The following is a 245361-nucleotide window of genomic DNA, read 5'->3' as shown; positions in this document are numbered from 1 at the left end:
AATGAGCTTGGCCGGGAGCAGGGGACACAGGATCCTCAGACCTGTTCAGCCTCTGACTGAGATTAAAGCTGATTCAAGTATTTGTGACTCTCCTGACAGTGGAGAATCGGCTGGAGAAACTTGCAGTGAGCCTTGCAGCCTTTGGGGAGGAGAGTTCCACAGACTGATAACCCTCAGAGACAAAACATTACCCTCTTCTCCCATCATCAGGGGAGTGCCCTGGATTGTTAAACTGTTAAACTGTGTCCCCCCCACCCCACCCCACCCCCCCCCCCCACCCCACCCCACCCCCCCCCCCACCCCACCCCCCCCCCCCACCACCCATCCCCCCCCCCACCACCCATCCCCCCCCCCCACCACCCATCCCCCCCCCCCCCCCACCACCCCCCCCCCCCCCCCCCACCCATCCCCCCCCCCCCCCCCACCCCACCCCCATCCCCCCCCCCCCACCACCCATTCCCCCCCCCCCCCCACCACCCATCCCCCCCCCCCCACCACCCATCCCCCCCCCCCCACCACCCATCCCCCCCCCCCACCACCCATCCCCCCCCCCCACCACCCATCCCCCCCCCACCACCCATCCCCCCCCCCACCACCCATCCCCCCCCCCACCACCCCATCCCCCCCCCACCACCCATCACCCCCCCCCCACCACCCATCCCCCCCCCCCACCACCCATCCCCCCCCCCCACCACCCATCCCCCCCCCCACCACCCATCCCCCCCCCACCACCCATCCCCCCCCCCACCACCCATCCCCCCCCCCACCACCCATCCCCCCCCCACCCATCCCCCATTCTGCTTTCTCCCACAAGGGGAAACATCCACCCTGCCAGTCCCCTCAGAAAATTATATTTTACAATGAGATCCTTTCTCATTCTTCTAAATTCGAGTGCCTAAAGGTCCAACCTTTCCCCTCAGCACAGTCGCCCCATCCCAGGAATCGACCCCAGTGAACCTTCCCTGATCTTCTCATGCAATTGTATAATTTCTAAAATAAGGAGAACAAAACTACACAGTTCAGACGTGGTCTTGCCATCACCCTGTCCCTGCTTTTATAAAAGTGAGAAATTACGGGTGCTGGAATCTGAAATGAGCACAGAAAATGCTGGAAAAATCTCAGCAGGTCTGACATCAGAGCTGTGATGAATGATCATCCAGACTCGAAACGTTGGCACTATTCTCTCCCCACAGAAGCTGTCGGACCTGCTGAGATTTTCCAGCATTTTCTGTTTTTGGTCCTGCAATCTCTCTCTTTATTCTTTGTGCCAAAGTGGACAAGTTTACGTTTACCCATATTATACTGCATCTGCCAATTTGTTTTGCCAGTCAACTTGTCTATTTCCCTTTGCAGACTCCTTATGTCTCTTCATAACTTACTCTCCTACCTATCTGCATCATCAGCAAATTTAGCTACCATTCATTTGGTCCCTTCATCAAAGTCATTGATGTAGATTGTAAATAGTTGAGGCCTCAACACTGGTCCCTGTGTGGCACTCCACCACTTAACCACCAGATTTCCCCTTTTAAAAAAAACATTTTGACTCTGCCTGACAGCCATGAAATTTTCTTAGTCTCTTGCTATAACCTCCTTGATAATAGAACATAGAACAGTACAGCACAGAACAGGCCCTTCGGCCCACGATGTTGTGCCGAGCTTTATCTGAAACCAAGATCAAGCTATCCCACTCCCTATCATCCTGGTGTGCTCCATGTGCCTATCCAATAACCGCTTAAATGTTCCTAAAGTGTCTGACTCCACTATCACTGCAGGCAGTCCATTCCACACTCCAACCACTCTCTGCGTAAAGAACCTACCTCTGATATCCTTCCTATATCTCCCACCATGAACCCTATAGTTATGCCCCCTTGTAATAGCTCCATCCACCCGAGGAAATAGTCTTTGAACGTTCACTCTATCTATCCCCTTCATCATTTTATAAACCTCTATTAAGTCTCCCCTCAGCCTCCTCCGCTCCAGAGAGAACAGCCCTAGCTCCCTCAACCTTTCCTCATATGACCTACCCTCCAAACCAGGCAGCATCCTGGTAAATCTCCTCTGCACTCTTTCCAGCGCTTCCACATCCTTCTTATAGTGAGGTGACCAGAACTGCACACAATATTCCAAATGTGGTCTCACCAAGGTCCTGTACTTTTGCAGCATAACCCCACGGCTCTTAAACTCAAACCCCCTGTTAATAAAAGCTAACACACTATAGGTCTTCTTCACATAAGAACATAAGAAATAGGAGCAGGAGTAGGCCATCTAGCCCCTCGAGCCTGCCCCGCCATTCAATAAGATCATGGCTGATCTGACGTGGATCAGTACCACTTACCCGCCTGATCCCCATAACCCTTAATTCCCTTACCGATCAGGAATCCATCCATCCGCGCTTTAAACATATTCAGCGAGGTAGCCTCCACCACCTCAGTGGGCAGAGAATTCCAGAGATTCACCACCCTCTGGGAGAAGAAGTTCCTCCTCAACTCTGTCTTATTTTGAGGCTGTGTCCTCTAGTTTTAACTTCCTTACTAAGTGGAAAGAATCTCTCCGCCTCCACCCTATCCAGCCCCCGCATTATCTTATAAGTCTCCATAAGATCCCCCCTCATCTTTCTAAACTCCAACGAGTACAAACCCAATCTCCTCAGCCTCTCCTCATAATCCAAACCCCTCATCTCCGGTATCAACCTGGTGAACCTTCTCTGCACTCCCTCCAATGCCAATATATCCTTCCTCATATAAGGGGACCAATACTGCACACAGTATTCCAGCTGCGGCCTCACCAATGTCCTGTACAGGTGCATCAAGACATCCCTGCTTTTATATTCTATCCCCCTCGCAATATAGGCCAACATCCCATTTGCCTTCTTGATCACCTGTTGTACCTGCAGACTGGGCTTTTGCGTCTCATACACAAGGACCCCCAGGTCCCTTTGCACGGTAGCATGTTTTAATTTGTTTCCATTGAGATAGTAATCCCATTTGTTATTATTTCCTCCAAAGTGTATAACCTCGCATTTATCAACGTTATACTCCATTTGCCATATCCTCGCCCACTCACTCAGCCTGTCCAAATCTCTCTGCAGATCTTCTCCGTCCTCCACACGATTCACTTTTCCACTTATCTTTGTGTCGTCTGCAAACTTCGTTACCCTACACTCCGTCCCCTCCTCCAGATCATCTATATAAATGGTAAACAGTTGCGGCCCGAGTACCGATCCCTGCGGCACGCCACTAGTTACCTTCCTCCAACTGGAAAAACACCCATTTATTCCGACTCTTTGCTTCCTGTCGGATAGCCAGTCCCCAATCCACTTTAACACACTACCCCCAACTCCGTGTGCCCTAATCTTCTTCAGCAGCCTTTTATGGGGCACCTTATCAAACGCCTTTTGGAAATCCAAAAGCACCGCATCCACCGGTTCTCCTCCATCAACCGCCCTAGTCACATCTTCATAAAAATCCAACATGTTCGTCAAGCACGACTTTCCCCTCATGAATCCATGCTGCGTCTGATTGATCGAACCATTTCTATCCAGATGCCCTGCTATCTCCTCTTTAATAATGGATTCCAGCATTTTCCCTACTACAGACGTTAAGCTGACCGGCCTATAGTTACCCGCCTTTTGTCTCCTTCCTTTTTTAAACAGCGGCGTAACATTAGCTGTTTTCCAATCAACCGGCACTACCCCAGAATGCAACGAGTTTTGATAAATAATCACTAACGCATCCACTATTACCTCTGACATTTCTTTCAATACCCTGGGATGCATTCCATCCGGACCCGGGGACTTGTCCACCTTCAGTCCCATTAGTCTACCCAGCACTGCCTCTCTGGTAACATTAATTGTATTAAGTATTTCTCCTGCTGCCAACCCTCTATCGTTAATATTTGGCAAACTATTTGTGTCCTCCACCGTGAAGACCGACACAAAAAACTTATTTAAAGACTCAGCCATATCCTCATTTCCCACTACTAACTCCCCCCTCTCGTCCTCCAAGGGTCCAACATTCACTCGAGCCACTATATATTTATAAAAACTTTTACTATCATTTTTTATATTAATTGCTAGCCTAGCTTCATAGTCTATCCTTCCTTTCTTTATCGCTTTCTTAGTCTCTCTTTGTTGTTTCTTAAATTTTTCCCAATCACTTGTTTCTCCACTAATTTTGGCCACTCTGTACGCAGCTGTTTTTATTTTAATACTCTCCTTTATTTCCTTCGTTATCCACGGCTGGTTCTCCCTTTTCTTACAATCCTTGTTTTTTGCTGGAATATATTTTTGCTGAGAACTGAAAAGGATCTCCTTAAAAATCCTCCACTGTTCCTCAGCTATCCTACCTGCCAGCCTGCTCTCCCAGTCTACCTTAGCCAATTCATCCCTCATCCTATCATATTTCCCTCTGTTCAAACAGAGGACACTGGTTTGGGACCAAACTTTCTCCTCTTCCATCTGAATCAGAAATTCGACCATATTGTGGTCACTAGACCCAAGAGGGTCCTTCACAATAAGATCCTTAATTCTACCTACCTCGTTACACAATACCAGATCCAAAATAGCTCGTTCCCTCGTCGGTTCCGTAACATGCTGTTCAAGGAAACTATCCCGACAGCATTCTAAGAACTCTTCCTCCATTCCACCCTTACCGACTTGAGTCTGCCAGTCAATGTGCATGTTGAAGTCCCCCATGATTATTGCCGTTCCGTTTTTACACGCATCCCTTATCTGCTTGTTTATAGCCCTCCCTACCTCAACATTATTATTTGGGGGCCTATATACCACACCTACTAGTGTCTTTCTCCCTCTACTATTCCTCATCTCTACCCATAATGATTCCACGTTTTGTTCCTCAGAGCCTATGTCATCCCTCAGTACTACCCTGATATTATCTCTTATTAATAGCGCGACCCCACCACCTTTTCCTTCCTGTCTATTCTTCCTAAACGCCTGATACCCCTGGATATTCATCTCCCGGTCCTGGTCACCTTTCAGCCACGTTTCTGTAATGGCCACTAGATCGTACCCACTTGTGCTGATTTGCACCATCAACTCATTTACCTTGTTCCGAATGCTTCGTGCATTCAGGCAAAGTGTCCTTATTCCAGCTTTTATCTGGACCCGCTTTGATGAGTCTCGAACACCCTCTCCCTCTACTCCCTTATCTAAATTACCGCCTTCATTCACTTGCACCCTCTCCTCTACCATTAATTTTGTAATTCCCCTTACCCCTGCATCCTCCCCCCCATCAATTAGTTCCTTGATCCTAGTCAACTCTTCTAGCTCCCTTCCCCCCAACCTATCTAGTTTAAATTCTCCCCAGTAGCCTTAGCCAACCTACCGGCCAGGATATTGGTCCCCATGTGATTCAAGTTCCACCCGTTTTTTGTATACAGATCACCCCTGCCCCTAAAGAGGTCCCAATGGTCCAGGAACCTGAATCCCTGCCCCCTGCACCAGTCCCTCAGCCACACATTCATCTTCCACCTCACTCCATTCCTGCCCTCACCTTCCCGTGGCACAGGCAGTAATCCTGAGATTACTACCTTTGCTTTCCTCTTTCTCAGCTGTCTCCCTAATTCCCTGTACTCCCTTTTCATGACCCCTTCTCCCTTCCTACCCACATCAGCGGTACCAATATGTACCGCTACCTCAGGCTCCTCTCCCTCACACCTCAGGATTTCCGGGACGCGACTAGCGACATCCTGGATCCCGGCCCCAGGGAGGCAGACCACCATGCGAGAATCCCGCCTACCTCCGCAGAAACACCTGTCTGTCCCCTTCACCATCGAGTCCCCGATTAATACCGCCTTCCTCCTCTTTTCCTTAGCCCTCTGAGTTACAGGGCTGGACTCCACTGCGGAGACACGGCCACTGCTGCTTCCCCCAGGCGGGCTGTCCCCCCCAGCAGTACTCAAGCAGGAGTACTTGTTGTGCAGGGGCAAATCCACTGGGGTGCTCTCAACCACCCTAGCCTTACCCTTCCTGGCCGTCACCCACTTGGCCTCCTCCCGTGGCCTTGGTGTGACCACCTGATGATAGCTCTTGTCTATCACCTCCTCATTCTCCCTCATCAGCCTAAGATCCTCGAGCTGCAGTTCCAGCTCCCGAACACGGTCCCTCAGGAACCGCAGCTCGACACACCCCTCACAGATGTGGATGTCCGGGAGGCCAGATGCCTCCAGGACCTCCCACATCCTACACTGGGAACAACACACTGGTTTCACACTCATACTGGACACTTTATGTCAAGTAAGACAGTGAAAAGTTAATAAGAATGTAAGGAAACAAAAACTCACCCCTGCTCGTCCAAGCCCTGTGAGCCAAAGCCCTGACAGCTCACTCAACTTCCCACTCACTCTGCTGCCCGCTGTATACTTTGGTGCGCTTTTAAACCCTCCAAAAGCTTCCCCAGGCCTCTCCTGGCCCTACTTCCGGTTTTGAAAAAAAACCTCCGATTTTAAACGCAAAATTAACTGAAAAAATAAATAATTAATTAAAGTCAGAAAACCCACTCTCTTACCCTCAGCCTGCTCCCGGGAACAATGAAGCTGAACCTCCAAGGTAAGCCCTTTTTAAACCCTCCAAAAGCTTCCCCAGGCCTCTCCTGGCCCTACTTCCGGTTTTGAAAAAAACCTCCGATTTTAAACGCAAAATTAACTGAAAAAATAAATAATTAAAGTCAGAAAACCCACTCTCTTACCCTCAGCCTGCTCCTGGGAACAATGAAGCTGAACCTCCAAGGTAAGCCCTTTTTAAACCCTCCAAAAGCTTCCCCAGGCCTCTCCTGGCCCTACTTCCGGTTTTGAAAATAACCTCCGATTTTAAACCCAAAATTAACTGAAAAAATAAATAATTAATTAAAGTCAGAAAACCCACTCTCTTACCCTCAGTGGACAGCTCTATCCACTTGCGTGGCAACCTTTAGAGATGGATATGGACCCCAAGATCTCTCTGTTCCTCCACAGTCTTCGGAACCCTACCTTTGACCCTGTCATCCACATTTAAATTAGTCCTACCAAAATGAATCACCTCACATTTATCAGGGTTAAACTCCATTTGCCATTTTTCAGCCCAGCTTGGCATCCTATCTATGTCTCTTTGCAGCCTATAACAGCCCTCCACCTCATCCACTACTCCACCAATCTTGGTGTCATCAGCACATTTACTGATCCACCCTTCAGCCCCCTCTAAGTCATTAATAAAAATCACAAAGAGCAGAGGACCAAGCACTGATCCCTGTGGCACTCCGCTAGCAACCTGCCTCCAGTCCGAAAATTTTCCATCCACCACCACCCTCTGTCTTCGATCAGACAGCCAGTTACCTATCCAATCGGCCAACTTTCCCTCTATCCCACACCTCCTTACTTTCATCATAAGCCGACCATGGGGGACCTTATCAAACGCCTCAAACCCCATGTATATGACATCAACATAATAGGTTTCATAATTTTCTCTATGATAGATGTTAGGCTAACTGGCATGCAGTTTTCTCCTTTCTGTCTCCTTCCTTGAAGAGGAGTTACATTCGCTCCAATCTGATGGGACTTTTCTAGAATCTAAGGAATTTTGGAAAATTACAACCAATGCATCTATTATCTCTGTAGCCATTTCTCAAGTCCATCCCAGGGAGACTTGTCAGCCTTTAGTTCTAATTGTTTTCTCGGTACCCTTTCCCTGGTGATTGTAATTGTTTTAAGTTCCTCTCTCACTGCTTGATTTGCAATTATTTCTGGGACATTATTTGGGTTGTTTTAGTCATTTACGGGATGTGGGCATTGCTGACTAGGCCAACATTTATTGCCCATGAGAAAATGGTGGTCAGCTGTCTTCTTGAACCACTGCAATCCATGTGGTGTAGGTACACCCATGGCACTGTTAGGAGATAGCTCCAGGCCTTTGACCCAACAACTGTGAAGGAATGACGATATTTTTCCAAGTTAATGAGTGGCTTGGAAGGGAACTCCCAGGTGTTGGTGTACCCATGTATCTTGCCATTGTACTTCTAGATGGTGGTGAGCATTAGTTTGAAAGGTGCTCTCTCTCAGGAGTCTTGGTGAGTTCTTGTAGTGCATCTTGCTGATGGTACACGTGGCTGCCTCTGCATTGGTGGTGGAGAGAGTGAATGGTGTGCCAAACGTGTGGGCTGCTTTGTCCTGGATAATGTTGAGCTTCTTGACTCAACAAGAGTACTTGTGTTGGCAACCTGTAACTAGTAATGTGCCACTGGGGTTCGTGCTGGGGCCACAATTATTTACTATATACATTAATGACTTGGGTAAGGGAAGTGAATGTACTGTTGCCAAATGTACGAATGAAATAAAGATAGATGGGAAGGCAAGTGGAAAAAGTCTACAGAGGGATATAGACAGGTTAGATGAGTGGGCAAATGGAGTATGATGTAGGAAAATGTGAAGTTATGCACTTTGATCGGACGAATAAAGGAGCTGAATATTAAATGGAGAGAGACTGCAGAAAGCTGCCGCATGGGAGGATTTGGGGTCCTCGTGCATAAATCACAGAAAGCTAGTCTGCAAGTTCAGCAGGTCACAGGGAAGGCAAAGGGAATGGAAAAATAGGGAAGTCTTGCTGAAACTATGCAAGACACTAGTTAGATTACACCTGGAATACTGTGAATGGTTTTGGTTCCCATATCTGAAGAAAGATATACTGGCATTGGAGGCAGATCAGAGAAGGTTCACTGATTCCAGGTATGAGGAGACTTTATGAGGAGAGGTTGATCAGGTTGGGCCTGTACTCACTGGAGTTTAGAAGACAGATTGAGCCGTATAGGATTCTCAGGGGACTTGACAGGGTAGGTGCTGAGAGATTATTTCCCCTTGTGGGAGAGTTGAGGACCAGGTGGCATAATCTCAAGAAATCATAGAAACATAGAAACCCTACAGTGCAGAAGGAGGCCATTCGGCCCATCGAGTCTGCACCGACCACAATCCCACCCAGGCCCTACCCCCACATATTTTACCCACTAATCCCTCTAACCTACGCATCCCAGGACTCTAAGGGGCAATTTTTTTTTTAACCTGGCCAATCAACCTAACCCGCACATCTTTGGACTGTGGGAGGAAACCGGAGCACCCGGAGGAAACCCACGCAGACACGAGGAGAATGTGCAAACTCCACACAGACAGTGACCCGAGCCGGGAATCGAACCCGGGACCCTGGAGCTGTGAAGCAGCAGTGCTAACCACTGTGCTACCGTGCCACCCAAACTATGCAAGAACTATGCAAGAGTAAGGGGTCACCCATTTAAAACAGCAATGAGGAGGAATTTCTTCTGACGGTAGTGAATCTGTGGAATTCTTTACAGCAGAGGGTCGTAGAAGTTGGAACATTCAGTACGTTCAAAGCTGAGATTTTGTATCAGCAAGGGAATCGAGGGTTCCGGGCAAAGTGGAGTTGAGGATTATCCATATCGGATCAGTCATGATCTCATTGAATGGTGGAGCAGACTTGATGGGCTGAATGGCCTAATTCTGCTCCTATTGGCCATCCAGGCTGGTGGAAAGAATTGCATCACACCACTGCTTTGTGCCTTGTAGATGGTGGACAGGCTTAAGGGGTCAGGAGGTAGGTTACTACAGGATTTCTAGCATTTAATCTCCTCTTGTTGCCATAGCTAGTCCTGTTTGGGTTATGGTTAATGGTAACCTGCACGATATTGATAGTGGGGGATTCAGCAATGGCAATACCACTGAATATCAAGCGGTGGTGGTTAGATTCTCTCTTGTTGGTGTTGGTCATTGCCTGGCACTTGTGTGGCATGAATTTTACTTAATTCATTCCCGGGATGTGGGTGCTGCTGGCTAGGCCATCATTTATTGCCCATCTCTAATTGCCCTTGAGAGATGGTGGTGAGCACTCTTCTTGAATCGCTGCAGTCATTGAGGTGGGATTAGTGAGTATATTTAGTGAGTTGGTGTAGTGAGGGTCTTCAAAGCTGAGCTTGGGATGTTTTTTTCTGAGGCTGTTTATTTAGACGGTTAATGCTAACTTTGGGGGTTTTATGGAATTTGAGAGGAGACTAATACAGTCGGATATTGACCGAAGGAGCTTAATGATGATATATGGGGGAATATTGAGTTTAAGGTTTACTGATGATTTAATGTTTTGGAGGTGGTTTCTGCTGAGTTTTTGGGGAGATGTTATTGCTGAAGGTTGAGTTTTGGGAAGGGTTTACTAATGGTGGAGTTTTCGGGCTGAGGATTACTGTTAGTTGAGATTTTGGGGGGAGTTACTATTGATAGTTGCATTTTGGGGGTGCTCCCACTGACGGTCGGGATTTGGGAGGGGGTGCTCCCGCTGACAGTCAAGATTTGGGAGGGGGTGCTACCACTGACGGTCAGGATTTGGGAGGGGGTGCTCCCGCTGACGGTCAGGATTTGGGAGGGGGTGCTCCCGCTGACGGTCAGGATTTGGGAGGGGGTGCTCCCACCGACGGTCGGGATTTGGGAGGGGGTGCTCCCACTGACAGTCGGGATTTGGGAGGGGGTGCTCCTGTCGACGGTCGGGATTTGGGAGGGGGTGCTCCCGCTGACGGTCGGGATTTGGGAGGGGGTGCTCCCACTGACGGTCGGGATTTGGGAGGGGGTGCTCCCACTGACAGTCGGGATTTGGGAGGGGGTGCTCCCGTCGACGGTCGGGATTTGGGAGGGGGTGCTCCCGTCGACGGCCGGGATTTGGGAGGGGGTGCTCCCACTGACAGTCGGGATTTGGGAGGGGGTGCTCCCACTGACAGTCGGGATTTGGGAGGGGGTGCTCCCACTGACGGTCGGGATTTGGGAGGGGGTGCTCCCACTGACGGTTAAGTTTGGGGGGGGGGGTGTTACCACCGACGGGTTTGCTGCTGGGGTTTGGGGCTTTTTGTGGCTGCCAGGGTTTGGTGTCATACTATGATTGAATTTTACCTTCAGATTGAGGGAGAGAACAGTGGTTCCAAGGCTAGTATTCTAAACTTAAGGGCAATTAGGAGGGCATGAAATCAAAGCTAGCTAAAGCGAACTGACAAGTGAGTTTAAGGGAAAGGTCAGTAGAGATGCACTGGCAGACATTTGAAAAAGATATTTCAGAATACACAGAGTTGATTAATTAAAATGCGAGAAAAAATCCAATTGGGAGATCCACCACTCCTGGTTTTCTAAAATGTTCAAGGTTGTCTCAAACTTTTAAACTCCTTTGGGGGGTGTTTGCGTGGTGATGTTGTCACTGGACTAGGAATTCAGAGACCTAGGGTAAGATCCGAGGACCCGTTTCAAAGTCCACCATGGCAGATGGTGAAATTTGAATTCAATAGTAACCTGGTGTGAGAATTCTTACTGTGTTTACCCCAGTCCAACGCCGGCATCTCCACATCATTTCTTGTATAGGTCAGGGTTGCCTGACTTGAATGCCTCAGACCTGGACTTCAGCAAGCAGTAGATATCCTTGTTTATCCATGGTTTCCGTTTGGGAAACACGCAAATTTGCTTCTTTAGCGCACAGTCTCCTACACTCTTACTATTGAAGGCAGTTACTGTAGTGGTGGTAAAGCCAAAGGTCCAGATGTCCTTTGGCAAAGGGTCATCTGGATTCCAAACATCAGCCCTTTTCTCTCCTTACAGATGCTGCCAGACCTGCTGAGATTTTCCAACGTTTTCTCTTTTGGTTTCAGATTCCAGCATCCGCAGTAATTTGCTTTTATACTGTAGTGGTGTACTCGTTCAGGCTGGTCGCAGAGTTTTCAAATACTGACCAGTCTACTGACTCTAAGCAATCCTGTAGGAGATCACCCGATTCCTCAGACCAACATCGCATTACTTTCTTTAATGGATTCTCCCGTTTCCATTTTTGCTTATAAGCCGGGAGCAGGAGCACAGCCTTGTGGTCTGATTTACCAAATTGTGGGTGGATGATAGAGCGGTAGGCATTTTTGATATTTGTGTAACATTGGTGTAGGATGTTTGGGCCTCTGGTGGAACAGGAGATGTGTTGGGAGAACACTCTTGAGCTTAGCCTGACTGAAGTCCCTGGCCACGATGAACAAGGCCTCGGGATGTTTTGTCTAAGGCTATTTGTGGTGGTGTATATTTCGTCCAGCGTGGTCGTCACATCGCATGGGGTGGGATGTAAACTGTTGTCAGGATAACAGGTAAACTCCGCGGAAGGTAGTAGAGACGGCATTTTAGCGGAAGGTGTCCGGGGTGCAGAAACCCAGCAGTGTAGCTATGTCTTGGCACCATGAGGTGTTGATTAGAAGACGGACCCCACTTCCCCTAGTCTTGCCTGAGGCCGCTGTGCAGTCCACTCAATGGATTGAGAAGCCCTCTGGTTGTAGGGCACAGTCTGTTGAAGCCAGAGTGAGCCATGTCTCTGAATCAGAGCACACAACAGTCCCTCAGTTCTCTTTGGAAAGTGAGACTGGCTTTAAGCAGGACTGAGAATGCTAAAGAATTGCAATTCCTCGACAAGCACAATACCCAAGGCTTCTTCAGTGCCACTAAGGCAATATATGGACCCAACACCCTAGTCCTCAAACCGGTGCAGAATAAGAACAGAAACCTCTTGAGACACAGAAAAATCAGCCTTTGATGGAGAGAGCACTTCAAAGAACTCCTAAACTGTGATACATTCATAGATGAGAATATACTTGAGTAAATCCCCCAGCTCCTCATCGAAGGTGACCTTGGACTCCCGCCAAGCCTGGACAAGGTCAAAGCTATCATTAAACACGTGGAAAATCCACAGGAATGGGTGGGATTCCAGTGAGGATTTTCAAACTTGGAAGAGAAGAGATCACTCATTATCTCCCATCAGCTGCTCCTGAAAATCTGGGACAGATGAAATTCCTGCCAACCTCATGACGATGCCGTCATCGCAACCATTGTCAAGAAAGGAGACACAGCCGACTATGGGTGGAGCTCCCTACTCTCCATCGCCGGGAAGATCATTTCCCCAATCCTTGCTAGCCACCTTCTCCCACTCTAAAATAATCCTTCCGGAAAGCCAATGTATCTTCCAGCCAAACCATGGAACGGGAGCATGATTTTCACTGCTCGGAAACTTCAAGAGAAATGCCAGAAGCAACATCAGTCACTCTACATGGCCTTCATCGATTTGACCAAGGCTTTTGACTCGGTCATTTGGGAAGTGCTACGGAAGACCCTGTCAGGCCGAATGTTCAGAGAAATTAAACAACATCCTCCGACAACTCCACGACAAGATGTCGGCAACAGTCCTCACCGACAGAAATAAGATATAAACCTTCAGGTCAAGACTGGAGTCAAGCAGAGATGTCATTGCCCCACCCTTTTCTCCATCATCTTCACCACCGTCCTTCACCTTGTCAAGAACAAGCTTCCCAGTGGAGTGGACAGAAAACTTTTTAACCTCAACCAGTTGAAATCCAAAAAGAAAATGACACCGACATCGTTCGTGGAACTTTAGTATGTGGATGACATCACCTTCTCCGTTCTCAGAAGAGATTCTGCAAGCCATGCTTGATGCCTCGTGAAAGCCTACTGAAGAATCTCCGCCTCAACCTCAAGTCTTTTACTCACCTGCCCCAGGGCAAGGCCCGGCTTCTCCCTCCATCAAAATCAACGGGGAAACCCTCCCAAATGTGGAAGATTTCCTCTACCTGGGGAGCCACCACTCATCTAAGGCTGACATTGATGCGGAGATGCAACATGATATCCAATCTGCGAGCGCTGCCTTCAGATGCCTAAGGATGAGAATCTTCAACGACGTGTTCCTTTTGTGCTGACACCAAGATCCTCATGTATAAGGCAATGATCCTTCCAACTTTTCTACGTCGCTCAGAAACCTGGACTACATACAGAGACCACCTCGAGGCCTGGAGAGGACTATCAATGCTGCCTGAGACGGATTCTCTCCATCAGCTGGGAGGACAGGTGTACTATCACCAGCGTCCTTGAAGGAACCAAGAGCGCCAACTGCCATGTAGATCCAAAACCAACTCTGCTCGGTCAGCTGTGTGCTTAGGATGTCGGAATACCAACTGCCAAAGCAAATTTCAAGGAAGGCTCCAAAACAAAAGGAGGGCAAAAGAAGTGCTTCTAGACATCCTGAAGGCTTACGTCAATGCAACAGATATATCAACGCCTTGGAAGCCCTTGCTCAGAAAAGACTGACTTGAAGGAACCTCCTGATTGAAAGGTCGCAATTCTTTGAGGACAGGTGACGGCAAGAGGAGACACAGTGAAGGAGCCTGAGAAAGGAATACCAGCGATCTGGAGTCCAAGGATCAAACCCAGATCCCAGAAACAACTGCCAAGTGTGCAGTTGAAGGTAGGCCCGATCCTAGAGCTCTATCAGCCACACACGCACAACCCATGTCCAGTAAACTTTGAGTTCATTAATTAACTTGTTAGTGAGTGATCGCCGAAGAAGTTAGTATTCTAGATGTTGTGGCAGGGCACTGATTCAAGGCAATCGAGCACAGTCAACATGGTTTTTTTAATGGGCAATCACGTTTAACATTTATTGTAATTCTTTAAAGGAGTCACGTGCTGTGGATAAAGGGAAACCAGTGGATGAACTGCACTTAGATTCCCAGAAGATATTTGACAGCATCAAAGGTTATTTTAATAAGGGTAATATATTGGTATGGATAGAAGATTGCCCAGCTAATGGGAAACAGTTGGCATAAATGGGTCTTTTTCTGGTTGGCAGGATATAATGTGGTATGTCTCAGTGATTGGTGGAAGTGCCTCGATCTTTTACAATTTATATAAATAACTTGGATTAAGAGATCGAAAGTATGGCTGCTAAATTTGTCAACATTTGGTCACTGCTTGTTTGGGGGGTGGCGGGCTCAGGTTGCTGCTGTTTTTGGGGGGGGGGGGTCGGGTTGCTGCCGTTTTGGGGGGTGGGTCGGGTTGCTGTCGTTTTGGGGGGTGGGTCGGGATTTTGGAGGGGAGATTGCTTTTTTGGCGGGATTGTTATTTGGGATGGAGATTGCTGTTTTGGGGGGTTCTGGTTGCTGCTGTTTTGGGGATGGAGTTGCTGCTGTTCGGGTTTTAGGGATGGGGATTGCTCTTTTGGGAATGGGATTTGGGGGAGAGGGATTGCTATTTTGGGGGGTGGCATTTGGGTTGCTGCTGAGAAGGGGATTTGGGGGGTTGCTATTTGGGGATGGGGTTGCTGCTGTTGGGGATTTGGGGGAAAGGGGATTTGGGGATGGGGTTGCTGCTGTTGGGGATTTGGGGATGGGGTTGCTGCTGTTGGGGATTTGGGGGAGATTTGGACGAGGTTGCTGCTGTTGGGGATTTGGGGAGGGGGGATTTGGGGTTGGGGATGGGGTTGCTGCTGTTGGGGATTTGGGGGAGGGGGGATTTGGGGATGGGGTTGCTGCTGTTGGGGATTTGGGGGAAAGGGGATTTGGGGATGGGGTTGCTGCTGTTGGGGATTTGGGGATGGGGTTGCTGCTGTTGGGGATTTGGGGGAGATTTGGACGAGGTTGCTGCTGTTGGGGATTTGGGGAGGGGGGATTTGGGGTTGGGGATGGGGTTGCTGCTGTTGGGGATTTGGGGGAGGGGGGATTTGGGGATGGGGTTGCTGCTGTTGGGGATTTGGGGGAGATTTGGACGAGGTTGCTGCTGTTGGGGATTTGGGGAGGGGGGATTTGGGGTTGGGGATGGGGTTGCTGCTGTTGGGGATTTGGGGGAGGGGGGATTTGGGGATGGGGTTGCTGCTGTTGGGGATTTGGGGGAGGGGGGATATTTTGGTGCTTTTCTCTCTGGAATGTGGACGCTGAGTGCCGCGCTGACGTCACCAACCGGCGCCGCCATTTTCTCTCCGTCCCGCCGCCATTTTGCAGCGACGGAAAATCCGGTAAAACCGGTCCCGACACCGGGAAAACCGGCAAATCAGGCCCCGACACCGGTAAAACCGACCGTAAACCCGATCCCGAGCTAGCAATCCCGTCACCAGCAACATTGCCAACACCGGCAATCCCGGCCCGCAGAGATTGAGGGAGGCGGGCGGCCCGGCAGCGAGCGCCACGGCGGGATTCTCCGGCCCAGCCGGCAGTGCTGTGTTGGGGAGAGTGGGTGAGTGAGCCTGGCGGCCGGGACGGGAACGGGCTTTGTGTTGGGTCGCTGTGGGCAGTGAATGGGGAGGGAAGTGAGAATGTTTCTCTCCTAAAGTCAGGCTCAGTTATCTGGTGATTGAGTTGGGGGGGAAAGCACGTTGGTTCCCAAATAGAAATAGTTCTGTTACCCTGCACGCAGCAAACGATGCTTTTATTTTCAGTAGACAAAACTATTTCAAATTACATTTATTTTTTTGCCACACAATTGATGGTGGGACCCAGATTTCAAAATCAAGTAGGCGGCTGATGTGTCTTATGGTTTTGAAAGGTTGACTGACCTGTGTGTGTGTTTTTTTGGTTGCAATTATATACAGAGTACAAATGAGGAGATATTAAGCAAATTTAAGTAGAATTCACCTCCAGGGTTGACTCTCTTTAGGCTGGTGTTGACAATCTGAACAAGATTTTTAATTGGAACACAGCAGGAGTTGACCATTCAGCCTGTCGAGCCTGCCCCCACCATTTAGTACTATGATAGCTAATTTTACACCCATTATCCTCAAAACCCTTTGTGTATTGTTAATCAGAAATCCAGCAATCTCCGTTTTACTTAAGCATAAACGACAACGGACCTTTCACAGCTTTCTGGGGGTAGAGAATTCCAAAGATTCACAATCCTCTGTGTAAAGAAATTTCTCCTCATTTCACCCGTATTTTGAAATTGTGCTGCTTCAATTCCATCGCCATCGCCATCCTCCCCAACCGAGGGTAACATCTTAACTTGGTTTCCCCCCCCCCCCCCCCGACTCCCCAACCAAGGGTAACATCTTACCCAGATCTACCCGGCCTATTCCATTAAATATTTTGTAAATTTCAATGAGTTCACCTCTCATTCTTCGAAACTCAAGAGAACACAGGCCACGTTTGTCCAATTTCTCTTCAGTAGACAGTCCCATCATCTCCAGAACAAGTTTGGTGAACCTTTGTGGCACTCCCTCTATTGCAATAATATCCTTTGAGGTAACAGGACCAAAGCTGCGTGCACTACTCAAGTGCGGTCTAACCAAGTTTTTATACAATTGAAGCAAGACCTCATTACTGTACTCAAATCCTCTTGTGATGAAGGCTAACATTTCATTAGCCTTCCTAATAGCTTGCTGCACCTGCATGTTAGCCTTCAGTGCTTTATGGATGAGGACACCCATGTCCCTTTGTACATCTATACTTTCTAATTTCTTACCATTTCGGAAATACTCTGCACATCTGTTCCTTCTACCAAAATGGATCACCTCACGTTTTTCCACAGTATATTACATCTGTCACGTTCCTGCCCACTCACTAGCTATTTCCAAATCCTCCTGTAGCCACTTTGCATCTTCCTCTCACCACACATTCCTGCCTAGCTTTGTATCATGCGCACACTTGGAAATGAACAGCTGGGGCCCAAGTACTGATCTTTACGGTACCCCATAAGCCACAGCATGCCAACATGAGAATGACCTGTTTATTCCTACTCTCTTTTCTGCCTGTAAGCCAATCTTCAGTCCAGGCCAATATATTGCCTCCTTAATCAAATCCAAATATATTGCATCCACCGTAACACCTTAAAAACTCCCAACAAGTTAGCCAAATATGATTTTCCATTTGTAAATTCATGCAGATTATGCCCAATCAGATAATTGTGCAAGTGTCTATTTACCACATCCTTTATAATAGATCCAACATTTTCCCCAGCACTGATGTAAGGCTATCAAGTCTGTCATTCCCTGTTTATGCTCTCACTACCTTCTTAAATAGTGCAGTGACATTTGTGACCTTTCAGTCTTCAGGAACCATTCCAGAACATATTGAGTTGTGGAAGATGATCACCATTGCATCCACTATCTCCATAGCAACCTCTTTCAATACACTGGGATGCATAATATCAGGACCCTGGGACTTATCAGCTTTCAGCCCCATTAATTTTGCCAATACAATCTTATACAAATTTCCTTCACGTTCTCTGTAGTCACTTGGATCTCTACATTCGGGAAATTTCCTGTATCTTCCTTTGGTGAAAACAGTCACAGCAATCATTTAGCTTCTCTGCCATTTCCCTGTTCCCCATTATGAATCCTCCTAACTGTGCCTGTAGTGGAACCACATTTGCCTTGGCTTCCTTTTCACATGCTTATAGAAGTTTTTCCTGTTATTTCTTTTGCTAAATTGCGTTCATATTCTGTGTTGTCTTTCAGTTTCTTGGCCTTCCTTTACTGTATTCTTAAACACCTTTCCAATCCTCAGGTTAATGAAGATTTCTGACAACTTACTAAGCCTTTTTTAAAAAAAAATTCTGCAATCCTTAACTTTGTCAGCCATGGTTGACTGGCTTTTTGGAGTTTTTTGCACCTTGAAGAAATGTATAGGTACTGTACGCAATGTTATGTTTGTTTGAAGACTATCATTGCTTATCACAGACATACTTTTTAATGTATTTTCCCAATCCACCTCAGTCGATTTGCCCTTCAAGCCATCGTATTTTCCTTGATTCAACCTTTAACACCTTGGCTTCAGATTGAACTTCCTCACTTTCAAACGTAATGTCAAATAGCCTGTCATCTAGTTGTCTCCTCAACAGACTGCTCTGGAAACCCATTCCTAACACACTCCAGGAACCCATCTTCCTCTGCATTAGTGCTCACTTGGTTTAACCAGACTCTGTGCAAATTGAAATCACCCATGCTACATGCTTCTCTCATCTGATTAATAGTATGCCCACGTTGCCATCACTATTAGGTGACCGATAAGCAACTCTAACCAATGTTCGCTGCCCTTCACTGTTCAAAACAAATTCTACACATTGTTCACGTTGACCTGAAATCCTCCCTTACAACTGCAATGATCCCATCCCTTATTCACGCAACTCCACCTCCTTTCCTTGTTTGTCCTTCTGAAATATTGGATATCGTTGAATATTCTGTTCCCTGTCTTGGTCACCATGCAGCCATGTTTCCATAATGGTAATTAGATCATACCCATTTACCTCTATTTGTACCTTTAGATCATCTACCTAGTTACGAATGCTGCGTGCATTCAGGTAGAGTGCCCTTAACTTTGTTTTTTGTTATCATTCCACATTTGACGCATTCCGCATTTGACACATGTTTTTCTTGCCTCCTAGTCTCATTACTCTATCCTTTATTTCTTTTGGATCTTGTGAATCGTAGTATTCAGAGCTTGGCTTTCTTCAGAACTGTTTAACTTTCTGGATTTATTTCACGTTTCAAGTGAAAAGTCGTTAATTTGGCTATAACCAAAGATGTGCGGGTTAGGTTGATTGGCCATGCTAAAATTGCCCCTTAGTGTCCTGAGATGCGTAGGTTAGAGGGATTAGCGGGTAAATGTGTAGGCATATGGGAGTAGGGCCTGGGTGGGATTGTGGTCGGTGCAGACTCGATGGGCCGAATGGCCTGTTTCTGCACTGTAGGGTTTCTATGATTTTCTATGATAACCAGTTGGATCTTCCCAAAAGTGCGGAATAACCTGCATGATCCACATCACTGCAGGGCAAGGTCTACTTTCTTCCACCCATATACCTTAAGGACTCGGTGTTGAAAGGCAGTGGGATAGATTATCTCTATCTGTACATGCAAATGTTTTCCATTATGATTTTTGAACAAGTGTTGATTGCTGTATTATAGACGTACTTGTGGCTATTGGTATAAATTCCAAACACTATATTTCTGTTTCCGGAGATTGTCGCAACAATACAGAAATATGTTGATGGGGGAGTTGGCAGGATCCAGGCATCTTTGTTTAAAAGGCTTATTATACCTCTTCTGCAGCCTTTCCATGATTCCAAAATGGACACACACTCAGTTTTAATGAAAGGTCATGATCTGAAACTTCTCTGCTTTTCTCTCTGTGTAGTCTCCCCAGAGATGCTGCCACTCCTGCTGAGTATTTCCAGCATTTTCCACTGTTTTTCTGTGTTGATGTATTTTTACTTCATGGAAATGTACAGGTGGTGCATTGCAGTTTACGTCACTGTATTTTCTGGTTGTTTCGCGGCTGGGTGCAGGGATTTGGGGGGGGCAACTTGTCTTTTGATGCAGTCAGCCTTTCTAGCATTAATCCTACTTTCCCACCCTGAGAATTGACTCGTTCTGATGGACATCAAAACCCATTGCTTGAGCATTGGTAGGGGATGGGGGGGTTGCAACCAACATCAGCCATGAAGAAGACTTTTACTATCATATGTAAATGCTTGCTCTGAAAGAACAGTTGTCACCTTAAGAGTTCCTTGGAAGAACTGCTAGGTGCCAATGTTTCAGGCAGCATACTCTGCCTCTCTAGAGGAATGGCTGCAACAAGTGAAAGAGATAGTTATGCGCAGTGAAGGATGGGACTTTGGTGGGATCTTACAGATTGGCCCAGCCATGGTGTTTGTAATCAGTTCACTTTAATATTCTTGCTGCAGCTGATTGGTCAGTTCATATTAACATTTTTTGTGCTGATTAGTCAACTGTGTGGACTGGATTTTGTTTCTTGAGTAAGGGTGGCCAGATGTTACTGGTGAGAAGGTCTCCATCCTGGGGATGGTGTGGTTTTGGTAGATCTCCATAGCCTCCCTAACGTAACTCCACAGTCTGATGGATCAGAGATTTCGAGTTAGAGATTGGGTGTGGTGGTTATTAAGTTGAGCACATTTGACAGTCACCGATCTGTCCCATTTATTTGCGTTTGAAATAGGTCTGATGCGTCCTTGAGTCCATCGTGTATTCTGAGCCTGTTCCCTCAAAATTCTTATGTGGTGTAACTGTGAATTTGTCTTGGTCAATGTTACTGCTCTCAAGATGAAAACCTTCAAACAATTTTTAAGCACCATCCATGTCGGATTGATGGACAAGCCCATTGCTTAAGTTATACAAAACACCAGGAAAGTTGTGTTTATCATTCTGTGCTGAATTAGTGATCTTAGCTGGCAGTATTGGTAGAATACAAGAGTTGGGATGTACTTCTGAGGATGTATAAGGCTCTGGTCAGATCCCATTTGGAGTATTGTGAGCAGTTTTGGGCCCCGTATCTAAGGAAGGATGTGCTGGCGTTGGAAAGGGTCCAGAGGAGATTCACAAGAATGATCCCTGGAATGAAGAGCTTGTCGTATGCGGAACGGTTGAGGACTCTGGGTCTGTACTCGTTGGAGTTTAGAAGGATGAGGGGGGGGGGGATCTTATTGAAACTTGCAGGATACTGTGAGGCCTGGATAGAGTGGACGTGGAGAGGATATTTCCACTAGTAGGAAAAACTAGAACTAGAGGGCACAACCTCAGGCTAAAGGGACGATCCTTTAAAACAGAGATGAGGAGGAATTTCTTCAGCCAGAGGGTGATGAATCTGTGGAACTCTTGGCCGCAGAAGGCTGTGGAGGCCAGGTCATTGAGTGTCTTTAAGACAGCGATAGATAGGTTCTTGATTAATAAGAGGATCGGGATTATGGGGATGAAAAAAATATCAGCCATGATTGCATGGCGGAGCAGACTCGATGGGCCGAGTGGCCTAATTCTGTTCCTATATCTTATGATTGTATATCCCTATTTCAGTGGCACTAATGCCGATCAAGTGGCTTCTACTCTATTAAATCCTGCTGGAGAATCTAATTAAGACAGGCTCAGCTGTGAGTCTGTTCTATTTTTAAACCACTCACTCACTCTCAACCACACACATTCACTCGCTGGCGTGCGCTGCCCCTCTCGCTGGTGCACACTGCTGCCCCCTCTGGCGCATGCACCTCTGCCCCCCACCCCCAACCTCCCCACTCTCACTCAGTGTGTTCACTGCTTTGAACTCGTATGTACATGAAGCTCAATGTACAGGATTGTTACAAGCTGTATTGTAGGTCTGAGGGGCGATCAAGTTGACAACATTAAGTACCAATCATGTGGCTAATTAGCAGTTGAAATTATCATTTAGACCTATTTAAAATGAATGAAACAAGGTGGAGGTTCACTGTCTGAAAATAGTGGAAGTTTCCATGGTCCACTTGGGCAACCTAATGAGGACTGAGCTCTAATACCAGGTGTGGTACTGGTGAGTACATGATGGCCACTGTGTAGGTCGTGTACAGTGCTGGTGTAGAGACTGCCACTATAACAACTTTTGTCTAATGTGTATATTGGTTTCAATATAATGATGTAAAACCCAAATGACAATCCTGATCATTTTTAGCAGTACGTTTTGCATTAATGTTGGTTGTGATCAGTTGCAGGTGAAGATCTTAACAGTTACTCCCACATGCTGATTGCATGAATTTTCTTTCTCTTCCAGAGCATCAAAGTCTCATAATGTCTGCCCCATCAACACCAAAGATTGTGCTGAAAAGCACAACCAAGATGTCACTGAACGAGCGGTGAGGCAGCCGACAACATTTCAAGTGCCAATCGTGTAGCTGATTAGCAATTACAGGATATATAAGTGCACAGTGATTTCCAGGGATTCACCATAGGAGAATGTTGCTCTTCCCTTGTATAATGCTGCTCCAGTAGTTGATGGCACTTAAATAAAGCAGTTATCAGATGCAAAAAAAAAACACGTTTTGTGAAGGACGGTGACCTAGGTGTGGTAGAATGATGCGGGGCTGTTGCACGGAACGTAAGAACAAGCTGATTGTAAGAATGTGGTTTTGTGGAAATAACCCTAGTGGTAAGATTGCTGGCACAGTCTTGCGCATCCCCAGCCTGCTGCTATTTGTGGTTTTTGATAAATTTGAACAGAAACTACAGCAGTGGTGACTAGTTGATCTGGGCTGCAACAGCCCCCCTGTCCTGTCCATGACAGACGCATCAGCTGTGCTGTGTGGTCTGATCTGTAAGAGGCAGCTGGTGGGCACCATAAATCAAGTCCAAAGGCCTCCAGTGTACACCTGGGGTCTTGTAAGTGGCACAAAATCTGCTTCATGATCTGCTTTCTCTCTACTGTTTCGCTTCTTTAGTTGTAAAAATGAGCTGGTCTTTCTTGAAAGGCACAGTCATGTTGGGTAACAGACAACTCTTCCCACTTTATTCCAGTCTTTTGCTCACTGGCTTCATAACGCAACTCCTAAATGTTAGTTAAATATTCTTGGATCCTTTTTTCTCTTTTTGCAAAGGCATTGACTTTCTGTTGGATTAATTACTAGAAACCAGGCCACCACACTTTGAATCTGAGTTGGACAGACTTTTTGATAATGGGGGAAGTGGCAAGGAAAAATGGTGAAAAGGGTCTAGGAAATAGGGTTTTTATTATTTGGGCAGGATGATATTTTTACCCAGCATGTAAAAGGTCCAGTAAGAGAGGGAGCACTGCATGGCAGCTGGTGGAATTTAAATCTGGAGTTGAAAACTAATCATAACGGTAACCATTGTTTGTTGCAAAAACCCATCTGGTTTGCTAATGGCCAACAAAGGGGGAAAAATTAGAAAGGTAAGACCGAGAAATTCAAAATCAAATTATCAAGGAATGTAAAAAAATATTGTACAGACACGCATAACAAAAACAATCAGGAATAGAACCACTAAAAGATAACCACAATTAACTCGGCAGTAGCAGCAGAAATATTAAATAATTACTTGTCTCAGTATTTGCCAGGGCACTTAACATGAAGCAGGTGATGTTGGAGGAAGAGATCAGAATGGATAAAGATATTTAAGATAAGTTAGACAAGGAACGGCAGAATCAATATTAAATGTCTATAAATTATTGATTAGAAAGGGAATAGTGTAACAAATCTAGTGAACAATTAATGTAATTCCTGTATTTAAAAATGGAGGTAAATCAAGTTTAAGAAGCAACAGACAATTAGCTTAACATTGGTGGGTGGAAAGCTAATAGAATCTTTACTCAAACAGAAAAATATCCCGTAACTGAAAATATAAACAGCATGAATTTCAAAAGGAACTCCATTTGAATTCCTTGTGAAGAAGTAACGCTGGATTCAAGAAATGCAGTAGTTCTAGATTTTGAAATGGCTTTCGTCAAGGTGTTGCAGACAGGCCCATGACAGGTCAGAACGCGTGGAGTCATCAGGGCAAGTAGCAGAATGCTTACTGAAAGGTGAGAAGTAGTGTTCCTGAAGGATTGGTGCTGTGACCACTGTTTGTGTTAACAGAATTGATCTCTGGAATTGGAAATACAATTTTAAAAATTTGCAGATGGTGCCAAATTGGGGAATGAGCCTAAAGCAGGAAGACTTCAATAAACGTGTAAAATGGGTGTGTAATTGAGCAATGAACTTCAGCCATAGATAAGTGTGAGATGGGTATATTTTGGTAGGAAGAATAAGAAACTGCATACTACTTGGAAAATAATTGTTTAAATAGGCAAAAGAATAGAGGGTTGGTGAGGTGCACAAATCGTTACAAGTCACGACACAGGATAATAAGACCATGCAAACAAACAGCAGAGGAATGAACCTGAAAAACACAAGTTAAATTTGTGTAGAGCTTGGTTATGTCACATTTGGAGTCCTGTGCACAGATTTGATCTACATTATAAGAATGCTATTAAGGCACTGAAGAATGTACAACATAACATTTACAAGATAAACATAAATGAGAAAAGCAACAGAGGGCATTTTGATGAGGTTAGATGAAGGATGGGAGGAGACGTTTATGGAGCATGGACACCAGCGTAGACCAATTGACCTTTTTCTATGGTGTAAGTTCGATGTATACTGTTTCATTTCCAGTGATTCCAGTAAAGATAATCCAAGGAAGGAACCTGTCCAGATCTTCAAAACCTATAAAACCGTCATGGTCTCTCCTCAGTTTAGTCTTAACCATAACCTAATCTTAAACACATGGGTCACTGGGGCACTCTCTCGCTAATTAGGTACTGAGAAGCAGTTTCTCTGGCTGTATGAGCAAGACATCTCCCTGCCTGGTTAGTTTTGTCTTTAGTATTGGTTCATAATGTGGTTAAGCAATTGGTTTCACATTTAAAAGTGGTTGTAGATTTTCCTTCAGTTGGAAAGGTTGAAATGAGATGTTGCTGTTCCATTTGTTAGTGGAGCTAATTGAAGTTTGAGAGACTCCCATTCCTGACATTTGGAAATGATTCTTTTGCAGCTGTGATAAAATCCATGCGGCATGCATATAGCTGCGTATAAGATGTGGGAGCAAAATTTCAAATACACTGACAATTTAGTGTTTGGGCAGTTTGTGCGAGATCAGTAGATCTTTTTCCGTAAATATCCTCTGCTATTGCTATGACTGTTTTAGTCCTTTCTTCAAATCACCTTGCCACTTGCTCTTTTCCCTTCATGCTCTCATCTTGCTGCTTTGATTTTTCTGCTATTAAATCTTTCCACCTTTTTTCTCTAATAACTCAGCCTGCAATGGTTGCAATCCCAGACTCTCAGGGGAATGAACACATTTTAACAACAAAAAAAGTGTGCCACATATCTCTATACTGAAAGGTTTTCACTGGGAACTGGGGCACCGTAGCTGAGGGGCTCGAATTGCCTTTGAGTTCTGTGTATTAAAACCTGTTTAAACCACTTCTGTTCAACCTTGAAGCTTTACCAACATGCTGAAGAACAAACAGCCTCCAACGGTGAGCATTCGAGCAACGATGCAGCAGCAGCAACTGGCCAGTGCCAGAAACCGCCGATTGGCGCAGCAAATGGAGAACAGGCCCTCTGTCCAAGCTGCTCTCAAGCTGAAGCAGGTGAGCGACAACTTCCTGGTGACGTCATTTCTTCTCCCCATCACGCCAGGATTCCCATGGCATGCACCGTCCTCCAGCAATGTGCTCTCAAATGATCTCCTCCTCTGTTTATTTCTGACAGGTACTGGCCCATGTTTAAGAGTTACTGTGAATAATTAATTGCACCGTTTACTGATTCCCTCACTCCTTGGAGGGAAGAACATGGGACCTTGCTGTGCTCAAACAGCAGGAGTTTTTGAGAATTGCAGACAAGAGGCTGCATTCGGGCTGAATCGTGTGCTTTGCTAACTGACCATATATTTTTCCCGATTTTAATGCTGTTTTTTTCTGAAGATTGCAGGTGCTGATAGCAGCTTGACATCTGGAAATGCTCTGAAACTCTAGAAAACAGGCTATTAAAGAAATGTTAAAATTTATACACCATTTTAAGGAGAAACCCACTGGGATGTTGTTAATTAAAACGCATTTATGGGTTACTGACTCCATGGGAAACTGAAAACGCAAGATAATACAAGTGTGGAACTGTACAGTTAGTTAATTTTAATGTTTTTTCCCAGAGAACACAGAGCAAATTCCTGTTACTGCTTTGAAATTGTATTGACGGAAAAAATTGCTGAAATGAAAACTTAGCAGGTAAATGCAAACCTTGGGAATGATGGGGATTCAGTACGTGAAAGACCTTTTCCCTCGTTGGGAGTGTAATTTATCTCAAATTTGAATGGACATCAGTGAAATAGATAAAAAGTAGGTGTTTCCGTCACAACAGTGTGCATCCTAGTTTGCCGGAGATAGCAGAAACTCTGACCACTTTCTGTTAATAGATTTTAATATTCAAGTGCTGTCAGAGTTATAGAGTGTTGCAAATATTTACACCCCTGTTCAAAAAGGAAAGGATAAACCTTTACTGTCAATTTAAGCTTGTGTTTGTCCTCCCTGTCTCCATGTCATTGTCTGTTTATCATTTTCCATATTAATGCCTCCTCTCTTATCTCCACACTCTATATATTATATATATATATATATACACACACACTGCAGCTGCCCACATTTGTTCCCTTGGCCCCACTATTTAGTTGAAAATCTTCTCTTACTCCTTAGTTATAATGTTTGCTGGAACACTGGTCCCAATAGTCCAGCCCCCACTTTCCCCAGTACTAGTCGCGGCGACTTGCCTCACATCCTTTAAAAAGAACCTGGATGAGCACTTGGCATATCATAACATTGAAGGCTATGGGCTAAATGCTGGTAAATGGGAGGTCAGGTGTGTACAGTTGTCGGAGCAGACTCGATGGACCAAAGGGCCTCTTCTGCACTGTGTTGATTCTGTGGTGCCAGTGTCCCACAAATCAGAACCCACTTGTATTACTTGTCATTGCTGACAGTTCCGACACAGCTTTTTCTGAAGCAGCATTGAATTTTTAAAAAATTACTGATGTTTTTCCAGGTAATGTCTTTCAAGGCCACAACTTTGTGTACTTTTTCTGCTGTTGTGCCTGATTGTGTTTTCCCGACTCCCACTTCGATTTGCTGACTGTGGAATTGAGAGTTGCAATTTCCTCCTGGTACCATAGCGACGTCTGAGAGATTTGTTCAGATCTCGAAGAGTTTGGTTCATTAAAGGCTTTCCTGTACATTTTCAAAGTATGTACTCACCTTGAACCTTGTGTTTCAAATCTGAACACTTTCTGGTTTTACTTCCCCTGGCCTTGCTTCTTGTTGATGCTCTACTAACTCTCAAGTTTCTGGAGGTAATAAATCAAGTGTACTTTGCAACTTTCTCTCTCAGAGCGGTGATGCAGGTGAACATTGGGTAGTCGCATGAGTAGTGCTTCTATAAGATACCAAAAAGTTATTCACATGACCTGATAACAAACCTTGCTGTCATGAAGCTTTTAAAGACTGCTTCAAGGATTATGAATCTTTCAGCTAGTCCATTGGTTGACAGATTAGATGTGGAATTTATATGCTGAGTGCCATTTACTTTGAGATAGTCCTCAAACTCTTGTGAAGTCAACTGTGAACCATTTTCGTGAACGATCTGTTCCGGTTTACCAAATTTTGCAGCAATTTTGTCAAGCTTTTCAATGCTTTGTTCAGTTGTAGTAGATCATTTGGCCATTTTGAGTGTACATTAATCATGACTAAGAACATGTAACCATCAAGTGGACCAGCAAAATCTCAGTGCAATTGTTGTCAAAAGAACAAAGAAAATTACAGCACAGGAACAGGCCCTTCGGCCCTCCAAGCCTGCACCGACCATGCTACCCGACTGAACTAAAACCCCCAACCCTTCCGGAGACCATATCCTCTATTCCCATCCTATTCATGTATTTGTCCAGACGCCCCTTAAAAGTCACTACCATATCTGCTTCCACTACCTCCCCCAGCAACGAGTTCCAGGCACCCACTACTCTGTGTAAAAAATCTGCCTTGTACATCTCCTTTAAACCTCGCACCTTAAACCTATGCCCCCCAAGTAATTGACTCTTCCACCCTGGGAAAAAGCTTCTGACTATCCACTCTGTCCATGCCTCTCATAATCTTGTAGACTTCTATCAGGTCGCCCCTCAACCTCTGTCACTCCAGTGAGAACAAACCAAGTTTCTCCAACCTCTCCTCATAACTAATGTCCTCCATACCAGGCAACATCCTGGTAAATCTTTTCTGTCCCCTCTCCAAAGCTTCCACATCCTTTTGGTAGTGTGGCGACCAGAATTGAACACTATAGTGTTCTAAGGTTCTATAAAGCTGCAACATGACTTGCCAATTTTTAAACTCAATACCCCGGCCGATGAAGGCAAGCGTGCCGTATGCCTTTTTGACTACTCCACCTGCATTGCCACTTTCAGTGACCTGTGTACCTGTACACCCAGATCCCTCTGCCTATCAATACTCTTAAGGGTTCTGCCATTTACTGTATATTTCTTATCTTTATTAGATCTTCCAAAATGCATTACGTCACATTTGTCGTGGCATTTTAGGCCCCTCCAAAGGAGACAATGGGGGTGTATTTCTCAATTCATGCACAAGATTGACATTGTCCCTTTTTTTCCAATCTGAGCATCCAGGCCTGGTCACCAAAAATTACTGATTCCTTCATTGGACTATACCAGGATGTCCTTCAAGTAGTTGTTCAATAACCCTTCCACACAAACTGGGAGGTATGATGCACTTGGATTCCCCACAATAGACAGCCATCCTGGATGGTCAACTCAAACTTTCTTGACATACATGGGTTTTGAATCAGGATTTGTGCGATGCATTCCAGCTCTTGTTCCCTTCAATACCAAATCCATCAGCTTCCCCACCACGGGATCATTTCTGGTATGTTTCCAAACTTGAGAAATCGTCACAGGCAAATGATCTACTCTCAAAAAAAAAGAATATCAGCAAAACTATTTGGTGGCATCTCATAGAGTCATAGACTCATCTGCTCAATAGGGTAAAGGTAAGCGTGATAATGCATCAGCATTAGCATCACGCTCTTGTCGGCACAGCATGGGGGTGACACGGTGGCACAGTGGTTAGCACTGCTGCCTCACAGCGCCAGGGACCCAGCTTCCATTCCGGCATTGGATGACTGTATTGTGCAGTTTGCATGTTCTCCCTGCGTCTGTCATTTAAATGATAAAAAATTGCAGCATGCTGCTGTGCAGAGGGACTTGGGTGTCCTTGTGGATGAATCGCAAAACGTTGGTTTACAAGTGCAGCAGCTAGAGGGATGAAGTTTAAAAACAGCGAGATTATGTTGAACCTGTGTACGGTGCTGGTGAGGCCACACCTGGAGTACTGTGTACAGTATTGGTCTCCTTACTTGAGAAAGGATATACTGGCACTGGAGGGGGTGCAGAGGAGATTTCACTAGGTTGATTCCGGAGTTGAGATGGTTGGCTTATGAGGAGAGACTGAGTAGACTGGGACTATCCTCATTGGAATTCATAAGAATGAGGGGAGGATCTTATCAAAACATATAAAATTATGAAGGAAATAGATAAGATAGAAGCAAGGAAGTTGTTTCCACTGGCAGGTGAAACTAGAACTAGGGGGCATGGCCTCAAAATAAGGGGAGCAGATTTAGGACTGAGTTGAAGAGGAACTTCTTCACACAAAGGGTTGTGAATCTGTGGAATTCCCTGCCCAGTGAAGCAGTTGAGGCTACCTCTGTTTTTAAGGCAAAGATAGATTTTTGAACAGTAAAGGAATTGAGGATTATGGGTGCGGGCGGGTAAGTGGAGCTGAGTCCACAAAAAATCAGCCATGATCTTATTGAATGGCAGAGCAGGTTTGAGGGGCCAGATGGCCCACTCCTCATTCTTATGTCTGCATGGGTTTCCTCTGGGTGCTCCGGTTTCCTTCCACAGTCCAAAGATATGCAGATTAGGTGGATTGGCCATGCTAAATTGTCCCTTAGTGTCCCAAGATGTGCAGGTGAAGGAGGTTAATGGGTAAATACGTGGGGCTACAGGGATAGAGCCTGGGTGGGATGCTCTGTTGGAGAATCAGTGCAGACTCGATGGGCCGAATGGCTGCCTTCTGCAGTACAGGGATTCTATGATTCTATTGTTTTAAAATCACCACAAATATGAACTGAACCATCTGGTTTCCTCCCACAGTCCAAAGATGTACAGGTTAGGTGGATTGGTCATGTTCAATTGCTCCTTAGTGTAGCGATAGGGTGGGGAAAGGTCCTGGGTAAGATACTGTCAGAGTCGTTGCAGACTTGATGGGCCGAATTCTTTGCACTGTAGGGATTCTGTGCTGACTTCTATCTAGTTTCATGATGCATATGATGCGAATAACCCAGACACTCATTGTAACTGGCTCTAACGCATCAGTGTTAATGAGTCATACTAATTCTTCTTCAACCTTGGGACAAATTACACGTGGCACCGTTCTTGCTTTGAGACTTTTTGGTTGACTATTAGGCTTTATCTTGAGTTTCACTTGAGCCAAATGTCTCTTTGAATATACTCTTGTATTTATCCAGAAAGGGGCTGTAGATCTGTTTTGACATTGACCAGTCTATTGCCAGCACTCCAGTTGAGCTTTATCTTCTCCAACCATGATCTCCATGATAGAACTGGATAATTACCATGCACCACATAGAGACAACTCCACTGTTTGTCCACTCAACTCTACGTTGATTATGATGTTCCCTTTTAACGGCACCATCTTTTTTGTGTATGTGCTCAAAATCACATCAGCTGGGTTTTTAAGGAAGATGCTTCAGCTTTTGTTGGTATTTAGTCTCAGAAATTAAAGATATAGCAGCACCAGCATCATCCTCCATCCTAATATGTTGTCCACTTAACTGGAATCTCCTAGAATCTGTGATTTACCCTGTATGGATAAGATGATCAATTGAAGCTCTTCATTATATTTCTGGACATTTTCTTCTTCAAAGTCGTAATTTCTTTCTTCCATGTTGTAAATTATATTTGTAGAACTTGTCCATCTTGAAGGTAGTGAAATTCCTTTTTAGAATATTCTTCTATGGGGAAGCTAGTCTAGCTTTTGCATTGTGACTATCCTTGCTGCAGAATTCACTGTCCCATTTTGACACATCTGTAACATGCTTGTTGCTGTTTTGACTTCTTATGGGCAGTTCCCAACTTGTGGACCTTAATTCATGCACCAAATTGTGCTGCCTCTTTAGCAGCCAGTTCCATCGACACTGCGATTTCTTCTGCTGTCTTTAAAGTCAAAGCATCTTCAGGAAGTAATCTTCTTTGGATAGCCTCATTTTGGACACCACAAACTGGATGATCTCAAGAGTATCTTCTAATGACTCACCGAACTCAATGTTGTGCCAGCTTTTTTAAGGTTGCCACAAACTGAGCAATGCTTTCGCCTTCCACTTGATTCCTTCAGTGGAACCTGAACCATTCTGAGATGATCGGGTGGCTTGGAGAGTAATCTTTGTTAAGATCTTGGTTAAGCCATCGTAAGCTTTGATTCCTGACTTTGCAGAATGAACTAAGCACTGGAGCAAATTATTTTCTATTGTACTGAGAAAAGTTGTATGAGTCACTTGTTTGCTATTTTATTCACTTGTACAAAATACTGAAATGCTCTACGTTGGAACTCCCATGATTCATTTTCTTCATTGAAAGGATCCATGGATCCTAATTGACCCACCATTCCTCTTGCAGGCACTAGTGACTCGAGACTACTCAGTACATTTTTTTAAATTGTCTTCCCATTGCTCCCCTTTCTTTACCCTAGCAACCTTTGACTTGATGGGTTTTTTTGACGTACAGCAAAGCATCCCTTTTTTTTCAAATGTACCAGATACTGCCTTGAATCTCACCCTTCTCTGATTGGTTAAACCCCCCTCTTTTAAAACCTTCCTGGAGAAGTAGTAATGGGGAACAAAGAAATGGAGAACTGAATAGGTACTTTGCATCGGTCTTCACAGTGGAAGGCACCAGTAACACAACAAAAATTCAAGGAAGTTAGGGGTCAGAGGTGAATATAGTGGCCATTACAAGGAGAAGGTGCTAGGGAAGCTGAAAGGTCTGAAGGTGGATAAATCACCTGGACCAGATGGACTCCACCCAGAGTTCTGAAGGAGATAGATAAGGAGCTAGTGGAGGCATTAGTGGTGATCTTTCAAGAATCACGAGTCGGGGAGGATTGGAAAATCGCTAATGCAACACCCCTGTTTAAGAAGGGAGGGAGACAAAAGATGGGAGAGTATAGGCCGGTTAGCCTGATGTCAGTCTTTGATAAGATTTTAGAGTCCATTATTAAGGATGAGATTTCACAATACTTGGAAGTGCATGGTAAAATAGGGCGACATCAGCATGGTTTCATCAAGGGCATGTTATGTCTGAGACATCTGTTAGAATTCTTTGAGGAGGTAATGAGCAGATTAGACAAAGGAGAGCCAGTGGATGTTATTTGCGTAGATTTCCAGAAGGCCTTTGACAAAGTGCCGCACAGGAGGCTGCTGAGTAAGATAAGAGGCAAGGTACTAGTACGGCTGGAAGCTTGACTGATTGGAGAGAGTCCAGAGGAGGTTCACGAGAATGATCCTGGGAATGAAAAGCTTGACATATGAGGAGCGTTTTGTGTCTGTACTCGATGGAGTTTAGCAGGATGAAGGGTGATTTTATCGAAACTTTAGAGAATAAATATACATAGAGAATAAAGATACAAAAGTCTGAGGTCATGTGCCAACCGACTCAAGAACAGCTTCTTCCCTGCTGCTGTCAGACCTTTGAATGGACCTACCTCGCATTAAGTTGATCTTTCTCTACACCCTAGCGATGACTGTAACACTACATTCTGCACTCTCTCCTTCTCTATGAACGGTATGTTTTGTCTGTATAGCGCGCAAGAAACAATACTTTGCCACATGTATTAACATAGTGAAATAATAAATCAAATAAAGAAAGGCTTGGATAGAATGGACTTGGGGAAGGTGCTTTCATTAGTAGGAGAGACTAGGATCTGAGGGCACAGCTTCAGAGTAAAGGGGTGACCCTTTAGAACTGAGATGAGAAGGATGGTGAACCTGTGGAATTCATTGCCACAGAGGGCTGTGGAGACCAGGCCACTTGAGTGTATTTAAGACAGAGATAGGTTCTTGATTGGTTAAGGGATCACAGATTATAGGGGAAAAGCAGGAGAATGGGGTTGAGAAACTTGTTAGCCATGATTGAATGGCGGAGCAGACTCGGTGGGCAAAATGGCCTAATTCTGCTCCTATATCTTATGGTCTGAGGAAGGTTTGTAGTGATGCTCCACAGGATTCGCTATTGGGACCCTTGATTTTCCTGATATATATTTATGATCTCGGTCTTGGTGTGCAGGGCACAGTTTGTAGATGATACAAAACTTGGAAGTGTTGTAAAGTGTGAAGAGGACAGTGTAGAACCTCAGAAGCACACAGACAAGTCGGTGGAGTGGGCCAATAGGTGGCAGATGAAGTTCAATGTAGAAAAGTGTGAAGTGATGCATTTTGGTAGGAAGATCATGGAGAGACAATATTTTAAAAAGAGGTAAATTCTAAAAGGGGCGCGGGAGCTGGGTGTATACGTACATAGATCATTGAAGGTGGCAGGACAGGTAGAGAGAACAGTTAATAAAGCACAGTGTATTCTGGGACTTATTAATAGGGACATACAAGAGCAAAGGAGGTTATGCTGAACTTGTATAGGACACTAGTTAGACCTCAGCTGGAATATTGTGTACAGTTCTGGGTGCTACATTATAGGAAGGATGTGAAGGCATTGGAGAGAGTGCAGAAGAGGTTTACAAGAATGGTTCCAGGGATGAGAAACTTCAGTTGTGAGGGTAGTTTGGAGAGGATGGGAAGGTTCTGAAGAATTCTGAGGAGATTGATAGAGGTGTTCAAAGTCACGGGGAAACTATTCTCTCTCGCAGAAGGATCAAGCATGAGAGGGCACAGACTTCAGGTGATTTGCAAAAGAAGCCAAATAACTTTCACATAATGAGTGTTTCGGGCCTGGACTGCCTGGAAGTGTGGTGGGAGCAGGTTCAATCGGGACATTCAGGAGGGTATTAAATGATTATTTGAATAGAAACAATGTGCAGGGATACGGGGAAAAGGTAAGGGAATGGCACTAAGTCACGATGTTAGTTTGGAGAGCTGGTGCAAACGTGATGGGCCAAATGGCCTCCTGCGCTGTAAGAATTCTGAGTTAACTTTTCCTTTCAGGCCCGAATGCTTTGAATTTTGCTCAATTTTTCTGTCTGTCTGCATTTTAGTGACGTTCTGGGCTTTGATCCCATTCTGCCAGCATGTTGGGAGGATGTTAGTTGTAGATTGGTTTGTCTTTTGTAGATTAACTATAAGTCTTCATTAACCACTAGAATTATTCCCACATGTACAGGAAGGGCTATAAGCCAGCAGCACCACACTGATCCTGGGTTATGTGTCTTTTTATATCACTGTTTATGCACTAATATACTCAGTTGCACATAACCCAATATGTGCCAGACCCTTATACTGAGCACTGTGGGTGTCCCTGCACCACGTGGACTGCAGCTGTTGAAGATGGCAGCGCACAATCTCCTTCTCAAGGACTTGGGACAATAATAAATAACAAATCTTTAAAAATTAGGTATGGGCAGTAAAAACTAGTGACACCCACACCCCATGAACAAATTTTAAAAAGACTTAGTTCACACAGAAGGTTCTTGTGATGGGGAACACATTACCTGAAATGCTGATGGAATCTGCACGGTGGCACAGTGGTTAGCATTGCTGCCTCACAGCACCAGGGAACCGGGTTCAATTCCAGCCTCGATCACTGTCTGTGTGAAGTCCACACATTCTCCCCGTGTCTGCGTGGGTTTCATCCCGCAGTCCTGGTTAGGTGCATTGGCCATGCTAAATTCTCCCTCGGTGTACCCGAACAGGCACCAGAGTGTGGCGACTAGGGGAATTTCACAGTAACTTCATTGCAGGGTTAATGTGAGCTTACTTGTGACACTAATAAATAAACAAATTTTGAAAAGGTGATTGGCCACGTACTTGAAGAGAACTTTTGGTGTTATTGGGGAAAACCTGGAATATGGGACTAAATTTGATTGGCATTTTCAGTGAGTGTTATGGTTCAGGTCCAAAACTCCAAAGTGTTTTATGAAGTTTTGCATTTTGAATTTGGCTAGGATAAACATGAGATGTTTTACTTCTGGTATGATTCAAGTGACCCACTAGGACAATAGGGAGCTTTTATCAAACAAAGTTTAGTTAAAAATATAGTTAACACGTATAGTAAGAAAATTAGCAAAACCTTTTATCAATTATAAACAAAACAACCAATATAATGTATAACTCCTAATGAAAATCTCTATTGCATTCCAATTAAAACCAAAATCCAATAAACAAAACCCTTTAAACAGATTTATCACTGCACAGGCTAAAGCTCACAAGATACTGGAATCCAGTCCCGTTGGTTGAATGCTGATTTCAAATGATCTTGAAAACTCAGAGCAGCTTGTAGTCTTCAGCTCCCCAAAATACAGATTCCTTCCTGCAGCATAGCAGCAAGCCTTTCTTTCAGCTAACTGGTAAAAACTTTCAAAGCCAATCCGAGAGAAAGAGACTTATTTTCCAGCTTGCTTCGAAGACTGCCTCTAACACTGCAGCCAAAACAGAACTGAAAGCTGGAAAGCTTTGGTCCCCTCGCCTCCCGACGGCTGTTTCCTCCTCCCAACAATGACATTACACCTAAGGCTGTGAGCATGACACCACTGAAGCTGTGAGCTGCAGAAATCATGTTTTTAAAAGAACCTTTCTTAAAGGGACACGACGTCAGTGAGCCAGCACGCATGATGGGCTGAATAGCCTTCTGTAAGATTCTATGATACTAAGATGTGTTCCATTGACAGGTTTTTTGAGCTGTTACTGGTGCATTATTATGGTATGAAGTGGGAGGAAAATCCAGAATAGAGGCATTTAATATTTCAGTTGCATCTGAAAAGCTTTTATATATTATCCAAATCTTAAGATTGGCATATGCTTCTTACAGCATGTTAAAAGAATGCAGATAATTGTCATTGATTTCTGCTGGTGAGTTAATTTCCAGGGTGAATTTGCACTGATGATACTGTTCCATGTTTTATGGTGAACCTCCATTTTGTTTCATTCTGAATTTTAGAAGCTCTTGTGTCATTTCCTAAGGTTCCCATGTCAAGCTTTAGTTTCTTGCTGGAGAGCACTGACTTCTAGTGGCAAGGGGATTAGTTGAGAGTAAAGCGTAGCTGGATTTGCAGGGTGTCTTTTGGCTGGCTACTGTTGTCTTTTTGCAACTGTTGCTTTAGTTATTTCCCTACCAACTTACTAGGTATTTCACGGGATAAAGTCTTGTTTTGTCAAGATGTTTTAATTTATTTAATTGCCAGAAATTACTTATTCTGACCCTCCACTGAGCTTCCATCATAATTCATTTCGAGACCTGTGTCATGGAATGCCATCCTGAGATCACTGGGTTGGTGGAACGTTTTCTGTGACATTTCTGTGGGACATTGGATTAGGAGTCACTGAAAGTGGCAATGCAGGTGGAGAGGGTAGTCAAGAAGGCATATGGCATGTTTGCCGTCATCGGCCGGGGCATTGAGCTTTATAGAACCTTAGTGAGGCCGCACTTGGAATATAGTGTTCAATTCTGGTCGCCACACTACCAGAAGGATGTGGAAGTTTTGGAGAAGGTACAGAAAAGATTTACCAGGATGTTGCCTGGTATGGAGGGCATTAGCTATGAGGAGAGGTTGGAGAAACTCGGTTTGTTCTCTCTGGAATGATGGAGGTTGAGGGGCGACCTGATAGAAGTCTACAAGATTGAGGGGCATGGACAGAGTGGATAGTCAGAAGCTTTTTCCCAGGGTGGAAGAGTCAATTACTAGGGGGCACAGGTTTAAGGTGCGAGGGGCAAGGTTTAATGGAGATGTACGAGGCAGATTCTTTACACAGAGTAGTGGGTGCCTGGAACTCGTTGCCGAGTGGGGTAGTGACTTTTAAGGGGCATCTTGACAAGTACGTAGGATGGGAATAGAGGGATATGGTCCCCGGAAGGGTAGGGGGTTTTAGTTAATTCGGGCAGCATGGTCGGTGCAGGCTTGGAGGGCCGAAGGGCCTGTTCCTGTGCTGTAATTTTCTTTGTTCTTTGAGTATGCTGTTTAGGAGCGAGCAAGGAGACTGAAAGGCAAGGCCTCTGAATTTGTAACCTCAGCATTACTTCCAGTCCAGTCATGTTAGTGAGCAACAAAATAGAATTAAGACTGGAAAGCTAGTGTAGGAGGGAGGGCATCACATTTCTGGGGCACTGGGACCGCTTCTGGGACAGGTGGGACCTGTGCAAGATGGGTGAGCCACATCTTTGCAGGACTGAGATTAACATTCCTGCAAGGAGACTCGCTAGTGCTGTCAGGGAGGGTTTAAACTCGATTAGCAGGGTGGTGAGAACCTGAGAGGGAGCTCGGGTTTGAGGGAAATAAAACTGGTAAAAGGAAGTCGAAAAGTAGAAAGAGAAAATAGAAGACAAAGCATTGGCATCAAATAGTATCAGACTAAGTTTAACAAAGCAGAATTCAAGGTACTCTATCTGAATTTGCAGAAAGTTGATATTTGAATGCACAAATTGAGGTAAATGAGTCTGCTTTAATTGCCATTATGGAGACATGGCTATAGGGTCATCAAGATTGAGAACTAAATTTTCAAGGATATTCAGCATTTAGGAGGGATAGACAAGGAAAAGGAGATGGAGAGAGGATCATCTATCAAATGATCGAGATGTGGAATCAGCTTGCATGGGAGTTATTTACACTCCACGGAAGTGGAATTGTTGGGCAAGGTCTAAATCAAGAAATTAGATGTGTGTAACATGGCTAATACAGTAATAATGGGCAGCTTCAATTAACTTGGCACTAATGCTCTGGAGGAGGAATTGCTAGAGTGTGCACAAGATGGGTTTCTGGAGCAGTATGTTGAGGAGCCGACTAGGGTACTTTGAATTCAATGTGTGATGACAAAGGGCTGCTTAATAACCTTGCTGTAAAGGAGCCTTTGGGAAATAGTGCCCACAATAGGATAGAGTTTTGCATTAAGTTTGAAGAAAGGAAATTGAGGTTTTGAGGACAAGTTGAATGGCGGATTGGGAAAATATACTAAAGTCACTTGTGGTTAATGAAATAAGTGAAAGATTGCTTTACATTAACAGGAGTGGCTTGTAAGGATGCCACAGAAAGTCTTCAGGATTGGGAGCAGTTTAGAACCCAGCAAAGGAAGGCAAGAAACTGATTAAGAAAGAGAAGATGGAATATGAACGCAAACTAGCGAAGAACATAAAGGCGGACTGTAAAACCTATAGTTAGGTGAAAGAGGAAGATTCACCAGGACAAAAGTAGGCCCATTACAGGTGAATTTATAATGGAGAACAGGGAATGGCGGATAAACTAAACACTTACTTTGCATCTGTCTTCACAGAGGAAGATGCAGCAAATCTCCCAGAAATGCAGGCAACGAAAGGACTTGTGCAAGTGAGGAACTAAAATTAGTAAAGAGGTAGTACGTGAAAAATGAACTGGATTGAAGGTTGATAAATCCCCTGGACCAGATGAGCTTCATCTCAAGAGTGTTGAAGGAAATGGCCAGAGAGACAGTGGATGGTGGTTATCTTCCAAAATTATTTTGATACTTGAAAGGTTTTTGTGAACTGGAAATCAGCAAATTCAATCCCAGTATTTAAGGAGGGAGGAAGAGGGAGAATGAGTAACTACAGAGCTGTTAGTTTGATGCCCATTGTAGGGAAAATGTTACAATCTATTATTAAAGATGTGATAACTGGACATTGAGAAACCAATGGTAAAATTGGACAGAGTCAACTTGGATTTATGAATGGGAAATCACCTTCGACAAACCTTGGAGTTTCTGAGGATGTTACTTGTAGCATCGATGAAGGAGAACCAATGGCATAGATAAAGGAGAACCAGAGGATGTATTGAATTTGGATTTTCAGGAGGCTTTTGATAAGGTTATTCACTTTGTTAGGAAAAGTAAGAAGGCAGTGTATAAAATGGTGAGAGGTTGGGAAATGCAGGTGTCCAAAGGAACCTGGATGTCTATGTTCATCATTCACTAAAAGCTAGTGCAGCAGTCAATTAGACACATAGCATGCTGGTCTTCATCGCGAGGGCAGTTGAGTACAAGAGTAAGGATGTCTTGCTGCAGTTATATAGATCCTTGGTGAAATCTCACCTGAAGTATTCTACACAGTTTTGGTCCCCTTATTTAAGGAAGGATATACTTGCCATAGTAGGAGTACAACAAAGGTTCACCAGATTAATCCCTGGGATGGAGGAATTGCTTTGAGTGAATGAAGACCTCACTGGAACTTAAAAGTTCTTGCAGCATGTAACATGGTCGATGTAGATAAGATGTTTCCCCTGGCTGATAGAATCTAAAACCAGAGGATATAATCTCAAGATAAAAGATAGGCCATGTAAGATTGAGATGAGGAGGAATTTCTTTACTTGGAAGGTGATGACTCTTTAGAATTCTCCGTCGCAGAGGGCTGTGGAAGATTATCAATCATTGAGTATGTTCAAGATGAAAATTGATAGATTTCTGGAGATCAATGACACCATGGTGGCACAGTGGTTAACACTCTGCCTCTCGGCGCCAGGGACATGAGTTCAATTCCAGCCCTGGGTGACTGGAGTTTGCATGTTCTCCCCATGTCGCCGTGGGTCTCCTCCGGGTGTTCCGGTTTCCTCCCACAGTCCAAAAATGTGCAGGCTCGGTGGATTGGCCGTGCTAAATTGCCCCTTAGTGTCCCAAGGTGTGTAGGTTGGGGGGATTAGCACGGTAAATACATGGAGATGGGGCCAGGGTAAGATGCTCTGTCGGAGAGTCAGTGCAGACTTGATGGACTGGATGGCCGCCTCGGGATTCTCTGATTCTAGTTGCCAGATTAAAGCTTCTTGTGTGGTGGTGGCATTGCTTTGAAAACTCTGCTGTTCTATTTTGGACAATTTACCCCTCAATGACATTTCAAACACCTGTTAACAGTTTCCTGGGCAATGTTTCATTATCTCCATCCTTATTTCTTTTTGTCTGTGATTCTTCACAGCTGCACCCCATATTGTAATGATCTCGGAAGGCTGTGATCACTGAGTCCTCCACCTTCTGTGACACTGCCGAGTGCCTATTTATGATGCACAGGCAGAAGGAAGTGACTGCTTTTCCAGTCAATTTATTTTTTATAGCATCCGACATAAGATCCAGAAGTGTGTGTCTTTCTGACAGTGTAACTCCTGTTAAAACCAGGAACCTATCCACATGTGGCATTCCACACAATATAACGATTTGAAAATGAGCACTGAAAAGGGAAGTTCCAAATTGAATTTCTTTAAGTTTATTTATCAGTGTCACAAGTTGGCTTACATTGACACTGCAATGAAATTACTGTGAAAATCCCCTAGTCGCCACACACTGGCGCCTCTTCAGGTACACTGAGGGAGAATTTAGCATGGCCAATGCGTGTCTTATCTTTCAGAGTGTGGGAAGAAACCGGAGCACCCGGAGAAAACCCATGCAGACACAGGGAGAACGTGCAGACTCCACACACAGTGACCCAAGCCGGGAATTGAACCCCGGTCCCTGGCACTGAGGCAGCAGTGCTAACCATTGTGCCACCTGCAATCTCGTATAGAATCCCTAGAGTGCAGAAGGAGGCCATTTGGTTCGTCAAGCCTGCATCAACTCTCCAAACTTACCCAGACCCACTCCCCCAGGAGGCGGTGGCATAGTGTATTATCATTGGGCTAGTAATCCAGAGACCCAGGATAATGCTCTGGGGACCTGGGGTTTGCATGCCACCATGGCAGATGGTGAAATCTAAATTCAATAAAATCTGGAATTAGAAGTCTTCATGATGACCATGAAGCCATTGTTGATTGTCATATCTGCCGTCCTTACTTGGTCTAGCCTACGTGTGACTCCAGGCCCACAGCAATGTGATTGACTGATAGACGCCCTCTGAAATGGCCTGGCAATTAGGGATGGGCAATAAATGGTGGCCCACATCCCCTGAACAAAAAAAAACCTGTGATATATTGCTCTATGCAATAACCGCCTTTCTAAATCTATCAAAGTCTGGCTATGTCTCGTAAGCATTTAATCAAACTTTCTTGTAAATTTTAAAGAATGTCTGATCCTTTTTCGCCGTCCAGTTGGCAAACATCCAGTTCACAAATGTTGCTTGTTTTGCTTTTGTTAGATAAATCTGTGACCCCTGTCCATATATCCACTCTGTTTTTCCATTGGTCATGAGGTTTGGCCTTGGAAACTGTGGTGGGTGATCATACACGACCATTAAGTCATTTTTTCCACAAAAGTAACTCAGATCGCAGTCTTCTGTCTGAAAAAATTCTTAGTTTCCCATCTTCACTTTTAGTTACTACTCTCTACATTTTTGCTAACCCAGTAACTGAGGTGTGAAACTAGATAATACTTTCCTTGAGCTTAATCACAATGTAGCATTACGTATGTCTGCATCATACTTACCACCCAGTGGCCAGCTTTCCCTTGTTATACGTTTTGTTGGTATACCTTGAACTGTGTCCATATTCCAAAAGTTAATTTTGTAACTTTACTGCCCAGAAGAGTCTGAAACAACGTCTAGGTAAGAGCAACATCCAAGCACGATTGGGACGACCCGTGGGAGCTTTGGCACGAGGACCAATCGTTGGCCGGGGATCGCCAAGAGGAGGTGTGCGCCTTGGTCGTGGTGGAAGAGGAGGTGTGCGAGGAGGGCTTTCTCTCCGAGGTAGGTGGAATTGTACTGGTAATTAAGAGGTGTCCTCAGTGCTTTGAATTAGGTACAAGTAACCGTTGATGTGATCCATGATGAATGGGAACACTGAAATCAGTAGGCGTGGACTTAATCCAGATTGATCATGACTGGGCTAGACTGAGGTTGCTTCGATTTCACTGCATCACAGCGCTGACCACACGCCAAACGTAGGGCAGCAGATGCCTGGCAGCACCATCACCTCCAAGTCGTACACCATCCTGACTTGGGAATATATCTGCTGCTCCTTCTCTGTATCTTCACCACATGGACTGCAGTGGTTCCAGAAAGCAGCTCACCCGCCACCTCCTCGAGGATAATTCAGGATCGCTGATACCCACACCACATTAATTTTTTTCACAAATGATTACCTGTGGAATTGGGACATCCTGAAGATGTGGAATGCACTATTATGTTCCCAGTCTTGCCTTTCATTGTTGTAGCCCCAAGTGCAATGTGAGAACCATATATCATGTCTATGAATATATTTTTACTTTATTGGGACCTATTTCCCATTGGTCCCTCCAAGCAAAGATGCTGTTTTATTTTCCGTTCCTTTCTTCTTTGTTTGTCTTTGAACCCCAGCAAGGCTGCTACTATAGGTGGGGCATCACAGATAGGTGTTCATATATCTGCCCTGATATTGGTCAAAAGTAGTCATGATGTGAAGATGCCGGCGTTGGACTAGGGTAAACACAGTAAGAAGTTTAACAACACCAGGTTAAAGTCCAACAGGTTCGAAGGGGCTTGGAGCTCTGAAAGCTTGTGTGGCTTTTGCTACCAAATATACCTGTTGTACTTTAACCTGGTGTTGTTAAACTTCTTACTTAATTTGTCGAAAGAACAGGGTGATTGTCAGCAGCCCGGAATCTCAGAAATGCAGAAGTCCTGACAAATTTAATTGCATATATCCAAGCCTGGGGGTTAGACATAGAGTCATAGAGGTTTACAGCATGGAAACAGCCCGTCAGCCCAACCTGTCCATACCGCCCTTTTTTTTAAAAACCCCTAAGCTAATCCCAGTTGCCCGCATTTGGCCCATATCCCACTTTTGTATCTTTCCCCTCTCACCTTAAACCTATGCCCTCTAGTTTTAGACTCCCCTACCTTTGGGAAAAGATATTGACTATCTAGCTGCCCTATGCCCCTCATTATTTTATAGACTTCTATAAGATCACCCCTCAGTCTCCTGCGCTCCAGAGAAAAAGTCCCAGTCTATCCAGCCTCTCCTTAGAACTCAAACCATCAAGTCCCAGTTGCATCCTAGTAAATCTTTTCTGCACTCTTTCTAGTTTAATAATATCCTTTCTATAATAGGGTGACCAGAACTGCACAGTATTCCAAGTGTGGCCTTACCAATGTCTTGTACAACTTCAACAAGACGTCCCAACTCCTGTATTTAATGTTCTGACCAATGAAACCAAGCATGCCGAATGCCTTCTTCACCACTCTGTCCACCTGTGACTCCACTTTCAAGGAGCTATGAACCTGTACCCCTAGATCTCTTTGTTCTGTAACTCTCCCAAATGCCCTACCACTAACTGAGTAAGTCCTGCCCTGGTTCAATCTACCAAAATGCATCACCTCACATAGGATTGCCGGGGTTAGGGCAAAGACATTGGATGGAAGTGAGCACATATTCCTCATCCACAAGCACTGAAGCAAACACACTTGGCTGCTGAATCTGGCACTTCTTGCCTTTGTTAAATCTAAATAGCTGCTAAAATTGTTTTCTAATTACCAATCTGCACTAATCAGCTTGTGCATTTGTATTTTTATTTGGGAGTTTCACCCATGAATTTTATAACAAACCTGAAAAATACTCTGAATTATTCAGTATATTAAAAAATCAGCTTTGTGTGAAACTTGTGTGGGGTGTATATTTGATCAGGTGATGTGAGACCGGTGTTTATTTGAGCTGGCAACTTGGGGCTGGTGTAGAGGGTGTGTTTGAACAGGGGACTTGGTGCCGGGGAGGTGTGTCAGCAGGGGACCTGGTGCTGGGGATGTGTGTCAGCAGGGGACCTGGTGCTGGGGATGTGTGTCAGCAGGGGACCTGGTGCTGGGGATGTGTGTCAGCAGGGGACCTGGTGCCGGGGAGGTGTGTCAGCGGGGGACCTGGTGCCAGCAGGGAGAGGTGTGTCAGCAGGGGGAGGTGTGTCAGCAGGGGGCCTGGTGCCAGCAGGGGGAGGTGCGTCAGCAGGGGGCCTGGTGCCGGCAGGGGGAGGTGTGACAGCAGGGGACCTGGTGCCGGCAGGGGACCTGGTGCCAGCAGGGGGAGGTGCGTCAGCAGGGGACCTGGTGCCAGCAGGGGGAGGTGCGTCAGCAGGGGACCTGGTGCCAGCAGGGGGAGGTGTTTCAGTAGGGTTTGCAGTGCTCAGAGATTCTGAAATTGTTTGGTTGTTCAGTCACCAACATGAAGGTTTTACAGTAGTGGATAGGCTGTAATGTTGAGCCTGATATATTAGATATACTCCCATCTCCAACACCATTGGAGCCATTGGAATGTTTTAAGAACACTATCAATTTCCTAATGTTGGTACTAAACATAACATTCAAGCTGCACAAGTGCAGAAAATGATCAACTCCAGCGAGAGAAACCAACCATCTCCTCTTGACATTATATGGCATTGCCATCTCTGATCCCCCGCTATCAACACCCCGGGGTACCATTGACCATCACTGAATCCCCCACTGTCAACACCCTGGGGGTTACCATCACTGAATCCCCCCAGGATCAACACCCTGGGGGTTACCATCACTGAATCCCCCACTGTCAACATCCTGGGGGTTACCATCACTGAATCCCCCACTGTCAACACCCTGGGGGTTACCATCACTGAATCCCCCACTGTCAACGCCCTGGGGGTTACCATCACTGAATCCCCCACTGTCAACACCCTGGGGGTTACCATCACTGAATCCCCCACTGTCAACGCCCTGGGGGTTACCATCACTGAATCCCCCACTGTCAACACCCTGGGGGTTACCATCACTGAATCCCCCCAGTATCAACACCCTGGGGGTTACCATCACTGAATCCCCCACTGTCAACACTCTGGGGTTATCATTGACGAGAAACTGATTGGGACCTGCCGTATCAATGCTGTCACTATAAAGCAAGTCAGAGGCTGGAAATTCTGCAGAGAGTAACTCCTCTCCTGACTCCCCAAAACCTGTTCACCTCAAGGCACTAGTCAGGAGCGTGGGGGAGTACTCTCCGCTTACCTGGATGAGTACAACTCCAACAATACTCGAGGAACTCAACATCATCCAGGAGTAAGCAACCCACTTGTTTGGCACCATTTCTACTACCTTAAACATTCATTCACTTCACCACCAACTAAAGTAGCAGCATTGTGTACCATTGTTCAGGACCAGACCAGAAACCACAAGGTATATTATGCAAGTAACCCAGACCCCCAACTTTTAGATTTGATTTTGGCATTAGGATGAGCATAAGATGAATCATTTTTATCAAAACAAGTTTTGAGACAACAGTTAGAATCTAACAAGAAGAATTAGCATCATCCTTACCAATTAAAATATGTAAACATGACTAAGTATAATTCTTAACAGCTATCCATCTCTATTGTTCCAACTTAGCAGTACCCCCATAGACACACATCCCTTCTTTAGAACCAGTTAGTACAAAAAAAATTATGTTCACGTGGTGCTAGATTTCCAGCATTTTAACACTTCTGGACAAAGATCCAGATAGCAGTTTCCAGACTTCAGAGGCAGCAAGGGAATACTTTCTTTGCAGCTTACGAGCAGCAACTCTGAGAAAAAGCTACTCTCATACAGCAGAATCTCAAGGAAAGAGATTTATCTTCTGGCAGATTCCAGCCTCCAACTCCAGAGAGGGGAAAAGAGAGGCACTGCTCTCTCTCAACTCCCAGCAAAATCTAAGGTGGAATATTCTGTGTAAGCCTAGCTCCACACAGTCACATGACCTTACCTATCAATCAACCTAATCAAGCCCTACTCTGCAAAATTCCAGGGGAACACACAAAAAACAGCAGAACAGCATTAGTCCAGATTAAAACAAACATTGTAGCAATTAAGATCAATTATGCTGCTGCCGTAACAACACAGGCTGCTGGTTACAGTCAGAACTGCATCAGTTTGAACAGTATGTTCAGATTTTATCATTGAGTGGAGGAAGTAGGGGTTTGCTAAATTGGGACCAGAATTGAGAGGTTGCAGGAGCATATGGGTCAGTAGAGTAGGAAGATGCAATTCAGTAAGACAAACGGTTAAAGTAATATTTTGAGTATAAAATAGGAACAGGAATAGATTTAGAATCATAGAGTGACTGCAGCACAGTTGGAAAGCAAACCATTTTGTCTCTGTCAGGCCTTTGCAAGAACAATGCACCTATTGCCACTGCCCTGCCCTTTTTCCCCATAGCCCGATAAATTTTCCCTTCTGGATAACGATTCAAGTCTCTTTTGAAAGTCACGATTAAATTTGCCTCCACCATATTCTGAAGCAGTGCATTCCAGATCCTAACAACTTGCTGTGAAGAGAGGTTTTCATAGAACATAGAACAGTACAACACAGAACAGGCCCTTCGGCCCACGATGTTGTGCCGAGCTTTATCTGAAACCAAGATCAAGCTATCCCACTCCCTATCATCCTAGTGCGCTCCATGTGCCTATCCAATAACCGCTTAAATGTTCCTAAAGTGTCTGACTCCACTATCACTGCAGGCAGTCCATTCCACACCCCAACCACTCTCTGCGTAAAGAACCTACCTCTGATATCCTTCCTATATCTCCCACCATGAACCCTATAGTTATGCCCCCTTGTAATAGCTCCATCCACCCGAGGAAATAGTCTTTGAACGTTCACTCTATCTATCCCCTTCATCATTTTATAAACCTCTATTAAGTCTCCCCTCAACCTCCTCCGCTCCAGAGAGAACAGCCCTAGCTCCCTCAACCTTTCCTCATAAGACCTACCCTCCAAACCAGGCAGCATCCTGGTAAATCTCCTCTGCACTCTTTCCAGCGCTTCCACATCCTCTAGTGAGGTGACCAGAACTGCACACAATATTCCAAATGTGGTCTCACCAAGGTCCTGTACAGTTGCAGCATAACCCCACGGCTCTTAAACTCCAACCCCCTGTTAATAAAAGCTAACACACTATAGGCCTTCTTCACAGCTCTATCCACTTGAGTGGCAACCTTTAGAGATCTGTGGATATGGACCCCAAGATCTCTCTGTTCCTCCACAGTCTTCAGAACCCTACCTTTGACCCTGTAATCCACATTTAAATTAGTCCTACCAAAATGAATCACCTCACATTTATCAGGGTTAAACTCCATTTGCCATTTTTCAGCCCAGCTTTGCATCCTATCTATGTTTCTTTGCAGCCTACAACAGCCTTCCACCTCATCCACTACTCCACCAATCTTGGTGTCATCAGCAAATTTACTGATCCACCCTTCAGCCCCCTCCTCTAAGTCATTAATAAAAATCACAAAGAGCAGAGGACCCAGCACTGATCCCTGCGGCACTCCGCTAGCAACCTGCCTCCAATCCGAAAATTTTCCATCCACCACCACCCGCTGTCTTCGATCAGACAGCCAGTTACCTATCCAATCGGCCAACTTTCCCTCTATCCCACACCTCCTCACTTTCATCATAAGCCGACCATGGGGGACCTTATCAAACGCCTTACTAAAATCCATGTATATGACATCAACTGCCCTACCTTCATCAACACACTTAGTTACCTCCTCAAAAAATTCTATCAAATTTGTGAGGCACGACTTGCCCTTCACGAATCCGTGCTGACTATCCCGGATTAATCCGCATCTTTCTAAATGGTCGTAAATCCCATCTCTAAGGACCTTTTCCATCAATTTACCAACCACCGAAGTAAGACTAACCGGTCTATAATTACCAGGGTCATTTCTATTCCCTTTCTTAAACAGAGGAACAACATTCGCCATTCTCCAGTCCTCTGGCACCATCCCCGTGGACAGCGAGGACCCAAAGATCAAAGCCAAAGGCTCTGCAATCTCATCCCTTGCCTCCCAAAGAATCCTAGGATACATTTCATCAGGCCCAGGGGACTTATCGACCTTCAGTTTATTCAAAACTGCCAGGACATCCCCCCTCCGAACATCTATTTACTCCAGCCTATTAGCCTGTAACACCTTCTCTTCCTCAAAAACATGGCCCTTCTCCTTGGTGAACACTGAAGAAAAGTATTCATTCATCACCTCGCCTATCTTTACTGACTCCATACACAAGTTCCCACTACTGTCCTTGACCGGCCCTAACCTCACCCTGGTCATTCTTTTATTCCTTACATAAGAGTAAAAAGCCTTGGGGTTTTCCTTGATCCGACCCGCCAAGGACTTCTCGTGTCCCCTCCTAGCTCTCCTAAGCCCCTTTTTCAGCTCATTCCTTGCTAACTTGTAACCCTCAATCGAGCCATCTGAACCTTGTTTCCTCATCCCTACATAAGCTTCCCTCTTCCTTTTCACAAGACATTCCACCTCTTTCGTGAACCATGGTTCCCTCACTCGGCCATTTCCTCCCTGCCTGACAGGGACATACCTATCAAGGACACCCAGTATTTGTTCCTTGAAAAAGTTCCACTTTTCATTAGTTCCTTTCTCTGACAGTTTCTGTTCCCAACTTATGCCCCCTAATTCTTGCCTAATCGCATCATAATTACCTCTTCCCCCAATTGTAAACCTTGCCCTGCCGTACGGCCCTATCCCTCTCCATTGCAATAACAAAAGACACCGAATTGTGGTCACTATCTCCAAAGTGCTCTCCCACAACCAAATCTAACACTTGGCCCGGTTCATTTCCCAGTACCAAATCCAATGTGGCCTCACCTCTTGTCGGCCTATCCACATATTGTGTCAGGAAACCCTCCTGCACACACTGCACAAAAACTGCCCCATCCAAACTATTTGACCTACAAAGGTTCCAATCAATATTTGGAAAGTTAAAGTCCCCCATGACAACGACCCTGTGACCCCCACACATATCCATAATCTGCTTAGCAATTTCTTCCTCCACATCTCTATTACTATTTGGGGGCCTATAGTAAACTCCTAACAACGTGACCGCTCCTTTCCTATTTCTAACCTCAGCCCATATTACCTCAGTGTGCAGATCCCCCTTGAAGTGCCTTTCCGCAGCCGTTAAACTATCTTTGATTAACAATGCCACTCCTCCACCTCTTTTACCAGCTTCCCTACACTTAGTGAAACATCTATACCCCGGAACGTCCAACAACCATTCCTGTCCTTGTTCTACCCACGTCTCCGTAATGGCCACAACATCGTAGTCCCAAGTACCAATCCACGCCCCAAGTTCATCTACCTTGTTCCGGATGCTCCTTGCATTGAAGTAGACACACTTCAACCCGCCTTCCTGTCTACCGGTACCCACCCTTGACCCTGATACCTTCCCCAATACCTCACCACCCTCACTGACTTCTGGACTACAACTCCTTTTCCCACTCCCCTGACAAATTAGTTTAAACCCCCCTGAAGAGCCGTAACAAATTTCCCTCCCAGGATATTGGTGCCCCTCTGGTTCAGGTGCACCCCGTCCAGTTTGTACAGGTCCCACCTTCCCCAGAATGTGTTGCAATTATCCACGTATCTGAAACCCTCCCTCCTACACCATCCCTGCAACCACATGTTTAACTGCACTCTCTCCCTGTTCCTCAACTCGCTATCACGTGGCACCGGCAACGTACCAGAGATGACCACATGTTTTGTCTTGGCTCTCAGCTTCCAGCCCAGCTCCAGAAATTCCTGCTTTAAATCCCCGTCCCTTCTCTTACCTATGTCATTGGTACCAATGTGTACCACGACTTGTGACTGTTTCCCCTCCCCCTTCAGAATCCGGAAAACACGGTCTGAGACATCACGGACCTTGGCATCCGGTAGGCAACATACCATCCGTGAGTCTCTTTTGCTGCCACAGAACCTCCTATCTATCCCTCTAACTAACGAGTCCCCAATAACTATTGCCCTCCCGCTCTGCCCCTTACCCTCCCGAGCCACAGAGACGGACACAGTGCTGGAGATCCTCTCACTGCGGCTCACCACTGGTATGTCATCCCCCTCAACCGTATCCAAAGCGGAATACTTGTTGCTAAGGGGAACGACCACCGGGGATCCCTGCACGGACTGCGGACTGGACTGCTTAAAGACTGGATTAGTTGTAAGTATCCGCATTCCAACCATTATTCATGTAAATTGAGTCTGTGTCTTATAAGTTCTGTTTGTGAACAGAATTCCCACTCACCTGAAGAAGGGGCTCAGAGCCTCGAAAGCTTGTGTGGCTTTTGCTACCAAATAAACCTGTTGGACTTTAACCTGGTGTTGTTAAACTTCTAGACTGCTTCCTCCCAGCCCCTCTCACCGTCACCCATCTGTTTTCATTCCTCGGAGTAACTGTATCCCTAAAGCTTCTGTCTATGGCCACCTCTGCGTCCCTAATGATCCTAAGTTCATCCAACTCTAGCTCCAGTTCCCTAACACGGTTTTGGAGGAGCTGCAGATGGGTGCACTTCCCACAGATGTAATCAGCAGGGACACTGTCGTCGTCCCTCACCTCAAACATAGTGCAAGAGGAACATAGCACTGCCTGCACACCCATCCCCTCTCGATACCTTGCCAGTACCAGGTAGAAACAGCAAAAATGAATTAAACTCACCCCTGCTCGCCCTTTCTGCCTAAGCCCTGTGAGCCAAAGCCTTATAGCTCACACTCTGCTTCCCACGCACTACACTGCCTGCTCCCGACGCTGCCCGCTGTATACTGCAGCCTACCTTTTATACTTCACGTGCTTAAAAAACCCTTCCCAGACTCCTTAGCAGCCCACTTCCAGTTTTCACTTTAAACTTAACAATTCAATTAATCTCTCACCAGCACTGCTGCCTCCAATCACTCCCTCTCAGCTTGCTCCAGTGGAACAATGAGGGGGAACCTCCCAGGTAACTGACTTTTAAAGTTAAAATAAAAACCCTTCCCAGACTTTCTTCGGTTGTTTCTTTTGCTCGTCACCTTAAATTGGTCCTTTAGTTCCTGATTCTTCCACCAATGGGAACAGTTTCTCGTTGTCTACTCTGTCCAGATCCCTTATGATATTTGAATACCTCTGATTAAATCTCTCCTCAACTCTTTCTTCACCAAAGACCCAGCTTTTTCAATCTTCAATCTGTCAGCATAAATCCTTACCACTGGAACCGTCATGTATCTCACATCCTTCCTACAGTGTGGTGCCCGGAACTGGATGCAGTTTTCCAATTGAGGCCAAACCAGAATTTTGTACCAGTTTATCATAAGGCCCTTGCTTTTGTACTCCTGTGCCCTTTTTTATAAAGCCGAGAATCCCGTATTCTTTACTAATCACCCTCCCAACCTGTCCTGCCAACTTCAGCTGCCGCATCTCTCTGCTCCTGCACCCCCTTTAAAATTGTAACCTCTCCTTTATATTGCTTTTCCCTGTCCTCCCTGTCAAAATGAATTATCCCACACTGCTCTGCATTAAATTTCATCTGCCACATGTCTACCCATTCTACCAGCCTGTTCATGTCCCCTTAAAGTCTATCACTATTCACCTTACAATCCAGTAAACTTCCCAAGTTTTGTGTCAATGGCAAATTTTTACTTGTGCCTTTTACACCAAAGTCTAGGTCATTAATATAGATCAGGAAGAGCAAGTGGTCCAATCACGAGACCTGGAGTGCCCCCCGCCCCTCCCCAAACCTTCCTCCGGTCCAAAAAACAGCTGTTCGCCACTAATCGTTCCTGTCAGTTCAGCCATTCTTGTCTCCACATATAACTATATATCCCTTTTATTCCATGCACCCTAAATTTGCTGAAAGTCTATTGTGCGGCACTTTATCAAATGCCTTTTAGAATTACATCTACACTACTACAACCCACATTATCCTCAAGTACCCTCTGTTTCCCCATCAAACAACTCGAGCAAATTTGACCATGATTTTCCCTTAAATCCGTGCTGACTTTTGTTAATTAACCCACATTTGCCCAAATGACTCTTCATTTTGTCTCAAATTATCTCATCTCTAAAAGCTTCCCCGCTAAGGTTAAACTGACTGGCCTGTAGTTATCCTTGTGTCTTTTTTGAACAAAGATATTCCATTTGCAATTCTTTCTTGTGTCAAGTTTTGAAATGAAGTTGCTGTGCATGCTGTACATGGAGAAAAATGCTTGAACAGACCTGACGAAAGGCATGTTTCTGTGCTGTAGCGCTCCGAATTATTTTATTTCCTCCCCTCTTGAAGGCATGAATTTGTTGCCGTAGTACAGTTCCGCATTTGTTAGACGGTCCACCTGGTCATCTTTAATGCTCGTGAATAATAAATGTTTGGTCATTGCAACTACACGTTTGCATCGGAACATTGGCTGATCACCACAGCTCAGGGGCACCATGGCAGTGGTCACAGTCCTACTATTCAATGATTAGGTGTCTGGCTCTCCTGATATAACAGCTGAGAAATTTGCACTCAATACTTTGGAAGCCATTTGAAGCAACAACCATGTGATGTTTTCTTTATATTTGCTGATTGCTGGCGCTTTGATCTTTGGGGTGCCATGAATCACAACCGGTATAGTGTAATTATTTATAGAACATTCATACCCTTAACTACACCCTCACCCCAGGTTTCTTCAGGACATTTATTCTCATCTTTTTAAATCCTACATCCCTTTGTGGTGGTTCCTTTGGCGTTCTTTAATCAAATTTTAATCTCCCTGAAGCATGCAGCTATAAAATGGGACACAATAGTCTTATTCTAACGTGAATATTTGTTTTCCTTAGGTCAGGGCCCAAACCGAGGACGAGGTGGAGTTCCGCGATTAGGACTGAAACGAGGTGGAATGAGAGGCCGAGGAGGCCTGAGCCGGGGAGGCCCGCCCGGAAGAGGAGGGATCAGAGGTAGTGCTAGCACAGGCCAAATGGATGCCGAGTGTTCATCTTTAAACATATTTGTCTTGAATTTCAGCAAGGACTGAACACCTTCACACATCAGGGATGACTATAGAGTACGGTATACAGGCCAGGGAATCGGAGGAGAGTTAGTGTTCCAATTCGGCACACTGGTGTGAAGCAGCAAATCATTTTACCCTGCTGGGTGAAGCAGACTGATTAGGCCTCGCTGCACAGTCGGAGCATGTAATGGATCAGTAGAGGCCACAAGTAGGTCAGAGGGTGATTGGAGAGAGACGCTCAATCCTGGTGTACATAGGAACAGGAGAAAGCCACTCAGCTTCTTGAACCTATTCCCCCAATCAGTCAGATCATGCCTGATCTATATCCTAACTCCAAACCACCTGCCTTCAGTCCTTATTCTTTTATTGGATAGCAAAACTGTATCTTTCTCCAATTTAAAATTAATAGAGCTCGCATTTATGGTTCTGTGAGAAATCCACTCTTCCATCACCCGAAACGTGAAGTGTTTTCTAATTTCTCTCCTGAATTGCTTGGCTTTTTATTTTATGTCCTTTGTTTTAGATTTCCCCCGTCAATGGAAAATGTCAGCTTTTTGGCTAAGATCAGGTGTCAGAGCAAGCGCAAGATGGGGTGCGATGCCTTATCTTGTCAGCTTGGATCTTGTTGTCTCTCTTCTGGGGACCTTGAAGAATTGGATTCAATGGAATTTGATCTTTGGAGCAAGCAAGGAATGGATTTGGATTTGCCCAGTCCACTGTGAGCTCGGGCTTTGTAACTTGAAGAATGGAGTAAAAAAAAAGTTTCTTTCTCTTTATCCTATCAGTTCCTTTCAAGAATCCTAAAAACTTTGATCAAATCACCCTGTCACCTGTATCCTATATAGGTCGCCCTATGTTCCATCGAACACAACCCTAAAGTATGTTATTTCTCCTGCTTGGAGCCTTGTAATGTTCTGGTGAATCTACACTGCGTTCGTTCCAGGCCAGTGTATCCAAAGCTGTACACAGTCCAGTATGATCTACCCAGGGCTTTACATAGCTAGAGTAAAACCTTCTTCCGTTGTAAAGTCTTCTAGTTATAAAGACTAAAATTTCATTAGCTTCTTTGTTACACTTTAGTGAGCAATGTTAAGCATCCGTTGTATCTCTTTGGACCTCCACTATCCTATTATGGAAAGGATATTATTAAACTAGAAAGAGTGCAGAAAAGATTTACTAGGATGCTACCGGGACTTGAGTTATAAGGAGAGGCTGGATAGACTGGGACTTTTTTCTTTGGAGCGTAGGAGGCTGAGGGGTGATCTTATAGAGGTCTATAAAATAATGAGGGGCACAGATCAGCTAGGTAGTCAATATCTTTTCCCAAAGGTAGGGGAGTCTAAAACTAGAGGGTGTAGGTTTCAGGTGAGAAGGGAGAGATACAAAAGTGTCCAGAGGGGCAATTGTTTCACACACAGGGTGGTGAGTGTCTGGAACAAGCTGCCAGAGGTAGTAGTAGAGGCGGGTACAATTTTGTCTTTTAAAAAGCGTTTAGACAGTTAGATGGGTAAGATGGGTATAGAGGGATATGGGCCAAATGCGGGCAATTGGGATTATCTTAGGGGTTAAAAAAAGAGTGGCATGGACAAGTTGGGCCGAGGGGCCTGTTTCCATGCTGTAAACCTCTATGACTCTATGTTTAGCCAGTACCCTCCCTGATCAATTCTCTTTTTGGTCTAGAATGAATGACCTCACACTTGCTTACATTGAGATTTATTTGCCAACGTTTTACCCATTTATTCAGTCACTCAATATCTTAGTAATTTTATGATCCTATCTATTATGCTACTTACTATACAGTCGTCTGTAAATTGGATGAATGGCTCTCTTGTGTTACTTTAAGTCATTAATAAATATCGTGAATAGCGAGGCCCCAGTACAGATCATTGTAGGATTCACAAGTCACTTACGATTCTAGTTTATGCCTACTGTCTGTCTTCTATTGCCTAACTAATCTTCTGATTGCCTTCAGTTCCATGAACTTTAATTTTATTTCTTGCGTGGATCCTTATCAAAGCCCATTTAAACTATATTCGTATACATTCCTCTGGTCGCTGTTTTATTACATCCTCAAAATTCAATTTGGTCCATCATGACTTCTTATTTACAAATCCAGGTTAGCCTGGGGAATTAGAAGTTTGGGGAATGGGATGGGTGTTACAAAGCTCCCCCTCTCTGCCTTATAGAGTCATTTCTTATTTCAGAGTTCCTAGTTCATCCTCAGTTGCTAAACCCAAGAGAGTAAATCCATGTGTGTGCAGCCTGCCATTTAACTCTCTAAACTCTGCTGAGAGTGTGTTAATCTCTTGTTCATGGGTGGTTAGGTATCCAAACTACAGAAATTCAGAGTCTAAACTAACGAGTTCAGTGTGGTGACACTAGACTTCTAGTTCAACATTCTTCATTCATTACCCCAAATTATTTCACAGTGGGAGAGGCAAAATCACCAATATTTCATGTTACGCAGCTCAAATTTGGAAGGGTAGTACAGTGGTTAGCACTGCTGCCTCTCAGCGCCAGAGATCCGGGTTCAATTCCCGGCTTGTCACTCTAACATTCAAAAAGGGAGGTAGAGAGAAAACAGGGAATTCTAGACGGTTCGATTCCCGGCTTGGGTCACTGTCTGTGTGAGTTTGCACGTTCTCCCCATGTCTGCGTGGGTTTCCTCCGGGTGCTCTGGTTTCCTCCCACAGTCCAAAGATGTGCAGGTTAAGTGGATTGGCCGTGCTAAATTGCCCCTTAGTGTCAGGGATTCACAGGGTAAATACGTGGGGTTACAGGGATAGGGCCTGGGTGGGATTATTGCCGGCGGCAGGCTCGATGGGCTGAATGGCCTCCTGCACTGTAAGGATTCTAATCCATCACCCTTTCCAAAATTATAGATGAATTTATATTTTATTTTTTTCCTCTCATCCTTCCTAAAATTGCAAATGTAACTGCAATTCATGATTTAAAAGCTTTGGAAGGTTACAGCTAAAGCAATTGAAATTTCTTCACCCACTTTCTTTAAAATCTTGGAGGGCAAATTTTCATGTGCTGGGATTTGTCATTTCTTTAGTGCTGTTATCTTTTCAGTACTGCGTTCTTGCTTACGTCAACCTCATTGTGCTCCAGTCTTCCTCCTTTATTATTTTCCCTGCAATGTCAGGTGTATCTATGATCTATGATTATCCTCATCCTTGTCTCTGAAGATTGATTCAAAGCTATTTCAGAGCAGTATTGACGTACAGGACTGATGCATCCTATGTAGAGAAAGCAATATGATAATCAGAATAAAACAATCCCACAATTGATCAGGTCAAGGCTCTGCAACCCAGGCACGTCCGATAATGGATGGTGGCAGGCAATTAAACTACAAACAGGCCAAGGCATCTGAATGAACTTGTCCATTCTCCATGATGGTGGGAATGGAGTCCGAACCAAACCTGGTCCTGTCCTTGCTGTTTGCAGAAGTATCTTTGCAGCAAGAATTTCTGGCTGGTGATCAGGAGCCATACTACTAGCTGATTCTCTCATGTTCCCAGAGATGTCGATGTTTATTTTAGTCCCCTACTGCTAACCTTGGCTGAGATACAGCTCGTGGAATCTAACCTGGAAGTTTTGGTGTGTAATATTTACACAGAGGGCATAAGAAACAGGAGTAGGTAATTCAGCCGCTCCAGCCTCATCTGCCATTCAGTACGACCATGGCTGATCTAGTCTCGTTCTCCACTCCACTTTCCTGCCAATAGTCAAAAAGGAAAATGCTGGAAAATCTCAGCGGGTCTGGCAGCATCTGTAAGGAGAGAAAAGAGCTGACGTTTCGAGTCCAGACGACCCTTTGTCAAAGCTTTTACTAATTAATAATCTGTCTATTCCCTCATATTTACTCAATGTCCTGGCATCTATCGCGCTCTGGGGAAGTGAATTCCACCGATTCACAACCCTTTGAGAGAAGTGGTTCCTCCTAACCTCTGTTTTAAATCTGCTGCCCCTCATCCTAAAACGATGATCTCTTGTTCTAGATTGTTCCACGAGAGGAAGCATCAGCTGTACATCTTCTTTATCTATCGTCTTGTATACCTCAATCAGATCTCCCATCATTCTCAAAACTCGAGAGAGTATCAGCCTAAACTGCTCCATCTCACTTCATACGACAAACCCCTCATCCCTGGAATCAAATCTAGTGAACTTCTCTGAACTGCCTCGAATGTCACTGTATCCTCCCTCAAATAAGGGGACCCAAACTCCAGGGGCTGTCTCACCAATCCCTTGTATAATTGCAGCAACACTTCCTTCCTTTTCTACTCTTCCTTTAGGTGTAAATGCCAAATTCCATTTGCTTTCCTTGTTACCTGCTGTACCTGAATACCAGTTTCCTGTGATTCAGGCACCAGGGCACCCAGATCCTCAAGCACCTCGAAGTTTCTCCCCATTTAGATTATAAATTGCCTTCCCATTTTTCCGACCAAAATGGATAATCTGACACTTAGAAGAAAGAAACCCTACAGTGTAGAAGGAGGCCATTCGGCCCATCGAGTCTGCACCGACCATAATCCCACCCAGACCCTACCCCCACATATTTACCCACTAATCCCTCTAACTACGCATCTCAGGACACTAAGGGGCAATTTTTAACCTGGCCAATCAACCTAACCCGCACATCTTTGGACTGCGGGAGGAAACCGGAGCACCCGGAGGAAACCCACGCAGACACGAGGAGAATGTGCAAACTCCACACAGACAGTGACCCGAGCCGGGAATCGAACCCTGGAGCTGTGAAGCAGCAGTGCTAACCACTGTGCTACCGTGCCTTGTCTATGTTAAATTCCATCTGCCACGTTTTATCCCATTCACCTCATCTATTTGTAAATTTTTTATTTCCTCTTTGCAACTTACTAAACTTACCCCACCTATTTTAGTGTCATCTGCAAATTTGGCTGTAGTACCTTCTATCCCAGTATCCAAGTCATTAATGTAGATTGTAAATAGTTGGGGCCCAAGGACTGAACCCCCTGTGGCATCCCCACTCATTCCATCTTGCCAACCATGGGCAGCACGGTGACACAGTGGTTAGCACTGTTGCCTCACAGTGCCAGGGACCCGGGTTCGATTCCCAGCTTGAGTCACTGTCTGTGTGGAGTCTGCACGTTCTCCCCGTGTCTGCGTGGGTTTCCTCCGGGTGCTGCGGTTTCCTCCCACAGTCCAAAGATGTGCAGGTTAAGTGGATTGGCCATGCTAAATTGCCCCTTAGTGTCAGGGGGACTCGCTAGAGTAAATGTATAGGGTTATGGGGATGGGGCCAGGGTGGGATTGTGGTTGGTACAGACTCGATGGGCCGCCTCCTGCACTGTAGGATTCTATGAACCAGAAAGAGACCCCATTTATCCTGACACTCTGCCTTCTGTCAGTTAGCTAGTCTTCTATTCACGCTAATAAATTACCCCTAACCCCATGTGATCTTACCTTGTATATTAACTTTCTGTGCAGCACCTTATCAAAAGCCTTCCTGAAGTCCAGGTATGCTCCAGATCCTCATTATCCCCTTGGTTTGTTATGTCTTCAAAGAACTCGAGCAAATTAGTCAAACACGATTTACTTTTCATAAAACCATGCTGACTCTGTATTACATTCTGACTTTCCAGATGTCATATTACTTCCTTAACACATTCTAACAATAACTGGTCTATCGTTTCCTATTTTCTGTCTTGTCTTTCCCTTTTTGAATAAGTGTGTTACATTAGCATTTTTTCCAATCCAATGGGGCCTTCCCCCCCTCCAAGGATTTTTGGAATATTATAACCAACGGATTCACTCTCTCCACTGCCACTTCCTTCAATTTCTTTTTTTAATTCGTTCATGGGATGTGGGCATCGCTGGCTGGGCCAGCATTTATTGCCCTTCCCAGAGAGCATTTTAAGAGTTGACCGCATTGCTGTGGGTCTGGAGTCACATTTAGGCCAGACCAGGTAAGGACGGCAGATTTCCTTCCCTAAAGGACATTAGTGAACCAGATGGGTTTTTATGACGATCGACAATGGTTTCATGGTCATCAGTAGATTCTTAATTCCAGATTTATATTGAATTCAAATTTCACCATCTGCCGTGGTGGGATTTGAACCCAGGTCCCCAGAGCATTACCCTGGGTCTCTGGATTACTAGTCAAGCGACAATAGCACTACGCCACCCCGTAAATGATTAATACCTGAAGATGTAGGCCATCAGGCCCTGGGGTCTTGTCGGCCTTCAATCCCAACAGTTTGTTCAGTACTATTTCCCTATTGATGATTCTAAGTCCCTCCCTATCTGCTGTGCATTAGCTGTTACTATTCCAATAGTACTAGTACCCTCCACCATGCAAACCTAGGCAAAATATTGATTTAGCACCTCCGCCATTTCTGCATTCCCCACTATTAACTCCCCGGTCTCATCCTCCAAGCGACCAACATTCACTTTAGCTACTCTCTTCCCTTTTTTGTACTAATAGAAGCTTTTGCTATCCTTTTTTATATTTTGTGCTTGTTTTCTTTCATAATTGACCTTTGCTCTTTTTATTCCTTTCTTTGTAACCCTTTGTTGATCTTTAGAAGTTTGCCAATCTTCCAGCCTATCACTGGCCTTTGCAATATGGTATGTCTTAGTTATAGTCTTTATGTTGTCTTTAACTTCCTTGCTTAGCCATGGATGGTTTTTTCCCCTCTTACAATCTTTCTTCCTCTCTGGAATATCTTTAGTCAGGAGGAATTGGATATTTCTTTAAACAACTGCTACTGCTCGTCAACTTTTGGCCCCCCTGCCCAGTCCACTAGGGCCAAGTCCGTCTTCAAGCCTACGTAATTACCTTTGTTTAACTCCCAAGATGCGAGTGTGGGACTCCAGTTGCTCACCCTCAAACTGAACTTTGCATTCCACCATACTATGACCACTCTTCCCTCACAGATCCTTAACTATGAGCTCATTAATTAACCTCTGCTCATTACACAATGTCAAATCCAGAATAACCTGCTTTCTGGTTGGTTCCACAACATATTGCTCCAAAAAACGATCTCTAACACGTTCAATGAACTCTCCCTTGAAGCTACCCTTTACAATTTGATTAATCCGATCTACGTGCATGTTAAAATCACCCATGATTATTGCTGTATCTTTCTTCAAGCCTCCAGTATTTCCTGGTTTATGCCGTGCTTGACTGAGGAAATACTTGGGGGAGGTGAGGACATATTGGTATTGTCAGTAGACTAGCAATCCAGAAACCCAGGGTAACAGTCTGAGGACACGGGCTTGAATCCCATCAAGGCAGGTGGTGAAATTTGAATTTTTAAAAAAAGTCTTGATGATCATCATTAAACTGCTGTCGATTGTCGTACAAACCCATCTGGTTCGCTAATGTCCTTTTAGGGAAGGAATTCTGTTGACCTTACCTGATCTGACCCACATGTGACTCCAGATCTATAGCAATGTGGTTGACTCTTCATGTTGTTCGGGATGGGCAATAAATGTTCACTCAGCCAGTGATGCCCTCATCCCATGAATGATTTTTTTAAGAAAACTCTGTTGGGGGACCTATAAATTACTCCCACCAGGGATTTGTTTCCTTCGCTATTGCTAATTTTGGCTCAGACTGTTTCCACATCTTGAACTCCAGTGCTTGTATCATTTCTCACTACAGCATCCTTTCCTTCACTAGCAAAGCTACACCACCTCCTTTTCCTTTCTGTCTATCCTTCTGAAATACTGTGTACCCTTGCATATTCAATTCCCAGGACCAGCAGAAAGTTTCGTCAAATAATGATCCATTTAAGTGTACCCGAGCCATAAGATCTTCTAAAACAAGAGCAGGAGTAGGTGACTTGGCCCATTGAGTCTACTCCGTTCAATCTGATCGTGTCCTTAACTCTTTATTTTCCTGCCTGCCCCCATGACTCCTTTGTCAATCACAAACCTGTCTAACTCAGCCTTGAGTATATTCAATGACTCAGCCTCCACTGCTCGCTGGGGGAGGGAATTCCAAACACTCATGGCCTTTTGAGAAAATAAACCCTTCTCACCTCTATCTTTATTTAGTTCTTGATTCCCCACAGGAGGAAACATCCTCTCAGTATCTACCCCCTCAAAATCCTGCTTTAGTAAGGTCACATCTCGTTATCACTCATGGGATATGGACATCGCTGCCTGGGCCCATCCTTCATTGCCCTTGAGCTGAGTGGCTTGCCAGGTCATTTGAGAGGACAGTTAAGAGTGTCCTTAAGTCGCTCTGGCGTCACATATAGGCCCCGAATGGGTAAGGATGGTAGATTTCCTTCCCTAAAGGACATTACTGAGCCAGGTGGGTTTTTATGACACATCGACAATAGTTTCATGGTCACCATTAGATCTTTAATTCCAGATCTTTATGGATTTCCAATTTCACAATCTACCAGGATTTGAACCTGATCCCCAGAGCATTCCCCTGGATTTGTGGATCACTGGTCTAGTGACAATACCACTACACCACAGGCCCAACGTACTCAACCCTTCCTCGTAAGAGAAACCCCCATCCCAAGAATCAGTAGTGAACTTCTTCTAAACTGCTTCTCATGCATGTATATCCCTCAAATAGAGACCCAAGCTACACAATACTCCAGGTGTGCTCTTGCCAATTGTTGCTAGAGTTCCCTACTTTTATTCTCCAGTTCCCTTGTAATAAAGGCCAGCATTCCATTGCCTTCCTAATTGCTGTACCTGCATGCTTTATTTTGAGATTTCTGTACGAGGGCACATAGATCTACAGCGTTCTGCAGTGTCTCCATTTAAATATTCTATTCTATTCTTCCTGCCAAAGTAGACAACCTCACATTCTTCCACCTTATACGCTCCATCTGCTAAAAGTTTGCCCACTCCCTTCACCCATCTGTATCCCGTTGTAGACTTTTTATACCCTCTTTGTAACTTGCTTTTTTTTTTTAACCTATCTTGTCAGGTCGCGGAGGAATAGTGGGTCGTGGTAGAGGTGGCTTCCCAAGTCGAGGCAGAGGTCGAGGTCGAGGAAGAGGAGCAACCCGTCCCCCACTGACCCGAGAGCAGCTGGACAATCAACTGGACGCATACATGTCGAAGACTAAGGGTCACCTTGATGCTGAGCTTGATGCTTACATGGCACAAGCAGATGGTGAAGCAAATGATTAGCAACATTCACCTGGGCCATACTAGCTTTACTTGATAGTATCTGAACTTGAATTGAGAATCTGGCGAAACTATACAAGAAACCAACGGAAAGAAGACTTTTCGGGAAACGATATAAGCTGTATTTGAACTGACAAATGGTCGGATGTCAAAGGTTCTGCTTTTTAATTCCTTTCCTTTCAAATTTTTACATTTTGAGAAGTTCATGGTTCTGTTTGGAAACCCCTCTGTTCTTTTCATTTGTGTAATCATGATGGAATTGTATAAAGTTTATTCTCTTTCCTTAGAGACTGAGGATATTGTAGTTTCAAAGGTTGTTACTGTGTTTAAAACCTTCCCGTCCCTTGTTTTTAGAGTGGAGACTACATTAGCATTCTGCCACTTTGTGGCAAAATCTGTTTATCATAAAATTTTTAGAGTTCCTCAAGATCTGCCGTTGTTTTTTTCTGCTGCAGATTTAATGTGTTGATTTGTTTTCCTTTCATCTACCTTTGGGTGGGTAGGTAGTGGCAGTTTAAGCAGACCGAATCTTCTCAATTGCTTTGGACTCGGTCTAGTTTTCAGGAATGGAAGTGGAGAGTGTCCACCTGACATGCCTGGGGTGCACTGTGATACCATCGTGCGGTTTTTTTGCTAAATATTCTGCCAATAGATATCACTGGTGTCCTGAAGCCAAATATTCTGTTGATCACATCTCACCCCACCTCTGACATGGCATCCCCAGACTGCCCCCCCCTCACCTACTGGCACGGCATTCTGGAAATGGCAGCCCCTCCACTGTGAAAACCCAGCTTCACATTTAGACACCACTTTCTGGGACTCTCCTGCCTCATTCTACGATATGTTGGGAATAGCCAACCCTAGCTCTCTGGCCCAGCATTCTGGAAATGGGCCAGCCCCACCTCTCCCAACACAGCAGAGCCCAGGCATGTGTCAGCCCCACCTGTCTGACACAACACTCCTGGCATGTTTCAGATCCCATCTCTGGGGTGTTTGTGTGTGTATTTATGTATGTCCCACTTGGGTGCTGTTTCCTTGTCTTATCCAACACTGGATCAATCAACCACAGGTGATTCTTCGAAGCAAAATTGGACAACAGCTATATTTTGTCCACTGATGTACAGTTCCATCATCTGTTGTGGAGAAGGAAGATGAGCATCGATTTGCAGGAGCTCTGTACAGTTGTTGGCAGGATAAATGAGAGTGGTTTGAGGATATTAAGTCAGGACAATTGGAGGAGGATGGTGTGCTAAACAGTGTCAAACATTGCAGACAGGTCGAAAATGGCGAGGAGAGAAAGTTACCTTTGTCAGTCACGATGTCATTTGTTCAGATGATGCAGGTAAGAAGCTTGTATTTTTGCTTGGAGCATAAATGCAGGATTGAAGCTAAAATAAGATGTTTTGAGGATCGAGTCCCCTAATTGAATACTTTTCAGTCATAATTTTAGGTCAATTTGGGCAAATCGCAATGGATGTAAAACTGAGTACTCTTTGAAAACGTTTCCTTATAAACCATCCTGCTGCATGGCCTGACGTGAGTCTGAGTTCCCTGGTTTCTGCAGTGTGGGAAACTGGCATGTGAAAGTCAGCTGCTTTTGTGGTCAATGGGTCGCTCATTACTAAGCTGGCCATCTTTTAAACCTGAGGCGCTGAGGCTGATTGTATTATCTTCATTCCTGACAAACTGAGATTCGCCAACTTGACACCGCAGGCAGCCAACCCTTATTGATCTGACAGTTATCGCCGTCAAGTTGTTTCAAATCTAGCTGGCGGAAGCAGAGGGGGAAAAAAAGGAAGGGACTTGAACAACGTATTTTCCAGCACTGCAGCTTGAATCTATTCTTTTTGGTTTGCTATCACATTAATCGTTTGGCAATTTTTCTTGCTGCATTGCTGAAGGGACTGGTTCCAGTGAATGTCGTCTCGGAGTTTCTGAACAGACCTCCTCCTGCACGTCCGTTCTGGTGAAAGGTTAAAATGTTAACTGTTTCTTGCTCCACAGATGCTGCCAGCATTTTCTGTTCTTATTTTAGGTTTCCAGTAACTGTAGTAATTTAGTTTTCCACTTGTTCATGTTGCTTGTTCTCTGTTCTCTCCTGTTCATGGAGCTCATCATGGGAGTGTGGCAAGCAATTGTGTCAGACATTTAACTGTGGAGACCTTCACAACTAAGCCACCCAATGTCTGCATGTGCCTTTTCTACAACGATGGGATGGTCAGAAGCAGGAGCTCTGGCCCAGGTTGATGGAGCCAGTTATAGAGTCTGTACCTGTATCCTATGGACTAAGTCTTTGTTCAACAGTTAATTGCATTTGTAGAACTTCTATGTCGCAATGTGAAAGGAATATACTTCTAAATCATTTATTACCGTGTGATGTAAAGGGTATCCATGCCCTTTGTAAATAAACACTAATACTGTAAGAAATGGTTAAATTTATGATATTGGATCCTGAGTCCAGCTCCTACATCTGTCCAGTTAGGAGCCAATGAATACAAATCCATGAATCACTCACTGTTCATTTATTCAGAACAACATTCACAATGATATTAAATCAGCATTCACAATGGCACATCGTGTACGAACATAGGAATTCAGAGCAAGAGCAGGCCATTCGGCCCCTCGAGCCTGCTGTACCATGCAATGACCGATCTGATTCTAACTTCAACTCCACATTCCTGCCTATTCTTACAACCTTCACTCCCTGCTTATCAATTATCTACTCTGCCTTAAAAATATTCAGACTATTCCACTATCCTTTGAGGGAGTGAATTCCAAAGACTCAACCCTCAGATAAATATTCTCCTCTGTATTAAATGAGCATCCTTCATTTTTACAGTGGCCCCTACTGGTAGATTCTCCCACAAAAGGAAAGACTTGGGTGCATGTAGTGTATTTCTTGACCTGAAGGTGCCCAAGATGATGTAACATAGGAAGACCAGCTATGTTTAGTGATGTTGATTGAAGGATAAATGTTGTCCTGGGCACTCAGGATAGCTCCCTTTTTCTTTGTTCCGCACACATGAGGACGGCCTAAACCGGGATGTTGGATTTATGTCACATTATCAGTAACCCCCACAGCTTGCCTCCTGATCTTGCAGAATCCTACTAGCTGTTCTGTCTGGAGACAATACACATCTCTTTAACCTGTGTTTAATGTTCCCTCCACCCACATTATCTGTACCTTTAAGACCTGGCTGGCTGTAGAGATTTGCATTCTAATTAGTATTCTGTAACTTGATGTTGTGTCTCTGTGCACTGTTGGAGAACAGATTTTCACTCCATCTGACGAAGGGGCAGCGCTCCGAAAGCTTATGGTATTTGCTACCAAATAAACCTGTTGGACTTTAACCTGGTGTTGTGAGACTTCTTACTGTGCTTACCCCAGTCCAACGCCAGCATCTCCACATCAAGTCTCATAACACCAGGTTAAAGTCCAACAGGTTTATTTGATAGCAAATGCCATTAGCTTTCGGAGCGCTGCCCCTTCGTCAGGTGGAGTGGGAGATCCACAGCTCAGCCATAGCTAGCACATAATGTGACGCATGACATCTTTCTGTGCATCAACTATCAGCACGATCCAGCTGCAAGGAGGTTCCTGGGATTATCAGATGCAAGACCCCAATCCATAGTGCAAGTTAGATAAGGACTATGAACAGTAAAACATTATGGGTGTCAACTCTGTAACTAAGAAATGAATTGGGAACAGGAATAGGCCATTCAGCCCCACAAATTTGCATTGCCATCTACTAAGATCATCATTGACCAGATTGTGGCGTTAACTACACTCTCCTCCCTGCCTCCCATACTCTTAACTCCTTGTCAATCCAAAGTTTGTCTAACTCCGCCTTGAATATATTCAATGACTCAGAGAATTCCAAACAATAGCAACTCAAAAGAAATTCTCATCTTGCCTTAAATGGGAAACCCCTTTTTAAACTGCCCCATAGTTGTAAGCTTGCCCATGAACAAACATCCCCTCAGCTTCGGAACTCTCAAGCCCTGTCAGAATCTTGTGATTCAATAAGATGACCTCATTATTCTATCCCTAACATGTAGGGACATGTTCGGCACAACTTTGTGGGCTGAAGGGTCTGTATTGTGCTGTAGTTTTTCTATGTTTCTAAACTGCAATGGGTATAGGCACAAACTGTTCACCTTTCCTCCTGATATCCTCCTCATCCCAGGAATCCGCCTGTTCGAACGTCTCTGAACTGTTTCCCAATCCAAACATGTTCCTTAAGGTGGCCCTGTACTCTTGGTGTGGTTTCATCAATGCCCTGTATTGTAGCATGATTTCCCAACTTGTATACCTCATCCCCATTGCAATAAAGGCCAACATTTCATTTGTCTTCCTAATTACTTGGCTGAAGCTGCATGTTAGTGTTTCAGATGTGTGTCTGCTGTATTTTGTTCAAGCCACTTTAAACTACTGAGTCTGAAACTTAGTTTCAGTCACATGACTGCAGGCTTGACACTTGAACTCAGAACACCCTGATGCAATGGCAGCTGACAATGGCCATCGACTCTTATCCCCGTCCCAACCCAAGCCCAAATATTCTCCTTTGTTCAATGTGACACTCTGGACCAGCAGTCCAGAGATCCCATACTGCTCAAACACTGGTCCATACTTAATGGCATGTTTAAAACTTCACAGGTTAAGGAGGTGTATGGGCTATCTGCCATTATTAGTCAAGGCACTGAATACAAGAGCAGGGAGGTTATGATGGAGCCCTGTCAAGCCTCAGCTGGAGTACTGTGCAGTTCTGATTGGCACACTGTAGGAATGAAGTGATTGTACTAGAGGTGCAGAACAGATTCACCAGGATGTTGCCTGGGCTGGGGTGTTTCAGCGATAGAGAGACTCCGGGGGGAGGGGGGGGTCCTTCGAGCAGAGAAGACAGGGAGGACATGCAATCATAGAATCCCTACAGTGCACTGACCACAATCCCACCCAGGCCCTATCTACATAACCCCACTTATTTATCCTGCTAACCCCCAGAAACAAAGGGGGCAATTTAGCATAGCCAATTAACCTATCCCGCACATCTTTGGACTATGGAAGGAATGATGTGGAGATGCCGGCGTTGGACTGGGGTAAACACAGTAAGAAGTTTAACAACACCAGGTTAAAGTCCAACAGGTTTATTTGGTAGCAAAAGCCACACAAGCTTTCGAGGCTCTGAGCCCCTTCTTCAGGTGAGTGGGAATTCTGTTCACAAACAGAACTTATAAGACACAGACTCAATTTACATGAATAATGGTTGGAATGCGAATACTTACAACTAATCCAGTCTTTAAGAAACAAAACAATGGGAGTGGAGAGAGCATCAAGACAGGCTAAAAAGATGTGTATTGTCTCCAGACAAGGCAGCCAGTGAAACTCTGCAGGTCCACGCAACTGTGGGAGTTACAAATAGTGTGACATAAATTCTGATTCTAGGATCGCATGATAAAGACTCAGGAGGAAAAAAGCAGAAATATTTATGTGAAATAGTGTGACATAAACCCAATATCCCGGTTGAGGCCGTCCTTGTGTGTGCGGAACCTGGCTATCAGTTTCTGCTCCGCGACTCTGCGCTGTTGTGTGTCGCGAAGGCCGCCTTGGAGAACGCTTACCCGAAAGCGTTCTCCAAGGCGGCCTTCGCGACACACGACAGCGCAGAGTCGCGGAGCAGAAACTGATAGCCAGGTTCCGCACACACAAGGACGGCCTCAACCGGGATATTGGGTTTATGTCACACTATTTCACATAAATATTTCTGCTTTTTTCCTCCTGAGTCTTTATCATGCGATCCTAGAATCAGAATTTATGTCACACTATTTGTAACTCCCACAGTTGCGTGGACCTGCAGAGTTTCACTGGCTGCCTTGTCTGGAGACAATACACATCTTTTTAGCCTGTCTTGATGCTCTCTCCACTCCCATTGTTTTGTTTCTTAAAGACTGGATTAGTTGTAAGTATTCGCATTCCAACCATTATTCATGTAAATTGAGTCTGTGTCTTATAAGTTCTGTTTGTGAACAGAATTCCCACTCACCTGAAGAAGGGGCTCAGAGCCTCGAAAGCTTGTGTGGCTTTTGCTACCAAATAAACCTGTTGGACTTTAACCTGGTGTTGTTAAACTTCTTACTATGGAAGGAAGCCAGAGCATCCGGAGGAAACCCACGCAGACACGGGGAGAACGTGCAAACTCCACGCAGACAGTGACCCAAAACCGGAATTGAACCCAGGTCTCTGGAGCTGAGAGGCAGCAGGGCTAATCACTGTAAAAGATTGAGGGACAACGGGTGGATCGGAAGGAACCTTGCCGCTTAGTCGAGGGGTCAGTAACCAGGGGGCATGCGTTTAGAGGGGATGTGAGGAAAATGTAGGGCGGCACGGTAGCACAGTGGTTAGCACTGCTGCTTCACAGCTCCAGGGTCCTGGGTTCGATTCCCGGCTCGGGTCACTGTCTGTGTGGAGTTTGCACATTCTCCTCGTGTCTGCGTGGGTTTCCTCCGGGTGCTCCGGTTTCCTCCCACAGTCCAAAGATGTGCGGGTTAGGTTGATTGGCCAGGTTAAAAATTGCCCCTTAGAGTCGTGGGATGTGTAGGTTAGAGGGATTAGCGGGTAAATATGTGGGGGTAGGGCCTGGGTGGGATTGTGGTCGGTGCAGACTCGATGGGCCGAATGGCCTCCTTCTGCACTGTAGGGTTTCTATGTTTTTCCACCCAGAGGGCGAGATGGAAATCTGGAACTCTGCCTGAAAGGGTAGTAGAGGCAAGAACCCTCAACATTTAAGAAGCCTTTAGATCAGCACTTGAAATGCCGTAGCATATGAGACTGCAGCCTAAATGCTGGAAAATGGAATTAGAATAGATAGATGCTTGATGGCTGCACAGACATGTTGCGCCAAAAGGCCTCTCTTTGTGGTGGCAACCATTGACTCGAGGTGGTTGGATCCATGTTGAACTAAATGGCCACAGAATCAAATACTGTCCACGGTTCAAATTCCCTTGATCACATGGTAAATCTTGTGGCCACTTCCACAATGTAAGATCTGACAGCCTTCGTGTTTGTACTGAGCATGACAATATCGTCAGCACTTTTGGCTGCAATATTGGGTCCTGTTGTCCATGTCGCTTAATACAGATTGTAAATAGTTGAGACCACAGCATTAGTTACAGTCTGCCATCCTGAAAATTACTCAATTTTCCTCTCACGTTCCTGTTAGCCAATCTTCTATCCATGCTGATAGAAAAACCTTTTTGAAACCCAAATGCACCATATCTGCTAGTTACACTTGATACACCCTGTTTGTTGCATCCCAAACAACTAATAAATTTGTCAAACATTTCTCTTTAGAAAACCATGTTGACTCTGCCTATAGTATAATTTAGGTGTGTGAAGACAATGGGTGACCTCCAGCGCTCACTGTCCTAAAGTGAAGTCTGGGTTCGAGGTTGGACAACTCTATAGGGTAGAATGAGGCCGTGGATAAAATGCAAGGCGAGGATTAATATTGCAATGAACCTGAATTTTTGCTAAGTTAACTCTTTGGCAGACTGGTGTTGCCCCTGGCCTAAAAGTATCCAGGTTCAGAATTGACCTGGGTTCAATTCTGGCCTTGGCTGACTTTGTGGAGTTTGCACGTTCTCCCCTGTGTGTGTATATTTTCTCCAAGTGCTCCAGTTCCCTCCCACAGTCCAGAGATGTGCAGGTTAGGTGGATTGACCATGCTAAATTGCCCCTTAGTGTCCCAAGATGTGTAGGTTAGGTGGCTTAGCCTTGGTAAATGCATGGGGATATGGTGGAGGGGAGGGCCTGGATGGGATACTCTTTTGGAGAGGTGGTGCAGATTTGATGGGTCAAATGGCCTCTGTGCTGTAGGGTTTCTATGGTTACAAGTGTTCATGAGCTGGAAATACTCGCACAGACCCTTTTGTTATGCTTCCTTGCACTCTACCAGCCTTTCAAATACAAGTGCCAAGCCTAATAAGTGTTAAGAATTCAATCAGTAAACTGAGGAAAGCAGAACTTCCCTGCTTTATTCATACAAGATTCAACGTGGAAACAGGCCCTTTTACCCATTTAACGTTGGTTCGCTCCTTCATATGAGCAAATGGTCCTATTTATTTTCACCTACTGTTCCTATATCCCTTCGACCTTTCTTCCTTCATCTGTCCAATATAATGTTGGAAGTGGGACATTTATGTTCAACCACTAACCTTGGAAGTGAATTCAACAGTTTCACAGTTCTTAAAAAGTTAACAAACCCAGCTCAGAAGGTTCAGAGCTTTCCATCTTAGCCACTCATCTCAAGGGATAGAGCTGTGTGGTGGGGTTTGAGGTTATGACATAGAAGACATGGTCCACAAGCTTTTCCAATGCAGCTCCAAAGAGTTGCCTCTTTGTACAAAGCTGCCTTCCACATTTAAAGCTCCCAACTTGTAAGCTAATCCCTGATTTATTTTAAACTAATCGGGGACCAGCCTTAAATTTAAAAACTCAAAATGCTCAGTGGTCAGGAAGCATTTGTGGAGAGAGAAACAGTTAATGTTGCGGGTCGATGATCTTGGATTGTTCTCTCAGGCTAAAGACTGAAATCCTCAATACCATGTGCTGCTTTTGGATTTGTCTTAGTGAGCATCATCTTCAGTTATAGAGTCATAGAGGTTTACAGCATGGAAACAGGCTCTTCGGCCCAACTTGTCCAAGCCGTCCCGTTTTTTTATAACCACTAAGCTAGTCCCGATTGCCTGCGTTTGGCCCATATCCCTCTATACCCATCTTACCCATGTAATTGTCTAACTGCCTTTTAAAAGACAACATTGTACCCACCTCTACTACTACCTCTGGCAGCTCCATAGAACCATAGAAAATTACAGCTCAGAAACAGGCCTTTTGGCCCTTCTTGTCTGTGCCGAACCATTTTATGCCTAGTCCCACTGACCTGCACTTGGACCATATCCCTCCACACCCCTCTCATCCATGAACCCGTCCAAGTTTTTCTTAAATGTTAAAAGTGACCCCGCATTTACCACTTTATCCGGCAGCTCATTCCACACTCCCACCACTCTCTGCGTGAAGAAGCCCCCCCTAATATTCCCTTTAAACTTTTCTCCTTTCACCCTTAACCCATGCCCTCTGGTTTTTTTCTCCCCTAGCCTCAGCGGAAAAAGCCTGCTTGCATTCACTCTATCTATACCCATCGTTCCAGGCTCGTTCCAGACACCACCCTCTGTGTGACAAAATTGCCCCTCTGGACCCTTTTGTATCTCTCACCTTAAACCTATGCCCTCTAGTTTTAGACTCCCCTACCTTTGGAAAAAGATATTGACTATCTAGCTGATCTGTGCCCCTCATTATTTTATAGACCACTCTAAGATCACCCCTCAGCCTCCTACGCTCCAGGGAAAAGAGTCCCAGTCTATCCAGCCTCTTCTAACTCAAATCATCAAGTCTCAGTAGCATCCTAGTAAATCTTTCCTGCTCTCTTTCTAGTTTAATAATATATTTTCTGTAATAGGGTGACCAGAACTGTACACAGTTGTCAGGACTGGAGCCACGTGTGCCCCGTGCCCTATCTAATCGCCCAGGCTAAGCTAAATCTCATTCCAGGAATGCCAAGTTTAAGCACATTTATTAGCAGATGCATCCCAAAGGTTGGAACTTAGATTATTGGACCAATTGGCTAATTTTAAATTAAATAGGAGACTTTAGATAATCAAAAACAAAGTTGTTGTGCTGAGATGTTTGGAATCTTTCTCCAACCGAACTTTGACAAGTTATGAGGTATGTAGCGTGAAGGCATTTCCATCTTTTGATTTTAATGTCACATGTGTGTACAATTAAAACAAACTCTCAATCTAACTCATACTGAAGTCAATGTGACAAAACAAATAGCCTTTTTAATCCTTAAAAGGTCAGTCTAGTTTACATACGTCTGTGGCCAACTAAATTTAGACAACTGGGAAAGTGAGAAAGGTGAGGATGCTGGGGCACTGGTTTCTTGCTGTGTTTAAGAGGCTCGACTGATAGATGGAGCCCAGGTTGAAGCCAGTGATGGTAGGTATTTGGGATTGAATGAGGGCTGCACAGTTCAGAGCACGTGAGACTGCAAGATGAGCATTAGTGAGCCTGGAGGTGATGAAGGTGTGGAATTGGGAGATGTAAGCTATCTAGTCTTTGAGATTAATCAGGTGAGCAAGTATTTGGGAGAAGAATTAAATTGTCATGAGGTACAAGACTAGGCTAAAATTAAATTTAAACAATGCTATTTTTTGTGTGGGGAAAGCTTACAATGGCAATCTACAACAGATTTTAGTAATCCAGTTGATATGGTGTGTTCATTGGTCTGCGATTCAGCCACAATTGCTTTTTGGGATGTTCCTTATCTTCCACTTATGGAGCAGCAGGCTACATCATGCTTTATGTGGACTCTCTTGAGCGCTGTTCACTGTCTTTGAGGGAATTTGCAGCCATGGGTCTCTGTTATCAGTTAAGGGGTGTTGGGTCTTCTGTACGTGTCCCACAGATTTGTGGATTTGGATGATGGGCTGATACTACTAGCACGGGTATTTTCCAGAAGGACCAGTGCCATTCTAATCACTTTCTTCAGTAGGTTTTCAATGTCATTGTGAATGGAAAGGCCTGTGCTGTTCAGGAGTTTTTCCATGTTACAGAGGAGGATGGTGTTGCAGCGAATGGGATAATCCCAAGATCCAGCCAATAGGTTGGATATACAAACATATGAATTAGCAGAGAAGGCTGCTCGGCCCTTCAAAGTTGCCCCTCTATTCAATTAGATCATGGCTGATTTGATTGTAACCTCAACTCCACATTCCCACCTTCCCATGACAACCTTTTAGCCCCTTATCAAGAATCTACATACCTCTGTTTGAAAAATATTTAAAGATTCTGCTTCTAAAGCCTTTTGAGGAATAGAGTTCCACAGTAGTTAGCACTGCTGCCTCACAGCGCCAGGGACCTGAGTTCAACTCCAGCCTGGGGTGACTGTGTGGAGTTCGCACATTCTCCCCATGTCTGCATGCGTTTCCTCCAGGTGCTCTGGTTTCCTCCCACAGTCCAAAGATGTGCAAGCTAAATAGCCCCTTAGCGTCCCAAGATGTGTAGGTTATGAGGGTTAGTGGGGTAAATGTGTGGGGTTACAGGGATAGTGCAGGGGGTGGGCCTGGGTACGATGCTTTATTGTAGAGTTGGTGCAGACTTGATGGGCTGAATGGCCTCTTTTCACACTAGGATTCTATGACTCATGACCCTCAGATAAAAATGTCTCATCTCTCTCTCTTAAATAGATAACCTGCTATTTTTAAATAGTGACCCTTAATTCCAGATTCTCCCACAAAGGGAAACATCCTCTCCACGTCTACCCTGTCAAGCCCTCTCAGGAACTTGTATGCTTCAATCAAGTTGCAACTTCAGTGGATACAAGCCTAGCCTGTCCAACCTTTCCTCATAAGACAGCCCTCCCATTCCAGATATTAGTCTAGTAAACTCTCTCTGAAATGTTTCCAATTAGTTTACATTACCTTGAGCTGGCAAGGTGGATACAAAACTGGCTCGGTCAAAGAAAGAAGTTTAACAACACCAGGTTAAAGTCCAACAGGTTTATTTGGTAGCAAAAGCCACACAAGCTTTCGGAGCTGCAAGCCCCTTCTTCAGGTGAGTGGGAATTCTGTTCACAAACAGAGCATATAAAGACACAAACTCAATTTACATCAATAATTTACAAAGAAGACAGAGGGTAGCAGTGCAAGGGTGCGTTTCTGAATGGAGGCCTGTAACAAGTGGCGTCCCTCAGGGATCAGTGCTGGAACCTTTGCTGTTTGTAATATATATAAATGATTTGGAGGAAAATGTAACTGGTTTGATTAGTAAGTTTGCGGACGACACAAAGGTTGGTGGATTTGCGGATAGCAATGAGGACCATCAGAGGATACAGCAGGATATAGATCAGCTGGAGACTTGGGCGAAGAGATGGCAGATGGAGTTTAATCCGGACAAATGTGAGGTAATGCATTTTGGAAGGTCTAATACAGATAGGAAATATACAGTAAATGGCAGAACCCTTAAGAGTATTGATAGGCAGAGGGATCTGGGTGTACAGGTACACAGGGCACAAAGTGGCAATGCAGGTGGAGAAAGTAGTCAAGAAGGCATACGGCATGCTTGCCTTCATCGGCCGGGGTATTGAGTTTAAAAATTGGCAAGTCATGTTGCAGCTTTATAGAACCTTAGTTAGGCTGCACTTGGAATATAGTGTTCAATTCTGGTCGCCACACTACCAGAAGAATGTGGAGGCTTTGGAGAGGATACAGAAAAGATTTACCAGGATGTTTCCTGGTATGGAGGGCATTAGCCATGAGGAGAGGTTGGAGAAACTTGGTTTGTTCTCACTGGAGTGACAGAGGTTGAGGGGCAACCTGATAGAAGTCTACAAGATTATGAGAGGCATGGACAGAGTGGATAGTCAAAAGCTTTTTCCCAGGGTGGAAGAGTCAATTACTAGGGGGCACAGGTTTAAAGTGCGAGGCAGATTTTGTACACAGCGAGTAGTGGGTGCCTGGAACTCGTTGCCAGGGGAGGTAGTGGAAGCGGATACGGTAGTGAGTTTTAAGGGGCGTCTTGACAAATACATGAATAGGATGGGAATAGAGGGATATGGTCCCCGGAAGGGTAGGGTGTTTTAGTTCAGTCGAGCAGCATGATTGGTGCAGGCTTGGAGGGCCGAAGGGCCTGTTCCTGTGCTGTAATTTTCTTCTTATCCCTAAATAATGGAATTGAATACAAAAGTGGGAGATTATACTTCAGTTATACAGGGCATTGGTGAGACCAATCTGAAGTACTGCATACAGTATTGATCTGTCGAGGGAGTCTTCGATGATTCTCAGGCTCCCTCAACACTATTAGGTTTCCTAATTACTTGCTGTGCCTGCATACTAGTGTTTTGTAATTCATGCACTGGGATACCCAGATCCCTCTGCATCTGAGTTGTGCAATCTCCCACCATTTAGATAATATGCATCTTTTTCATTCTTCCTGCCAAAATGGGCAATTTCACATTTTCCCACATTATACTCCCATTTGCTAGACCTTTGCCCATTCACTTAACCTATCTGAATTCCCTTGTAGCCTCCTTTATGTTCTCTTCTAATTTACTTTCCTACCTATCTTGGTGTCATCAGAAAGTTTAGCCACCATGTCATCGGTCCCTTCATCCAAGTCATTCATATAAACTAAGAAGTTGAAGTTACAGCACTGATCCCTGTGGCACACCACTCATTACATCTTGCCAACTAGAAAAAGACCCGTTTATGCTTGCTTTCTGTTTCTGCTCAACTAACCAATCTTTTATATGCTATATTATCTACTACTCCATGAGCTTTTATTTCTGCAATGATCTTTGATGTGTCACCTTATCAAATGTTGTCGGGAAATCTAAGTACAGTGCATTAACCAGTTCCCCTTTATCTAGAGCATATGTTAATTCTTCAAAGAACTCGAATAAATTGGTCAAACATGATTTCTCTTTGACAAAGCCGTGTTAACTCTGCCTGATTACCTCGAATTTTTCAAAATGCCCCATTCGGGGCCTCAACTGGGATCTTGGGTTCATGTCACACTATCTGTAACCCCCTCGACTTGCCTGGGCTTGCAAAATCTCACTAACTGTCCTGGCTGGAGACAATACACATCTCTTTAACCTGTGCTTAACCTTCCACTCACATTGTACCTTTAAGACTTGATGACCTGTAAAGACTCGCATTCCAACCATTATCTTGTAAATTGAGTTTGTGTCTTTATATGCTCTGTTTGTGAACCCAACTCCCACTCACCTGATGAAGGGGCAGCGCTCCGAAAGCTCGTGCTACCAAATAAACCTGTTGGACTTTAACCTGGTGTTGTGAGACTTCTTACCATTCTAGGAAGGCCAGGGATAGGGTACGTCAAAGTTGACCTTGCAGGAAAGGAGGAGAAGCCGATGGAGAAGATATAGTGATTATGTTGGGGGCATGCTGCGGATGGATCCAGGGGAAGACTGCTGAAGAGGGGAGACAGAATCAATTCCTTTTATACATTAGGAAATAATTTTCCTACATTCTTTTCTAGAGCAATTACATTCTTGTTGCTGCTATGGTTACCAAAATTGATGCAAAATATTTAATATTTTCAGCTTATCTTTAACATTTGTCCTATATTGCTTCCTTTGTAGTGTGGTCATGTCATCTCTTTTTAGTTGTCTCTAATATGATTATAAAGCTCTTACCATTTTATTTTTAAATTATTTGCTAACATTTTTGTAATCTATTTTACTCTTCTAATCTGCCATGTTTACTTTCCATATTTTTCATGATTTTCTTTAGTACTGTTGACCTTCATCAGTTCCCTTCTAAGTTTGCTTACCATAGATTGGGGCATATAAGATGGCCCCATTTTTGTGCCCCCAGAAATCGCATTTTTTCACATACCCTGCGTATAAATTGACCACAGCAAGAAGTCTCACAACACCAGGTTAAAGTCCAACAGGTTCATTTGGTCGCACAAGCTTTCAAAGTCTCACTCCTTCATCAGGTGAGTGAGGACTTGTGTTCACAAACAGGGCATACAAAGACGCAAACTCAATTTACAAGATAATGGTTAGAATGCGAGTCTTTACAGGTAATCAAGTCTGAAAGGTACAGACAATGTGAGTGGAGAGAGGGCCAAGCACAGGTTAAAGAGATGTGTATTGTCTCTAGACAAGACAGTTAGTGAGATTTTGCAAGCCCAGGCAAGTCGTGGGGTTACAAATAGCGTGACATGAATCCAAGACCCCGGTTAAGGCCGTCCTCATGTGTGTGGAACTTGGCTATCAGTCTCTGCTCAGCGACTCTGTGTTGTCGTATGTCATGAAGGCTGCCTTGGAGAATGCTTACCCGAAGATCAGAGGCTGAATGCCCGTGACTGCCTCTACTACTACCTCTGGCAGCTTGTTCCACACACTCACCACCCTCTGTGAAAAAATTGCCCCTCTGGACCCTTTTGCATCTCTTCCCTCTCACCCTAAACCTATGCCCTCTAGTCTTAGACTCCCCTACCTTTGGGAAAAGATGTCGACTATCTAGCTAACACTAGAGGGCATAGGTTTAGGGTGAGAGGGAAGAGATGCAAAAGGTAGTAGTAGAGGCAGGTACAATTTTGTCTTTTAAAAAGCATTTAGACAGTTAGATGGGTATAGAGGGATATGGGCCAAATGCGGGCAATTGGGAATAGCGTAGTGGGAAAAACTGGGTGGCATGGACAAAATGGGCCGAAAGGCTTGTTTCCATGCTGTAAACCTCTCTGACTCTATGCTGCTACTTAAGATTATCACTGGATCGGTCGTGGCTGATTGATTTCTTTTCCCCCTTGGTGATGGTGGAGTTGGTTCAAAATCCTGCTTTAAGAACTCTTTGCAGCAATGAAGCTTTCTGGTGGGTTTGCAAATCACAGCTCAGCTTTGATGAGAGAGGTTTTAGAAAAAGAGGGAGAGTAAGGCAGTTTTCCCTATAGCAGTTTTGTTGCCAGTATATTTTACTTCCAAAAGTGGGATCGCAAGACCTCTCTGGTTTCTTTTGGAAGTCATCTTAGCCATCATCTCTTGAAAGCTCCATAGATTCTGCCTCCATAAAACTGCATGTGACCTTCACAAATACATCAGTAGCAGCTGCAGGCAAGCGTCCTTTGCTTAGCAAAAGCCTTCTTTTCAAAAGGTTCAATACATACGTATGTCTGGCAGATGACGTTATTCTGCAATATGTATCGAGCTGATGACATAAAATATTCTATATAACACATTCAGACTTGGAACTCTTTTGCAATTTCTTCACTGCCACTTGGCCAAATCCTGGAATTCGTTTCCTCACATCATTGTGATTGTACCTCCAACATGTGGACTGCAGCAACTCACTGCCACTCTCTCAAGGGCAATTAGGGATGGACAATAACTACTCGTCACCAGTGACACTGGCAACCTGTGAATGAATTAAAAAGTGACACTTCAGGAGGAAGCCCTTTGGCTCCCTGTCTTACTGTTCTCTCTTGTGACCTGTTGTGGGGTATAAAGGTGTGTGTACCAATATTGTGAGCGCTGCACGACTCAGGTCCCATAGCACTAATCCACAGTTGGTTAATATATCTCAATAAATAGGCTTAATTGGTATTATTTCATTGCTGTTAGTGTGCTCTTACTTGCACAACTGAGCCAGCCAAACATTAATACTCCAGAGAGAGAGAAGCTGAGTCAATGTTTTGAGTTGAATATGAGTCTTCTGAAGATACTGTCAGAACTGCTGAGTATTTCACATCAAATTTCCAGCAGCCACAGCATTTTACTTTAACTTAAATATTCTGTGAATGAACATGCCCCTTTACTATCCAGGGCTTGGCTGGATGATGTTGGTGGAATGGGTGCACAGGTGACAGATGAAGGTCAATATAGAGAAATGTGAAGTGATTCATTGTGGTTGCACAAGTTGGGGCAGTTTTCATTGGAGAAGAGAGGAGCGTCAATAGAGTGGATAGGAAAAGATGAATCGCACTTCAGAGTAGATTGAGAATGGGAGGGTACAGATTTGAAGTAATTTGTAAAAGAAGCAAAATCGATGGGATGAGAAACGTGGGCGGCACGGTTGCACAGTGGTTAGCACTGCTGCCTCACAGCACCAGGGACCTGGGTTCAATTCCCGGCTTGGGTCACTGTCTGTGCAGAGTCTGCACATTCCTCCTGTGTCTGCGTGGGTTTCCTCCGGGTGCTCTGGTTTCCTCCCACAGTCCAAAGACGTGCGGGTTAGGTGGATTGGCCATGCTAAATTACCCTTTAGTGTCAGGGGGACTAGCTAGGGTAAGTGCATGGGGTTACAGGAATAGGGTCTGGGTGGGATTGTGGTTGGTACAGACTTGGTGGGCCCAATGGTCTCCTTCTGCACTGTCAGGATTCTATGAAACTTTATTGGACAATGAGCATTTAAATTCTAGAATGAAAACCAAAACAAACATGGATAAACTCAGCAGGTCCCTGGAGAGAGAGAGAAACAAAATTAAAGTTTGCAGTGATGTGGAAATGTTGGTGTTGGACTGGGGTGGACAAGATGAGAGGTCACACGACACCACGTTATAGTTCAACAGGTTTATTTGAAATCACAAGCTTTCGGAGCGCTGTTCCTTCATTGGGTGAAGTCTGGAGTGGGTATGACTCTTCTTCAGAGTTCTGGAATACATATTTAATAAATGGGGGTGAGAAATGTACCAACCATGATTGAATGGTGGGGCAGACTGGATGGGCTGAATGGCCCAATTCTGCTCCTTTTTCTTATGGTCTCATACTAGTGGCTGGTGGTCTGGTGCGGGTAGATTAAATTGAGACGGAAAAGGAAGAACGTGCGGGGTTATAAAGTGGCAGATTGGCAACTCAGTGATGTGGGCAAGCCACGATGGGCTGAATGGCCTCCAGCGCGCCGCTCCACTGCGCAGGCCCGGCCCCGCCCCCCCTTTATCTCGTCATCAGCCGTTAGGCGCGTGACGTCAGGTCCTGGGGCGGGATGTAAGGCTGACCGTGATTGGTCAGGGGCGCCTGACAACCGGTTTGTGATTGGCTGGCGGCGGACAGGGGGATGAGAGATGGGCGCTGATTGGTGGAGCGGCCTGGCGCCCCATGCGGCGGCGGCGCAGGCGCAGTGTTTGTTGTTGTTGGTGCGCGAGGCGGCGGAGCGATTAGAATCGGAATCGGACAGCGGCGGGAGCGGTGAGTGAGTGAGGGGGGAGAGAGCGGCAATGGCGGACCCCCCCCCCCCCCCCCCCCCGCGCGCCACGGGTTCAGAACCGATTAGTATCGACCGATACCCCGGGCCGGGAAGCGGCGCTTTGATTATTGACAATCTTGATACCTCCCCCCAAACCGATACCTCACCCCCCTATCCCCCCAAACCGATACCTCCCCCCCTCTTTCACCCCCCCAAACCGATACCTCCCCCCCCCCTTCCCCCCCCCCCAAACCGATACCTCAACCCCTCCCCCCCTAAACCGATACCTCACCCCCCCTCAGACCGATACCTCACCCCTCCACCCAGACCGATACCTCCCCCCCCCCCAGACCGATACCTCCCCCCCCAGACCGATACCTCCCCCCCCCCAGACCGATACCTCCCCCCCCCCAGACCGATACCTCCCCCCCCCCCCCAGACCGATACCTCCCCCCCCCAGACCGATACCTCCCCCCCCCTCAGACCGATACCTCCCCCCCCCCAGACCGATACCTCCCCCCCCCAGACCGATACCTCCCCCCCCCCTCCAGACCGATACCTCCCCCCCCCTCCAGACCGATACCACCCCCCCCTCCAGACCGATACCACCCCCCCCCTCCAGACCGATACCTCCCCCCCCCCCAAACCGATACCTCCCCCCCCCCCCCCAAACCGATACCTCCCCCCCCCCCCCCCAAAGCGATACCTCCCCCCCCCAAACCGATACCTCCCCCCCCCAAACCGATACCTCCCCCCCCCAAACCGATACCTCTCCCCCCCCAAACCGATACCTCCCCCCCCCAAACCGATACCTCCCCCCCCCAAACCGATACCTCCCCCCCCCAAACCGATACCTCCCCCCCCCAAACCGATACCTCCCCCCCCCAAACCGATACCTCCCCCCCCCAAACCGATACCTCCCCCCCCCAAACCGATACCTCCCCCCCCAAACCGATACCTCTCCCCCCCCCAAACCGATACCTCTCCCCCCCCAAACCGATACCTCTCCCCCCCAAACCGATACCTCTCCCCCCCAAACCGATACCTCTCCCCCCCAAACTGATACCTCTCTCCCCCCCAAACCGATACCTCTCTCCCCCCCCAAACCGATACCTCTCTCCCCCCCAAACCGATACCTCACCCCCCTTCCCCCCCAAATTGATACCTCATCCCCCCCCTCCCCCTCCCAAACCGATACCTCACCCCCCTCCCCCCAAACTGATACCTCACCCACCCTCCCCCGCCCAAACCGATACCTCAACCCCCCCCCAGACCGATACCTCCCCCCCCCAGACCGATACCTCCCCCCCCAGACCGATACCTCCCCCCCCCCCCAGACCGATACCTCCCCCCCCCAGACCGATACCTCCCCCACCCCCCCCAGACCGATACCTCCCCCCCCCCCCCCCCCCCAGACCGATACCTCCCCCCCCCCCCCCCCCCCCAGACCGATACCTCTCCCCCCCCATACCGATACCTCCCCCCCCCCCATACCGATACCTCCCCCCCCCCCCCAGACCGATACCTCCCCCCCCCCCCCCAGACCGATACCTCCCCCCCCCCCCAGACCGATACCTCCCCCCCCCCCCAGACCGATACCCCCCCCCCCCTCCAGACCGATACCTCCCGCCCCCCCCCCAGACCGATACCTCCCGCCCCCCCCCCCCAGACCGATACCTCCCGCCCCCCCCCAGACCGATACCTCCCCCCCCCCCGACCGATACCTCCCCCCCCCCCCCCAGACCGATACCTCCCCCCCCAGACCGATACCTCCACCCCCCCAGACCGATACCGCCCCCCCCAGACCGATACCTCCCCCCCCCCCCCAGACCGATACCTCCCCCCCCCCCAGACCGATACCTCCCCCCCCCCCCCCAGACCGATACCTCCCCCCCCCCCCCCAGACCGATACCTCCCCCCCCCCCCAGACCGATACCTCCCCCCCCCCCCCAGACCGATACCTCCCCCCCCCCCCCAGACCGATACCTCCCCCCCCAGACCGATACCTCCCCCCCCCCCAGACCGATACCTCCCCCCCCCCCCCCCCCAGACCGATACCTCCCCCCCCCCCCAGACCGATACCTCCCCCCCCCCCCAGACCGATGCCTCCCCCCCCCCAGACTGATACCTCCCCCCCCCCCCAGACCGATACATCTTCCCCCCCCCCCAGACCGATACCTCCCCCCCCAGACCGATACCTCCCCCCCCAGACCGATACCTCCCCCCCCCAGACCGATACCTCCCCCCCCCCAGACCGATACCTCTTCCCCCCCCCCCCCCAGACCGATACCTCTTCCCCCCCCCCAGACCGATACCTCCCCCCCCAGACCGATACCTCCCCCCCCAGACCGATACCTCTTTCCCCCCCCCCCCCCCAGACCGATACCTCTCCCCCCCCCCCCCCAGACCGATACCTCTCCCCCCCCCAGACCGATACCTCTCCCCCCCCCCCCAGACCGATACCACCCCCCCCCCCCCCAGACCGATACCTCCCCCCCCGCCAGACCGATACCTCCCCCCCCGCCAGACCGATACCTCCCCCCCCCCCCCAGACCGATACCTCCCCCCCCCCCCCCCCCCCCCCCAGACCGATACCTTCCCCCCCCCCAGACCGATACCTCCCCCCCCCCAGACCGATACCTCCCCCCCCCCCCCCCCAGACCGATACCTCCCCCCCCCCCCCAGACCGATACCTCCCCCCCCCCCCAGACCGATACCTCCCCCCCTCCTCAGACCGATACCTCCCCCCCCCCAGACCGATACCTCCCCCCCCAAACGATACCTCCCCCCCCCCCCCCCAGACCGATACCTCCCCCCCCCCCCCCCCAGACCGATACCTCTCTCCCCCCCCCCAAGACCGATACCTCTCTCCCCCCCCCCAAGACCGATACCTCCCCCCCCCCAAGACCGATACCTCATCCCCCCCCCCCCCCAGACTGATACCTCATCCCCCCCCCGAGACTGATACCTCATCCCCCCCTCTTCCCCTCCGCAGACCGATACCTCATCCCCCCTCCCCCCCAGACCGATACCTCATCCGCCCTCCCCCCCCAGACCGATACCTCATCCCCCCTCCCCCCCCCCCCAGACCGATACCTCATCCCCCCCTTCCCCTGCCAGACTGTTACCTCACCCCCCCCCCCCAGACCGATACCTCCCCCCCCTCCCCCCCCTCAGACCGATACCTCAACCCCCCCTCAGAACGATACCTCACCGCCCCCCCCCCCCAAACCAATACCTCCCCCCCCCCCCCCCCCCCCCCCACCGATACATCGCTCCCGATACCTCAGACCCAGAGCGGGGATGGGAACCGCTAATTTCAGCCCCGACCCCCAAATCCCCACCTCACTAATCCCGCCCACAACACAATTTTCCCCAAACTTCCCGCAAAAAACTCTCATCAAAACCTCTCCCCACAAACTAAACTCCCCTCCCCCTCAACCTCACAGATGTGCCCCCTGAAGCCCCAGCCTCTCAATCTCTGCACCCCCAAGACAATAGTAAGTGCGCAGGGTACCCCACATGTGCCTCTTGCTGAACCCCTCGTTCTGTCTGACCCACCCAACCTGTCAATCTGTCTTGTTTTTTGTTGTTCACCCAACCGCCATAGGAGAGTGACTGAGAACCAAAATCTGTGTCCTTGTGCCTACCCCACCCCTCGTGTGACCCTGCTTTCACCCACCCCTCGCATTCAGTGGGAGTGGGCCATTCGGCCCTTCGAGCCTGCTCTGCCATTCATCACGATCATGGCTGATCATCCAACTCAATAGCCTAATCCTGCTTTCTCCCCATAACCTTTGATCCCGTTCGCCCCAAGTGCTATATCCAGCCGCCTCCTGAATACATTCAATGTTTTGGCATCAACTACTTCCTGTGGTAATGAATTCCACATTTCCTCGTGGTTCTGACCCCTGTTCTGCTGCCCTCTTTTTGGCCGTCCATCCATCCATCTCCGGTCTCCCCTTCCCTGCACCCTGTCCCCGCAGATTTGGATATCTGACCATCCTTTGCATTAAAATTGTGTTAAGACTATAGCTGAACTATCTCCATGGAGTTATAATTTACTATTTCACCTGATGATCCTTGATTCCAATCCAGCGTGGCCAGATCTACTTCCAATTGCCTGGAATTCACCCTCTTTCGGTTCAGCATTTACACCTCTCATTGTTTCTTCCCCTTTTTGTTGCCATTGCACCTTCACTGTAAAAAAAAATGCATTCCGTGCCTTTGCTGGAGTGTACCAGACAAAAAGGACTGTGACACTGCATCAGGGAAGGTGATAGTAGGACAAAGAGGTAGGATTTTGGAAGCGCCTTGTCGGATGAGAGGGAAATTCAGGAACTGAAGGAGGGTGCACAAGAGGTTATAGTTGGAGAAATGCAGCGTTGTTGAGGGCTCGAGTTAATAAGAGACCAAAAGAAAGAGGAACAGGAGTCGATTGTTTGGCCCTTTGAGCCTGTTCTGCCATTCATTTGGACCGTGGCTGATGTAACATTCCTCATGTCCACTTTCCTACCCTTTCCCTGTAACCCTGGATTCCCTTCCTGATGGAAAATCTATCCATCTCAGCCTTAAATGATGGTGAAGAGTGATACGGAAACGGATCTGAACAAGTTTTAAAACCGGAAGCCAGTGTACGTGAGCAAGTGAAACTTGGATGTAAGTAGGATTGGGCAGAATTGTGGAGGATCGAATGTGGAAGGCTGGCTGGGAGTGCTGTGGAAAAGTGAAGTTGATGTAAAAGCAACAGTGAAGGTTTTCAATGGCCTGAGGCATCTGCCTGTGTTGTAGAGATGAACGTAGACGGGCCCGAGTGATGGGGCACTTATGTAGCCAGAAACCCATCTTGGAACTTGATCATATTCACTAAACGCTGTCTGGTGCAAAGAAATGCAAACTTGGATAAAGGTTTGATAAATTGAGGATGTCTGCATTGGAATGCAGATTATTTGATAGAATTTTGACATAATAAAATAATGGAACCGAGGAACAGATTAATTGCAGTGATGAAGGGTCTAGCTACCTGATAGAAGTCTACAAGATTAATGAGAGGCATGGACAGAGTGGATAGTCAGAAGCTTTTTCCCAGGGTGGAAGAGTCAATTACTAGGGGGCACAGGTTTAAGGTGCGAGGGGCAAGGTTTAAAGGAGATGTAGGCAGATTTTTTACACAGAGAGTAGTGGGTGCCTGGAACTCGTTGCCGGGGGAGGCAGTGGAAGTGGACACGATGGTGAGTTTTAAGGGGCGTCTTGACAAATACATGAATAGGATGGGAATAGAGGGATATCGTACCCGGAAGGGTAGGGAGCGTGGTCGCTGCAGGCTTGGAGGGCCGAAGGGCCTGTTCCTGTGCTGTAATTTTCTTTGTTCTTAGAATGACAGGATTCCGGTGTAGAGGACAGAGCAAGAGAAAACTTTTCACACAAGGTTGAGAGTCCATGGAATGTGCTACCAGCTTAGAGACTGAAGCAGAGGTCATAGCAAGACTGAAGAATAGGTTAGATGGATACTTGAGCTAAAGGGATCTGGGCACAAGGGATTCAGATTTGTGTGTTGGATTAAGTGTCAACACACTGCTTAGGCTAAACACCTTTTCCACGTTATAATTTCTGTCTGTCTCTCAATGTAAGTGTAGTGTAAAGGCTGTGGTGGTTAACGACATTTTCCAAGCAGTGGATTTTTAGAATGTGGAATTGCTGCAAGTGGTTATTTCAGAGGAAAGTGGATAAATTCTTGAAGAGCAAGGAAATAGGATGAGTGTGATCGCTGGCACTGACACAATGTTGAAATTCTTTCTTTGCTCAGACTTAAGCTGAAAGAGCAGGATGATAATCGAGAACCAAATAAATATGTGAAAGAAATGGAGTTGTATTTACCATGTGGAAAATTGGCTTTAATCTTTTCCCCCTTCAAGCTGGAAACAGAAAAAGATCAAAAATGGGAAGGGGACAGGTGGTTATAATCCTGAAAACCAGTCAGTGAAGAATAAAGAGTCAATTTTGACATCTTTTGTGTCTATTTATGGTTAAATATTACAAGCAAACATCTCCTAACCGAAAACCATAGTTTCAGTCTGTGTCTATTTACAGGGATTCAAATGAATTACTAGTTGAGGCCCACCACCTGTACACAATTAATATCGAATTAACACAGGTCCCTGATGAGAGAGAGCAGCCGGTAGCATGGCCGAGCGGTCTAAGGTGCTGGATTAAGGCTCCAGTCTCTTCGGGGGCATGGGTTTGAATCCCACCGCTGCCAGGATTAACTTCACAAGAAGATGTCCCTGATGAGAGAGGGAGCTAGGAACAGAAAACATGAATCACAGGAGAGAAATCTCCTGCCACAGAGAACCCGAAACATAAAAATGGATTCAAGAGATGTTGGCTCCATGCTAAATGTGCTAAAACTTCTGTATCAGGATGAAATGGAGGTAAAATAAGGTGCTTTTAGTTACCCCGGGGATGTTGTAATATCCCACTCTTGTCCAGCTCTACGATCCCACTGCCAAACTCCGTGTCATGACTTTTGCCTTTTAATTATCTGCACTTTGCCACACCATTGGCTCAAATTCTTTCAGGTGCCCGGGCCCCACACTTTGGAATCCCTCCCATTGCCTCTCCAACTCCAAGGCCCTCTTCAACATCTGTGCTTTTCACCTTTGTGACTTTCTTTGGCTGCTCCAATGCCACCTCCTTTAGTTCAGCAAACTTTTGTTCTCTGTTAAATGCACAACAGAAATGTAAGTTGTTGTAACTTGATGTGGATTGGCACTGTGCTTCCTGCGACTCCAAATTACTGGTCCCAGCTGTCTTGTTGGGGGATGTGTGGTGGCCATGCACTTAGTCACAAGTGGGGAGGGGGTATGTCAAAGTGGTGTTGTCAGCAAACAGACTGATTTGATTTATTATCGTCAGATGTATTAGCAGACAGTGAAAAGTATTGTTTCTTGTGCACTATACAGACAAAGCATACCGTTCATAGAGAAGGAAGGGAGCGAGTGCAGAATGTAGTGTTACAGTCATAGCCAGGGTGTAGAAAAAGATCAATTTAATGCGAGGTAGGTCCATTCAAAAGTCTGACAGCAGCAGGGAAGAAGCTGTTCTTGAGTCGGTCGGTACGTGACATCAGACTTTTGTATCTTTTTCCCGACGGAAGAAGGTGGAAGAGAGAATGTCCGGGGTACGTGGGGTCCTTAATTATGCTGGCTGCTTTGCCAAGGCAGCGGGAAGTGTAGACAGAGTCAATGGATGGGAGGCTGGTTTGCGTGATGGATTGGGCTACATTCACAACCTTTTGTAGTTCCTTGCAGTCTTGGGCAGAGCAGGAGCCATACCAAGCTGTGATACAACCAGAAAGAATACTTTCTATGGTGCATCTGTAAATGTTGGTGAGAGTCCTAGCTGACATGCCAAATTTCCTTAGTCTTCTGAGAAAGTAGAGGCGTTGGTGGGCTTTCTTAACTATAGTGTCGGCATGGGGGGACCGGGACAGGTTGCTGGTGATCTGGACACCTAAAACCTTGAAGCTTTCGACCCTTTCTACTTCGTCCCCGTTGATGTAGACAAGGACACGTTCTCCTCTATGCTTCCTGAAGTTGATGACAATCTCTTTCGTTTTGTTGACAAAGAACAAAGAAAATTACAGCACAGGAACAGGCTCTTCGGCCCTCCAAGCCTGCACCGACCATGCTGCCCTACCCTTCTGGGGACGATATCCCTCTATTCCCATCCTATTCATGAATTTGTCAAGACGCCCCTTAAAAGTCACTACCGTTTCCGCTTCCACTACCTCCCCGGCAACGAGTTCCAGGCACCCACCACCCTTTGTGTAAAAAATCTGCCTCGTACATCTCCTTTATACCTTGCCCCTCGCACCTTAAACCTCTGCCCCCTAGTCAGTGATTCTTCCACTCTGGGGGAAAAAGCTTCTGACTTCCCACTCTGTCCATGCCCCTCATAATCTTGTAGACTTCTATCAGGTCTCCCCTCAACCTCCGTCGTTCCAGTGAGAACAAACCAAGTTTCTCCAACCTCTCCTCATAGCTAATGCCCTCCATACCAGGCAACATCCTGGTAAATCTTTTCTGCACCCTCTCCAAAGCCTCGTTGAGGGAGAGATTACTGTCGCCGCGCCAGTTCACCAGATTCTCTATCTCTTTCCTGTACTCCGTCTGGTCATTGTTTGAGGTCTGACCCACTACGGTGGTGTTGTCAGCAAACTTGAATATCGAATTGGAGGAGAATCTGGCCACACAGTCATAGGTGTATAAGGAGTATAGTAGGTGGCTGAGGACACAGCCTTGTGGGGCACCGGTGTTGAGGATGATGGTGGAGGAGGTGTTGTTGCCTATCCTTACTGATTCTCTTTCTGTCTTTTCTGTGATACCCTCACCCATGTTCGGAATCCACTCTTAATTTAATGATTTAATTCCAATTTTTGATTTATCTTTTTAACACTAAATTCGTATTTAGTTATGTCAGTACGGTTTCACGGGGTGTGGACACCTCTGGCAAGGCCAACGTCTGTTGCCCATCCCTAATTACCCCTTGAATTGCTGAGCCATTTCAAAGGGCAGTTAAGAATCAACTGCATCGATGTGAGTTTGGAGTTACGTGTAGGCCAGACCGGGTAAGGGCGGCAGATTTCCTTTTCCTAAAGGGGGCATTAGTGATTCTGATTCAGCGCTGGTGGGATTTGAACTCGTGTCCCCAGAACGTTAGCCTGGATTACTAGTCCAGTAACATTACCACTACGCCACTGTCTCCCCCCTCCCTGCATGTCATGAGGCAGGGGACAGGGGAAATTGCCATTTTGGAATTCATGGTTGCAGACTTGTGATCTGGTATTTGTCACATTTCCACGGAGCTACTGCACTTCTGGAAAGAATGTGGTCCCTACTGTAAAAGCAATGGGTGGCACAGTGGTTAGCACTGCTGCTTCACAGCTCCAGGGACCTGAGTTCGATTTCAGCCTCGGGTCACTGTTTGTGTGGAGTCTGCATGTTCTCCCCGTGTCTGCGTGGGTTTTCTCCGGGTGCTCCGGTTTCCTCCCACACTCCAAAGTTGTGCTGGTTAGATGCATTGGTCATGCTAAATTGCCCCTTAGTGTCCCGGGATGCGTAGGTTGTCGGGATTAGTGGGGTAAATATGTGGGGTTATATGGGGCCTGGGTGGGATTGTTGTCGGTGCAGACTCAATGGGCCGAATGGCCTCCTTCTGCACTGTAAGGATTCTATAATTCTATGAAAATGTAACCGTACAGGATACTCATGACAAAAATCAGAACCTTGTCGGCAGAAAGAATGGTGTTTCCCCCCTCACCTGATTAATGCCCTTGGTGTTTCATAGAAATTTGCAGCATGGAAGAAGGCCATTTGACCACTCATGTCCACTTGGGTGGACAAATAGCCATCCAACCTCCTCCCACTTTCCGGCTCTTGCTTCATAGCCTTGGAGGTTACGGCACTCTGGGTGCATATCCAAGTAAATGTTGTGAAGGTTTCTGCCTCTGCCACAGGTAGTGAGTTCCAGATTCTTACCGCTCTCTGAATGGAAAATTTCCCTTTGAACCCCGTCTAAACTTCTTCGCTCTCATAAGTCTCTAACTTCCTGGTTATGGACTGTTCAACCAAGAGGAATGGGGCTTCCTTATCTATTTTATCTATACCCCTCAAAGTTTTGTACATTTCCGTTAGGTTTTCCAACAGCTGCTTCTGTTACACACCAAACCCTAGCTGATCCAGTCTTTCCTCAGAACTAAAACTCTCCGTTCAGGCAACACCCCATAATCTCCTCTGCAACATCGCTAGTGCAATCACATCTTTCTGATAGTGAAGTGACCTGAGCTGTGCACAGTACTCATGCTGTGTCCTAACTAGTGTTTGAAACAGTTCCAGCATAACCTTCCAGCTAAAAGCAAAATCCTGAGGATGCTGGAAACAGTTAACGTTTTGAGTACATATGACCCGTCCACAGAGCTGAACAGCTCTTATATCATGTGCCTTGACTAATAATGGCGAGCATCTTGTATGCCGCCTTGACCACTACCTGTCCATCCAATGAGTTCATAAGATATAGGAGCAGAATTAGGCCATTCGGCCCATCGAGTCCACTCCGCCATTCGATCATGGCTGATATGCTCCTCATCCCCATTTTCCTGCTTTCTCCTTATAACCCTTCAACCCATTCCCAACTAAAAATCTGTCTAACTCCCCCTTAAATTTACTCACTGTCCCAGCATCCACCGCACTTTGGGGCAGTGAATTCCACAGATTCACAACCCTTTGGGAGAAGTAGTTTCTCCTCCAACTGTTTTAAATTTGCTGCCCCTTATCCTAAGACTATGACCTCTCGTCCTAGAATGTCCCACAAGAGGAAGCATCCGCTCCACGTCTACTTTCTCCAGACCTTTTATCACCTTGTATACCTCAATTTGATCTCCCCACATTCTTCTAAATTCCTGAGACTATAGGCCTAACTTCAGGCATCTGTGGTGTACACTCCAATGATCCTCTACCTTTCCGTACCGTACCTAGTTAGCCTTCCCCAATGCGTTGCCTCACATTTTGAAGCAGGATTTAATGTTTGCACAGTGAATGACATGCAGTGAAGGCACTTGGATCATCATGGTCAGTTAGAAGTGATTTATTTAGTTTTGTATGATGCACGTTGAGTTCTTGTTTACCTGTGATGTCAAGTACGTAGAGGTCTCCATCATCCATGGGTTGGATAGGAAGCATTGACTAATTTTCTGTTGTTCTGCATCAATGTGATGGCTGGGAAATTTCAGTTGTTCTTGGGACTCATCGCAAAGACTTCCTTCCACTGCCAATCACCAAATGTTTATATTGTAATGAAATCTGATATTCTTAAAGTTTTGATTGTTAGACAGGGAGGGAATGTGAATGATCTAATGTTCTTTGTGTTGTGTAAGACCAACTTCTGATTAATGTCAGGAGAAGATTGAGATAGTCAATATCTTTTCCCAAAGGTAGGGGAGTCTAAAACTAGAGGACATAGGTTTAAGGGTGAGAGGGGAGAGATACAAAAGGGTCCAAAGGGGCAATTTTTTCACACAGAGGGTGGTGAGTGTCTGGAACAAGCTTCCAGAGATAGTAGTAGAGGCGGGTACAATTTTGTCTTTTTAAAAAGCATTCAGACAGTTACATGGGTAAGATGGATATAGAGGGATATGGGCCAAATACGGGCAATTGGGACTAGCTTTGGGGCTTAAAAAAAATTGCGGCATGGACAAGTTGGGCCGAAGGGCCTGTTTCCATGCTGTAAACCTCTATGACACTATGACTGTATAAGTTCTTGTGTTTGCCCAGACTGTCTTATTCTCTTGGGTACAGCAGTACCCACTTCTCTGAAAAAAAATAATGTAGCTTAGTTTCGAAACTTTAACATTTTCTTTTCTTCAAGACCAGTGGAGCATTTTTATACTCCTGGCATTTCCTGATCAGAGTGTGTCATTTCTGTCCGATATGTTGAGTATAAATCTGCTTACATCATGATGACTTTTTTTTTAAAAATCCTTATAGTGCAGAAGGAGGTCATTCGGCCCATCGAGCCTGCACTGAGCACAATCACACCCAGGCCCTATCCCCTTAACCCCACGTATTTACCCTGCTAGTCCCCCGACACTATGGGCAATTTAGCACGGCCAATCAACCTAACCCGCACATCTTTGGACTGAGAGGGGAAACCGGAGCACCCAAAGGAAACCCACGCAGACACGAGGTGAATGTGCAGACTCCACACAGACAGTGACCCAAGCCGGGAATCGAACCCGGGTCCCTGGTGCTGTGAGGCACCAGTGCTAACCACTGTGCCATTCTGGAACATGGAAACAGGAGGAGGCTATCGATCCCCTCTGATGTATCTGCCATTCAGTTCGATCATGATTGAACTATAGCCTGACCCCATTTTCTCACCTTTGATCTATAACCTATGATACATTTGCCTCCCAAAAAACCTGTCAATGTAATTCTTGAAAATTTCTTTTGGTCCAGGATCAGGTGGCACAGTGGTTAGCACTGCTGCCTCTCAGTGCCAGGGACCCGGGTTCGATTCCAGCCTTGGGTGACTGTCTCTGTGTGGAGTTTGCACATTCTCCCCATGCCTGTGTGGGTTTCCTCCAGGCGACACGGTAGCACAGTGGTTAGCACTGCTGCTCACAGCTCTGGGGACCTGGGTTCGAATCCTGGCTTGGGTCACTGTCTGTGCGGAGTCTGCACATTCTCCCCGTGTCTGCGTGGGTTTCCTCCGGTTGCTCCGGTTTCCTCCCCATTCCAAAGATGTGTGGGTTAGGTTGATTGGCCGTGCTAAATTGCCCCTTATTGTCCCGGGATGCGTAGGTTAAAGGGATTAACAGGTAAATAGGGATACGGAGATAGGGTCTGGGTGGGATTGTGGTCGGTGCAGACTCGTAGGGCCGAATGGCCTCTCTCTGCACTGTAAGGTTTCTATGATTCAGATGCTTCTGTTTCCTCCGCAAAGATGTGCAGGTTAGGTGGATTGGCCATGCTAAATTGCTCCTTGGTATCCCAAGATGCGTAGGTTAGGGCTAAATGAGTGAGGTGAAGGGATAGGGTGGGGGTGGGCCTGGGTAAGGTGCTCTGGCGGAGAGTTGGTGCAGACCTGTTGGGCTGAATGGCCTCCTCCGGTTTTTGGGAAGAGTTCCACTCTTTGACGACCCTTTGTGTGGAGTTTTCTAATTTTCCTCCAGGCTGACCTTGTGTTAATTTTAAGATTATATTCCCATATTTGTGATATCCCCTACCAGAGGAAATATGTTTGTATTCACCCCTATAGAAGCCCTATCATTTTAAACATTTCAATTGGGACATAACTCAATTGTATGAACTCGTCAGATTACAGACCAGTCTCTGTAACGTGTCATCGTATTTAATGCTCTGAGTATAAGATTTATTCTGGTGAAACTCTGTTGCACCCTGTGCAAGGGTAATTTGATCGTATAGAACTTCGGTACTACTGAAGAAAGAGACATACTTATGAAGCTTTTGTTTTTTGCACTCATCAGGACAGTTTGCAGGAACACCAATAATAAAAGGAACAACAATTTACTGCATGAGAAGAGTGAGTGCTGATTGGTTGGCAAGTGCACTCTGAAAGTTGGGTATAATATACTCTTGGAGAAATTTGATAGCTTAGCTGTTCTTAACTTGCCCGTGAGTTGAACTATGTAGTTGTTGCCCTGAATTTGTTCTTCGTTATATCCCTGTTGCAGGTATACAAATAATACCCAAGGTTGTGCTTGTGTTCAGAGCCCACTTGTCAACACGCGATTTGATTTGATTTGATTTATTGTCATATTTATTAGTATATGGTGAAAAGTATTGTTTCTTGCAGACAAAGCATACCGTTCATAGAGAAGGAAAGGAGAGAGTTCAGAATGTAGTGTTACTGTCATAGCTAGGGTGTAGAGAAAGATCAACTTAATGCGAGGTAGGTCCATTCAAAAGTCTGATGGCATCAGGGAAGAAGCTGTTCTTGAGTCGGTCGGTACGTGTCCTCAGACTTTTGTACCTTATTGAAGGTGGAAGAGAGAATGTTCGGGGTGCGTGGGGTCCTTGATTATGCCGGCTGCATTTCCGAGGCAGCAGGAAATGTAGACAGAGTCAATGGGTGGGAGGCTGATTTGAGTGATGGACTGGGCTTCGTTCACAGCCCTTTGTAGTTTATTGCTTCTTGGGCAGAGCAGGAGCCATACCAAGCTGTGATACAACCAGAAAGAATGCTTTCTGTGGTGCATCTGGAAAAGTTGGTGAGAGTTGTAGCTGACATGCCAAATTTCCTTAGTCTTCTGAGAAAGTAGAGCGTTGGTGGGGCTTTCTTAAATATTGTGTCAGCACGGGGGGACCAGGACAGGTTGTTGGTGATCTGGACACCTAAAAACTTGAAGCTCTCGACCCTTTCTACTTCGTCCCCATTGATGTAGCCAGGGGCATGTCCTCCACTGCACTTCCTGAAGTCGATGACAATCTCCTTCATTTTGTTGACATTGAGGGAGCGATTACTGTCGCTGCACTAGTTCACCAGATTCTCTATCTCATTCCTATACTCTGCCTCGTCATTGTTTGAGATCCGACCCACTACGGTGGTGTTGTCAGCAAACTTGAATATCGAGTTGGAGGGGAATTTGGCCGCACAGTCATAGGTGTATAAGGAGTATGGTAGGGGGCTGAGAACACAGCTTTGTGAGGCACCGGTTTTGAGGATGGAGGTGGTGTTGCCTATCCTTACTGATTGTGGTCATAGAGTTATAGAGGTTTACAGTATGGAAACAGGCCCTTCGGCCCAACTTGTCCATGCCGCCCTTTTTTTTAAAACCCCTAAGCTAATCCCAATTGCCCTTATTTGGCCCATATCCCTCTATACCCATCGTACCCATGTAACTATCTAAATGCTTTTTAAAAGACAAAATTGTATCCGCCTCCACTATTACCTCTGGCAGCTTGTTCCAGACACTCACCACCCTCTGTGTGAAAAAATTGCCCTCTGGACTTTTGTATCTCTCCCCTCTCACCTTAAACCTATGCCCTCTAGTTTTAGACTCCCCTACCTTTGGGAAAAGATATTGACTATCTAGCTGATCTGTGCCCCTCATTATTTTATAGACCTCTATAAGGTCACCCCTCAGCCTCCTGCGCTCCAGAGAGAAAAATCCCAGTCTATCCAGCCTCTCCTTATAACTCAAACCATCAAGTCCCGGTAACATCCTAGTAAATCTTTTCTTTACTCTTTCTAGTTTAATAATATCCTTTCTATAATAGGGTGACCAGAACTGTACACAGTATTCCAAGTGTGCTCGGCCCCGAAACTGCACGCAAACTCGAGGCGGCGCAGGCGTGTGGTGGGATCCCGCCCGAGCGTTCCCCTGTTCGGACGGAATTCCACATTGGCCCAAAGCCTCAACCCCCCTCCCTGGGTGAGGTGCCCCACAGTCTGAGCCGCCTCGCGGAAATGTCCTCCGTGCCTTTTTCTACCGCGCGGAGGCGTTTCCTGTGCGGGCTGCTGCTGCACACCCTCCACTACCGCCTCCTCGCCTGTCGCCCGGATACACCTGCTGGATCCCCGCTGGAGGTCCCTCTACGGAGGGATCTCCCCCAATTACGTCGGGGACCTGGGGTGGAGGGTGATGCATGCAGCAGTGCCGCACAACCGTAGGGTTCACGGGCTCCGAAGACTGCCCTTTCTGCGGCCTTGTGGAGACCGTGGACCATGTCTATGTTGTGTGTCTTAGGCTGCACTCCCTTTATGTTTTCCTAAAGAACCTTTTATTGATGTTTTGTTTGCATTTCAGTCCCACGCTCCTGATCTACGGACACCGGGTGCGGAGAGGGGAGGGTCGGGATGGCGACCTCCTCGTGAACCTGCTCCTGGGCCTGGCGAAACGTGCCATTTACCGGTCCAGGCAGCGGGCGATCGGGGGGTCATCCATCCTGACTGTCTTCCCCTCTACCGCGGCTACGTTCAGGGCCGGGTGTCCCTGGAGAGGGAGCATGCGGTGTCCACGTGCACGGTTGACGCCTCCCGCGCCCGCTGGGCACCGCAGGGGTTGGGGTGCGTTATCAACCCTGACAATCCCATTTTAATTTGATGTTTTTAAGTTTCCTTTGTACTTTGATTTCTGTTCGGGCTGTTCCCCCTCCTTTTTGGGGAGCTGCCCCTTTTACTTTGTCCTGACTTAATCTGAGTTTGTTTATTTGGTTTGACCTAAAAAGAGGGCAGCCAAAACATCACTTCCTCCCTCTTCTATTCCATCTCTCTCGAGATAAAGGCCACTTTTGGTATCTCTGCCCTTTGCTCTTTTGCTGTTGAGGAAATATTCTGATTTGTCTTTCTTGGGGTTTTGCTTTGGACTGTCGCCCACAAGGAACTGCATTGAGAGTCCAAGCCCATTTCTCTCGACAGTTGAAGGGAAAAGCATTATCAGTGCATCAGTTTGAGCTGGATTCAGCACCGTGTCCCAAAAGTGAACAGGTGAATGTTGTAACTGACATAGCAGATGTAACAAGTTGCTGAATCTTACTCAAGAAAGGCAATTTCCTAGTAGTGGCCTTTAGTGATTCTTCTGGCTCACTTTTACCCCATTCTTCCACCTTTTTGTTCATTATTTCATGCAAACGTTGTTTACTTCCGTCTTTACTTCGAGCCTGCTGCCGTGTGCTCTATCTGAATGACTCACAACGGTCTCCTATTGTTTCAATAAGGAGCTGTTGGCCCCGTCTCTGGTGGTTCTCAGAAGTACTCATTATCTGTCTTGCTACTGAAGTACTAATTAAACTACATCGTTAAAAGAGGGAATCCTTTAACCTTTGCATTGCTCCTCCTGATTGCCTGCAAATTACTTTTAGTTTGCTTTAAGATTGTTTTATTTCTCATTGCCTGTCGGTTTTAGCAAGTTGCCAATTTCTGAGAAATTCTGCTGTACTCATTGGCTCTGCTGGAATTGGCAAATTGCCACAAGTTGGCTAAACCTGGAATTCAAACCTGCTTGGGAAAATTGTTATTTTTATAGCTGTGATTTCTACAAAAGGGAAGTTTCCAATCTAACTTGGGAACCCTGGGGAAAACTGTGGGGCTACATTCTCGTAGGGTGGGTGAGTTAATCTTGTATCACCTGGATGTGCATTTGAGCAAGCAATCCATATCAATGGCAGGAACCATGGGAAGGACTTGTAGAAATGCAAAGGACTTGTAAAATAATTCGATCAGTTAATATTTATCTTTTAAAACAAGAAATCAAGAGCTTTTCTTAAACAAAGGGAAAAGTTCAGTAACACACACAATCCATAGAACCATGGAACATTACAGCACAGAAACAGGCCTTTTGGCCCTTCTTGTCTGTGCCGAACCATTTTTCTGCCCAGTCCCACTGACCTGCACCTGGACCATATCCCTCCACACCCCTCTCATCCATGTACCTGTCCAAGTTTTTCTTGAATGTTAAAAGTGAGCCCGCATTCACCACTTCATCCGGCAGCTCATTCCACACTCCCACCACTCTGTGTGAAGAAGCCCCCTCTAATATTCCCTTTGAACCTTTCACCCTTAACCCGTGTCCTCTAGTTTTTTTCCTCCCCTAGCCGCAGTGGAAAAAGCCTGCTTGCATTCACTCTATCTATACCCATCATAATTTTATACACCTCTATCAAATCTCCCCTCATTCCTTTACCACCCGCCCTTCCATCTCCAATCATGGCGTGCAATTATGAAAATTGCTCCGGATTTCTGTGCTGCCTCAGTTGTTACTAGAGTCTGTAAATTGTAATGAGAGGAATTTAACTTTTGTTCTACAGCAGTAAAATCCTAATTGTTAAGTCACAAGTTTAAGGATGCTTAACTCTAATTTATTCTCCTTGTTCACAATCCTCACTTTACAAAGAGTGACTGTTGATGTGCAGCAACTTGTGCAGTTTGAGTGTAGTTGTGTTAACCTAAGTGCCGACTTTGTGGTACCTTTCTGTCTTTCATCGTTGTGTCTCCAAGTAAGAAGTCTCACAACACCAGGTTAAAGTCCCAACAGGTTCATTTGGAGTTTGAAGGCGCTTGAGACTCCAAACAAACCTGTTGGACTTTAACCTGGTGTTGTGAGACTTCTTACTGTGCCCACCCCAGTCCAACGCCGGCATCTCCACATTGTGTCTCCAAGGGCATGGCTGCTTCCCACTGAGTGGTCTGCTAACACGCGTTTTTGGAATTGTGTTCTTTTTATTAAAATCTGAGACACGGTTTATCCTCTTTCCGTCCCCTTATGGAGGTGTTCACTCGTGCTGAGGCGTGATTTCACAGCTATTGGGTCCCTTTGAAGTATTTTGAATAAATTGGTGTAAAAAGACATTCAGCCTAACCCTTGCTAATGGAACGTGGAATTAAGATATTCAAATTGAGGAGTTTTGATTGTGCCATTTCCTCTCTCTCTTATTGCTGGGAGGTGGCGTGTTGATGGTGGAGGGAGTGAATGTTTGCGGATTCAGTGCCAATCAAGCCGGCTGCTTTGTCCTGGATTATGTTGAGTTTCTTGGGTGTTGTTGGAGCTGCACCCGTTCAACTGGGGACTATTCCATCACACTCCTAACTTGTGCCCTGGAGATGATAGACGGGCTTTGGGGAGTTAGGAGGTGAGTTACTCGCCACAGAATTCCTAGCCTCTGACCTACATAGAACATAGAATCCCTACAGTGCAGAAAGAGGCCATTCGGCCCATCGAGTCTACACCGACCACAATCCCACCCAGGCCCTACCCCCATATCCCGACATATTTACCCACTAATCCCCCTAACCTATGCATCTCAGGACACTAAGGGGCAATTTTTTTAGCATGGCCAATCAACCTAACCCGCACGTCTTTGGACTGTGGGAGGAAACCGGAGCATCCGGAGGAAACCCATGCAGACACAAGGAGAACGTGCAAACTCCACACAGTCAGTGACCCAAACCGGGAATCGAACCTGGGTCCCTGGTGCTGTGAAGCAGCAGTGCTAACCACTGTGCTACTGTGCCGCCCCTGTTCTTTTAACCAAAATATTCATATGGCTAGTCCAGTTCAGTTTCTGGTCAAGTGTTTCGATGTCAGAGGTCATAAACTTGAAAGAGAAAAGACTTGTAAAATGCTGCTACATAAATGCAACAACCAGATGTCTCAAAGTACTTTACAGCCTATAAATTACTTTTGAAGCTCAGTAGGGAACGTGCATCATAATGTAGGAAACTCAGCAGCCAGTTTCCACACAGCTAGCTCCCAGAAACAGTGTTTGAGATGATGGCCTGTTGATCTGTTTCTATAATGTTGATTGAGAGGTAAATATTAGCCCGGACACCGGGAATAACTCCCCCTGTTCTTCTTCAACACAGTGACACCCATCTGAGATGGTGAGCAAGGGCTTCAGCTGAACATTGCATCCAAAAGACAGCACCTCTGACAGTGTAGCACACCCTCAGTACAACACTGGCATATCGCCCTTCATTTTTCTGCTCAGCGTCTGGAGTGGGACTTGAACCGTCAACCTTCTGACTCTGAGGTGCTAGCATTACCGACAGTGTTACAGAAAAATAAATAGAGGAAAAATGAAGAAATTACTTGACACAGGTTGTAGTGACTTGGAACACCCCATCTGAAAGGGTGATGTAATCAGAATTCCGAACGTTCAAAAGGCAATTGGGTGTATATTTCACACAAACTAATTTGCAGGTTTATGGGGAAAAGCTTGGGTGTAGGACTAAATTGGACAGCCCTTTGCAAGAGCCAGCATAGGTATCACAGGCTGAATGACTACATAAATGATCCAACTTGGCCTCCTCCAGAGGTCCCTAGCATTCACAGATACCAAATTCACTTCACTCCACATGATCTCAAAAAAATAGCTGGAACTGGATGCTGCAAAGGCTATGGCCTTTACAATATTCTGGCACTAGTACATAGACTTGTGCTCCAAGTCAAGCTGTTCCAGTACAGCTCCATGTCTGGCACCCACACTGCAATGTGGAAAAGAGCCCAGTTTGAGTCCTATACTCAAACTGCAGGACAAATCTAATCGGCCAATTACCACCCCATCAGTCTACTCTCAGTCATCAGGCAAGTGATGGAAGGGATCATCAACATAGCTATCAAGTGGCACTTGCTTAACAGCCTGCTCAGTGGCGCTGGTTTGGGTTCCGCCAGGGTCACTCAGCTCCTGACTTCATTGTAACCTTGGTTCAAACATGGACAAAAGACCTGCAGTCCTGAGGTGAGAGTGACTGTTGACATCTAGACAGCATTTGACCTGGTATGGCATTAAGGAGTCCTAGCAAATCTGGAGCTAATGGAAAATGGGAGGGGGGGGTGGGAGAGCTCTCTGCTGTTTCGAGTCAGATCTGGCACAAAGGAAGATGGTTGTTATGGTTGGAGATGAATCACCTCAGCTGCAGGACATGACTGCACAAGTTCCTCAGGGTAGTGTCCTCGGCCCAATCATCTTGAGCTGCTGCATCAATGACTGTCCTTCCTCCGTAAGATCAAAAGTGGAGATGTTCACTGATGCTTCATCACCGTTTATGACTCCTCAGGGACTGAAGCGGTCCATGTCCAAATGCAGCACGATCTGGACAATATCCAGGCTTGGGTTGACAAGTGGCAAATAGTATTCACGCCACACACGTGCCAGGCAGTGACCCATCTCCAGCGAGAGAATCTAACCATTGCCCTTGACATTCAATATCATTAACATTAGGCAGAAGGCTAAAGAGCAGGACCTCAAAGGTAGTAATTTCTGGACTACCGGTGCCACCTGTTAGTGAGAGTAGGAATAGGAAGATTAGGCAGATGAATGCGTGGCTTGAAAGCTGGTGCAGGGGGCAGGGATTTAGATTTTTGGATCATTGAGATCTCTTCTGGGGAAGGGCTGATCTGTTCAAGAGGGCTTGATCACACCTGAACTGGAGGGGGACTAACATCCTGGCGGGGAGATTTGCTAGAGCCACTCAGAAGGGTTTAAACTAATTTGGCAGGGAGGTGGGACCCAAAGCAGTAGGGAGACAGAAGAGAAGGTTGAGCACAGCACAGAAGTTAAAGAGAGCACATTAAGTAGTAAAAGCAGTGTCAGTAATCCTAGTCATGATGTGGAGATGCCGGCGTTGGACTGGGGTAAACACAGTAAGAAGTTTAACATAAACCTGTTGGACTTTAACCTGGTGTTGTTAAACTTCTTACTGAGTAATCCTAGTACCAGACAGATCATACAGAAGCAAGAGAGAGAGCAAGGGAAGTCCAGATTAAACTGCATTGATTTCAATGCAAGAGGTCTGACGGGCAAGGTAGATGAACTCAGGGCATTGATGGGTACGTGGGACTGGGATATTATAGCAATTACTGAAACATGGCAAAGGGAGGGACAGGACTGGCAGCTTAATGTTCCAGGGTACAGATGCTATAGGAAAGATAGAACAGGAGGTAAGAGAGGAGGGGGAGTTGCACTTTTCATTAAGGAAAATATCACGGCCGTACTGAGAGGGGATATATCCAAGGGTTCGCCCACTGAGTCTATATGGGTAGAACTGAGAAATAAGGAGGGGGAAATCACTTTGATAGGGTTATACTATAGGCCCCCGAATAGTCAGTGGGAAATTGAGGAGCAAATATGTAAGGAGATTACAGATAGCTCCAAGAAAAATAGGGTGGTAATAGCAAGGAATTTTAACTTTCCCAACATTGACTGGCATAGCCATAGTATTAGAGGCTTGGATGGAGAGAAATTTGTTGAGTATTCAGGAGGAATTTCTCATTCAGTATGTGGATGGCCCGACTAGAGAGGGGGCAAAACTTGACCTCCTCTTGGGAAATAAGGAAGGGCAGGTGACAAAACGTTAGTGAGGGATCACTTTGGGAGCAGTGACCATAATTCCATTACTTTTAAGATAGCTATGGAGAATGATAGGTCTGGCCCACAAGTTAAAATTCTGAATTGAGGCAAGGCCAATTTTGATGGTATCAGGCAGGAACTTTTAAAAGTTAATTGGGAGAGTCTGTGGGAAGGCAAAGAGACGTCTGGTAAGTGCGGGGCTTTCAAAAGTGTTAACCCGGGTTCAGGGTAAGCACATTCCTCTTAGAGTGAAGGGCGTGGCTGGTAGAATTAGGGAACTCTGGATGACTCGGGATACTGAGGTCCTGATCAAGAAGAAGGAGGCACATGACAGGCATAGGCAGCTGGAATCAACTGGATCCCTTGAAGAGTATAGAGGGTATAGGAGTAGAGTTAAGAGAGAAATCAGGAGGGCAAAAAGGGGACACAAAATTGTTTTGGCAGATAAGGCAAAGGAAAATCCAGAGAGCGTCTACAAATACATAAAGGCCAAAAGAGTAACCAGGGAGAGAGTAGGACCCCATAAGGATCGACAAGGTAATCGATGGGCGAGATCCTAAATGAATACTTCTCATTAGTATTCACCGTTGAGAAAAGCATGGATGTTAGGGAACTTGGGGAAATAAGTAGTGATGTCTTGAGGAGTGTACATATAACAGAAGGAGGTGCTGGAAATCTTAAAGCACATCAAGGTAGATAAATCCCCGTGACCTGTCTAAGTGTATCCCAGGACACTGGGAGGCTAGGGAGGAAATTGTGGGTCCCCTAGCAGAGATATTTGAATCATCGATAGTCACAGATGAGATGCCTGAAAATTGGAGAATGGCAAATGTTGTGCCTTTGGTTAAGAAGGGCTGCAGGGAAAAGCCTGGGAACTACAGGCCAGTGAGCCTCACGTCTGTAAGGCTCACAGTTGTTGGAAGGTATTTTGAGAGACAGGATCTACAGGCATTTAGAGAGGCAAGGACTGATTAGGGACAGTCAGCGTGGCTTTGTGACTGGAAAATCATGTGTCGAGTTTTTTGAAGGGGTAACCAAGAAGGTAGATGAGTGCAGTGCAGTTGATGTTGTCTACATAGACTTTAGCAAGGCCTTTGACATGGTACCACATGGTAGGTTGCTGCATAAGGTTAAATCTCACGGGATCCAGGGTGAGATAGCCAAATGGATACAAAATTGGCTTGATGACAGAATAAGAAATTTCACAACACTAGGTTAAAGTCCAACAGGTTTATTTGGTAGCACAAGCCACTAGCTTTCGGAGTGCTGCCCCTTCATAAGGTGAGTGGGAGTTCTGTTCACAAACAGTGCTCCGAAAGCTAGTGGCTTGTGCTACCAAATAAACCTGTTGGACTTTAACCTGGTGTTGTGAGACTTCTTACTGTGCCAGTCCAACGCCGGCATCTCCACATCTTGATGACAGAAGCCAGAGGGTGGTTGTAGAGGGTTGTTTTTCAAACTGGAGGCCAGTGGTGTGCCTCAGGGATTGGTGATGGGTCCACGGTTATTTGTCATTTATATTAATGATTTGGGTGAGAATTTAGTAGGCATGGTTAGTAAGCTTGCAGATGACACCAAGATTGGTGGCATAGTGGACAGTGAAGAAAGTTATCTCCGATTGCAACGGGAACTTGATCAATTGGGCCAGAGGGCTGATGAATGGCAGATGGAGTTGTAATTTAGATAAATGCAAGGTGATGCATTTTGATAGATTGAACCAGGGTACGACTTACTCAGTTAATGGTGGGGCGTTGGGGAGAGTTATAAAACAAAGTCATCTGGGGTAAGTGTTCATAGCTCCTTGAAAGTGGAGTCACAGGTGGACAGAGTGGTGAAGAAGGCATTCGGCATGCTTGGTTTCATTGGTCAGAACATTAAATACAGTAGTTGGGACATCTTGTTGAAGTTGGACAAGACATTGGTCAGGCCACACTTGGAATACTGTGTACAGTTCTGGTCACCCTATTATAGAAAGGATATTATTAAACTAGAATGAGTGCAGAAAAGATTTACTAGGATGCTACCGGGACTTGAGTTATAAGGAGAGGCTGGATAGACTGGGACTTTTTTCTCTGGAATGTAGGAGCCTGAGGGGTGATCTTATAGAGGTCTATAAAATAGTGAGGGGCATAGATCAGCTAGATAGTCATTATCTTTTCCCAAAGGTAGGGGAGTCTAAAACTAGAGGGTGTAGGTTTAAAGTGAGAGGGGAAAGATACAAAAGGGTCCAGAGGGGCAATTTTTTCACACAGAGGGTGGTGAGTGTCTGAACCGAGCTGCCAGAGGCAGTAGTAGAGGCAGGTCCAATTTTGTCTTTTAAAAAGCGTTTAGGCAGTTACATGGGTAAGATGGTAATAGAGGGATATGGGCCAAATGCGGCAATTGGGATTAGTTTAGTGGTTTTTTTAAAAAAAAGGGACGGCATGGACAGGTCGGGCCAAAGCGCCTGTTTCCATGCTGTAAACCTCTATGACTTTTGCATCACTGTATCCTCCACAGTGGGGACGGCACGGTGGCACAGTGGTTAGCACTGCTGCCTCACAGCGCCAGGGACCTGGGTTCAATTCCCGGCTTGGGTCACTGTCTGTATGGAGTTTGTACATTCTCCCCGTGTCTGCGTGGTTTCCACCGGGTGCGCCGGTTTCTTCCCACAGTCTGAAAGACATGCGGGTTAGGTGCATTGACCCAAACAGGTGCCGGAGTGTGGCGACTGGGGGAATTTCATAGTAACTTCATTGCAGTGTTAATGTAAGCCTTACTTGTGACTAATAAATAAATTTTAACAATCAACATCCTGGGGGTTACCATAGACAAGAAACTGAACTGGACTAGTCCTATAAATAATATGGGCACAAGAGTAGGTCAGATGCTAGGAATCCTATGGCGAGTAACTCTCCTCTTGACTCCCCATAGCCTGTCCACCATCTACAAGGCATTAGTTAGGATCGAGATGGAATACTGTCCATTTTCTTGGATGCGTGCAGCTCCATCAACACTTAAAACTCAACACCATCAAAGACCAAAGCAACTTGTTTGCTACCCAAAGCAACTTTTTTTCTCGAGGGGCCAGATGGCCTACTCCTGCTCCTGGTTCTTATGTTCTAACAGCACTGCGGGTGTACCTATACTACATGGACTGCAGTGGTTCAAGAAGGCAGCTCACTTTCACCTTGTCAAGGGCAACATTTACTCCCTCCATCACCGATGCACAGTGGCAGCCGTGTGCACCATGAGAAGATGCACTGTAGAAACTCAGTAAGACTCCTTCAACCTTCCAAACCCATGACCACTGCCATCTATAATGACAAGGGCAATAGAAGCAGGGGAACACCGCCACCTAGAAATTCTCCACCAAGTCACACACCATCCTGACTTGGAATTATATCACCTTTCCTTCATTGTCACTGGGTCACAATCCCGGAACTCCCTCCCTTCTTTGAGGACATTACGAGCGCGGTGGACAACGAGGTACCGGTGGATGTGGTTTATCTGGATTTCCAGAAGGCATTCGACAAAGTGCTGCACAAAAGGCTGCTGCGTAACATAAAGGTGTATTAGCATGGATAGGGGATTGGTTAACTAACAGAAAGCAAAGAGTGGGGGTAAATGGGTGTTTTTCTGGTTGGCGATCAGTGACTAGTGGTGTGCCTCAGGGATCAGTGTTGGGACCACAGTTGTTTACGATGTACATAGATTATTTGGAATTGGGCACCAAGTGCAGTGTGTCAAATTTCGCAGATGACACTAAGCTGGGTGGAAGAGCAAAGTGTGCAGAGGACGCTGAACGTCTGCAAAGGGATATAGATAGTTTAAGTGTGTGGGAAATGGTCTGGCAGATGGAGTGCAATGTTGGTAAATGTGAGGTCATCCATTTTGGTCGGAATAACAGCAAAATGGACTATTATTTAAATGGTAAAAGATTGCAGCATGTTGCTGTGCAGAGGGACCTGGGTGTCCTTGTGCAAGAATCACAAGGAGTTGGTTTGCAGGTGCAGCAGGTAATTAAGAAAGCAAATGGAATTTTGTCCTTCATTGCTAGAGGGATGGAGTTTAAAAACAGCGAGATTATGTTGCAGCTGTATAAGGTGCTGGTGAGGCCACACCTGGAGTACTGTGCACAGTTTTGGTCTCCTTTCTTGAGAAAGGATATACTGGCACTGGAGGGGGTGCAGAGGAGATTCACCAGATTGATTCCGGAGTTGAGAGGGTTGGCTTATGAGGAGAGACTGAGTAGACTGGGGCTATACGCATTGGAATTCAGAAGGATGAGGGGAGATCTTATAGAAACATATAAGATTATGAAGGGAATAGATAAGATAGAAGCAGGGAAGTTGTTTCCACTGGCAGGTGAAACTAGAACTAGGGGGCATGGCCTCAAAATAAGGGGAAGCAGATTTAGGACTGAGTTGAGGAGGAACTTCTTCACAAAGGGTTGTGAATCTGTGGAAATCCCTGCCCAGTGAAGCAGTTGAGGCTACCTCATTGAATGCTTTTAAGGCAAGGATAGATAGATTTTTGAACAGTAAAGGGATTAAGGGTTATGGTGAGCGGGTGGGTAAGTGGAGCGGAGTCCACAAAAAGATCAGCCATGATCTTATTGAATGGCGGAGCAGGCTTGAGGGGCCAGATGGCCTCCTGCTCCTAGTTCTTATGTTCTAACAGCACTGCGGGTGTACCTGGACTACATGGACTGCCGTGGTTCAAGAAGGCAGCTCACTTTCACCTTGTCAAGGGCAGTAAATGCTAGCCTAGCGTTTATTCATCCCACCAGCGAATAAAAAATAATGGCCTTTCCTTGAAATGACAGAATGTTGCAAGGCAAATCCATGTTTTCCTCGGGTATGTTGGCAGATCCTGGGTGGCACAGTGGTTAGCACTGTTGCCACATAGCGCCAGGGATGCGGGTTCAATTCTAGCCTCGGGTGATTGTCTGTGTGGAGTTTGCACATTCTCCTGTGTCTTTGTGGGTTTCCTCCTGGTGGTGTGGCCACACTCTAAAGATGGACGGGTTAAGTTGACTGGCGGTGGTAAATTGCCCCTTCATGTCAGGGGGACTAGCAGGGTACGTACATGGGGTTATGGGGATATATTGGTGGGATTGCTGTCGGTGCAGCCTCAATGAACCAAATGGCCTCCTGCACTGTCGTGATTCTATAACTTATTCAGAAAGGGGGCAAATTCGCACCCCCCCCCCCCATTCTTCCTTCAGTGTATTTTCTCGACCTGACCCTTGTGACCTGTCGTGTGTATCGCTTGTACCGACACTCCAATCAGAGCCCTCCAATATAGCTCTTCAAGATTGTGAAGGAGCAAGTTGCATTTTAAAAAGCTGGTGCAAATGTCCAGGACGGAATACTGGAAGTGGAACTCTCCAAGTGGACTTTTGTTGTTTGCCTTCTAGAACTTCAGGTGAAGAGGTGAAGGTGTGTTCAACTTTTCATTGCGCCTGGGATTTTCACAGTAACTTCATTGCCATCTTAATGTAAGCCTACTCGTGACACTAATAGATAAAACTTTTAAGCTTTGTGTTTGACAGTATTGTATTATTTGCTGGGGAGAGATTTGTGACCCCTTTCAGTGGATCTCAGGTTGAACTTCTCTTCTGAGCCTGTGGATCTGGGTTGCCTCGCAATACATTTTAGAGGGACTATTTCTGAATCTTGAGGTTTATGGATCAGTCATTATAATCTAAGGCTTATTTTTCTAAGGAAATTAGCTACAAATGAATGATTAAATGAGTTAAAGAACAGGCACGGCTTCAGATCATTTTTCAAACTGGAGCATGTCGTTAAAACAAATCTGATTCAAGCGTAACATTTATTGGCAAAGCAGCTGTCCCATCAGAATTTAGCTTAGATTTTTCCATTGTTTTGTCTGGTGTATATTCTAATGAACTATAATTAGCAGATGATCAGATTTCATTCAGTGTTCAAACAAGGCAGTGGCACTGACAATCCATGTAATTAAATTCCGAGTGTAAATGGTAGTGACTGACTTTGATGTGCCCAGAGTAACCTGACATGTGCCACATAGCCTGCTGATGGTGGTCACTCGAAAAGCCAGAAGTACAATGTGTAATTTTGTTTCTCGTGCCTCCCTACAGAGATGAGGAGGAATTTCCTCAGCCAGAGAGTGGTGAATCTGTGGAACTCTTTGCCGCAGAGGGCTGTGGAGGCCGGGTCACTGAGTGTCCTTAAGACAGAGATAGATAGGTTCTTGATTAATAAGGGGATCAGGGGTTGTGGGGAAAACACAGGAGAATGGGGATGAGAAAAATGATGTGGAGATGCCGGCGTTGGACTGGGGTAAGCACAGTAAGAAGTCTCACAACACCAGGTTAAAGTCCAACAGGGTTATTTGGTTGCACAAGCCACAAGCTTGTGCTACCAAATAAACCTGTTGGACTTTAACCTGGTGTTGTGAGACTTCCTACGATGAGAAAAATATCAGCCATGATTGAATGGCGGAGCAGACTCGATGGACCGAGTGGCCTAATTCTGCTCCTATGTCTTGTCTTTCATCTTTGATCATTGGTACATTATTGAGTGTCCTTGGAGTGCTGACCCTTGTCTTGTTTCTCAGAGATGTCTCTACCAACCAGAATAGTTTGGTACACGGGAGCAACAGGGGCAGTTTGAGCTCAAGGCCATGTTTCCACTCAGTATTATAGGCTGAGGAAAGATCGAACTGAGCTTGCGATGAAATCCAGCCTCAATGTTTGTGCTGGCAGCAAGGCCTTGTTCTCTGCAACTATGTTGGGGACCAAAGCCAGCCTGATCTTGGGGAAGGGATGAGTTGTTCGTAGGGCTCATTTTTAAATGAATGAGTCGCTTTCAGAGGTTATAGGTTGTACAGAGCAGTGAAGTGGAGCTGTAGCTCCCAGGGTCAGCTGCTGGCTTTTCTGGTTTTGTAAGAAGTCTCACAACACCAGGTTAAAGTCCAACAGGTTTATTTGGTAGCAAAATCCACAAGCTTTCGGAGCGCTGCTCCTTCATCAGGTGAGTGGGAGTTGTGTTCACAATCAGGGCATATAAAGACCCAAACTCAATTTACAAGATAATTGTTGGAATGCGAGTCTTTACAGGTAATCAAGTCTTAAAGGTACAATGTTAGTGGAGAGAGGGCCAAGCACAGGTTAAAGAGATGTGTATTGTCTCCAGACAGGACAGTTAGTGAGATTTTGCAAGCCCAGGCAAGTCATGGGGGCTTTCCTGGTTTTGGCAGGTCTATTACCATCATCTCGTGCCAGATTTGGGGAAATGTGGCCATTCTCCACCACATTTGAGAACACTGCACAAACTTTTACAGCAGCTAGTTTCTGAGGTCCCATAATTGGAACTGTTATGAATGACCAATTCATATCTTTAATGATGGTGATTGAGATGGTGCCAGCTGAGACACTGGCAAAATCCTCATCATGAATAGCACTATGGAATTTTTATATTCATCTAAAGACCTTTCTTTGTAGATTTAAATTGATCCAAAGTTGATATCAGGAAATTTCTAGGCATGCCGAGAATAAATGAGGACTTTTGAAAGTATGGGATTTAATTTACTTCTGCACAGATTAGGATCTCTCCCAGAAATTGATGGACTTTAGGCACAAGAATGAGCAAAGCACATCTAATTTCTGCACCAGTGTCTTCTAGATAACTTCTGTTCTACATAACCTACGCGCAATATGTGAAAACAGCTTGGAATCCCTGCCATAGAAACTACATCTATTGCATTTCCTTCACCTACCCAATTGGACTGGGCTTCAATAATTATTACACTTGCCCTTCATAGATTTCCTAAATGAGGCTGTGCTTATTTTTAGCATGAAGGTATTTAGTTTCTACCCATCGAGAGAGGTTATTTAAAATAAATTTTGATGCAAGTGCATCAAGGTGTGGCTCAGGAGCTTGGTAAAATGTCACAAAATCTGTCCTTATTTCTCTGTACAGCCATCATCCTCTGAGAGGATTCCTTCCTTCAGAAGAGAACTAGACACTTCCAGTGTGTGTTAGCTGGGATTAGGAGAATTTATAGGTTACTTCATTCAGTCTCCTTTATTAGCTAAGTGGGTTAGAGAGGAATTTCTCCAAAGCTTTTCTTAAATTGACCTTTTGTTTCTTGCCTCTCCCAGGAGGTGGTGCAGTAGAGGGTGGGTTAATGTTTGCGTAGTTTTGTGTTCTCTTGTAGGGGTGGACTTCATGGACCGGATGGCGCCTCTAGCCTTTTTTTACTGTCCTTGCTGGTATATGTACACTACCAAATAATTTTCAACTTGGGGTGACACTAGTATTGCATTGGCTTGGATGTTTACCATGGAATTTGCAGATGTATTGTGAAGTGAGCCAGACATTGCAGACATTCCATTGACAGGGATTATTCTGTCTTTTGTCCAGATTGCTGAGAGTTTCAACGCAGCAGTTAATTTTAGGTATAAGGAATGCAGTTTGAAATACATTGGTTTATAATATTAGCAACCAAAAATTGAAGTTTAATTTTATATTCACAGAACGCTTATTCATTTGTCTCCTGCTGTTTGCAAGCTTTGGGTTATGAATAATATAAATGAAAAGCTGAGAATGAACGACTGAAGGAATGCATGTCTGGTGTACACGATGCTACAGCTTGCTTATCCTCCCTGAAGACATTGCCCTCACCCATAGGGGCAATGAGATCCTTGTTTCAATCAGTTGACTAAGGTTGAGACACTCCCAGCACTGCACCTGGTATACCCTTTTCCTGACCCACAGTCACACCGTACAGGCAAACTATCTCCCTTTCCTCACCACAGTATTTGAATGTGTTCATAGAAATCATAGAAACCCTACAGTACAGAAAGAGGCCATTCGGCCCATCGAGTCTGCACTGAACACAATCCCACCCAGGCCCTACCCCCATATCCCTACATATTTTACACGCTAATCCCTCTAATCTACACATCCCAGGGCACTAAGGGGCAATTTTAACATGGCCAATCAACCTAACCCGCACATCTTTGGACTGTGGGGGGAAACCGGAGCACCCGGAGGAAACCCACGCAGACACGAGGAGAATGTGCAAACTCCACACAGGCAGTGACCCAAGCCGGGAATCGAACCCAGGACCCTGGAGCTGTGAAGCAGCAGTGCTAACCACTGTGCTACCGTGCCGCCCCTTCCAGATCCATGCATCTTGTTGCCTTCCAGATCCATGCATCTTTTTCCTGCAGCTCTATGTTGGAACCCTTCCAATCAGGTTTCTGCCCCTGCCACAGCACTGCCACAGCCACGTCCAAAGTCACAACGTGGCTGTTCCTCTGTGCCTTTCTCCACCTTCAGTCTTAATAAAACATGCTGGATTCCACATGTATGTTGATAAAATCTAGCTCTACCTAATTACCCATGCGCTCGATCCAACCACTACGTCTGTGTTGTCATGTTGCCTGTCCAAGCTGAAATTTCTTCCAACTCAATATTGGCAGCCCAAAGCCACTTTTCTGTTCTCAAGCCACTGATTCTATTCCTCTTTAATCTAGGTGATTTGTAACATTGGAACTTTCTCTAACCCTGAACTGAGCTTCCAATCCTATATCCACTCTATCACTGCCTACAGCTGCCTTCTTAATATCACCTGTCTTCACCCCTGCCTCAGACTAACTGACGCTGCAAATCTTATCCATACTTCTGTTGTCAGTGGGCTCTATTGTTCCAATGCACATCTCGGCTGACCAACTCACACCTTCCATAAACTTGACCTCATCCAAGGTTTTGCTGCCCATATGCTAATTCTCAGCAGGTTCACTCATTACCCTTCTGCTAATTCAGCTACATCGGTTCCTGGTCTGACAGTGCCTTAACTAGACTAGACTTGACTCATACCTAGAAAGGACGAGTTGTCTTATGAGGAAAGGTTGGACAGGCTAGGCTTGTATGCACTGGAAGTTTAGAAGAGTAAGAGGTAACTTGGTTGAAGCATAAGCTTCTCAAGAGTGTTGACAGAGTGGATGTGGAGAGAGAATGCTTCCTCTTGTTGGATAATCTAGATCCAAAGGTCTCTGCTTAAAAGTAAGAAGTTTAATACAGAAGATAAGGAATTTGTTTGGAGGGTTGAGTCTCAGGAACCCTCTTCCTCAAAAGGCAGTGGAAGCAGGGTCTTTGAATATTTTTAAGGCAGAGCGAGATAGATTCTTGATGAGCAAAAGGGTGAAAGGTTATTGGGGGTAGGTGGGAATGTGAATTTGAAATTACAATCAGATCAGCCATGATCTTAGCGAATGGCAGAGCAGGCTCAAAGAGCTGATTGACTTCCTCCTAACGTATGTTCCATTTTTAACAAAAATTAATTATTGTTTTAATCATTTCATGCTCTCTCCCCCTCCCTATCCCTGTGATCTCCTCCAACCCTTTCAAGATATCTGAACTCCTCCGGCCACTTGACCTCTGGCTTCCATCCCTTCGCCATTAGTAGTTGTGCCTTAAGCCGTTTCAGCCCTAAGCTCTGAATCCTTATCTATAAGCACCTCTGTCTCCTTATAAGGCTGTTCTTGAAACCTCCCTTTGATTAAGCTCTTGGACACGCATCCTACTCTTCCCCCTTTTGATTCAATATCAATTGTTCCACAGCTTCACACTCCATTTAAATACCATGGGGCATTTTCCTGTATTAAAGGTGCAGTGTAACTGTAACCTGTAAAAGCCAAATACTGCAGATGCTGGAATCGGAAACGAGAACAGAAAATGCTGGAAAATGTCAGATGGCATCTGTGGGGAGGGAATAGAGTAAGAAGTTTAACAACACCAGGTTAAAGTCCAACAGGTACAAAGATGCAAGAAAGCAGACAAGATACTGAAACCTGTTGGACTTTAACCTGGTGTTGTTAAACTTCTTACTGTGTTTACCCCAGTCCAACGCCGGCATCTCCACATCGGGAGGGAATAGAGCCAACGTTTCGAGTCTGGATGACCGTTCGTCAGAGCCAGATTTTCCAGCATTTTCCGTTTTTGTTGCTATGTAACTGTTGTTTGAACTTGCAACCGGCTGACTCGAGGTTGATTTGACTGTTCTCTGGAACCTTGTCTAAGCAACATTCATTTTCTGGCTTGCTACAGGGGCAAGCTGCACTATGTCTTTGAATCCTCCCACCAGCAATGACGCGTGCCTGAGCATTGTGCACAGCCTGATGTGCCATCGGCAAGGTGGGGAGAATGAGACCTTTGCTAAGCGCGCCATTGAGAGTTTAGTGAAGAAGCTCAAAGAAAAGAAAGATGAATTGGACTCACTGATTACTGCCATTACAACCAATGGATCGCACCCCAGCAAGTGTGTCACAATCCAGCGGACCCTAGATGGGCGACTCCAAGTAAGTACAAATCTGACCTGTAGTTTTATACCGATGCTGTTCACTTAAAATACTTCTGTGTTTCACAACATTACTTCTTAAAAGTGTGGTGGCTTTACAGCAGCTATTCTGGGACAGCAGTACAGTAAACCACAACAACCATTAGATGGATGGCTAGTTGAACTATATTCGGTGGTATTTGTGGAGAGAGAAGTGTTAATGATGAACACAGGTATAACGTCCTCCTCGATCACCTCTGACAACCCCTCCCGTCCCCTTCCCAAGGCACCTTTCTGTTAAGCAGATTGAAACAGTGATTTACTAATACTACTTTCAATATGGTATTCCACACTCGCTGCTCCCGGCCTGGTGGTCTGTATGTTGCGGAAACCAAATGCAGACTGGTTGACCACTCTGCGGAACATCTTCATTCAGTGCTCAAACGTGGCCTGGAGATTCCTATCACTCGCCATTTAAATTCTACACCTTGCTCCCACAGTCACGTTTCTGTCCTCGGCCTCCTGTAGTGTTCCGATGAAGCTCATGTAAGCTGAAGGATTGGCATGCATCTTTAATTTACCACTAATTTATCAATAATTTTAGATCGTAATCTCTACCCCATTGTGTCGTGACCAAGGATTGTCGGAAGGTTGGACTGAAGCATCAAGGGGAATGGGACTCGGGTGTCAGGTAGAATGTTTTGGGAAGAAAGTGAAGAGTTTTACTTTATTGGATGGCACGGTGTGGAGGGGGGAGCGGGGTGGGGAGAGGTGGTCATCGATTTGTTAAATCCTCACTAAGTGAGGGAGGAGGCCAGATATATTCCTTCAGAGTAGTTGAAGCATGGAATGTTTAGCCATGTGGAGTGATCGAGGCATCGATTGAGGGAAGCATGAATAAATATTTGAAGCAGAGAAGATACTGGGTTAGCATAGAGTGCTGTGCTAGGTTTGTTCTGATCACGAGTTGGCACGGAAATGTTGACCTAACTCATCCAGATTCCGTGTGCTTGTATTCATATCATAGAATCATAGAACCCTACAGTGCAGAAAGAGGCCATTCGGCCCATTGAGTCTGCACCGACCACAATCCCATCCAGGCCCTACCCCCATATCCCTATATATTTTATCCACTAATCCCTCTAACCTACGTATCTCAGGAAACTAAGGGGCAATTTTATCATGGCCAATCAACCTAACCTGCACATCTTTGGACTGTGGGAGGAAACCGGAGCACCCGGAGGAAACCCACGCAGACACGAGGAGAATGTGCAAACTCCACACAGACAGTGACCCGAGCCGGGAATCGAACCCAGGCCCCTGGAGCTGTGAAGCAGCAGTGCTAACCACTGTGCTACCGTGCCGCCCCCACAATTGTTTCCTCCAGCCTCTTCATTCATTTACCTATCGAACCTAATTCTTAAATGTTAACATGATCTCTGCTTCAGTTACTGATCTCAAAGTGCACTCCAGGACTCGATAGTCTGTATTTTTTTTGTTAAGTAAAATGTTTTCTTTCTTTCTGTCCTTGATCTCTTCAATCCGATATCTTTCCCTTTTGTTCTAGACCCTTTGACTACTCAACTGTCTCTTTCTACCTACCCCATCTGATCCCTTTTAAAATTTTAAAGTCTTAGATAATGTTCATTCCGCGTAAGTGTCGGGCAGTGACCGTTTCCAGCAAGAGAGAATCTAACCATCTCCCTTTGATGATCCCAAAAGAGAAAATGCTGGAAAATCTCAACAGGTCTGGCAGCATCTGTAAGGAGAGAAAAGAGTCGACGTTTCTTTGTCGAAGCTTTGACAAAGCGTTTTCTCTTTTGGTTTAAGACTCCAGCATCCGCAGTCATTTGCTTTTATCCCTTTGATGTTCAATGGTATCAAAATCCTGGAGGGTTGTCATTGGCCAAAAAAATTAACTGAACGAACCATTTAAATACTGTGGCTACAAGAGCAGGTCAGAAGCTGGAAATTCTGTGGCAGGTAACTCCCCTCCTGACTCCCCAAAGCACAAGTCAATGTGATGGAATGCTCTCATTTGCTGGATGGGTGTAGCTTCAACAGCCTTAAGATCAACAGCATCAGCAAAGCAGCTTGACTCCCTCCACCGCTCATGTGGGTAGCAGTGTGTACCGTATACACTATTTTTTGTTCTACATACAAGATGCAATGTGGGAACTCGCCAAGGTTCCTTTGACAGCACCTTACAAACCCACGGCCTCTGCCACCTAGAAAGGCTGGGACATAACATAAGAACCAGGAGCAGGAGTAGGCCATCTGGCCCCTCGAGCCTGCTCCGCCATTCAATAAGATCATGGCTGATCTTTTTGTGGACTCCGCTCCACTTACCCGCCCGCTCACCATAACCCTTAACCCCTTCACTGTTCAAAAATCTATCTATCCTTGCCTTAAAAACATTCAATGAGGTAGCCTCAACTGCTTCACTGAGCAGGGAATTCCACAGATTCACAACCCTTTGTGTGAAGAAGTTCCTCCTCAACTCAGTCCTAAATCTGTTCCCCCTTATTTTGAGGCTATGCCCCCTAGTTCTAGTTTCACCCGCCAGTGGAAACAACTTCCCTGCTTCTATCTTATCTATTCCCTTCAATATCCTATATGTTTCTATAAGATCTCCCCTCATTCTTCTGAATTCCAATGAGTATAGCCCCAGTCTACTCTGTCTCTCCTCATAAGCCAACCCTCTCAACTCCGGAATCAACCTAGTGAATCTCCTCTGCACCCCCTCCAGTGCCAGTATATCTTTTCTCAAGTAAGGAGACCAAAACTGTACACAGTACTCCAGGTGTGGCCTCACCAGCACCTTATACAGCTGCAACATAACCTCGCTGTTTTTAAACTCCATCCCTCTCGCAATGAAGGACAAAATTCCATTTGCTTTCTTAATTACCTGCTGAACCTGCAAACCAACTCCTTGTGATTCTTGCGCAAGGACACCCAGGTCCCTCTGCGCAAGGACACCCAGGTCCCTCTGCGCAAGGACACCCAGGTCCCTCTGCGCAAGGACACCCAGGTCCCTCTGCGCAAGGACACCCAGGTCCCTCTGCGCAAGGACACCCAGGTCCCTCTGCGCAAGGGCACCCAGGTCCCTCTGCGCAAGGACACCCAGGTCCCTCTGCGCAAGGACACCCAGGTCCCTCTGCGCAAGGACACCCAGGTCCCTCTGCGCAAGGACACCCAGGCCCCTCTGCGCAAGGACACCCAGGCCCCTCTGCGCAAGGACACCCAGGCCCCTCTGCGCAAGGACACCCAGGCCCCTCTGCGCAAGGACACCCAGGCCCCTCTGCGCAAGGACACCCAGGCCCCTCTGCGCAAGGACACCCAGGCCCCTCTGCGCAAGGACACCCAGGCCCCTCTGCGCAAGGACACCCAGGCCCCTCTGCGCAAGGACACCCAGGCCCCTCTGCGCAAGGACACCCAGGCCCCTCTGCGCAAGGACACCCAGGCCCCTCTGCGCAAGGACACCCAGGCCCCTGGGACACCAGATGCAAATTTCCCTCCAAACCACGAGCCATCTTAACTTGGAACTATATTGCTGTTCCTTCACTGTTGCTGGGCCAAAAACCTGGAATACCCTGCCTAACATCACTGGGTGTACCTAAACCACACGTGCAACAGTTCAAGGAGATGGCTCGTCACCACCACCTCGCAGGCAATTAGATTGGGTCAATAAATGCAATCCTGCCACCAGCGCACTCATTCCACCGACAAATAATAAAACACTTGTATCACATGCTCGTGCAATCTTGTGATCTTCCTTTCTGTCTATTTCACTGACTTGCTCTTGCTTTTGTTATTGCAAATTTGAAATAGTCACCAGATCTCTTCCCACATAGAGAAATGTGCTTGCTATATCTTTAGCCCAGATATCACCGTTTCTGTCACAGGGAAGTGTCAGAGAGGTGCCGTAGAATGCAATATTTTTCATAATTGTTCATCTAGTTTTGGCTGCGAGATCATTTTTAGCCCACAGGATGCATTCAATTACTTGTAAACAGCCACTTTGAATACTGGTTATAGTATAGTAAGGTTGCAAATCAAGATGTTTAAAATGTATAGAAATCTTGGCATAAATAGTTGTCCTGTTGTTGTGAAGACTGTGTTGCTGCAGAAGTGTGTGTGTCACAAGAAGACGGTTCTGGCTTTGGTGTTAGTTCACTGGAATAACCCATGAGTTTGTTTTGCTGTTGGTTCAGGGTCATTCTCTGCTTCAGGATGTTTTAATGTGGAGATGCCGGCGTTGGACTGGGGTAAACACAGTAAGAAGTTTAACAACACCAAGTTAAAGTCCAACAGGTTTATTTGGTAGCAAAAGCCACACAAGCTTTCGAGGCTCTAAGCCCCTTCTTCAGGTGAGTGGGAATTCTGTTCACAAACAGAACTTATAAAGACACAGACTCAATTTACATGAATAATGGTTGGAATGCGAATACTTACAACTAATCCAGTCTTTAAGAAACAAAACAATGGGAGGTCTACAAAACAATCAGGATGTTTTACCCAGTGCTTCCCTTGAGATTTGCTTTATATTTGGTTGGAAAAGGGGTTGAAGGGTCTATCCTTTTTCTAACCAACGTCTGTATGCAACTTGCTGTCAAACCTGCGGCAAGTGAAGTTCAACAAAGATAATCGTGAGAAATCATAGAAACCCTACAGCACAGAAAGAGGCCATTCGGCCCATTTAGTCTGCACTGACCACAATCCCACCCAGGCCCTACCCCCATGTCCCTACATATTTTACCCGCTAATCCCTCTAATCTACGCATCCCAGGACACTAAGGGGCGATTTTTTTAGCATGGCCAATTAACCTAACCCGCACATCTTTGGACTGTGGGAGGAAACCGGAGCACCCGGAGGAAACCCACATGAGGTTGTGCATTTTGGTAGGAAGAATGCAAGTGGTCACATTACATTGAAGGTGCAAGTCTAGTTTCACCCGCCAGTGGAAACAACCTCCCTTCTATTCCCTTCATAATCTTGTATGTTTCTATAAGATCTCCCCTCATTCTTCTGAATTCCAATGAGTATAGCCCCAGTCTACTCAGTCTCTCCTCATAAGCCAACCCTCTCAACTCCGGAATCAACCTGGTGAATCTCCTCTGCACCCCCTCCAGTGCCAGTATATCCTTTCTCAAGTAAGGAGACCAAAACTGTACACAGTACTCCAGGTGTGGCCTCACCAGCACCTTATACAGCTGCAACATAATCACGAGAAGGTGGGTGGGGAACAAGGGGATCTTGGAGCACAAATATATCAATCGCTGCAAGTTGCCACTGGTTAGCAAAAGAAAAACAAACACTAGTCTTTATTGCTAGTAGATCGAATTGAAAAGTAGGAAAGCTACAAAATATACTAGACATTTTGCAACCATGCAGTGGATTTGCGATGTAAAGTTGCTGTTTAACCATTTCCCTTCTCCCAATATGAGATCTATTTTAAGCCAGACAGATAGAGCGATTACCATCCGCCCACACTTAGACGTTCCTTTTGGAGGTTGGGGTGATTTGATTGGAACCTAAAGACAGTGGCAAGACCCATTCTCAAAGTAAAGTGACAGACCTATCTCACGGACATCACACCCCTCTGCATTGCATCCTCAACCTCCAATGTATTCTCACCTTATAATCTATCTTTTACACACTCAAGCAGCTGGTTTGCTATCTTTACTTCCTCATTCACACAATCTATCAAATTGTTTGTCAATGTTATCAGTTAACATTGCTGTGGGCCAAGGGTTGTGCCGACTGTTTGTCAATGTGTCTTTATCAACAAGGCAGAAGGTGTCCTTAACTGAACTCCTTTTGGAAGCTTCCAGCCCGAGGGCTGTGTTTGCAGCACCAAGTGTACTATTTAAGAAGGAGTCTTTATATTTGCACTGCGTGGACTGAGGAAATGCCTCAGTCCATTATGTTGTGGGGAGAGTTCTTCAACATTTCAGCAGGGGTTGTGCTGAACAAGGCTCCAGGATCAACATGATTTTACAGTTCTCTTCAGTCCAGCTACCCGACAATGTGTACGTGCCTCTGGGACAAAGTGATTGTGAAACCAGTCAGAAAGCGTGTACTTGGTTACCCAGGCGTCGTTGGCATAATGGCGAACAGATGATTGAAGCACCTCTGACAATTGCTCTTCCCGATTGCAACCAATTTCTGTTTGTGCGCGCGCGGACTGCATTGGCAGAACCGAGAATAGTCATCCTTGGTATCCTTAACACCGACTGCACTTTGTTCAGCAGCTGCTTGTGTTTCCCTGGGGAGACACCAGCAGTACAGATTTATTTAATCAACTTTATTCAGGCAGAAGGTTTTGGTCTGAAATTAGCTCCGCAAACTGGTCAGTATGTTTTTCAGCGGCGTCGTGATCTGCAGATGCTGTCTCACCACAAACTTTCAAAGACCTGATACCATGACGGCTTCTTGAATTTCCACAACCAATTTGTCATGTACTCGCGCGCATGTTCAAGCCTCAGCTCTTCCAAGTAGACCTTGGATGCTGCAAGATCAATGGACCAGTCAGCGCAAACCTTCCACCTCTGTGAAGATGAATCCGCTCCATCAGAACATGATCCTGTTCATCGATTTCCAACCTATACAAAGTTTTTCTATTGTTTGTTAACTTCTGCGAATCACTTTCAACATCATAATTTCAACAGTTGGTTTCCCTGTTGAATTTCTTACCTTCTAGAACGAGAGGCCATAGTTTTGGGCTAAGGGGTGGCCGATTTAAAACACAAATGAGGAGGAGTTACTTGACCCAAAGGGTCATGAATCTGTGGAATTCTCCACCCCACAACCCAATGGATGCTGGAACACTAAACAAATTTGAGGAGATAGAAAGGGTTTTTTTTTGTAAGTAACAGGATGAAGGGTTATGGGGAGTGGGCAGAAAGGTGGTGATGTGACCAGCCGGGATGCTATTGAATGGCAGAGCCGGCTCGTGTGGCTGTAAGTTCTTTTGCACTTTGTTTAAATCATGGTGGCATACCCACCCCATTCTGTACTCATGCCAAGTTAACCCTGTATCAAACCTTGGCTCAACTACACTTAGAGAGTACTGCATTCTGTTCTGGTCACCGTGTTATAAAAAGGATGTGGAGACACTGGAGAGGGTTCAGAGAAGATTTATATGTGGGTATACCAATGAGGAAAGGATTGACAGGCTCCCTTGAAAGAAGAATCAGAGAATCCCGACAGTGCAGAAGGAGGCCATTTGGCCCATTGAACCTGCACTAGCAACAATCCGTAACCCCACATATTTACCCTGCTGAACCCCTGACACTAAGGGGCAACTTAACATGACCAATCAACCAAACTCGCACAATTTTAAATTGTGAAGAAGGTGGAGGTCCTAATAGAGATCGTTAAAATTATAATGGTTTCGAAAAGAGTGGATACAGAGTGGATGTTTTTGTGGGGAAGAGCATAACTAGAGGCCATTCATACAAGATAGTAGCGAAGAAATTCCATAGGGAAACCAGAAGAAACCTCTTTATCCAAAGAATGGTCAGAATGTCGAACTTGCTATCATCGGGAATGGTTGAAGTAAAAAATGGATTTAAGGAGAAACGAGATAAAGATATGAGGGGGAAAGGCTGAGATAGTTATGATGGTGGATTATATGAGAAAAGTTGAGAGGAAGCTTGCGGGGAACATAAACATCAGCTTAGGCTGGTTGGGCTGAAAGACCCGTTTCTGTGCTGTATATCCAATATAAACCCTAAGTATACTGCTAACCGAGTACTATGTGAAGTGGCAGTTATTGCTTCCTGCTTTAATTGATAAAAGCTTCATCAGCAGCAGCGCACAGTCATTGCATTAGAGCTAAACTGTTTGTCTTTACCAAGAGGCTTTTTCCCAGGGTGGAAATGTCTGTTACGAGAGGACACAGGTTTAAGGTGCTGGGGGGTAGGTACAGGGGAGATGTTCGGGGTAAGTTTTTCACACAGAGGGTGGTGGGCGAGTGGAATCGGCTGCCGTCAGTGGTGGTGGAGGCAAACTCAATAGGGTCTTTTAAGAGACTCCTGGATGAGTACATGGGACTTAATAGGATGGAGGGTTATAGGTAGGCCTAAAGGGTGGGGATGTGTTCGGCACAACTTGTGGGGCCGAAGGGCCTGTTTTGTGCTGTAGTTTTCTATGTTTCTAAGACCTTGGTGCTTACAACTGGAGCTGTGTAAATTGATTAGAACTGTGGTTTAGTAAAGTCAGCTGAGCAAACCCTTTGTTGATTGGTGAGCGGGTCAGATGAATTCCTTTCAAACTTTTGGTATTTGACGTTATAAAATGCATGAGGTGCTTTGCACCCCAACAGTGTGCCAGGGTTATTGCTGACAATTTGCTGCTTAATCATTTCCCTTCTTGCCAGAGAAAATCTAACTGGATGATACCTAGAGCGAGGCTTAGAATAGGAAATATTATTCCAATTTACAATAACTGATATCAAGCCCTGATCCAAGTACAGCCTTTACTAAGGAAACGCTGCATTTTTCCAGGCGTTTAGCTCTATCTGATAGGATAAAAGGATTTCTGGGTGACTGGAAAGTTGTGCTTTTTGCGGTTTCTACTGTTCTGACCTTGGATCAGGAGAGTTTTGGAGCTGGACACAGTTTCCACCCTCACTCCCACAGCTTGTTGCATGTGACGGTGGGATAAGTTACACTGGCCTTGTGTTAGGAACCAGCTGAGAGGGGAAGACTGTTTTGTCTGGAGCATTGTGGCGGCCCAGTCCTTCAGGGAGGAGCTGACCGAACACAGCTTTTCAAAAGGCAACATGGATTTGGTGGGATTAAAGACAGTTTTGGGTTCAGTGACCCTGCAGAGAAATGAAAAAACAGGAAAAGCTGCAAAATTGGGATCTCTCATCCACAGTACTGACGACTTGGGTTAGCCACTATATTAATTTCTACAATGACACAAAAGCAGAGTAATCGATGTGTTGAATTAGTGTCAAGTTCTGACGAAACACTGAAAGTGTAAATAATGGCTTCCGTTAATGTTTCGGTGAGGAAATGCCCTGCAGTGAGAGACACTCACCCAGGGAGAATAGACCCAGCCCTGCAGTGAGAGACACTCACCCAGGGAGAATAGACCCAGCACTGCAGTGAGAGACACTCACCCAGGGAGAAGAGACCCAGCCCTGCAGTGAGAGACACTCACCCAGGGAGAATAGACCCAGCACTGCAGTGAGAGACACTCACCCAGGGAGAATAGACCCAGCACTGCAGTGAGAGACACTCACCCAGGGAGAATAGACCCAGCACTGCAGTGAGAGACACTCACCCAGGGAGAATAGACCCGGCCCTGCAGTGAACCACACTCGCCCAGGGAGAATAGACCCAGCACTGCAGTGAGAGACACTCGCCCAGGGAGAATAGACCCAGCACTGCAGTGAGAGACACTCACCCAGGGAGAATAGACCCAGCACTGCAGTGAACCACACTCACCCAGGGAGAATAGACCCAGCCCTGCAGTGAGAGACACTCACCCAGGGAGAATAGACCCAGCACTGCAGTGAACCACACTCGCCCAGGGAGAATAGACCCAGCCCTGCAGTGAACCACACTCGCCCAGGGAGAATAGACCCGGCACTGCAGTGAACCACACTCGCCCAGGGAGAATAGACCCGGCACTGCAGTGAACCACACTCGCCCAGGGAGAATAGACCCGGCACTGCAGTGAGAGACACTCGCCCAGGGAGAATAGACCCGGCACTGCAGTGAGAGACACTCGCCCAGGGAGAATAGACCCGGCACTGCAGTGAGAGACACTCGCCCAGGGAGAATAGACCCGGCACTGCAGTGAACCACACTCGCCCAGGGAGAATAGACCCGGCACTGCAGTGAGAGACACTCGCCCAGGGAGAATAGACCCGGCACTGCAGTGAGAGACACTCGCCCAGGGAGAATAGACCCGGCACTGCAGTGAGAGACACTCGCCCAGGGAGAATAGACCCGGCACTGCAGTGAGAGACACTCGCCCAGGGAGAATAGACCCGGCACTGCAGTGAGAGACACTCACCCAGGGAGAATAGACCCGGCACTGCAGTGAGAGACACTCACCCAGGGAGAATAGACCCGGCACTGCAGTGAACCACACTCGCCCAGGGAGAATAGACCCAGCACTGCAGTGAACCACACTCGCCCAGGGAGAATAGACCCGGCACTGCAGTGAACCACACTCGCCCAGGGAGAATAGACCCGGCACTGCAGTGAGAGACACTCACCCAGGGAGAATAGACCCAGCACTGCAGTGAGAGACACTCGCCCAGGGAGAATAGACCCGGCACTGCAGTGAGAGACACTCGCCCAGGGAGAATAGACCCGGCCCTGCAGTGAGAGACACTCGCCCAGGGAGAATAGACCCAGCCCTGCAGTGAACCACACTCGCCCAGGGAGAATAGACCCAGCCCTGCAGTGAACCACACTCGCCCAGGGAGAATAGACCCAGCCCTGCAGTGAACCACACTCGCCCAGGGAGAATAGACCCGGCATTGCAGTGAACCACACTCGCCCAGGGAGAATAGACCCGGCACTGCAGTGAACCACACTCGCCCAGGGAGAATAGACCCAGCCCTGCAGTGAACCACACTCGCCCAGGGAGAATAGACCCGGCACTGCAGTGAACCACACTCGCCCAGGGAGAATAGACCCAGCCCTGCAGTGAACCACACTCGCCCAGGGAGAATAGACCCGGCCCTGCAGTGAGAGACACTCGCCCAGGGAGAATAGACCCGGCACTGCAGTGAGAGACACTCGCCCAGGGAGAATAGACCCAGCACTGCAGTGAACCACACTCGCCCAGGGAGAATAGACCCAGCCCTGCAGTGAGAGACACTCACCCAGGGAGAATAGACCCGGCACTGCAGTGAGAGACACTCGCCCAGGGAGAATAGACCCAGCACTGCAGTGAACCACACTCGCCCAGGGAGAATAGACCCAGCCCTGCAGTGAGAGACACTCACCCAGGGAGAATAGACCCGGCACTGCAGTGAACCACACTCGCCCAGGGAGAATAGACCCAGCACTGCAGTGAACCACACTCGCCCAGGGAGAATAGACCCAGCCCTGCAGTGAACCACACTCGCCCAGGGAGAATAGACCCGGCACTGCAGTGAGAGACACTCACCCAGGGAGAATAGACCCAGCACTGCAGTGAGAGACACTCGCCCAGGGAGAATAGACCCAGCCCTGCAGTGAACCACACTCGCCCAGGGAGAATAGACCCAGCACTGCAGTGAACCACACTCGCCCAGGGAGAATAGACCCAGCACTGCAGTGAGAGACACTCGCCCAGGGAGAATAGACCCAGCCCTGCAGTGAACCACACTCGCCCAGGGAGAATAGACCCGGCACTGCAGTGAACCACACTCGCCCAGGGAGAATAGACCCAGCCCTGCAGTGAACCACACTCGCCCAGGGAGAATAGACCCAGCCCTGCAGTGAACCACACTCGCCCAGGGAGAATAGGCCCGGCCCTGCAGTGAGAGACACTCGCCCAGGGAGAATAGACCCGGCACTGCAGTGAGAGACACTCGCCCAGGGAGAATAGACCCAGCACTGCAGTGAACCACACTCGCCCAGGGAGAATAGACCCAGCCCTGCAGTGAGAGACACTCACCCAGGGAGAATAGACCCGGCACTGCAGTGAACCACACTCGCCCAGGGAGAATAGACCCAGCACTGCAGTGAACCACACTCGCCCAGGGAGAATAGACCCAGCCCTGCAGTGAACCACACTCGCCCAGGGGGAATAGACCCAGCCCTGCAGTGAACCACACTCACCCAGGGAGAATAGACCCAGCACTGCAGTGAGAGACACTCGCCCAGGGAGAATAGACCCGGCACTGCAGTGAGAGACACTCACCCAGGGAGAATAGACCCAGCCCTGCAGTGAGAGACACTCACCCAGGGAGAATAGACCCAGCCCTGCAGTGAACCACACTCGCCCAGGGAGAATAGACCCAGCCCTGCAGTGAACCACACTCGCCCAGGGAGAATAGACCCAGCACTGCAGTGAACCACACTCGCCCAGGGAGAATAGACCCAGCCCTGCAGTGAGAGACACTCACCCAGGGAGAATAGACCCAGCCCTGCAGTGAACCACACTCGCCCAGGGAGAATAGACCCAGCCCTGCAGTGAGAGACACTCACCCAGGGAGAATAGACCCGGCCCTGCAGTGAACCACACTCGCCCAGGGAGAATAGACCCAGCACTGCAGTGAACCACACTCGCCCAGGGAGAATAGACCGAGCCCTGCAGTGAGAGACACTCACCCAGGGAGAATAGACCCAGCACTGCAGTGAACCACACTCGCCCAGGGAGAATAGACCCAGCACTGCAGTGAGAGACACTCGCCCAGGGAGAATAGACCCAGCACTGCAGTGAACCACACTCGCCCAGGGAGAATAGACCCAGCCCTGCAGTGAGAGACACTCACCCAGGGAGAATAGACCCAGCCCTGCGGTGAACCACACTCGCCCAGGGAGAATAGACCCAGCCCTGCAGTGAGAGACACTCGCCCAGGGAGAATAGACCCAGCCCTGCAGTGAGAGACACTCACCCAGGGAGAATAGACCCAGCCCTGCAGTGAGAGACACTCACCCAGGGAGAATAGACCCAGCCCTGCAGTGAACCACACTCGCCCAGGGAGAATAGACCCAGCCCTGCATTGAGAGACACTCACCCAGGGAGAATAGACCCAGCCCTGCAGTGAACCACACTCGCCCAGGGAGAATAGACCCAGCACTGCAGTGAACCACACTCGCCCAGGGAGAATAGACCGAGCCCTGCAGTGAGAGACACTCACCCAGGGAGAATAGACCCAGCCCTGCAGTGAGAGACACTCACCCAGGGAGAATAGACCCGGCCCTGCAGTGAGAGACACTCACCCAGGGAGAATAGACCCGGCCCTGCAGTGAGAGACACTCACCCAGGGAGAATAGACCCGGCCCTGCAGTGAGAGACACTCACCCAGGGAGAATAGACCCGGCCCTGCAGTGAGAGACACTCACCCAGGGAGAATAGACCCGGCCCTGCAGTGAGAGACACTCACCCAGGGAGAATAGACCCAGCCCTGCAGTGAGAGACACTCACCCAGGGAGAATAGACCCGGCCCTGCAGTGAGAGACACTCACCCAGGGAGAATAGACCCAGCCCTGCAGTGAGAGACACTCACCCAGGGAGAATAGACCCGGCCCTGCAGTGAGAGACACTCACCCAGGGAGAATAGACCCAGCCCTGCAGTGAGAGACACTCACCCAGGGAGAATAGACCCGGCCCTGCAGTGAGAGACACTCACCCAGGGAGAATAGACCCGGCCCTGCAGTGAGAGACACTCACCCAGGGAGAATAGACCCGGCCCTGCAGTGAGAGACACTCACCCAGGGAGAATAGACCCGGCCCTGCAGTGAGAGACAGTCACCCAGGGAGAATAGACCCAGCACTGCAGTGAACCACACTCGCCCAGGGAGAATAGACCCAGCACTGCAGTGAGAGACACTCGCCCAGGGAGAATAGACCCAGCCCTGCAGTGAACCACGCTCGCCCAGGGAGAATAGACCCGGCACTGCAGTGAACCACACTCGCCCAGGGAGAATAGACCCAGCCCTGCAGTGAACCACACTCGCCCAGGGAGAATAGACCCAGCCCTGCAGTGAACCACACTCGCCCAGGGAGAATAGGCCCGGCCCTGCAGTGAGAGACACTCGCCCAGGGAGAATAGACCCGGCACTGCAGTGAGAGACACTCGCCCAGGGAGAATAGACCCAGCACTGCAGTGAACCACACTCGCCCAGGGAGAATAGACCCAGCCCTGCAGTGAGAGACACTCACCCAGGGAGAATAGACCCGGCACTGCAGTGAACCACACTTGCCCAGGGAGAATAGACCCAGCACTGCAGTGAACCACACTCGCCCAGGGAGAATAGACCCAGCCCTGCAGTGAACCACACTCGCCCAGGGAGAATAGACCCAGCCCTGCAGTGAACCACACTCACCCAGGGAGAATAGACCCAGCACTGCAGTGAGAGACACTCGCCCAGGGAGAATAGACCCGGCACTGCAGTGAGAGACACTCACCCAGGGAGAATAGACCCAGCCCTGCAGTGAGAGACACTCACCCAGGGAGAATAGACCCAGCCCTGCAGTGAACCACACTCGCCCAGGGAGAATAGACCCAGCCCTGCAGTGAACCACACTCGCCCAGGGAGAATAGACCCAGCACTGCAGTGAACCACACTCGCCCAGGGAGAATAGACCCAGCCCTGCAGTGAGAGACACTCACCCAGGGAGAATAGACCCAGCCCTGCAGTGAACCACACTCGCCCAGGGAGAATAGACCCAGCCCTGCAGTGAGAGACACTCACCCAGGGAGAATAGACCCGGCCCTGCAGTGAACCACACTCGCCCAGGGAGAATAGACCCAGCACTGCAGTGAACCACACTCGCCCAGGGAGAATAGACCGAGCCCTGCAGTGAGAGACACTCACCCAGGGAGAATAGACCCAGCACTGCAGTGAACCACACTCGCCCAGGGAGAATAGACCCAGCACTGCAGTGAGAGACACTCGCCCAGGGAGAATAGACCCAGCACTGCAGTGAACCACACTCGCCCAGGGAGAATAGACCCAGCCCTGCAGTGAGAGACACTCACCCAGGGAGAATAGACCCAGCCCTGCAGTGAACCACACTCGCCCAGGGAGAATAGACCCAGCCCTGCAGTGAGAGACACTCGCCCAGGGAGAATAGACCCAGCCCTGCAGTGAGAGACACTCACCCAGGGAGAATAGACCCAGCCCTGCAGTGAGAGACACTCACCCAGGGAGAATAGACCCAGCCCTGCAGTGAACCACACTCGCCCAGGGAGAATAGACCCAGCCCTGCAGTGAGAGACACTCACCCAGGGAGAATAGACCCAGCCCTGCAGTGAACCACACTCGCCCAGGGAGAATAGACCCAGCACTGCAGTGAACCACACTCGCCCAGGGAGAATAGACCCAGCCCTGCAGTGAGAGACACTCACCCAGGGAGAATAGACCCAGCCCTGCAGTGAGAGACACTCACCCAGGGAGAATAGACCCGGCCCTGCAGTGAGAGACACTCACCCAGGGAGAATAGACCCGGCCCTGCAGTGAGAGACACTCACCCAGGGAGAATAGACCCGGCCCTGCAGTGAGAGACACTCACCCAGGGAGAATAGACCCGGCCCTGCAGTGAGAGACACTCACCCAGGGAGAATAGACCCAGCCCTGCAGTGAGAGACACTCACCCAGGGAGAATAGACCCGGCCCTGCAGTGAGAGACACTCACCCAGGGAGAATAGACCCAGCCCTGCAGTGAGAGACACTCACCCAGGGAGAATAGACCCGGCCCTGCAGTGAGAGACACTCACCCAGGGAGAATAGACCCGGCCCTGCAGTGAGAGACACTCACCCAGGGAGAATAGACCCGGCCCTGCAGTGAGAGACACTCACCCAGGGAGAATAGACCCAGCCCTGCAGTGAGAGACACTCACCCAGGGAGAATAGACCCGGCCCTGCAGTGAGAGACACTCACCCAGGGAGAATAGACCCAGCCCTGCAGCCCCACTCACCCAGGGAGAATAGACCCGGCCCTGCAGTGAGAGACACTCACCCAGGGAGAATAGACCCGGCCCTGCAGTGAGAGACACTCACCCAGGGAGAATAGACCCAGCCCTGCAGTGAGAGACACTCACCCAGGGAGAATAGACCCGGCCCTGCAGTGAGAGACACTCACCCAGGGAGAATAGACCCGGCCCTGCAGTGAGAGACACTCACACAGGGAGAATAGACCCGGCCCTGCAGTGAGAGACACTCACCCAGGGAGAATAGACCCGGCCCTGCAGTGAGAGACACTCACCCAGGGAGAATAGACCCGGCCCTGCAGTGAGAGACACTCACACAGGGAGAATAGACCCGGCCCTGCAGTGAGAGACACTCACCCAGGGAGAATAGACCCGGCCCTGCAGTGAGAGACACTCACCCAGGGAGAATAGACCCGGCCCTGCAGTGAGAGACACTCACACAGGGAGAATAGACCCGGCCCTGCAGTGAGAGACACTCACCCAGGGAGAATAGACCCGGCCCTGCAGTGAGAGACACTCACCCAGGGAGAATAGACCCAGCCCTGCAGTGAGCCACACTTGTAAGGGAAAGTTTTTAATTTTTCCAAGATGTGGCCATCGCTAGCTAGGTTAGCATTTATTACCTATCCCTAATTGTCTGTGGGAAGGTGGGTGTGAGCCACCTCTTGATCTGCTGGAGTCCCTGTGCTGCGGCCATAGTCCTGTTAGGGAGGGAGTTCCTGGATTTTGACCCAGCAGCAATGAAGAATATTGTTCCAAGTCAGGAGGAAGTATGTCTTGGTGGAGAACTTAAAGTTGGTGGTGTTTCCATTCCATCTTCTGACCTTGTGCTTCTAGGTGGTCGTGGGTATGAAAGGTGCTGTTAAAGGAGTCTTGGTGAGTTGCTGTAATGCGTCCTGTAGATGGCAACTCTGCTGCCACTGTCTGTACTTTAGTGGTGGGATGGTGTCGAGTTTCTTGAGTGTTGTTGGATTTACACCCAATCAGACAATTAGAGTTTTCCATCAAACTGCTGACCTCTGGCTTGGAGATGGTGGCCATGATGTGGAGATGCCGGCATTGGACTGGGGTGGGCACAGTAAGAAGTCTCACAACATCAGGTTAAAGTCCAACAGGTTTATTTGGTAGCACAGGACACAAGCTTTCAGAGCGCTGCTCCTTCTTCAGGTGAGTGGGAGTTGTGTTCACAAACAGGGCATGTAAAGACACAAACTCAATTTACAAAATAATGGTTGGAATGCGAGTCTTTACAGCTAATCAAGTCTTAAAGGTACAGACAATGTGAGTGGAGAGAGGGTTAAGCACAGGTTAAAGAGCTGTGTATTGTCTACAGACAGGACAGTTAGAGAGATTTTGCAAGCCCAGGCAAGTCGTGGGGGTTACAGATAGTGTGACATGAACCCAAGATCTCGGTTGAGGCCGTCCTCATGTGTGTGGAACCTGGCTATCAGTCTCTGCTCAGCGACTCTGCGCTGTCGTGTGTCGTGAAGGCTGCCTTGGAGAACGCTTACCCGGAGATCAGAGGCTGAATGCCCGTGACGACCAGATGGTTGGTTGGTCTCTCTCTTTTGGTGATGGTCCTTGCCTGGCACTTGTGTGGCATGAATGTCCACTTGTTGGTCTAATCCTGAAAGTTGTCCAGGTCTTGCTGCATATAGATACAGACTGCTTCAATATCTGAGGAGTCGTGAATGGTGCAGAACATTGTGCAATCGTCAGTGAACATCCCCACTTCTGACCTTATGATGGAGAGAAGGCCATTGATGAAACAGCTGAAACTTGTTGGTTCTGGGACACCACCCTGAGGAACTCCAGCAGCAGTGTTCTGGGACTGAGATGATTGGTTTCTGACAACCCCAGTCATCCTCCTTTGTGGAGAGCTTTTCTGTTGATTCCCATTGACTTCAGTGTTGCTTGGGTTTCTTGAAGCCACGCTGTCAAATGCTGCCTTGATGTCAAGAGCTGTTACTCTCACTTCATCTCGTGAACTCAGTTCTTTTGTCCATGTTAGGACCATGGCTGCAAAATGTACCATCAGCTGCCGTGAGCTGCATTCGTCAGGCAGGATTTGGCTTTTTTTTCAGTAATTTTCTTCCTGTTGTTCACCTGATGGTGTTGGCATTTTCTTTTGAGGGTTGAGGATATTGTCATTTGCTGATCTGAGTGGCTGCACTTGTGGCAGCCTAGAGTGTTGGAAAGATATTGGAGACCTTGCAGAAAGCCTGAACCTGTCCTTTCCTCATCAGTCATCCAAGTGCATGTGTGTGTTTTCCAGCATGTATCACAGATATTGGTTTGTATATTAAATGCACACACAGCTGGAAAACTGTCCCAAAAGAATCCAAGCAAGACCACAACATTAGTAAGCATACAGGGCATGAATAACAATAAACAGAATTGGCAGAATGCATTGGCTAGCATACACAACCAAGATATTTCATTAGCAAGTGCACACGGAGCAGATAACCTCCATTAGAAACCCCACACACAGTGGGGGAAAAAACAGCATTTTACAACACCACAGCACCCAGCAGCCACCAAGCCCCAATGCCTTTGTTCTGTTGCCAGCTTTTCAATTGGACCTGCCATATTTCCTTTTCAAATATCATCTAAAGCAAATTTAGACAAATGCGAGGTGATGCATTTTGGTAGATTGAACCAGGGCAGGACTTACTCAGTTAATGGTAGGACGTTGGGGAGAGTTACAGAACAAAGAGATCTAGGGGTACGTATTCATAGCTCCTTGAAAGTGGAGTCACAGGTGGACAGAGTGGTGAAGAAGGCGTTCGGCATGCTTGGTTTCATCGGTCAGAACATTAAATACAGGAGTTGGAATGTCTTGTTGAAGCTGTACAAGACATTGGTAAGGCCACACTTGGAATACTGTGTGCAATTCTGGTCACCCTATTCTCGAAAGGATATTATTAAACTAGAAAGAGTGCAGAAAAGATTTACTAGGATGCTACCGGGACTTGATGGTTTGGGTTAGAAGGAGAGGCTGGATAGACTGGGACTTTTTTCTCTGGAGCATAGAAGGCCGAGGAGTGACCTTATAGAGGTCTATAAAATAATGAGGGGCACAGATCAGCTAGATAGTCAATATCTTTTCCCAAAGGTAGGGGAGTCTAAAACTAGAGGGCATATGTTTAAGGTGAGAGGGGAAAGATACAAAAGTGTCCAGAGGGGCAATTTTTTCACACAGGGTGGTGAGTGTCTGGAACAAGCTGCCAGAGGTAATAGTAGAGGCGGGTCCAATTTTGTCTTTTAAAAAGCATTTAGATAGTTACGTGGCTAAGATGGGTATAGAGGGATATGGGCCAAATGTGGGCAATTGGGACTAGCTTCGGGGGTTTAAAAAAAAAGGGCAGCATGGACAAGTTGGGCCGAAGGGCCTGTTTCCATGCTGTAAACCTCTATGACTCTATCATTCAAAAGGAAATTGCATAATCTCCTGCTTGAATAGCTACTTGCGGTAAAGTGTTTTATCCTAACTTTGGCGTGATATGTTTCTTCAGTTCACCTTTCTGTTCATGTCAGGAATTTACGTCACTATTAATTTTAGAAACAGCTGAGGAAATCTTTCACTGTATACTTTCCATAATTTTGATTTCCATAATAATATCCCTCTGCTCAGGTAAGAAAGCGCCAGTTTCTTGAGAATTGTTTTCAACATGGTGGGTAGATAAAGACCAGCTGCTCCATTTACCCACTTCACAACCTTCTCTCTACGCAAAACCTTACCCCAGTATTATTCTCCAAAATTAAGTGTGGGTGCAGTTTAAAGGACCGAGTGAACAGTGTGGAACAAGAAATATATTAGGTCACTTTTTAGACGGGAGAAAATCCAAGTGAGCAGGCAGGAGAGTTGCTTTGTGAAAGGGTATTTCTCAGTGGTAACAAGATGTTGGGGGTCAACGTGCAGGGAAATTGGACCAAGGAGCGGCACAGGCTTGGAGGGTCGAAGGGCCTGTTTCCTGTGCTGTACTGTTCTTTGTTCTTTGTTCTTTGAAAGGGGGAACATGAAACTCGTGAGAGGGAAGGGGAGAAAGAGAGGTAAAGGAGTCTCGTGAGGCGAAGAACAAAAGGCAGGGAAGAGGAAACATGAAGAAGGAGAACACGACTGGGGCAAGGGGAAGGAGAGAAGAAGGTTGGTTAGGGAAGAGCTCAGTGAGGTGGGAGAGGAAAGCGTGGGGTCAGGTGAGGGCAGAGGGAAGAGAAACTGAAGTGTGAGTGACGGGGGAGACCTAAAGATTAAAGGGAGAAAGAGACTGCAAACATCAAACTACTCTGAAAGCTTCGGCATTTGGGTTTGCTATTTTTGTTATTGCCTTTGTGTGTTTTATTTATTTCTAAGATGAACTACACGCTCTATCGACATGATGTCTCTGGCAAAGATAAGATCTGCTCAGAGTTGAGTCAGAAAGTGGATTTCTGTTTCCATATGTTCTGTGTCCCGATAAAATATGCTAGTCAGATTAAGCCTCTGAATGGTGGGAGCAGCTTGGTGCAGTGTCTGTGTGGGGGGTTTTGTACTCTGGATATAATGTGCTGATGGGATGGAGCCGGTGTATGTTGCACAGTGGCGCCAGTGCAGCCGGCGTGACTCGATAAGTTTTGACATTTCACCACAATGGAATAAACAGAAAACCCTGAGCGGGGTCAGCGGGGTCAGTGAAGATGAAGAGCGAGTGTCATATTTCAGAGTGGAGACTGGCTAAAGGAATGTCCAGGGCCCGAAGTTTGATGCCATTAACGCACTCAGATAATCAGCTGAGATCTTTTTCTTCCCCATGCTATTGTTAACTCTTGCCATACCAATTTGCTCAAAACTAGTCGGAACTTTTGCCTGAGTTTCTTTGTTTGCTGCTGCTGTGTGCGTGTACTCTAGCAATTTTAAATGTGCTGAAACCGTTGTAGGTGCTTCTAGTTTAGAACCATAGAAAATTACAGCTCAGATACAGGCCTTTTGGCCCTTCTTGTCTGTGCCGAACCATTTTATGCCTAGTCCCACTGACCTTCACTTGGACCATATCCCTCCACACCCCTCTCATCCATGAACCCGTCCAAGTTTTTCTTAAATGTTAAAAGTGACCCCGCATTTACCACTTTATCCGGCAGCTCATTCCACACTCCCACCACTCTCTGTGTGAAGAAGCCCCCCCTAATATTCCCTTTAAACTTTTCTCCTTTCACCCTTAACCCATGCCCTCTGGTTTTTTTCTCCCCTAGCCTCAGCGGAAAAAGCCTGCTTGCATTCACTCTATCTATACCCATCAAAATCTTATACACCTCTATCAAATCTCCCCTCAATCTTCTACGCTCCAGGGAATAAAGTCCCAACCTATTCAATCTCTCTCTGTAACTCAGCTTCTCAAGTCCCGGCAACATCCTTGTGAACCTTCTCTACACTCTTTCAATCTTATTTACATCCTTCCTGTAACTAGGTGACCAAAACTGTACACAATGACCAAAACTGTAATCTTGTTCGAATACACTTTGAGAAGTTAACTTAAACAGAATCTTAATTTTGTCTTCTCTCCCCTCCTCTTGGAATGTGCTGATCCTGAGAGGAGTCTGGGTTCTTTGAACCCTGATGTCTTTCATTTCCATTCCAAAAAGACCTTTCCTTCAGAAATCGGCCCAAGACACAGAATGGCAAAATCTGTTTGATGGCGGGGCCTCGTTCAAGCCTGTTCCTGTCCTTGCCCAACGTTTGGTGCACCTCTACTTCTCAGCTGGAGAGCAAGCAGGAGTGCAAAACCATCCCAACCTTCCTGTCTGTAACCCGTGGACACTGCTGTCAATTGCAGTGATTTATTACACTGGTTTATTTCAACTAAATGAAAACAGGCAATAAAAAGAATCTGCCAGTTACTGATCATTGGCTAACGTATTTTTAAATCTTATTCTTGGGAGGTGGGTGAGGCTAACAAGGTCACCTTTATTTCTCCTGGTTGCCTTTAGAAGATCATAGAAACCCTACAGTGCAGAAGGAGGCCATTCGGCCCACCCAAGCCAGGAATTGAACCCAGGCCCCAAATGGTGAACCGCCTTATTGTAATACTGCAGCCTTTAAGGTGACAGTGCTTCCACCGTGGCGCTTGCTGGGTTATATCAGAATATTGGTCCAACATCGACGGAGATTAAATATGTTCCCCAAGTCAGAATGGTGAATGATTTGGAACTGTTGTGTTCCCGTGACAGCACTAGCAAACCTACCTGCATGGATGTTTGTCCCAGTGTGGTTCACTTGTACATGTCCCACCTTCCCCAGAAATGGTCCCAGTGATCCAGGAATCTATTCAGATAATAATCGGTCTTTTTTTGCTTCCAGAGTGGATAATCTCACATTTATCCACATTATGCAGCATACATCTCCATACATTTGCCCACTCATTCGGTTTGTCCAAATCGGACTGAAGCGTCTCTGCATCCTCCTCACAGCTTTGTGTCGTAAAGATAAATGTCTAAACGGACATTAAACTTGTCCTGTGATCAGTTCAAGAACGCAGTTGCCTCAAACTTAACATTATGCGTATCCTTCAAATGGAAGGATAGTGAGATCATGATGATACCCAGGAGTGGATTATGAGATGGGACGGTTAACACTGCTACATCACATTGCCAGGGACCTGGGTTTGATTCCAGCCTTGTGGAGTTGGCACGTTCTCTTCCTGCCTGCGCAAGTTTCCTTTGGGTGCTCCCACAGTCCAAAGATGTGCAGCTTAGGTGGGTTGGCCATGCTAAATTGCTCCTTAGTATTCCAAGATGCATAGGTTAGGGGGATTAGCAGGATAAATATGTGGGGTTACAGGGATAAGGCCTGGGTAAGATGCTCTGTTGGAGAGTTAGTACAGACTCGATGGGCCAGATGGCCTCCTTTTGCACTCTAGGGATTCTATGAGATGTTGCAGTCAAGGCGAGGCACAGATTCCTTTTTTTTTTCTTGTGATGAAAACTGTGGTAGGTGTGCCAATGACTGAAGTAAACTACGATATATCAGTGATACCAGTCGTCACATAATAGAGAATACAGCAAACCAAGCAGGCAGCACTCGGGAGAGATGTGCCGACTCAGTAATTACCCTGTATATGTTGTACATAGTGTAAGTAAACCAGTTTCAAGTACCTACCTGTGTCAGCCTTCTGTCCCTCCAGATAAGATATGCCACATCGCAAAGCTCTGAAGCAGTGAGGACTCTGTGTCAGTTTGGGAGGGCATCATAGCCATTATTACATTCCCATCCCGTTTGTTGTATTCACAGGTACTCTTACAACTTCTGGCAATAACTACCAGTAATGAGATACTGAGTGATCTCCACCCAAGTGCCACATCAATGTAGCCAGGGTGCGCTTTGAGGTTTGGGATAAAATACTTTATGCAGGCAGGGTCGAAGGAACTATGCTCTACATCTAACCCAGGAATGCAGTGATAGTGAATTCTACCTAATGAAAGCTGTGTCTGATCTGGGAGTTAGTATTAGAGTGTGGTGTATCCTAACCTTTGATGCCACAGTTCAGAAATTGCTTTACTCTGCATCAGATTTGAATATGAATGTTGGTAATTAACAGTTATAAATGAGACATTTCTCGCCCTGGCATTTCTCCCCTTAGTGAACATGGGCTTACTGACCGACCTAGATATTTGAATGGAGTGAGCTTGATGCGGTGGTTGATTACTGCGCTCCTCCTTTTCCCACTTCCCATTGATGTAATCCCCGATGAAGGCTGATGTTTTCATACGGTTGACCTGTCTCGTGTAAACAGAGTATAGATGTCAGGAGCAGTTCCCAGAAGCTCAATAGACCTCCCTTCTTTGGCTTCAGGCATTTTCTTTTCCAGAGGCTATTTAATTTTAGAAATATGTTACCTGGATCTAAAATACCGAGTGATGGTGTCTTCAGAAAGGATGTGTTTGCAATCGGTGATGGAAATGTTCTGGCTCCTCCTTCACCCATTAGTCATGCAGCTGAGTACACATTCAGTCATGTTGCTTTTATTTTAACTATTGTCTTCCAGAAGGCATTCAACAATTAAGAGCGGATGGAATTGGAAGCAACTGATTGACTTAGTTTGGAAAATGTTTGGGAGGTTGAAGACAGAGAATTGCAGGCAGGCTGTGATTCGTAGCACTGTTGCAGTGTGGACGTGACTCTTATCAAATCATGCTTTATCCTGACACTCCTCCATCACATTCTCCCTCTCACTTAAAATCCTGATTCCCAATCATCTACTCAAGTACCATTAAAACAAATCTCAGAGATTTCACTGTTACGATCTAAAATAGACAAAGTTTGAAATTGAAGGGACTATGTGAATAAAGCCACAAGATTTCACAGGTTTTGGACAAAGACAAATAAACTTTGCTGTACAAGGGTCAGAAAGATGAAATAATTTACGATGCCCTAACAGCACTGTGGATGTACCTACACCTCGGAGTGCAGCAGTTCAACAAAGCAGCTCACCACCGCCTTCTCGAGGGCAATTAGGGATGGACAATAAATGCTGGTCTAGCCAGCGACACCCATGTCCCATAAATCACTGGCTATATCTCCCAAATTTACTGCAACTTGTTTGGCATCAAAACTGGTCCCTTCAGCCAAATCATTGATACAAATTTTAAATAACTGGGGCCCTAGCACTGATCCCGATGGCACTCGACTTGTCATCGCTTGCCAACCTGAAAAAGCTCATTTACCCCTAGTCCCTGCTTCCTGTTAGTGAGGCAATCCTTTATCCATGTTAATATCTTACCCTTGCAACGTATAATCTTATTTTGTGCAGTAACCTTTGATGTGGAGCCTTGTTAAATACCTTTTGGAAATGTAAGTACGCTGCAGCTACAGGTTCCCTTTTATCCACCGTTCTTGTTACTTCCTTAAAAAACTCACAACTCAGCAAAAAAAAACTTGGTTGAACACCATTTCTCTTTCACGAAAGCATGTTGACTCTGCCTGATCATATTCTGATTTTCTAAGTATCCTGCTATAACCTCTTTGATAATGGAAGAGTCCAGGAGGGCATGCCAGGAGCAGTACCACAGTGACCTGGTGAAGCTGCTATATAGGACTACTTGCACGCCAAGAAGCAGCAAGCGATAGACAGAGCTAAACAATCCCACAATCAGCGATCTAAGCCACATCAGTGCAAAAGACGAGGCTGATGCATCTGCAGCCATCTTCAACCAGAAGTACCGTGTGGATGATCCATCTTGGCCTCCTCCTGAAGTCCCCAGCGTCACAGATGTCAGTCTCCAGCTAATCTGATACACTGCATGTGATTGCAAGAAATGGCTGAAGGCGCTGGATACTGGAAAGGTCTGAGCCCCGACAATATTCTGGCAATAGTGCTGAAACTGTGTGCTCAAGAAGTAGCCACATTCCTAGCCAAACTGTTCCACTACAACTGCAACACTGACCCGACAATGTTGAAAATTGCTCCAGTGTGAGATGTAAACGCAGGGCAGATATCACCCCATCAGTCTACTCTCGATTATCAGCAAAGTGATGGAAGATGTTCTGGACAGTGGTCCCAGTGGCACTTACTCAGCAATAATCTGCTCACTGACCCTCAGTTTGTGTTCCACCAGGGCCATCGGCTCCTGACCTCTTCCAGCCTTGGTCCAAACATGGACAAAAGAGCTGAACTCCAGAGGTAAGGTGAGAGTGACTGCCCTTGACATCAGGGCAGCATCAAGGAACCCAAGCAAAACTGAAGTTAATGGGAGTCGGGGCAAATTCTCCACTGGCTGGAGTCATAGTTAGCACAAAGGTTAGAACCATAGAAAATTACAGCTCAGAAACAGGCCTTTTGGCCCTTCTTGTCTGTGCCGAACCATTTTTTGCCTGTCCCACTGACCTGCACCTGGACCATACCCCTCATCCATGAACCCGTCCAAGTTTTTCTTAAATGTTAAAAGTGACCCCGCATTTACCACTTTACCCGGCAGCTCATTCCACACTCCCACCACTCTCTGCGTGAAGAAGCCCCCCCTAATATTCCCTTTAAACTTTTCTCCTTTCACCCTTAACCCATGCCCTCTGGTTTTTTTCTCCCCTCACCTCAGCGGAAAAAGCCTGCTTGCATTCACTCTATCTATACCCATCAAAATCTTATACACCTCTATCAAATCTCCCCTCAATCTTCTACGCTCCAGGGAATAAAGTCCCAACCTATTCAATCTCTCTCTGTAACTCAGCTTCTCAAGTCCTGGCAACATCCTTGTGAACCTTCTCTGCACTCTTTCAACCTTATTTACATCTTTCCTGTAACTAGGTGACCAAAACTGTACACAATACTCCAAATTCGGCCTCACCAATGCCTTATATAACCTTACCATAACACTCCAACTTTTATACTCGATACTCCGATTTATAAAGGCTAATGTACCAAAGGCACTCTTTACGACCCTATCCACCTGTGACGTCACTTTTAGGGAATTCTGTACCTGTATTCCCAGATCCCTCTGTTCAACTGCACTCTTCAGAGTCCTACCATTTACCCTGTACGTTCTACTTTGGTTTGTCCTTCCAATGTGCAATATCTCACACTTGTCTGCGTTAAATTCCATTTGCCATTTTTCAGCCCATTTTTCTAGTTGGTCCAAATCCCTCTGCAAGCTTTGAAAATCTTCCTCACTGTCCACTACACCTCCAATCTTTATATCATCAGCAAACTTGCTGATCCAATTTACCACATTATCATCCAGATCATTGATATAGATGACAAACAACAATGGACCCCACACCGATCCCTGCGGCACACCACTAGTCACAGGCCTCCACTCAGAGAAGCAATCGTCCAAAACCACTCTCTGGCTTCTTCCATTGAGCCAGTGTCTAATCCAATTTACTACCTCCCCATGTATACCTATTGTGGTTGTATACTCCGAACAACAAACTATCTCGGATTCTCCAAGTCAAACACCATCCCACAGACATGGACCCTTCTTTAGACTAAGCACTAAAGCCAGTATGCTCACGTGATGCTGGCTTTGGAGCTTTTAAAACTGCTGTGAATTGGTCCTGTGAATGTTGGATCAAATCTCTGAGGCTTGCCAGTCCTGGAACTTTCAAAAACCCGAGAGAGAGAGTGAGAGACTCTGCATTCTTCCACCAGCTTCTAGCAGCAACTGAGAAATGAAATTAAAAACTGGACTTTTCTGTGGAAAAAAACTGTCTACAGGCATATCACCTGACCTATCAATCATCCTCGAATCAAGGTGCTCAGCAATCCCCAAAGGACCATTAAACTACACAACACCGCATTAATCCAGATTAAAATCAGCATGATGTTCAATATATTGCTTCAGTAACAATTAGACAACACCAGTTACAGACACCACGGCACCAATAAAATACTGGAACCTGCTTGAAAAACCTGCAGAGAAATATGATTAAAGTACACTTCCTAAAGGCACAGTATCGTCACAACTGTTCGAGTTGATGTCTTTCCGATGAGATATTAAATCCAATCACATCTCCGTTTTTAGGTTAGACGCAAGCGATCCTGTGACTTTATTTGAAGTGGAGATTCTGGCTTTGGACTGGGGTAAATACAGTAAGAGTTTTAACAACACCAGGTTCAAGTCCAACAGGTTTATTTGGTAGCAAATACCATAAGCTTTTGGAGCATAAACCTGTTGGACTTTAACCTGATGTTGTTAAAACTCTTACTGACTTTATTTGAAGAGCAGGGAATCGGTGATATGTTCATTTCCTTTGTCCATGCTGATACTTACATAATGCACCACTTGCAGTCTGGTTGAAAACAGGTTCAATTGGGAACTTTTAAAGAGAATTGGATACGTACTTGGAAAGGAAAGGAAATTGCCGGTGTACATGGACAGAGCAGGGGAGCGGGAATAATTGGATAGCTTTTTCAAAGAACTGGCATGGGCATGATGACCCAGATAATCTTCTGTAATGTTGTTCTGGCAAGGATGGCACCTCAAACGTTTTGCTTCTTAATAATGGATTGATTGAAGAACATTTTAGGAACTTTTGAAGATGGGATCAAATGCTTCAAAGTTCAATTTTTTGTCTTTACTGCACTGACAGATCCATTCAGGCCTGTAAACATTGAAGACAAGTAGGCAGACAATAAATATAATAATTTTCACATGTTCGGTAACAGGGAGCCACAATGAACAGAACTGTCAACATAACACAAGCTTAATGAAAGTTTATGTTGAAGGTGCTGGGTATTCCGCTGTTGAAGAGGATGGTTTAGCCTTAGAATAAGTGTATTGAAACATGTTGGTTCGCTAACATTGGGAGTTGAGAGCATTCTAATTGTGCTTGTATTTCAGGTCGCTGGAAGGAAAGGTTTCCCCCATGTCATCTATGCCCGACTCTGGCGATGGCCAGATTTACACAAGAACGAGCTGAAACATGCCAAGTTCTGCCAGTTTGCATTTGACTTAAAGTATGACAGTGTCTGTGTCAACCCATACCATTACGAGAGGGTTGTATCACCTGGGATTGGTGAGTGGTGAAGTCTGTATTAATTGTAGCAGAATTCCTGATGAACAGAAAAACGCAAGAGTTTTCAAACTGTTAACCTTGTTTGTTCCCATCCCATAAAATAAAGTTAAAGTTTATTTATTATTGTCACAAGTAGACTTAATTCACACTGTAATGAAGTTACTGTGAAAATCCCCTGGTCGCCACACTCGGGCGCCTGTTCAGGGACACTGAACTTTTTCACATGCCCCCAGTGTGTCCCTGCATTTGGAAAGGAAGCATTTGGGGATACATCTCAGGTCATTGATGTCTCACTCTACAAGAGTGAAAATTGGGTGAGAAGACCAGACACCAAGAAGCAAACATTTAGCAAAAACTTGAACTTTGTAGAGGTAACGTAAGACTGAAGGAACTAAGAGTCTCTCAGCTTTCAGTTCCTGAGAGAGGTTGAGTCAAATGTTGAAGATTGTACAGGATCCTGATGAACGTAGAGTGAAATCCTCACTGAATTGGTGATGAGTGAAGGAACCTCCCGGTTAATGATGGGCCAGCCATTGCTTAGATATTGACTTAAGAGTGAAATGGATAGCTATAGATATGGCTTGTTTAGAAATGCATGGTGTCAGACCCCAGGAAAGGATTGGAGTTTTCCAAGTCCATTGAATCCATAGGATCCCAACAATATAGAAGGAGGCCATTCAGCCCATCGGGTACACCGACAACAATCCCATCCAGATCCTATCGCCATAACCCCACCTATTTACCCAGCTACTCCCCCTGACACTAAGGGGCAATTTAGCATGGCCAATCAACCTAACCCGCACATCTTTCGGACTGTGGGAGGAAACCGGGGCACCCGGAGGAAACCCATGCAGACATGGGGAGAACGTGCAAACTCCACACTGACAGTGACCCGAGGCCGGGTTTGAACCCGGATCCCTGACAATATTCCTTAAAATCGATTCTAACACATTTAAAATTTCAATATTTATGTTCTAAAATCATGATCACTTATTTGAACTAATTACTGTATCTTGTGTAAATTGCTTCTTGTTAGCTTATTTTTAAAGTCATTTAACTGAATGCCGCGAGCTCTGTCAGTGCCTCTAATGTCTACTGGTTAAAAATCTCACTCATCTTATTGCCCCGCTTCACACTTTTGAACTTAACTTTTATTCTGCCCCACTCCGAGATTGGCTTTCAGTTCAGTCATTTTATCATTTTAAATTTTTCCCAGTGACACGATCTCTCTGAAGTCCAGGGCGATGGATAGGCCATTGACTGTGTCTCTTCACGGCTCACAAGAGTACTGCTCTGTAGTTGCCCACAGATAATGCTGGGTGACTGGACGCACACACTACCCACCTTACTGCTGTTTTCTCTTCCTCCAGCAGTTACTAAATGTTTGTTTTTCTGTTCTGCAGGTCTTAGTCTCCAGAACACAGGTTAGCATTTTTTAAAATTACTTAAGTGAATCTGAAAATGTGTGTTAACTGTGTTCTTGCTTACGAGAGAATGCCCTACTGCTGTACTAAGGTTTATACTATGTCTTTGCTGACAGTGGAATAACTGTGCAGAGCACTGGATTTTTAAAAAAATGATGGAATGTGGCATCGCTGGCAAGGCTGACATTTATTGCCCATCCCTAATTGCCCTTGAACTTGGTGGCTTACTTGGCCACTTCAGAGGGCAGTTAAGAATCAACCACACTGCTGTGGGTCTGGGACCAGACTGGGTAAGGATGGCAGATTTTCCTTCTCTAAAGGACATTAGTGATCCAGGTAGGTTTTTTACAATTGATGACAATTTCATGGCACCATTACTGACATTAGCTTTCGGTTCCAGACTTAATTAATTGAATTTAAATTCCACCAGCTGCAGTGGTAGGATTTCAACCCATTTCCGCAGAGCATTACCCTGGTCCTCTGGATTACTAGCCTAGTGACATTACCACGACACTGCCACCTCCCCAATAATGCTGAGTAAACATTCATTCATGACAGTGCAGAGGGTAAAGGCTGGCAATTTGTGTAGAATAACCTGTCTCTGTATTGTTCCTTCGATGGATTTCTACTTCACCAGATGAAAGAATACAGATTGCAATAATCAGTATTGCTAACTAGAATTGGTTGAATATCAACGAGAACTTGTAATCATATAGTACTTTTAACGTAATGCAATGTCCCAAGGGCGATTCGTACGCCAGCAAGTCACAGAAGGCAACATTACAGTAAATGGACAAAAGCTTGATCAAAGAGGTGTGCGCTAAGGATTTGATTTGATTTATTATTGTCTCATGTATTAGTATACAGTGAAAAGTATTGTTTCTTGCGTGCTATACAAAGTATACCATTCATAGAGAAGGAAAGGAGAGAGTTCAGAATGTAGTGTTACAGTCATAGCTAGGGTGTAGAGAAAGATCAACTTAATGCGAGGTAGGTCCATTCAAAAGTCTGATGGCAGCAGGGAAGAAGCTGTTCTTGAATCGGTTGTACGTGTCCTCAGACTTTTGTATCTTATTGAAGGTGGAAGAGAGAATATTCGGGGTGCGTGGGGTCCATAATTGTGCTGGCTGCAGGAAATGTAGACAGTGTCAATGGGTGGGAGGCTGATTTGAGTGATGGACTGGGCTTCGTTCACGACCCTTTGTGGTTTATTGCGGTCTTGGACAGAGTAGGAATCATACCAAGCTGTGATACAAGCAGAAATAATACTTTCTGTGGTGGATCTGTAAAAGTTGGTGAGAGTTGTAGCAGACGTACCAAATTTCCTGAGTCTCCTGATAAAGTAGAGGCGTTGGTGGGGCTTTCTTAACTATAGCGGTGGTGTGGAGGGACCAGGACAGGTTACTGGTGATTTGGACACCTAGAAACTTGAAACTCTCGACCATTTCATCCCCATTGATGTAGACAGGGGCATGTCCTCCACTACGCTTCCTGATGTCAATGACTGTCTCCTTCGTTTTACTGACATTGAGGGAGAGATTGTTGTCGCTGCACCAGTTCACCAGATTCTCCTCTTTCCTGTGCTCCATCTCATCATTGTTTGAGATCTGATCCACTACGGTGGCATCAGCAAATTTGAAAATCGAATTGGAGGGGAATTTGACCACACAGTCAGAGGTGTATAAGGAATATAGTAAGGGGCAGAGGACACAACCTCATGGGGCACCGGTGTTGAGAATGATGGTGGTGGAGGTGTTGTTGCCTATCCTTACTGATTACGGTCTGTGGGTTAGGAAGTCTAGGATCCAGTTGCAGAGGGAGGAGCCGAGCCCCAGGCCCCAGAGTTTGGAGATGAGTTTGGAGATGAGTTTCATAGGAATAATGGTGTTGAAGGCTGAGCTGTATTCAATAAATAGGAATCTGACATACATGTCTTTGTTATCCAGGTTTTCCAGAGTTGAGTGTAGGGCCAGGGAGATGGCGTCTATAATGGACCTGTTGCAGCAATAGGCAAACTGCAGTGGATCTAGGTTTCTTAAGAGGAAAGAGAGGCAGAGAGGTTCAGAGGGGAGATTCCAAGCATGGACACTTGAAGACCTGGCCATTAGTAGTGCTTACCCCAGTCCAACGTCGGCATCTCCACATCATTAGTGGTGGAGCAGTGAAAACCCAGGATGCTGAAGCCAGAATTAGTTGAGTGTGCATCATCAGGTTTGTGGGGTTGGAAGAGATGATCAGGATGGATGAGACCACGGAGGGATTTGGAAACGAGGTTGGATCACTGCAAGAGGCCAAGGGCAGAAAGGTCAAAGTGGAAGTAAAATGGAGAATTAAATATAGGTGATCCAAAACGTTGGGTCATGCTTGTGGACTGAGCAGAGATGGTCTGCAAAGTGCTCACCCAATCTGCATTTGGTTTACTCAGAACCTTTTGTGAGCAGTGAATACCGTACACTGGATTGAAACAAGTCCACATGGATTGCGGTTTCACCAGGGAAGAGTGATTGGGGCTTTGGATGGTGAGGGCAGAGGAATGAAATGGGCAGGCCTGCATTTGAAAGGAAAGGTGCTGAGAGAGGGGAACTCGGTGATTGTGGAGTAGACGGGTTGTCACAGAGGGGAAGGTCAGAGCGGAGAGGAGGTGAAGACGTGTTCGGTGGCGTCATGCTGAGGGGGCGCAAATGGCGGAGGATGATTCATTAAATACAGAGTGCAACTGTTGTAGATATGGATTATTATTAATTCAGTAGTAAGCCAACGACGACTATTATAAAGCGATCAGCCACCTTTAAACATACTGATAATCTGTTATGTTTTAAATTGTGACACAGCCCAATTTTTTACACATGTCCTGAGTCCTCGGACTGTTTCCTTCTGCCTTTGATAATCTTGTCACTAACCGAATGTAATTCAATTGTTCTCTTGTATGTGTGTGTTAGCTCCGCCCACTCGTCTGGTGAAGGATGAATTTGTCCACGAGTGTGTGCAATTGGATGGGCCGCAGGTTATGCCACATCCTGAAGAGCATGGGCTTCAGCCAGTCAAACATTCAACTGGCACACAGCCACCTTCTGAGACCTACTCCCAACCTCTCCCACCGCCAATACTTCCCTTAGCAGAGACATCCAGAGCAACTGTGCACAGTTATCCCAACATCCCAATGACTCCTCCACGTGAGTACACTGTGTTTAATCAAACACAACCATATCAATAATTGTCAGGCAGTTTTTCTGTAGTGCTAGTGGCACATTCGAAAACCTTCAAAGTGCTGTTTATAGGCTTTAAGCTTGTGTTAACTTGGTATTTTGCACCACTTCTGAAAAGCTGCTGCGAATTTCCAAAGCAAACCACTGAGTGTGGCTGTGATTAGGGCACCTGAGGATCTGGAGAATGTCCTGCTTAGTGCTGACTGTCAGAGGACTTTCTGGCAGCTTCTTTGTGCTGGATTTCAGTTGGTTAGGTTCTGTACATTTTGCACCATTACAATGGATGGAAATGGGATTTGGGAAATAGTAAAAATGTTCGGTCCAGACTTCAGCCTGCGTATCCTACCGGACATTTCATTATGTTTATTCCTAAGGAAGAAATGGCTCCAGTGCTTTGGAATGGTGCATGGGAACTAGAACTCTGACTGTTCTCTCTACATCTCTCTCTCATGCGTGCACTACTCATGTCCCCATGCTGCATGTGTGTCCATGTTCTTCTCTCTTCATCCTTCCTCTCTCCCTCCTGTGTGAATGGGTAGAACACATTTTAAGTATCTTGAATGAAGAATTGCTTTAACGTTCATAAAGTAAATATATATTTAATTAATTTTTCTCTCCCCCTCTCTCAGCTGCCAGCAATTCTCTCATTGCTATGAATCATAATGAGGGATTGTTACAGATTGCCACACCGCTGCAGCAGATGGCACCTCCCCCAACACCACCACCTCCTGTCCCTCCTCATCCATCTCAACAAAACGGATATCCGCCACCAAAACAATCATACCAGAGTAAGTGGCCATAAATCTGTGGGGCGCTTGTAAATGTGAAGGTTCCATGCAACTGAAAAGCTGGTAAAGCTTTCCTTTATAGTCTTCCACCTGGGAATTTTCACTAAGGTAAACTCTGAGTGCAGTCAGTGGTCACATTAATTAACAACAGATTTTCCTTAAATTAACTCTTCGAGGGCATGGAGATTAAGGTTTATAGCAGATTGTTCCAGTCCTTAACTGTTCTTGGGAGAAACCAGATTGGCTGATGAAGCACATTGGGGTGTGTACAGTAGGAGCTGTTGGTGAAAAACTCATCAAGAGGATCCGTGCTGGAGCCTCAGCTATTTACATTCTATATTAATGACTTAAAGGAAGAGACAGAGAGTATTGTCTCCAAGTTTGCCACTGATAATTCCAAGCCAGGTGGAAAGGTAAGCTGTGGGGAGGACACAGGCTGTAAAGAGGTATAGGCAGGTTCAGTGAGCGGACAACAAGATGGCAGATGGAATATAATGCAGGGATGTTTGAAGTTATTCAGTTTGTTCGCAAGACTAGGAAAGCAAAATATTTTTTAGAAGGAGTGAGACTTGTAAGTGTCGATGTTCGAAGCGATTTGGATGTGTTCATAGAAGAATGCAGAAAACAAACATGCAGCAGCAGCAGCAAGAGTTTTGGAAGGCTTATGGCACATTGGCCTTTATTGCAGGGAATACAAGAATGAAGAAGTGTTGCTACAGTTATACAGGGTTTTGGTGAGATTACACCTCAAATACTGGATGCAATTTCGGTCTTCACATTTTGGAAAGGATATCGTTGTATCGGAGGCAGTGCAGCAAAGGCTCACGGAATTGGCCCTGAGGTTGAGGGGCTTGTCCGATGAAGAGAGGCTGAGTAAATTGGGCATATAATCTCAGGTTTAGAAGAATGAGAGGCAACCTCATTGAAGCATGAAAAATTCTGAAGGAGAATAGAAGCAAAATACTGCAGATAGAATTGTACAATCATACAGTGCAGAGGAGGACCTTCAGCCCAGCGAGACTGTACCGGCATGTGAGAAACACCTGAACTCCCACCTAATCCAGACCATCACCACTCTCTGGGTAAAAAGGTCCCCCCCCCCCCATCAAACCTCCTGCCTCTCACCTTGAACCTATGTCCCCTCGTGACTGACCCTTCAACTAAGGGGAACAGCTGCTCCCTATCCACTCTGTCAATCAGGTCGCCCCTCAGTCTTCTCTGCTCCACTGAAAACAGCCCAAGCCTACCCAACCTCTCTCCATAACTTAAATGCTCCATCCCAGGCAGCATCTTGGTGAACCTCCTCTGCACCCCCTCCAGTGCAATCACATTCTTCCTATAATGTGGTGACCAGAACTGCACACAGTGCTCCAGCTGTGGCCTCACCAAAGTTCTATACAACTCCAACATGACTTCCCTGCTTTTGTAATCTGTGCCTCGATTGATAAAGGCAAGTGTCCCATATGCCTTTTTCACTACTCTACTAACATGCCCTTCCGCCTTCAGAGATCTGTAGACAAACACGCCAGGTCCCTTTGTTCCACAGAACTTCCTTGTTTCATACCGTTCATTGAATACTTCCTTGTAGAATTACTCCTTCCAAAGTCTATCACCTCTCACTTTTCAGGGTTAAATTCCATCTGCCTGTTTGACCATTCCATCTAAGTCTTCATGTAGCCCAAGACACTCAGCCTTGCTGTTAACCACCTGGCCAATGTTTATCATCCGCAAACTTACTAATCCTACCCCCCACAGAGCCATCTATGTCATTTATATAAATGATGAATAATAGGGGACCCAACACATATGTGGTACGCCACTGGACACTGGCTCCCAGTCACTAAAGCAGCTTTCTGTCATCACCCTCCCGTCAAGAGTTTGTTTCCACTGGTTGGGGATCTAAAACATTGGGCACAGTCTGAAGATAAGGGTAAAAACTGGGCGGCATGGACAAGTTGGGCCGAAGGGCCTGTTTCCATGCTGTAAACCTCTATGACCAATCATTTATGATTGTGATGAGGGGCAGTTACTTCACTGGAATGGTTGTGAATCTTAGGAATTCTCAATCCCAGAGGATTATGGATGCAGCATTGTTGAATACATTTAAGGCTGTGATAGGCAGATATTTGGTCTCTTGGGGAATTGAGGGATATGGGGAGCAGGCAGGAAAATTGAGTTGAAGCCCAGGATCACCCCATGATCGTGTTGAATGGCAGAGCAGGCTCAATGGGCCATATTCCTGCTCTTAATTCTATTGTGTTGTTGTGAGCTCGGTCACTTTTGGACTTAATGTACTGCTTAGAAGTATTTCATTGCTTATTCAAAGTTTTATGGGCTTTTCTCTGCTTCAGGAGACTGTGCCAGCCTAGCAACGTGACAAGAAGACACACTAGAATCTCATTCCTATCTCTGGACTTTGAAACGTGCCAACTATTGGAGTTTACAATTCTGACAATTTGTTAACTGTGATCCGACTCTCTCGGGAGCAGATTTCCTTGTGCCTTCTGTTTTTTTTCTCATTCATTTGCGAGATGTGGCCATCACTGCCTGGGCCAGATTTATTTCTCATCCCTAATTGCCCTTGAAAAGGTGGTGGTGGACTGTTGCGGTCCATGTAGTGTGGGAACATCTACTGTGCCTTTAGGGAGGGACTTCCAGAAGTTTGAACCAGCGAAACTGGTGAGTGATTTGGTGGGGGGTGGGAAACCTCATGGTTTCCTAAGTATCTGCTTCTATTTTCTATGTTTCTATACAGAAGGTAGTCGAGGTCAAAAGGAGAAGTTAGATATAGCTCTTGGGGATAAAGGAATCAAGGGATATGAGGGGGGGAGAGTCAGGATATTGAATTCGATGATCAAAATGAATGGTGGAGCAGGCTCGAAGGGCCGAATGGCCTACTCCTATTTTCTATGTTTCTATGCTGCCTTAGTCCTTCTAATTGGTTGCAGGTATGGGCTTAGAAGGTGCTGCCAAGGGGCTTGGTGAGTTGCTGCGGTGTACAATGGTGTACACTCCTGCCACTGTGCATCAGTGGTGGAGGCAGTGAATGTTTATGGAAGGGGTGCCAATCAATAGACTGTTTTGTCCTGGATGGTATCTAACTTGGAGTGTTGTTGAAGCTGCACTCCTCCAGGCAAGCGGAGAATATTCCATCACACTCCTTACATGTGCCTTGTAAATCGGGGACAGGCTTTGGGAAGCCAGGGTGTGAGTTACTTGCTGCAGGATTCCTAGCCTCTGACTTGCTCCTGTAACCACAGTTTTAATATGGCTGGTCCAGTTCAGTTTCTGGTCAATGGTAACCCCCAGATTGTTGTTAACCAAGGAATCAGTGATTGTATTGCCATCGAATGGCAAGGAGAGATGGTTAGATTCTCTCTTCTTGGAGTTGGCCATTGCCTCAGGTCTTGCTGCATTTGCACGTGGACTGCTTCAGATATTCAAGCTCGCGCGAAAACAGAAAATGTTGGAAACATTTGATTTGATTTATTATTGCCACATGTATTAATATACAGTGAAAAGTATTGTTTCTTGCGCGCTATACAGACAAAACATACCATTCGTAGAGAAGGAAAGGAGAGAGTGCAGAATGTAGTGTTACAGTCATAGCTAGGGTGTAGAGAAAGATCAACTTAATGCAAGGTAAGACCATTCAAAAGCCTGATGGCAGCAGGGAGGAAGCTGTTTTTGAGTCGGTTGGTACGTGTCTTCAGACTTGTATCTTTTTCCCGATGGAGGAAGGTGGAAGAGAGAATGTCCAGGGTGTGTGGGGCCATTAATTATGGTTCTGCTTTTCCGAGTCAGCGGGAAGTGTAGACTGAGTCAATGGATGGGTGGCTGATTGGAGTAATGGACTGTGCTTCGTTCCCGACCCTTTGCAAGTTCATTATGGTTTTGGACAGAGCGAGCTGTAATACAACCTGAAAGAATGCTTTCTATGGTGCATCTGTAGAAGTTGGTGAGAGTTGTAGCGGACATGCCAAATTTCCTTAGTCTTCTGAGAAAGTTGGGGCATTGGTGGGCTTTCTTAACTATAGTGTCGGCATGGGGGGACCAGGACAGGTTGTTGGTGATCTGGACATCTATAAACTTGAAGCTCTTGACCATTTCTACTTCATCCCCATTGAGGTAGACAGGGGCATGTTCTCCACTATACCATGACCATCTCCTTCGTTTTTGTTGACATTGAGTGAGAAATTGTTGTTGCCACACCAGTTCACCAGATTCCCTATCTCTTTCATGTGCTCCATATCATCATTGTTTGAGATCCGACCCACTACGGTGGCGTCATCAGCAAACTTGAAAATCGAATTGGAGGGGAATTTGGCCGCACAGTCAGAGGTGTATAAGGAGTATAGTAGGGGGCTGAGAACACAGCCTTGTGGGGCACCGGTGTTGAGGATGATGGTGGAGGAGGTGTTGTTGCCTATCCTTACTGATTACGGTCTGTGGGTTAGGAAGTTCAGGATCCAGTTGCAGAGGGAGGAGCCGAACCCCAGGCCACAAAGTTTGGAGATGAGTCCCAGCAAGTCAGGGAGCAACAGTGGAGAGAGAAACAGAGTTAACTTTTCAGGTCAAAGGTCTTTGTCCGCCCTTAGTCATTGAGTAGACCTTGAGGTAAAATGTTAGCTCGGTTTCTCTCCACAAATGCTGCTTGACCTTCTGCGTATTGCCAGCTTTTCTGTTTAAAATTTCTAGCATTCTCAGTATTTTGATTTGACTCGATGGACTGAATAGCCACGTGTGGCTATAAGAGCAGGTCAGAGACTGGGAATTTTGCAGCGAGTAACTCACCTCCTGACACAAAGACTGTCCTGTCTACAAGGCACAAGCCAGGAGTACATGGGAGTACTGTCCGCCTGACTGGATGAGTGTAGCTGCAACAACACTCGAAGCTCGGCACTATCCAGGCCAAAGCAGCCCACTTGATTGGCATCCTATCCATCAACTTAAACGTGTGCTCCCTCCCCTACAGCACACAGTAACAGCTGTGTTAACCATATGAAAAATGAACTACAGCAACTCACCAAGGCTTCTTTGACAGCACCTTCCAAACCTGTGATCTCCACTATCCAGAGGGACCAGGACAGCAGATGCATGGAAATGCCATCACCTGCAAGACTCAGTCCAAGTCACGCACCAACCTTGCTTAGAAATCTATCGCTGTCCTTTCACTGTCGCTGGATCAAAATCCTCTTCCTCACAACACTCCCTACTCCACATGGGGTGCAGCATGGTCAAGGCAGCTCACCACCACCTCATGTAGTTGGAGATGGGAAACAAATACTGCTCTTGCCAACAATGACTACATCCTGTGAAAGAATTAGAAGAAACTCATAAAGTCTTTGCTTTCTTGGTTGTTTTATAAAATAATCAACACGTTGTGAAGAAATCATGTTCAGTTGCAGTAGCCTGAGGTATATTCCTCTTCCCCAGATACCACAGCAACTTGGACAGGCAGCAGCACAGCAGCTTATACACCAAGCATCGTCCCCCAGCAGAATGGACATGGGCATCACCAACCACCACTCCATCACCCCAGCCATTACTGTGAGTACGTCATGCTGTGTGTGTGTGTGAAAATCGAGATACTGAGCCAGTTTGGAACACAGTATAATTGGCTTTTACGAATCCAAAAACTCATTACAAACACCATTTTCACACAGTCACTCCCTCTGACGCAATTGCATTTTGATGTGAATGCAGCTCTGTATAAACCGTGTGCAATTAGACTCCGTTTTACAGCACAGAAACAGGCATTTCAGCCTGTTGTGTCTGCGCCAGTCATCATGCCCCTATCTATTCTAATCCCATTTTCCAGCACTTGGTACGTAACCTTTTGTAAGGCCTCACACCTCAGCTAAATGCTTCTTAAATGTTGTTCCCACCGCCCTTTCAGACAATGATTTCTAGATTCCCACCACCTTAATAGAACATAGAACAGTACAGCACAGAACAGGCCCTTCGGCCCACGATGTTGTGCCGAGCTTTATCTGAAACCAAGATCAAGCTATCCCACTCCCTATCATCCTGGTGTGCTCCATGTGCCTATCCAATAACCGCTTAAATGTTCCTAAAGTGTCTGACTCCACTATCACTGCAGGCAGTCCATTCCACACCCCAACCACTCTCTGCGTAAAGAACCTACCTCTGATATCCTTCCTATATCTCCCACCATGAACCCTATAGTTATGCCCCCTTGTAATAGCTCCATCCACCCGAGGAAATAGTCTTTGAACGTTCACTCTATCTATCCCCTTCATCATTTTATAAACCTCTATTAAGTCTCCCCTCAGCCTCCTCCGCTCCAGAGAGAACAGCCCTAGCTCCCTCAACCTTTCCTCATAAGACCTACCCTCCAAACCAGGCAGCATCCTGGTAAATCTCCTCTGCACTCTTTCCAGCGCTTCCACATCCAGCGCTCTTTCCAGCGCTTCCACCTTCTAGGTGAAAATGTTTCTCCTCAAATCCCCTCTATATTTCCTGCCCCTAGCCTTAAATCTATGCCCCCTGATTATTAACCCTTCTACTTAGTTATGATGGAGCTGTATAAAATGCCTGTTAGGTCACAGTTAGAGTAGTGACCTAACAGGCATTTTATACAGCTCCATCATAACTTCCCTGCTCTTAGATGCTATGCCTCAGTTAATAAAGGTGAGTATCCCATATACCTTCTTAATCACCTTATCTCTCCTGCTTCCTTCAGGGATCTTTGAATATGCACCCCTAAGGTCCCCCTGGTCCTCTTTACTTTCTAGTGTCCTACCGTTTGTTGTGCATTCCCTTGCCTTGCTAGTTCTCCCAAAATACATCACCTCACATTTTTGCCACTGATCTGCCCATCTGACCAGCCCATCCCGTAATCTAAGGCTTTCTTCCTCACTATTTATCACACCACCAATTTTGTGTCATCTGTGAATTTACCTTCCACATTCACACCTAGATCACTAGATCTAAACCTTTGAGTTTGCCCTCCAAGAATTGAACCTGCACTGTGAACCTGTGCCTACGCTACAAGCAGCAAGGGACCCAGCATCAATCCCTGTGGCACACCACTGGACAGTCTCCAATGTAGGATCTTGTCAAAAGCCTCACTGCTTATCAGTAGCTTGTGGTTTTGTTTTCATGTAGACTAATTCTTCATAGTTTCTGTTGTTGCATACAATTGCCATTTTATCGTGTGAAGGTATTAATTATAAGTCCGTCTTTGATTTTGTACCAGTCGACCCAGGTGTTTTCCCTTGCAGAATCTAACTGCTTTGTCTCCACTTTGTTATCAACTGATTACAGTTCACTGAAATATGGGAATTGATGTGGACTGGATTGCCCCATCATTAGGTTGACTAAAGGAACTAAACTGACCACTGCTTTAAGGTCAGCACCGGCTTAATAGCTACAGGTGAATCGACTAGCCGTTTGGCAGGGAGGTTTAGCAATTACTGTGATTCCATTGTAAAGAGAAATCAAAAGCAATATAATCCTTAAATTAGTATGTTCTGAGAGTTATCTGTCCATAATGCACATTGAGTTGATAAGTTGTTTTATAAAACCTCACTGCTCAGTGTGCATGATCGTGTGATCCTCAGGTCAGCCATCGCAAACAGCTGTGATACCATTTCTCTTGCGTCACACTGCCTCATCTTCACAACCACGCACACCACATAATGGTGAGTAAGCTTTGTCCTGTCTTTTTAAAATCATGGAAGTACGTTTGCACCAGTGTTGTTGTTTATCTCCATTGCAGTTGCATTGGAAAAATGGGCAGGATTGCAATAAAAGCTGTGGCAACCTTACAAATGAAATGGAAAGAATTTTTTATTAATGCAGCTCAGTTATCCCACTCAAAGAATTTTGCCAGGGTTTGGAAATTGCAGCAATGGGGAGCGATTGGATAGACCAGGGTCGTCTTCCTTCGAACAGAGGAGGCTGAGCTCAGGGTGACCTAACTGAGCTGTACAAAATTATGAGGGGTGGAGATAGGAATGACAGGGCAGACTTGATTCCCCTAGCTGAGGGGTCAAATACCCAGGGGGTATAGATTTAACTGATAGGTAGGAGGATTAGAGGGGACAAGAGGGAAAACCTTTTCAGCCGGTGTGTGGTGGGTATCTGGAATTCACTGCCTAAGTCAGTGGTTGAAGCTGAAACACTTTAGGTACCTGGATCTGTATCTGAGGTGCTGTAACCTGCAAGATTACGCACCAGGTGCTGGAAAGCAGGATTAAAATGAGCAGCTAGTTTATTGTTCCCTCTTTTTTGGGCTGGCACAGACATGATGAGTCGAATGGCCTATTTCTGCACTTTTTCATGATTCTATAAAAACATAATTTGGTATATGTAGCAGTGAGGTAACTGTGACCAACAGCAGGTCAGGCTGCACCTGTAGAGACAAACAGTATTAACATTTCAGGTTGTGATGACCCTTCATCAGAACTTAATAACGTGTCCTCTAATTTATGGCCCTCTTACCTTCCTATTTCATACTATCTATTTCTTCCAATCTGTTGTGCACGTTATGTGGTGTTTTTCATTGCCTCAGGTTACTCTCCTGTGATTATCCCCCTCTCCACTCGTGCTGTCTGTACCTGTAAAGACTTGGTCACCTGAAAAGATTCGCATTCCAACCATTATCTTACAATTGTGCTTTTGTCTATATATGCCGTGTTTGTGAAACCTACCCCTCCACTTACCTGATGAAGGAGCGGCACTCCGAAAGCTCGTGCTACCAAATAAACCTGTTGGACTTTAACCTGGTGTTGTAAGACTTCTTACTCAGGTTATCCCAGATCAGGTGAATGAGTTTTTGAAGTGTCATTGTAGTTGCAATGTTGGAATCATGGCAGACAATTGGTGCACAGCAAGATCCCACAAATGCAAATCATAAATTGACCAGTTAATCTGCTTTTGTGATTTTGGTTGAGGGATAAATATTTGTCAGGACATTGACGACAACTCCTACTACTACTTTTGAAAATAGTGCCATGGAATTCGTAGAACCATAATAATCCCTACACTGCAGAAAGAGATCATTCGGCCCATCAGGTCTGCACTGACTCTCCGAAAGAGCATCACACCCAAGCCCTCCCCTCTACTCTATCCCTATAACCCTGCACATTTAGCATGGCCAATCCCCCTAACCTAGACATCTTTGGACACTAAGGGGCAATTTAGCATGGCCAATCCACCTAACCCGCACATCTTTGAATCCTTTAAATCAAACGGAGAGGGAAATCTGAACCTTGGTTAATGTCTCAGCTAAAGACAACACCTCTAACAATTTAGCGCATGTACCCGTACTACACTGGGATGTCAGCCTGAATTCTGTGTTCAAGTCTCGAATAGGGACTTGAAGCCATGACCTCTGATTTAGCCGGGTCCTGCTAGCACTGAGCATTGCTGACGCCACAAACCAGTGTTTAAGTCAGGAAGGAGAGGGGCGGTGTACAATTGGAACTGGATGAAGGATAGGATATGGGTACAAGAGTTTTCGATGAGTTGATATTTCTGGGGGCAGAGCATTGCAGTCGTCATGTTTGGAGGTGAAGTCATGGATGAGGTTTCAGCAGAGACGAGCGGTGTTAGAGCTGGAAGCTGGCGCTCGGTCCTTGTGTTGGAAGCCAGGAGCTGTGAGTACAGTAGGCAGGGAATTCACCAGAGGAAGGCGATACTGCCGAGGTGCTGAGGTTTGGTGCCATTACGCGGAGTGTGGCTGTACTGGCGAGGGAGGTGACAGGGTGAAGCTGGTGTCAGTCATACTGTGCAGAGAGGAATTTCCAGATCTGTAAACAACTTGGCAGGAGGGAGGGGGTGTTTAGATAATCACTTCTCATTTACTTCAAATTCATTTGCATGTCATTCACTCTGATCAGAAGCCTATCAGTTCTGTTGGGAGTTATTATTGAATTTATATGAATTTCAGGCTGAACGAACTGTAATATACCTTTTGAGAATGCCTATTAAAATTAGTAGTATTGATACTTTCATATTGCTGTACTTTATAACAGTTAACTTGTGCCTCTAGGGTCGTCACATCACAACGGGGCATCCTATCAGCAGCCAATTTCCAACCATCCAGGTAATTAACTTTCCAAACATACATAGAATTAAGTTAGAACATAGAACATAGAAAGCCACAGCACAAACAGGCCCTTCGGCCCACAAGTTGCGCCGATCACATCCCCACCTCTAGGCCTATCTATAGCCCTCAATCCCATTAAATCCCATGTACTCATCCAGAAGTCTCTTAAAAGACCCCAACGAGTTTGCCTCCACCACCACCGACGTCAGCCGATTCCACTCACCCACCACCCTCTGAGTGAAAAACTTACCCCTGACATCTCCTCTGTACCTACCCCCCAGCACCTTAAACCTGTGTCCTCTCGTAGCAACCATTTCAGCCCTTGGAAATAGCCTCTGAGAGTCTACCCTATCCAGACCTCTCAACATCTTGTAAACCTCTATCAGGTCACCTCTCATCCTTCGTCTCTCCAGGGAGAAGAGACCAAGCTCCCTCAACCTATCCTCATAAGGCATGCCCCCCAATCCAGGCAACATCCTTGTAAATCTCCTCTGCACCCTTTCAATGGCTTCAACATCTTTCCTGTAATGAGGTGACCAGAACTGCGCGCAGTACTCCAAGTGGGGTCTAACCAGGGTCCTATAAAGCTGCAGCATTATCTCCCGACTCCTAAACTCAATCCCTCGATTAATGAAGGCCAGTACGCCGTACGCCTTCTTGACCGCATCCTCCACCTGCGAGGCCGATTTAAGAGTCCTATGGACCCGGACCCCAAGGTCCTTCTGATCCTCTACACTGCTAAGAATGGTACCCTTCATATTATACTGCTGCTTCATCCCATTGGATCTGCCAAAATGGATCACCACACACTTATCCGGGTTGAAGTCCATCTGCCACTTCTCCGCCCAGTCTTGCATTCTATCTATGTCTCGCTGCAACTTCTGACATCCCTCCAAACTATCCACAACACCACCTACCTTGGTGTCGTCAGCAAACTTACCAACCCATCCCTCCACTTCCTCATCCAGGTCATTTATGAAAATGACAAACAGCAAGGGTCCCAGAACAGATCCCTGGGGCACTCCACTGGTCACTGACCTCCATGCAGAGAAAGACCCCTCCACAGCCACTCTCTGCCTTCTGCAGGCAAGCCAGTTCTGGATCCACAAGGCAACAGCCCCTTGGATCCCATGCCCTCTCACTTTCTCAAGAAGTCTTGCATGGGGGACCTTATCGAACGCCTTGCTGAAGTCCATATAGACCACATCCACCGCTCTTCCTTCGTCAATGTGTTTGGTCACATTTTCAAAGAACTCAACCAGGCTCGTAAGGCACGACCTGCCCCTGACAAAGCCGTGCTGACTACTTTTGATCATACTAAACTTCTCTAGATGATCATAAATCCTGTCTCTCAGGATCCTCTCCATCAACTTACCAACCACTGAGGTTAGACTCACCGGTCGGTAATTTCCCGGGCTGTCCCTGTTCCCTTTCTTGAATATAGGGACCACATCTGCAATCCTCCAATCCTCCGGAACCTCTCCCGTCTCCATCGACGATGCAAAGATCATCGCCAAAGGCTCCGCAATCTCCTCCCTCGCCTCCCACAGTAACCTGGGGTACATCCCATCCGGTCCCGGCGACTTACCAACCTTGATGCCATTCAATAGTTCCAACACATCCTCTTTCTTTATGTCCACATGCTCGATCCTTTCTGTCCACCGCAAACCAGCAGTACAACCACCCAGATCCCTTTCCACCGTGAATACCGAGGTAAAGTATTCATTAAGCAGCTCCGCCATTTCTAACGGTTCCGCACAAACTTTTCCCCCTTCACCTTTTAAGGGTCCTATGCCTTCACATCTCATCCTTTTACTCTTGACATATTTGTAGAAAGCCTTGGGATTCTCCTTAATCTTACCCGCCAAGGCCTTCTCATGACCCCTTCTCGCTCTCCTAATTTCCTTCTTAAGCTCCTTCCTACATCCCGTATACTCCTCTAAATCCTTAACACCTCCTAGCTCTCTGAACCTTCTGTACGCCTCTCTTTTCTTATTCACCAGGTTCATCACAACCTTCGTGCACCACGGTTCCCGTACCCTACCAACACCCCCCTGTCTCATCGGAACGTTGTCATGCAGAGCTCCAGACAAACATTCCTTGAAAATCCTCCACTTTCCTTCGGTACTTTTCCCCAAGAATGCCTCCTTCCAATTTACCCGTCTAATTTCCTCCCTGATGACACTGTATTTCCCTTTACTCCAGAGAAACACTTTCCTAGCCTGCCTGATCCTATCTCTTTCCAATGCTATCGTGAAGGAGATAGAATTATGATCGCTATCCCCAAGATGCTCACCCACCGAGAGATCCTCCACCTGTCCAGGTTCATTAGCCAGCACCAGATCAAGTACAGCCTCTCCTCTAGTAGGCTTATCCACATACTGTGTCAGGAAACTCTCCTGGACACACCTAACAAACTCCTCTCCATCCAAACCCCTAGCCCTAGGGATATTCCAATCTATGTTTGGGAAATTAAAATCTCCCATCACGACAACTCTGTTATTCCTACATCTCTCCAGGATCTGTTTCCCCATCTGCTCCTCAACATCTCTGTTACTATTGGGCGGCCTATAGAAAACACCCAGCAACGTTACCGACCCCTTCCTGTTCCTATCCTCCACCCACAGAGACTCCGTAGTCAATCCCTCCACGGCGTCCACCTTCTCTACAGCCGTGACACTATCCCTGATCAACAGTGCCACTCCCCCCCTCTCTTGCCTCCCTCCCTGTCCTTCCTGAAACATCTAAAACCCGGCACCTGAAGCACCCAGTCCTGTCCCTGAGACATCCAAGTCTCCGTAATGGCCACCACATCACAATTCGAAGCAGCAATCCACGCTCTAAGCTCATCCACTTTATTCACTACACTCCTGGCATTAAAATAGACACATCTCAGACCTTCAGCCTGAGCACTTCCCTTCTCCATCACTCGTCTAACCTCCCTCTTACCCTGTTTACATTCCTTATCTATTTGCGAGCTAACCTCCTCGCTCTCAGTCCCCTCATTTCGATTCCCTCCCCCCAACCTTTCTAGTTTAAAGTCTCTCCAGTAGCCTTAGCCAACCTTCCCGCCAGGATATTGGTCCCCCTGGGATTCAAGTGCCACCCGTCTTTTTTAAACAGGTCACACCTGCCCCTAAAGAGGTCCCAATGATCCAAGTACCCAAATCCTTGTCCCTTGCTCCAGTCCCTCAGCCACGCATTCATTCTCCACCGATTCCTGTTCTCACTCTCCCGCGGCACAGGCAGCAATCCCGAGATTACTACCTTTGCATTCCTCTTTCTCAGCTGTCTACCTAACTCCCTATATTCTCTTTTCATGACCCCTTCCCTCTTCCTACCTATGTCAGCAGTACCTATATGCATCACGACCTTCGGCTCCTCTCCCTCCCCCTTCAGGATTTCTGGGACTTGACCAGAGACATCCCGGACCCCTGCACCAGGGAGGCAAACCACCATCCGAGAGTCCCGTCTGTGTCTGCAAAAACGCCTATCTGACCCCCTCACCGTAGAGTCCCCAATTAGCACTACCCTCCTTTCCTTACCCTTTTGCACTACTGGGCCAGGCTCAGCTCCAGAGACACTGCCACCGCTGCTTCCCCCAGGTGGGCTGTCCACCCCAGTAGTACTCAGACAGGAGTACTTATTATTAAGGGGCACATCCACCGGGGTGCTCACCATCAACCGAGCTTTCTCCTTCCTCACTGTTACCCAGTTACCCTCCTCCCGTGGTCCCGGTGTGACCACCTGCCGATAGCTCCTGTCAATGACCTCCTCATTATCCCTAACCCGGCGAAGGTCCTCGAGCTGCAATTCCAGTTCCCTAACATGGTCCCTTAGGAACCGCAGCTCAACACACCCAGCACAGATATGTTGCGTAAACAAGACAGTTGTTGCAGTTCATTTGGACCGACTGCTGTCTTCTTGTTTATGCTCCACGTGAGCCTCATCCCAGTCCCTTTTGTTCTAACCCCATCAACATATTCCTTTTTCCCTTCTGTACTTATCAAGCTTTGCCTTGAGCTATAATTATGCTGTTGGTTTTAGCTGCTCCGTGTGGTAGGGAATTTCACATTCTCACCATTCTCTCTAGGTAAAGAAGTGTCTCCTGAATTCTCTATTAGATTCTTAGTTACTATCTTGTATTTATTACCCATAGTTCTGGTCTCCCCACAGAAGTGGAAATATTTTCTCTATGTCCACCCTCTTCTGTCTCTTCAGTGTCTTGAAGACCTTTATTTTAGAGAAATGTTTGTAGCCTATTCAAATTTTACAATTGAGGATATCCAGCCAGTTCTGGGATCATCCTTCTGAATCTTTTTTCCAGCGGTTCTATATTGTTTTTACAATATGATGCACAGTTCTCAGTGTGTAGCAAATGTACCGGTGTTTGTATTTGTCTTCTGTGTTCTGATTGTGGTTTTTTTTTCCTTTTCCAATGAGTTTCCTCACTCCTTCCTTGCTCTGTCTATCAGTTCCTCTCATGTTTGCTCCTCTACAGGCCCCGAGTTCTGGTGTTCGATCACATACTTTGAGATGGACGTGCAGGTGGGAGAGATGTTCAAAGTTCCCTCTAGCTGTCCAATAGTGACAGTCGATGGCTATGTGGATCCTTCAGGAGGAGATCGTTTCTGTCTCGGCCAGCTTTCAAATGTACATCGTACTGATGCCAGCGAGAAAGCCAGGTTAGTGTAAAGAACGCTGTTGTAAACACTAGTGTATGGGACAGTTTGGCTGGCTGGTGCTATTGCTGTCTAAAATACATTTATACTTTCTCACCTCCACCCGTACAAATCTTGTGCATACTTCAGGTGATGGGAGATCTGTTCCCAGCCTGTTGCATGTTTCTCTTTGCACTAGACATCCAAGGTAACGTCACAAGACCTTTGTCTAAACCTTTACGTTTGCCCTCCGAGAATTGAACCTGCACCGTATGATCTGTGAGCCTGTGCCCACTGTGGATGTACTAAACCAGAAACTATTAGAGACTTTTACTCTTGGATTCCTCAATCTCAGTGGGTGAATGTGCACCAACTGTTAAATTAAGCCATCGTGAACAGGAGATTCCAAGTTTCAGTGTCATTCTTTGCTGCTGTGGCTGACACATCCAGGCATCCTGTATTAGAGAAGAGAAAACTCAATGTACGTTTTATCCTGCACAGTTCTTTTACGATATGGAAGATGCTCATTATGCTCTTTGGATATTCTCAGCCAGTCCCATTTCTCACAGAACCCCCTCTGAGTCAGATTTATAATTGAGCACTGTATTTTTGCAATGTTGCAGAATGGACTGGCATGGTGGCACAGTGGTCAGCACTGCTGCCTCACAGCCCCAGGAACCCGAACTCAATTCCCGATTTGGGTCACTGTGCGGAGTTTGCACGTTCTCCCCGTGCCTGTGTGGGTTTCCTCCGGGTGCTCCGGTTTTCTCCCACAGTCTGAAAGACATGCTGGTTAGGGTGCATTGCCATCTAAATTCTCCCTCCATGTACCTGAACAGGCGCCGGAGTGTGGCGACTAGGGGATTTTCACAGTAATGTCATTGCAGTGTCAACGTAAGCCTACTTGTGACACTAATAAATAAACTTTAAGCATACTAAACTGGATTGAGAATACCAAAGTTAATTTTGTTATAATTCTCCCCTGGGTTATAGGAGCAACGGACATGGTTATCTGTAGGATCATTTCACTTTTTTGCCTGAATTCTAACATAGTTCTCAAATGAACAAACAGTGTGTGTTCACCCCTCTGCACCATTTGATTTCCCCTTCCTGGCAGGAAAAGACACTTTACCGAGCATTGTATGTCAGTGTAACGTGTTTAGAAGTGCAGTTGTGAGGTTGTAGATGTTAATTAAAGGGCAGCTTCTGTGTTGTGGTTTTGCAGATTACACATTGGTAAGGGCATCCAGCTGGAGTGTCGGGGTGAGGGTGATGTCTGGATGCGATGCCTCAGTGACCATGCTGTATTTGTGCAAAGCTACTACCTGGACCGAGAGGCAGGTCGGGCGCCAGGAGATGCTGTACATAAAATTTATCCTGGTGCATATATCAAGGTGAGGGTGAATAATTCATTCCTATTGAGATAAGTGTTGAATGTAGACTGTTCTCAGTATAAGCCATGTTGTTGCAAATGAGCACTCGTGCCTAAGGAAATTGAAGGGAGGGTAAGTCTCCTCAGGTTCTTGTGTACACAGCAGCTGTATCAAAGCTTCAGCTTAATTTGCTTGTGCTCTCATAAGTAAATGTCCCAAAGCAGCTTTAAATATTGAATGATCATACACTGGCTGTTTTGTCACTGAAGTCAATTGTAGCTTGTGTCAGATCAAACACATTCATGCCTTCTAGGATCCATCGTAAATAATTTATTCTAATTCTCAGCTCTCTGTAACCTTAATTTCATGCAAACCTCTGTATTCTGTCCTGCTTATTCATCAACCATATCCTTGCTGTCCCGCTTTGGCTCCTGACCTCCTAACACCTCCAATTTAAAATTCTCATCTTTTCATGTTAGATCACGTAACCTTGCTCCTCCCTAAACGCACAACCTTCACTCCCAATCCCACCATACACACCTACCACCCCCCAGAGCTTTCTCTGCCTCTGATTCAGGATAAGTACGTGGTACATGTTAATCGACTGGTGAACTGTGGTTACACCACACACACCAAAGTAACCGACAAGTGCAACCAAAGCAGATTCTGTGGATTTCTGAACAACCCATCTGGATGAGTCTCACTGAAGCTCTGCGATTCCCATAAGAGTTTCCTATCTCCACATTTGAAGATCTTGCCTTGGAATTCTCTTCAAATGTTGCTGCCACTCGTACAGCCTCAATCAGGATCGACCTCACAGGGCTTCAATCTTGTCTTCTGAGGTTCCTTCCTCCTGGATCTCTGAGTACACTCAGCTTCACCTTGCAAGCACACTTTCAGATCTTCGGCCATGCCAAGCAGAGTACTACTGCCCCAACAAGATGTCCTTTCCCTTATGGCCGACAGCAAAAAGTCACTAATCTATGGCTACTCTCTCGGATCTTCTGGACTTCTCTAATTCAAATTTGTTCCCTGCAGCTCCTTCTTTAATTGGAGCGTTTTTCTCTGCTCTTGTGGTTTATTTTAGCTCAGTGGGATTTATCTCTGATCCCTGTCTTTTCCCTGCCTTGGATTTCCTCATGGGATCTCTTTCTGTCCTCCTCCCTGGTTTTGGACTTGATTTGGGACCTTCTCCCTGTCCCCCATCCCCGTGTCCTTCACCCTTGTACATCCTGGTGACAGCGGTGGGACCACAAGATCCTGCCGCCAGCCAACAGTGTGCCGTGAGAAACACGCCAGAAATCCATCCCCCCCCCTCCTCAAATTACCATCCTGTTCAGGTCGTCTGATCTCCGGTTTTGCACCATTTCACTTTTCTTCTGCGTCTGTGTGCAAGTCCTGTTCTCAGTCTGAAGGTGCGAAAGGCACCAACTGCGCATGTGCAGCCTCTACCCGGCCACGCATGTGCAGCCTCTACCCGGCCACGCATGTGCAGCCTCTACCCGGCCACGCATGTGCAGCCTCTACCCGGCCACGCATGTGCAGCCTCTACCCGGCCACGCATGTGCAGCCTCTACCCGGCCACGCATGTGCAGCCTCTACCCGGCCACGCATGTGCAGCCTCTACCCGGCCACGCATGTGCAGCCTCTACCCGGCCACGCATGTGCAGCCTCTACCCGGCCACGCATGTGCAGCCTCTACCCGGCCACGCATGTGCAGCCTCTACCCGGCCACGCATGTGCAGCCTCTACCCGGCCACGCATGTGCAGCCTCTACCCGGCCACGCATGTGCAGCCTCTACCCGGCCACGCATGTGCAGCCTCTACCCGGCCACGCATGTGCAGCCTCTACCCGGCCACGCATGTGCAGCCTCTACCCGGCCACGCATGTGCAGCCTCTACCCGGCCACGCATGTGCAGCCTCTACCCGGCCACGCATGTGCAGCCTCTACCCGGCCACGCATGTGCAGCCTCTACCCGGCCACGCATGTGCAGCCTCTACCCGGCCACGCATGTGCAGCCTCTACCCGGCCACGCATGTGCAGCCTCTACCCGGCCACGCATGTGCAGCCTCTACCCGGCCACGCATGTGCAGCCTCTACCCGGCCACGCATGTGCAGCCTCTACCCGGCCACGCATGTGCAGCCTCTACCCGGCCACGCATGTGCAGCCTCTACCCGGCCACGCATGTGCAGCCTCTACCCGGCCACGCATGTGCAGCCTCTACCCGGCCACGCATGTGCAGCCTCTACCCGGCCACGCATGTGCAGCCTCTACCCGGCCACGCATGTGCAGCCTCTACCCGGCCACGCATGTGCAGCCTCTACCCGGCCACGCATGTGCAGCCTCTTTTGGAGAAAGAAAGGTTCACTGCAGTGAAAGCTTCTTTACAATTTCTTTACAAGAACTTAACATCATAAACATCCAGCGAATATATTATTATATACTATACTGATAATTTTTATCTTGTTTTACAACTGCATGTCACATTATGCAATTACAAATGTTTAACCAAAGCGTACATCAGTACATTAATAAGTATGATTAGTAGCATTTATATATCAGGGTTATCATAACTCAGATGTGACTTTCCTCCTGCACTCTTTAAACTCTGAATAGAACAGTAACAATTATACAGTTTTTAGCCATAACCTTGTCAAGGTCTACCAAAGGAAGTGAAGATACATTAAAGTGGCAATGACCAGATTATCTGCTCATTACCACGTTTAAACTTCAATCCAGCGAGACTTCTGTCGGTGATGTTCTCACCGACACCATCAGGGCGGCACGGTAGCACAGTGGTTAGCACTGCTGCTTCACAGCTCCAGGGACCTGGGTTTGATTCCCGGCTTGGGTCGCTGTCTGTGTGGAGTTTGCACATTCTCCCTGTGTCTGCGTGGGTTTCCTCCGGGTGCTCCGGTTTCCTCCCACAGTCCAAAGATGTGTGGGCTAGGTTGATTGGCCATTCTAAATTGCCCCTTAGTGTCCCGGGATGCATAGGTTAGAGGGGCTAGTGGGTAAATATGTAGGGATATGTGGGGGTAGGGCCTGGGTGGGATTGTGGTCGGTGCAGACTCGATGGGCCGAATGGCCTCTTTCTGCACTGTAGGGTTTCTATGATTCTATGATCTGCCAATTGGCTGCTGCATTTCCTACATTTCACCACTGATGACACTCCAAAAGGACTTTGTTGGCTGCAAAGTGCTTTGGAGCATCCTGAAGTTGTGAAAGGCACTAACTCGTGTTGTGAAGTTGCACATGTAAGGTTAAAAATGTAACTCGTGAAGAGAAATACTAAAACCAAAAGAAGAAATCATAGCATTGTCTCTCTGAAAAAACAGATGTCTTTGTGCGTGGATTTTAACTTTCAGACAGCAGGCTGCAGAAGCGATTTCTGTAACGTTGTATAAAAGCCTAACAGTCAGTGTCCCAACCTCACAACGCAGGCTTTTGAATTGGACCAGTGATTTTAAAGCAAGCACGCAGAGGCACAGAACCAATGGGATTCAAATGTGAGAGTTGTTGACAGCCTCGAACCACTCAGATTGCAGGAATACTGTGAGGTAATTCCAGGTATATAAACCCAGACAAAAGGGGTAACTGTCAGCGTATACTTGTCACCTCTTGAGTCGGAAGGAGGGTAGGTGAGGCTGTCATGTAAATCCTGCAGTTTCATGTATATGTCTTCATAAAATGACCATCTAAATGGAGAGAGAGACCAACTCAAAGCATTTCAGACGAAATCATCACCAAACAAGGTTCATACCTCCAAAAGACGCTCGTTTGTATATTAGTTGAGAGTGTGTGAATTCTGTAATGATTTATTTCATTATTCCTGAAGGAGTCTTGTAATATTTGAACAGTGTTCTATTGGGATTTTATTCAGTTTGTTAATTGTTTTAATAAGGTTGTCACTAGTTTAAAAATGAAGACCTGTCAATTGTTCATGATAGAGAGTGTCAGATCCTGACCAAAATTTACCAAAACCAATAACTTCCCACTACCTCACACACATTCTTATAAGATTACGAGGCGAGGCATATTCCTTTGAGTGGTTCCAAAAATTGGGCAGAGGGAAAAATCAGCTCCGCGTTGTAACGGCAGAGTTAGAGTTCTACAGTGCAGAAAAGGCCCATGTCTGCACTGTCAACTACCACTAAGGGAACGCTAATCCCATTTTCCAGCACTTCTCCTTGAATATTCAGATATTTCAAGTGCTCATCCAAATACTTTTTTAACGGTTGTAAGGTTTCCAGCCTCCAGTACCTTCCCAGGCAGCGCATTCCAGATTCCCGCCACCCTCTGAGTGAAAAACATTTTTCTCAAATCCCCTCTGAATCTCCTGCCCCTCACCCTAAAACTCTGCCTCCTTGTGACTGACCCCTGAACTAAGGAGAATAACTTTTAAAGTTTATTTATTAGTCACTAAGGCTTACATTAACACTGCAATGAAGTTACTGTGAAATTCCCCTAGTCACCACACTCTGGCGCCTGTTCGGATCAATGCACCCTAACCAGCATATCTTTCAGACTGTGGGAGAAAACCAGAGCACCCGGAGGAAACCCACGCAGACACGGGGAAAACGTGCAAACTCCACACACACTGACCCAAGCCAGGAATTGAACCCGGGTCCCTGGCGCTGTGAGGCAGCAGCGCTAACCACTATGTCACCTGCGTCCTTTCACCCTGTACATCCCCCTCGTAATCTTATGCACCTCAATCGCACCCCCTCTCAGTCTTCTCTGCTCCAGAGAAAACAATCCAAGCCTATCCAGTCTCTCCTTGGAGCTCAAATGCTCCATTCTAGGCAACATCCTGGTTGGTGAATCTCCTCTGTACTCCCTCTTGTGCAATCACATCCTTCCTATTGCGAGGTGACCAGAACGGCACGCACTACTCCAGCTGTGGCCTCACCAACATTCTGTACAGCTCCAACATAACCTCCCCGCTCTTGTACTCTGTGCCACGATTGATAAAAGCAAGTGTCCCATATGCCTTCTCAGCTACCCTAGTCACCTGCTCTGCTGCCTTCAGGGATCTGTGAATAAATACACCAAGATCTGTCTGTACCTGAGCTTCCTAGTGGCCTGCCATTCATTAAATATTCCCTTGTCTTCTTCTAACAAAATGCATCATTTTGCACTTATCAGGGTTAAATACCATCTGTCACTGCTCTGCCCGTCTGACCAGCCCACCTGTGTCTCCCTGTAACCTACGACAGATGTCTGTCTTTCATTTCAAGATGAAGAGTGGTACATTTATCGTTTTTACTTTCCACTGCCCTTTTTTCTATGCAGGTGTTCGATTTGCGTCAGTGTCACCGACAGATGCAGCAACAGGCAGCCACGGCGCAAGCCGCAGCGGCAGCACAGGCTGCAGCTGTGGCAGGAAACATTCCGGGGCCTGGCTCTGTGGGAGGTATAGCCCCTGCTGTTAGTAAGTACAAGCCGATTTCAAATACATATTGTCTGTCTCTGCAGAGTAATCAAAATGATCCCAAAAATTCTTCATCTGAGAATTTAAACCAAGGCACCATCTGCCCTCTCTGCTGGATGTGAAAGATCCCCCATAGCAATCTTCAAAGAAATGCAAGGGTGCCAGTATCCTGGTCTATGTTCATCTTCGAATCAATGTTACCAAAAAAAATTAATTGGTTGTGAAACACTTTGGGGCAACCCAAAGGGTGAGGGGTTCGACATGAATGCAAGTTTGTCCGTTCTTTGCATCAATGTTGGATAGGATCCACACTTTCAGAGCTTGTATTTTTGTGTCAGACTCCCTGCGGAAAGCAAAATTCTTGTGACTACAGAATTGGAAGCTTCTGGATACTGATGTGAGCCAGGGCAAACGCATCTGCAGTAAGTGTCCATGGCTTGTGAAGCTTCAGCTCAGAGTCATTGAGTAGGAGGCGATGCATCAGGTAGGGGGACCATTACCTGGATACTTTATTCCAGGAGGCATTCACACCCTTGAGGATAGGGCCCTCTGATTCAGTCAGTGATCAGGGATGAGGGGGTGTGACTCTGAGTGAGGCAGACATAGAGACCCAGAAGATAGACGTGCAATCGTCCTACAGCTCGGAGGTTCCTGTAGCCTGTATGGGTGAAAGTGAGAGCTGCAAGGTGAGTGAGCAAAGTGACCATGGTATTGTGGGACAGGAAGAAATTCAAGCGGGCAGAGTTAATAAGGATGTCATGGTAGTAGGGGACAGTATAGTCAGGGGGGGGTTGACACTCTGCAGCTGAGAGCATGAACCAAAACAGCTGTGTTGTCTTCCTGGTGCCAAGGTTCAGGACAACTGCTCTGAGTGGAGTAAAAACTTTCAGTGCAAGGGGACGATCCAGTTGTCGTGGTCCACATTGGTTTGGATGATAGTACTAGGAAAGAGGGTCTTGCTCAAGGGTTATGAACACCTGGGAGCCAAAATAAAAATCAGAACCTTAACCATGAGTAAATTGGTGTCGGGTAAATAAGATTAAAGCAATGAATGCATAGCTGAGGATTGGTGTGGGAGAAATGGAGCTCTGGTCACCACACTACCAGAAGGACGTGGAGGCTTTGGAGAGAGTACAGAGAAGGTTTACCAGGATGTTGCCTGGTGTAGAGGGTCTTAGATATGAGGAGAGATTGGGTAAACTGGGGTTGTTCTCCCTGGAAAGACGGAGGATGAGGGGCGACCTAATAGAGGTGTATAAAATTATGAAGGGCATAGATAGGGTGAACAGTGGGAAGCTTTTTCCCAGGTCGGAGGTGACGAACACAAGGGGTCACGGGTTCAAGGTGAGGGGGGCAAGGTTCAACACAGATGTCAGGGGGACGTATTTTACACAGAGGGTGGTGGGGGCCTGGAATGCACTGCCAAGCAAGGTGGTGGAGGCGGACACACTGGGAACGTTTAAGACTTATCTAGATAGCCGCATGAACAGACTGGGAATAGAGGGATACAAAAGAATGGTCCAGTGGGCACATGAGCGGCGCAGGCTTGGAGGGCCGAAGGGCCTGTTCCTGTGCTGTATTGTTCTTTGTTCTTGTTCTTTGTATTGCTGGGATAATCTTCACCTGAATTGTGCTGGGATCAGTATTCTGGCGAGTTGTGTAACCAGGATGGGGGAGAGGGTTTTAAACGAAATGGAAGGAAGGTATCGAGCGTGAGGAGATGTATTAAATCAAAGGGAAACAATGAGATAACGGAGCAGGTTGGCAATTTGGGTAATGATAACCAGAGTGTGGCAGGAAGGGACAGAGAGGTGAGGTGAGGCCAGAGATTGCAAAAGTGGTAAGAAGGCAGTCCAAAGATGTGCGGGTTAGGTTGATTGGCCACGGTAAAAAATTGCCCCTTAGTGTCCTGGGATGCGTAGATTAGAGGGATTAGCGGGTAAAATATGTAGGGATATGGGGGTAGGGCCTGGGTGGGATTGTGGTCGGTGCAGACTCGATGGGCCGAATGGCCTCTTTCTGTACTGTAGGGTTTCTATGATTCTATTTCTATGAAAAACTGAATACTTACAGCATTCATAACAAAATGGATGGAATTGTTAGGGCAGAAGATATAAATAAATATGTATGATCTGATAGCCAATACGGAGACACGGTTGCAACGTGACCAAGACTGAGAGCTGAATATTGAAGGATATTTAACATTTCATATAAATAGGAAACTAGGAAAAGGTGGTGGGACAGATCTGTTAATTGCTAATGTCATTAATACATAGCGAGAGATGACCTTGGCTCAAAGAGCAAGAATTAATTTGTGTTAAGTAATAATGCGGTAACATCAGCCACAAAAGGTAGTTGGACGCATTAATAAGTTCAAATTGCTTTATGTACAAAGAAACATTGAAATATAATACAGCAAGAACTCTGGAGCAGGAGTAGCCTCTTGTACACAGGTCCCTCTTGGAAGAAGAAACCTGCGCTACCGATAAAAGCATTCTGCACACGCGCAGAAGCATCAGAGACAACAACAAAATAAGATGATGCTGCTTCTCTCTCTCTCTCTCTCTCTTCCCCCCCCTCCCCCTTAATCTCAATCCCCCTTAAGGACTGGAAATTAATCCCCTTAAGGAAATACAATGAATCTGATGTCTTAAGTATACATCAGTCTTTCAGGAACTTTGTGACTATGCTGTGATCGGCACAGTACACTGGTGACTCTGCCAATTCTGTTGAACTTGTGGGCACAAATCTTCCTCCACTTTGCCTTTCGTAGCGTAGGGCACTGTTCTGGCCTTGAAAAAGCGAGGAGTTGCTTGAGGATATATGAACAGCTGTGGCACCATGCAATGTACCCAGTTCATCCTTGAACACCTCAGGGTACTTCTGGATACACCCTCCCTCACCTGTATGCTTAATCTCACCCCAGTTCAACCAGTCACGCCCCTCCCCTTTCACCTCCAAGAAGTGCGCTTGTAACTTCTTGGCTGTTGTACACAGTGTCCACCTCTTAACGCCCCCAAGCAACGGTATGATCTCTCTGGTGTACGTCCGAAGTTTGACCTTTGCCTGAGTGTGGGCTGATGCTTGCTTAGAGCCCCATGTCTTCCTGAGGGTCTCCTCACTGATTACTGATGTAGATCTTCCTGGCCCACCTCCATCTCGATTTCTTTACCGTCAATATCCACTGTAACATTAATAGGCTCTGCACACCCCTCACTCATATCAAACATGTCGTAAGAGTGCTCCTCTGCCTGGTCTAAGCTTTCCAGGTATTTCATGGCTGACTGAGGCTTTTTCGAATTTAAATCTCTCTGCTCAGCCTTCGACTTGTTCTTAGCACCTTGACATTTCCTAACTAAATGATCCTTGTGGTAACATCTTTCATAGAATCCCTACAGTACAGAAGGAGGTCATTCGGCCCATCAAGTCTGTACCGACCACAATCCCACCCACACCCTATTCTGATAACCCTCATCTGCCCTGCAAATCCCCCTGACGCTAGGGTCAATTTCAGCATGGCCAATCCACCTTACCCGCACATCTTTGGACTGTGGGAGGAAACCGGAACCCACGCAGACACAGGGAGAATGTGCAAACCCGAATATCAGAGGCCGAATGCCCGTGACCGCTGAAGTGCTCCCCAACAGGAAGAGAACAGTCTTGCCTGGTGATTGTACATTGGGGAAACCATGTAGACGCTGCCAAAACGGATGAATGAACACTGCTCGACAATCACCAGGCAAGACCTTCCTGTTGGGGAGCACGTCAGCAGTCAGGGGCATTCGGCCTCTGATATTCGGGTAAGCGTTCTCCAAGGCGGCCTTCACGACACACGACGGTGCAGAAGCTGATAGCCAAGTTCCGCACACGTGAGGATGGCCTCAACCGGGATATTGGGTTCATGTCACACTATCTGTGATCCCCACAGCTTGCCTGGACTTGCAGAATTTCACTGGCTGTCCTGTCTGGAGACAATACACATCTCTTTAACCTGTCTTGATGCTCTCTCCACTCACATTGTTTGTACCTTTAAGACTTGATTAGCTGTAAAGACTCGCATTCCAACCATTATTCTGTAAATTGAGTTTGTGTCTTTATATCATAGAATCATAGAAACCCTACAGTACAGAAAGAGGCCATTCGGCCCATCGAGTCTGCACCGACCACAATCCCACCCAGGAGCTACGCATCCCAGGACACTAAGGGGCAATTTTAGCATGGCCAATCAACCTAACCCACACATCTTTGGACTGTGGGAGGAAACCGGAGCACCCGGAGGAAACCCACGCAGACACGAGGAGAATGTGCAAACTCCACACAGACAGTGACCCAAGCCGGGAATCGAACCCAGGTCCCTGGAGCTGTGAAGCAGCAGTGCTAATCACTGTGCTACCGTGCCGCCCATTGTGCTACCGTGCCGCCCTGTTTGTGAACAGAATTCCCACTCACCTGAAGAAGGAGCTTAAGGCTCCGAAAGCTTGTGGCTTTTGCAACCAAGTAAACCTGTTGGACTTTAACCTGGTGTTGTTAAACTTCTTCCTATGGCCAAGCCAGTTCTGAATCCATCTAGGTAGTTCACCCATGATCCCGTGTGCTGCCTACACATCTGTTCTTCAGCTTCCTGTGGGTTGTTGGGAGACCTGTAGTACATTCCCATCATAGTGACTGCTCCCTTCCTGTTTTTGAGCTCTACCCACAGTGTCTTGTTACATGATTCCTCCAAGGTGTCCTCCCTCTGTACAGCTGTAATACGTTCCCCAACCAGTATTGCAACTCCCCACCTCTTTTACCTTCCCCTCTGTCTCGCCTAAACCACCTATATCCCAGAACTCACTGTGTACTCATTACTTTGTCTATCAATCACAAGATTCCATATGTTAGGTCCCATCACCTTCCGAGATTTATGCACACAAGCCCCCATATCCCTCTATACTTGGATACTCTTTAGAATTGTCATTAATAGGGCGGCACGGTAGCACAGTGGTTAGCACTGCTGCTTCACAGCTCCAGGGTCCTGGGTTCGATTCCCGGCTTGGGTCACTGTCTGTGTGGAGTTTGCACATTCTCCTCGTGTCTGCGTGGGTTTCCTCCGGGTGCTCCGGTTTCCTCCCACAGTCCAAAGATGTGCGGGTTAGGTTGATTGGCCAGGTTAAAAATTGCCCCTTAGAGTCCTGGGATGCATAGGTTAGAGGGATTAGCGGGTAAATATGTGGGGGTAGGGCCTGGGTGGGATTGTGGTCGGTGCAGACTCGATGGGCCGAATGGCCTCCTTCTGCACTATAGGGTTTCTATGATTTCTAATTCTGTTTTGCCTCACCGTACCCTTTTTTTGCCACAATGCTTTGATTATCACACTTTTTGTATTAAATTCTGTCTGCCACTTGTCAGCCCATTCTGCTGGTCTGTTTATGTCTTCTTGCAGTAGATTGGGTATCCTCCTCCACTAGGTTTGTTGTCATCCTCAATTTTCATATGGCATTGGCTGAATGAGAGGACTTGAGACCCCAAAAATTCCTGAGTACAGGTCATCTATAGAGTCATAGAGGTTTACATCATGGAAACAGGCCCTTCAGCCCAACTTGTCCATGCCACCCTTTTTTTTTAAGCCCCTAAGCTAGTCCCAATTGCCTGCATTTGGCCCATATCCCTCTATACCCATCTTACCCATGTAACTATCTAAATGCTTTTTAAAAGACAAAATTGTACCCGCCTCTACTACTGCCTCTGGCAGCTTGTTCCAGACACTCGCCACCCTCTGTGAAAAAATTGCCCCTTGGACACTTTTGTATCTCTCACCTTAAACCGATGCCCTCTAGTTTTAGACTCCCCTACCTTTGGGAAAAGATATTGACTATCTAGCTGATCTGTGCCCCTCATTATTTTATAGACCTCTATAAGATCACCCCACAGCCTTCTACGCTCCAGAGAAAAAAGTCCCAGTTTACCCAGCCTCTCCTTATAACTCAATCCATCAAGTCCCGGTAGCATCCTAGTAAACCTTTTCTGCACTCTTTCTAGTTTAATAATATCCTTTCTATAATAGGGTGACCAGAATTGCACACAGTATTCCATGTGTGGCCTTACCAATGTCTTGTACAACTTCAACAAGACGTCCCAACTCCTTAATCTATGTCCTTAAGGTAAGCACCAAGCATCTGCTTAATGCTTTCTTTGATGTATTCAGCTGAGTTTGAGACTATTTCATTAGGCAAAGTTCAGGTATGGGATGTGAATGAAATCGCCGAGTACTGAAGTCTTTGGACATTCCTCTACTGTTTCTAAAATGGCAGTGTGTCCTTTAAAGAACCATGTGTAATAAATTGCCAGTTGCATTGTCCATTTGCTACTGTGGGTTTGGACAACCATGTTACATAGATCCGCTTATTCCAGCCAAGATTTTAACAAGCCTTTTGCTAAGGCTGTGTATGTCCTGCTCCAATGCCCGCTTCAGTGGGGAGTGTGCAGCGGCCTGGTTTTGGTGCTTACCTTCATTGATAGTGTCACTGGCAGCTTGGTTCGACACAATGCGCTGTTCAGTTTGTGATTCATCATCTTGCCAGTTTCAGCGCTCTCCAGAGAAAGTAATCAAGTTATCTCACAGATAAGGCCAGGCAGGCTGCCTGGAGCCACACTGCATACCTCGCATTACTTCCTGCCCCTCTGCTCAAGAATTGCAAAATAGCAAACTCAAAACTTGAATACAACTTGACTATTGTAAATAAATGTGCCTTTTACAACGGGAAGTATACATTTCAATTCTTCAGTTCTAATCGGTTTGAAGTTGTGTTCTCGGAGATAGGGATGGATATTAAGATCTCACTTTAATTTCTAAGCTTCTGAGGTGAATGCGATTACAATGACTCGGTTCAGCTAAATCTACGGCATTTCAATCTTCCACTCACTCCACCCTGTTGTCTCATTCTGCAAATGAAATATTAATGGGAGTTTCTTTGCCTCAATTTGGTATGTATTTACAAGGAGTTCTCTGAATGCGAATCAATTATTCTGATTCATTTCTCTAATTGAGCACCTTTTGAAGGTTGTATCAGGGCTCGCATAGCGAGGACGTCTCCTCCTGCACGTTACACCGTCCTGTTGTACATAGTGCTTGGTGTTGATGGTCTTTTCTCTGCCATTGTTGCTGACATCCTGCATTGCTGTTGTTTCAGGTCTTTCTGCAGCAGCGGGGATTGGTGTTGATGACCTGAGGCGACTCTGCATCCTCCGGCTCAGCTTTGTAAAGGGTTGGGGACCAGATTATCCACGGCAGAGCATCAAACACACACCCTGCTGGATCGAGGTCCACCTGCACCGGGCACTGCAGCTCCTGGATGAGGTTCTGCATACCATGCCCATCACTGACCCAGGATCTGTTAACTGATACTGGTTGCCTTCCTATCTTTGTTCTCTTCTTCCACTTAATTATTATCAGACTTGTAAACTGATCACTTGAATCTGGGGACCTCTACAGACACTTCAGACAAATGCAACATAACTTTATTTTTATATAAGTTTTATCTTATTGCTTATTGACCATTGCATAAAAACATGGTCATGAAAAATAACACTACGACCACATTGGAGATGCCTTTGGAACTTGCTCCCTTTACCTCTATATAATCTATTTATTTAGTATCCTAATTAGGATTTACAGCAAATAGCTCAGCAACAGATCATCTGGTTCTAGTTCAATTGCCAATGCAGAATTTGATCATGACTTTGCATTTCCCGTGTAACCTGTTTATCAGGACAAGAATCTTCAAACTGTTTTTGGACTTCTACCTGGGCAGTAGATACTCTGGGTGTCTTTTTTTTGGGGGGGGGGGATTTAAGCCCTGTTGTTCTTTTACTGCCAGCTATCATCATATTGTGCCACAACTTAGCCTAAACTTGGGGTGAAAGTTCTGAGATCTGTTTTAACTATCCAATCTAATAATATTGTGCAACATCTTTTGCTGCATATTTCTTCTGAACAAAGTTTCTACCTGGCCAGGTAAAAGTGTTACATGGTGAAGTGAACCTACTCGCAGAGCAGATTGTGGATGGAAAGCAGCCTATTGTAGCTGAGGCACCGGAAGGCATCTAGCTCTCTCTCCTTCAATCTCGTTATGCAGACTTCCAGATTCAAGGATAAACTTGAAAACCTGTTTGGCCAGGCTGTGTCCATTAGCTCTTCAGTAAAGCTCCAACGATGGCATGCACTCTGATATCCCAAAGCCTGAAGGGTTCACTGCAAAGAATCTACGTTCTTGTAAAAGAGAAATGTTTACCTCTCGGCTGCAGTGATTTTTCGTTCAGATTCCATTAGATTGCTGCTGAATGTAAGCTAAAATAGTATAGATTCCGCAAGACCTAGCAGTCTTTCTTCTTCCTACCTCTTTCCCTTCTCCGCCTATAGCTTGAGACTTCCAATAACATAACATCATGTGAGGATTTAATTGTAATCCATATCACCTTTCATCAGATGACAAGGAGTCCAAACAAAGTGCAGACATCTACCTGATGACTGACTCTAACACTGAGTTATCATGCTAGTGTGACATTGTAACTTCCATGATAGAGCTGGATCTGGGATCTTTGCTGTTTACACAATTATGATCAGCTGGTCCTGTATCTGTTTGGATTCATTTCAAGTTTGGTTCCTTCAACAGTTAAGACACTTTTGTGATGTATTAATGCTAATGTGGCCATGAGGTGCACTGCAGTAGCCCGTATAGACTTTCACTCTGCCTACCACAATCAGTGTTCCACCAACCTATGTCAGCATTGGATATGCAGCCCAGAGTTTTTGTGGAAGTCACAATGTCCTAGATTTCTCCCAATTTCAGTTTCACCCAGAGCTGCACATCCAGCTCCTCATCACTGAAGTGACCCCTTCTGTGAATCAGATAATAGGATCAGACTCAATTATGACACTCTGTACTGTCAAACGCCCTGTTGAGACATCCATCCTGTCTCGGTTCACGTATGAAGATTGTTGCCTGCCTCGAACCAAAGGTCCAGAGAACCAATTCCTAGCAAGAGCTGGTGCCTTCAGGAAAAGGTTAAGTGAACAGAAACACTGCACTAGGTGCCCATGTATGGCTGGGGATACTCTTGATCATGATAAACATTCTGCCTTTCAGTTTGTACCCTTGGAAGACTTGTTGCAAAGGAAAACATCAAACTCATTGAATTGGAGGAATGAGCCAGCTTGTTCTACCTATTAACTCCAAGCTCCTCTTGTCCTGAGAACACTGAACTCAAGTTATCTTGCACAAATGCCGAAGGATTTTAATTGTGGTATTTCCATGGTTCCTTACTATGTAGATAATCCAGTAAGAACTTTATGCTGGCTGCATTTAACATTTACTGTCCCTGATCTAGGAGTACTGAATGGGACAAATTTAGGAGTGTTAATTTATCTCATCTTTGTTCTGGATGGGACAGGTAAAGGAAGGCTTTTCCCCTTGCAGTATATATTGGCTATAGTGTAGCATTCTTCTGTTAACCCATGCTGATGGATACAGTAAGAAATCCTAACCACCTCCACTGCTTCCTCCAACAAAGTAAATTTACTGGATTTGGTCAGACAGACAATGTTAGAACCATAGAAAATTACAGCTCAGAAACAGGCCTTTTGGCCCTTCTTGTCTGTGCCGAATGTTAAGTTTCTTCCAGGCCCCTCATATTCTGCTCCTGTCACCCTCTTGCAATATTCTCTGTATTGAGTTCTGAGTGGTGTGAGAGGGGGGAGAAAGGTTTGATTACGGTTAGCTTTGCTTTGTGATAGCACCCTGAAAGATTTCACCGGTTCTGGATCCCTGAAAGCCTTTAGAATGTGTATCCTGATGTATCTCACCTTCCACTGGGGTGTGTCCCCTAATTCCTCCTGTCTCCCATTTTCATTCCTCCTTTCCTCCCCCCTAATGCCTTCTGTTTTGCCCACACCCCTGGGATGTATACAATCATTCCTTCTGTTGTCTTGTCCTAGCCTCACACACTACCCTCAGCTTGCACCCTAATAACCCCTGCTATTGTATTTTCTTCTCCCCACCCTCCTAGATGCGCACCTTGATTATTTCTGCACCCTCCAGACATGTACCCAGAAATCTAAAACTTTCTGTTGCTGTGTAGCGGAAATGTACCCTGATACTACCACCCCCCCAAACCCAGAGTCATGTTATAATAGATCAGCAGCCTGAATTTCGAGCTGCAGGAAGGGCGTTTAAGCTGTAGTAATTAAATAGTAGGTTTTTAAGTTGTGTCAGAAATCTGTGCTGAACCCAAGTGGAGTTTTAAAGTTGGTTTAAGTTTTAAATGTTGTATTAATACGTGTACATCAGCCTCATCTGAGGCACAGGCCATGATGGAGGGTCACAGAGAAACGTTAAAGCTGTCCCCCTCACCCATAAACAATAGAACATTACCAAAGATTAAAGCGATTTCAGCAGTTTATGCCTTTCAGGCATTCTTCAGGACTTACTGGCAAATACTTCTTTTGAAGATATCCGACTCGGTGTACACTTAGCCAGCTGTGACTGGGTTACTGTTGTATTTCAATTCTATCTATATTGTATTGCAAGGTGGAGCTGACAATCGCTGGCTTTTGTGCTTGATGAAGAACAGTCAGTGTGATCCTTGTGGCACATCAAACTCAAGAGAAGTCCCACAACCTAAGCAAGGATCTGTGCATGGTGTTTGCTGACCTGACCAAGGCCTTCAAGACAGTAACCTGTGAAGGTCTGTGGAAGGTGCAATACACACATGGCTGCCCTGAAAAGATGACCGGGGCCATCACTGCTCTCATGATGGTCGGTGTGATGCAAAATGGTGACTTATTAGATGTCTTTCCCGTCACCAGTGGCATCAGGCAATGCTGCGTAATGGTCTCAGTCCTGTTTGTCTACTTTTCAGCCACGCTCTTGCAAAAGGTATGAGATTGGAGTGCACATTCTGTTCAGGACAGACAGCATCCTCTTCAATCTGCAAAGCCACAAGGCTCATGCAAAGATCACAACAGCTACTAAGTGACTATATTCTCATAGCACATTCCGGAAATATCCAACTACTTGTTAACTATTTTACTCCAGCTTCAGAACGCTTTGGCTTGCAATAAATCTGAAAAGGGAGAGATTTTGTACCAAGTTGCCCATGGCCGCAAACTGCAAGACTTCATAGTCACTATCAACAACGTGCCCCTTGGTTCAGTTTGCTCTCTTGGTGTATCCTCTCCAACAACACCATGTTGAATAACGATATTGCCCGGGTAAAGCTGCCTTTGACAGGCTCACCTACAGACTTTGCAGAAAGTATGGAGTTTGTCCCAAAGATTAAAGTCTTACCACACGGTGGTTCTCACAGCACTTATCTATGTCTGAGAAGCATAGACTAGTGACCAGTGTCACCCAAGGCAACTAGATGCATTCCACCTTGGCTGCCTGAGATCGCTTTGCCACATCAAGTGGCAAGACAAAATACCTAACACTGAAGTTCTTCCAAGATGCCACACACCTGATGCTCATCAGAGTTCCGCACCTGTGTTAGCCATGTAGTTAGCACCTGTGTTAGCCACGTAGTTAGCATGTAGTTAGCACGGTGGATTCTTGCACAGCAAAGATGGAAATCTACGGCCGGCTGAGAATGGGAACCTGCACAAGAGTGAGGCCTAAACTAGGGTTTTCAAAATAGTTTTGTATTTATCTCCGAGCCTCTAAGTTGAACCCCATTATATGGGAAAACACAACCCTGGACAGATAAAAATGGAAAAATTTTGTTATCAAGCAATCTCAACATTTGAGGCGAATAAAAGTCCGGTCACTAGAGGACAAGCAAACATGTAGCAAGGCCAGTGTCTTCACTCGCCCCTCAAACAGTGACTTAATTTGTAATATTCGCAATCGCATCTTCAATTCAAGGTTCAGCATCACATTGGAGACGATACCAACCTGGATGGTAAACAGCTAGTCTCCTTGCTGATCACTAATCCTTCAAAATGTATCATTGATCACCCAGGAGTCAATTGATGCGGCATTGCCGTTATTCTCTCTTTCCAGCTCCCTCAACAGCCCCGTCCCACACCCTCACCTCCCCCCACCCCCAAAAAGTCACGTTAAGTAGGTAAACTGCTTGTGACTAGTTGAGTGCACAGACATATCCCTCTGAAACACTTGCTAGCGTTACACTTCCATCTTTCTCTCTTGCAGCAGCAGATGTTTAGGAGAGAAGAAATATTCGGTTCTAGATATCCTGGTCAGTGGGAGTTGGCCATTAATACTTCACTGAGAAATTACACATAGAAAATTCCTCAGTACCAATGCATTCCATATTAATGTCACTAGCCCTAAGATCCAAGTATAGATTGTACCCCACCGTCTGTAATGAGATACAGCAACATCTATACTTTTAATTACATTTTATATTTAAGATTCATTTTATTCTGTTTCTAGTATTTTATTTACTGAGTAAGCTCAAACGACAGGCTGTGGTACAAATGAGTGCAGGTGGGCCATTTCTTAAGTGAAAATTTATCCAGACCCTGTTTGTGTGTGTGTGTGTATTGTTCCTGAAAAGTGGTTATAGGATTGTCAGTATTTGATGCTGTGCATAGCAGAGGTATAAACTACCCTCATCACATGTATAAAATCTTTTGTCACCAATCTGTGTACTTCTTGCCTTTTGTTAAGTATATGTGAGAAATTAGTTTTGTCAATTGTAAACAGTTGTTCCACTCTCATCTCATTATTTCTCCTGCCTGATGAGTGAGTGGCGAACTGATATGATTTTGAGTCATGAATGCTTGAAGGAAGATCCCAATGTTAATGCATCAACTCTGTGGATATCAGCCTTGGCAGCTATTGCAGTGCAACAAATGAGCTTGACATAGAACATAGAACATTACAGCGCAGAACAGGCCCTTCGGCCCACGATGTTGCACCGACCAGTTAAAAAAAAAACTGTGACCCTCCAACCTAAACCAATTTCTTTTCGTCCATGAACCTATCTACGGATCTCTTAAACGCCCCCAAACTAGGCGCATTTACTACTGATGCTGGCAGGGCATTCCAATCCCTCACCACCCTCTGGGTAAAGAACCTACCCCTGACATCGGTTCTATAACTACCCCCCCTCAATTTAAAGCCATGCCCCCTCGTGCTGGATTTCTCCATCAGAGGAAAAAGGCTATCACTATCCACCCTATCTAAACCTCTAATCATCTTATATGTTTCAATAAGATCCCCTCTTAGCCGCCGCCTTTCCAGCGAAAACAATCCCAAATCCCTCAGCCTCTCCTCATAGGATCTCCCCTCCATACCAGGCAACATCCTGGTAAACCTCCTCTGCACCCTCTCCAAAGCCTCCACATCCTTCCTGTAATGTGGGGACCAGAACTGCACACAGTACTCCAAGTGCGGCCGCACCAGAGTTGTGTACAGTTGCAACATAACGCTACGACTCCTAAATTCAATCCCCCTACCAATAAACGCCAAGACACCATATGCCTTCTTAACAACCTTATCTACTTGATTCCCAACTTTCAGGGATCTATGCACACATACACCTAGATCCCTCTGCTCCTCCACACTATTCAAAGTCCTCCCGTTAGCCCTATACTCAACACATCTGTTATTCCTACCAAAGTGAATTACCTCACACTTCTCCGCATTAAACTCCATCCGCCACCTCTCGGCCCAACTTTGCAACCTGTCTAAGTCTTCCTGCAAACTACGACACCCTTCCTCACTGTCTACCACACCACCGACTTTGGTGTCATCAGCAAATTTGCTAATCCACCCAACTATACCCTCATCCAGATCATTAATAAATATTACAAACAGCAGTGGCCCCAAAACAGATCCCTGAGGTACACCACTTGTAACCGCACTCCATGATGAATATTTACTATCAACCACCACCCTCTGTTTCCTATCCGCTAGCCAATTCCTGATCCAATTTCCTAGATCACCCCCAATCCCATACATCTGCATTTTCTGCAGAAGCCTACCATGGTGAACCTTATCAAACGCCTTACTAAAATCCATATATACCACGTCCACTGCCTTGCCCCCATCCACCTCCTTGGTCACTTTCTCAAAAAACTCAATAAGGTTAGTAAGGCACGACCTACCTGCCACAAAACCATGCTGACTATCACCTATCAATTCATTACTCTCCAAATAACTATAAATCCTATCCCTTATAATTTTTTCCAACATCTTGCCGACAACAGAAGTGAGACTCACCGGTCTATAATTCCCGGGGAAGTCTCTGTTCCCCTTCTTAAACAATGGGACAACATTCGCTAACCTCCAATCTTCTGGTACTATACCAGAGGCCAACGACGACCTGAAGATCAGAGCCAGAGGCTCTGCAATCACTTCTCTTGCCTCCCAGAGAATCCTTGGATAAATCCCATCCGGACCAGGGGATTTATCTATTTTCAGACCCTCCAGAATATCCTGCACATCCTCCTTATCAACTGTAATACTGTCTATTCTACTCCCTTGCAACCCAGTGTCCTCCTCAGCTATATTCATGTCCCCTTGCGTGAACACCGAAGAGAAATATTGGTTCAATGCTTCACCAATCTCCTCCGGTTCCACACATAACTTCCCTCTGCCATCTATAACTGGCCCTAAACTTGCCCTAACCAACCTTCTGTTCTTGACATACCTATAGAACGCCTTAGGATTCTCTTTAACCCTATCCGCCAAAGTCTTCTCATGTCCCCTTTTAGCCCTTCTAAGCTCGCTCTTCAACTCCCTCTTAGCCAATCTAAAGCTTTCTAGTGCACTACCCGAGTGCTCACGTCTCATCCGAACATAAGCCTCCTTTTTCTTTTTAACCAACAAAGAAACTTTTTTGGTGCACCACGGTTCCCTAGCCCTACCAATTCCTCCTTGCCTGACAGGGACATACCTATCACAGACTCGCAGTAGCTGCTCCTTGAAAAAACTCCACATGTCGGACGTTCCCAGTCCCTGTAATCTCCTAGTCCAACCTATGTTTCCTAATTCTCTCCTAATAGCCTCATAATTACCCTTCCCCCAGCTAAAACCACTGGCCCGAGGTTCATGCCTATCCCTTTCCATCACTAAGGTGAACGTAACCGAATTGTGGTCACTATCACCAAAATGCACACCAACTTCCAAGTCTAGCACCTGGTCTGGCTCATTTCCCAGCACCAGATCCAATATAGCCTCACCTCTAGTTGGCCTGTCTACATACTGAGTCAAAAAACCTTCCTGCACGCTTTGAACAAAAACTGACCCCTCTAACGAGCTAGAGCTATAACAATTCCAGTCAATATTAGTCAAGTTAAAATCCCCCATAACAATTGCCCTATTACTTTCACTCCTAAGCAGGATTGACTCCGCAATCCTTTCCTCAACCTCTCTAGAACTTTTAGGAGGTCTATAAAAGACTCCCAACAGGGTGACCTCTCCTCTCCTATTTCTAATCTCCGCCCATACTACCTCAACAGATAAGTCCTCATCAAACCTCCTCTCTGACACTGTGATACAATCTCTGACCAATAATGCTACCCCTCCCCCTCTTCTACCTCCTTCCCTACTTCGACTAAAACATTTGAACCCCGGGACCTGCAGCATCCATTCCTGCCCCTGCTCTATCCATGTCTCTGAAATAGCCACAACATCGAAGTCCCAGGTACTGATCAACGCTGCAAGTTCACCCACTTTATTGCGAATACTCCTGGCATTGAAGTATACACATTTCAAACCCTGCTCCACCCCACCTCTGCAATGCCGTGCATTGCAGTCCCCATCCATGCATCCCTCAATAGCAGGGTAGAACTGCAGTTGCTAACTACGGTTGGTCCGGCTGTAAGGAACATGTAGGCATGAGACAGGGGGTCACATTGAGATATCCTCATGGGGCACAGCTTGCAGCTATTAAAGCCTGGATTTTTGAGTTGTTTGAAGGCTGGCAGGAGCCTGGGATGCCATCACCTCTACACCTGAAGAACAGGACACACTTTCCTTCCCGTCCCCCGCTCCCGCATACAACCCAGAGTCATGGTCTTCACCTGCAGGAAGAGAACTGGCTGAAGAAATAAACGTGAGAGTAAGGCTTGGTGAGTAGGCAATGGTAGATTTGGAGAAATATTCTATTGATACTGAACCAACTATTTAGGATAAAAAAACTGATTAGGATTGAACAGCATGCTGAGATTTTCCAAAATGGCTAACTGGATATTTGATGGAGACAGCAGCAGAGATGCCTCTGATTTGCTTAGATCTAAAAAGAATGACTGAGTGTGAGAAAGAAATATGCACTCATCAGAACCTGATTTTCCCTTCCTTTCAGTTTGTGGGATGTCAGTATTTATTGCCTATTCCTAATTGTACTTGAGGGGTGGTCATGAGTCACTGCCTTGAGCCACTGCAGTCTGAGTGGCAAAGGTACGTCCACAGTGGTGTTTAGGAGTTGCAGTTGTTTGACCCAGTGATGATGATGAAGAAACAGCAATTTTTTCCCAAATCGGGTTGGTGTGATTTGGAGGGGAATCTCTAGATGTTCCCATACAGATGTTGTCCTTCTGGTTCGTAGAAGAAGCCTTGGTGAGTTACTGCAGTGCGTCTTGTATTTGATGCATTGATGGTGGAGGGAATGAAGGTGGTAGATGGGGTGCCAAAGAAGTGGGCTGCTTACTCATGGACAATGTTGAGCTTCGTGAGTATTGTTGGAACTGTACTCATCCAGGCAAGTGGAGAGTATTCCATCACACTCTTGATTTGTGCCTGTTCTGCTCTGCCTCCATCCTGAATATTCTTTGTCTCTCTTAATTCCTTGATGTGTTTATCTTGCAGCTGATCTGCAATTTTCCACTGCTGTTTCCTTCTGCCTGTTATAGCTTTCTGTTTCTTGTCATGTGTTATTTGAATCTGTCGCTTCTTTGTCTTTTTACTCCATACGTCATCCATTTTTATGTCTTGTATTTCTTCACTGATTAACATAGTCTCTATATATTTCTCATAGAATCCTACAGTGCAGAAAGAGGCCATTCGGCCCATCGAGTCTGCACCAACCACAATCCCACCCAGGCCCTATCCACATATCCCTACATATTTACCCACTAACCCCTCTAACCTATTCATCCCGGGACACTAAGGGGCAATTTAGAATGGCCAATCAACCTAGCCTGCACATCTTTGGACTGTGGGAGGAAACTGGAGCACCCGGAGGAAACCCACGCAGACACGGGGAGAATGTGCAAACTCCACACAGACAGCGACCCGAGCCGGGATTCGAACCCAGGTCCCTGGAGCTGTGAAGCAGCAGTGCTAACCACAGCTGACATGTTTGTAGGATGAACCTGTTTCTCAGTTTGTGATGCATGTAGTGACTTGAAAATGTCAATACTTGCTGCACAACAATACTAGGAAGTTTCTGGCTGGTAAGACCAAGTTTGGGGGGGGGGGGGGGAGATCTTTGTGGGTGCTGAAGCTGCTAAGAAAATCCAATTGATTACTGTGAGTCCCAGAGTTTTGGTCTAGATTGGTGTACGGTTTTCCTCATCTCTTGACTGGAGGTTGGGTTGAACAGTGCAGGCTGTTACCATGTCTCATTGGTATAGACTGGATGGACCAGATATCGTCCTTATCTTGTATATTCACTTGTACTTCTAGAAATTTCCTTATTCAGTTTGTAGGAGACTGCAGTCAATAACTATATGGTGAAGTATGAGCGCATCTAAATCTCAGTTTATATTAGAATTTAATTGCTAATGAGGGCAGGAATATGGAACAGAAGTATTGAACTTTAAATTCTCAAAGCAAATTTTTGTTTTTAAGTTGAGCACAGTGATAATTGAAAATATTTTGTAGGAAGTGGAGGGTATTACAATCAAAATTTATTCCTCCTAAATTGGACAGTTCAAAAACAACAAAACCAAAACTGATGAAGTAAGAATACAAAGCTGACATTAAAAATGGTTGTGAGACACGAGGCTCCAGAGGAAATAAATAATGAAGTTTCAAATCTATCTTTATTAGAGCAGAGGATAACTGGAGACAAATTCTGAATTTCCAGAAAGAGGAGATTGAGCTTGACAGCATGAGAACAACGTGCAGTTTCAGCATTTCACAGTATTTTCTCAAAGCCAAGATTATAAGTCAAAAAGCTTGCACTTATTAGGAGGAAATTGGAATTTTTAAACTAATTTTTTTATCCCTTTTATTAAAAGCATTTTTAAAATCAAGGCATGTTAACATAGGCATGTTCACCATGACAATGCAACATGAGTGGCTGAGGTTATAGATGGGCCTGGGAATAATTCTATCCATTGGCCGTTGTATTAAAGTTGTTGAGTTAGAGAGTTTCACTGCACAAAAAGAGGCACTTAGGCCCATTGTGTCTGCGTAGGCCACCAAGTGCCTATCTATTCTAATCCCATGTCCCAGCACTTGGTTCATAGCCTTGAATGTTTCAAGTGCTCAACTAAATGCTTCTTAAATGTTGAAGATTTCTGCCTCTACCGCCCTTTCAGACCTCTTTCTGTGCTGTAAAGCTCTATGACTGTAATGTTCATTGTGCAAACCTTTGTTTTGTTAACCCCCACACCCCCCAATACATCACTTTATACTTTTCAGGGTTAATTTCTATTTGCAACTGTTCTGCCCATCTGACCAGAATGTCTATATCACGCTGTAATCTAGATCATTAATGTACACTACAAACAGCAAGGGACCCAACATCCATCCTTACGGTACATCACTAGACATAGGCTTCCAGTCACAAAAACAACCTTAGACCTTCACCCTCTGCCTCCTACCCCGAAGCCAATTTTGGATTACAAATTGTCCTGGGTCCCATGGGATTACACCTTTTTGACCAGTTTTCCATGTAGGACCTTGTCAAAAGCCTTACTGAAGTCCATATAGATTACATCAACTACACTACTCTCATCTACACACCTAATCACCACCTCAAAAAAATTAAATTTGTTATTCCCCCCCTCTCCCCCGGCAAAGCCATGTTTACTGTCCCACAAAGCCAAGCTGACTATTCCTCCTGCTGGGTGTCATTTGGCACAAAGAGTTTGACAATTACCCAATTTGTATGTATGGGTTCCAGGTGGATGCTATGAAACTTGTGTGGTGTACCAAGGAAACCTATGAGTCTTTACATGTAGTTAGGATGGAACCCATGACCTTGGGCCTGTGAAGATCCAGTAGGTCCCATTGAGAGGCCCTGGTGGTATTTTCCAGATCAGTGTTTTTTAATTCTTATGGAATGTGAACACATTGGAGCGAATGCAGAAGAGGTTTAGGATTGAGAAACTTCAGGTATCTGAATAGATGAGAGAACAAAGAACAATACAGCACAGGAACAGGCCCTTCGGCCCTCCAAGCCCGCGCCGCTCCCTGGTCCAAACTAGACCATTCTTTTATATCCCTCCATTCCCACTCCATTCATGTGGCTATCTAGATAAGTCTTAAACGTTCCCAGTGTGTCCACCTCCACCACTTTGCCCTGCAGCGCATTCCAGGCCCCCACCACCCTCTGTGTAAAATACGTCCTTCTGATATCCGTGTTAAACCTTCCCCCCGCCCCCCTCACCTTGAACCTATGACCCCTCGTGAACGTCACCACCGATCTGGGAAAAAGCTTCCCACCGTTCACCCTATCTGTGCCTTTCATAATTTTATACACCTCTATTAGGTCACCCCTCATCCTCCGTCTTTCCAGTGAGAACAACCCCAGTTTACCCAATCTCTCCTCATAACTAAGCCCTTCCATACCAGGCAACATCCTGGTAAACCTCCTCTGCACTCTCTCCAAAGCCTCCACGTCCTTCTGGTAGTGTGGCGACCAGAACTCGGTGCAGTATTCCAAATGCGGCCAAACCAACGTTCTATACAACTGCAACATCAGACCCCAAATTTTGTACTCTATGCCCTGTCCTATAAAGGCAAGCATGCCATATGCCTTATTCACTACCTTCTCCACCTGTGACGTCACCTTCAAGGATCTGTGGACTTGCACACCCAGGTCCCTCTGCGTATCTACACCCTTTATGGTTCTGCCATTTATCGTATAGCTCCCCCCTACGTTAGTTCTACCAAAATGCATCACTTCGCATTTATCTGGATTGAACTCCATCTGCCATTTCTTTGCCCAAATTTCCAGCCTATCTATATCCTTCTGTAGCCTCTGGCAATGTTCCTCACTATCTGCAAGTCCAGCCATTTTCATGTCGTCCGCAAACTTACTGATCACCCCAGTTACACGTTCTTCCAGATCGTTTATATAAATCACAAACAGCAGAGGTCCCAATACAGAGCCCTGCGGAACACCACTAGTCACAGGCATCCAGCCAGAAAAAGACCCTTCCACTACCACCCTCTGTCTTCTGTGACCAAGCCAGTTCTCCACCCATCTAGCCACTTCCCCCTTTATCCCATGAGATCCAACCTTTTGCACCAACCTACCATGAGGGACTTTGTCAAACGCTTTACTAAAGTCCATATAGACGACATCCACGGCTCTTCCCTCGTCAACTATTCTAGTCACTTCTTCAAAAATCTCCACCAGGTTAGTGAGGCATGACCTCCCTCTCACAAAACCATGCTGACTATCGTTAATGAGTTTATTCCTTTCTAAATGTGCATACATCCTATCTCTAAGAATCCGCTCCAACAACTTCCCTACCACGGACATCAAGCTCACCGACCTATAATTTCCCAGGTTATCCTTCCTACCCTTCTTAAATAACGGGACCACATTAGCTATCCTTCAATCCTCTGGGACCTCACCTGTGTCCAGTGACAAGACAAAGATTTGCGTCAGAGGCCCAGCGATTTCATCTCTCGTCTCCCTGAGCAGCCTTGGATAGATTCCATCAGGCCCTGGGGATTTGTCAGTCTTTATATTCCCTAAAAAACCTAACACTTCCTCCCTTGTAATGGAGATTTTCTCTAACGGGTCAACGTTCCCCTCCGAGACACTCTCAGTCAACACATCCCTCTCCTTTGTGAATACCGACGCAAAGTATTCATTTAGGATCTCCCCTACTTCTTTGGGCTCTAAGCATAATTCCCCACTTTTGTCCCTGAGAGGTCCGATTTTTTTCCCTGACAACCCTTTTGTTCCTAACGTATGAATAAAATGCCTTGGGATTCTCCTTAATCCTGTCTGCCAAGGACATTTCGTGACCCCTTTTTGCCCTTCTAATTCCTCGTTTGAGTTCTTTCCTACTTTCTTTGTATTCCTCCAGAGCTCCCTCCGTTTTTAGCTGCCTGGACCTAACGTACGCCACTCTTTTCTTTTTGACCAATCCCTCAATTTCCCTGGTTATCCACGGTTCTCGAATCCTACCCTTCCTATCCTTCTTTACAGGCACATGCCTGTCCTGTAGCCCTAACAACTGTTCCTTAAAAGACTCCCACATGCCAGATGTGGATTTACCCTCAAACAGCCTCTCCCAATCAACAGCTGCCAATTTCAGCCTAATCCCACTAAAGTTAGCCTTCCCCCAATCCAACACCTTACCCTTGGGACACCACTCATCCTTTTCCATCACTATCCTAAAGCTAACAGAATTGTGGTCACTATTTGCCACATGTTCCCCTATCGAAACTTTGAAGACCTGACCGGGCTCATTCCCCAGTACTAGGTCCAGTATAGCCCCCTCTCTAGTCGGGCTATCTACATATTGTTCCAAAGAACCTTCCTGTACGCATTTTACAAATGCCTCCCCATTCAGACTCCCAGCCCTACGCGATTTCCAATCTATACCAGGGAAATTGAAGTCTCCCACTACAACAACCTTATTTTTCCTGCACCTATCCATTATCTCCTGACATATCCGTTCTTCCACTTCCCTTGGGCTGTTGGGGGGGCCTGTAGTATACCCCCAACATAGTGACTGCGCCCTTCCTGTTTCTGAGCTCCACCCATAGTGACTCCTTACACGACCCCTCTGAATTGTCCTCCCTCTGCACCGCTGTAATATGCTCTCTAACTAATACTGCTACTCCCCCACCTCTTTTGGCCCCTCTGTCTCGCCTAAAACACTTGTACCCCGGAATATTCAGTTGCCAGTCCTGTCCCTCTTTCAACCAAGTCTCTGTCACCGCAACCACATCCAAATTCCTCGTAAGCATTAAGGCCCTAAGTTCGTCTGTCTTACTTGCTACGCTCCTTGCATTGAAGTAGATGCACTCCAGACCTCCAGGCCCAGTGAGGTCATCCTCCCCCAGAGTGCTCTTCTTTGCCAGCCTTGTCCTGGCCCCAAACTCGTCCCCAGCCTCTACACTTGTAGACATAATTTTTTGATCCCCACCCCCCTGCCATATTAGTTTAAACCCACCCGAGCTGCACTAGCAAAACTCCCAGCCAGGATATTCGTGCCCTTCCAATTTAGTTGTCCTTGGTTGGGAAGTTAAGACTGTTGTCCTTGGAGAGAAGGCGGCCAAGAGGAGATTTGATAGAGATGTTTAAAATTATGAGGGGGCTGGACCAGGTAGATTGGGCTAACTGTTCCCTCTTGTAAAAGGATCAAGAACAAAGTGATTTGCAAAAGAAGCAAATGTGATGTCAGAAAAACTTCTGAGTGGTTCAGCTCTGGAATGCGCTGCCTTGGAAGTGTGGTGGAGGAAGGTATATTCAAGAGGACATTACTAGAATAAAAACAAAGTGACAATCCCCTGCCTTTTCCCCATACCCCTGCACAATGTCACGGTGTTCACTTGGAGAGCTAATACAGATACAATGAGCCGAATGACCTCCTTCTGGGCTGTAACAATTCTGTGATTTGGATGTGATAAGAACAGAAGGAAGATTTTGCCCTACTCATCAGTTTTTCAAACATCATCCTTTGTTTCTGGGGTTCCAGCTACACAGATAAACAGGTACGGGTATGCATTGTGATTAATTTTAATTTGGTCTGTAATTTATTATGGAATGAAGTCACACTGTACACAATATCCAACAGTCGTCTGTTAGAGTTTATTAATGTAGCTTTAGGTGCCTTTTTTATGCATTCAAGCGAATGTAGCAAAAAGTGAGGTCATTGGTGGTTAAGGGGAAAATGCTTTTGTAACTACAATCATAGCTGGCCCAAAGGAAGAAGATTGTACTTGCTGGAGACCAATTGTTTCAACCTTCGAACATTGCTGCAGGAGTTTGTTAGGACTGTCCTCACCCAGCCATCTTCAGCTGATTCTGTAAAGACAGGAAACAGGCTAGCCTACTATGTAGGGGTCCTGGATAATATTCAAGGATAAGCAGGTCAATTGCCTCACATAAGTGCCAGGTAAAAAACTACCTATAATAGGCACCTGGTCTGATAGTGGCAGCCTATGAGCCTCACATCCTGTTGTCTTGGAAGTTGCAGAGGTCTTTGGCTTTTTGACCAGGAAACGTTGTGACCACTTTTACAAAAATGACCAAGAGATACAGGACTTAATCGAGTATAATCGCAAAGCTTGCGCAGACTGGAAACTTCACAATGCCTCAAGAGAAAAGTGACAGTCCTACAGTGGTACAACACAAAACCTGTAACACAAAGAGATGGTGGGTAGAAAGAACGCAAGTAGGCCATTTGGCTCTTCGAACCTGCTCTGTCACTCAATAGAACAACAGAACAAAGAGATCTCGGGGTACATGTTCATAGCTCCTTGAAAGTGGAGTCACAGGTGGACAGAGTGGTGAAGAAGGCATTTGGCATGCTTGGGTTCATCGGTCAGAACATTGAATACAGGAGTTGGGACGTCTTGCTGAAGTTGTACAAGACATTGGTAAGGCCACACTTGGAATACTGTGTGCAATCCTGGTCACCCTATTATAGAAAGGATATTATTAAACTAGAAAGAGTGCAGAAAAGATTTACTAGGATGCTACCAGGACTTGATGATTTGAGTTATAAGGAGAGGCTGGATAGACTGGGACCATTTTTGTCTGGAGCGTAGGAGGCTGAGGGGTGACCTTATAGAGGTCTATAAAATAGTGAGGGGCATAGATCAGCTAGATAGTCAATATCTTTTCCCAAAGGTAGGGGAGTCTAAGACTAGAGGGCATAGGTTTAAGGTGAGAGGGGAGAGATACAAAAGGGTGCAGAGGGGCAATTTCTTCACAGAGGGTGGTGGGTGTCTGGAACAAGCTGCCAGAGGCAGTAGTAGAGGCGGGTACAATTTTGTCTTTTAAAAAGCATTTAGATAGTTACATGGGTAATAGAGGGATATGGGCCAAATGCGGGCAATTGGGATTAGTTTAGGGGTTTAAAAAAAAGTCCTAGCACAGATCCCCTGTGGAACCCCCACTAGTCACATGGAGTACTTCGGGATGATAGGGAGGAAATAGCTTGATCTGGGTTTCAGACAAAGCTCGGCACAACATTGTGGGCCGAAGGGCCTGTTCTGTACTGTATTGTTCTATGTAGCCTCTTTGTTGCTTTGGAGAAAGGCAGAGGTGTGACTGGTGACAGGATTTTTGGGGTAAGATTTAATTTAAAGTACCTTTTCGCGGGTGTTAGTTATTTATTTAATTATTTTTAAATTTTGGCGCGAAACCGGCAGTGGCCGCGGGGTTTACTGGGAAGGGTCTTTTGAGTTTTTTTTAGTGCACGGGAGGTTTAAAAGGCAGGCCCCACTATCTAACGGGCAGCGTTGGGAGCGGGCAGCGGAGTGAGAGGGAGCTGAGTGAGAACTGAGGGGCTTTGGCTCATCGGGTTTAGGCAGAAAGGGCGAGCAGGGGTGAGTTTCTTTTTTTTTTATTTATAATTTACTTTTCTCTGTGTACCTCGGAAGAAAGGGTGAAATATGAGTGTTAAGCCAGTGTGGTGCTCGCAGTGCAGTATGTGGGAGGTCCTGGAGGCACCTGGCCTCCCGGACATCCACATCTGTGAGGGGTGTGTCGAGCTGCGGTTCCTGAGAGACCGTGTTAGGGAGCTGGAACTGCAGCTGAACGATCTTAGGCAGGTGAGGGAGAATGAGGAGGTGATAGACAAGAGCTATCATCAGGTGGTCACACCAGGGCCACGGGAGGAGGCCAAGTGGGTGACAGCCAGGAAGGGTAAAGCTCGGGTGATTGAGAGCACCCCGGTGGAAGTGCCCCTACATAACAAGTACTCCTGTCTGACTACTGTTGGGGGGGGACAGCCCATCTGGGGGAAGCGGCAGTGGCCGTGTCTCCGGGGTGGAGTCCGGCCCTGTAACTCAGAGGGCTAAGGAAAGGAGGAGGAAGGCGGTATTAATCGGGGACTCGACAGTCAGGGGGACGGACAGGCGATTTTGCGGAGGCAGGCGGGAGTCTCGCATGGTGGTCTGCCTCCCTGGGGCTGGGATCCAGGATGTCGCTGGGCGAGTCCCAGAAATCCTGAGGTGGGAGGGAGAGGAGCCGGAGGTAGCGGTACATATTGGTACCGCTGATGTGGGTAAGAAGGGGGAAGGGAACATGAAAAAAGAGTATAGGGAATTAGGGAGACAGCTGAGGAGGAGGAAAGCAAAGGTAGTAATCTCAGGATTGCTGCCTGTGCCACGGGAAGGTGAGGACAGGAATGGAGTGAGGTGGAGGATGAATGTGTGGCTGAGGGAATGGTGCAGGGGGCAGGGATTCAGGTTCCTGGACCATTGGGACCTCTTTAGGGGCAGGTGTGACCTGTATACTAAAAACGGGTGGCACTTGAATCCCAGGGGGACCAATATCCTGGCAGGAAGGTTGGCTAAGGCTACTGGGGAGAGTTTAAACTAGATAGGTTGGGGGGAGAGGATCAAAGCGACGTGACTGAGAGTGAGGAAGGTAGCTCGCAAACAGAGAAGGGTTATAGGCAGTGCAAGAGGGCAGGTGGACTGGGAACAGAGAAGGGGAGAGGTCAGACCATAGGATTGAGAGGTGTCTACTCTAATGCCAGGAGTATAGTGAATAAACAACTAGCTAAAGGAGGAGAGGGCTTGGGAGATGTTAGTAGCGCTTCAACAAACCGGGTCCAGATAAGGGCTGGCATAAAGACACTTTGCCTGAATGCACGAAGCATTCGAAACAAAGTAAATGAGTTGATGGCACAAATCCATACAAATGAATATGATCTAGTGTCCATCACAGAAACGTGGTTGCAGGGTGACCGGGACTGGGAACTGAACATACAGGGTTATCAGGCATTTAGGAAGGATAGACAGGTAGAAAACGGAGGTGGGGTAGCTTTGTTAATAAAGGATAATATCAGGACGGTAGTGAGAGACGACATAGGCTCTAAGGAGCAAAACGTGGAATCGTTGTGGGTGGAGATAAGGAATAGTAGGGGGAGAAAGACACTGGTAGGTGTGGTCTATAGGCCCCCAAATAACTTAGAGGTGGGGAGGGCTATAAACAAGCAAATAATGGATGCGTGCAAAAGTGGAGCGGCAATAATCATGGGGGATTTTAACCTACATATTGATTGGTTGACTCAAATTGGACGTGGAGGGCTTGAGGAAGAGTTCTTGGAATGCTGTCGGGATTGTTTCATTGAACAGTATGTTACAGAACCTACGAGAGAGCGAGCTATCTTGGATCTGGTTCTATGCAATGACAGTAAGAAGTTTAACAACACCAGGTTAAAGTCCAACAGGTTTATTTGGTAGCAAAAGCCACACAAGCTTTCGGAGCTCTAAGCCCCTTCTTCAGGTGAGTGGGAATTCTGTTCACAAACAGCTTATAAAGACACAGACTCAATTTACATGAATAATGGTTGGAATGCGAATACTTACAGCTAATCAAGTCTTTAAGAAACAAAACAAACTCACATTGTTTTGTTTCTTAAAGACTTGATTAGCTGTAAGTATTCGCATTCCAACCATTATTCATGTAAATTGAGTCTGTGTCTTTATAAGCTCTGTTTGTGAACAGAATTCCCACTCACCTGAAGAAGGGGCTTAGAGCTCCGAAAGCTTGTGTGGCTTTTGCTACCAAATAAACCTGTTGGACTTTAACCTGGTGTTGTTAAACTTCTTACTGTGTTTACCCCAGTCCAACGCCGGCATCTCCACATCTATGCAATGAGACAGGTAGGATTAAGGATCTTCTTGTGAAGGATCCTCTTGGGATGAGTGATCATAATATGGTGGAATTTCTGATACAGATGGAGGGTGAGAAAGTAGGGTCCCAAACCAGTGTCCTCTGCTTGAACAGAGGGGAGTACGATAGGATGAGGGTGGAATTGGCTAATGTAGACTGGGCGAGCAGACTGGTAGGTAGGACAGCTGAGGAACAGTGGAGGATTTTTAAGGAGATTTTTTAAAAGTACTCAGCAAAAATATATTCCGGTGATAAAGAAGGACTGTAAGAAAAAGGATAACCGGACGTGGATAACGAAGGAAATAAAGGAGAGTATTAAAATAAAATCAGATGCGTACAGAGTGGCCAAAAATAGTGGAGAATTAGTGGATTGGGAAAGCTTTAAAGAAAAACAAAGAACGACTAAGAAAGCGATTAAGAAAGGAAAGATAGATTATGAAACTAAACTAGCTCAAAATATAAAAAATGATAGTAAAAGTTTTTACAAGTATATAAAAAGGAATAGAGTGGCTAAAGTGAATGTTGGACCCTTGGAAGATGAGAGGGGGGATTTAATAGTGGAAAATGAGGAAATGGCTGAGACTTTAAATAAGTTCTTTGTGTCGGTCTTCACGGTGGAAGACACAAATAGTTTGCCGAATATTAGAGATCGAGAGTTGGTGGGAGGGGAGGTCCTTAATACAATTACTGTTACTAAGGAGGTGGTGCTTGGTAGACTAATAGGACTGAAGGTAGACAAGTCCCCGGGCCCGGATGGAATGCATCCCAGGATACTGAAAGAAATGGCTGAGGTAATAGCAGATGCGTTAGTAGTAATTTATCAAAATTCGCTGGACTCTGGGGTAGTGCCGGCTGACTGGAAAACAGCTACTGTTACGCCGCTGTTTAAAAAAGGAAGTAGACAAAAGGCGGGTAACTACAGGCCGGTTAGCTTAACGTCCGTAGTTGGGAAGATGCTAGAGTCCATTATTAAAGAGGAAATAACAGAGCACCTGAATAAGAATGGTTCAATCAAGCAGACGCAGCATGGATTCATGAAGGGAAAGTCGTGTTTGACGAATCTACTGGACTTTTATGAAGATGTCACTAGTGCGGTTGACAGAGGGGAACCGGTGGATGTGGTGTTTTTAGATTTCCAGAAGGCGTTCGATAAGGTGCCTCACAAAAGGTTGCTGCAGAAGATTGGCGTACACGGAGTTAGGGGTAAGGTGTTGGCGTGGATTGGGGATTGGCTATCTAACAGGAAGCAGAGAGTTGGGATAAATGGGTGCTTTTCTGGTTGGCAGTTGGTGACCAGTGGCGTGCCGCAGGGATCGGTGCTGGGGCCTCAATTGTTTACCATTTACATAGATGATCTGGAGGAGGGGACTGAAACTAGGGTATTCAAGTTTGCTGATGACACGAAGGTGAGTGGGAAAGCGAATTGCGTGGAGGACGCGGAAAGTCTGCAGAGAGATTTGGATAGGCTGAGCGAGTGGGCGAGGATCTGGCAGATGGAATATAACGTTAGCAAATGTGAGGTTATCCACTTTGGAAGAAATAATAGTAAATTGGAATATTATTTAAATGGAGAAAAATTACATCGTGCGACTGTGCAGAGGGACCTGGGGGTCCTTGTGCATGAATCGCAAAAACTCAGTCTGCAGGTGCAGCAGGTGATCAAGATGGTGAATGGAATGTTGGCCTTTATCGCGAGGGGGATAGAATATAAAAGCAGGGAGGTCTTGCTGCAACTGTACAAGGCACTGGTGAGGCCGCAACTGGAGTACTGTGTGCAGTTTTGGTCCCCTTATTTGCGAAAGGATATATTGGCCTTGGAGGGAGTGCAGAGAAGGTTCACCAGGTTGATACCGGAGATGAGGGGTGTAGCTTATGAGGAGAGATTAAACAGATTGCGTCTGTACTCGGAGTTTAGAAGGATGAGGGGTGATCTTATAGAGACATATAAGATAATGAAGAGGCTGGATAGGGTAGAGGTGGAGAGATTCTTTCCACTTAGAAGGGAAACCAGAACTAGAGGGCACAGCCTCAAAATAAGGGTGGGGCCGGTTCAGAACAGAGTTGAGGGGAAACTTCTTCTCTCAGAGGGTAGTGAATCTCTGGAATTCTCTGCCCATTGAAGTGGTGGAGGCTTCCTCGTTGAATATGTTTAAATCACGGGTAGATAGTTTTCTGATCGATAAGGGAATTAGGGGATATAGGGAGCAGGCGGGTAAGTGGAACTGATTTGCTTCAGATCAGCCATGATCTTGTTGAATGGCGGGGCAGGCTCGAAGGGCCAGATGGCCTACTCCTGCTCCTATTTCTTATGTTCTTATGTCACTGACTGCCAATCAGAAAAAGATCAATTTATGCCAACTCTGCTTCCTATTTTTTTTTAGTTTTTATTAACAGGGGGTTGGAGTTTAAGAGCCGTGGGGTTATGCTGCAACTGTACAGGACCTTGGTGAGACCACATTTGGAATATTGTGTTCAGTTCTGGTCACCTCACTATAAGGAGGATGTGGAAGTGCTGGAAAGAGTGCAAAGGAGATTTACCAGGATGCTGCCTGGTTTGGAGGGTAGGTCTTATGAGGAAAGGTTGAGGGAGCTAGGGCTGTTCTCTCTGGAGCGGAGGAGGTTGAGGGGAGACTTAATAGAGGTTTATAAAATGATGAAGGGGATAGATAGAGTGAACGTTCAAAGACTATTTCCTCGGGTGGATGGAGCTATTACAAGGGGGCATAACTATAGGGTTCATGGTGGGAGATATAGGAAGGATATCAGAGGTAGGTTCTTTACGCAGAGTGTGGTTGGGGTGTGGAATGGACTGCCTGCAGTGATAGTGGAGTCAGACACTTCAGGCACATGGAGCACACCAGGATGATAGGGAGTGGGATAGCTTGATCTTGGTTTCAGATAAAGCTCGGCACAACATCGTGGGCCGAAGGGCCTGTACTGTTCTATGTTCTATTTGCTATTTTCTATCCATCTCAAGACATTACCTGCAATCACGTGCTTTAACTTTATATGGTAGTTTGTTATGTGAGACCGTGTCAAAAGCCTCTGAAAGTCTAAATAAACCACATTCACTGGTTCTCCTCGGTCAACTCTACAAGTTACATCCTCATAGAATTCCAATAGATTCGTCAAGCATGATTTCCCTTTAGTAAATCCATGCTGACTTTGTCTGATTATACCACTGCCTTCCAAATGCCAAGTTATGAAATCCTCAGTATTAGACTCCAGCAACTTCCCCAGTACCGACGTTAGGCTCACTATTTTCTCTCTACCTCCCTTTTTGAATACTCCAAGGTATTTTATGAAGTCAATATGGAGCATTCTCTTTATATATTAACGATCTAGATGACGGGACTGGGAGCATTCTGGCCAAGTTTGCCGATGATACAAAGATAGGTGGAGGGGCAGGTAGTATTGAGGAGGTGGGGAGGCTGCAGAAAGATTTAGACAGTTTAGGAGAGTGGTCCAAGAAGTGGCTGATGAAATTCAACGTGGGCAAGTGCGAGGTCGTACACTTTGGAAAAAAGAATAGAGGCATGGACTATTTTCTAAACGGTGACAAAATTCATAATGCTAAAGTGCAAAGGGACTTGGGAGTCCTAGTCCAGGATTCTCTAAAGGTAAACTTGCAGGTTGAGTCCGTAATTAAGAAAGCAAATGTAATGTTGTCATTTATCTCAAGAGGCTTGGAATACAAAAGCAGGGATGTACTTCTGAGGCTTTATAAAGCACTGGTTAGGCCCCATTTGGAGTACTGTGAGCAATTTTGGGCCCCACACCTCAGGAAGGACATACTGGCACTGGAGCGGGTCCAGCGGAGATTCACACGGATGATCCCAGGAATGGTAGGCCTGACATACGATGAACGTCTGAGGATCGTGGGATTATATTCATTGGAGTTTAGGAGGTTGAGGGGAGATCTGATAGAAACTTACAAGATAATGAACGGCTTAGATAGGATGGACGTAGGGAAGTTGTTTCCATTAACAGGGGAGACTAGGACGCGGGGGCACAGCCTTAGAATAAAAGGGAGTCACTTTAGAACAGAGATGAGGAGAAATTTCTTCAGCCAGAGAGTGGTGGGTCTGTGGAATTCATTGCCACAGAGGGCTGTGGAGGCCGAGACGTTGAGCGTCTTCAAGACAGAAATTGATAAATTCTTGATTTCTCGAGGAATTAAGGGCTATGGGGAGAGAGCGGGTAAATGGAGTTGAAATCAACCATGATTGAATGGTGGAGTGGACTCGATGGGCCGAATGGCCTTACTTCCGCTCCTATGTCTTATGGTCTTATGGTCTTATAAGTTTTGCACTTTGAATTTGGTTAGGGTAAGCCTAAGATGTTTCACTCCAGGTATGATTCAAATGACCCACTAGGGAACTTTTATCAAACCAAGTTTATTTAAGAATACAGTTAACATATAGAAAGAAAATTAGCAATAACTTTTACCAATTGCAAACAAGAAAAAAACAAATGTATAGTCTGTATAGTGCACAGAAACAATACTTTTCAGTATACTAATACACGTGACAATAATAAATAAATGATATTGTGTGAACCTTAACAACTAAATGTATTGTTCCAGCCAAATCAGCCTCCTTATAAACATACACCCATCCCAGGTTTAGCACAGAAAACAAGGAGGCTCACATGATGTTGGATTTTCTACCACTTCCAACACCTGCGAATTTGTCCTTTGGCTCAAGAATTGAAGCTCTGGGAATTCTAAGCACCTCTTAAGGTAAAGACAGAGCCATTGCTCACCTCTAGCTAGTTTTATCCAGCTAGTCACTAGTAGAATTTCCAGTACCAGCAAGAGACACAGAAACACACTTGTCAGCCTGGATTCCACATAGCTTCTAACAAGCCCACAGCCAAAACTGAAAGTGAAAGAACTCTTGGGAGAGAAAAAAAACTCTCTCATCTGACCTGTCAATTATTTTGCCCACAACACTTCAAAAGGTCGTAAACTCCCAGAACATTAGGACCAGATTAAAAGTAAAGAAAACACCATTTAAGCAACAATAAAATATACCACGACAGACCTCACAGTGCTAATAAAACAAAAACCACAGGACTGCTTACAAACTGCAGAGAACATGATTAAAAATATATTTCTTAAAGGCACAGTAGTATCACAATATTACATTTTCTCTTTAGCAGAAGACCAAGAAATTGATAAATTCTAAAGTGTTCCCAATCCTCAGCCTTACAAATGTTTTGGCATATTTATAGGGCTCTTCCTTTGATCTAATATAATATTAGCCATGGTTGGAACACATTTCTTGCTTGGTTTTTGTACCTCAACAGAATGTAAATTTGTTGTAAACCATAAATGAATTCTTTAATGCTATCCATTGTCTGTGTACTGTCATACTGTGCTCCAGGACATCACTGCAGGATGTTCCTCAGGGTAGTGTCCTAGGCCCAACCATCTTCAGCAGCTCCAGCAATGACCTTCCTTCCATCAGAAGTTGGGTTGTTTGCAGATGATTGTGCAATGTTCAGCACCATTTGTGGCAACTCAGATACTGAAGCAGTCCATGTCCAAATGCAGCAAGACCAGGACAATATCCAGGTTTGGGCTGACAAGTGGCAAGTAACATTCATGTCATCACCAACAAGACAGGATCTAACCATCACCCTTCAACATTCAATGTCATTACCATTGCTGAATCTCCCCACTATCAGCATGCAGGGGGGGTGGGGGTTACCATTGATCAGAAACTGACCAAGACCAGTCTGTGGCTGATGGCTACCAGAGCAGGTCAGAGGCCAGGAATTGTGTGGTGAGTAATTCACCTTTTGAGTCCCCAAAACCTGTCCACCAACTACAAGGCACAAGTCAGGAGTGTGATGGAATACTCCCCACTTGCTTGGATGAATGCAGTTCAAACGACAATCAAGAAGGAGAGAGAAAATTGCCCGTGCTGACTTAAGACAATTTTATCCTTATCACCCGAGGTCATTAATATTTCTCTAACATTCTGATCAGAAACATTAGGTTTCGTTAAAAGGATACAATAATACTCTGACTAGGTAAACTGCAGGTCCACTGACTTTCCAAAAACAATGCTTTATCAAGCTTCAAGTCCAATTTCATTTGTGCCTCTTTCATGGAAGGCTTACTCAATAGCAAAGTTATCTCACTCTACGTGGGTAGCACAGTGGTTAGCACTGCTGCTTCACAGCTCCAGGGACCAGGGTTCGATTCCTGGCTTGGGTCACTGTGTGTGTGGAGTTTGCACATTCTCCTCGTGTCTGCGTGGGTTTCCTCCGGTTTCCTCCCACAGTCCAAAGATGTGCGGGTTAGGTTGATTGGCTATGCTAAAATTGCCCCTTAGTGTTGTGAGATGCGTAGGTTAGAGGGATTAGCGGGTAAAATATGTAGGGATGGGGGTAGGGCCTGGGTGGGATTGTGGTCGGTGCAGACTCGATGGGCCGAATGGCCTCTTTCTGTACTGTAGGGTTTCTATGATGACATCAGCACTGATAAAGTGGCTTTCTCAAACTGTTTTGCAAAGTGCTGTCATCCCTGAGCTAAAACTAGTAGAAATTTTGTTTTAAAAGAAAATTGCTGCAGATGCTGGAATCTGAAACCAAGAGAGAAAATGATTTCAGCTTCTCTGCCGTTTGGCCACTCACACCTTTTATTCTCTCTATGGACTGCCATTAGCAGCCTTTCCCCTTGTTTCTGTGGCTATGACTCATCTTTCATTCCCTCACCCTGCAGTATAAATATCTCTCACTTTCTGTGCCTTTTAGCTTTGACAAAGGGTCATCTAATCTCGAAACGTCAGCTCTTTTCTCTCCTTACAGATGCTGCAGACCTGTTGAGATTTTCCAGCATTTTCTCTCTCTAGAAATTTTGTATTCCCTGACCTTAAGTCGATCCTCACTATCGAGTTAATCTTGCTGTTTTTATTAACCCTTTAAGGGCAAAAACAAAGTAAGGGACATTCTCCATTTTAGTTTAGCCAATCCATTTTAGCCAATCCGTTCAAAATATCTTTGAGGTGCAACCACAGTCTAACACCACACAGTTAAATGAATCCATGATTAATAAACCTATCACCAGACTAATGTAATTCTTTCAGACTGGTCATCATCATCTTCAACCTCTGCGTTACTTTGAGAACCCCCCCCCTTTTCTGCTCTCGCAGTTCATTGCATAATATTTTGAGTCACACCTGAAGCACCAGGTTTCAGTAATTACTGTTGCAGCCCCAATCCTGTCATCTGGTGTGTTATCCAGATCTGATAAAAGTGATTTAACCCTCATTCCTTCTGTCTTTATCTCTTTCTTTGTACCGGCATCTATGTCCAGTATCTGGACAATCTCAGAATGTTGCACTCATTGAGTCCTCTATCCTTTGTGATACCGTGGGATGTCCCATTTGTGCTTTTATGGCTACTGGAAATGATTGCTCCTACAGGATTTTTTTCAAAGCAGCAAACATCTGATCCAAAAAGGAGATTTGTTCTGCGAACCAGACCCCAGTGAAGACCAGGATCCTGTCCATTGCACAGCACCTTAGCACAATCCAGTAATTTAATTTTGAGCATTGAACAAGGAATCCCCACGCTGAACTGCCCAATGTCCCCTGGGCAGTGACAGGGGGGCCAGGTTGACACTGCCAAGCTAGCATTGCCTAGTGGGCACCCCTTTACCCCATGACCACTTGGGGGGGGGGGCACCTCCATGGCCCCCCTTCGCTCCAGCGGGGTCGGGCTGCTAGTGGGGAGCTGTTGTAAACCCCGCTGGAGTGAAACAATCCTGGCGGGGGTGGAGTCACTAACAGGCTCAGACTTCAGTCCTGGGTCCACTAATTATGATGTGGAGATGCCGGCGTCTCCACTAATTACACAGTAATGCTCATTTCCACCAGGGGATTTTCACAGTAACTTCATTGCAGTGTTAATATAAGCCTACTTGTGACACTAATGAACTTTAGATCTTTGTGACCGTCATAACAGTCTCTGTTCTTTTTAGACACTCTTGAAGCTTACCTTTTTGACACAGCTTTTGGTAATCTGCCCCAATATCTCGGTGCAGCTCTCGGTGTCAAATCTAGTTTCACAACATCCATTTGAAGTGCTTTGGAACAGTTTGCTAGGAGAATCGCCCCCAAAATGTGAGCTGCTCTACTGCTGTAGTATTGCACATCCCCCAGTAGGTGGTAGTGTTGGGACAAAGCTGTTTGTCCCCATTAGACTGGAGCTGGGCTGCTGGGAAATCAATCTCAGTTCTACTGGGTAAAAGCAGTCACGGTGTGAAACTGTTATCATTGTCCTTTCACCCATGTAAATCTAGAACTTTCCAGTTTATAATATCAAAGTATAAATCTGGTGATTTTATAAAACAATTCACTTCCATCTCACTTTTTGAGTATTAAACTGTCAATTTTGCTGAATTTAAAAAAAGGTCACTAATCCACTCTTGTATTAGAACATAGAACATAGAACATTACAGCGCAGAACAGGCCCTTCGGCCCACGATGTTGCACCGACCAGTTAAAAAAAAACTGTGACCCTCCAACCTAAACCAATTTCTTTTCGTCCATGAACCTATCTACGGATCTCTTAAACGCCCCCAAACTAGGCGCATTTACTACTGATGCTGGCAGGGCATTCCAATCCCTCACCACCCTCTGGGTAAAGAACCTACCCCTGACATCGGTTCTATAACTACCCCCCCTCAATTTAAAGCCATGCCCCCTCGTGCTGGATTTCTCCATCAGAGGAAAAAGGCTATCACTATCCACCCTATCTAAACCTCTAATCATCTTATATGTTTCAATAAGATCCCCTCTTAGCCGCCGCCTTTCCAGCGAAAACAATCCCAAATCCCTCAGCCTCTCCTCATAGGATCTCCCCTCCATACCAGGCAACATCCTGGTAAACCTCCTCTGCACCCTCTCCAAAGCCTCCACATCCTTCCTGTAATGTGGGGACCAGAACTGCACACAGTACTCCAAGTGCGGCCGCACCAGAGTTGTGTACAGTTGCAACATAACGCTACGACTCCTAAATTCAATCCCCCTACCAATAAACGCCAAGACACCATATGCCTTCTTAACAACCTTATCTACTTGATTCCCAACTTTCAGGGATCTATGCACACATACACCTAGATCCCTCTGCTCCTCCACACTATTCAAAGTCCTCCCGTTAGCCCTATACTCAACACATCTGTTATTCCTACCAAAGTGAATTACCTCACACTTCTCCGCATTAAACTCCATCCACCACCTCTCGGCCCAACTTTGCAACCTGTCTAAGTCTTCCTGCAAACTACGACACCCTTCCTCACTGTCTACCACACCACCGACTTTGGTGTCATCAGCAAATTTGCTAATCCACCCAACTATACCCTCATCCAGATCATTAATAAATATTACAAACAGCAGTGGCCCCAAAACAGATCCCTGAGGTACACCACTTGTAACCGCACTCCATGATGAATATTTACTATCAACCACCACCCTCTGTTTCCTATCCGCTAGCCAATTCCTGATCCAATTTCCTAGATCACCCCCAATCCCATACATCTGCATTTTCTGGCATATTGGCCAAACTCAGTGGCTGCACAGTTAAGGCTGAGATTGAGCCTGGCGTGTGTTTACCAGGTGAGAAATTTCTACTGGCTGGGAAGAGACACACAAACAGCAACTTCTCTGAACTATTACAAACTTCCGCACATTCTATATTCAGTGCTTACTGAATAAAAACATCGTTACTAGATTAAATCAAAAGAGTTGTGCCAACTATCGCCCTGAGCAGGGATTACAGAAACAAAACGTCTAAAAGGAATAGAGAGACTGTGACAGCTACAAAGGATCATCAATAGATAAGAACATAAGAACATAAGAAATAGGAGCAGGAGTAGGCCATCTAGCCCCTCGAGCCTGCCCCGCCATTCAATAAGATCATGGCTGATCTGACGTGGATCAGTACCACTTACCCGCCTGATCCCCATAACCCTTAATTCCCTTACCGATCAGGAATCCATCCATCCGCGCTTTAAACATATTCAGCGAGGTAGCCTCCACCACCTCAGTGGGCAGAGAATTCCAGAGATTCACCACCCTCTGGGAGAAGAAGTTCCTCCTCAACTCTGTCTTAAACCGACCCCCCTTTATTTTGAGGCTGTGTCCTCTAGTTTTAACTTCCTTACTAAGTGGAAAGAATCTCTCCGCCTCCACCCTATCCAGCCCCCGTATTATCTTATAAGTCTCCATAAGATCCCCCCTCATCCTTCTAAACTCCAACGAGTACAAACCCAATCTCCTCAGCCTCTCCTCATAATCCAAACCCCTCATCTCCGGTATCAACCTGGTGAACCTTCTCTGCACTCCCTCCAATGCCAATACATCCTTCCTCAGTTAAGGGGACCAATACTGCACACAGTATTCCAGCTGCGGCCTCACCAATGCCCTGTACAGGTGCATCAAGACATCCCTGCTTTTATATTCTATCCCCCTCGCAATATAGGCCAACATCCCATTTGCCTTCTTGATCACCTGTTGTACCTGCAGACTGGGCTTTTGCATCTCATGCACAAGGACCCCCAGGTCCCTTTGCACGGTAGCATGTTTTAATTTGTTTCCATTGAGATAGTAATCCCATTTGTTATTATTTCCTCCAAAGTGTATAACCTCGCACTTCTCAACGTTATACTCCATTTGCCATATCCTCGCCCACTCACTCAGCCTGTCCAAATCTCTCTGCAGATCTTCTCCGTCCTCCACACGATTCACTTTTCCACTTATCTTTGTGTCGTCTGCAAACTTCGTTACCCTACACTCCGTCCCCTCCTCCAGATCATCTATATAAATGGTAAACAGTTGCGGCCCGAGTACCGATCCCTGCGGCACGCCACTAGTTACCTTCCTCCAACCGGAAAAACACCCATTTATTCCGACTCTCTGCTTCCTGTCGGATAGCCAGTCCCCAATCCACTTTAACACACTACCCCCAACTCCGTGTGCCCTAATCTTCTTCAGCAGCCTTTTATGGGGCACCTTATCAAACGCCTTTTGGAAATCCAAAAACACCGCATCCACCGGTTCTCCTCCATCAACCGCCCTAGTCACATCTTCATAAAAATCCAACATGTTCGTCAAGCACGACTTTCCCCTCATGAATCCATGCTGCGTCTGATTGATCGAACCATTTCTATCCAGATGCCCTGCTATCTCCTCTTTAATAATGGATTCCAGCATTTTCCCTACTACAGACGTTAAGCTGACCGGCCTATAGTTACCCGCCTTTTGTCTCCTTCCTTTTTTAAACAGCGGCGTAACATTAGCCGTTTTCCAATCAACCGGCACTACCCCAGAATGCAACGAGTTTTGATAAATAATCACTAACGCATCCACTATTACCTCTGACATTTCTTTCAATAAGAAGTTTAACAACACCAGGTTAAAGTCCAACAGGTTTATTTGGTAGCAAAAGCCACACAAGCTTTCGAGGCTCTGAGCCCCTTCTTCAGGTGAGTGGGAATTCTGTTCACAAACAGAACTTATAAGACACAGACTCAATTTACATGAATAATGGTTGGAATGCGAATACTTACAACTAATCCAGTCTTTAAGAAACAAAACAATGGGAGTGGAGAGAGCATCAAGACAGGCTAAAAAGATGTGTATTGTCTCCAGACAAGACAGCCAGTGAAACTCTGCAGGTCCACGCAACTGTGGGAGTTACAAATAGTGTGACATAAATTCTGATTCTAGGATCGCATGATAAAGACTCAGGAGGAAAAAAGCAGAAATATTTATGTGAAATAGTGTGACATAAACCCAATATCCCGGTTGAGGCCGTCCTTGTGTGTGCGGAACCTGGCTATCAGTTTCTGCTCCGCGACTCTGCGCTGTCGTGTGTCGCGAAGGCCGCCTTGGAGAACGCTTACCCGAATATCAGAGGCCGAATGCCCGTGACCGCTGAAGTGCTCCCCAACAGGAAGAGAACAGTCTTGCCTGGTGATTGTCGAGCGGTGTTCATTCATCCGTTGTCGCAGCGTCTGCATAGTTCTTACTGTGAACTTCTTACTGTGTTTACCCCAGTCCAACGCCGGCATCTCCACATCATTTCTTTCAATACCCTGGGATGCATTCCATCCGGACCCGGGGACTTGTCCACCTTCAGTCCCATTAGTTTACCCAGCACTGCCTCTCTGGTAACATTAATCGTATTAAGTATTTCTCCTGCTGCCAACCCTCTATCGTTAATATTTGGCAAACTATTTGTGTCCTCCACCGTGAAGACCGACACAAAAAACTTATTTAAAGACTCAGCCATATCCTCATTTCCCACTATTAACTCCCCCCTCTCGTCCTCCAAGGGTCCAACATTCACTCTAGTCACTCTATTCCTTTTTATATATTTATAAAAACTTTTACTATCATTTTTTATATTAATTGCTAGCCTAGCTTCATAGTCTATCCTTCCTTTCTTTATCGCTTTCTTAGTCTCTCTTTGTTGTTTCTTAAATTTTTCCCAATCACTTGTTTCTCCACTATTTTTGGCCACTCTGTACGCAGCTGTTTTTATTTTAATACTCTCCTTTATTTCCTTCGTTATCCACGGCTGGTTCTCCCTTTTCTTACAATCCTTGTTTTTTGCTGGAATATATTTTTGCTGAGAACTGAAAAGGATCTCCTTAAAAATCCTCCACTGTTCCTCAGCTATCCTACCTGCCAGCCTGCTCTCCCAGTCTACCTTAGCCAATTCATCCCTCATCCTATCATATTTCCCTCTGTTCAAACAGAGGACACTGGTTTGAGACCAAACTTTCTCCTCTTCCATCTGAATCAGAAATTCGACCATATTGTGGTCACTAGACCACAATAACGTTTAAAGTTTATTAGTGTCACAAGTAGGCTTACATTAACACTGCAATGAAGTTACTGTGAAAATCCCCTAATCACCACACTCCGGTGCCTGTTTGGGTACACGGAGGGAGAATTTAGCACGGCCAATGCACCCTAACCAGCAGGTCTTTTGGACTTGTTGGGGCTACATGTGGGCTATGTGAAGTATGAGCCAGCGGCAGCTTCTCCAATGAGAAGCAGCCAGCGGGGGTTTTAAGTCTGTAACTTTACCCAGACTGGAGCTGCAGGTCCCAATGTGAAGACTAGCCGACTGTAAGCCACAGGAACTGCCTTTTCCTTTGGTGCACAATAAAGGGTGTTGGTGATGGGAAATTGACATTTGGGTGAAATAACAGAGACAGAGATTATAGACCTATAGAAGCTGGAAGCAGGAGGAGGCCATTCGGCCCTTCGAGCCTGCTCTGCCATTCATTTTGATCATGGCTGATCATCAAATTCAATATCCTGATCCCCCCATACCCCTCTCCCCCATATCCTTTAGCCCCAAGAGTTATATCTAATTTCTTCTTGATATCACAATGTTTTGGCCTCAACTACATTCTGTGATAGTGAATTCCACACATTCACCACCCTCTGGGTGAAGAAATTCCTCACCTCCGTTCTAAAAGGTTTAACCCTTATCCTCAAACTATGACCCCTAGATCTGGACTCCCCCACCATCGGGAACATTCTTTCTGAATCTACCCTGTCAGAATTTTCTAAGTTTCTATGAGATCCCCTCTCACTCTTCTAAACTCTAGTGAATATAATCCTAACCGACTTAGTCTCTCCTCATATGACAGACCTGCCATCCCAGGAATCAGCCTGGTAAACCTTCGCTGCGCTCCCTCTATAGCAAGGACATCCTTCCTCAGATAAGGACAACAAAACGGCACACAATACTCCAGGTGTGGCCTCACTAACGCCCTGTACAATTGCAGCAAAACATCCCTATCCCTGTACTCAAATCCTCTCGCTATGAAGGACAACATACCATTTGCCTTCCTCACTGCCTGCTGTACCTGCGCGCTTACTCTCAGCGACTGACGCACGAGGACTCCAAGGTCTCACTGAGTATCCGCCTCTCTCAATTTACACCCATTCAAATAATAACCTGTCTTCCTATTATTGCTACCAAAGTGGATAACCTCACATTTATCCACATTATACTGCATCTGCCATGCAACTGCACACTCAGTTTGTCCAAATCACGCTGAAGCATCTCTGCATCCTCCTCATAGCTCACCCTCCCACCCAACTTTGTATCATCTGCAAATTTGGAGAAAATACATTCAGTTCCCTCTTCCAACTCATTTATACTGAGTTGTATAGTTGGGATCCTAGCACAGATCCCTGCGGATCTGACTGCCGATCAGAAAAAGATCCAATTATGCCAACTCTTTGCTTCCTATCTGCTAACCAGCTTTCTATCCATCTCAAGATATTACCTGCAATCCCATGTGCTTTAACTTTACACAGTAGTCTATCACATGAGACCTTGTTGAAAGCCTTTTGAAAGTCTTAATAAACCACATCCACTGGTTCTCCTCGGTCAACTCTACTCGTTACATTCTCAAAGAATTCCAATAGATTCGTCAAGCATGATTTCCCTTTTGTAAATCCATGTTGACTTTGATTATACCACTGCCTTCCAAATGCTGAGTTATGAAATCCTTGATAATGGACTCGAGCAACTTTCCCAGTATCGACATTAGGCTCACTGGTCTATAGTTCCCCGTTTTCTCTCTACCCCCCTTTTTGAATAGCGGGCTTACATTAGCTATGTGACTATGCTATTCTGTGACGTTGAAGGTCTCACTGCCGATGGTGAAGTATAGAGATTTGACAGCCAAAGAGCTGGAGGAGGTTACAGAGACAGGATGGGACGAGACCATGGATGGGATTTGAAAACCAGGCTGAGAGTTTTAAATTCAAGGCATTGCCAGACTGGGAAGCAACGCGAGTCAGTGAACATAGTAAGATAATGGCTTGACAGGGCTTGGTGACGTTAGGTAATGGGCAGAGAGCTCTGTACGAGCTCAAGTTTCTTGAGGGTGGAAGTTGGGAGGCGCAAGGTTGAGGCCAGCTTGGATTCGAGGGACAGGATCAGACGTGTGTCTCCTGATCCCCCTGGCAAGGCCTGGATGCAAACCCATGTGTTTTTCCTGATAGGTAGGGATCATTACGGGAAGGTGCTGTATGTAAAGGCGGGCAGAATGAACAGGGGAACCATACAGGGACCAAGAGAGAAATCATTTGAATAGTGTGGAGGTTAACAGCACACAGTTTACCCTCAGATTAAAGTTTATTTATTAGTTTATTTATTAGTCACAAGTAGTTTTACATTAACACTGCAATGAAGTTACTGTGAAAATCTCCTAGTCGCCACACTCCGGCGCCTGTTCGGGTTACACTGAGGGAGAATTTAGCACGGCCAAGGCACCCTAACCAGCACGTCTTTCAGACTGTGGGAGGAAACCGGAGCACCTGGAGGAAACCTACACAGACATGGGGAGAATGTGTAAAATCCACACAGACAGTGACCCGAGGCCGGGAATCGAACCCGGGTCCCTGGCGCTGTGAGGCAGCAGTGCTAACCACTGTGCCACCGTGCCCCCGGGAATTGAACCCAGGTCCCTGGCGCTGAGAGGCAGCAGTGCTAACCCACTGTGTCACCGTGCCACCCCAACTAGTAACAAGGCATGTAATTTTTATGACCAGTGCCAATAGCCCCATATCATTTCCATATTACAGCAAGTCTGTCCTATCCAGAATACACTTTAGTTATTACTTTTGAGGCAACTTTTCTCTTTATAAATTCTAGGTCCATATTTATAATGGAATTTGCCGACATAAGCATTGTCACCCTGTAATTATACCCTCACTGCAGAATCTCAAACATGCCGAAAAATGAAGCTCAATGTGTGGCCTTAAAATGACAATATATCCAACAATGCACCCATGGGTGCGTGATCACAGTCAAGGTGCTGCAGCCAGGGATAAACCCGCTCATCGATGTCATCTCCATTACAATGGAGAGAGAGGAAGTGTCTGTATTGGTACTGTGCACAGACAAGCTTACTAACATGTCATCCTACACTCCCACCACCATCTTCCTAAAAAGAGGTCCCACCACCATCTTCGCATCGACAATCAAGAAAATAAAAGTATGCTTTTGGACCCACTTTTCAACATTCAGTTTATTCACGGGTTGCTTTCCACGGTTTAAAATAGAACTTTGTCCTTAAAAAACAGGCAATTTAGCAGCATAAACATATCATTCTTTAATATTAGAGAAATGGCACCTAACCTGTCAGTAAATGAAATCAAATACCACTGAGGTGCTAAATTTCACATGAATGTGACTACCAACTTATCCAAACAACGGTGAAACAGCCACCAAACAGGATTGTTCTTGGATTATTCGGTGAGTCTTACCAGCAAGCATAGCTCCCAGAGTTCCCACGCTGAACCACTGTCCAGTGACACCTACTCGAAAGTACAGGCGAGGAAAGAATTGTCCTGAGGTTGAAACACCGCTGTCCAGCAGCCACACACAACTCTCTCTCACCTCCCTTTCGACAAACTATCGCTGGATAAGCTGAGCAGATCCAAAAGCTGAATATCGGAAACTCTTGTGGAAATTGGTCGAGGTGCAAAAAATAAAACACACTCCAGAAAGTTGGATACCCACGTCTTCCACAGCACATTCACAAGCCGGGAGCAAAAGATTATCTGAATCTGAAACGTCAGCCTGACCGAGGAACATGCAGATTGGTGAAAACAGATATTCAGGACCCACAACTCAAGGCAGAGCAGTTGCGGCCCAAACTGAAACGCTTTGGGTTCATGAGCATCGAGATGGAGATTTGGTTTCTCCATTACAAACATTTGTACATTTGTTCCATATTTTGGCTGAGTTCCAAAACAGAATCTAACCTTGGGTTTGTGTTATAGAGCATTCAATTCCTGCAGTGAACCACACAATAATTGACAATGGAATTTTATTTAGATAGCTAAAAATGAATAGTCAAAGCAGAGAGACACTGTTCCCATCAACTCAGTATTACAGTAGCAGTCACACTCATACTCCCCACTGGCCACAGAAATATATTTAACATTTCTATTTCTTCATGGGGTTGGAAAGTTGCGAACTATAATTTCTTTTGGCCCTGGCCTGTGCTGCAGGGTTTAAGAACCTGAGCCAAACGAGTCTTTAAATGTTTCAAAAAACAAACAATAATAACATTAAGATCTGGAATCTGCTTGTAATCTTTCTTTCAATTGCCATATCTTGGGGTAGTGCTTGCAGAAATGGTCCCACCTGCTCACAGCCCACCCCCCAGCTCCTCACAGCCCACCCCCCCCTCTCTCTATCACTGCGTATATGTGTGTGTGTGTGGGTCCCACCGTCTACCCCCACGCTCTCACTGTCCCTCCTCGACATCATCCTCCTCCAGTGGGGAGGGCTGCCTTAGTGCATTATGTGTTGTTACCTGTTGAATAGACAAAATACCACTAAGGAAAGCATAACTGATCATAGCAGAGAGCCCCACTATCACTGATAAGATCTGGTTACGTCTCTTATGAGGATCTTCATCAGAATCCGATGAACTATTCTGGGGAACTTTCTTTGAGCTGCATTCAGGCTCTGAAACAAAAGAGGGAAAGGTTAGAACAAAGACGAGAAAGAAGGAATTTACATTGTTGTTAATGCCCTTCAAGCAACACGAGCTCTTTCCAATGAGCGGATAACGTGACGTTAAGTTGTCAATTCGCGGGCAAACATGGCAGCAATATTTGGCACAGCAAGATTCCACAAAAAGGAAATAGAGTAAGCTGAGGGAAGGTCAGCGGGGCCAATCCTAGATTACCTGAGCCATCATTTGGGAAGTAAAGACCAAGGATGGATGTGCAGAGTACACACAGGTTGTCAAGTGAGTGCAGGTGTTGCTGCAGTTTGCTGTTGGGTAGTTTTGCCTTCAGAAGTGGTGCCAAGTGTCCAAATACGATGGCATCTAAGGAGCTGGGTCTAAAATAGAAAGGGAGATAAATCATTCAACACAGCTACCCCGACACAGACTAAAGACTGCAGGGAAACAGCACACACTGCAGACAAAACAAATTCATGCTCCAGAGAATAAACTGACTTTCCAGTCATACGAAGTTAGTGCTCTGCAAGCAAAGCCACAGGGTGCAGATTCTGATCCATTGGTCCGAATATGGGCTTTGCGAGCAAAGACAGCATTGATTGCGCTTGAGAAGATTGTGGAGAGCTGCCTTCTTCAACCACTGCAGATCCATGTGGTGAAGTAGACCAGAGTGCTGTTAGCACGGGAGTTTCAGGATTTTAACCCACTGATAATAAAGAAAGGATGACATATTTCCAAGTCAAACAATACCCAGGGTCAACCATTAACTTTATGAGAGGAGGGAGACCCTGTACCCCACTGAGAGTCAGCACCTTCAGGAGAGGAGGAAGACCCCATACCCCAGTGAGAGTCAGCACCTTCAGGAGAGGAGGAAGACCCTATACCACAGTGAGAGTCAGCACGTTCAGGAGAGGAGGGGAACCCTGTACCCCAGTGAGATTCAGCACCTTCAGGAGAGGAGGGAGACCCTATACCACAGTGAGAGTCAGCACGTTCAGGAGAGGAGGGGGACCCTGTACCCCAGTGAGAGTCAGCACCTTCAGGAGAGGAGGGGAACCCTGTACCCCAGTGAGAGTCAGCACCTTCAGGAGAGGAGGGGACCCTGTACCCCAGTGAGAGTCAGCACCTTCAGGAGAGGAGGGGGACCCTGTACCCCAGTGAGAGTCAGCACCTTCAGGAGAGGAGGGGAACCCTGTACCCCAGTGAGAGTCAGCACCTTCAGGAGAGGAGGGAGACCCTGTACCCCAGTGAGAGTCAGCACCTTCAGGAGAGGAGGGGAAGGGACCCTGTACCCCAGTGAGAGTCTGCACCTTCAGGAGAGGAGGGGACCCTGTACCCCAGTGAGAGTCAGCACCTTCAGGAGAGGAGGGGAAGGGACCCTGTACCCCAGTGAGAGTCAGCACCTTCAGGAGAGGAGGGGACCCTGTACCCCAGTGAGAGTCAGCACCTTCAGGAGAGGAGGGGAAGGGACCCTGTACCCCAGTGAGAGTCAGCACCTTCAGGAGAGGAGGGGACCCTGTACCCCAGTGAGAGTCAGCACCTTCAGGAGAGGAGGGAGACCCTGTACCCCAGTGAGAGTCAGCACCTTCAGGAGAGGAGGGGACCCTGTACCCCAGTGAGAGTCAGCACCTTCAGGAGAGGAGGGAGACCCTGTACCCCAGTGAGAGTCAGCACTTTCAGGAGAGGAGGGGAAGGGACCCTGTACCCCAGTGAGAGTCAGCACCTTCAGGAGAGGAGGGGGACCTAGTACCCAGTTTTCAAACTGACTTCATCAGTTATCCTGGGCAATGGAAGCAATCCAAACCAAAACAGCTGTTACTGAAAAAAGCTGATATGCAAATTTCTCCTCCCAGCTTTTGCTGTCTTTGTTATATTTAAAACGTTTATTTATTAGTCACAAGTTGGATTTCATTAACACTGCAACAAGGTTACTGTGAAAATCCCCTCATCGCCACAATCCAGCGCCTGTTCGGGTTACACTGAGGGAGAATTTAGCATGGCCAATGCACCCTAACCAGCACGTCTTTCGGACTGTGGGAGGAAACCGGAGCACCCGGAGGAAACCCACGCAGACACGGGGAGAACGTGCAGTCTCCGCACAGACAGTGACCCGAGCCGGGAATCGAACCCGGGTCCCTGCAAGAATTGTTAACTCCAGTCCGGTAATAAATCACTTTCAGTGGTAAAACCCACCAGAGCAGCAATGTCAGTCCTGAATGAGCACAAAGGATTCTGTCCCAAAATCTGAACATTCTTGGCAGCCTCAGCATTGCGCCTGCAGATTGAGGGGTGCCAGGCACCGATTTAAATATTTGGTAGAAGTTAGAGAGGAAGCAGTACGTCTCGTTTTCATTCAAATCTTTCATTTTCCTTCAAAGCTCCCTTTTGCTTTGCCATCAGACTGGTGAAGCTGGCCCAGGGCTGGCATACCTGAAAAATGGTGCCGGGCTCACCTGTGCCAGGCTCACCTGTCTGCTGGACCCACCTGTGCCAGGCTCACCTGTCTGCTGGGCCCACCTGTGCCAGGCTCACCTGTCTGCTGGGCCCACCTGTGTCAGGCTCACCTGTCTGCTGGACCCACCTGTGTCAGGCTCACCTGTCTGCTGGACCCACCTGTGCCAGGCTCACCTGTCTGCTGGGCCCACCTGTGCCAGGCTCACTTGTGCCAGGCCCACTTGTGCCAGGCTCACCTGTCTGCTGGGCCCACCTGTGCCAGGCTCACCTGTCTGCTGGACCCACCTGTGCCAGGCTCACCTGTCTGCTGGGCCCACCTGTGCCAGGCTCACTTGTGCCAGGCCCACTTGTGCCAGGCTCACCTGTCTGCTGGGCCCACCTGTGCCAGGCTCACCTGTCTGCTGGGCCCACCTGTGCCAGGCTCACCTGTCTGCTGGGCCCACCTGTGCCAGGCTAACCCGTCTGCTGGGCCCACCTGTGCCAGGCTAACCTGTCTGCTGGGCCCACCTGTGCCAGGCTAACCTGTCTGCTGGGCCCACCTGTGCCAGGCTCTACACTTTCATCACAGGCATCAATATTGAAAAATAACCAATCCTTCATCTCCACAGCACGGAAAGGGATAAATGACTTACGAGTCTCCAAAAAAGAACTTCTGTGACCCTAGCCGTTGCGAGAGCAGCGTCAGACACTCACGAGCCTCTTTGTAGATCTGAAAACAAACAGTCATGGTTCACTACAAAAGTTTATTTATTAGTCACAAGTGGGCTTACATTAACACTGCAATGAAGTTACTGTGAAAAAAGGAAGGTACAGGTTTTGGCATTGGAGAAATCTGCAAGTGTAACACCTGTCCTGCCTAGCGCAATTGGTACTAAAATGCCGGACAGATTGGTTCTGTTGAAACTTCATTGTGACGATCTTCCACTTCTCAGTAGATGTTGCTGGGCCGACTTCTCCCAGAATGCTCCAGGGAAGTCCCTCTGCCACCTCTACCGGATGCTGTGATCACGGCTTGGTGTCCATTGAGACATAATCGGGGTGGGAGACATTAGTGAGCCCCGAGGATTCCATCCTGGGCGGATGGTATCTAACGATAGAGAAATGTCGGCTTCCATGTTGTAATCAGCCTGGCGCTAATTTCCAGCACGAGGCTAATTACGCCAAAAAACACGCCCTGGGAGACATGCAATTGGCTGGACACTGGTCACGAAACCCGTTACAGACTCCCCGCTGATATCTCCCAGCCCGCTGTGCTACTCGAGCAGTGCAGCAGGACAGGAGAATTACCCCTGAAGCCTTTAAAGCTTGTTCTATTATTGCTTTTCTTTCTACTCTTGTATAAATCTGTTGCAAAATGAGGTTGATACACTCTGTCCCTTCCTTTATTTTCTGGTAACAAGCCGCCTCATCACTAAGCTGCATTCCTACCTTCTCGTTTCATTCCCCAATTTTCCGTGCAACTGAACCCGCCCCCAGCTCTTGTCTTCACAACTTGGACCCTAATAACACCAGTGGCAACCCTGAACAATGCTCCTGAATTTTACCAGCCATAAGGTGCTGGATCATTCCACCCACCTCATTCTCTGCTTCCTCTTCATTGTCGTTCCATTGGCCACCTCGGATCAGGCGAAGACGCTCCAGGAAGTGGGTGTGCATGCGGTTCGGGAGGAAGAAATTGAGGGGGAATGGGATCGCCTCCCCGTACCAGGGCCTCGTAAATGACACGTAATTCTTGGAGTCAACCCAAAACATGTAGATCTGACCAAAGAAAAGGTACAAAGATTAAACTCAGCGCTGAACACAGGCAGACAGGACCTCTCAAATAACAGAGTGAAGAACAACTGATGATTAGAAATGATGCAGCACCCACCAGTGCAGGGAGTAGCTTCTCTTCAATTAGAGAGGCAAAGGCCAGTGTATCAGCTCCTTGTGTTGCTGATAACCCATAGTCAGCATTGTATTTCTAAACAGAGAAAGGGAGATGGCAATATCAGTAATTAGTGCTTCAGCCGACATATCACAAAACCCTGGGCATCCACATAGTCTAACATACAACAAACTGAATGAGTTATGGGTTTGGAACTAACAGAGATTTATATATAGAATAACAACCAAGAAGGTTGGTCGGTTTATATATAGGATAGACGCTCAGAGTTTATATATGCGCCAGTTCAATACTTTCATCAATATTTAAATGGTCACTTTCGAGGTGTTATAGAGTTAAAAACATTCAGATTTGAGCCAGAAACAGGAAATGTAGAATAGATCCCTCCCACTGACACTGACCTGTTATTTGGAAGTAGTTAGCAACGCAGGAATTTCCTCTGGAAGGGATCACATTCCTGTCCTGTTTGTGTAAACACTGAGTTGTCATAGTTACCAGCGCTGCACCAGAGTTACCAGGCCTCTGGTGAGGGGGGTGAATTACAGGAAGCACAGAACTGCATCACACAAACTCGATTAGACCAGACCAACGGTCCCAGTCTGTCCCGATCTCAGCCAGGACGGGGGTGGAGGTCACGTCCACCGGGCCTTTCAGTGTCCGCTGCTGCTGGTACACACCTGAATCTGTATCAAGCTTCATACTGATGTTTCCCTCGCTGAATATCTTGCTCATCCACCTCATCTAATCCACATTACTACTGACAATGATGCTGGGGAGAACCTTTTGTTTGAAATGCGTTTTAGTGAGGAAATGAGAGAAAACCTCACCTCTCAAAGCTTCCTTTACTAGTTAGAGCTCTGAAACCCCAATGTCTAACCAGCAAGTATTTCACTTCACCATCACGCAGTTTAAAATGCACTCCCCAGGAACGAGGCTGTACATTTTCCATGTGGGTGGTATAAATTCCACACGCTAGTTACAATTCCCACTCACAGGGGTTTAGAGCTCCTCTCTCATGTACTGCCTGAATTTTAGCTGCTCACTCCCAACTCTCCAGAACAACCCTGTACAAACCGACAAGCTCTGCCGCAATCCTTGCACCCCTTTGGAGAAAGTGTCATGTTTACGCGACCCTTACAGCAGCTGGTCTCCAATGGCAGAACAAACTTAGATGCACAGAATTTCCAGCCACTTCACCTCAATATCTGGAAGGCAAATGGTCTAAATCAGAGAGTAAAGCAGAAGACAACTAAAAGCTGGCTGAACTTGTCCACTTCCTTCAGTATTGAAGGGTGGCACAGCGGTTAGCATTGCTGCCTCACAGCGCCAGGGACCCAGGTTTGATGCGGCCTTGGGTCACTGTCTGTGTGGAGTCTGCACGTTCTCCCCGTGTCTGCGCGGGTTTCCTCCGGGTGTTCCGGTTTCTTCCCACAGTCCAAAGATATGTAGGTTAGGTGGATTGACCATGCTAAATTGCCTTTTAGTGTCCCAAGATGTGTAGGTTAGGGGGGTTACGGGGATAGGGCCTGGGTGTGATACTCTTGTCGGAGTCTGTGCAGGCTCGATGGGCCAAATGGTCTCCTCCTGCACTGTAGGGATTCTATGATACGATTGTTCAATTCCTGTACAAGTTTCACTGTAGCTGAATTCACTGCCAGTCCACTTAATACTCCAGTCATTTCTGGATGTGAGAAATGTGCCACTCACCCATACAGGGCTCCACGTTACCATGTGTAGAAACACCCAGATTCTCCAAACCAGCAAAACATCTGACTGGTCTGCTGATCTAGGCACCCAGTGCCCTCTTTATAAGGCCCTGGTTCTGGCCAAGCACAGTTCAAAAGCACAAGTGATACCCGAGCACATCACTCAGGGAAAGCAACCTTCATTCTTGAGATTTTGGAAGTTTCCGTATCGGCACCAGGCTATCAGAAAGAGACGAACAATTTTCTGAGCCTGTAAATCCCACATGACCGTGTGCTGAGAACCGGCTCAATGAGCTGACAACCAAGGTTACTGTATTGATGGAAATCTCCCCACTAACCATGGGAGCTTACCGCACCTGTACACACTCCGTCTTCTACTGGCTGTCATTCATAAGACCATAAGACATAGGAGCGGAAGTAAGGCCATTCGGCCCATCGAGTCCACTCCACCATTCAATCATGGTTGATTTCAACTCCATTTACCCGCTCTCTCCCCATAGCCCTTAATTCCTCGAGAAATCAAGAATTTATCAATTTCTGTCTTGAAGACGCTCAACGTCTCGGCCTCCACAGCCCTCTGTGGCAATGAGTTCCACAGACCTACCACTCTCTGGCTGAAGAAATTTCTCCTCATCTCTGTTCTAAAGTGACTCCCTTTTATTCTAAGGCTGTGCCCCCGCGTCCTAGTCTCCCCTGCTAATGGAAACAACTTCCCTACGTCCATCCTATCTAAGCCGTTCATTATCTTGTAAGTTTCTATTAGATCTCCCCTCAACCTCCTAAACTCCAATGAATACAATCCCACGATCCTCAGACGTTCATCGTATGTCAGGCCTACCATTCCCGGGATCATCCGTGTGAATCTCCGCTGGACCCGCTCCAGTGCCAGTATGTCCTTCCTGAGGTGTGGGGCCCAAAATTGCTCACAGTACTCCAAATGGGGCCTAACCAGTGCTTTATAAAGCCTCAGAAGTACATCCCTGCTTTTGTATTCCAAGCCTCTTGAGATAAATGACAACATTACATTTGCTTTCTTAATTACGGACTCAACCTGCAAGTTTACCTTTAGAGAATCCTGGACTAGGACTCCCAAGTCCCTTTGCACTTTAGCATTATGAATTTTGTCACCGTTTAGAAAATAGTCCATGCCTCTATTCTTTTTTCCAAAGTGCAAGACCTCGCACTTGCCCACGTTGAATTTCATCAGCCACTTCTTGGACCACTCTCCTAAACTGTCTAAATCTTTCTGCAGCCTCCCCACCTCCTCAATACTACCTGCCCCTCCACCCATCTTTGTATCATCGGCAAACTTGGCCAGAATGCCCCCAGTCCCGTCATCTAGATCGTTAATATATAAAGAGAACAGCTGTGGCCCCAACACTGAACCCTGCGGGACACCACTTGTCACCGGTTGCCATTCTGAGAAAGAACCTTTTATTCAGTCATAAGAGCGAGAAAAACCTCAGTCTGAAACGCATGAACCTTATTTTGTTAAAGCTAACAGAACATTACAAAGTGCACAGATCATTGGCTGTTCTATCTGGGGCGCCAGCCAAAAACTACACTAATTAAAGTTTTAAAAGGCTTTAAATATTAAGTGAAAAAACGTTCCATTGGGAGCTAACACTTTGCAAGACAAATCTAATCTGTCTAGCAACATCATAACACAGATTAGCAAACTTCATTCAATGGGACACAATGGTAATAAAAATGGAGGTGTACCTGTTTCCTGAGGTATGCGAGAATCTGGAGAGGCTGCGACACTACATCTTTCTCAGTCTTCAGTGCTGGCAAAACCCCTGCAAGAAAATAGAAGAAATAGGTTCATTTTGGATCTAATTCTGTCCCGCCACAGGATAGCTGTGACTCTGGATTTAAACATGTGCTAGAGACCCCTCACCCGAGGGGAGGGTCGTTCTTTAAGCAAATGCCTGGACAGCGAGAAGATTAACAGGATTAATTGAAAGGAACTCTGACCCCCAGGCCACGCTCACAGTCTGATCTTTGACCTCGTTAGCCTGTGAAACTGTGAAGTAAATTATTAATACCCCAACTGAGATTGAGGATGAGTTGCTAAGACCCTGCCTGTTTCAATGGCTTGCTTGTTACATCAGGCCTTTACCCAAGGAGCCTTTCAGGGCAGATTTTGTCTACCGTTATCATTTCCTTCCTGACATCACCGAGTTCTTGTTAACCAGCTGGTGCTGCTCTCCAGAAGCCAAGTCCAGCCTGCGGTAGTTGGCTCCATCAGGGAAATGCAAATTTAATAGCAGCAACTATTCTCAACCCCATTAAATTCAACACACATGTTGGGCAAAACAGCGAGAGAAGGACAACTGCTGCAGATCTGGAACAGCTCAGACTGTGTGGGTACTTGGAAACTCTGCATAACAGAGGAAGTAGTGTCTGAGTGGGATAGACCTCGCTCCTGATATGAAGCCATAATGATGTCTGGAACATAATTAACTCTCAGGAGAATCCATTCCAACTGGGTCATGGTTCATACCAATGCAAATCTTGAACAAACTCAATTGAAACCAGTAACTAATCGCCAAGGTCCTTTTAAAAAGGAAAAGTACTCAAGGGGATCTCCCGCCTTGTATTTGCTCATTCACTGCCCTGTGGTGTATTTCAGTACTGCCAAACCTATGGTGATTATAGTCTTGTTAATAAAGAGCACAGAAACATTACCAGCTAATGCATAATCACTAGTGTGGACACTGAGGGTTAAACTCATTCACAGCTCATATCACTGAGCAGGGAGGCTTCCAACCTCACAAGTTACTTCAGTCTGAAGCTCCCCAATTACTACTCATCAAACCTGAGACCAGGACAGTAGAACAGACACTTCCCCAGACAGCATTTACAGCAAGTTAACATGGAGCTGCAGCAAGCAATTTAGGCCAACAGTAAGGAGCTAAAAGGAACTCATGCTCTAATTAGATAGGACTTGAGTGAGATCACACCCATATACAACTCTGGTCTCATTAAGAAGGGAAGCCACAAAGGTTCACCAGATTGGTTCCTGGGATAAGAGGGATTGTCCTTTGAGGGGAGAGTAAGTAGAATGGGTCCAGGTCTGAGATTATTAATTGAGCTGTCATCTGCTGCATGTTCTGGAAGAGTTCTATATTTCAACCACCCATTGTGTCTGAAAGTGGTTCCCTACTCCGCTGCAGAAAAGTTTGGCCCTGATTTTAAGGTTAAGTTACTTATCTATCCAGAGAGTAGTGGGAATAAGAAATTTGTTACCACAAAGATTATTTACAGAGAGTGGTATCGATGCTTTCAGGAGAAAATAGATAAGCACATAAGGAGATAGAAGGGTAAATTGATAGGGTTAGATGATGTAGGGTTGGAGGAAATTCATATATATATACATCAGATCAAACAAATGAACATGAGTGGTGTAGGCTATTCGGCCCCTTGAGCCTGCTGTATAATACAATAAGATCATGGCTGATTGGTTTGTGGCCTCAGATCCACTTTCCTTCCTACTCCTTTTACCATTTGATTTGCCTGTCAATCAAGAATCTGTCTAATTCAGCCTTACAAATATTCAATGACCCTGCCTCCACCAGTCACTTAACCTTTCTATATCCCTTTGGGGCATCTGGACAAATACATGAATAGGATGGGAATAGAGGGATACGGTCCCCGGAAGGGTAGAGGGTTTTAGTTCAGTCGGGGGCAGCATGGTCAGTGCAGGCTGGACGGGCCGAAGGGCCTGTTCCTGTGCTGTAATTTCCTTTGTTCTTTGCAGACTCCTTGCATCAGATAGGCAGGAAAGTAGGTTTTCAGCAAATTTAGTGACCATACATTTAGTTCCATCAACCAAGTAAATTAATATAGACTGAAAATAGTTGTGGCCCCAGCAGGGATCCATCACTGTGGCACTCCACTTGCCTACCCGAAAATGACACACTTATGCCTATGCTCGGTTTCCTGTTAGCTAGACAATCCTCTATTCATGCTAATATGTTACCCCCTACACCAAGCACACCTTGTCAAATGCCTTCTGGAAATTAGAAGTACACCACAACCACAGGCTTCCTTTAATCCATGTTACTCGTTACTTTCTCATAGACGGCTAATAGATTAGTCAAACATGATTTCCTTTTCACAAAACCATGTTGATCCTGCCTGAATTCTTAACAATAGATTCCATCATTTTCCCCTATGTATGGAGCATAAAGACCAGCATGGACCAGTCGCAGTGAGTAGCCAGTTTCTGTGCTGTAATTCTGTGCAATATACTCTGGAGTTTAGAAGAATAAGAGGTGTTGAAGACTTGACAGAGTAAATGTCAAGAGGCTGCTTCCTTTGGCTGGAGAATCAAGAACTAGGGGCCATGGGCTCAGGATAAAGAGCCATTTAGCATTTTAAGCTGAGGAGTAGTTTCTAATGAGAGTCAAGGGTGATTGTGATTCTTTACTGCAGAGGGTTCCTCTTTCAGAGAAACCCAGCCTCAATGGTACAGTGCTACCCCTCAGAATATTTTCTAAATGTTAGGAACAGTCGAATCAGAATCCAGGTCCAGAAATCACCAAAAGCTAGTGGACAGGCATGAATAGTAGCACAGTGGTTAGCACTGCTGCTTCACAGCGCGAGGGACCCGGGTTTGATTCCCGGCTCGGGTCACTGTCTGTGTGGAGTTTGCACGTTCTCCCCGTGTCTGCGTGGGTTTCCTCCGGGTGCTCTGCTTCCCTCCCACATTCTGAAAGATATGCTGGTTAAGTGCACTGACCTGAACAGGCGCCAGACTGTGGTGACTAGGGGAATTTCACAGTAACTTCATTGCGGTGTTAATGTAAGCCTTACTTGTGACTAATAAATAAACTTTAAAAACTTTATATTAATTTTAAATGGGATTGGAAAAGCATTGGTCTCCAAAGATGTGCAGGATAGGCTAATTGGCCATTCTAAATTGCCTCTTAGTGTCCTGGGATGCGTAGGTTAGAGGGATCAGCGGGGTAACTATGTGGGTTTGTGGGGATAGGGCCTGGGTGAAATTGTGGTCAGTGCAGCCTCGATGGGCTGAATGGCCTCCTTCTGCACTGCAGTGTGTCTGTGATTCCATGTAACAATCAGGTGAGGGGAGATAGAACGGCTCCCCTCTTTCCCCACTCCTCATTTGACTGAAACAAGTTTGATTTTAAAAGGAAATACTTGCCAATTCAGTGAGTGTTGTGTGCGCGCCGTAACTATGTGCCGTAACTATGTGCCGTAACTATGTGCCGTAACTATGTGCCGTAACGGCACGCGCCATAACGGCACGCGCCATAATTGTAAAAGATACCAATTTATTGTCCTTAACCTGGTCTAAGAAAAATATTAAAAACGCGCCAACATTCACACACACGTACAGGCACACACAAATAAATTACAGAATGGGAAGATAGATTATTTCAGTAAGAATTAAAGTTATGTGATTCTCGTGAGTTAAGGCTTGTCTGAGCTTGCTACTTCTTCTGTGTTCATCATCAGGGCAGCTAAATGAAGATGGATGATTGATCTGTTCTTCTGGACAATGCAGCTGTTGGGTTGCGTGCTTTAAAAAATCTCTGCCTGTGTCAGATGGATAGTAAAAAAACAGCAGACAGGGTTCAAACTTGTAAAATAGGTGGAGAGAACATAGGAACGTAGAAAATAGGAGCAGGAGTTGGCTAGAAAGCTCCTTGAGTGTACTCGACCATCAAACTGGATCATGGCAGATCTTCCAACCTCAATGTCACTTCCCTGAAGTGATCCCACTTTCTTGATACTTTAGTATCTATGGAGAGAGTCTCCCACACAGGAATCTTCTGTGGCGGTTTGTTTCCGGACTGCTTGTTTCTCTCTGGTTCTTGAAGTAACAGATTTGTCGTCTGAAGTCAGTTTCAATCATGTGACCACCTAACCAACACCTTCTATTGTCCACATAAGTGATGCAAAGTTAAAAGCCATTGATTCGCAATGGGAGGAAATGGGTGGTGATTATTCACACCTACTTATGATGAGCTGGTTTCTCCACAGCTGCTTTTGTTCGGTTTTAAATTGGGAGACAGGGTCTGGGAGTCTGTGAATTTTGAGTTTTGCTAAAGAGGAAAATAACCTTCATTTAGATGTAGGATTCAAGGACCCCATGATGTCAGGAAGTGTGTCTTCTTGCAGCAGGCAGTTTAAATCTGAACTGTCTCCTCTGAAAAGCTGTTGAGCGGAACATTTCAATAACGTTTTTTATTGGGTAAGGATGCTATTTGGCTGACGTTGTACATTCCAGTTCCTGCAAATTCTCCCTCTTCCAATGCTTATTCAAATCCCTTTGGAAAGCCACAGTTGGATCTGCTCAGACAGTGCATTCCAAGTCCCTCTCATCCACTCACTGCATTAAAAAGTTCTTCCAAATGCCCTCACTGCTTCTGTTGCCAATCAAACTTCAGTCGGTGTCCTCTGGTTCTGAACATTTCAACCAACAGGGACAATTTCTCCCTATCTACTCTGTCCAGGCCCCGTATGATTTCGAACACCTCTGTCAAATCTCCTCTCACCTGCTCTTCCTGTAATGAGAACACAAACTTCTCCAATCTACCCAAGTAACTGGAATTACTCTTTCTTGGAATCATCCTCTTAATTTTTTTCTGTACTCAAGGTTTATCAAGAATTTGGGATCAAGGTGGGCAAAAGGAGTTTCAGCTATTTCTAATCAAATGGTTATGCAAGCTCAAGGGGCTGAATAATTCTCTCCAATGAAACATGGCACCCAGAGAGAAAGCCTGCACTCATGGTGACTCGAACCATACCAGCTGAGTGTGTAGTCTTACCTGAGGGACTTTTCCAGGGATTGCAGAGCTTGTGCACTCTGACGGGGGCTCCTGAAAATCGTGCATACGCCTGACAGAAAAAAAATCCAGTTAGTAAAAGTTAATCAGCTTTTAGATCTTTCACTAAGGTTTACTTTCTAAAACTATGGTCCTAACTGTTAAACACTCCCAGCACAGGTACAGCACGGAGTTAGATACAGAGTAAAGCTCCCTCTACACTGTCCCCCCCATCAAACACTCCCAGGACAGGTACAGCCCGGGGTTAGATACAGAGTGAAGCTCCCTCTACACTGTCCCCATCAAACACTCCCAGGACAGGTACAGCATGGGGTGAGATACAGAGTAAAGCTCCCTCTACACTGTCCCCATCAAACACTCCCAGGTCAGGTACAGCACGAGGTTAGATACAGAGTAAAGCTCCCTCTGCACTGTCCCCATCAAACACTCCCAGGTCAGGTACAGCACGAGGTTAGATACAGAGTAAAGCTCCCTCTGCACTGTCCCCATCAAACACTCCCAGGACAGGTACAGCACGGGGTTAGATACAGAGTAAAGCTCCCTCTAAACTGTCCCCATCAAACACTCCCAGGACAGGTACAGCACGGGGTTAGATACAGAGTAAAGCTCCCTCAACACTGTCCCCCATCAAACACTCCCAGGACAGGTACAGCACGGGGTTAGATACAGAGTAAAGCTCCCTCTACACTGTCCCCATCAAACACTCCCAGGACAGGTACAGCACGGGGTTAGATACAGAGTAAAGCTCCCTCTAAACTGTCCCCATCAAACATTCCCAGGTCAGGTACAGCACGAGGTTAGATACAGAGTAAAGCTCCCTCTACACTGTCCCCATCAAACACTCCCAGGACAGGTACAGCACGAGGTTAGATACAGAGTAAAGCTCCCTCTACACTGTCCCCCATCAAACACTCCCAGGACAGGTACAGCACGAGGTTAGATACAGAGTAAAGCTCCCTCTACACTGTCCCCCATCAAACACTCCCAGGACAGGTACAGCACGGGGTTAGATACAGAGTAAAGCTCCCTCTACACTGTCCCCCATCAAACTCTCCCAGGACAGGTACAGCACGGGGTTATAAAAGTTGTACACTACATACCTAAAGGCTTCTACATGACAGTGCCCAGACTGGTGTTGAGATGGGAGAGAGAGTCTCTCTCCTCCAGGAATGTAACTGTCCGTTTCTTTCCCCAAGGAAAGGATCCTCTCCCTCCCCAGATCCCAGTGGCAGTAAAAAGTGCTCCAAGTTCTCAGTTATTTCAAATTCTTTAAAATATAGAATAGCAGCGTGCAGTCCACCCTACAGACACATAGCCCAGTGCTGCCCCTCTCCCAGTCATCATGCTTTTCTGGAAGGCACCAAGTCTTTTGGAGGTTTGGTTTAAAGGAACCAGCATTGACCAGCTGTTCCAGCAGAGAGGGCAGCACAGCTTGAGCCCATGTACACAATACTCTCCTGCTGGTGTCTCTGCATCAAGGTCAGCAGTTCCAACAACTGGAGGCGATGGCCTCCTGGTATCATCGCTAGATTATTAATCCAGAAACCCAGCTAACATTCTGGGGACCCGGATTCGAATCCCACCACGGCAGATGGTGGAATTTGAAATCAATTTGTAAAAATCTGGAATTAAGAATCTACTGATGACCATGAAACCGTTGTTGATTGTTGGAAAAGCACATCTGGTTCATGAATGTCCTTCAGGGAAGGAAATCTGCCGTTCTTACCTAGTCTGGTCCACATGTGACTCCAGAACCACAGCAATGTGGCTGCCTCTCAATTGCCCCTCCAAGGACAACCAGGGATAGAAATGCTGGCCCAGCCAGCGATGCCCATGTCCCATGAATGAAAATAAAAGGCCTGAACCAGAGTGGGTCCAGGAGTGTGGAGGGAGAAGGGAAATACACCAGTAACCAGCATTGGAACACTGAATTCTCATGTGCAATACCAAATGGGTCTGTAGGCTCAATACAATAGTAACAACACTCCTCAGTACCACAAAATCCTAAAGAGCCAGTGGTCAGTTACGTTTGACGAACGCTATATGTGCCTGATGGGGCAGTGAGCAGAAACAGTACTGAACTTCCAGCACTCCTCTCCCAAGCTGAGTACTGGTCCATTCCTCCACACTGAGGGCCAAGCCACTAAATCTACATCATTACGAGGGATTGTCTGAGTTCTGGCTGAAGGACTGCAGTTTTACTGTAATTCCTTCAGTGTATAAACAGTAAGGAGCCAAACCAGAATTCCATCCAAACACTGAGGACAGATGATGTAATGGAACCAGAGCGAGACAGTCGACTGCAGCCCAAACCCCACAAGCATGACGTTTGGAAAATATAACAGAGAACCACAAACTATTCGTCCTGTTTATTCACACTCGGCCAGAACAGCCCAACCACAGACAGAAAACTGATTCAACTGCTCTTTCATAAACTGATCAGGGTGATGCAGATCAACGCGATGAATTCTCACTTATTAAGGATGGCAAGCAAACAGAAAATAAAATGATGACAGTCTGAAACCAAGGAGTCACTCAACAATGCACCATTCAAAACTTGGCACCAATCTTCACACAGCCAGCACTCATCACAAAACTGCTCGATTAGATTCCAGTCTGTAACTCACTCCAGGATATCTGTTATTCTATATATAAACCACCCTGAACCCCTCGATTAGATTCCAGTCTGTATCTCACTCCCGGGTATCTGTTATTCTATATATAAACCACCCCAAACCCCTCGATTAGATTCCAGTCTGTAACTCACTCCCGGGTATCTGTTATTCTATATATAAATCCCCCCGAACCCCTCGATTAAATTCCAGTCTGTAACTCACTCCCAGATATCTGTTATTCTATATATAAACCACCCTGAACCCCTCGATTAGATTCCAGTCTGTAACTCACTCCCGGATATCTGTTATTCTATATATAAACCCCCTGAACCCCTCGATTAGATTCCAGCCTGTAACTCACTCCCAGTATCTGTTATTCGATATATAAACCTCCCGGAACCCTTCGATTAGATTCCAGTCTGTAACTCACTCCTGGGTATCTGTTATTCTATATATAAAGCACCCCGAACACCTCGATTAGTTTCCACTCTGTAACTCACTCCTGGGTATCTGTTATTCTATATATAAACCACCCCAAACTCCTCGAATAGATTCCAGTCTGTAACTCACTCCTGGGTATCTGTTATTCTATATATAAACCACCCCGAACCCTTCGATTAGATTCCAGTCTGTAACTCACTCCCGGGTATCTGTTATTCTATAGATAAACCACCCCGAACACCTCGATCAGATTCCAGTCTGTAACTCGCTGCCAGGTATCTGTTATTCTATATATAAACCAGCCAGAACCCCTCGATTAGATTCCAGGCTGTAACTCACTCCCGGGTATCTGTTATTCTATATATAAACCACCCTGAACCCCTCGATTAGATTCCAGTCAGTATCTCACTCCCGGGTATCTGTTATTCTATATATAAACCACCCCAAACCCCTCAATTAGATTCCAGTCTGTAACTCACTCCCGGGTATCTGTTATTGTACATATAAAGCCCCCCGAACCCGTCGATTAAATTCCAGTCTGTAACTCACTCCCAGATATCTGTTATTCTATATATAAACCACCCTGAACCCCTCGATTAGATTCCAGTCTGTAACTCACTCCCGGATATCTGTTATACTATATATAAACCCCCTGAACCCCTCGATTAGATTCCAGCCTGTAACTCACTCCCAGTATCTGTTATTCTATATATAAACCTCCTGGAACCCTTCGATTAGATTCCAGTCTGTAACTCACTCCTGGGTATCTGTTATTCTAAATATAAAGCACCCCGAACACCTCGATTAGTTTCCAGTCTGTAACTCACTCCTGGGTATCTGTTATTCTATATATAAACCACCCCAAACCCCTCGAATAGATTCCAGTCTGTAACTCACTCCTGGGTATCTGTTATTCTATATATAAACCACCCCGAACTCTTCGATTAGATTCCAGTCTGTAACTCACTCCCGGGTATCTGTTATTCTATATATAAACCACCCCGAACACCTCGATCAGATTCCAGTCTGTAACTCGCTCCCAGGTATCTGTTATTCTATATATAAACCAGCCAGAACCCCTCGATTAGATTCCAGGCTGTAACTCACTCCCGGGTATCTGTTATTCTATATATAAACCACCCCAAACACCTCGATCAGATTCCAGTCTGTAACTCACTCCCGGGTATCTGTTATTCTATATATAAACCATCCCGAACCCCTCGATTAGATTCCAGTCCGTAACTCACTCCCGGGTATCTGTTATTCTATATATAAACCACCCCGAATCCCTCGATTAGATTCCAGTCTGTAACTCACTCCCGGGTATCTGTTATTCTATATATAAAGCACCACGAACCCCTCGATTAGATTCCAGTCTGTAACTCACTCCCAGGTATCTGTTATTCTATATATAAACCACCCCGAACCCCTCGATTAGATTCCAGTCTGTATCACACTCCCGGGTATCTGTTATTCTATATATAAACCACCCCGAACCCCTCGATTAGATTCCAGTCTGTAACTCACTCCCGGGTATCTGGTATTCTATATATAAACCACCCCGAACCCCTCAATTAGATTCCAGTCTGTAACTCACTCCCGGGTATCTGTTATTCTATATATAAACCACCCCGAACCCCTCGATTAGATTCCAGTCTGTAACTCACTCCCGGGTATCTGTTATTCTATATATAAACCACCCCGAACCCCTCAATTAGATTCCAGTCTGTAACTCACTCCCGGGCATCTGTTATTCTATATATAAACCACCCCGAACCCCTCGATTAGATTCCAGTCTGTAACTCACTCCCGGGTATCTGTTATTCTATATATAAACCACCCTGAACCCCTCGATTAGATTCCAGTCTGTAACTCACTCCCGGGTATCTGTTATTCTATATATAAACCACCCCGAACCCCTCGATTAGATTCCAGTCTGTAACTCACTCCCGGGTATCTGTTATTCTATATATAAACCACCCCGAACCCCTCGATTAGATTCCAGTCTGTAACTCACTCCCGGGTATCTGTTATTCTATATATAAACCACTCCGAACCCCTCGATTAGATTCCAGTCTGTAACTCACTCCCGGGTATCTGTTATTCTATATATAAACCACCCCGAACCCCTCGATTAGATTCCAGTCTGTAACTCACTCCCGGGTATCTATTATTCTATATATAAACCACTCCGAACGCCTCGATTAGATTCCAGTCTGTAACTCACTCCTGGGTATCTGTTATTCTATATATAAACCACCCCGAACCCTTCGATTAGATTCCAGTCTGAAACTCACTCCCGGGTATCTGTTATTCTGTATATAAACCACCCCGAACACCTCGATCAGATTCCAGTCTGTAACTCGCTCCCAGGTATCTGTTATTCTATATATAAACCAGCCAGAACCCCTCGATTAGATTCCAGGCTGTAACTCACTCCCGGGTATCTGTTATTCTATATATAAACCACCCCAAACACCTCGATCAGATTCCAGTCTGTAACTCACTCCCGGGTATCTGTTATTCTATATATAAACCACCCCGAACTCTTCGATTAGATTCCAGTCTGTAACTCACTCCCGGGTATCTGTTATTCTATATATAAACCACCCCGAACACCTCGATCAGATTCCAGTCTGTAACTCGCTCCCAGGTATCTGTTATTCTATATATAAACCAGCCAGAACCCCTCGATTAGATTCCAGGCTGTAACTCACTCCCGGGTATCTGTTATTCTATATATAAACCACCCCAAACACCTCGATCAGATTCCAGTCTGTAACTCATTCCCGGGTATCTGTTATTCTATATATAAACCATCCCGAACCCCTCGATTAGATTCCAGTCCGTAACTCACTCCCGGGTATCTGTTATTCTATATATAAACCACCCCGAATCCCTCGATTAGATTCCAGTCTGTAACTCACTCCCGGGTATCTGTTATTCTATATACAAACCACCACGAACCCCTCGATTAGATTCCAGTCTGTAACTCACTCCCAGGTATCTGTTATTCTATATATAAACCACCCCGAACCCCTCGATTAGATTCCAGTCTGTATCACACTCCCGGGTATCTGTTATTCTATATATAAACCACCCCGAACCCCTCGATTAGATTCCAGTCTGTAACTCACTCCCGGGTATCTGTTATTCTATATATAAACCACCCCGAACCCCTCGATTAGATTCCAGTCTGTAACTCACTCCCGGGTATCTGTTATTCTATATATAAACCACCCCGAACCCCTCGATTAGATTCCAGTCTGTAACTCACTCCCGGGCATCTGTTATTCTATATATAAACCACCCCGAACCCCTCGATTAGATTCCAGTCTGTAACTCACTCCCGGGTATCTGTTATTCTATATATAAACCACCCTGAACCCCTCGATTAGATTCCAGTCTGTAACTCACTCCCGGGTATCTGTTATTCTATATATAAACCACCCCGAACCCCTCGATTAGATTCCAGTCTGTAACTCACTCCCGGGTATCTGTTATTCTATATATAAACCACCCCGAACCCCTCGATTAGATTCCAGTCTGTAACTCACTCCCGGGTATCTGTTATTCTATATATAAACCACTCCGAACCCCTCGATTAGATTCCAGTCTGTAACTCACTCCCGGGTATCTGTTATTCTATATATAAACCACTCCGAACCCCTCGATTAGATTCCAGTCTGTAACTCACTCCCGGGCATCTGTTATTCTATATATAAACCACCCCGAACCCCTCGATTAGATTCCAGTCTGTAACTCACTCCCGGGTATCTGTTATTCTATATATAAACCACCCCGAACCCCTCGATTAGATTCCAGTCTGTAACTCACTCCCGGGTATCTGTTATTCTATATATAAACCACCCCGAACCCCTCGATTAGATTCCAGTCTGTAACTCACTCCCGGGTATCTGTTATTCTATATATAAACCACCCCAAACCCCTCGATTAGATTCCAGTCTGTAACTCACTCCCGGGTATCTGTTATTCTATATATAAACCACTCTGAACCCCTCGATTAGATTCCAGTCTGTAACTCACTCCCGGGTATCTGTTATTCTATGTATAAACCACCCCGAACCCCTCGATTAGATTCCAGTCTGTAACTCACTCCCGGGTATCTGTTATTCTATATATAAACCACTCCGAACCCCTCGATTAGATTCCAGTCTGTAACTCACTCCCGGGTATCTGTTATTCTATATATAAACCACTCCGAACCCCTCGATTAGATTCCAGTCTGTAACTCACTCCCGGGTATCTGTTATTCTATATATAAACCACTCCGAACCCCTCGATTAGATTCCAGTCTGTAACTCACTCCCGGGTATCTGTTATTCTATATATAAACCACCCCGAACCCCTCGATTAGATTCCAGTCTGTAACTCACTCCCGGGTATCTGTTATTCTATATATAAACCACCCCGAACCCCTCGATTAGATTCCAGTCTGTAACTCACTCCCGGGTATCTGTTATTCTATATATAAACCACTCCGAACCCCTCGATTAGATTCCAGTCTGTAACTCACTCCCGGGTATCTGTTATTCTATATATAAACCACTCCGAACCCCTCGATTAGATTCCAGTCTGTAACTCACTCCCGGGTATCTGTTATTCTATATATAAACCACCCCGAACCCCTCGATTAGATTCCAGTCTGTAACTCACTCCCGGGTATCTGTTATTCTATATATAAACCACCCCGAACCCCTCGATTAGATTCCAGTCTGTAACTCACTCCCGGGTATCTGTTATTCTATATATAAACCACCCCGAACCCCTCGATTAGATTCCAGTCTGTAACTCACTCCCGGGTATCTGTTATTCTATATATAAACCACCCCGAACCCCTCGATTAGATTCCAGTCTGTAACTCACTCCCGGGTATCTGTTATTCTATATATAAACCACCCCGAACCCCTCGATTAGATTCCAGTCTGTAACTCACTCCCGGGGATCTGTTATTCTATATATAAACCACCCCGAACCCCTCGATTAGATTCCAGTCTGTAACTCACTCCCGGGTACCTGTTATTCTATATATATAAACCACCCTGAACCCCTCGATTAGATTCCAGTCTGTAACTCACTCCCGGGTATCTGTTATTCTATATATAAACCACCCCGAACCCCTCGATTAGATTCCAGTCTGTAACTCACTCCCGTGTATCTGTTATTCTATATATAAACCACCCTGAACCCCTCGATTAGATTCCAGTCTGTAACTCACTCCCGGGTATCTGTTATTCTATATATAAACCACCCCGAACCCCTCGATTAGATTCCAGTCTGTAACTCACTCCCGGGTATCTGTTATTCTATATATAAACCACCCTGAACCCCTCGATTAGATTCCAGTCTGTAACTCACTCCCGGGTATCTGTTATTCTATATATAAACCACCCCGAACCCCTCGATTAGATTCCAGTCTGTAACTCACTCCCGTGTATCTGTTATTCTATATATAAACCACCCTGAACCCCTCGATTAGATTCCAGTCTGTAACTCACTCCCGGGTATCTGTTATTCTATATATAAACCACCCCGAACCCCTCGATTAGATTCCAGTCTGTAACTCACTCCCGGGTATCTGTTATTCTATATATAAACCACCCTGAACCCCTCGATTAGATTCCAGTCTGTAACTCACTCCCGGGTATCTGTTATTCTATATATAAACCACCCCGAACCCCTCGATTAGATTCCAGTCTGTAACTCACTCCCGTGTATCTGTTATTCTATATATAAACCACCCTGAACCCCTCGATTAGATTCCAGTCTGTAACTCACTCCCGGGTATCTGTTATTCTATATATAAACCACCCCGAACCCCTCGATTAGATTCCAGTCTGTAACTCACTCCCGGGTATCTGTTATTCTATAAATAAACCACCCCAAACCCCTCGATTAGATTCCAGTCTGTAACTCACTCCCGGGGATCTGTTATTCTATATATAAACCACCCCGAACCCCTCGATTAGATTCCAGTCTGTAACTCACTCCCGGGGATCTGTTATTCTATATATAAACCACCCTGAACCCCTCGATTAGATTCCAGTCTGTAACTCACTCCCGGGTATCTGTTATTCTATATATAAACCACCCCGAACCCCTCGATTAGATTCCAGTCTGTAACTCACTCCCGTGTATCTGTTATTCTATATATAAACCACCCTGAACCCCTCGATTAGATTCCAGTCTGTAACTCACTCCCGGGTATCTGTTATTCTATATATAAACCACCCCGAACCCCTCGATTAGATTCCAGTCTGTAACTCACTCCCGGGTATCTGTTATTCTATATATAAACCACCCCGAACCCCTCGATTAGATTCCAGTCTGTAACTCACTCCCGGGGATCTGTTATTCTATATATAAACCACCCCGAATCCGCGGCTCTTTCTGAGCCTGCAGCCTCTCCGGGAATGAGAGATTTTCCGGCCCCGGTCGCCACACCCAGGGGCTCCAGTCCAGGTGCCCAGTCCCCGGCCTCTCACCTACCAGCACCGTCAGGCTCTCCGTGTCCACGGACGGCAGGCCCCAGTCCCCCTTCCAGCAAAACAGCTCCAAGGGCGCCGCCATCGCCACTTCAGCACCCGGAACTGAACAGCCCCAACACGGAAGCAGACAGGGCGTCACCTAGCAACCCAGACATCCCATCCAGATCGCCTTGGCTGCCTGACAGCGCTGAGTGTGGGGTTTCCACCCCTTCCCCAGGAGCTGAGTGGAGCCACAGGAATCAGTGAGATGTCATCCTCATCACCACAGACCCCCACTCCTCATTGTACAGGAATTATACTGGAGTTATATACTATATTATACTGGAATTATACACTATATTGTACTGGAATTATACACTATATTATACTGGAGTTATACACTATATTATACTGGGATTATACACTATATTGTACTGGAATTATACACTATATTATACTGGGATTATATACTATATTATACTGGGATTATACACTATATTATACTGGAGTTATACACTATATTATACTGGGATTATACACTATATTATACTGGGATTATACACTATATTATACTGGGATTATACACTATATTATACTGGGATTATACACTATATTATACTGGGATTATACACTATATTATACTGGGATTATACACTATATTATACTGGGATTATACACTATATTATACTGGAATTATACACTATATTGTACTGTAATTATATACTATATTATACTGGGATTATACACTATATTATACTGGAGTTATACACTATATTATACTGGAATTATACACTATATTATACTGGAATTATACACTATATTATACTGGAGTTATACACTATATTATACTGTAATTATACACTATATTATACTGGAATTATACACTATATTGTACTGTAATTATATACTATATTATACTGGGATTATACACTATATTATACTGGAGTTATACACTATATTATACTGGAATTATACACTATATTATACTGGAATTATACACTATATTATACTGGAATTATACACTATATTGTACTGTAATTATATACTATATTATACTGGGATTATACACTATATTATACTGGAGTTATACACTATATTATACTGGAATTATACACTATATTATACTGGAATTATACACTATATTATACTGGAATTATACACTATATTGTACTGTAATTATACACTATATTATACTGGAATTATACACTATATTATACTGGAATTATACACTATATTATACTGGAATTATACACTATATTGTACTGTAATTATACACTATATTATACTGGAATTATACACTATATTATACTGGAATTATACACTATATTATACTGGAGTTATACACTATATTGTACTGTAATTATACACTATATTATACTGGAGTTATACACTATATTATACTGGGATTATACACTATATTATACTGGAGTTATACACTATATTGTACTGTAATTATACACTATATTATACTGGAGTTATACACTATATTATACTGTAATTATACACTATATTATACTGGAATTATACACTATATTATACTGGGATTATACACTATATTATACTGGAGTTATACACTATATTATACAGGAATTATACACTATATTATACTGGGATTATACACTATATTATACTGGAGTTATACACTATATTATACTGTAATTATACACTATATTATACTGGAATTATACCTATATTATACTGGAATTATACACTATATTATACTGTAATTATACACTATATTATACTGGAAGTTATACACTATATTATACTGGAATTATACACTATATTATACTGGAATTATACACTATATTATACTGGAATTATACACTATATTATACTGGAATTATACACTATATTATACTGGAATTATACACTATATTATACTGGAATTATACACTATATTGTACTGGGATTATACACTATATTGTACTGGAATTATACACTATATTATACTGGAATTATACACTATATTATACTGGAATTATACACTATATTATACTGGAATTATACACTATATTGTACTGGGATTATACACTATATTGTACTGGAATTATACACTATATTATACTGGAATTATACACTATATTATACTGGAGTTATACACTATATTGTACTGGGATTATACACTATATTGTACTGGGATTATACACTATATTGTACTGTAATTATACACTATATTGTACTGGGATTATACACTATATTATACTGGAATTATACACTATATTATACTGGAGTTATACACTATATTGTACTGGGATTATACACTATATTGTACTGGGATTATACACTATATTGTACTGGGATTATACACTATATTGTACTGGAGTTATACACTATATTGTACTGGAATTATACACTATATTATACTGGAATTATACACTATATTATACTGGAGTTATACACTATATTGTACTGGAATTATACACTATATTATACTGGGATTATACACTATATTGTACTGGGATTATACACTATATTGTACTGGAGTTATACACTATATTGTACTGGAATTATACACTATATTATACTGGAATTATACACTATATTATACTGGAGTTATACACTATATTGTACTGGAATTATACACTATATTATACTGGGATTATACACTATATTATACTGGGATTATACACTATATTATACTGGAATTATACACTATATTATACTGTAATTATACACTATATTGTACTGTAATTATACACTATATTATACTGGAATTATACACTATATTGTACTGTAATTATACACTATATTATACTGGAATTATACACTATATTGTACTGTAATTATACACTATATTATACTGGAATTATACACTATATTATACTGTAATTATACACTATATTGTACTGGAACTATACACTATATTGTACTGGGATTATACACTATATTGTACTGGAATTATACACTATATTATACTGTAATTATACACTATATTGTACTGGGATTATACACTATATTGTACTGGGATTATACACTATATTGTACTGGAATTATACACTATATTATACTGGAATTATACACTATATTGTACTGGGATTATACACTATATTGTACTGGAATTATACACTATATTATACTGTAATTATACACTATATTGTACTGGGATTATACACTATATTGTACTGGAATTATACACTATATTATACTGGAATTATACACTATATTGTACTGGGATTATACACTATAATGTACTGGAATTATACACTATATTATACTGGAATTATACACTATATTATACTGGAATTATACACTATATTATACTGTAATTATACACTATATTATACTGGAATTATACACTATATTGTACTGGAATTATACACTATATTATACTGGAATTATACACTATATTATACTGGAATTATACACTATATTGTACTGGAATTATACACTATATTATACTGGGATTATACACTATATTGTACTGGAATTATACACTATATTATACTGGAATTATACACTATATTATACTGGAATTATACACTATATTGTACTGGAATTATACACTATATTATACTGTAATTATACACTATATTATACTGGAATTATACACTATATTATACTGGAATTATACACTATATTATACTGGAATTATACACTATATTGTACTGGAATTATACACTATATTATACTGTAATTATACACTATATTATACTGGAAATATACACTATATTATACTGGAATTATACACTATATTATACTGGAATTATACACTATATTGTACTGGAATTATACACTATAATGTACTGGAATTATACACTATATTATACTGGGATTATACACTATATTATACTGGAATTATACACTATATTATACTGGAATTATACTCTATATTATACTGGGATTATACACTATATTATACTGGGATTATACACTATATTATACTGGAATTATACACTATATTATACTGGAATTATACACTATATTGTACTGGAATTATACACTATAATGTACTGGAATTATACACTATATTATACTGTAATTATACACTATATTATACTGGAATTATACACTATATTATACTGGAATTATACACTATATTGTACTGGAATTATACACTATATTATACTGGAATTATACACTATATTATACTGGGATTATACACTATATTATACTGGAATTATACACTATATTGTACTGGAATTATACACTATATTATACTGGGATTATACACTATATTATACTGGAAATATACACTATATTATACTGGAATTATACACTATATTATACTGGGATTATACACTATATTATACTGGGATTATACACTATATTATACTGGAATTATACACTATATTATACTGGGATTATACACTATATTATACTGGGATTATACACTATATTATACTGGAATTATACACTATATTATACTGTAATTATACACTATATTATACTGGAATTATACACTATATTATACTGTAATTATACACTATATTATACTGTAATTATACACTATATTATACTGTAATTATACACTATATTGTCCTGGAATTATACACTATATTATACTGGGATTATACACTATATTATACTGGGATTATACACTATATTATACTGGAATTATACACTATATTATACTGGAATTATACTCTATATTATACTGGGATTATACACTATATTATACTGGGATTATACACTATATTATACTGGAATTATACACTATATTATACTGTAATTATACACTATATTATACTGGGATTATACACTATATTATACTGTAATTATACACTATATTATACTGGGATTATACACTATATTATACTGGAATTATACACTATATTATACTGTAATTATACACTATATTATACTGGGATTATACACTATATTATACTGGAATTATACACTATATTATACTGGGATTATACACTATATTATACTGGAATTATACACTATATTATACTGGAATTATACACTATATTATACTGTAATTATACACTATATTATACTGGGATTATACACTATATTATACTGGAATTATACACTATATTATACTGGGATTATACACTATATTATACTGGGATTATACACTATATTATACTGGAATTATACACTATATTATACTGGAATTATACACTATATTATACTGGAATTATACACTATATTATACTGGAATTATACACTATATTATACTGGGATTATACACTATATTATACTGGAATTATACACTATATTATACTGGAATTATACACTATATTATACTGTAATTATACACTATATTATACTGGGATTATACACTATATTATACTGGAATTATACACTATATTATACTGGAATTATACACTATATTGTACTGGGATTATACACTATATTATACTGGAATTATACACTATATTATACTGTAATTATACACTATATTATACTGGGATTATACACTATATTATACTGGAATTATACACTATATTATACTGTAATTATACACTATATTATACTGGAATTATACACTATATTATACTGTAATTATACACTATATTATACTGGGATTATACACTATATTATACTGGAATTATACACTATATTATACTGTAATTATACACTATATTATACTGGAATTATACACTATATTATACTGTAATTATACACTATATTATACTGGGATTATACACTATATTATACTGGAATTATACACTATATTATACTGGGATTATACACTATATTATACTGGAATTATACACTATATTATACTGGAATTATACACTATATTATACTGGAATTATACACTATATTATACTGGAATTATACACTATATTGTACTGGGATTATACACTATATTATACTGGAATTATACACTATATTATACTGGAATTATACACGATATTATACTGGAATTATACACTATATTATACTGGGATTATACACTATATTATACTGGGATTATACACTATATTATACTGGGATTATACACTATATTATACTGGGATTATACACTATATTATACTGGAATTATACACTATATTATACTGGGATTCTACACTATATTATACTGGGATTATACACTATATTATACTGGAATTATACACTATATTATACTGGAATTATACACTATATTATACTGGAATTATACACTATATTATACTGGGATTATACACTATATTATACTGGGATTATACACTATATTATACTGGGATTATACACTATATTATACTGGAATTATACACTATATTATACTGGGATTATACACTATATTATACTGGGATTATACACTATATTATACTGGAATTATACACTATATTATACTGGGATTATACACTATATTATACTGGAATTATACACTATATTATACTGGAATTATACACTATATTATACTGGGATTATACACTATATTATACTGGGATTATACACTATATTGTACTGGAATTATACACTATATTATACTGGGATTATACACTATATTATACTGGAATTATACACTATATTGTCATGGAATTATACACTATATTATACTGGGATTATACACTATATTATACTGGAATTATACACTATATTATACTGGAATTATACACTATATTGTACTGGGATTATACACTATATTATACTGGGATTATACACTATATTATACTGGAATTATACACTATATTGTACTGGAATTATACACTATATTATACTGGAAGTATACACTATATTATACTGGGATTATACACTATATTATACTGGAATTATACACTATATTATACTGGGATTATACACTATATTATACAGGAATTATACACTATTATACTGGAATTATACACTATATTGTACTGGAATTATACACTATATTATACTGGAATTATACACTATATTGTACTGGGATTATACACTATATTATACTGGAATTATACACTATATTATACTGGAATTATACACTATATTGTACTGGAATTATACACTATATTATACTGGGATTATACACTATATTATACTGGAATTATACACTATATTGTACTGGAATTATACACTATATTATACTGGAATTATACACTATATTATACTGGGATTATACACTATATTATACTGGAATTATACACTATATTATACTGGAATTATACACTATATTGTACTGGAATTATACACTATATTATACTGGGATTATACACTATATTATACTGGAATTATACACTATATTATACTGGAATTATACACTATATTATACTGTAATTATACACTATATTATACTGGAATTATACACTATATTATACTGTAATTATACACTATATTATACTGGAATTATACACTATATTATACTGGAATTATACACTGTAATGTACTGGAATTATACACTATAATGTACTGGAATTATACACTATATTATACTGGAATTATACACTATATTATACTGGAATTATACACTATATTATACTGGAATTATACACTATATTATACTGGAATTATACACTATATTGTACTGGAATTATACACTATATTATACTGGAATTATACACTATATTGTACTGGAATTATACACTATAATGTACTGGAATTATACACTATATTATACTGGAATTATACACTATATTATACTGGAATTATACACTATAATGTACTGGAATTATACACTATATTGTACTGTAATTATACACTATATTGTACTGGAATTATACACTATATTATACTGGAATTATACACTATAATGTACTGGAATTATACACTATATTATACTGGAATTATACACTATAATGTACTGGAATTTTGCACTATATTATACTGGAATTATACGCTATATTGTACTGGAATTATACACTATAATGTACTGGAATTATACACTATATTATACTGGAATTATACACTATATTATACTGGAATTATACACTATAATGTACTGGAATTATACACTATATTGTACTGGAATTATACACTATATTGTACTGGAATTATGCACTATATTATACTGGAATTATACACTATAATGTACTGGAATTATGCACTATATTATACTGGAATTATACACTATATTATACTGGAATTATACACTATATTATACTGGAATTATACACTATAATGTACTGGAATTATACACTATATTATACTGGAATTATACACTATATTATACTGGAATTATACACTATATTGTACTGGGATTATATACTATATTATACTGGAATTATACACAATATTATACTGGAATTATACACTATATTATACTGGAATTATACACTATATTATACTGGAATTATACACTATAATGTACTGTAATTATACACTATAATATACTGTAATTATACACTATATTATACTGGAATTATACACTATAATGTACTGTAATTATACACTATATTATACTGGAATTATACACTATATTATACTGGAATTGTACACTATATTGTACTGGGATTATACACTATATTATACTGGAATTATACACTATATTATACTGGAATTATACACTATATTATACTGGAATTATACTCTATATTGTACTGGAATTATACACTATAATGTACTGGAATTATACACTATATTATACTGGAATTATACACTATATTATACTGGAATTATACACTATATTGTACTGGAATTATACACTATAATGTACTGGAATTATACACTATATTATACTGGAATTATACACTATATTGTACTGGAATTATACACTATAATGTACTGGAATTATACACTATATTATACTGGGATTATACACTATATTATACTGGAATTATACACTATATTATACTGGGATTATACACTATATTATACTGGAATTATACACTATATTATACTGGAATTATACACTATATTATACTGGGATTATACACTATATTATACTGGGATTATACACTATATTATACTGTAATTATACACTATATTATACTGGGATTATACACTATATTATACTGGAATTATACACTATATTATACTGTAATTATACACTATATTGTACTGGAATTATACACTATATTATACTGGAATTATACACTATATTATACTGGAATTATACACTATATTGTACTGGAATTATACACTATATTATACTGGGATTATACACTATATTATACTGGAATTATACACTATATTGTACTGGGATTATACACTATATTATACTGGGATTATACACTATATTATACTGGAATTATACACTATATTATACTGGAATTATACACTATATTATACTGGGATTATACACTATATTATACTGGGATTATACACTATATTATACTGGAATTATACACTATATTATACTGGGATTATACACTATATTATACTGGAATTATACACTATATTATACTGTAATTATACACTATATTATACTGGGATTATACACTATATTATACTGGAATTATACACTATATTATACTGTAATTATACACTATATTGTACTGGAATTATACACTATATTGTACTGGGATTATACACTATATTATACTGGAATTATACACTATATTATACTGTAATTATACACTATATTATACTGGGATTATACACTATATTATACTGGAATTATACACTATATTATACTGTAATTATACACTATATTATACTGGGATTATACACTATATTATACTGGAATTATACACTATATTATACTGTAATTATACACTATATTATACTGGGATTATACACTATATTATACTGGAATTATACACTATATTATACTGTAATTATACACTATATTATACTGGGATTATACACTATATTATACTGGAATTATACACTATATTATACTGTAATTATACACTATATTATACTGGGATTATACACTATATTATACTGGAATTATACACTATATTATACTGGGATTATACACTATATTATACTGGAATTATACACTATATTATACTGGAATTATACACTATATTATACTGTAATTATACACTATATTATACTGGGATTATACACTATATTATACTGGAATTATACACTATATTATACTGGGATTATACACTATATTATACTGGGATTATACACTATATTATACTGGAATTATACACTATATTATACTGGAATTATACACTATATTATACTGGAATTATACACTATATTATACTGGAATTATACACTATATTATACTGGATTATACACTATATTATACTGGAATTATACACTATATTATACTGGAATTATACACTATATTATACTGTAATTATACACTATATTATACTGGGATTATACACTATATTATACTGGAATTATACACTATATTATACTGGAATTATACACTATATTATACTGGAATTATACACTATATTATACTGTAATTATACACTATATTATACTGGGATTATACACTATATTATACTGGAATTATACACTATATTATACTGTAATTATACACTATATTATACTGGAATTATACACTATATTATACTGTAATTATACACTATATTATACTGGGATTATACACTATATTATACTGGAATTATACACTATATTATACTGTAATTATACACTATATTATACTGGAATTATACACTATATTATACTGTAATTATACACTATATTATACTGGGATTATACACTATATTATACTGGAATTATACACTATATTATACTGGGATTATACACTATATTATACTGGAATTATACACTATATTATACTGGAATTATACACTATATTATACTGGAATTATACACTATATTGTACTGGGATTATACACTATATTATACTGGAATTATACACTATATTATACTGGAATTATACACGATATTATACTGGAATTATACACTATATTATACTGGGATTATACACTATATTATACTGGGATTATACACTATATTATACTGGGATTATACACT

At 45.2% G+C, this 245361-nt stretch overlaps 3 protein-coding genes across 6 annotated transcripts; 2 read left to right on the top strand and 1 right to left on the bottom strand.

The window, feature by feature from the left end:
* The first annotated feature begins 15775 nt into the window (after positions 1-15775).
* On the top strand, positions 15776-62632 carry chtopa (chromatin target of PRMT1a). Of its 4 annotated transcripts, none has more exons than XM_078204408.1 (6): positions 15776-16068; positions 22356-22437; positions 25583-25733; positions 41869-42034; positions 52895-53011; positions 62003-62632. In XM_078204408.1, exons 2-6 carry the CDS (start codon positions 22373-22375, stop codon positions 62206-62208), a joined length of 705 nt encoding a protein of 234 aa, XP_078060534.1. In that variant the 5' UTR covers positions 15776-16068; positions 22356-22372; the 3' UTR covers positions 62209-62632. The 4 variants fall into 4 exon arrangements, 2 of the variants coding, with proteins under 2 accessions (XP_078060534.1, XP_078060535.1); XR_013496255.1 differs by having other exon boundaries at positions 15819-16068; positions 25583-25854; positions 41872-42034; XR_013496254.1 differs by having other exon boundaries at positions 15819-16068; positions 25583-25854.
* A 17259-nt stretch (positions 62633-79891) lies between these two features.
* smad10a (SMAD family member 10a) lies at positions 79892-176067 on the top strand. Its single transcript, XM_078204411.1, has 13 exons — positions 79892-79973; positions 112421-112671; positions 140579-140753; positions 142157-142177; positions 145117-145350; positions 146013-146171; positions 151608-151721; positions 153758-153838; positions 156193-156246; positions 160751-160934; positions 162136-162304; positions 167582-167720; positions 174890-176067. Exons 2-13 carry the CDS (start codon positions 112435-112437, stop codon positions 175099-175101), a joined length of 1779 nt encoding a protein of 592 aa, XP_078060537.1. The 5' UTR covers positions 79892-79973; positions 112421-112434; the 3' UTR covers positions 175102-176067.
* A 34710-nt stretch (positions 176068-210777) lies between these two features.
* Positions 210778-234791, bottom strand: LOC144486378 (metaxin-1-like). The gene is made up of 8 exons (XM_078204414.1): positions 234680-234791; positions 225096-225165; positions 220015-220091; positions 216572-216664; positions 216277-216459; positions 215334-215410; positions 212470-212627; positions 210778-212246 (listed from the first exon to the last, which is right to left on the bottom strand). Exons 1-8 carry the CDS (start codon positions 234758-234760, stop codon positions 212023-212025), a joined length of 963 nt encoding a protein of 320 aa, XP_078060540.1. The 5' UTR covers positions 234761-234791; the 3' UTR covers positions 210778-212022.
* Between the last annotated feature and the right edge of the window lie 10570 nt (positions 234792-245361).

The sequence above is a fragment of the Mustelus asterias genome, unplaced genomic scaffold (assembly GCF_964213995.1).
Source record: "Mustelus asterias unplaced genomic scaffold, sMusAst1.hap1.1 HAP1_SCAFFOLD_326, whole genome shotgun sequence".
Classification (NCBI taxonomy): Eukaryota; Metazoa; Chordata; class Chondrichthyes; order Carcharhiniformes; family Triakidae; genus Mustelus; species Mustelus asterias.
This window is presented reverse-complemented; position numbering and strand designations above follow the sequence as displayed.

Coding starts and splice junctions, on each gene's coding strand:
- chtopa (XM_078204408.1), top strand. CDS start 22,373: ATGTCTGCCCCATCAACACCAAAGATTGTGCTGAAAAGCACAACCAAG. Junction 22,438..25,582: donor AAGATGTCACTGAACGAGCG/GTGAGGCAGCCG, acceptor TCAACCTTGAAG/CTTTACCAACATGCTGAAGA. Junction 42,035..52,894: donor AGGAGGGCTTTCTCTCCGAG/GTAGGTGGAATT, acceptor TGTTTTCCTTAG/GTCAGGGCCCAAACCGAGGA.
- smad10a (XM_078204411.1), top strand. CDS start 112,435: ATGTCTTTGAATCCTCCCACCAGCAATGACGCGTGCCTGAGCATTGTG. Junction 162,305..167,581: donor ATCCTGGTGCATATATCAAG/GTGAGGGTGAAT, acceptor TTTTCTATGCAG/GTGTTCGATTTGCGTCAGTG. Junction 167,721..174,889: donor AGGTATAGCCCCTGCTGTTA/GTAAGTACAAGC, acceptor CTGTTGTTTCAG/GTCTTTCTGCAGCAGCGGGG.
- LOC144486378 (XM_078204414.1), bottom strand. CDS start 234,760: ATGGCGGCGCCCTTGGAGCTGTTTTGCTGGAAGGGGGACTGGGGCCTG. Junction 225,166..234,679: donor CGGAGAGCCTGACGGTGCTG/GTAGGTGAGAGG, acceptor TTTTTCTGTCAG/GCGTATGCACGATTTTCAGG. Junction 220,092..225,095: donor TCCCTGGAAAAGTCCCTCAG/GTAAGACTACAC, acceptor ATTTTCTTGCAG/GGGTTTTGCCAGCACTGAAG.